General features: G+C 48.5%; 3 protein-coding genes across 3 annotated transcripts; 2 read left to right on the top strand and 1 right to left on the bottom strand.

The window, feature by feature from the left end:
* Positions 1 to 78,680: 78,680 nt before the first annotated feature.
* LOC134434474 (olfactory receptor 14J1-like) lies at positions 78,681 to 88,210 on the top strand (the record flags this gene model as incomplete). The annotated part of the gene is made up of 2 exons (XM_063183127.1): positions 78,681 to 79,400; positions 88,103 to 88,210. Coding segments are annotated over 2 exons (828 nt in total), but the record flags the coding sequence as incomplete, so codon positions are not given.
* Positions 88,211 to 111,018: 22,808 nt separating this feature from the next.
* Positions 111,019 to 111,915, top strand: LOC134434482 (olfactory receptor 14I1-like; the record flags this gene model as incomplete). The annotated part of the gene is made up of 1 exon (XM_063183135.1): positions 111,019 to 111,915. A coding segment is annotated over exon 1 (897 nt), but the record flags the coding sequence as incomplete, so codon positions are not given.
* A 12,353-nt stretch (positions 111,916 to 124,268) lies between these two features.
* Positions 124,269 to 253,681, bottom strand: LOC134434473 (serine/threonine-protein kinase pim-1-like). The gene is made up of 4 exons (XM_063183126.1): positions 253,433 to 253,681; positions 125,202 to 125,571; positions 124,813 to 124,989; positions 124,269 to 124,528 (listed from the first exon to the last, which is right to left on the bottom strand). The coding sequence occupies exons 1-4, from the start codon at positions 253,679 to 253,681 to the stop codon at positions 124,269 to 124,271; spliced, it is 1,056 nt and encodes a 351-aa protein (XP_063039196.1).
* Between the last annotated feature and the right edge of the window lie 34,677 nt (positions 253,682 to 288,358).

The raw sequence follows: 288,358 nt of genomic DNA, 5'->3' as shown, positions 1-288,358 counted from the left end.
TGGGGTTTCACTATGTCAGGTTGCACAAAGCTCCTGCTCCTGGACAATTCCTGGGATGGCACATCCACTTCTCTGGAGAAACAGTTTCAGTTTTGTTCCACTCTCATCATTGCAAATTATTTCCTCCTTCTAACAAATGTAAATCCCGCCTCATTCACATTAGAGATATTGACCGTGTTCTGCCACTGCAAGATTTGCCTGAAAATAGCTTTGACCTCTATTTTCCCATTTTCACAGACCTTGGAGGGGACCCAAAAACCTCCCAAGATGGGGTTTTGAGGCCTCATTAATAATCAGCAGGTGCAGGCTGCAGGCTCTGGGCTCAGAGGGGTGGAGACTGAGGACGGAACAGGAGTAGCCTGGCAGGGGCTGAAGGGTGGTTTCAGAGAGGCTGGAGCTTTTCTTCCTGGAGGATATAAGCATGAGAAGGAAATAATGGCAGCAAGGGCAGCTGGGGAGGTCCAGCCTGGGCAGCAGCAGAAAGGAATTTCCCTGCCAGAGCCTGGAGCAGCCCCAGGCTCTGTGTGGGCAGGCAGGGGCAGGCAGGAGGCAGAGCTGTCAGCAAAGGAAGGGCCCAGCCAGGTGGGGCAGCCGGGGGATGCCGACAGCCTGCAGGGACAGAGGCGCAGGGCAGGGACACCGTGGGACAGCCTGGGCTGCACAGGGCACAGGGATGGGCAGCAGCTGCAAGACAGCCCTGCCAGAGCCAACTTGGGCAGCACTTTGGCCATGGCTGCTGGGCCTGGGCCTGAGGCAGGAGCAGGAGACAAGTGACCCTTACAGGGCTGGGGCCTCATTGCCTCCTTGTCCCTGCTCAGCAGCCTGGCAGGGGCCACCCCATGCTCCTGCCCTTGGCATTGTACATCCCCACATGCCAGTGCCCATCCCGGGAAGAGCCCTGAGCAAGGAGGGAGGGACAGGATCTGCCTGGCCAGGGGCTGGGGCCCAGGCCTTGGCCCTTTGCATTCCTCAAACACATCCAGCTTTGCTCAGCACCAGAGACACCTTTCCCTTGCTTGTCCCCAGCTGTCATCACTGCCTACAGTGTTCTGCTCTAGCTGGAACCTGGGGACACTTTCTCACTTGTGTCCCTGACAGGGATCTCTTCAAAGTCCAAGAGACTTCAGGGTTTCAATATAACTGAGTTCTTGAGTGTTCTATGAGATCACAGAGCTGCATGTGTCATCACATAGTAGGATGTGAGACCATAGAGCAGACTCTGCCATCATAGAGTGTGGCTCTGTGGCATCAGAGAGTGGGTTGTGACTTCACCGGGTGGCTGTGTAACATCATGGACCAGGCTGTGACATCACAGAACAGACTGTGACATCACAGTCTTTTATGACATCACAGCACTGCTGTATGACGTTACAGGGTAACTGAGTTAGCTGTGTGACATCACAGGAGCTGTGTGACATCACAGGTGATGTATGACATCACAGGAGCTGTGTGACATCACAAGGGGGCTATGTGACATTAAAGGAGCTGTGTGAAGTCACTGAGGACGTCAATCCTGCCCAGCTCCCCCTCACAGTTTACTCCAGAGAAATCCAACCCTGTTCATGCACAGTGGGGTCTCCTGTCCCCCCGGGTCCCCCTCTGCCAGTGTCACAATGATCCCTACATTCCATGGAGCCACACACCTCTATTCCATGTGTGCAATGCCGGCTCTGTGGCCCCATGGAATGGAGGGATCATTGTGACACCGAGAGGCCCCATGAAATCAAGGCTCCATTGTGACATTGCAGGGCCTCCTGTCATCAGTGGTCCATTGTGACGATTGGGAACCAAACAAGACCATTGTGACACTGCAAAACCCCTGTGCCCAAAGGTCCATTGTGACATTGTAGGGCTCATGGAATAGAAGAGTCACGTGACACTGTGGGGCCTGGGGAACCACGGAGGCCATTGTGACACTGCAAGGGCTGATGGAATCCTTGGCACCATTGTGACACTGCAAGGCCTCATGGAATCCTTGGGACCATTGTGACACTGCAAGGCCTAATGGAATCCTTGGGACCATTGTGACACTGCAAGGCCTAATGGAATCCTTGGCACCATTGTGACACTGCAAGGCCTCATGGAATCCTTGGCACCATTGTGACACTGCAAGGCCTCATGGAATCCTTGGCACCATTGTGACACTGCAAGGCCTCATGGAATCCTTGGCACCATTGAGACACTGCAAGGGCTCATGGAATGCAGTGCCCCTTGGTGCCAAGATCATCAAGAATTCAGTTGTCTCTTCTGCTAATAAAACACTGGGGCTCCGTGCTTTCCTTCCTATAGAAAAAGAACTCTTCCTTCTTCTCCAAGCATCCATGGCCAAAACTGGGATTTCACCTCCAAATTTCCTTATGTCCAGGTATTGTTCCAATAGGAATGTTGCCAGGACAAGTCTGGCTGGCAGTGGTTTCACAAGGGTCAGCTCTCATCTGTCCCCAAAACAGTGGGGAAGGCTCCGTACTCTCTTTTCTATGGGAAAAAAATGTCCTGCTTCTCCAAGTGCCCATGGCTGAGATCGAGCTTCCACCTCCAAAATTCCCTAAATCCAAAGACTGCTCCCAGACAAAATCTGCCATTCCAGTCTGATTGGCCTTGGCCTAGTGAGGCTCTCACCTGCCTTCTAAACACTGGGGCTCTGTGCTTTCCTTCCTATGGAAAAGAACTGTCCTTCTCAGCAAGGTGCCCATGGCTAGAATTGGGATTTCACTTCCAGCATTCCCTGTTGTGACAGACTGGAGGAGATTGTTGGCTGGAAACATTTTGTGTGTGGGGAGGAAGGGGCAGGTCCAGCCTTGTCCTGCCCTTGAACCCCAATCCCCCCAGAGCCTCTATCCCAGCCCAGCAGTGTCTGCCAGTCCCTGGCACAGCACAGGCAATGCTCCACAGCCACCTCTGCAGCCCCAGCCCAGCTCCTGAGGGACCAAATGAGCCACAGTCCCACCTGGGGGAAGGGCCCAGGAAGACCAAGGGTATTGAAGGCTGACCACAAGGCAAGCACACATCTTGACTCTACCTCTTCTTGGAATTTTCATCTGAACATAGCTGGACTCCAGGGACTGGCAGCTGTGTGTGTGCTTCTCTAATATTTTTTGTTTCTTTCTCTCTTTCTGTGTCTTCTTCTAATTTCCTCTTCTTGCAAATTTTGAGTAACTTTAAAATTGAATAGGCTTAGAGTTCATGAAGTTGAATGGGCCAAGTCAATGTAATGAGAAGTGTTTCTTTTTCATTGAATGTCATATTAAAGATTTTGGCAAAGTTTCTGTGATTTTCTGAAGTTCCCAGTAAAGACTGTTTTGTTGTTTTGAGCTCCTGAGTATCTCTTGTTGGGATTTCTCCAGGAAGTCCAATTCAGAATACAGAAACAATTGTAATTCCTTTTAAATATCTCCTTGACAGAGTTTTCTACTGGATGGAAGTCAGGGCTTGTGTGTCCTGCTTGGCACAGCCCAGGCAGGGCTTTCCCAGCCACATTCCACACTCCATTTCCCAGCTGGAGCCGCTGGTGCCTCTGAGTTGTGCTGCCCCAGCCCCAGGGAAACTCTCCTTGTCTGCCCATTCCCCCACGGTCTCTGGGCAGGGATGGCCTCAGTGGGGGCTGCTGACATCCTCAGCAACTTGGAGGCTGCTGCTGAATTTCACTGCTCCAGAGGCTTGTTCAGCCTTCAGCTCTTGAGTGCAGGAATTCAGTGTCCCAGGGCTCATTAACATTCAGAACAGCTAAACAAGCTAAGATTCTGGGAATAATTTGATTTAATTAATAATTTGTTCAAATCAAACAAGTGGTTAATTAGTCAGATTTCAGAAGCCAATTCAATGTGAATACCCTGAATTTAAAAAAACAGCAAGAAAATATATTTTTAGGTCCTGTAATTTTTTTTTACTAGTAATTCATTGAAATGTGCAATCTCCAATTGACATTGAATCCAAGTACCTCCTCGTGCAGTTTGAATGGATATGAAAATCAAAACCTTTCATGGCTGACAATCAATCAGACTCTGTCCCTACCCCCACCCCACCATTTTCCCCATCCAAGGCTGGCACTCAGAGCAGCCTTGTGCAAATCTGAGCTCCCTCCAGCCCACACTGGACCTAGCCAACAGACCACAGTTGAACAGGATATAACTTAATAAAAATTACACCATTAAAATAACAATCACACAATTACAAACTCTTCTCTGAGCTATGTGCAATGTCCCAGCATGTCTGATGAATCCACTGTTCACAACTGATTTCCATACTAAAATTAATTTTTGACTAATGTGGTTCTGTGATAGATATAAACACAATTGAGTTCTTTTATCAGGATTCTTGTCCTGGACTGAGGACAGAACAGCTCAAACAATTCCTGATTTGCAAATCTATCAGTGGTGGATGGAGAAGCGGGTCAGGCTGCTCTTGATGTTAAGGAAATGCTGAAACCAGCCTGACTCATTTCATCTCCTCATGCCCTGGCTGATCTCCCCTCTTTCCCCTTCCACCCATTGGCTTTTGTCTCCCCCCAGCCCCCTGTGAAGAGCCTGGCTCTGTGTTCTCCATCCCCTCCTTGCTGGCACTGCCAGGCTGGCATGAGGAGCCCCTCAGCCTTCCCTGCTCCGGGCTGGACCAGCCCAGCTCCCTCAGCCTCTGCTCACAGCCCAAGGGCTGCAGCCCCACCTTGGAGGCCCTTCCCAGACCCTGCTCCAGCTGCCAGACATCTTTCCTGCCCTGGGGAACCCAACCCAGGCCACAATGACCTGGATAATACCCGTCCTTGATGTCCTGGTCACACAGCCCTGGCCCCTTGTCCCCTGTCAGGCTCTGGGGTGGATCCTGTGGAACATCCTTTGGTGGAAGCTATGGCCCAAGGTGGGCCGGGGGGATCCCGGGGGACAGGGACCCTGCTGGGCATGAACAGCATTGGAGTTGTTGGGAGAAATTGTGAGGGGCATCTGGGGCAGAGTGACCAACCCAGTGACCTGACACAGCCTGCTGGGATGTCACACAGCCCCTCTGGGATGTCACAGCCTGCTCTGGGATGTCACAGCCCATTCTCCAATGTCACACAGCTGGTCTCTGATGTCACACCAGAGTCTGTGATGCCATAGTCTGCACTGTGATGTCAGACCTCTGCCCTGTGATGTCACAGCTGGATCTCTGATGTCACAGAGGCAGACTATGATGCCATGGCTGCTCGATGACCTCACCTAACCCACTCTGTGATGTCATAGCCCACTCTGTGACCACATGGTACCAGATGATAAATTGTCTTCACCAGGTGAGCTCACACCCGGAGCTTGTTCTCCACAACCCCAGGCCTGTGGAAGCCACACAGTGCCCATTGTGTGAGAAGGGGAACTGGAAGTTCAGCAGCCTCAGTGTCCTGCCAGCTCAGCCAGGCCCACGGGAACATTGGGGTCCACGACCACCAGGGACCACCAGGGAGACCCCCAGTACAGGAGAATGCCTGGGTAAAGGGGAGGGGAAATATATTAATGATTTTGGGGAAATGATTATCATATGTATTTTTAGTCCGGGACAATCAATGAATATGTATGCAAAATACAGAATATAAACAGAAACTTTCCTGTACTCAGCATGCACAGCTTTGGGAGGAGCTCTCCCCCGTGCATCCAGCTGAATAAAGAATGCTGCTTCTTAATGCTACATTGGGGTTAAGGAATTTTCTGTTTTACTAAATTTTTCGTAGCACTCCCACTGCCAAGGAAAGCTCTGTCTGCTGCTGTTCACAAACAGAGAAGGGCTGGTGGCAGATGTGGGGCTCGGAGGCTGCCTGGGGCAAAGTGACCATGAAATAATGAAGTGTTCAATGTTCTGTGAAAGAGGGAGGGGCAGCAACAAAACTTCTGCACTGAAAATAGGAAGGGCAGACTTTGGCCTGTTTAGGCTGCAGATTTGGGGAATACATAATCAGGTACTGATTGCTTTAAGGGAAACAGCCCTTAACAACAAAGGGATCCAGGAAGGATGGACACATTTCAAGAAAGTAATCATAAGGGGGAAGAAGCAGCCTGTCCCAGTGCGGCAGAAGATGAGCTAGGGAGGAAAATGACTGGCCTGGCTGGCCATGGAGCTTTTCTGGAGACTCAGGGGTGGAAAATGACCAGCAACTCAGGAAGACTTTAAGGATGTTGCTGGGTCATACAGAAAGAAAAGCTGAGAGTTGAAAACTCTAATAAAACTTAACCCGGAGGGTTCTGCAAAAAGAATAAAAATGTTTTTATAAAAAAATAATAGCAAAAAGGAGGAGTACGAGAACCTCTACTCTTTATTGGTTGCAGAGGAGAATATAGTAACACAAGATAAGGAAAAGGATGAGCTACTTTACCCCTAGTTTGTTTCAATTTTCAATATTAGGGGAGGTTATCCTCAGGACAAGTGTTTTCCTGAGCTGGTAGGTGGGCACAGGGATCAGAACAGCCCCCTGTAATCCAGGAGGAAGCAGCTGGTGACCTGCTGAGCCACTCAGATGCTCACAGGTGTGTGGGATCAGATGGGATCCATCCCAGGGGGATGAGGGAGCTGGTGGATGAGCTCCCCAAGCTGCGCTCCATCATTTCCCATCAGTGCTGGCTCAGCAGGGAGCTCCCAGAGGACTGGAGGTGCCAGTGTGAGCCCATCCCCAAGAAGGGCTGGAAGGAGGATCTGGGGACCTCCAGGCCTGTCAGCCTGACCTGGGTGCCCAGCAAGGTTATGGAACAGATCACCTTGAGTGCCATCACAGGGCACCCACAGGATGGCACTCACAGGGCACTCCCAGCTGATGGGAACAAACTTTCTGGGTGAGTGCATAGGCCAGGACAAAGCTGAGTGGTTTCCCTGCCATCCCCCAGCCCTTGCTTGCCCCAGGGGCTGATGGCATTTGTGCTCCCTCAGGTTCATGTCCCCACACCAACAGCATGGGGGTGCTCCCCCTGCTCTGTGCAATGCAAACAGGGGCTGCTGAGCCAGTGCTGCCGTGTGTGTGCCTGCAAGGATGGGGCACCTGTGTGAGCTGGGGAGAGGCCAGGGCTGCAGAGGGGGGATGTTGTTGGCAGCTCCATGAGGACGCTCTGGGACGCTGCCCTGGGCTGTGCAGCGCCCTGGGGATGGATCAGCCCCTGCTCTGCTGCTCCTTCCCATCTGCCCCAGGGCCCTTGCAGAGCCCCAGCCATGCTGTCCTCAGCTGCCATGGCAACCCTCAGGACAAAGCGGTGCCAGGGCTGCTCCAGGTACAATTGCAGTGACACTCGTTGGTGCCACCAGGTGCCATGGCATCGGCCACGGGGACCCGTTCCTTGGTTTGGTGCCATGGCAACCAATGCCCGGAGCTGTTGTGGTGGTTGGTGGCCATGGAAAGCTGCCCTGGGCCCTTGCTCAGGGCTGGTGTCAGTGCCCAGAGGCAGAGGGGATCCCTTGCTGGGGGCTGTGCCATGGCCACCTGCCCTGTGCCGCGCTGGCCGCTCTGGCACCAGGAACCAGCAGCCACCGGCACTGCCAGGGCCAAAGGCCAGGTCAGCCAGACAGAAAGGGGCAGGGCTGGGCACTGTTTCCATGGCAACCGGCACTGGGGGGGACACCTGGGTCACCTGGCCTGGCAGTTGCCATGGAAACCCCTGGCAGGGACTGAGGGCACAGCCCCTGGCACTGAGACACTGCTGGGCCGGGTGCTGAGCACAGGGCTGGGCACACAGAGATGGTTTTGTTCTTGCTGAGCTGCAGCACAGCCAAGGCCTGTCCTGCCCCTCGTCAGCCACGCTGGGGAGGGCTGGGGCTGCGGGGGAGCTGGGCAGGGGACACAGCCAGGACAGGGGACCGCAACTGACCCCGGGCATAGCCCAGACCAGAGCACATCATGCTCAGGGTGTGAAGGGGGGAACAGGGAGGAAGGGGGGAATTTTGGAGGGAGGGCTTTTGCCTTCTCAGGTAACACATAGGCAAGAGGGGGCCCTGTTTCACCAGTGGGCAGGGTCACTACCAAAGACACAGACACCAACTGAAGGAATTGTGTCATTTATATCATGCACAGCTGCAGAGATTTACAAAAGGATAAGCTCAGCAAAGCACATCATCATTACAAAGAATTACAAAAGAAGCTCAGCAATCCATCATAATCCATCATTACATTTTCATGACCAATTCCTTGGTGAAAAACTAGAGGTGTTTGTGGAGACAAAGGTTGTGGCTGACAATCAAGGTACACCTTACAGATACCAGTAGTACTTTAGTGACACCGTTCTTCATTCTTTTTTTTCAATCTCATTCCAGTTAGGAACAAGAATTCTGTTGTCCATGGAGCTGGCACCTTTTTAATTCCAGAATAATGCCCCAAGGCCCTTTGTTGTTCAGCTTTCCCATGCTGTCTGTGGCTAACAAGGCTTGGGGGGCCCTTTCCCCTCTGGCTGGAAGGGGCCGGGTCCCAGTCCCTGAGGGGCACCCAGGCTCCTGGATGGAATTCCTGTGCAAGTCCCTCAGTGTCACAGCAGCCTTCCCATGGAGCCCCGTGGATCAGAGCATTTTCCACAGGGGCCTTTGGGGCAAACAGGGAGATCTGGTCTGGCAGGATGTGTAAAACAATATCCTGGCACATCTACTTGTTCTCACACAGAATCCCTGGCTGCAGGGACACATTCCCATTGTTCCTGCCCAGGTTTCAGGACTCAGAGTTGTCTTTCCCAGGAGCTGCTCCTTCAGCTGCCTTGGGAGGGCAATTTGGCCTCCGGACCCACACTCTGGCTCCATTATTAGGGCTGCTGGATCCAAACCCTTTATCTCCACAAATGGTGGTGACTGGAGGTGGATCTCCTGTTTTCACAATTGTTCTTAAAATTGCAAAATCAATAATTGTGCTACCCTGTCATGGGGTTGAACAATCCAATCTTGTTTATTATTGTTTACAGAATTACTGTAATTGTTCCTTGATATTCTGCATCAATTCCTCCTGCCATGACAGGAACACTTTGCAAGGCCAAGCTCCAAGGGAGCAGTTATCAAAGCAAAGTGTCCTGGAGGAATCTGAATTCCTGTTTTGGTGTTGATAGCTCTCATTTGCTTTGAATTTCTCCTCATTAATTTCTCCAATGCATGAAGGCCCAGCCCTGCAGCCTCTGGGCCGGCCCTGCCAGGGGCCATCACAGCCAGAACAATTTCCCAGGCAGCCCAAGTCTCACTGCCCATGGTTGGATTTGCAAATTGGGGGCAGCCGTGCACAGCCAGGGGGTTCCATTTCCCCAGTGGGCCATTGTGAAGGGCATGGAGCACATCTGGGACATGGGCTCTCCATGGGCAAAGGTTCCCATCTCCTCATTTTTCCAACTGCTCTTTTAACAACCCCTTCACCCTTTCAACCAATCCTGCAGCTTGTGCATAATCTGGTACATGAAAAACCCTGCAGGCTTAATCACTGTTACAGGAACAGACAAAGCATTCTGCATCACAGTATCAGCAACCCCTGCAAAAATAGCCAATTTCCTCCCTTTCTCCTTTTTTCATTGTATACAATCTCAAAAAGTTGACCACTGACATGAGGGTCCTGGCCAATTCTGTTCTGTAGGGTATTTAGTGTTACATCTCTGAGCATCCAAAGCTACCAAATTAGTATTGTCAGCACTATTTGACATTATTATTATTTTAAATATAGATACACATATTGATATACATATAGACAGATAGGTACAAACATATATATATAAATATATATATAAAGACATATATATTAATGCCTTCTTATTCTATAAATACATATATTGTTATTTATTATATTGATATTTCACTTGTACAAATGCATCTGAGCTCAAGATTAAAACCTTTTTCTGTTGCTCCATGTGGGAGCATTCCAACAATAATTGCTCCTTCTGAAGGTGCTGTTTCCTATGTACTCACAACAAATTCATCTTTGTCTGCCCAAACCCACAAGGTCTTTTCCTTTTCCATTTGCAATTTTTGGATGCATTTGAAGCCATCAATGAGTGCAGGTTCTTTTACCCGACTGCCCCACTGCTCCCACGGGGCTCTGACCTCAGCCTACTCCAGAGCCAGGGAACTCCAGGGAAGGGCTTCCCAGCTGGGAATTTCTGATGGCACTGATTCCTCACATTTACACTGAACAAGTGACATTTTGTTGGCATCTGGCCAGACTGTGCCAGTTTTGTTTTACCAGTGGGCAAACTCGGCACCAAAGACACAGACTCCAAGTGAAGGAATCAGTGTCATTCACTGCAGCTCCAAGCAGCAAAGAATCACAAAAGGAGCAGCTCAGCAATGCACCCAACCATCCCCACCAAAGATTGCCTGCAGTGATTAAGAAAGATCCAGCAGCATTTACCCTCAGCCTTTACCATCCCCCAGACCCACACAGCAGCTGGGGAAGCTGTCACAGCCAAGGGCTGCAGAGCGACTCCTGGCCACTGGGAATTCCTGCAGGTGCCTCCAGCCCCAGGAGAGGCTCCAACCCCGCTGGGAGAGGGCCCAGCTCTGACAGTGCTGAATGAACAAACTGACAGCACTGCTAGGGTGGCAACATCTGCTTTCATCCTCCTCTTGGGTCCCTCCCAAAGCCTGGCCAGGGCTCAAGGAGAAACCAAGGGAGCTGACTTTGACCATACAGCCCCAAACAAGGCCAGATGTCAGATTTCATGGCCTTGTCTGGCTTCTAAATACACAAAGGTCAAGACATGTTTCACTAATGAGTGGCTACATCTATCTCAGTGCTAAAAACCATGCACATTTCATTAGGGAGCAGATACAAAGATAACCTTTGCTTGGAAGGTTCATCCAGAGGCCACCTTTGGCTCAGAGCCTGCTGTCCAGGCCTCACTCAGGGCTGGTGTCCAGGCCTTGGCACTTCAGGGACGTGCTTTAGTGCTGGGCTTGGCACTGCTGGGTGAGCGGCTGCCCTGGGTGAGCTCAGAGGGCTTTTCCAACAGAAAGGATTCTGTGATTCCATGATTATATCCACTGCATTCAGCTGGGGCTATTTTAGCAGCATTCCTTTGCTCCAAAAGTTCCCTCTTGCCCAGCTCCTGTGGCCTGAGGCTTCAGCTCCTTCAGCTCCTGGTGCTGAGCTGCTCATGCTGAACGAGACGGCTCGGAGAGAAGAACACAGTGCATGCAATTCCTTCTGGGACACGGAGAGGGGAGGCTGTGCAAACAGGAACATTGTTTGCTGTGGCCTCCTCTCTGCCCTTCACACCTTTCAGCGCTTTGAACCAGCCAAGAGCTTTCTCCAAGAGTGCAATGGAGCAGCTGTTCCTGCTCCCAGGCCTGGCTCTCTCCAGTCTCTGCCCTTGCCTGGTTCTGTCCCTCGTGCTGTGCCCTCTGTTCCCCCAGGGCTCGCTGGCTGCTGCCCAGGACTGTGACACTGGCACAGATCCAGTGCTCCAGAGCCTCCATTCTGTGCCCTTGCAGCTGCCTGGGCACAGCAGCCTTTTCCATCTGGAAGCTCCCCATGGACAGGGAGTGCCCAGCTCCGTTCCTTGCACAGCCTCCAGGAGCCCAGGGCTGCCATCTCCAGTCCCTGCTGGCACTGGGAGCTCCCAGGTGCCTCAGGCTGCTGTGACACCGCTGCACACGGGAGGGAAAAGGGGCAGGGGCTGTGCTCAAAGTCAGCTCCATCTGCTGCTGCTGCTGCTGTGGGGTCATTTGTGCAGCCCTGGCCCAGAGTCAGGGATCAGATCCTGCCAGTCTCTTCCAGCCCTGGCTGCTCAGAGTTTGGGCCTTGGAGCCTCAGGTGGCCAAAGGCAGCTGCTGCTGGTGCCTCTGTGTGCCCGAGTTCAGCAGTGCTGCTCCATCAGTCTGTGCCCAGCAACGGGGAAAAGCCTCAGCCCTGCAGGGCCAGGAGCTGCCGGGCTCTGCCTGAGCAGCTCAGCCAGCAGGAAGGGAGCTGCTCCACACGGGAACCAGGAGCAAAGGACATTTCTTCTGCAGGACATGTTTTCTATTTAGAGGGAAAAAAAAGGAAAAAGGAAAAAAATAGGTAAATTGTAAAAGATAAGAATAAAATCCAAGTGTTAGTTGAAAAACATAACACAATGTTAGTGAAAAAACCAAAACATAAATGCAAAGATACATTCTTTGCATTAAGAGGTAAATGATCTTTTTCAAAAGAGAACTCAGATCTTTACATTGTAAATGTGCTGATGGCATGGATCCATCTTACTGACCTCAGCAGCCTCTTAAAAGATTTTGGGCTTTGTTCCCAACATTGGTATTTGAAATTGTGGTCAAAGCAAGAGGAAATTGCTTTGTGCCCTTCCAGCTCCAAGCAGGACTGGGAATGGAAACTCTGTCAAAGCCCAAATCCTTTAGAAGATTACCTTCCTTCTCACCCTGTGAATGAGCTGCACATTCCCTTTGAAACTGTCAGGGATTTCTTAGAGACACAAAGTCACACTGACAACTTTTTGCTCTGGTTTGGCACTGCAGAAGGGCAATTCTCCATCCACCAGCTCCAGACTGCACTGCCTCAGGAGCACGGCCCACTCGCCAGCTTTGGCCCACTTGTGGCACTGCTAGAGCAGGAACAAAGTGCAATTGCACAATTCCAGCCAGTCAAGAAGGAAGAATGGGACAGACAAAACACCCTGTGCAGATCCAGGCGCTCAGCTGGGACTGTGGAGAGTTTGGGTCCTTTCCAATTGGATGTGTGTCCCCAGCTGCAATCTCTGGGCCTGCAGCACAGTCTCACTCACCTGCCAAAGCAGAAAGCTCAGGCGCTGTGCTCGCAATGGGCTCGTCTGATGCAGAGCTGTGAGAGCAATGTGAGGACAGAGCCAGCCCAGCTGGGCCCAGGGCTGAGCCCATCAGAGCCCTGGCAGAGCCCAGAGCAGCCTCAGCACCCGCAGAGCCCGGCTGCAAGGAGAGAAAGCAGAAAGTGCCCGTCAGCTGAGGGCTCCTGTGCCCTTGTGCCAAGGCCTGCGGTGCCCAGTACATGCTGACTGTGCCCAGAGCAGTGCCCAGAGCTGCCCATCCCTGCTGCCTTTGGCACAGAGCAGGAGGGCAGCACATGTGCCCAGCCTGCAGCCAGCCAGGGCACATTCAGCCCTCAGCAGCTGCCCAGAGCAGGATGCTCCTGTGCTCGCTGCCAGCTCCCAAAAGCTCTGATCCCACCCTGCCAAGCACACAGGGACCCACCTTACGCCACCCACGGCTGCAAGAAAAGCTGCTCCCAAACCATGGCCTCAGCCTTCTCCAAGGGCACAGCTCATCCACACCACAGCTACTCCCAAGCACTTCCCCATCCACACTGGACCACCTCGAATGCTTCCTCTGGAATAACAAACAACACATTATTGAAAAGAGTTTAGAGACAAAAAGGGAAAACAAGAAAAACGGTAAAAACTATTATCTCTGTCAGGGCCTTGAGGAAGGTCCAACCCCTACATGGTAGGGAAAAACCCAGCCATGGCTGTGAGAAACCCACACTTTCTCTCTTCCCCCCTGCACTGCCCCCAAAATCACGGTGACCCCAAAGCAAACAAGGGCAGTGGAGCAGCCCAGCCCTTCCTTGCCTGCACAGCAAAGCAGCCCCAGCACGGGTTCTGGAGCCCCACCTCTGCTCCCACCATGGGGCTTTGCTTGTGTCGGGCTGGCTGCCCCAGCCCCAGCCCGGGGCACGGTGGGTGCTGGGGGCTGTTGGCAGGGCCAGGAGCCCACTCCCATTTCGTACCCACCCCAGCCCATCCTCCCAGCCCTGCCAAAAGCAGCTTGGCAGCCACTGAAGAATGAGATGCATCTGCCCCAGCAAAGGGGGAGCCTTTGTTTCCCCGCCACGCTGGGTCATGCCCACATCTGGCAGAATTTCCTCGGGTGGGGACTCATCTGCAAATTCCCTGTGGAGTTTGGCTTTGAAGAAGGTGCCAGAATCAAAGTGCATCACCTTCAGCCTCCCGTGGCCAGGCTGAGGAAGAGCTTGTCATCCCTGATGTCACCCTCGCTGTCTCCAGCAGCAGCAGCAGCAGCAGCAGCATCCCCACCGGGTACAGCTTCTCCAGGGGCTCCTTCTCCTTCCCTGGGGGCAGACCAGGCTCTCAGGGCTCTGCCCAGGGCCCCAGCTGTCAGGGAACCAGGACAAGCAAAACCAGCTGGGATGGCGGCCACCAGTGCTGGGCAGAGCAGCTCAGCTCCAGCACAAGGGCTGCGTGTTCCCATCCCATGACCCCGGTGCAGTGACACTGGCAGCACAAAAAGCTCTGGGTTCCTTTGCTTCTCATTGCCAAGGCATATGTGGAGCTGGAACTTACCAGGGCTCTGGATCAAAGTGTGCCTGTGGCTCTCTCCCTACTTCTATGGCAGAGGAATATCCCACATCCAAGGATCACAGAAGAGGTCTTCCAGTGCAGGTCTGTCCAAGGAGTTCACGGATAAACACCACCTGATCAGGTCTTTGCACTCTGGGGAGAGAAAGCAGAAAGTAGCGGTCAGCCAGAGAAGGCTCCTGTCTGCTTTGCCTCACTATTCCCGTGCCCAGGCCGTGCTGGATGTGTTCAGAGCTGGGCCTAAACTTTCCCATCAATTCCCTGTTTTGGAGGAGAGCAGGACATGTGCCTCCTCAGCAGCTGCCAGAGTGGGATGCCCACGACCCCGCTGCTGGCTCCCAGCACTGGCATTCCCCCCATGCCCAGAGAAGAGGATCCACCTTGAGAGAGCCGTTGTGGCAGCGGGAGCTGGCCCCAGCTGAGGTTCTGGCCCCTCCTGAAAGGGTGCTCCCCGCAGACCATCTGGTGCAGCAGGATGCCCAGGGACCAGATGGTAGCTGGCTCGCCATGGTACCAGCCAAAGTCGTTCCATTCTGGGGGGCTGTAGGACAGTGTTCCTATGGAATACAGATGGAGTTCATCAGGGGGATGCTGCTGCTCCCAGAGCCTGGCCCCAGCATCCCTGGGTGTGCGGGGGCTGCATCAGGGGCACACAGGGTGACCACTGCCCTCTCGCCAGCACCTGGGACTTGTGCACAAAGTTAGGGTTGGAAAAGAAGCCTTTGGTGCTGGAAGAGGGCAGCCCTGGCTAGGCCGACCATGACATGCAAAGGAAAAATCCACTCCATGCTGGGGAAAAAACCTGCCCATATCCTCCCTGCCTGCATTGCCCCAAAAATATTATGAAGCCAAGGCAAACAGGGCGAGTGGAGCAGTCCAAGCCCTTCCTCTCGTCTGCACACCAAAGTGGCTGGGGCACAGGTTCAGCCCTCCCTCTCTGCTACCCCGGGGTAGCAGGTCGGGGGTTTTGGTCGGGTTGGCTGCCCCAGCCCAGCCCTAGTCCTGGGCAGAGTGGCTGGCAAAGGCTGCCAGCAGGGCTGGAAGATGGCTGCCCACCCAACCCCGCTCTAAAGCAACTCAGCTGAAGACTCAGTGCCCTGACTTGCAGCAAATGGGAGAATCCCCGCTGCCACAGCCAGCTTGGACTGGGAGATGTTGGGCCATGAGATGTCAGCAGCAGGAGCACAGCCCTGGGTAGGCTCACCTGCAAAGTGAGTGTAGACTGTGTCCTGCAGGTAGGTGCCACAGCCAAAGTCAATCAGTTTGGCCTGCCCGGTGTCCAGGTCAACCAGGATGTTCTCTGGCTTGATGTCCCTGTGCAGGACCCCGCAGCTGGTGCAGTGCCGCACGGCCTCCAGCACCTGGCGGAACAGCTCCCGCGCCTCCTCCTCGGGCAGGAACCGCCGTGCCCGAATGAAGTGCTGCAGGTCCTGACACTGCTCTGGCCGCTCCAGCACCATCACGATGCAGTTGGGGAGCTCGAGCCACTCCAGCAGCTGGACCACACCGGGGAAGCCAGTGGACACCTTGGCCAGCAGCACGACCTCCAGGGGTGCGCTGGTGCCGTCGGGCTGCGGGAGGAGCACGATGCCGTCAGTGGGGCCGATGCCGTGCCAGGCCTGGGGAAGCCCTCAGCCAGCCCGGGATGCTCTGCGCCCTGCGCTGGCCCCACGCCCGCTCTCCCTCGGGGCGTCCTGGCGGCTCCCACCGTGCCGGGCCCCGGTTCATCCCCGGCCGGCAGCCCCGGCTGCTGGCCCCGCTCACTCACCAGCTCGCCCCAGTGCCGGACGCGGTTCCGTGGCACCCTTTTGATGGCCACCTGCAAGCCAAGGGCAGCAGCGGGGTGAGCACTGCGAGCCCCATCCTCCGCCCTCCGCCCTCCTCCTCCTCCATCCCCTCCTCCTGCGCCCGCCGCCGGCCCCGCCGCTCACCGGGGCGCCGTCCGAGATCCTCGTGGCCGCGAAGACTCTGCCGAAGCCGCCGCGCCCCAGCAGCGAGCCCAGCCGGTACCGCTCCAGCAGGGCCTCCTGCGCCGTCCCTGCGGGCGGGACGCGGCTGTCAGCGCTCGGCCCGGGGCCAGCAACGGCCCCCGAGCGCCCCTCACCCGCCCCGGGCCGGCCATGCCCCGGCGTTCGCTCCCGGGAACGCGGCACGGGAGGCTCGGGGCCGGCGGCCGCGCTGCCGAGCGGCGGAGCTCGGGCCGGGGAAGCCGCAGCGGAGGCGGCGGGAGCGGCCGCGCCGCGTGTGTGCTCCGCGGGCCCCGGGAGGAGCAGGGGCCGGGGCCGGGGCCGGGGTCGGGGCCGGGACTGGACCCTGCGTCGGGTCTGGGGCCGGGCTCGGGCCAGGCGGAGGCAAAGGGCGGCGATGCCGCCCCCGCCCCAGGCACTGATGCCCGCCCAGCAGCGCCACCGCCAGCACGGCCAGAGCCGGGCGGAGGCGAGACCGCGGCGGGACGGCCGGGGCCGGGCACGGGGCAGCCCCGCCCGGGGCCGGGGGCGGGCCGGGGGCATGGCCCGGCCCATCACGGGGAGAGGGAGGCGGGGAGAGGAGAGGGACGCCGGGCAAGGGACCCCGAGAGAAGGGTGCCCGACAGCGGGAAAGGGAGAGAGAGAGAAAGAAAGAGAGAAGAGAAAGAAAGAGAGTATTCAAAATATCTCTTTTTTCTGCCGCCGCTACTGCTGCCGCCGCTTCTGCTGCCGCCGCTGCCGCCGCTGCAACTGAAGCACCGGGGCCGTTCGTCCCCGTGTCCTTTCCCCACTCGCCCCACGAGCCCCACGTTCGAGCCCCGCGCGCCCCGGGGACAGCCCCTCCGTCTGCCCAAACACGGGAACTTTGCAGCGCTGAGCCCAGATGCAGAGCCCTGACTCCTGCACGCTGGCACAGCAATACCCTCGCTTGCTGCTCTGCATTGTCCTTGCTGAGGGTCAGACACTGTCGGGCCACCTTCCCTTGGGGTAGGATTCCTACCTGACCCAAGCACTGCACTGACACCTCCAGTGTTGCTTTCCTGTAAAAACAGGGGAAGGAAAATTCTGTGTGGCTCATGGTATTTTAGTGTCTAAAAATCACTAAGTCACCGATCTTAGAGGTGCTATGCATCTGGAATTACTGGGATGCAACACAGAAAAGGGGAGCATAGAAATAAATAGAGGAAAAGATCTTGGATTGTTTCTTTCATTTTCATTTTACTTCTGGAAAGCTATTTCAGTTTTCCAGGAATCTTCTCCTGACTGCTCTTCCCAAGAATCTCTCATGGAGAACAAGGTCAAGCTTCTGTCACAAGATTGCCACCGGGAAATTACGCCACCGGTGAAATTTTCATGATGACTGTTTGTGCTGGCTTAGGGCAAATTTTGGGAGGATATCTCCAAAAGGGGTCTGTCTAGAAAGCAAGTTCAAATGGCCCCTCCCCCTACTAGTTCAGGAAAAGACTTCCCTCGAGAAAAGTGAAAAACCCCCAGTTTATTTAACAAGTAAAGTATTCATAAGCATAAAAAATGAATAATATTAAATAAAACCTCTAAACCTCTGACAGTGGTGAAGAGATGGCAAATTCAGAAAGTCCTTTTTGTGGGTTGTAGTTGGCTCACTCGGTCTCTTCTAAGTCCCTATGGCGCTGGAATGCAGCGTCCCAGACCTTGGTGGGCCACAGGTGTGAGCTGCTGCCGGTGTTTGTCTGGGCTTTCAGTCCAGAGCAGGTTTAAACAGTTCCAAGAAAAAGGAAAGCCACAGTCCGAGGAACTTCGCTTCCTAAGCTACCTAAAACCAAATTGCTAGACCTGGGCTGTGAAGGCATCGGGAAATTTCCAAATCTGGGCACTGGCGGTCCCAGCCAACACCAGAGCTGGATGATGCTGGTGCCAGAACCTGCAGATTTCCAAATTTTGACTTTCTGTGCCAGCAAATCACTGGACTTGGGCTGTGCCAGCACCAGGAAGTTTTCAGATCTGGGCGCTGGCACTGCCAGCCAACACCAGATCTGGGTGGTGTCATTGCCAATGACAGAAATTTGCCAGATTTGGGCTCTGCTGGCACTGAGAAATTTCCAAATCTGGGTTCTGGTGCAGGAAACACAAGATGTGGGGGCAGTTCCAGACCCAGTAGCAGGAAGCTGCCACAGGTTTTGGATTTCTGTGCCAGCAAATTGCTGCACTTGGGCTGTGTCAGAATAGGGATATTTCCATATCTAGGCACTGGCAGTGCCAGCAAACAGCCCATTTCAGGCTCCAGGCTCCAGGAAGGACTGGGTCTGGATGCCTTCCTCTTTTCTTTCCTTCTTTCCTTCCATCTTTCTTGGGATCCTGCTGCCAATAAACTCCAGATTGGGCGGTGCTGGCAAGGGGAAATTGCCAGGTTTTAGCTTTCTTTGCCTGCAAATTCTGGACATGGGTGGTGCCAGAAGAGGGAAATTGCCAGATGTGGGCACTGGCAGTGCCAGCGCACACCAGATCCGGGTGAGGGATGAGCCGGCACTGAGAAATTTCCTGATGCTAATTTTCTGTGCCAGCAAATTGCTGGAATTAGGCTGCGCAGGCATCTTAAACATTCCCGATCTGGGTACTGGCGGTGTCAGCAAATCTGAGATCGGCTTGCTGTAGGTACCAGGTCTTTGCTTGGTTTTGACTTTCTTTGCCAGCAAGTTGCTGCACTTGGGCTGTGCAAGAATAGGGAAATATCAAATTCTGGGAAATGGCAGTGCCAGCAAACACCACATTTCAGGAAGGACTGGATCTGGACCCGTTCCATCCCTGCCCACCTCCCTCAACAAGGTGCCAGAGAGGCTGGAGAGCAGCCAGGCAGAAAGGGACCTGCAGGGACTGATGGACAGCAGGCTGGACATGAGGCAGCAGTGTGCCCATGTGGGCAAGGAGGCCAATGGCTCCTGGCCTGGCTCAGGAATGGTGTGGCCAGCAGGAGCAGGGCAGGGATTGTTCCCCTGCACTCAGCACTGCTTGGGCAGCACCTCGATTGCTGTTTGTAGTTCTGGTGCCCCCAATTTAGGAAGGACATGGAAGGGCTGGAGCGTGTCCAGAGAAGGGTAACAAGGCTGGGGAGGGGTCTGGAGCACAAGAGCTGTGGGGAGTGGCTGAGAGAGCTGGGGTTGTTTATCCTGGAGGAGAGGAGGCTCAGAGGAGACAAGGTGGTGTCAGGGCATGGATTGGACTTGATGATCTCCACAGCCTGTTCCACCCTTGCTGATTCTGGGATTCTCTGAAACCACCCTTGGAGCAGTTGCAGGAGGAGCCCTGGGCCTCCTCTTCAGGAGCTCCAGCAGCCCAGGTCCCTCAGCTTCTCCTGCCAGCCCCAAAGCCCATCCTGTCAGTCCTGCAGAGCCTCTGCAGCTCCTCCTCATTGCCCAGAACAGGGAGCCCCAGAGCCAGACACAGCAGCCCAGATGTGCCCCCCTGGCCTGGGGTGCCGCTGGCAAGGGAGCAGCACCAGGCACTGCAGGAGCCTGCAGACAATTGATCTGAAGGCCAAAGCTCCTTAGCTCCTTCTGAAAGAGCAGGAACAGTTCCTCATTGCAATGTGGTGGAATGCTGGGCACCACAGCTCCAGGTGAGGACTGGACACAAGTTTGCTCCCACTGAGTGCTGGGATGGGTTCTGCAGGAGCTCTGGGCTCCTGTGCTTGCCAGGCACAATGAGGAGAGAAGGAGCCAAGTGCACTGATGTGGGAAATGGATATCTAGAAAGCTTTTAGGGCCTAGTAGAATGCCCACAGAGTATGAATCTGTATATAAACCTTGAGACAAGAAATGCTAACTTAAAAATGCCATGGAATAGGACAGATATTGTTGAGAGAGAAATGGAGGTGAAAAAAAGTTCCAAAAGATGGCCTTGCAAATAAGATTTTGGAAAAACAGAGCTATGAAAGATGCATTGTAGTGGGACCCATGAGGGGCAGTTTTAATAATTGGCTTTAAGGCATTCACAACGTGGCATGGCAAAAGGCTGATAGACCAAAAAAACTAATTATAATGTATTATAATTAGGAAATAGTTGGCTTCTGATTGTGATGGCGTGAATTATAACATCTGTATTGTCTCACCCTTCTCATAAGACTGAAAATGGAATAAAAGTTTTTAAAACACCTCTCAGTGTCCCCATCTCTAGGTCAAGAAAAGAGTATTATCCAACACACTGACACGCCTTTGCCTCGAGCATAACCCAGCCTAGACCAAACACACTGAAAGGTTTCCCCTTTGGCCCATGTCTCAAAACATCAGGTCTGCTGTTTGACAGCTCAGGTTGGTTTGGTGTCAAGGAGTTCCCTCAGAAATACTGGGTTTGTCTTCCTCTGTGCCTTCCCCTCAGCAGCCTTGGGGATGCTCCTGTGTGAAGCCATCTGTCTCACACAGTCTCAGACAACTTCAAACAGGATATTGTGCAATAAATCATTTCCTCTGAAGTGTGCCAACACTCCCTTTCCAGCAATAGGAAATTATTACTGATAGATGAAAGTGGAAACCCCCAACAGTTTATTAACAAACAGAATCCCCCCATGACACACGTTCCAAGAAGGCGCTGGGGTCTCTCTCAGAAGAACGGGAGCTGTCACGGAGCAGTTCCAGCAGCTGATGGAAGCTCGGGGGCTCATCCAGCGTCGGCTTTCCCCCACGGCAGAGCTCCATGGAGCGGGCAGGGCAGTGAAGCAGCTGGGCTGGAGCCCCTCGCTGCCTTTTCTCCCCGGCGTGGCTCAGCCCACAGACTCTCGGGCTGTGAGCGGGGCCGCTCCACTGCTGCCGGCACCGAGTCCCTGGCCTTGGACAAACAGTTTCCTGCCAGGAGAGCCCTGCACACTGCTCCACAGATCTTTCATAAAGGCCCAAACCAACTCCAAACACTCTGTCAGCTGCAGCTTTGCACAAAGGGCTGCAGCAATCCAGGACAGCTGCAGGTGAGTGTCGGAAGGCTCTTGTCTTGTTCCTGCCAGCAGAATTCTTGATGATCTTGTGCAATTTTCTTCAGATGTAACATGAGAGCTGACAGACATTAGAAATATCAGGTCTAAAACAGAAATGAAGGCACACCCTGAGCACACATGGAGATGAGCAAGCACATACCTACTCTACACACTGTGTATGAAGTATGGGGGACAATTCAGAACAATGTTCTCACCTCGCTGGTAACTGCCAAACAAACCTCACCAAGTCTGCAAAGCAGGACCTCTGAATGGGACCCAGTCAGGTGTCTGATGGTGAAGAGTCCCTCCTCCTTCAGCTCCCTGAAAGGCACAAGATTGATTTTTCTCTCCACCAAGGCAGCACCCTCTGAAATGACCAGGCTGGCAGCTCAGTTGAACAATGGGAGGTGCTTTTCAAGGAGTGCTTAATGAAATCATGGAATGCCTTGCCCCAGGATGCTGTGGCTGTCAAAAGCATTCACAAACCCAAGAGGCAAAGAGAGGGGTTTTAGAGTGGCCATTTGAGAAGACAGCCTTTCTGAAACCTCTGGCACATGAGGCCCCTCTGTCACTGCTTCCTAGGAGCTGTGAGACCGGGACATGCTGCTGTTTGTTGTCACCTCCCTGTACCTGTCCCTGAGACACAGTGCCACCGGGCTGTTACTGGGGCATTTTCCTTCTTTGCCAGCCCCAGCAGGCATTCAGCAGGGAGAGTCTGCACTGGCTCTCTGGAGCTGAGTTTCCACTCTATGATCTCGGCCTCTCTGTCACCCCCTCCACTCCCCCTCACACATTCCCCAAAAAAGCAGCAGGATGTCTGCTGGGACCACCTCAGCCTGCAGAAAGGCCAAGTGGGTCCTGGCCTTTCCTGACCCACAGCACAGCTTTCTTTCATCCCAGCATGGAAATATAAAAACTGTATTATCACATCACACAGAGGGCAAGGAGCTTTTTATTTTGGCTGCAAGTGTCCACAGGGGATTGGGGAAGAGAAGAAAAAGAGTGCTTTGCAGCAAGCAACCCAGCTACTCAGGCAGGATGGTAGGAAAGTGTCTGGGAGCTGCTTTTTAGGACTTTGGTTGTTCTGCTGAAGCTTCTGACAGAGCTGATGGGCAGATCCCAGAGCTGTGGAGAGTTCCTGGGAAATTTGTCCTTGGATATATCTACGAATGCTCTCCCAGCCATGAACTGCCATCTGTGTCCTGTCCATATGTTACTGCCTTGACTGTTGAGTGTGTGAGGTGCCTCTTGAGGCTGCTATGGACCTCCTTCACCAAGGAATGGATTGTGATACAACTTCCCTTTCTGCTTATGTTTTGGGCACTGACAGAGCCTGGACCACTGTGCCTTGAGCTTGGGCTCTGGCCAAGCAAGATTGCTGATGAGAGCAGCTCATGGTCCTCAGCTCTTCCCTGCTGCTGGGACAGACAGACATGGCCATGAGGACAGAACAGAGCTGCCTCATCTGCCAGGGCACTAAGAAGGATGTGAATTTTTCTCTGCCCTGTCACCACCAGTTCTGCCTGGGCTGCATCCTGCAGTGGGCAAAGAGAAATCCAGCGTGCCAACTCTGCAGAAGAATGATAGAAGCTGTCATGTTTTCTGAGTAGGATGAACAGGACTACATACAATTTGCCATCAGCTCCCCCAAACAATTGCTAGAGTCCAGCAGGGAGAGAGCCTGGCCACCTTGCTGAAAGCAGCCCCCCAGACCCTGTGATGGCTGCTCCATCTTCTTCACAGGGAACACTGTCCCCAGCTGAGCAGGGGGCTGCAGGGCCAGAGCCTGTGGATGGCCTCCTGCCCAAGGAGTGGGCCGAATTTTTCAAATAACAATGTCATCTGCTGGACCAAAGGTGGCCCTGGCTGCACCAGAAGCTGGAGGGAATATGCCAGCACCAGAGATGGCTGGTTAAGGAATTCATAGAGCAGCATCCTGCACGCCCTCTGTGCCTATGGTCAAGTTGCCAAAATCTTGGTGCCAGTACTGCAGCTTCTCCTCTGTAGCAGTCTGAATTGCTGCTAGCATAGCACAGGGTAAAGAAGCAAAAAGGACCTTTGCATGATCTCCACAGATGTTTCATTCAGCTGTGCAGGGAGATGTTCAGCTCCCAGCAGCCACACACAGAGGGTCTCACTTTGTCTCCACAGGGGCCTGGGGGCTGACCCTGATCTCGGGGCAGTACAAAGATAAGGAGGCCAATCAGGGAATAGGGAAGGTGTGGCTCAGGAACACAGGAACAGACATAGGAACAGGGGAAGGAGCCAATGGGGTCTAACAGCTTTTTGAGGGAAGCTTCTTGTGTCTCCCTAGACCAGGGAATGCCCCCCCAGGGTCTCCACAGTTCACCATGTTTTATATTATTAGGAAAGCTTCTCTGAAGGATCAACTGAATCAACACAAAATGACAAAAACCATCAAAAGCGCTCATAGGAAAATTGTTCAAAATGCAAACAATTCTGAGCTCCCAAAGTGCCAACAGATTTCTTGGAGTGTCTTAGATCTGGCAGGAGGGATGCAGGGTTTTCTTAGCACAGTTTATCAGGAAACTGAGTCATGCATACTGAACCTCTGGTCCATGGCCTCCTCACTGCCATCATGCAGCAAGGAGGCCCAGAGGCTGCTGTGCTCTGGTCCTGTCAGGGATGAACACAGCGGCTCTGTGGCCAGTGCCAGCTCCAGCAGCTCACAAGAGGAGACTCCTTCCAGAAGCTCTGCTGGCTCCAGTGTGGCACACCAGCAGAGCCCACTGGAAGCCACCCTCCATTGCAGCCACCCCCAGCTGCGCCCATCATCGCTGCAGAGCAGGAGCTGCCCCAGAGGAGCCGCGGCAGGAGCTCATGGCAGTGGCAGGTCCCTGTGCCCCGGGCAGAGCCACAGAACCTCTGCTCCTGGCTGGGACAGGGGCTGCTCACCCTGGTGTCCCACCGAGAGGAGGGATCCTGGGCCCCAAACTCTGCCCAGCCCTGCCAAAGGCCACCCCGCCAGCAGTGCCAGCAAGGTTCCTGCAGCCATTCAGCCAAATCAGTGGAAACAAATGTCTCTGTAGCTGACACAGTCTCTGCACACAGCTTTCTCCCCCTTCTCCTGGTGCCTTTCCCTGACTCCAGCAAGAGCTGCAGGAAATGCTGTGTGAGCCATGATGATGGAAGAGCTACTGATAAAAACACTGCGGTGATGCTTTCAGAGGAGTCATGAATGGAAGACTGACCAACCTTCCAGCCAATGGTATGCCAAAAGTTTCCATTCTTTAAATAATTGATTGTAATTAATGAGTAAAAAGAAAGATACGGAAACAAAATAAATCTCCCACAGCTTCTGGCTTTCCTCAGGCTCCATGGTCTATGTATTCCTAGACTTACTTCATCTAGGCAGAATATTAACTGCCCTGACTTGTTGGAGACTGACCACAAGGTCTCATCTGTGGTGGGCAGTCACTAAAATTAGCTCAGCAGAGGCATCTTCAGCTGTCCAAGTGTAGCAGAAATACATATTCTCTGCTTCATGGCTGTGTGGCAGCAGCTGCTGGTGTGGATTTGTCAGCGTTGCTTCATGGATTACTCCTGGGAAGGAATTGTGTGCACAGGCACAGTGTGATGGCTTCGATCTCCTCTAATTACTCCAATCGGATGATGGCCAGAACTTTTTGGCAAAAAGCATCATGACAGAATAATTTACAATATTCTCCAAACTACTCCTGTGGTTTTGATTTTCTTACTGGTTAGGTTCAGTGTCTGGCCTCAAGAAATCAGTCCAGAGAGAACAGGCAAACCTCAGCTTGCAAGTTAGAGTGCAAGTTTTTATTCTGCTGGTTTTGCAGCATGTACAAAAAACTCTTCAAGATATTTGCAAATAAATCTCTTAGTTTTTGCTATACCTATCCAGAACCTGACTCTCTCCTCGTTTTATTTTGATTTGAGATCCAAGCATTATTTTTTTTCTGGACAGGAAAGTAAGAACCAACTGCAAATACAGACTACAAGTGTGAATCTATACTGCAGGAACTGAGCTGTAGCTTGAAATTAAAGGCAAGAAGTGATGCTATGGTAAATGTGAACATTTAGTGCTGGCATAAGAGCCTTCTGCAATGCTCCACCAACCCATGGTTCACATTGCTACAAACTCTCATTCTGGTGTTACAAAGAGTGTTGAAGAGCTGACTGTAAGTAAAAATATAGCCAGAATGTTATTTTTGTTAATATGGCAAACAATGACTATCTAATAATTCAGAGCTCATGGAAGTGAGTATTCAGATTTCCACTTAGTATGTGATGGCAGTTTTAATTTGAAATCAACAGGTTTATCCAAATCAAGTTATCCATAGGAATTAGTTTGCTCTATGATCTACCTAAAAATGCCTCATTGTCTGATAAGTTTAGTAGAAATTTGCAAAGTCAACAGTCCAGAGATTTTCATTTCTTGTTTAGTGGCTATTCTGCAGGAAAGCTTTTACAGTCTAATCAGTTTGGATGTAATTAAAATGCCAGTACATTTCATCTAGCCATTTTGGTATTAGAACAAAACTGTATGACTGCACAGCCTTTTAAAAATATTTTAAAATAAATTTTCAAATCAACAGTCTGAGTAGGACTCAGAATAAAAACTCTACCCAACCTCAACTCCACTGGAAGATTCCCTTGTCACACTGTGAATCAACTCTACATTCACAAGATTAACAGTCCCCCTTATGGTGGTTTTGGTAGGGTTAGGAATTGGGGAAGGGTCTTCTTCCTTCTCAGCTCCATGCTGCAGTGCCTTTGGGATGTGGCCTGCTGGCCGTTGTTTGTGCAGCCCTGGTGTTTCTCCATGGGGCAGAAAGTGCAATTGCATTTCCAGCCCAGAGCCCGTGAGGAGTGGGGCGTGCAGAGCTGTGCCAGACCCAGGCCAGCAGCTGTGCCGCCAGAGGGTTTTGGTTCCTGCCCAGTGCAGCTGGTGCCTCTCTGCCGTGAGTGCCTCCCCTTGCCAGGTGCCCATGGACAGCAGGTGCAGGGTTCTGCAAGGGGCATGGAGCAGGGTGGGGATGTCTGCTGGCAACAGAGTGCAGCGGAGAGCAAACAGTCCAGGATGTTCCTGCAGTGTGTGACAGGGAACTCCTGACACAGCTGGTGACTGAGCCAGTGAGGGAAGGCACTGCTGGGCCTGCTGTTTGTGAGGAGAGAAGGGCTGCTGGGTGACAGGAGGGTTGGAGGCGGCCCTGGGCTCAGGGATCACAAAATGCTTGTGTTTGATTCCCAGAGAAGGAACGAGAGACATTGGGGAAGTGTTGACCTGCAACAAATTGTGAATTTGTTAAGCTTTAACAGGCAGTGCTTAGTTGTACCTTCCCTCACAGCAGTGGTTAATGTGTGCAAGTGGATGTCATAGCCTTGAGAATAAAGACAGTGGGCCTACTGAGGAGGTAGCTGCAATGCATTCAAGCAGAAGAAGGCTCTTAACCATGGAAGGAGAATTTGAGGAACAGGATGTTCACCCCATGACCACCAGAGACCCTCAAGAGACCCCTACTCTAAATGTCAGTAATTTTGGGGAAGTGATTTAAACATGTCAAACACTTTGTGAGAATGTTTAGCCTGTGAGTTTGAGCAAAGGAATGAATAAAAGTAATGAAAGTAATGTCTTAGTTCCGTGGATACTAACACGTGGGTGTGCATGTTTCAGGGAAGTGATTCCTCACGCACCCAGCACTGAAATAAAGTAATGCCTCTTTTCTCACACTGAGCTGGCAGTGTGGATTGGGCCCTGCTCGGTAACGTTCATTTTGGTCATTTCTATTGAAGCATAAGGAATGGTTGAAATGAAATCTTTTCCAGTTGTTTCCCTTTGGTTTACCTGTTTGAGGGTTAAAATTCTGTGCTGCAGGTGTGCTGGGTGTGTGCAGAGCAGGGCAGCCCCAGAAACCCCTTGGCTTGCCCACAGGTTGCCATGTCTTGTTGCCAGGTGTGCCCAGCTGTGGCAGGAGAAGGAGCCCGCAGCGCAGTGGGCACCGTGCCCTGCCCAGCCGGGGCTCTCTGGCACAGAGCAGCAGCAGCGCCAGCACCGTTCAACCCGCTCCTGCCTTGGCTTCCCCTGGCACACAGAAGCCTCTGGAAATCAGCACCGCCAGTGGCGTTCCCAGCTGGGAGCAGCTGCTGCTGGCGGGCAGATGCTGCCCATTCAACTGCTGCCAAAGGGGAAGAAAGGCAGAGATGTACCCGCACCGGAGCCCTGGGCATGTCCAATAAAGGTGCAAATATGTGGGGAGATTTGTTATGAAGCATTTCAGCTGTGATGCCAACAGTGGCTTCTCTCCTGGTTCTGTGTGTTCCAGACGAGTAATGCAATGGTTGGCTCTGACAATTAAGAAGCAGATGTTATGTGGATGTTCAAATGTGTAATGATGGCATTGTAATATATCCTCCCATAGTCCTCTTTCCAGTCCCCCTTGTAACAGCCTGGGTAGTCAGGGCATTTGGGGAGGGCTGGCTTGTGACCAGCAGGCAGGGTGTAACAACACCTGACCTCCAGTCAGGATGCAATAAAGTAATCTCCACCAATGGACAGCAGAGAAAGAGTTGACTGACAAAACTTTTGGAGGGGCTAAGGGTATAAAAGGCAGAGACCCCTTTTTGTAGATGAGAACGTGGCTGCTAGTCACAGAGACTCCCAATGCTGCAATTTTTCCTTATTCAGTCCTTTGTTAAGGTTTACTAAACCTTGAAAATGTTAAAAGTGAGAGTCATTTCTCACATGTGCAATGCTGTGGGCCATTGTCTTGGTCTGGTTTCCTTTGCTTGGGTCCCATCTGAGTGCTCAGCTGGGGTACAGGCTGTAGGTGCTTGAGGCACTCTTGGAGTTCCTCTTGGATCCCCTGAACAACAGGGTTTTACACATGAGGGGAATTTGTGCTGCTTTGTGACAGAGAAGAACTTCCCAGGCTCTTTTGTGTTTGCTGTAGGGAAGGTTGATTATTGCTTTACATAAATTCACAGATCAACATGCTTTGTGATGCTTTTCTTTGTCATACTTTGCTTTGTGATGTCACGGCATGGTTGCCACATCGTTGTGGTGACATCAGAAGGTTGCCTTGGTGCACAGAAGGCCTGAGTGTCAGAGCAGCCTTGCTCACATCAGGAGAACCCTCCTGGTTGGAGCATTGGTCAGTGGGTAGTTGCACTCTGAGAGGCCATTTGTTTTTCTAGTGTTGGAGAAGACTGGCACAGCTCTGGGAATATGATCCACCATCTGGCCACAGCAGCTTTTGCTGCTTATGGTGTTTGTTTTTCCGCGTATTACGTTACACACTTTGCACGTAAGTAGAGTTTTCTATTCTACTTAGGTTAGGGTGTATCCTAACCTGGCTTTTGTATGTCTTCCTGCTGGTGGCTGAGTTTCTGATTTTGAAAGAGAAAGAGCATTAGGATGCCACTGGTTTGGTAAAGCTCCTGTCATGACATTCAGCTAAAAAGGGGGTGTCTGTAGCCACAGGGGCAGCATTTGCAGGGGAACCTGCAGGGCTTCCGTTCCCTCCAGGGGAGAGTCTGTGGCAGCAGAGTCTGTCATTTCCTCAGTTTGCTGGGACAAGCAAGACACCTTTGAGATTGTAGACTGGCAGAGCTTCTTGGAAGGCCTTCCAAAAACTCTGCAGTTGTTCCCAGAATTCAGAGAAAGCTTATTTCTTTTTAAATTTTATCATGAAAGGATTTTACTGTCTAACTTGACCTTTTTCAAAGTACTGAAATAGTGACTCCCTTTGCAAGGAAATGCAAACTCCAAAGCAGTGAGTGTCTGCCACAGCTCAGGGGGGTTTTAGGGAAGCTTTTCTGAGCAACTGTTTCAAGCAAGTTAATGAGAACCGGTGCATGCAACTGATTAAAAAAAAAAAAAAGAACCTCAAGGAGAGTATTTCAGAAGCTCTTTTATGTCTTTGGTAGAACAGGAGCACTGAGTGTTAAAGAACAATTTGCAATTTCTTGGTCATATTTGTATTCATTTACTGGCAAAACAGGCCAAATTGTACGCACAAGCAAGAATATTGTCCTGATCCCTTGCTGGCTGTGTGAATGAAATGTGTCTGCTGGAGGGATGTTGAGAAATGGGAAATCATCTCTGTTTGGGTTGACTTGTTCTGTGGGATTCAGCAGCCCAGGCAGTTTTCTGACAGCATCTGGTTCATTTTCCCTTCCCACTACAGGTCACCTGAAGCGTGTATTCAGCAGTGCTGAAGATCCTGAGGTGAGTGAAAAAGGAACATTTCAAGTTCCTGGTGTTTAAGAATTGTAGAACATGATGTGAGCTGGGCCAGTAGCAGTAGAGTGTAGAGGGCCAGCTAGGAAGGCCAAAAGAAAATCCATTTTCATGCCTGAAGAAAAATAACAAAGTGCGAAATGGATATTTTAAATTTCTATATCAGAGCTTTGAAGAACTACAAACCTAGTTTTGAAGAGAGAACCTTGCTTGCTGACGACAGATAGGGTGGAATATTTACATAGGAGCTATTTCCTGTACAGTTGAATTAGACCATTTTAATTTAGTCAGAGTCCCTTAGAATTCTATTCCTATCAAACTTTATGATATCTACTTCGAAGATGTCGTTGTAGAACAGGAAGGCCATCTTGCAATGGTGCCTGCTGTATCTGAAGTGCAATGGGCACCTTTGTGGCTGGGGAGCTGCGTGGGCCCAAAGGACGCAGGGCTGGCGGCCGTGAGCAGCTGAAGATGAGGCAGCGTGGGGCCAGGGGGCCCAGAAGGCCAAGGGCACGGTGGCTGTGCCAGCAGCAGTGGGGCAGCAGGAGCAGGGCAGGGAGCGTGGCCCTGTGCTGGGCAGCGCTGCGGCCACAGCTGGAGTGCTGTGTGCAGCTGTGGGCCCTGGGAAGCAGAAAGTCATGGAGGGGCTGCAGCGTGGGCACAGAGGGACAGGGGAGCTGGGCAAGGGGTGCAGCACAAGGCCAGGGAGGAGGTGCTGAGGGAGCTTTAGCCTGGACAATGGGGGCTCCTGAGGGACCTTCAGACAGACTTCCATAGATCCCTGCCTTAGATCCATAGAGCCAATGCTCAGCACAAGGGCTGTTTCCCTGCCAAACATCCCTTCACTGCATCCAAGTGCTTTAGACACTGGAGTAGGTAACACTTGCATATTTTGTTTATTTGTTCGTTTGCTAGAAGGAGAAGCCTTGTGCAATTTCTCCTTCTCCAGGGAGCAAGGGAGCTTTTTCTCAGTCTTTTCTGCCCTTTTCCAGCACTGGCAGAAACACATCACTTTCAGGTTAATAACTCCCGTGTCTTTTGGCAGCCCAGGGAATCAGTGTGTGTTGTGTTTGGGAATTGAGCAGGAAATCAATGCCCTTGCATTCCAGCTGGTGCTCAGAGATTAGAGGAGCTGGGAGGGGCTGGGCTGCATTTTTGATTCCAGATACTTTAGCACCATCAGTGTGGTCGAGTCCAAGAGAAGAACTTGCCCAAGCACAGATGCACAAAGAGTGCAGTTCCCAGTGCAATGCTCTGGGTCTGATTGCATTCCATAAGGACCCACATGCTCCAGATTCCCCAAGAGTGTGGGTTACTGAAGCAACAGGAGAGCAAGTTCAGGATGGCTGCTGACTGGGGCACTGCTACCGAGTGCTGATGTGTGTAGCGACAGAAAGGACAGGATTGATTCAGGGTGACCCCCACGTGGCAAAAAATGTGCTTTGACTCTATGATTTAGAAGGTTAAAGAAATGCTTTCTTAAGCTATGTTATATTACACTAGTACTATATTAAAACTACACTATAGAGATACTATACTAAAAAGCTACAAAAGAAAAACTCGTGACTGTCTCCAGACAGTCACAACACAGATTTTATCTAATTAGCTAATCAAGCTAAACAACTACCACTAAAATCCAATTAACAAATCACTTTCAGTAAACAATCACTATAACACATTCTACATGTAGTAAACAAAAAGAACAGCCAGTAGAGATAATTGTTTTCTCTTCTTCTCTAAGTTTCTCACTACCTTCCCTTAAAAAAAAAACTAGGAGAGAGAGAGGAACTATATCTCTCTGTATTCAAAGAATATAAATGCCACAGCACAGTAAAGAGAGATTTAAAAAGTGAGATCTGTCTATCTATCTTTCTATTGCATCTTCCTGGCTCAGCTCCAAACCAGTGGAAGATGCAAAGCTCACCTAAAGGCATCCCTTCAGGAGAGGAGCAGAGACAAGTTCCATTGACTGATCCTGAGCAGGCAGAGATGTTTTCCCCTCCAGAGATGGTTGTTTTTTCCCCTCATGTTTTCCTCCTCCAGCCTCTTGTGCCCTGAAGCCTTCTTTTTATCCTTTAAATTTTTGCATGTCCTGAGGGAGTGGAACTATCCCATGCTGTAGCTGGGGTCTGGTGACTTTGCTTATACATGACACATGGTTTGCATTACATGACACATGGTTTCCTTCGCTGGCATCCCCAGGGCTGTGTACGTGCATTTGTTAATGGGGCCTTATGAGAAACTCTGTTAGTGCTGGTCAGAATTCTCAGTTGACAAAAGAGGGAGAAGAAACACCTTGGTCCTCCTCCATATACTGAGGTGGCCATAGGGGTTCTCTGACTTCCATCAGAGATCTTTGCGTGCATCCTTATCTCCTGAAAGACCCGGTTTTCTAACGAGAGTGTGGATGTCAGGAGGGAGGAATGCTGGTGCAGGCCTGAAGAGAAGGTGAACTCCAGAAGTGTCTCTCACGAGGAGTGAGCTCAGCCAGGAAGCCCCTGCAGAGCCAGGATGGAGCTGTGGGACAGGGCGGGGAGTCAGTCACTACTGAGAGACAAACAGGACATGGCAGAAGCAGAGGGAGGCCCTCACCAGACACTTGAGAAATGCCACCCCTTCCCTGTCAGCTGCCTGAGAGGCTGCTGGAGCTTCAGTCCCAGATGGCCCCTGATTGTAGGGCCAGGGTCACTTTGGAATCTGTGCCTCCCCTCGGGCAGAGAACGACCCAGGAGAGCAGCAGCACAGTGCTTTGGGAATGTGTGAGCCCAGCAGCCTTTGAGTCTTGGCCCACAAAGGGCGTATGGGAAGTTGAAACCCATCTTCTCTTGCTTTCTGTGCAGGTGCTTCTAGAGAAAGAGCAGGAGCACACTGCCTCATCTGAGCTGCCATGCCAGACTCAGGGAGAGCTGTTCCCAGCCCGAGAGCAGGAAGAGCAGCTCAGGCAGCAGGTGGAAGAGCCACAGGAGAATGGCCAGGTAAGCCTGACTGGCCAGGGCACAGAGGGAAGGGCAGGGAGAGGGGCATAAACCAGAGCTCCTGGGACTGAGGAGGCCAGGAGTCCCACAGGCACTGGAAGCACAGAGCCTTGGAATCTGCAGAGATCAGCACCAGCACAGGAGGGTTACAGTGGAAGCAGAGCTGAGTGGAAAAGCAGAAAGAAGGGGCTGAATAAATGTGATTTTGAGGCTAAAAGAGGGAAAAGCTGAGCTTGATGGCAGCTCTCAGTCACTTGCTCTGCAGTTGTGTGCACAGAACATCAAGGCAGAGCCACAAACAGAGCTGCCTGAAGCTCAGAGTGCCATCATGGCAGCGAAGAGGAGGAATGAAGACATCCAAGAGGAGAAGAATCTCCCTATGCAGAGGGGCAATCAACAAAAACAGGTGAATGAAGGAATGGCAGCCACTCCACTCATGAAAGAGAGTCCTTTCCCTTGTTGTTTACAGAAAATTGACGAACAGATGGAGGCACAGCTGCAAGAAACTGAGACTAGGATAAAGACAAGGAAGAAGAGGCTAGATGAAAAAATTAAAATCATCAAAGAGAAAATGAATCACCTCCTTCAGGAGCAAAAGGCTCTAGGAAAGCAAGTGAAATAGCACTAGGCACTGCAGTCACCCAAGGGGTGGTTTCTGCCTGCCCTGCCTTTCCAGTGAAGAGCAGCAGCAGGGGGTGGGTGATGCCTCTGAGTGCCATCCTGATGAGGCCTCTGTCAGAGCTGCTCTCAAGGACACTTCCTGCTCTGCTGGATCTCAGCTGATGCTCTAGGCAGTGGCATTGCTCCTCTGGCCATTTAGCCAGCAGTCATCCGAATGAACTCCTGCTGGCTTCTTCCAGGTGGCCTTGTTTCTTGAGGTGTTTTTGCAGGTGAACATGGTCACTCACATAGATTTGGAATACGAGCTACAAGCTGTCTGTATCCCTTGCTAATCTGCTCCTGTCCTTTACTTTCTTCCCAGTTGATGACTCCTGGCTGACGGGGACAAGCTGTAGTCTCTGACTGCTTTGTTCTGTTTGACTTGAGGTGGAAGTGTCGCCATCCTACCTGGCAGCCTGCAGAGAGTTCCAGCAAATGACGGGCAACCAAGAGCCCCGAGGCTGGCATGAGGCCCAGGCACTGAACCATCCAGAGATGCTGCAGGATAAGCACGTCCCGAGGAAGGTGCAGAAAAAGAGAAGTTCATGGCAGGAGGTAGAATATTAGAATGAGGAGCTGCAAATGTATCTGCAGACCTATGAGGGGGAAAGGAGTCTTTGGGAGAAGTGGAGCAGTCGTTGCTGCAGTCATCCTTCAGAACACGAAACCGGCTATGAACTCGAGTAAAACCAGCCTTTGGTTTTGACCATTTGGTTTCACAAGTGGACATCCAAAGCAATCCAGTTGATGAGCTCTGCATGTGGCTGACAGCAGCTTCCTAAGGGCTTGCATTTCAAATGGCAATCTCTCTTGCATTTCAGGGCAATCTCTGCCACACCTTCCTGACATCAACTCATTTCTTGTCTCAGATCTACACCGACTCTGACACTGAAGCTGCAGCAGAAGCAGCAGCGCTGTCCCAAGGAGCCTTTGCTCTCCAGCTGAAGAAGTGGAGCCTGAGCCCTTGGTTCACCTCCCGTGCTGACCCAGCTGCTGCTCAGCAACAGGAGACGGCGGGTGACTCCCTGGAGCAGCAGAGTACGTCTGGTATCTTTCTTATCTGAGGGACAGTGAGTTGTGTGCACGTGTCAGCACAGCTGTACCAAAGGGTTCTGCTCAGTTTCGTGTCACAGAAGTGCTGGCAGTGCTCCGAGGCAGCAAGAGAGAACTCTGGGTGTTCCTGCTGCCTCTGAGGGCAGCTTAGACTGGCTGGAGTTTGCCTGGGCTTCCCTTCTCTCTCCCGAAGGCAGAAGCAGGGATTGTTCCTGGATCAGCATAAGGCTGTGACTGCTTGAGTCCCAGCCACTGGCAGAAGCCCTGCTGAGATCAGTCTCTAGGAAAACACATCAAGCCCTTTGTGATTCTGCAGCACAACCCAATGAATCTGCTTCTTGCCCTTAACGGCTGCCAGTGCTGTGCTCTCAGATAAGATCTGGTAGGGTTGAGAAGAGAGCCCAGTGGATTCTGTGTCTACCATCACCTGTTGGGACAAAAAGGGCACTGATCTGCGCCTTGGTGTGGCTGATCTCAAAGCCCATCCTGTTGTGTCCTGAATGGGGGCAACAGCTTGTCTGGGGCTCAGGCTCACTCTGGCTTCTTCCCACCAGTGCCTGTCAGTGCTAATGCTGGGGCTTTGCCAGCCTTGTTGTGGTCTCTGCCCTGCCCCTGAGGGCTGTGGGAATGCAGAGGCTGGAGCCTTCCTTAGCTGGGAGGGTCCCGCTGCTCCCCGGCTGCTGCAGCGCGGAACTGCCTGAGGCCGCAGCCCCTTCTCTGGGCCGGCTTCTGCCTCGCACGGCCTGGACTCACCAGAGGGTCAGCATCTCCTCTTGGCAGCTCTCTGTGTCACAGGGACGCCTGAGGAGCACTGCTGTCCTCTGTGCCCGTGCCCGCCGTGCCGGGTTGGGAAGATGGGGACGTGTGCAGTGCCGAGAGGGCGAGTGCAATGGGAGCGACTGATCCGCGCTGTCAGGGTGAAGAGAAGCGGCGCGGTTCTTCACGCGGGGCACGGGCAAGGGCGTCTTTGAGCTCAGCCTGCTCATAAAGGGTGAGGGTCCTGATGCTGAAAGCCCCGTGGGGATTGGTTCTAGCATGAGCTGCTCTGGTTTACAAACACAGAGGCATTCTTCTGGCAAACTGCTGCAAGGTGGAAAAGATGGGAACACTTGGCAATATTCCTCCTGTTCTGGACTCGACATCTGTTCAGAGGAATTGATTCTAGATGTCCAGGTGCATTTAATCTTAGCAAGTAGGAAACCTTTTCTAAATCTCACAGTGTTTATTCCCAAGAAAACAAAGGCACTCTTAGTTCCAGCTCTCCTTAATGTTTCTAGATGACAAACTTACTTGCCTTGCTAGGTATTCTCTTCTGGTCTCAGTGTCCTCTGAATGTATCTCCCTGTGCTTCCCTGTGTGTCTGCTGTCAAGAGGTCTCTCACTTCAAAGGATGCTAGAAATCAGTCTCTGTGCCAGCCACTTGTGCTGTGGGCCTGCTGTTCTTTTCTTGGTGTTCCAGTTGCTGTTCCTGTTGTTGTTAGCCAGCTGTCCACCAAGGGAGGCTCAGAGCCCCAGACAGTGGGGCTGCCTTTTGTATCTCCTGGAAGCTGGGATCTCTGCTTTAAAGTGAACATCTTGCATTTTGTTTCCCTCAGGGAGAATGGTGAAGATGGAAAATCCCATTCTAAAATACATTGAACTGGAAAATATTGGCAGTGGGTGAGTCCAAGCAATGTTAATGGTACAAAACTATGCATCAGGTGTTTTGCTGGTGGAATAGGTATCAAGTGTGAAGTCAGACAAACTGCAAATGTGTTCAGGCACTGGGCTTAGATTGTCAGTGCTGATCAGAATTTCTAGGTGTGCTCAGAAGGCATTGTCAAAGACATCTTCATGCTTCCAGTGTCCTGCAGGCATTTACAGCAGAGATCTCCTGTGTGGGCTGGCTTTCACTGCAAGATCTAAATGGCTTCTCCTTTCTCTGCTTCTGTTTTGTTTCTAGGAGTTTTGGAGACGTTCATAGAGCACTCGACACTACCACAGGAGGAGAGGTAAATGTCAACAGCCCCTGCAGACTCTGCTGCACTCGAGGGCTTTCCCCTCTGGTGTGAGCTGTGGCTGGAGCTTTGGGCAGAGCTGTGCTGAAAAGGCACAAGAAGCACAGACTGGTGCCAGCCCACAGAACACATATGGGACTTTGTCCTACTCAGCTGCCGGAAGGAAGGCACGGAGGGCAGCGGTTCCTTTCAGAGAAGGACGCGCTCACTCGCTCTCCATTGCTAAAACAAAGGTGGTGCCTGCGAGCACCTCACTGCTCTTTGGGGCTACAGCTTCAGAGTCCTGAATTCTCATTTCTGGCTGCCAACAAATCCATCTGAAAGTTACTGGCAGATCCTTAGCCACCTGCCGTGCTGCACTTGGGAACTGCACGTAGGGAGAGATCTGCAAGGCGTCCCTGAAAGCCCTAAGCCCTGCCCATATCACAAGATGTATCCACAGAGTATTAAGGCATGGATTCCTTCGTCTGAATCCCAAACCAAGCAGCAGAGAGTGTGGTCAGAGGTTTGTGGTTGATAACTGAGACACCGTTGTTACCAAGTGGTCAAGGCAAAATGTCAGTGGCCCCACGTGTCCTGTAACTGGCTCCCAAAGGAGCAGAGAAATGGGCTGTTGGAATGTCAGCTCCTGATTACTGCAGTGCCTGATCACAAGGCAGTTTGGCACAGCTCAGCTGTGTCATTGCAAAATCACTTGCTCCACGTGCCTTGTGGTCTTGTGCCACCAACTTCTCAAGTTACTGATTATCAATGTCATTTTAGGTGGCCATAAAAAAAATACAGCTTCAAGGACTGAGGAAGGAGGAACTAAAAGTAAATGAACTCATGGTCATGAAGGTGAATAGAAATCCCAACCTGGTCAACTGTTTAGACAGGTGAGTTGTGCTTTTTTCCCATGAATGTTTGTTCACACATTGCAAACATGCAAGTTAAAATCCCACTTTGGTCACTGGCAGAAAATAGAGCTGTAATTATTGGCTAATTATTATTGCTCTTTTCATCTCCAGTGGGTGGGAAGAGATTGCATTTTGTCTGCATGAGTCTTCGCTGGCACATGGTATTTGAAAATTGTTCAAAAACCCGGATGAGTCGTGTCTTACTAAATCAATGATCTCTATATTCACAGCCACCACTTTGTTTTAGAGCTTGATTTTTTTAAAGTGTCTTCTTCTGTCCAGGTAAACTAACAAGGATTTCCCTTGGATTGTTGCCACTGGTTTTCATTGCCATGCATGCCAGGAAGACTAGGTGCTTTTTTCCAGAAACACCATGCCTGACACGTTTTTTATCTGGGCTGTTTCTAAACTGCACATTTTGCTTACTGCCCATCTAAGACATCTCCTTTTTTGCAGCTGTGCCTTTCTCCTTGAGACTGCACAGATGGCAAACAATGCACAGCCAAGAGGGAATGTCTCTTCCTTGTTTTTGTCTTTGTCTCAAAGGGACCTGAAAAGAAGAATCAACCCATGTTTTCCAAACAGCAACCTAGCCATGGACATTCATCTCCATGCCCTTGTTTGCTTCTTTTAGCTACCTTCTGGGTGAGGAACTGTCCCTGGTTATGCAGTACATGGATGGAGGCACTCTGAGCAATGTCATCAGCCAGACCTACCTGTCGGAAGATGAGATGGCAGCCATCAGTCGGGAGGTCAGCAATCCCATCTGTGTTTCCAGGGGCTTGGGCAGGATTGTCTGGGAAACAGGGACTCAGAGCTGGAGTGATTTCCTGTGCCAAGCTTTGTTTCTGTGTTGCTGGTATGCTATGGGCAAGTAAAAGCATCTCAAGGGAAAGGCCTGCCAGTGCCCCTTCACTCTCTGTACTCAGTGCCAGTACTCTTATCTCCTGCTGTTGTATTCTCAGTCTGTCTCTTGTATTTTTATTTGCTGTTCTCCACCTTGCCTCTCTAAATGTTTGCCTGGAGTCTGTCTTCACTGCATTCCTTGCCTGCAAAAGCAAAGGTGCTGGTGGCAGGATTTGAAATGACCAGCAAAGAAAAAAGACTCATTTCTCATAGTCCTCAGCTGAAAAGAATAGAAGTGCAGCCAAAAATGCTCTTTGATTCCACAAAGTGACTGGTGTGATACTTCCAAGCCTGTGCTGAGGCCAGCAAGAAAATCTTTTCCATGCAGCCTCCCACCCAAAAGTGATCCACTAAACACCAAAGGGAGGGACTTTTCCTTTCAAAACCCCTCCTTTGTCCTCTGCATGGAAAAAGCACGTCCACTGCAGCAGGAGTCGTCCTGGCTGGTTGGCAGGGGACAGCCTACAACAGCAGGTGCTGTTGCTCTTTCAAAAGCTGACGTGCCTTTCCTCAGAAAGGTCCTGCTCTGCAAGTGTTGGAGCAGCAAGCTCTTCCTCTCAGTGGCCATTACTGTTCTGCCCTTACTCCCCATTCCCCTGGAGAGGGAATCTTTTAGATTCTTTGTTTCCTTTCTTTTGTGATGAAATCACATCACTCATTTTTGCCCTCCTCTTTCTGTTTTCTCTCTCAGTGCCTGCAGGGACTGGATTTTCTTCATTCAAACCATGTCATCCACCAAGATGTGAAGAGCAGCAACATCCTTCTCAGAACTGACGGCTCTGTCAAGCTGGGTCAGTATATTCTTGGTCAGGTGCAGCGTTCCAGGGATGTGGGTGTGGGGCTGCTTGGAGTGACTGCCAGCTCCCCAGAAATGGTGCTGGTGGCAGTGCAGGGACCCCTGCTGCGAGCTGAGGGCACAGTTGGAATGGGCACAGAGGTATAAGGAACCACAAGCAGTCTAGAGTGGCTTTGCTCTGTGTGTGTCCCTTCTAGACAGAGGGAGCTACAATCTAAAGCTTCAGGGGAATGAAGTCCACTGCTGTGAGGAGCGTTAAGAAACCTGGGATTTTTTGGAAGTGGCCAATTCCATACTCCCTTGGCTAAAGCCCCAAGGAAATCGAGCGTGGACAGTTCTCCAGGAGATCCAACAGCACATTGTTAGCCTGAGAGTGGGGAATTCAGTTGCTTGGTTTCCTAATTGGAGCTGGCTTTCATGGTTTGTGGTTTTCTCCACAGCTGACTTTGGCCTCTTTGCTCAGCTCAGCCCTGAGCAGGACAGATGGAGCTCCGTGGCCGGCGCTGCTGGCTGGCTGGCGCCTGAAGTGGTGACAGGTCAACCATGTGGCCCCAAAGTGGACATATGGTCTTTGGGAATCGTGGGCATCGAAATGGTGGAACGAGAAGTTCCTTCCTGGAATGCAACTCCTGTCTTGGTAAGGTGCAAATACTCACTGATGCCACTGTCTTTCTCACCTGTCCTGTGTTCTGTGTGCCATTGGACAAAATCCCATTGCCATCTGCTGGCACCACTTCCACCAAGGTCCCCTTCTAAAAATGCCCCTGTAGCACAGCAGCATCTGCTGTAGCTGTGGTTGTATCAGAAAGGGAAGTGGCAGTTCAGAAACCTAACCAGTTCAGAAACCTGCCATTTTGGCCTCCAGCCATGCCTGACATTTCCCACTTGTTTTGTGAACAATGTCGGAAGTCTGTTTCTGAAGGACAAGAATTTTTCAGTGGACAGGGTAGACATGTGATAAACATCCTGAGAAATGGAGGTTAGACCTTCCCAGTTTCAATTTTATAGAAAACATAGGAAAAAAGGAAAAAGAAAACTAAACAAAAAAGGAAAAGAGAAAAAAACCTACTACCAAAGCAATGCCCAAGCAGTTCTGCTTGCTTTTTCATTTTTTAAATGCAGCTCTTCTCTTCCATTCTGTAGCATCTTTTCCAAATCCCGTGGTCGTTGAAACTTTCAGGCTTTCAAGTCACCTGTACATTGTTCAGTCATGTGTGTGGGTGGCCTGGATAAGTGTAGGATGTGTTTATCTCCGACTGCAGTTAGAATTGTTTGCCAAACCCTTGGCTGTTTCTGGGTACTTTAACAAGCTGATGAGCTCGCAGGCAGGTGCCTGGGCAGGGATCCAACATGGGCAGTTGACACCGGTGCTGTGTTTCTTTACCACAGGAGCAGGGCCATCCCTGGCCTGCACAGTTCTAATGACAGGGAGGGCTCCAGCTCCCCATCATGGCCAGTGGCTGAGCTCAGCTGAGAGTCAGGATAAAACCCTCTTTGTCACCTCTGGTGATGTGGGAAAAGAACAGAAAGCCGCATCAATTATTTGTACACAAGGGGAGTGCATTGCCATTTCTGGCTTTGAAATTCTCCTTTGGGTTAAAGAGGATAATAGCAAAGTCTCTTTGGTCACCATCTATTTCAGTGCCATGAGCACAGAGTTATCATTACAGTGGTGGGCATTTTTATGGAGACTCCAAGACCTCTTGCCACTGTTATTTTTGTCTATTTGAGATGGATTCTGCAAGTTGAGGTTTGAATAGTTCCAAGTCGGTGTCTTATGTTTCTAAATACCATCTTGCAAAAGCAGAATGAGCTCTCTCCCTCTGACTTGTCAGCGTGTTAAGGGCTTGGTTCCACATGAACCACACTGGATAAACATCAGCCAATGTCTTGCCAATATATACTGTAATTCCTTGGCCTGAGGAGTATCAGAAAGACCTGCTGAGCTCCACAGACACTGTCAGCTGCATGGAAGTTAGCATCCTTGGCCTTGCTAACTGGAGCTCAGTTTAGGTTAGATGCTCTTGAGCAGGAGAAAGGCTGGAATCGTCAAGTGTTTCCAGAGGCCTGCGTGCCCAGAGGGACTGAGTTCTGGGGAGCAGCTGGATGTTTCTGCACATCATGGAAGGGGATTGCCAGACAGCTCAAGCCTCACCACAGGCAAACACTCCCCAGCTCTTCTCAGGCAACATTTGCTTTGGGTTTCAAGTTTTCCCACTTGTCTGTCTGTGAAGATGCCCCTCAAACACAAGGCAAGCCTCTCAGAACTGGTGTTACATTTCCAGAAATGAAGAAAAGAAGCCCAAACACAAGAAAGTTGCTAAGGCACTGGTTTTTAGAGAGGAACTTAACCCCCTGTGCAGTTTCTTCTCACTAAGAAATGTTCCTGAAACCTGGGCATGAGGGTGCAAAGGCCACAGAGTCTCTTCTGCTTCTTGTGCAGTGCTGCTGAAACACTCAGTGACCGTGTTTCTCTCCTAGCCCAAGCCACATTCTGCCCGTCGCCAAGCCAGAGCCTGGTGATGTGGAGAGCCTGCCAGAACCTCCCATTTGTTTCCTGGCACTTTCTGGGATGGACCTACCATTCATGCATTCACTTGAGTGGCCAAAGGAGTAGAGGGTGACCATAGGGATGGAACCTCTCCTTCTGATTTGACCATGAAAGGTTTTACTTTTCCATGTAAGGAAAGCAGAAATTTTCAGACTGCTGAGAGACAGAGCTGCAGGTGGCTCCTGTGTGTCCAAACAGGCATTTTCATCCCAGTACATTTGTGCATGGATCTTAATGTATCTGTGTTGAAGCTGAGATTCCAAAGATTTGTTTCCTTACCTGAGGAATACCTGGTGGATTTCCTTTCTTTTTTTCCAATTCCCATTCTTTTCAAGAACAAAGCAAAAAGATTGATTCGTTTTGTTTTATGGCAGCTGTGCTTAAGGGACAAGAAGCACTGCAGAAATACTTTTCATGTATTAACCCTTGGATAGAGTAGAGTTAGTATAGCAAAGTCCTTCTTCCAAAACACCTCTCAAGCTGATATGAATTGTCAGGGAATGAAATGTGCTTGTGCTGATGTAGTTCCCACTAACTAGGTCAGTATATGAAATCAGCTGCCAAGGCAAGATCTGTGGGATGTTGGAGAGGCTGTGCATCAGGGTTTGGGTTTTTGGTTGGTAAAGGAAAGTAATCTCTGGGTCTGTGCCAGGGCAGAAACTGCCACTGCAGAGTGGAGCTTAATCAATGGGATCTGGGAGAGCGGTTACAGGTGGGAAAGAAGCAGGTAGAGCCTGGTGTCTCCTTTTTCCCCAGCCCCAACTCCTGATAGCCACAGGAGGAAGACAAAAGCTGAAGCAGCCCAACCTATTTTCATCCTGCCTGCGTGACTTCCTGAGCTGCTGCCTGCAGAGAGACGAGGCGCGGCGCTGGTCTGCCAAGGAGCTCCTGCAGGTAAAATGTGAAGGGGCTGCAGGTGAAACAGGCTCTGAGGGATGGGCTCCTCCTCCACTCAAGCCCAAGGCAGCAGATGAGCCCCCTTCCTCCTCACCTCCACTCTTGCTGCTCTTCAAATGAAAATGGTGAGGAATCCTAGACTGGGCTGGGCTGGCAGGGTCCTGTAAAGGTCCTCTGGTGCAAGTGTCCTGCAATGAGCAGGGACATCTTTAAAGACATTAAGTTTCTCAGAGCCCTTTGCCACCTGACCTGGAATGGTTGCAGGGATGGGGCTCCTACAAGCTCTTGGGGCAACCTGTGCCAGGGTCACACCATGCTCCAAGTAAACAAGATCCTATTTGTGTTAAAAAATATTCACCCCCATCCTATTGTAACTGGCCCTGTTAAAAAAGATGTCCTCCACTTTCCTCAAAGCCACTCTGAAGTCTTGGAAATTGGCAATAAAGTCTCCCTGGGGCCTGTTCTTCACAAAACTGAATAACCTCACCTCTCTCTGCATTTCCTGAGTCAGAGAGGTCCTCTGGCTGTTTCTGTCACCCTCTTTTGTAATTTGGTGGGGTGTTCAATTTTATGTAATGGCAAAAGAATTGAAGTAGAGCAATGCAGGGTTCAGAGACATGAAATGGTGGTGGAGGAACCCAAGGAAGCCAGTCCCGGCCTAGGGGTCAGAGATTTGGCTGTGGGCAGGAGGGGCTGTGGGTGGCTCACTGTGAGCCTCTGAGGGGCCCTGGTTGGTGCCCCCCAGCCCACCCTCAGAGGTTTCTGCCACACAAACAGGGACAGCTGGGAGGGACTTGTCCCAGCCCCATCTGCTGCCTGGCACGCTCAAGCAGACGGGAACTGTGCCAGGGTTACTGCCAGGTTGTGTGGCAGAGAGGGAACTGCAGGGCCCAGTGCCACTGGGCTGGCCCTGCTGGGAAGGAAGGTGCCATCCAGCACATGAGGGGCAAGGCATGGAATGGTAGACACTGCCCTGTCTCCCAGTGGAAATCAGCACAGTGCCTGTCTGTGGGAGGGACCAGTGTGAGGCTTTGGAGTTTCCTGAAAAGTAGAAACTCCAAGGACAAAGAAAGCACCATTTCTAGAGCACTGGCAGGACAAAAATCTCAGCAAGATGAAGACACCTGGATAAATGGATGAGTGGGATTCTGGGCCAGGTTTGCCTGTGATGGCAAATTCCTGCACATAAAGTTGGAGGTGTAGATGGTCCTCTTCCTGTATCCTTCTAGGAGCCAGAGGAATCCTGTGAAGCACTGAGCTTGGAAAGTCATGGTCCATTGTTTTTTGTTGCTTTTTTTCCCTTTGGGCAGCATCCATTTGTAACATTTGCTGAGCCTGCGTCCAGCCTGGTGCCGCTGATTGTTTCAGTGAAGAAGAGGAGGGAGACAAGAACGTGACAATCACATCAGGACCATTTATTCCTCAACCAGTTTAGAGTAGAATTGTAGGTTAGGACTAGGATTAGGATTAGGATTAGGATTAGGATTAGGATTAGGATTAGGATTAGGATTAGGATTAGGATTAGGATTAGGATTAGGATTAGGATTCAGGATAGGGTTAGGGTTAGGGTTAGAGTAGGATTGTCTAATAGGACTGCAGAGTAGGATTGGAAATGAATAAAGTTTCTGAAACCACACCTCACCTTGAAGATTCCCTTCCTTCTCACTCTGTGAATAAGCTCAAAAATTCCTTCTGAATTGTCTGTTGTTTCTTAAAGGTGGAAAGTGACACAGTGTCTTTGGCATGGTGTGAAAGTGGGGAAGGATGTTCTTCATTCATCCTCTCCAGACCACACTGCCTTTGGAATATGGCCCACTGGTCTGTTTTTGGCCAGCTTTGGTACTTCTATTTGAGGCAGAAAGGGCAATGGCATTTGAAGGCAAAACCAAAAGAAGAATGAGGCAGCCCAAAAACCCTGTGCAGATGCAGGCCTTCAGCTGTGACTGGAGAGCATTTGGGCTCCTGCCACTTGGATTTGTATCCCTAAATGCAATAATCTCTTTGGCTGGAGGAAAGCCTTGCTCAAGTGAGAAAGCAGAAAGATCAGAGAGGGTGCTCGGGAAGGTCTCCTGTGGTGCAGAGCTGTCAGCGCCTGTGAGGTGAGAGCGGGCCCGGCCTTGCCTGGGCTGGAGCTCCAGCAGAGCCCCGGCAGAGGCCGGAGCAGCCTGAGCCCCGGCAGAGGCAGGCTGGAAGGAGGCCCTTGGAGCTGCAAGAGGCAGCAGCCGGGCCCTGGGTGCCTCTTGCTGGGAGCGGGTGAATCCTCCACTCTCAGAGCCCAGGTGGCAGCTGGCTGCTACTGAGGGGAAGCGCAGCCGTGCTGGGCACAGCCCGGCCTGGGGGCCATGGCCATCTGGAGTGTGCCCAGTGTGAAGGTCCGCCCAAAATGAACGGGTGACGAATGATTTTTGGGTGCAAAAATAACCAACACAAGGCACAGGGGTTTTGCAGTAACAAATCAACAAGGTGCAATTTTATTGATTATAACCACAGCTAAATATGCGTTTGGTTGAGGGATCCGGGGAAGAGAAGGGTAAGACAAGGAAAAAAGGGAGGAAAGAAGGTCAGGGAATGGGGTATAGCTACCAAAACGTGATGTCTTCGGGGTCCCGCCGCCGAAACTCGCTGGTACACGTCTTGGGGAGATCTCAAAGGACAGTCGGGCCGAACCCCAATATATATACTGTTCTTGGTTGGGGGAAGGTAGCTGAAATTAGGTTTCCATGGAGGGGAGAAGTCCATTGTTTTCATGGCCGAATGCTCACAGGTACGTTAGGTTTTTCCCCCTCCCTGAGTTGGGAGGGAGTACAGTCCCAGTCTCTGGAAGGAGGTTGCCAAGGGGGTGCCATGGAGGTGCCATGGGGGTGTCAATAGGGTGCCAGAGGGGTTCTTGGTTCCTTGATGAGGGGATTCGCATCTCTGTTGGTCCGTCACGGTGGTTGAAGACAGGCAAGAGGGGTCTTCTCATGGAGCGGAGGGGAACCACCCCAGAGCTCAGTCCAGCCAGCTCAGGAGTTTGGAAGAAAGTCCAGTTCAATTGTCCAGAAAAGAGCAGCATGCCCCCTTCGAGTACAGCATGGCATGTTCTGCAAACATCACTTGTGAACACACTAGATAAGCAGGAGACTTTCTTTCCCAACCGGCTCAGCAGCTTTAACCCTTTGGTAGTCTTTTCTCATGACAATTGTGAGGCAAAAAATGAAGGATTTTCGGATGGACTTCTACACCCAGGAGCAGAGAAAGGCCAAGGTCAGCCGTGGGCTGCTGGTCTGGCTGAGGATTCCTCCTCTTCTGCCAGCTGCCCTGCAACTCCTGGCAAAGGCCAGCAGTGTGTGCAGCACTCTGGGCACCGGGGCAGGGAGCCGGGCTGCTCGGCAGGCTGGAGCACAGGGCAGCTCCTTCAGGCCCGGCACTTGTGCCAGGGAAGCGAGGCCAGTGTGAGGCAGGGACAGCTTGGCAGGGAACATCTGCAGGAGCCAGCGCCTCACGCAGCTCTGGGAGGAAGCGCCTGCAATCCTGCAGTTCTGCACTGAGCCAGAGCAAAGGTGTGAGATTGAGACAGAGTAGGAATTTATTTTGAATTAGGTGAAGTGTTTGGAAGAGGTGAGGGGTCTGTGGGGCTAAAGTTGAAAGAAAAGCTGAATTTTAGAGATAATAAAGAGATAGAGAAAGAAAAACAGAAATTACTACAAAGTTAATCTGTTTTAGACTTAGAAATTTTTTTGATAAAGAAGAACTGGTGCTAAATGTCACGCAGAATGAATATGTATGAACTTATTTTGAAACTGCATGCATATGCATTTAGAAGGGACATAAAAGAAGACCCGAGTCTTCAGAGGTATGCTTGCCTTTATGGGGGCTTGCGTCCAGCGTGCATCGTAATTAAAGCATACTGGGCTTTACAACTTTTACAAAGTTGTGAGGTTTCTTCTTTTCTCTGCAAAACATTCCTGGTGAGCCAGGCAGGAGAAAGAGATACTTTCCGTCTCCATCTCTGCCCCCACAGGGGCAGGGGGGGACCGACGGACTCCTAGGCGCGCCCCAAGATTTTCCTGGAGGAGGCTCCGCTCCTCTCGACTTGCCTCCTGCTGGGACAGACAAGGACCTGCTGGCCTGCGGAGGAAGATACGGTGTGTACTGAGGGGCCCCTGGGGGAGAGGAAGGAGAGCAAAGGAGTAAACCACTCAGAGACATCTGGGTTCAGCTGATAGAGCAGCTGTATTAGAGACGGGGTTCATCGTTCTGATAGAGCGGAACCGCCAGCAGCTCTGGGGGTGAGCTGGGTGAACCCGTGTATGCGTGTATTAAGGTTCATTGTTCTGATAGGGTAGAGCTGAACCCGCGTATGTTTTCTTTGTGTGTGTGTGAGTGGTGTCCAGACACTGTGTTGCTGTATGTTGCATTGAGTGATCGGCGCGCTGTATTTGTAATTGTGCAAGTGTATAAAGTGTATGTTGTATAAAAGAGAGTAGATCCATAGTGCTCTACTTCACAGGGGGGGGAAGTCCTACCCGCCGCTGAAGAAGCTGAGTAAACACAGGCCGAGGCAAGCTGTGGGGGCGGGGAGCGCCCGACAGAGAAGACAGAGTAAACTGTAGAAAAGCGTAGGTGAAGACGTTTCTTGAGTAAAAGTAGTAAATTGTAGTGTAAGTTGTGCATACTTTCACCGTGGCTAGACGAACCCGAGGGGTTCCTCTGCCTCAGTGGTTTAGACTCGACCCCTGAGAGTTTGTGAATCCAGTAGATTATTGGATAGATAGGGGAGATGAACAAATTCATTTAAAAAAACTCTACCAGACTTCAGCTAACACTCTTGTAAGTCTAGACTGAGAACAACTTGCCATAAAAGATTTAGAGCTCCCTGTAATAAATAGAATAGCTTGCCTTTGCGAAAAATTTCAAGTAGCCTTTGGTACATCAAGGGGCTGGCACGCTGTGCAAGTATTATTACAGTGTATAGTTTGTGAGAAACACTGGTATTGCTGTTCTAACAAACGACAGAGCACGTGCCCCAAGTGTAGATTAGAAGTTTCTGATCAAGCTGATTCAGAGGCTAAGATCTTAAAACTTGTGTGTGGGAAATCGCATCTGATACCTGCCACTTGGAATGTGTGGGAGGAAGATTGAGAAGCTACTGTGAAGTCCTCTGAAAAGAGGTTTGGGTGGGAGCGAAATAGGGCAAGAAGGAAATAATGAGAACTAACCAGAGCAAAGAAGTTCCACAGGCCAACCCCTTAGGGTGCATCTTAGCCCACTAGAAAGAAGTCACTAGCCGGGGGAGCTCTGAGAATAAAAAAATTCTAATCCAGTATTGCACACACTAATAACCCTTATACAAGTTAGAAGACAGAGCAAAGTGGCCACCCACTGGACCCCTAGACTATAATACTTTACTGCAGTTAATGTTGTTTTTAAGACGAGAAAGTAAATGACATGAGGTCTCATATGCTGATAAGTTTTTCTTTTAAGAAATCACCAAGAGTAGCAAAAAGACTGTGAGATTAAATCACCCTCAGACCTACTGGTCTTGGCCCTCAAAAAAGATAACAAGGCAAAGAGAGGGCAAATCAAACGCTGTTGTTCAGCATGCAGTATAGGACAACAGTGTATGAGATCAGATAAGGTCTATCGTTCTGAGGAGCAAGAACGAGACACATTTGAGTGAGTGAAAGCTCCTCCACCTCCTCCCTGAGGGGGGGAGGTTAGAGAAGTTGAAGCTGAAACTGAAGATGAAGAGGAAGAGTACTTCCCCAAAAAGGAGGAGGACTCAAGTAGAGAAAGCACATCTACTAGAACCCACCCCACCCGTGGGAGTCCAGTTGCATCTATAACTAAGAAGCAAGTAGTGCTACAGGCCCCTCTGCGACAGGCAGTGGGACCAGAAGGAGCCAAATTAATGATTAAAGTGCCATTTACCACCCTTGATTTAGAAGCATGAGAAAAGATTGCGAAGAATTATTGTGTTGACCTGATACTCACTGCCAAACGCCTATGATATGTTATCAAACAACACAATCCAGACTGGGCTGACATCCAGCTACTACTAGATGCTTTCACTGAAACAGAGAAATAGCTGATCCTAAAGACAGCAGAGAATTTGGCAGAAGATTACTGTAAAGCCACACAGCTAGATGTGAAAGAACATTTCCCCCTCCAAGACCCAGAATGAGATCCTAATGTGTCGGCAGAGGTAAAGAAATTAGCAGAGTATCAAGAGTAGATAGCAACAGGAGTAGAAAGAGCTATTCCAAAAACCATAAACTGGTCTGCCTTATATTCCCTTAAGCAGAAGCGTTCTGAGACTCCATCTGAATTTCTAGAGCGTTTAAGGAATACTATGCGTTGTCATACATCATTAGATCTGGAGTCTGAGATAGGGACAAATCAACTAGTTAATTCATTTTTAAAGCAGTCTGCTAGAGATATCAGGCGTAAACTTCAGAAAATTCAGAGACCAGATGAGAAGAATCTTGAAGCCTTGTTAGAAGAAGCCTAGAGAGTATTTAGCAACCAAGAAGAAAGATATAAACAAAGAATGAAAAAGTTAGTGGCAGTAGTACAAGAAGAAAAGCAGAAGAAATACAACCAGAGACCGCCAAGACAAAGACCACCTCAGCTGAGCAAGAACCAGTGTGCAATCTGCAAAAGAATTAGTCACTAGAAAAGCCAATGCCCAGAACGAAGAAGGAGTGACCAACAGATAGCTGCACACGTACAAAACAACTGAAGAGGACCGGGGGATTCTACGCCAGCAGATCCATAACAATGAAGCTAAGAGAAGAAAAGAAAAGAGTAGGATTTTTAGTTGACACAAGAGCTACATATTCAGTCTTAAATAAAGCTTTAGTACCTGTAGAAAATGATTATGTTGTAGTGCAAAGAGCAACTAGCCAGTCTGAAAGGGCCTATTTTTGTAAACCTTTGAAGTATAAATTGAGAAAACAATAGAGTATTCATAAATTCTTGTACATGCCTAATTTGGTGAATTAAGCACTTTTAGGGAGAGATTTATTGGAACAATTACAAGCAACCATTACATTCAAAAATGGGGAAATTACTCTGGAGGTGAATGATCAAAAGTACATGGAGGTATTAAGTTTAACTCTGACAGCTATTGGCATTAAGGAAGAAATTGATGAAGAAATACTGAGTCAGGTATTTCCTGGGGTGTGGGCCTCTGATGTGCCAGGGAGGGTGAAAAATGCCTTCCCCATAGTAATCAAACTCAAGGAGGGGGTGCAACCAGTGAGAATCAAGCAGTACCTCCTAAAGAAAGAGGATAGGAAAGGAATCAGCCCAATAATCGAAAATTTTCTGCGGTTAGGATTACTGAAAGAATGCCAATCTGATTTCAATACTCCAATTTTACCTGTTTGGAAATCTGATGGGTCATACCGGATAGTACAGGATTTGAGGGCTGTCAATAAAATAACAGAAGATCTGTATCCGGTGGTAGCCAATCCATACACTTTATTAACTTGCCTAACACCTGAGCTAACCTGGTTTACTGTTTTAGATTTAAAGGATGCCTTCTTTTGCCTCCCCATCCATGAAGCCAGCCAAAAAATCTTTGCATTCAAATGGGAAAGCCCTAAAAGTGGGCACAAAACCCAGCTCACATGGACCAGACTACCCCAAGGCTAGAAAAATTCCCCTACTTTGTTCGGGGAGCAACTTGCAAAGGATCTGGAGTCCTGGGAAGCTCCACAGGAAGGAGGGAGGCTTTTGCAGTATGTGGATGACCTTCTAGTGGCCACTCGGATGAGGGAAGCATGTGTGGCCTGGACGGTAAGCCTTTTGAATTTCCTAGGACTCCAAGGATACAGAGTATCAAAGAAAAAGGCACAGGTAGTGAAACAGAAAGTTATCTACCTGGGGTACGAGGTGAGTGCTGGGCAACGCACTTTAGGGCAGGCTCGCAAGGAAGCCATATGCCAAACCCCAAAACCCCAGACCATAAAAGAGCTCCGAACCTTCTTAGGCATGGCAGGATGGTGCCGGCTGTGGGTTTATAACTATGGACTGCTTGTCAGACCCCTCTATGCTCTTATTGCCAATGGAAGCAGAGATCTCCAGTGGACAAAAGAAGCAACACGGGCCTTTCACCAGCTGAAGAATGCTCTCATGTCAGCTCCAGCTCTGGGACTTCCAGATGTGAGTAAACCATTCTTCCTGTTTTCCCATGAGAAACAGGGAATTGCCCTGGGAATACTGGCTCAGGACTTGGGTCCATACCGGAGGGCAGTAGCTTACCTCTCTAAGCAGCTAGATGCAACAGCCAAAGGATGGCCAGGTTGCCTCAGAGCTGTAGCAGCAGTTGTGCTGAACATTCAAGAGGCACGCAAGTTTACTCTGGGACAAAAATTGACTGTGCAAGTGTCCCACACAGTGTCCGCAGTACTGGAAGTAAAAGGTGGCCAGTGGCTTTCACCACAGAGGTTTCTGAAATACCAGGCCATCATGGTAGAGCAAGATGATGTAGAGATCGTGGTGACTAATATTGTCAACCCAGCTTCCTTTCTCAGTGGAAACCAAGGAGAAGCAGTACACCATGATTGCCTGGAGACCATTGAAGCTACCTACTCCAGCCGCCCAGACTTAAAGGATACCCCTCTGGATGATGCAGAGATCTGGTTCACTGATGGGAGCAGCTATGTTGCCAATGGGAAGCGACCTGCTGGGTATGCAGTGACTACCTGCAGAGAGGTAATCGAGTCTGGACCCTTACCAACAGGTACCTCCGCGCAGAAGGCTGAGATAATTGCCCTGACCCGTGCCTTGAAAAGGGCAAAAGGGAGGAGAATAAACATCTACACAGACTCGAGGTATGCATTTGGAGTTGTACATGCACATGGGGCCATCTAGAAGGAGAGGGGACTGCTTACCTCACAGGGAAAGAAGGAAAGAACATCAAACATGCACAAGAGATAATCCAGCTGCTGGAAGCAGTTCAGCTGCCTGAAAAGGTAGCAATTATGCACATTAAGGCACACCAAAATGTGAGCTCAGAATTGGAAGAAGGAAATGAGCTGGCGGATAGAGAGGCAAAAGAAGCAGCAAAAGGTGAGGTAGCTACTGAAGGAGTCCTTATTCCAGATGGACAAATCTCCCTTGAAGGTAAGCCAGAATACAACAAGAGAGATAGGAAATTAATTGAAGATCAAAAAGGGACGTATAACCAAAAAGGGTGGGCTACCAATGAAAAGAAACTGGTAATCCCTTCCCATCTATTGTGGTCACTAGTAAGGGAAGAACACCAGAAAACGCACTGGGGAATAAATGCCCTATACACATACCTGATTGAAAGAATTGTTGCTAGGAATTTATATGCCACTATTACTCAAGTGACCCGACAGTGTGATCTTTGCCTCCAGACTAACCCCAAAAATACCCCCAGACCGAAACTCGGTCACACTGGGAGAGGCCACGGGCCTGGACAACAGTGGCAAATTGACTTTTCAGAACTCCCAAGGAAAGGGGGGTATCGATATTTGCTGGTATTGACAGATACATTTTCAGGGTGGCCAGAAGTGTTCCCCACCAGAACTGTCAAAGCTAGAGAAGTGACCAGAGTATTGTTACAAGAAATAATACCACGCTTCGGAGTTCCAGCCACAATATCCTTAGATAGAGGATCACATTTCATTTCCAAAATAGTGCAACAGATTAGTAGCCACCTGGGCATAGACTGGGAACTTCACACCACATACCGCCCCAAATCAAGTGGCCAGGTGGAGAAAATGAATCATTTGATTAAACAGCAAATCATAAGATTGGGACAGGAAGCTAATCTACCCTGGCCCCAAGCTCTTCCACTACCACTATTGCGAATTCGAACGAAACCTCGAGCTAAAGAAAAGTTGAGCCCTTTTGAAATACTCTATGGAAGACCATATGGAATACAAAAGGGAGTGTCCACCCATATTGGAGAGGTAACACTAGCCACCTACATGGTGGCTTAAACAAACAGCTCAAGGAAATCGAGAAACGTGGCTGGAACTCGGAGCTGGGAGTTAGATGGGCCAGTACATAACATACAACCTGGAGATTATGTATATGTTAAGTCTCTTGCAGAAAAGACCTTGGAACCACAGTGGGAGGGACCGTTCCAAGTGCTTCTCACCACCTTCACTGCAATCAGAATCAAGGAGCAGAACGCCTGGATTCATCACTCTCGGGTGAAGAAGGCCCAGAAACCCCTTGAGGAGTGACACCAGGAGACAATGAACTGAGACTAAAACTTACTCGGGCAAAATGAGTATACTGTGGTCGGGAGTAGCTCATATTTTAGTTTGTAGAATTGTTTTGTGTGTAATCATAACTGAAGTTTTAGAACTTGAGAGTACTTTTATTCAGAGCAATGCTGAATGGCCTTGGTCCCAGGTGTTTAATCAGTATACTGGATCCATGGGAAAACCTTCTGAGATAAAGGATTTAAACCTATCCACTGTGGTAATTCATGGAGATCAGGTATATGAGGAGCAGGAATGGCAGGAACAGAAGCTGTGGACACTTCAAGGGATTAGAGGAGAAGCAATCAAGGTAGGGTGCCGGATGATAAATGGGATGGCTTATGAGAGACCAAATGAAATTAGTGTCTCAGCCTCTCCTGGTGCATATGAACACCAGGAAATCTGTGATAGCCTAAATGAATCAGACTGCTGGTGTGATTTCACCTTAATAGAGCCTGTAGAAATAACTTGCCTTTGGGCACAGGAAGATATGGGGCTTTCATTTAAATTCAAAATAGACACTGCACCTTTTACCACAGCAGAACCCTATACAGCCCACAGCAAGACTCAAATAGTTCAGACTCAACCCAAACTTGAACCTGAGGTGTATGGGGTAGGCCCCTATGTAGTAAGGAATGTGGGTGAGCAACAACTATTATTCAATCCAGAATGGTGTCTCAAACGTGTGGTGTTGATAATGCAAATTAACATCTCAAAAATCCAACCAGCCTGCTCCTCCTTCCTAAAAACTTCCTTTGAGGGCTGGACAACATGGTTGCAAAAACAGGCATACCTCAGGAGCAGAACAAGAAAGGATCTAACTGGCATATTAGGGACGGGATTAGGAGTTTTAAATGGAATTTATTCAGAAATACTGATGAATGAACTGGCCACTGCAGCAGGTAGCCTAACAAAATTGAAGCAACCCTTACAGTCATCTCTATTGGCATTAGGAACTAGCCAGTGGCAGATTTGAAAAGTTCTGTCAAAGTGGGAAATGGCCAGGGACCAAGACGACAAGCTGATAGTAGAAGCACTTAGTACAGTTAAAGATAATGTGTCTTTAGCTTTCAGTTGTATACAAGCACAGTTATGGGTGCAGACAACAGCAGCTCTGATCATACGGGAAGGGAGTGAAGGTAATTTTCAAGCTGAAATTCGGAAGATTGTGTGGGATAATGCAATTGATTTTGAAAGGAAGTTTCAATCTTGGTGGACTATGGTGAATTTCACCTATGATCCTGTTTCTAATGTAGCAACTGCCTTTGTGCTTACCATACGCAATGCCACTGTTTATGTTATCCATCCCATCATTGCCCTAGGATTAAACCATGAGAAAACAATACTCTATCCTTCAGAACATGGAGTGTGGGCACGAAAGATGAATGGAAAGTGGCAGACAGTAAACTTAGAATCCTGCATTACTAGAGAACAGATGGGATTCATTTGTGAAAGCAATACTATTAATGCTCAGGATGTGTGTTTGGATGCTGAGTATTTGTCACTTTGAAGTTCATCCAGTCACTGACCAGAAAACTGTGCTCGTATATACTTGAAAAGGGTGTCTGAGGACTGCCTGTGCTGCAGTAAAAATTGAGAGCAATGATGTTATTGTGTCTAGTAGAAATCATTCTAACTTCTGTATTTGTAATTTTGTTAAGATTATTGGGTGTGATTTTTCATACTTGGCCCCAGTGACATCCCACCAGCTGATTAAAGCTAATTACACAATGTATCACAGACTACCACCTACCCCTATTGGGATGAACCTTACATTAGTGAAACAATTAATTAAGCACCAAGACCTATTGGAAATCCTGAAGGAAATCCAAGAAAGTGGAAAGAAAACCTTAATTACTGTCCAACATGATACAAAGGAGATAACCAGGGTTCTACAAAGAATAAAACAAAATACGGATCATCACTGGTGTGATGTGATCTTTGGGCGGTCACCAACTGCGAATGGAATCTTTAATAAGTTATGCCACCCCATTGTAGTTTTACTAATATTAGTTGGGATAAATTTAGGATTATCTATTACATTGTTAATTTGGAACTGTAGAATGCTACAACAAATAGCTGTACTAACCTCTTTGTCAAACGTACATGGTGAAGTGTTAAAAGACACTTATTGTCGTGGAGGTTTTCCTTAAGTAAAAGAATTTACTTATTTCCTAAGAAAGGGAAGAATGAGACAGAGTAGGGATCCGTTCTGAATTAGGTGAAATGCCTGGAAAGGGTGAAAAGTCTGTGAGGCCGAAGCTGAAGGAAAAGCCACATTCCAGAGACAACAAGGAGACAGAGAAAGAAAAACAGAAATGACCACAAGGTCAATTTGCCCCCGACCTAGAAATTCCTTTGATAAAAAAGAACTGGTGCTAAATGTCACACGGAATGAATCTGTATGAACTTATTGTGAAACTGTATGCATATGCATTTGGAAGGGGGATAAAAGAAGACCCGAGGTCTTCAGAGGTACGCATGCCTTTTTGGGGGGGCTTGCGTCCGGCGCGCGTGGTAATAAAAGCATACCGGGCTTTACAACTTTTACAAAGTTGCGAGGTTTCTTCTTTTCTCCGCAAAACAGCTCCCTCCGTGGGAGACACGTCCCGAAACCTGGGAGCGGCTGCACGGGGTGCCCATGGTGGGGAAAGGACAGAGGGGGAGAGCAAGGCTGCCATGGATCCCTTCCCGCTGTTCCAGGCTCTGCTCTGACATGGAGGACCCTGGCTCACTCTAGGATCTCTCCCAGGTCTCCTCCCACAGCTTCATCCCACAGCTCAGCCCCAAGGGCCAGACAGGTATTAGGAATTTCACAGCCTACCATTGGTGACTCAGTCAGAATGCACAGGAAAACTCTAGCTGTGTTTCAAAATCCCAGATGCTGTGTTGTTTCCTTCCCACTGCAGATTTCCCATTGCCCCAGCCTCAGCCCCTGGCAGCCTGCCTGGATGTTCTCCCCGCGCCGCTTCTGCAATCCCACTCGTCCAGGTCCTGCTGGTTCTGTGGGCAGCTCTTCAGGCCACTGAGGCCCTGTTCCTCCTTTGTTTGTGAGCATGTCCGAGTGAGAGATGACTCAGGGGCTCAGCACCAAGGCCTCCAGCAGCAGTGGTCAGTTCCTGAGCGCGCTCGGGGGCCACAGGCAGCTGCCCATGGCTCTGGCAGGGATGTGAAGGGGAGGCCGTGCAGGGGAGCAGCCCCCAGGGCCCAGCCCTGCCCATGGGGGCCTGCAGCCCGTGGGGATGGAGCAGCAGTTTCTGGGGTGACAGAGCCAGTGCTGGGCACTGCAGCACACACTGCACGCATCTACTGCAGCGATATGTTAGCAATATTGTGTATACATCCACTCCAAACTGAAAAAATTCAGGCAAAGTGTAGCTTAATTTCAGAGGCATTAGGGAAGAATTATTACCTCTGCTTTCCTGGCTGAGATTTGGAACATTATACTTTTTTTTAAATACTTTATAAAAACAATCTCTGAGTCTGGAAAGGGAGTATTTCAATCACAAGGGTTCTTGCTTCACTCCAGGAGAAGTATAATTCAGAGTACCAGGGAGATTTTCTCTTAACATATTGCTGAGTTCTCCTGCTGCCATTCATTAGGAGAGATGAAATAATTTCTCACTGTTTATGTTTGATATTTGTTTGGAAACAGTAGGGAAAAAATGTACCCACTTTCAAGATTTCGTTCATGTGGATCAGTTATTATTTCAGCTGCCTAAGTTGTGGGAGGAATTCACAGAGGTTATCCCAGGCAGAATCTGGTGCTGATGCTTGTGCCATTGGAGTCTGGAGTGGGCTCTTTCCTAGCACAACTCACCACATTGAGCTGCTGGGCATATCTCCTTTGTTTTCTGGTTTTTACTACTAAGAGCAGCCAGCATCATTTAACAGTACCTAAAACAGATTTGTTGGTTCCTCTGAATCAACTCAAACTGTGAGTTTGAGTTTCTCCAGGTTTCAGCCTGGAGAAAAGGAGGCTCAGGGGGAGCCTCGTGGCTCTCCACAAGTCCCTGACAGGAGGGTGGAACCAGGTGGGGCTCTGCTCCCATGGGAACAGGGACAGGACAAGAGGAAAATGTCTCAACTTGCACCAGGAGAGGTTTAGATTGGAAATTAGGGAACATTTCTTCTTGGAAAATGTTGTAAAGCATTGGAACATGTTGCCCAGGGCACTGGTAGAATCACTATGCCCGGAAGAGCTCAGAAGACATATTGATGCGGGACTTGGGTGTGGTTTAGTGGTGAACATAGTGATGGTGGTGCTTGATGGTTGGAATTGATTTTTGTGAAGGTCTTTCCCAACCTTAAGGATTCTCTGATTCCATAATTCTAAACAACCCAGTGATAACATAATCTAATCTCTCTTGGTGTAAATGACTTGGTTCACTCTCTGATGTTTTCTCCACATCCATGTGCCAGCACATGGAAGGAACAAACCAGGTGTGAAGACTGGAGAAGGAAAATGAGCCCACATAACTTCCCTGGGAAGAGAAGAGAAGATCCGACAACTTCCAGAGGGGAGGAGAAACAGAAAAAAAGGTTTGAGAAGCTGAAGTAATGGCACAGGTACCAGGGAGAAGAAGTAAGAGGTGAGAGAAATGGTGGCTATGAATTGCAGGGCAGGCAGAGGACACCAGTGACCCAAACAGTTTGGCACCTCCTGGCCATTAGGCAGCTGACCCCAAAAGTTCATCTCTGCTCAAAGGGCATGGACAGCCTCACCCACCCAGTACAGGGCAGGAACAGCATGAGGAAATGGGAGGGGAGTGTCATAAACAACCTAAATACTGTCATGCATTTCCAGCAGGTTTTACAGCCTGTACTGTGCATCTCGGTCCTGGCAGCACTGTTCCCAGACACCATTAGATCACAGGGAGCTGATTTAATCAGTTGTTCTAATTTCAATTTGAAATCAAGTCATTTGAATGATAAGGACCATTTAAATTTTGCTGCTCAGAAGGCAGAAGACTGGGCTGAAGCCAGAGCTTTGAGGAGCAGCCAGATAGGGACAGGTAGAGCCAGGGAATGATAACATGGCACCCACTTCAGTTTGGGAAGAATCATTTGCCCAGCAGGAGCCCAGCTCCAAAGCAACATCCCTGGAAACTCTGCATCATAAATAGCAGGGAGTTCATTCATAGAGCAAAAGATTTCCTGGCCTTATTTACCCTTCCACATTTGCTGCAGCTCTTCATTTCAAAAGCCATGTGAGTACCCTGTGCAGGAAGGCTTGTCCTTCCCCTGCTCCTGGCGCTGCACCAAGATGTTCTCTGTTCTGCTGCTGACCAATGCATCTCCTGGCTCCCTACCACTGAAGGAAAAGAAATCTATTTACAAGACACAAACAGCTTTGTGTAAAATCACAGCCATGGGCTGCCAATTGTGTGCTCTCCCAGCCCAGCAGTGCCTCCTTCCCCCAGCACATAGTGCTGCACTAGTGCAGCTCCAGGCACTTGTTGCTATTAGGTCATGTCACCAGGGACTGGAAAGCACCAGACTATGCTCTTTGTCTTAAAAATCCAGATGTGCGATGATTATCTCATGATAGCCATCATAGATCCTGTGGTAATGCTATTTCTAATCATTTAGCCTGCAGGAGTTCTTACACTGGGATGAGCCCATGCTCCGAGCTGGAGCAAACTGTGTGCTCAGGTCTACTGTGTGAAACAATCACTGTGGTCCTAGTGCTGCCTCCTCCCTGAAAAGATGGAGCTGTTACATTCTCCTGAGTCCACATGGTGGAACCAGATAATTTCTAGTTGGCACGGTGTACAGCAATGCTCAAACCACTAATATCACTAAATATAGTTGCATGAAATTAAAGAAGAATACTCTTACTTTCAATTACACTCCCCCTTTTTTACCACCTGATTACTTGATAATATGTTGTTACAGTTCTTTCCCTATATCTTTTCTTTCTCTATGTGGACCATCTCAGGGCTGCAGCAGGAGTGGAAGCACCCGGGCAAATGACTCATCTCCCTCAGGCCAGACGTGGATTTTGACCCAGCAAACCAGAGCAACACTGACATAAAGGTGGAGTTTTGTGTTATTCAGGGAACAAAACATCACAGCAAATGACTGCCTGGAGTTTGGTGTGTTTCCTAGAAGACTTGCAAAGTAAGTAGGTAGGAAATATCCTTACTGTTTATCACAAAAGGTCAAGTCTACAAACACCTGCAGCTGCAGACATCAGAAGGATGCTGTGTGTACAGCAGGCACTGCCCCATTCTGCTTCTGGGAGTCTCTAGCCCCAAAGAGAGCTCGTTCAGGCTGGGGGAGATTTCAAGAGACAGCAGGAGGCTCCCTTTTTCTCTATGCTCCCCTTTTCTTTATGCTTCTTAAAAATCCCTCCCCTCTTCCCACTGACTGTGCAGGCACTGTTGGATGCAGCTTCCTGCAGCAGATTTCTTCTTCCTATGACAGTGCCAAGCTCGCAGGGCCCTGCAGGAGGGACCTCTGTGAGCAGTGGGATTTACACTCTTTAACAGCAGCCATGTCCCAGTGAAGCGGTCAAGCTGGGCAAGGACTGTCCTTCTCGGACGGCCCGGCCAGCTATCCAGCACCGCTAGAAGCAGGGCAGCACTGTCCCGATCCCCGTGGCTGGGGACAGCGCCTGAGGCAAACGCCCTGTGCTGTGACAGCAGCCACACCTTGCGGCGGGACGTGGCACGGCTTATGGCTGCAGGCAGTAGAAAAAAGAGAGCGCTCTCCAGCTGCAGGGAACCCAGGTTCACTGGGTCCCAGGGGAATCGACAGCCGGACAGAGAAAGGGAGAGACGCTTGCAACAGCTTCTAAGGAGGGAGGGAGACAGGGGAGGAGTCGACCCTCTGGCGAATAGAGTTTCAGAGGGGAGCGGGATACAAAAGATTGACTTAGGGAGAACCCCAATGGGGATAACTTGAAGGTGGGGCCCTGGTCCCTGAACCAATCACTCAACGCTCTGGCTGGAAGTTTCTAGAGAGAAGGGTGCGAGCGCCGAGTGACGGACAGGGCACCGGGGAGGGATTTGAGAAAGGATACATTAGTGTCCAAGGCAACTGGGAAGGAGTTGGGATAACTGGCAGCACAAGGGAAGGAGAAGATAGCCAGCGCAGAACCATTACATGATAGGGGGAACAGAAAAGTCCAACTTCTACAGAAACAACACAATATCCCGGGACAGTCCTGGCACTGCAAACATGTTTTCCTTCTGCAGTTTGCAGTAACAGTCAAGGAGCATCCAAACTCTTGCAAAGCAAAGCTTGTTTAAAGGATGGGTTTAGTGCCGGTGAGCTTCCAAGGACTCCTCCTTTGAAGCAGCCTATGCAGGGGGACTCTGAAGTGTCCCTGTACCCTCCAAGTTTCAGACAGAGCTGGGAAAACATGTGACCCTCCACTACCCATCCCCAAGAGCAGACAAGATGCCGTCCCCCTTTTCCCGGAGCTGGGGGAGGGAAAGGAGGCTGGAATGGCAGTGATGGGTGGGTTTGTGGCCGTCCCATTTCCAGCAGTCTCTGCCTTCCCCCACTGGCCTGGTGGGTGCTCTGCAGCTTCTCCCCGTGAGAATACCCTCTGCCCCTGTGCAGAATTCAGGAGTAATGCACAGTCTCTCCCCTTCGCAGAAATCAGGCTGTGTGAGTGTGTTTGCATATGTGGACATGCCAAGTTTTAGCCCAAAGAGAATTTTATAGGTGACTTACAACCCCCTGAAATAATTTTATTATGGAAGCAGTGACATACCTTGATAGTAATGCACATGCACCACTCCAGTGCCGGGGGTTTATGGGGCGTTTATGAGGTGTGTGTGCAGGAGGTGACATCCCCAGCACACGCAGAGCTGGCAGTACCTGGCTGGAACCCTCCCAACGAGGGGCTGGTGGCCCCAGGGTGTCTGGCAGCACTGTGGAGGTGGCTCCTCACACAGCAGATCTGGGAAAGGGACAAGGACATGAGTTCAAATAGCTCATGGCAATGGTTGGCAGGAGCTCCTGAGAAATTCTTCTCCTTAGTTCTGATGGGCAACAACAAAACAAATTTGGTGGGTGCAGCTATTGATCATCTTGAGGTGAGCTCAAAGCAGAACTCTTCCTCCAACCCCTGCTGGAGATCATCTGCTCTGTAGTGTGGCCCACTGGTCTCAGAGCCTTGTAGCAGTGTGTTTCTGCTGCCACAGGCCATGAAATGAGATGTCCTGGCTAGTGCAGTTGTGTTTGGGGGAGCTGGGACACCTCTGAACAGCTAGGATACTCAGGAGCGTCAATGGGGACCAAGTATTAATTAGAATGTAAAATTTCATCTGCAGTCATCTTGCATTACTGCTGTTAAGAGGACAAATCTTCCATTGCCCTGTGATTTCTGAGTGTGCAGAGTCACGGCTAAAGCTGGGCTGGAGACAAGAAAGAGAAGTTTTGGCCAATTGGCCACTAATTCATGTGTGAGTGGTATTCAGCACCCAATTGACTTTGCAGAACCGGTAAAGTTGAGAGGCTATTGTGAACCTTAAAAAACATATTTGTGCTACAGCACTTGATTCCAAAATTGTCCTAGAAAAGAACAAATACACCTTTGTAAAAAACATTGTGTGGTTTCTATTGCCCATCCCTCTACTGTGTGAGAAGCTGCCTGGAGAGCAATACTTGTTCAGCTGATGTTCTGAAGGGATTGATTCAGAAGCTATGACAAAAATGCAGAATGAGCAAAAGACCAGCTTCAGTTTATAGAGTCAGGCATCACAAAAGCTGGAAAGAATCTCCAAGGCAAGTGAGTCCAGTCTTTGACCTGATATCTGCACTTAGCTGATCTGCAGGGATCTCTGTGATGCCATTTTTAGCGAGTTCACCTATGGAGTTTATGGGGTGAGCACAGGAAACAGAGCCCAGATTTGACACATGAATAAAACATGTGGGATTTCAAACTCCCCACAGCCCTCGGGTCACCTGTGCAGCTGCTCACCTCTTGCCTGGGACCAGCTGCTGTGAGCACCAAAGAGACGCAGGATTTTAGCCTCCAAAGACCTCTGTGGTTTGACTCCCTTATCTGTGTGTCACAGGGCCCAGAAGATCAGCTCTCTGCTGCAGGGAGCTGGCAATTCATCTATTTAGCACTTTCCTGGCAGTGCAAGAGGTAAGAATGGGAGAGGTGGACAGCAAAGTACAGCTTCATCGTTTCTGGTAAGATCAGATGAAAATACTGAGGAGTCATTTTAACGTGGAGAATAGGGCATAGTCTTAATATTCAATATGATTAATTTACAACAAATTCTAAGTAGATTAGCTGTACGTACACCATGTTTCTTTCCCCAGATGATCATTTATCCACATAACATTGCAAAAGAACAATTAGAGCAGCATTCTCTGTGCTCTGATAATACTCTCTGGTGTTCCCAGGCTCAGGCTGCTCAAGTGAACGATGCATGGGCTGTGCAGCAGCTGAGCGTGGCTGTAACAGCATCGTGGAGTCACGAAGCATCATGCAGGAAAGCCTGGGGCTCCTGTGCCAATAGAGTTTCAGGGCAAAACTTGTAGTAAGCTGGTGTTTTCTTGCTTCCAGTCTTTTCCTCCTGGCTCTTAGATAGTGGCCAGAGGATGAGGTTGGTTGTGGCCTGGTTTATCTGCAGTTCCAAAGCAATGCATCACTCTGCAGTCCTGTGAGGGAAGCCTTTGGTATCTTTCCAGTCTTTAGTTTTCCTCAATTATTCATCTGAGGGTTGCTTAATTGCTAAGTCTCCTACTTTTAGATAATATGGGGAGGCGTGAAGGAATGCTGTTCAGACACAAACTGTTCCCTTCTCAGCTTCAAAGGGCAAATAGAAATTCTCTCCCTGATCTGTCTCTCGGGCTGCAGTGACACCGATGGCTCTTGCTGAGCTCTTGCCAAGGCTGTAGCCAGAACACAGCCCTTTCCCATCTCCTCCTGGGCAGCAGGAGCACTCTGGGACTGGTTGTGAGAGCTGTGTCCTGAGAGGAGTGCAGGCAATGCGTGCAGGCGGAACCTGGGGTGGATTCTGTGCATCATATTTCAGCAGACATTCACTGCAGCCTGCTGCAGAGTGAGACAGTCCCTGGTGTCTGTGTAACCAGGTACTTGGTCAGATGTTAAGAAGAAATTCCTGCCTGTGAGGGTGGGCAGGCCCTGGCACAGGGTGCCCAGAGCAGCTGTGGCTGCCCCTGGATCCCTGGTGGTGCCCCAGGCCAGGCTGGACACTGGGGCTTGGAGAAGCCTGGGACAGTGGGAGGTGTCCCTGCCATGGCAGGGGTGGCACTGGGTGGGCTTTGAGGTCCCTCCAGCCCAAACCAGTCTGGGATTCTGTGATTATTCTGTCTTTATTTTCACTTGTGAATTGATTCCAAGTTTACAGTGGTTTCAATGCCTGAAACCACTCACTGGGGCTGCTCCATTCCTGTGAGCACCTGGAGGAGGAGATGGTGAGCACGCAGCTTACAGTCCTGCTGCCCTTTCTCCCAAAACTATAAACACCAGGCTTTTCTCAAGTTTTCTATTTTCATTCCACTCTCACCCCTCAAAGTCTTGCCTATTTGTCAGTCCTTGAATAAGCCCCATTTCTCTCTGGCATGGTGGGAATGTGCAGGATTTCTGCTGGGTGCCTTGATGCCTATAGGTTTTGGGGTCAATGAGCTTCTGCAGAGCTGTGCTCATGCTGGAAGTTAAACCTTGTCTTTAAAGAGTCTGGAAGAGCAGTAAGGAGGATTTTAAGTTCCTCACATCAGAAGCTGTGTCCACTTGGCACCTACAGCCATTCCAAGGCAGACTGTGAAGTCTCCAGAACAGTTTGATGATGCAGTGTTAAAACAACTTTCTGCCAGTGCTGGTAAACTGCCATGGCTTGGCTGGACTACCTATAGCTAAAGAACCACATATGAATTTGCATTTTCAGAGGGAATTTTCTGTGAAGTTTGAATGCGCTTTTTTAGTGACAGCAGCCTATTCAACACTGCCTTGGCTCACCTGAAGCACTCTTGGCTTTCACTGAGTGTCCATGTTCACATTGTGGCTGTTGAATGATCAGAGAAGCTGTTCCTTGTTTTCCAAGAAACTGTTCTGAATTCTCCACTAAATGCTAAGCAGAGCTCTCTTGTGCTGCCATTTTTGGTGAGGTTTCAAATGGTTTATTTTTGTGCTATGATGAATTTTAATAATTGCTATAAGTATGCTATTAGTCAAAATGAGGGAGAAAGAAATCCAATTATTAAACTAGACTGCTGTGACTGGAATCTACAGCTGATACATTAAAGCCCAGCTGTCATGCTTAATAATTAACTCAACACGCGGGCAATACTGGAAGAGAAAATTAACATTATTAATGAAATAACTGATCATTATTTCTTTTCCCTCCTACCATTTGAAAAATATGTTGCAGTGTATCAATAACCAATAATTTTACATCATGTACAATGCCTGCTTTCAGCAGCACTTTGCTATCTCCTGCTTTCCCAACACCACTTTTATGGAATCAATGCTTTTTTCCAAGTCTTCCTTTGCTGCCTCGGGCTATGTAAGGCCTGAGGGAGCCAGTACAGGTTGCAAATGTTACTCAAAATGCCCTGTTTGCACCTGAACCCAAGAGGAATGATCCACATCCCCACTGACAGGTACGTATTTGTGAGGACTTTCCGAGCACTCTGAAGCTTCTGATTCAGCTTCTCACTCAGCACAGCTCCTCCTCCTGCTGTAGCCGAAATCTTGGCATTGTGGTAGAGTAAATGCCCCTCAGGCCCAGTGGGTTGGGAGACAGTTCTCTGTGCAGTAAGGCACCTGCCCACCCTGAAAGGTGTGCTGATATCACCTGGAAAGCCCCACCTTTGGTGGAGAAGCTTCATGACCAAGCTTTTCCCCAAATTATTTCAGAAAATGGTGTCTTTCAGTGATAAATGTTTTTGCAGAGGATGGATAGGTTCTGCTTAAGCAGTGCCCTCAGTCACATGTGGGAGCAACGTCACAGGCTGTGCCACCCAACAAAGCCCAGCAGGCCGGGAGGAGAGCCCGGGGCCAGCAGGAAGCTGAGAGAAGGCCCTGCTCTAGAACTGAGGGAGTTCCACCAGAAGCAAACAAAGATGGTAACTTGAAGAGATTCCCTCTGTGCTCAAAGTTTGTCTGAGAAGACTAAGACGTGAGCTTGTCAAAAATCCCAGGAAATATCTGGGAAAGGGTTTTATGTATGTTGGTTGTGACTAGGTACAAAGCTCCTGCGGGAAAAGAGCCTCTGCAGCAGGCTGGCTGGCTGAAGGGGTCTTACTTCTTCCTAGAATAAAGATTACCACTGAAATGCAATTTTATTTTTATTGTAAAAGGGGGAAATATTTTCCAGAACTCTAAAACTAGTTTCAGAAATAGAGATGTGTTGTGGAAACATAAACGAAATATTTGGGGATTTCTCTCTACAAAAGATATTTCTAAATATTTCTAAAAATGAAAAGTGAAGACAAAATGTGGTCACTTGTTCTCTCGATTCTAAAACTACTTACAAAAATCTTTAAACACTATAGTAATTGGGAAGATATATTTGGGGATGTCTCTCTACAGAAAATATATTTTGAAATATTTCTACAAATTTCTAATTTCTAAAACTGAAAAACTAAGCAAATGGGGTTTCTTTTTCTCGGGGGCCCCATGCTGCTGCCTGCCCCCTGGGCTCCCCCAGCCCTCTGGACCCCACCGCTGGTCACAGCAGCCCCTGCCTGACTCCTGCCTGCCCACACCCTGGGCATCCACAGCTGCTCCTGGCCATGGAGCTCAGCCAGTGCTGCTGCCAGCTGGGCTTTGCTGCTGCTGCCACCCAAACACTGGGTGTCAGCTCCATCTCTTTATTGCAGTAGAAGAAGGGGCCATCAGCTACTCCTGCAGAGGTGTTGTTTAGAGGGCATGGCCAGGGGTCTTGGGGGCAGAGGAAAGGACGTGTTGGACTCAGGAGGGGCTGGATGGTGCTGGGCTGCTCCTTGAGTCTCTAAAAGAACTCGGGAGTGGATTGGGACGGGACAGAGGAAGATCAAAAAAGAGATAAAGGCAGCTCAGGGATACGCATGGGCAGAGGAGGTGGCAGTTGTGCGGAATGAAATCATGGGGATGAGAGCTCTTTTTCACAGTAGTAATTGGTAGTTGATGTTAATGAAGTTGATAAGGTCTTAATTTGAAGTGTTGGTCTGTTGTTAAACATTGAATGTTAGAGTTCTAGGACTTGCCTTCAGTTGCCGTTGCTAACTGTTACTGTTTTACCCTGTATTTGTATCTCTCCTCGTCATACTCTGTATTTGTACCCCTTGTTAGTCTTTTGTTAAACTTTGAATGTTAGTATTCGAAGACTTGCCTTTAGTTGCTGCTGTTCAATGTTGCTATTTTACCCTGTATTTGTATCTTTCCCCGTTGTACTCTGCATTTGTTCCCCTTTCCATCTCACCTCGGATTTGTATCCATTCCCCTCGGGAACCACTTCCCCTACTCCCCTGTTCCCAGGAGGACTTGCACCCGGACTGAATTTAAATGAGAGGCTGTGGGAACTCTATGAACCCTCTCAAAACAATGAACTAGCACACAAACTTTGATTTTAGCCCATCAGAACCACACTAAGTCACCCGCTCTTGGCCAGAGCCAGATTTCGTCCTGTCCCCATAATTTTGATAGTGCCCAGCTTGGAAGATACCCCTCGGCTGTGAGCCAATATTTGCCTTCCTAAGGACTCTCGTGAGGGTGGAAGCCCCAGCTCTGCCGAGAGACAAAGCTGCACTCCTCCTCCTCCTCAGCGTCGTCCAGTGGGAGCAGTGGCGGTGTGCGCAACCCCTCGGGTTCCCCAGCCAGAGCTGTCTTTAATAAAGGCCTTTTTAAAGGAGCTGCTCCCCTGGCCCTATTTATCACAGCTTGGGGACTCCTCCTGGATAGTCACATCCGAAGAGGACCGAGGACAGGAGAGCCGCCTACCCTTTTGGGCCTCCAAGGAACAGCTGGCTACGCCGCCGGACCTGGGAAGACAGCCTGGGACTGGCGACGCAGAGGAGCGCTGGGACCTGGGAAGAACCGGTGGCGGGAGTTGGAGGCGAGGGAGTGGCGAGTGAGTGAGACGGGGGCCGGCAGCTCGGACCCCCAACGTCACTGAGGACCCCTAGTACTACATTTCTGGACTCCCCCGAGGGGGCCAGCCGGGAATGGGGGAAAGTGAGTGGAATCAGTGGTTGACGTGCCTCCAAAAGGGGTAGGACCCCCCCTCCTGGTTAGGAGGGGTGCAAGGGAGGGGCCAGAGGGAGCCCCATTGGGACCTAATCCCAGACCCAGCCTAGGGGTACAAGGGAGGGGCCAGAGGGAGCCCCGTTGGGACCTAACCCCTGGGAAGTGAAAGGTCAAGCCCATGAGTGTGGGTGAGGTTCCCCTCCTTTTCCCGAGTATGTGGGTAAATTCCCCATACTTACCAGTGTGAAAGTGAATGACTGCTTGAGCAGTAAAAGAATATTAAGTGTTGTTTTGCCCATCTGTAGTTTTCGTTTGGATTGGGGCACCTTAAGATTTCAGTTAAGAACCAAATTAGAGTCAGTATGGGAAAGTGTTTGAGTAAAAGAAGAAGATTTGGAAGGGAAGATGAGAAAAAAGAGAAGAATATTCCCCCTGATAGTCCTCTTGGACAGATGCTAGATCAATGGGACACTCAGGAGGCCACAAAAGGCTTAGAAAAAATAAAAATGATTCACTATTGTATGGAAGTCTGGCGTAAGTTAAACCTGCAGGGGGAGTGGCTGTGTGTCCTGGGTTGACTATATGATGCTTCTATACCCAATTGTCTCATTCTGTTTATGTTGAATAATAAGTTTTGTACCTTTAAGAGTGTTCCAGAGAGTGAAGGGGGGGGAGAGAAGAAGTGCACAGTTTGTTTTCAGACACTGCACTCCTCCTCCACATTCCTGCTCCTGACTGTGTTGTCTGCGGACGGACAGACAGCAGGACAGAGCTCTTCTTTTGCTTTTTTAGTTAGTGTTAGCTAGCTGAGGCAGAGAAGTTCCCTGGACTTTTTTTTTTTTTTCCTTTTTCTTTGGGCCTCTTGAAACCTGCTCTGGACTGAACACCAGCAGAGCACCGGCAGCTGCACCTGTGGCCCACCGGGCCAGGCCTGGCCTGTGACAATTCCAGCACTGGAGGGACTGATCAGAGACTGAGTGAGCTGAGCTTCAACCCAGGGTTTTCTCAGTTTGTCATCTCTTTTAGAGTGGCAAGGGGTCTCATTGTTTGATATCGTTTTGGGTTTACTGTTTAATAAACAGTTTTTTTCCACCTTTCTCCGAGGAGGTATTTTTTCCCTCCCGGACCAGTTCAGGGGGGCGGCCGATTGGATCTGCTTTTCCCACCAGAGAAATACCTGAATTGGCACCCAACGTGCAGCTGGAAAAGGTGGAAAAAAGCCCTATTAATTGTGTGTTTGTTGTTGTTAAAGCAGTTAGTAGCCATGCTGCTTGAACCCCTGATGTCTCTGGTTGTGAAAGCCTTAGTGTGGCTCTGGGCTCTAGACCTTTTTGAGGTTTCAATACCTTTCTGGTCACTAGGATTATTGTCCTTAACAAGTAATTTTTATGGTAGAGGGGTACAGATTGGAATACCTGTTGTGCTGGCCTTGGTGATAATGATTTATAAAGCGTTTACAAAGATACTGGCCTCTGTTTACGATATGTATAGTTTATGGTTTCTTCATCCTACCCTGCATCCCAATTCCAGTAGTAGGTTTTGGGAATTTATTAGTAATTACACTCAGTCTGTTAGAGGAGGAGCCAAGAATGAGACTTTCCAGCCTCCCCTTTCCTTCTTCTCCTTTGGATATGTTATGTCACTTTTTGAGAATGTTCAGTTTCCCCTGAATGTTAAAGAGACCATCTTTCTGATATTTAATTGGGTAAGCTTCCTCTATATGGTCTGCAGCTTCTCTAGAATGAGGGCTGAGATATCCAGAGGAGCTGGCGAGACCCCTGGCCCAGAAGCAGATGCAGGCATGAAAAATCCTGAGTGATGTGGAGAATAGGAAAATATAGGCCAAACCCTGAAGGAATTTTCTGATCCTGTAGACTGGGATTTTCCATGGGACCAAATTCAGAACTTAGCAGAAGTGGGGAAATACCTAAAAGAGAAGTGCCATGACGATTCTAAGGAGAAAAGGCTAATTGCAATAAGCTGGGCCCTGGCCTATGCTTATCACACTTTGTTCGATAGTGTCGGGCAGCAGACGGAGGCAGGGGGGCAGGGAGATAAATCAGATATCCCAGTCACTCAAGCTGTAGCCTAACCAGATAGTGAGCCTAAGCCAGCATCTAAACCCATGGCTGTTGCTACCAGTACTAGAAGTGGGAAATGCACGGAAAAAACTAATCGACCAGTGGATGATGATGGTGATACAGGAGAAGAAACCTCGATGCCTCCTGATGTAAAATCAGGAGTCAAAGGAGCAGGTGAAAGATCAGACACAAATATTGAGTCTTATTCCCTGAAGGACCTTTGTGGCCTAAGGAAGGATTACACCAGGTGACCTGATGAATCCATAATTAGTTGGCTGGTCCATTTCTGGGATGCTGCAGGTGAGGCTACAATTCTGGATGGCACTGAAGCCAGGCATTTGGGACCCCCGTCACAGGATCCTGTCATCGACCAAGGAATGATGAGTGGGGCTAACCCTCACAGCCTCTGGGAACGGGTCCTTAGAAGTGTAGCACAAAGATACCTGTGCGCAGACAATCTCTATATGCAGCAAACCCAGTGGAAAACCATAGAGCAAGGGATTCAACACTTGAGGGAAATGGCAGTGGCTGAGATTGTCTTCTCAGATGATGGAAACACTGTAAATCCAGACTTGGTACCATGCACATCTGTGATGTGGAGAAAACTTGTACGACTTGGGCCACGAGAAAACGCTTCTGCTTTAGCCATAATGAAGCGGGACGATGGTGAGGAGACTGTGCTGGATATGGCAAAGAAGCTCCGAGCATATGCAGACACTGTGAATGGCCCAACACATGCCAGAATTGCAGCAGTGGAAACATGTCTGCAAAAATTAGAAGATAAGATGGAGGAGGGTCACAAGAAACTGAGGGAGGAGATTAAAGAGGGCTTTCTCCAAATCTCGGCAGTGCAGATCAGAGGTTCTGGTACCCAATGCAGACGTTCCCCAGATGGTGAGAGAAGGTACATCCCATGAGCTGAGCTGTGGTTCTACCTGCGTGATTGTGAAGAAGACATGGGGAGATGGCATAGAAAACCTACCACTGCTCTGGCACAACGGGTGCGTGAACTGAAGACTCAGAGAGGAAGTTCCAAAAGGGAAGCAGCTCCAGTGGCCAGTAACCGAACTGTCACGTATGATGATAATGACAATATTTTTGCTCCCCTTGAAGGAACCTCCAAGACATATGCCCAGGGAAAAAAGGATAACCAGGCTTAGAGGGGCCCTGCCTCTAGCCAGGTAGAGGCTGGGGAAAACTGTGTTTTTTGGACTGTGTGGAATTATTGGCCTGGCACATCTGAATTACAAGAATACAAAGCTTTGGTTGACACTGGTGCACAATGTACATTAATCCCATTGAGACATGTGGGGACAGAGTCCATTTCTATTGCTGGTGTGACAGGGGGATCACAGGATTTTACTTTGGTGGAAGCTGAGGTGAGCCTGACTGGAAATGAGTGGAAGAAACACCCTATTGTGACTGGCCCAGAGGCCCCATGTATTTTGGGCATAGACTGCCTTCGAAGTGGGTATTTCAAAGACCCAAAGGGACTCAGATGGGCATTTGGAATAGCTGCTGTAGAGACAGAGGGTGTCAAGCAGTTGAGCAGCTTGCCTGGACTGTCACAAAGCCCATCTGCAGTAGGACTCCTGAAGGTGGAAGAGCAACAAGTGCCAATTGCCACCTCAACAGTGCACCGCCGACAGTACCGAACGAATCAAGATGCTGTGATCCCCATGCACAAAATGATCCGAGAGCCGGAGAGCCAAAGGGTGGTCAGCAAAACCCACTCACCCTTCAACAGTCCCATTTTGCCTGTGAGAAAATCTGAAGGAGAATGGAGATTGACAGTGGACTATTGTGCATTGAATGAAGTGACTCCACCCCTGAGCGCTGCTGTGCCGGACATGCTGGAACTCCAGTACGAGCTGGAGTCCAAGGCAGCAAGGTGGTATGCCTCTATAGACATTGCCAATGCATTTTTCTCCATTCCCCTGGCAGCAGAACGCAGGCCTCAGTTTGCCTTCACCTGGAGAGGCGTGCAGTACACCTGGAACCGACAGCCCCAGGGGTGGAAGCACAGCCCCACCATCTGCCATGGACTGATCGAGGCTGCACTGGAAAAGGGTGAGGCTCCAGAACATCTGCAATATATTGATGACATCATTGTGTGGGGGAAGACAGCAGCAGAGGTGTTTGAGAAAGGGGAAAAAATCATCCAGATTCTCCTAAAAGCTGGCTTCACCATCAAGAAGAGCAAAGTCAAGGGACCTGCTCAAGAGATCCATTTCCTGGGAGTGAAGTGGCAAGATGGACGGCATCAGATTCCCACCAATGTCATCAACAAGATCACAGCAATGTCTCCACCCAACAATAAGAAGGAGACACAAGCTTTCCTAGGCGCCATAGGTTTTTGGAGGATGCATATTCCCGAATACAGTCGGATCGTGAGCGCTCTCTACCTGGTCACCCGTAAGAAGAACAGTTTCCATGGGGCCCTGAGCAGCAACAAGCCTTTGCACAGATCAAGCAGGAGATTGCTCATGCAGTAGCCCTTGGCCCAGTCAGGACAGGACCAGAGGTGAAGAATGTGCTCTACTCTGCAGCTGGGAACCATGGCTTGTCATGGAGCCTTTGGCAGAAGGTGCCTGGGGAGACTCAAAGCCGACCACTGGGATTTTGGAGTTGTAGCTACAGAGGGTCTGAAGCCAACTATACTCCAACAGAGAAAGCAATCTTGGCTGCCTATGAAGGAGTCCAGGCTGCCTCAGAGGTAATAGGTACTGAAGCACAACTCCTGGCACCCCGACTACCAGTATTGGCGTGGATGTTTAAAGCAAATGTTCCCTCTACGCACCATGTCACCAGTGCTACATGGAGCAAATGGATTGCTGTTATCACACAGCGCGCCCGTATTGGAAAACTGAATCACCCTGGGATTCTGGAAATAATTACAAACTGACCGGAAGGTGAAAACTTTGGTCTCGCTGATGAAGGGGAACAAGAAGTGACACGGGCTGAAGAAGCTCCTCCATACAACCAACTGCCAGCAGAAGATACACGATACGCTCTCTTTACTGATGGTTGGTGCCGCATTGTGGGAATGAACCGGAAGTGGAAGCAGCCGCATGGAGCCCCACACGACAGGTGGCAGAGGCCACTGAAGGAAAAGGTGGATCAAGCCAACTTGCTGAACTCAAAGCTGTTCAACTGGCCCTGGACATTGCTGAGAAAGAGAAGTGGCCAAAGCTCTACCTCTACACTGATTCATGGATGGTAGCCAATGCTCTGTGGGGATGGCTGGAGAGGTGGAAAGAGGCCAACTGGCAGCATAGAGGAAAACCAATTCGGGCTGCTGAAGATTGGAAAGACATTGCTACCAGGGCAGGGAAGCTGCCTGTGAAAGTCCACCATGTGGATGCTCATGTTCCCAAGAGTAGAGCTAATGAGGAGCACCAAAACAATGAGCAAGTAGACCAAGCTGCAAAGATAGGGGTGTCCAAAATAGACCTAGATTGGGAACATAAGGGAGAGTTATTCCTAGCTCGATGGGCCCATGATGCCTCAGGCCAGCAGGGCAGAGATGCCACCTATAAGTGGGCACGAGACCGAGGGGTGGATCTAACAATGGACAGTATTTCTCAGGTTATCCATGACTGTGAGACATGTGCTGCCATCAAGCAGGCCAAGCGAGTGAAGCCCCTGTGGTACGGTGGGCGATGGTCCAAGTACAAGTATGGGGAGGCTTGGCAGATTGACTACATCACACTGCCCCAGACACGCCAGGGCAAGCGCTATGTGCTGACCATGCTGGAAGCCACCACTGGATGGTTGGAAACCTACCCTCCCTGTGTCTCATGCTACTGCCCTGAACACCATCCTGGGCTTTCAAAAGCAGGTCCTGTGGAGACATGATACCCCTGAGAGGACTGAGTCACACAACGGGACTCATTTCAGCCTTATCAACACCTGGGCTAGGGAACATGGCACTGAGTGGGTGTACCATATCCCCTACCATGCACCAGCTGCAGGCAAAGTGGAGAGGTACAACGGACTGTTAAAAACCACACTGAAAGCATTAGGTGGGGGATCTTTCAAAAACTGAGAGCAGCATCTGGCTAAAGCCACCTGGTTAGTTAACATCAGAGGCTCTACTAACCAAGTGGGCCCTGCCCAATCTGAGCCTTTGCAGAGAGTAGATGGAGACAAAGTCCCAGTGGTACATGTCAGAGGTTTGTTAGGGAAGACAGTTTGGATTAATCCTGCCTGGAATACAGACAAACCCATTCGTGGGGTTGTTTTTGCTCAGGGACCAGGTTGCACATGGTGGATAATACAAAAAGATGGAAGAACATGATGTGTACCTCAGGGAGATCTGATTGTTGGATAAAACCTGTGTAAATATCACTGTTTGCTGAATGTTATTACCATTGTCTGTGTATAGCTATATAATGGATGTATCATGTATGTACTTGTAGAGTTAGAATTTATATTAGTTTTAGTTGTAAGCAAATGATATGGGGATAAGGGGTGGAATGTCCTGGGTTGACTATATCATGCTTTGATCCCCAATCGTCTCATTCTGTTTATGTTGAATAATAAGTTTTGTACCTTTAAGAGTGTTCCAGAGAGTGAAGGGGAGGAGAGAAGAAGCGCACAGTTTGTTTTCAGGCACTGTACTCCACTCCCCCACATTCCTCTGCTGGACTGTGGCTGTCTGCGGACAGACAGTGGGACAGAGCTCTTCTTTGGCTTTTTAGTTAGTGTTAGCTAGCTGAGGCAAAGAAGTTCCCTGGACTGTTTTTTTTCCTTTTTCTTTGGACCTCTTGAAACTGCTCTGGACTGAACACCCAGGAGAGCACTGGCAGCTGCAGCTGTGGCCCACCGGGCCGGGCCTGGCCTGCGACAATTCCAGCACTGGAGGGACTGATCAGAGACTGAGTGAGCTGCAACCCGGGAACAGGATTTTCTCAGTTTGTCATCTCTTTTAGAGTGGCAAGGGGTCTCATTGTTTGATATTGTTTTGGTTTTACTGTTTAATAACCAGTTTTTTTCCACCTTTCTCCAAGGAGGTATTTTTTCCTCCCGGACCAGTTGGGGGGAGGGGCCGATTGGATCTGCTTTTCCCACTGGAGCTCCTTTGGGGAATTCTTCTCTAAATTTGCTCTAAACCTGGACATGATATATGTTAAAGTGCAACAAAAAAGGATGACGCAAGAGACATATGGGAACAGTTTAGCCAATTTAGAAGCTAAAAAGGCAACTGAATCGGGGACAAAAGGACTAATAATAGTATTAACCCCCATGAGAGAAATGCATAATGTCCCCCTATTCAGTGGGACAGAAGAGGAAAAACTCCTTAAAATAGGAGCCAAGAAAGATAATGAAGGGAAGTGGAGATTAGCAGATGGGAGGCAAATGTTGAATAAACCCCTTGCCAAGAAAATGCTAGAAGGCATACATGGAACAACACATTGGGGTACACAAGTGCTAAGTGATCAATTTCTAAGTGACTAGGGATGCATAGGAATTTTCAGGATACCTAAGCAAGTAACTGAACGATGTGTGATATGTCAATAACTGAATAGGAAAATCATGAGGAAAACACACAGAGGAGGGTGAGAACTAGCCTTATGGCCCTTCCAAAGCATCCAAGTAGACTTTACTGAGCTTCTCAGGTTCAATGGTTGAAGTTTTTGCCAGAGATAGTAGATCATTTGACTCATTGGGTAGAAGTGGTACCCACTGCTAAAGCCAATGCCAATGTTGTGAGTAAAACACTTCTAGAATTAATCATTCCCCAATATGCGATGGCAAACAGGATTGATTCAGACCGGGGAACTCATGTTATATCGAGAATATTGCAAAAAGTTGTTCAGGCCCCGACAGTAAAATAGGAATTACACACTCCATGGCATCCACAGAGTTCTGGTTGGTAGAGAGAATGAATCAAACTCTTAAAAGAGCTCTAGCTAAGCTAATGATCGAGACCCAAATGTCATGGACAAAATGTCTCCCTTTGACTTTATTAAGAATTAGAACCCAACCCCAGTCAGATCTGGGGGTGTCACCCCATGAAATTATGTTTGGATTACCCTTCCTGACCTCACCCTAGAAGGTTGCCACCTATCAGGAAAGGGAAACCAATGCCAAGAAATAAGTTATGTCTGTAGCACAAACCTTAGAAGGGCTAAGACATAAAGTGGCAATTCCTCAAACTACCACCCTGGATTTCAGAATCCATAATATTAATCCCAGGGATTGGGTGATGATTAAGTCATAGAGAGATCAGCCTCTAACTCCTCAGTGGGAAGTTCCCTTTCAGGTACTGCTCACCACCAAATCGGCCGTGCGAACTGCAGAGTGGGGATGGAGTCATGCCAACAGAGGCAAAGGCCCACTAGAAGAACCCAAAGAGTGGACTATAACATCCAGGCTGGGTGAAAGAAGATTGACTCTCAAGCAGAGACTGAAAGACAACTAGTAAAACACCAACACACCAAGAAGTGGAGTCAAGCTTCCACCAACCAGCTCAAGAACTGTCTTCCTGTTTTCATTGGTGAGAACTACCAGCATCTGTTGAGGAGAAGTACACAAGGGACTGTAAAAGTAATGGGACAGCTTCTTTGAGAAAATAAGACAAAGGAAGGATGGCAAGACTTGGTTGGCCCCTTTGTTTGCTGCCAAGAAGGCTCCATAGCCCTGCTGCGAGCAGCAACCCCGTAGGCATGGTAAGGTTGGCACAAAAGGCCATACCAGACCTCTGTCATTCCTCAGAGGTCTTTTTGTCCCCTGTTGTCTTTTAATTCAACAAGGACTGGAGGTCAGGACTGAGTTGGCCTCTGTACTGACCCCTAAGATACACTGACTATGGGTAACAGCCACATAGGCACAGTAGATGGGAGTCAAAGCCCTCCTGGACCTTTGTGATGCCCTTTTGTCCATTCCAAATAAGTGTGTCTAAGGAAAACCTGAGATTTTTTCTGCTGTTCCCACTGTCCTTGCCCACATCAACAGGTGCTGGTATCACTCATTCAAGAGAGAGAGAAAATTTTTTACCTAATTTTTCAAGCAAGTGACTTCTAGAAAAAGAAAAGGGGGTTTGTTATAGATGAGTAATCCTACAATTGACTCTCACAACTAAGGGGTGAATATTAAATATATGTTAAGAGAAGTTTTGTAGATGTATAGTTATCCCTCCCCTCCCCCTTGCATCGTTATCACAGGATGGCCTCAGTAGTCGGGGCATTTGGGTAGGTTGGCTTGTTACTATGGCAGCACCTGACCTCCAATCAAGGTGTAAGACAGTGATCTCCACCACTGGACAGAGAAGGAGTCGATTGACAAGACTTTGGGAGGGGGCAGAAGTATAAAAGACAGAACATCCATTTTGTGGATGAGCACACAGTGACTGAATTCTTTGCCCGTGGTGTTGTATTCTTTCCTTTATTCAGTCTTCCGTCGTATTTTCACAAGGTTTTAATAAAGCATTTCAATTTTTGAAAGTAAAAGTCGTTTCTCACGTGGGGTTGGGGAATGTGGAGCAAGGTTGTAAACAATGGATCAGCTCTCAAGGTAAACAACTTCTCTGATCTGGCCAGACCTCCTTAGGAGCGGCCCTACATCAATATCAATCACGGAATGATGCAATCAGCTCTTCTCCAAAGAGAACAGTAATAAAATACACTCTTTAAAAGAGGATTACATGTTTCTTAGAAGCATTTTGAAATATTTCTCCCTAACTGTAAAAGGAAAATCTTCCTAATGAACTCCATTGGAGCAGAGGGAAACCAAGGCAGAGCCATGGTTTGTCAGGACTTGCCTGATCCTAATAAGCCTTGTGGTGCATTTAGAGTTAAGCTCTGGAAGTTCAGGTACTGAGAGGAGATTGCAGAAACCTTTCCAAGAGTCAAAGTCAGAGGAAAATGCAGAAGTGTCTCAAAGCATGAATGGGTCCCACTGAGGTCCATCCCAAACACAGGCTCTTCATGGACTCCTGCAGGAGAGAATTGGAGGCCAGGATGGCACAAAAACCTCTCCGAGATTCAGAGTGTAGGAAGAAAAATTCTAAGTACCTTAAAAACCTTGAGTATATTAAAGCATTAATGAGCCCCACTGACTATTAATACAAAGATTTCAAGGGACTCATTAAAGCAGATAATTGGGGCCATGATTGCACAAAACTCTCACAGAGTCTGCATCAAAAGGGAAACAAGTACCCTAAAGAACTGAAGTACCTTGAACTATTAATGCATCCTACTGAATGTTGCTACTGACAAAGAATCTCAAGGGACTAATTAAAGGAGATAATTGGATGATGTGATTGCACAAACCTCTCAGAGACTCCAAAGCAAAAGCCAAACCCAAAGTCCTTTGAAAAGCCATAGGAGTGTTAAGGACCCCCAGGGCCATTGCTGAGCAAGGCTCCCCAGAGACTCCTTCCAGCAGATCCTTGAGGCCACTGGGATGTGGGCTAGGGGGGATGATGAGGGCAAGACAAGGGGGTGACGGTGCCCAGCCTGGCTAGGGCTGTGCCAGGAGGCCCCTGGGCCTCAGGACAAGGTGTCTCCTCATAGCCCTTGGTGGCACAGACCCTGCTGTGCCCCAGGGCACCAAGACTTGGCTTCTCTTTGTCCCCACTTGTCATCACTGCCTCCAGTTCTCTGCTCTGCCTGGGGCCTGGGGGCACGTTCTCTGTCATGTCCCTCAGTGGGACCCATTAAAAGTACAAGAAAGTTTGGAGTTGGATTCTGCCTTGGAGTTCTGGAGAGGTTTCTTCAGTCCTCTCAGGGACTGATGTTCAGGGCCTGAGCACAAAGCCCCAGAGGCTCATTAACGTCCTTGTGCTTTGTCTGTGCTGCTGAGCTGGGCTGGGCTCTGGGAACAGACGCAGCTCCTGGTAACCAGGAAGAGCTTCAAAAGCACATTTCTCTTGATGAGCAGCTCTTCTGCCAGCCCAGCAGGGCTGAGGCACTGCCTGCAGCCACCCCAGGCACAGCACAGAGGCACAGAGAGCTTCAATCAGTCAGGGCTGGGAAGGTGCTGAGAAGTGCCTGGGGCAGAATCACTGCCAGCCCTTGGCACAGGAACCTCTGGCTGCAGGACAGTGCAGCTGCAGCTCCTGGAGTGATTTCTAAAAGCTGGAACATCCCAACATCCCTACAGACGCTGTGAGTACATTCTCTGATTGTCTCTTGTGCAGAGCAGCCAGGGGTGCCCGGGGCTGTCCTGCAGAGCAGGGTCCTGCAGCCCAGGGTGCTGGGCTGGGGCTGGGACTCTGCTGCCTGCCAGGGACAGCTCTCAGCCAGCCCTGGCAGCTGCTCCCAGTACTGGGGGACAAGGTCTGGGTTGGGGAAGACAGCCGGTAAGGCTTGGAAGTGTTGTCCTTGTGTGGAGAGGATGCTGCATTGTTCAGGACTGCTCCCAGCATGGCATTTAACTGCACAATATTTCTAAGTTCATTATGCAGGGAGCACAACAAGGCCAGGGGCTTCATAAAAAGGAAAATCATGCTTTTTTAGCTTACTGCTCTAGGTTGCCTGAATGGGAAATTCCACATAGATATTCATTTTCCAATTCAGGTGGAGCAAAAAAAAAAAAAAAATTTTCTCTTAAACCTAAAAAAACCAGGCTGTGACACGAATCACCACAGGACCCCTTGGAGGCAGCATCAGTGTCACATTTCCAGCCTCCTCAGGGTTGCTCTGACTTTACCATCAGAGCTTGAAGAGCCAGAGCTGCCCCTGGGTAGTGCCAGGGCTGGGAGGGGTCTGCAAGGCAGAGCTGAGCCCACAGGGCTGGGCTGGGCTCTGGCAGCACTGGCAGGGCCCAGCCCTGGGCACAGGGAAGCAGCTGCTGGCAGGGACAGCTCCAGGCAGCAGAGCCCTGGGCAGGCAGGGGAAAAGTGCCCCCAAGCTGTACTGGGATGTTTAAAGTCCTCTCCAAACACAACTATTCCATGATTACTTTTTTTACAGATCCCCTAGCTAAGGCAACACAAATGTCCAACAGCAGCTCCATCAGGCACTTCCTCCTGCTGGCATTGGCAGACACGCGGCAGCTGCAGCTCCTGCACTTCTGCCTCTTGCTGGGCATCTCCCTGGCTGCCCTCCTGGGCAACGGCCTCATCATCAGTGCCGTAGCCTGCGGCCACCACCTGCACACACCCATGTTCTTCTTCCTGCTCAACCTGGCCCTCAGCGACCTGGGCTCCATCTGCACCACTGTTCCCAAAGCCATGCACAATTCCCTCTGGGACACCAGAACCATCTCCTACACTGGATGTGCTGCACAAGTCTTCTTTTTTGTTTTCTGCGCGACTACAGAGTTTTTCCTCCTGACCATCATGTGCTACGACCGCTACGTGTCCATCTGCAAACCCCTGCACTACGGGACCCTCCTGGGCAGCAGAGCTTGTGCCCACATGGCAGCAGCTGCCTGGGCCAGTGGCTTTCTCTATTCACTGCTGCACACAGCCAATACATTTTCCCTGCCCCTGTGCCATGGCAATGTCTTGGGCCAGTTCTTCTGTGAAATCCCACAGATCCTCAAGCTCTCCTGCTCAAATTCCTACCTCAGGGAACATGGGCTAATTGCTGTTAGTGCCTGTTTGCTATTTGTTTGTTTTCTTTTTGTCATTTTCTCCTATGTGCAGATCTTCAGGGCTGTGCTGAGGATCCCCTCTGAGCAGGGACAGCACAAAGCCTTTTCCACCTGCCTCCCTCACCTGGCCGTGGTCTCCTTGTTTATCAGCACTGGCACATTTTCACACCTGAAACCCCCCTCCATCTCCTCCCCATCCCTAGATCTGGTCCTGTCAATTCTGTACTCGGTGGTGCCTCCAGCCCTGAACCCCCTCATCTACAGCCTGAGGAACCAGGAGCTCAAGGCTGCAGTGTGGAGAGTGATGACTGGATGGTTTCAGAAGCATTAAACTGCTGGCCAGGGTTTGCAAATCACATACAATAAAAGTAATCTTTCATACTTCTTTTTGATTTCATCTTTGAAGGTCTTGTTTTTGGTTTAACTTTTTTCATAATGTCCATAAAAAAATATCATTGTTTGTGCCATTTCTCATTGTGTTTCTCTCCACCTTCCCTGTGGCCACAGACTGTGTCAATGAGGAGCTGTGCTCTTGGTGGCTTTAAAGGAACAAAAGCATCTCCCAGCAGAGTTTTAAAGCATCTTCCAGCGGAGTTTTCTGCAGAGATGTCCTTTTGTTGCCTTCTCTGGAGCTGCAGCATCAATGTCTGTGTGTAGAGCTAGGGGCAGAGCAGTGCTGGCCCAGCAACTGTGCCCAGCAGCAGCAGCACTTGGTGCTGCCAGTGCTGCTGTCGTGGCCCTGCCCCGCTGCCCTGGTGGCCCTGGTGTTGCTGTAGGGCCTGAGTGCTCTCGGGGCCGGGCACAGCCCTGGAGGTGGCAGTGCCGGGGCTGCAGCAGGGACAGGCCAGGTAATATAAATCAGCTTTGGTAATTCTTTTGGGTTTGGTTGTGGATTTGTTCTTTTTTACCCCATGTTTCAGTTTTTTAATATTGTCCACAAAAATAAGCCATTGGTTTTGCCTTTTCTCATTTTGTTTCTCTCAATCTTCCCTGTGGCCACAGAATGTGTCTGTGAGGGGCTTTTGGTGACTTTAAAAGAACTAAAGGATCTCCCAGCAAAGTTTTTTCCAGAGATCCCCTTGTGTTCCCTTCTCTGAAGCTGCAGCAGCAATGTCCATGTGCAGAGCTGCAGGGCAGATCAGTGCTGGCACACTAGAAGCTCTTCTCCTGCTGGCCACACCATTCCGGATCCAGGCCAGGAGCCATTGGCTTCCTTGTCCACCTGGGCACACTGCTACCTCATGTCCAGCCTGCTGTGCTTCAGTCCCTGCAGGTCCCTTTCTGCATGGCCTCTGTCCAGCCACTCTGTCCCCAGCCTGTAGTGCTGCAGGGGTTGTTGTGGCCAAAGTGCAGGACCATGCACTTGGACTTGTTAAACCTTGTTGGATTTGGGCCCTGGATCCAGCCTGCCCAGGGCCCTGTGCAGGGCCCTCCTACCCTCTAGCAGATCAACACTCCCAGCCAACTTGGTGTCACCATGGTTCCATGAGGCCCCAGAGTGTCCCAATTGTCTCCATGATTGCATGAGGCCTCCCAGTGTCACAATGTCCCTTTGGTTCCATGGGACCCCTGGGTGTCACAAAGTCCCTGGGATCCTTGGGCCCTGCAGTGTCACAATGGCCCCTTGGTGCCCCAAGGCCCTGCAGTGTCACAGTGAATCCTTGATTCCGTGAGGTCTGGCAGTGCAGCAATGCTCTCCTTGGTTCCACAGTGTCACAATGGCCTCTTGGTCCCAAGGGCCACCATGGTGTCAAACATGTTTTCTTCATTCCAGGAGTCCCTGAGGAGCAGCACTGGCCCTTTGGTTCCATGGGGCCCTTCAGTGTCACAATGGCCCCATCATGACACCAGGTCCTGCTCTGTCACAATGCTCTGCATGGTCCCACAAGGCCCTGCAGGGTCACAGTGGCTTCTGTGGTTCCATGAGGCCTCAGATTACCACAATGAATTCCTTGGTGCTGCAGTGTCACAATGCAGCCCTGGTGACACAAGATCCGACAGTGTCACCAGGGAGCCTTGGTTACATGGGGCACCACAGTGTCACAATTGTTCCCTCAGTTCCCAGAGTCCTTGCAATGGAGCAATGGCCCCTTGATTCCACTGTCCCCAGGCTCTCCCAAGGGTCTCCTTGGTTCCGCAGTGGCACAATGGCCCCTTGGTTCCACAAGGCCCCACAGTGTCACAGTGGCCTCAGTGGTTGCAGCAGGACCCAGACTGTCACCATGGACTCCTTGCTTCCATTCAGCCCCACAGTGTCACAATGGCCCCTTGGCTCTGTGCTGCCATGTCTTACACAGTGTCACCATGGTCCTCTTAGTGCCACTAGGCCCTGCAGTGTCACAATGGCCCCTTGCTTCCCAAGGGCCCTGCAGTGCCACAATCATCCAGGCTTTCCACCAGGCTGGAAAAGACCTTGGAGAGCATCAAGTCCAACCTGGGACCCAACACCACCTTGTCACCCAGACCATGGCACTGAGTGCCACATCCAGTCTTTCCTTAAACACTTCTAGGGATGGTGACTCACCCATCTCCCTGGGCAGCTCATTCCAATGCCCAATCACCCTTCGTGTGAAGAATATTTCCTTATGTCCAGCCTAAACATCTCCTGGTGCAGATGAAGGCTGTGTCCTCTTGTCCTGTCAATGGTCCCTGGAAAAAGAGCCCGACCACTACCTGGCTGCACCCTCCTGTCAGGGAGGTGTAGAGAGTGATGAGGTCTTCCCTAAGCCACCTCTTCTCCAGGATAAACAACCCCAGCTCCCTCAGCTACTCCTCACAGGATTTCTGCTCCAGACCCCTCCCCAGCCTTGTTGCCCTTCTCTGGACACACTCCAGCCCCTCCATGTCCTTCCTAAATTGGGAGCCCAGAACTGGACACAGCACTCGAGATGCTACCCAACCTGTGCTGAGCACAGGGAAAGAATCACTGCCCTGGTCCTGCTGGCCACACCATTCCTGATCCATAGGAGTGCCAGGGGTTGGAGGGAAATGGTGGGGAAGGGGAACAAAGTGATATTGTTTGACAGCCAGTTAGAGGGCCTTGATTTTCATATCTTTTCAGACTGCATTTGAAAATGCTGGGGATAAATATAATTTGGACGTTGCTGATATCAATCTATAAACAGGAAACAAAAGCAGGACAAAACAGTTCGGTCTATGTTGAGTTTGTGAGGGTCCCAAGGAGGAGGTGAGGGATGAGAATCTGACTCCATGTTCTCAGAAGGCTGATATTATATTATATTATATTATATTATATTATATTATATTATATTATATTATATTATATTATATTATATTATATTATATTATATTATATTATATTATATTATATTATATTATATTATATTATATTATATTATATTATATTATATTATATATCATATCATATCATATCATATCATATCATATCATATCATATCATATGTTACTGAAAAACTCGTGACTGACTCCTTAGAGTCTGAAACATCTGATGGTGATTGGTCATTAAGTAAAAACAATTAACAGGAAACCAATCAAACATGCAACTGTTGGTAAACAATCTCCAGACCATATTCCAAAGTATCAAACACCGAGAAGCAATCAGATAATTATTGTTTTCGTTCTTTTCTGATACATCTCAGCTTCCCAGGGGAAGAAATCCTGACAAAGTGATTTTTCAGAAAATGTGGCAGTGGAACATCTGCATTGTTTTCAAAAAAGTATATTCACTTTGAAAACATTTCTGAAATCTTTCTACGTAACCACAGAGGAATTGAACATTTAAGATATTCTCAGGGCCTTTTCTTGTTTGGGTGTTTTGAACAAATATTTATGAGCTTTTGTCACTGAATTCCTGAACAGGAAAGCTCAGCAAAGAAGAGGCCTCTGGAGTAACAAAATTCAGCAGCAACCTCCAAGAGGCTGAGGATCCATCCCCATGCGAGCAGCAATGAACAGAAATGGGCACAGCTTTGTGCCTGCCCCAGCTTTGGCATGAGCCCTGGGCCTGGAGCAGGAGCAGCTCTTGAGGGCCCCAAGGCCACGGCTCTTGTGCTGCCCTGGGCAGATGGGATGGCAGCAGGGGCTGCAGAGCTCTCAGCCCCTCAGCCCGAGGGGAGCAGGGCAGCAAGGGAGCCTCCTTTGAATGACCAGCCTTGGCCGAGCACCTTCCCCCATGGCTGGGGCTGAGTCCTGTGGCAGCTGCTGCTGTGCCCTTGCCAGGGGCTGAGGCCGTGGGGCAGTGGCCAGAGCAGCCTGGCCTGAGCAGAGCTGTGGGGCCAGAGCCGGCTGGGCTGGGCTGGGGAGAGGCCCTTGGTGCTGCCCAGAGCTCAGGGCAGCTGGCAGAGCTTGCAGGGAGCTGGGCTCCGAGAGCCTGGCCCAGAAACCATCAGAGTCCATCTCAGCCTGGCTGAGCGAGCAGGGGCAGGACTCAGGCCAGGCCTTGTGGGGCAGGGCCAGCACCTGTACAAGGCATTGCAAGCAGGCAAGTGGCCCAGAGAGGAGGCTGCTCTGTGCCCTGGGTGGCATGGACAGAGCAGGGAGGGGGCCCAGGACATTTGTCAGTGCCAGCCTCTGTGCCCATATGTTGGCAGCCCTGGCTGCTGAGCACAGCTTTGGCCTGGGTTGAGTTTGGCTGTGGCCCAGCCCCATCCTCCTGCGTGGCTCAGGGCCTGTTCCCAGCCATGGCCAGCCCTGGCTGCCTCTCTGCTGGCCCAGAGGCTGGCACAGCCTGGGGCAGGGCTCTCTGTGCAGCCCCACAGATGCCCCGGGCTCTGCAGGAGCTGGCAGAGGCTGCCCAGCAGGGAGGCCATGGGGCACAGAGCCCCAAGGCTGCTGTGGGCACCACGGCACTGGGGCCGTTCCCAGCCGCAATGCTCTTGGCCTGGGCTGGGCCTGCACAGGGGCTGGGCCACCATGGCTGGGCCAGCACAGGGCCACAAAGGGGCCACGCAGCCGCTGCCAGGGCTGACAGCAAGGCCAGACACACACAAGCAATTGCTGAGCATGGCCTGTGCTGGCCTGGCCTGACTGTGCCAAAGGCAGAGCTCAGCTGCCCTTGGGGGCTGCAGGAACAGTCCAGAGCCCAAAGAGTCTCCATGGCTGTGCTGGAGACCAAGGCTGCAGGAGGGAAATGCAGGGCTGCTGTGGATGGGGAGGGCATTGAATTCCAGCACACACCTCAGCTCTCTGATGATCCCGGCACCATTCTGGGCCCTGTTTCAGACTGGAGCAGAGCAGATGTTGATGGGACAGGAGCCCTGCGGGGCTGTACAGGACCTGCAGCTTGCAAGGTGCTCTGCTCTCCCTCAGGTGCTCTCGGAGAGATCCAATCCCAGCTTGGCACCTCAGGGCACAAGTGGCACTGCCTGTTCATGGGCACACAACTGATGCCTGCCTGGAAAAGGGGCAAAGGTGTTAATACATGTTAGTTTCATAATATAACAGCAAATCTTTATTATCGGGATCATTTGAGTACTTTTAAGAAATGGCACAATTTTCCCACCAGAAACAGGAATTTCCTGGAGGTATACTGATGGCAGGAAGAGAAATACTGACCTACCCTTTGACTGGTGTCACCAATATTCTGTTTATTACTTCCTTTTCCTTCAGGTGTTTTCAGCTCTTCTGTTGAAATGGCAATGTCTAACGACTTCTCTTCTTTTACAGTAGGTGGATCTATGTACTGCTACTGCTCTCTCATTTCCTCCTCTAGATGCTCTCTGGTCATTCAAGTGCCTCTCAACTGACTGGCTTCATGCTTTGAGCTGGAAGAAATTGCCCAATATTTCTGAAGTTCAAATAAATATATAATAAATATAATTTTAACTGTGTTTTTATCTATCAGAGAATTACCTTATGTCTTTGTCTAAAACTGCTCATGTACAGAAATCCCTTGGGGATGGGGGACATGTCAGATGCTGCTGGGACATCACAGAGAGCTGATGGAAGAGCTGTGATGGTTATTAAACTGCTCAAATGTTCAGCTTGTGTTTGTTGGCAAGAAACCTTTCTGTGCCTCTGAGTGTCACCAGGCCCTGACCCCAAAGGACACAAACCTGATGAGTTGTGGTTCCCACTGCAGGGGCACTCGGACCCTGGCTCTGCACAGGAGAGTTCTTCATCCCCTTTCTCTGTTTTCCTGCCTCTGGTCATGGAGGGACCTCTTGACTTCAGCCTGGGACTCGTGTGTGCAAAGAGCAAATCTGGGCAGAATTGGGGCAGGAAGGGTTTGGGGGGACCTTGGGACCAGTCCTGGGCACAGAAGGTGTTTTCCATTGCTCTGAGACTGTCTGCTGTGGAAAGTGGATTTAATATCCAGCAGAGAAATGACTTTTGCATTTGATGGAGCAGTGCCTTCCCTTGGCTTTGTGTGGAGAGTTTAGTTCAGGCATGGCTTGAAGAAAAAGGCCATGAAGCCATGAAACTGAGAGAAAAGTAACAGGTAGCTGTGAAGCAGTTCCCAGCCTGACTTCTATAAACAATTAGACTCTTTCAGGCATCATTGTATAAACAATAAAGTTCTCAGGCAGTCTTCTCATAACAAGTGTAACACTCTCTCTGGGAAAAGATGGCACCCTGAGGACAGATGTGGAAGTTTTGGGAACCGTTCGTATCACAGTAAGAACACTGGTTTTGTTTTGTGTAAACAATCAACGGTGTAGTAAAACAAAAGGTGTGGTTAGAGTTTTCTCTGTTAGCCTATCATAAACCTGTATTTCGGAATATGCATGAAGTTCGTTAACACTATTATTTAAGCTGACTGATCGATCAATAAATCGAGTTCGATGCATCACAGGATGGTCGTTCTCCCCTCACTTCAACAAATGGTGACCACCAGGACGTGATAGCGGACGACGATTGCGACCACCACGGGGATTGCGAACACCACGAGAAGTGAGGACTGGTTCAGGCTCCGAAGCAGCGGGAGCGGCAAATAAGCGCGAAACCAAAGCGGAGAAAAAAAAGCCGCCGATACGCGCCGTGCCCTGGCGACCATATAGATGGGTCCAGCTGATACGTGTGGCCAATGCCTGGAAATCGCTGCTAGGTAAAAGTGCGCACTTAAAAAGAGGTATGGAAAGGCAAGCCGCATATGAACTTTTTATTACTTTTTTGCAAAAAAGGCAAATTAAGGGAATAGATTTACAGAAGGAATTGCAAGGTCTTTTGGCTTATGGTCTGGAACGGGGAGTCTTTGTGAATCCCCACACGATTCACGAGTTGTCTGAGTGGCGTAAATTTGGTGATATATTATGGCAGGCTACGTTAGACGATGATAAAACTGCTAGGAAAATGGGTAAATTATGGCGGGTCATTAACACCGAACTGTTGCAGTTTCAGGCGGAAAAGAGGGCTGCCCATCAGGCTACTGCCGCTCACGATCGTAATAAAGAATACGATCGAGACAGGGAGTTTGATAAAGAGTCGGGGACCCCTCTCGGCCCCGCAATGAGGACGGTTTTATTACCAGCCTCGCCACCTCCCTCGGCAAGCCCGGCTGCGAGCCAGGCTGCGAGCCAGGCTGTGAGCCAAGCGCCGAGCCAGGCTGCGAGCCCGGCTACAAGCCAGGTTCCGAGCCAAGCTCCACAGGCCGCTTTACTACCCACCGCGCCGCTTCCAGCGCCGCTTCCACCGCCTCCTTTAGCCGCGCCGCTTCCAGCGCCGCTTCCACCACCTCCTTTAACAAACCAGCCCCCTCTAACGAGCCAAGCTCCGCAGGGTGCTCCGCAGGGTGCTTTATTGCCTGCTTTGCCGCAGGCTATCCGTAGCACTTCTGAGCCTCCCATATCGCTCACATCGCAGCAGCCAGAGCCAAAAACGTGTGTTCCGTTCCCGAAAAGTAATCAGAGCCCTGGGTTGGAAAACGATCGAGCGGCGATGATTGCACGGGAAAGACGGGATGCGTGGGCAGCTCTGGCCAAAGATGCAGTGGAAAAGGGAGACCAGGAGTTGATTAGCTTAGCGAGCGAACTGGCTTGTCCGGTTATTTTCACCCCTCAGGCTGGTGGAGGCATGCAAGCGACAATTAGCGCTTTAGATTGGAAGATGTTATCTCAGTTGCGAGCCACTGTTAGTCAGTTTGGCTTTAAAAGCGAACCAGCCAAGCAAATGCTCGACTATATTTTTGATACCAGTATTCTTCTTATTAATGATTGTCGTGGCATAGTCAAATTAATCTTTACCCAACATCAGCAATTGCTTTTTAACGCCCATTGGCAAGCTTTAGTAAATGAGTGCGTGGCAGTACAAAGACAGCAGGGTGACCCCCTCCATGGCATCACTGTTAATGAGCTTATGGGTCTGGGACCTTTCCTTCGCACTGAGGCGCAAGCTTTAATAGGTCAGGAGAAGTGCCGGGAGGCAATGAGGTTAGTCAGACTCGCAATAGAAAGGGTAAAGGAACCAGGAGGGATACCAGTATATATGGGAATTAAGCAAGGTAGAGAGGAATCATTTGGCGCTTTTATTGATAGAGCTGCGGCTGCAATTGAGAGGGCTGGAGTAGCCGAATTTATGCGCGGGGCCCTTCTCAAGCAGTGTGCAATCCAAAATTGTAATTCTGCCACTAGAAACATACTTAATACCTTAGGAGCAAATTGGACTATTGAGGAGGCATTGGAGAGGATGGCTCTTGTGCCAACCGGGCAGCAGGCTTTAGTGGTAGACGCAATTAAACAGCTAGGAGTAGGGTTGCAAGAACAGGCAAAATCTTCTCAGAGTCAGGTTTTAGCCGCGCTTGCACCTCTTCAAGCGTCAGCCGCATTTGCAGCGTCAAGTAAAAAGGGCCGCATAAAATGTTTTCACTGCGGAGGCTTTGGACATACGCGCCAGGAGTGCCAGGCTACTGGAGTCTGGTGCCAGAAATGCCGTATGGATAATCATCATACAAGCGCTTGTAAGCAGAGGTCGGGAAACTTCTCCAGGAGCGCGTATTCCCGCAGCAGCCGCGCCCAGACACAAGTTGCCGCTGCAGAGATAACACCCCCCCACGCTTTCAACCCTCCACAGCAGGGAGCCTCCAACCCGCCGCAGCAGGCAGTCTCCAACCCGCCGCAGCCGGGAGTCTCCAACCCGCCACCGCAGGGAGCCTCGGCATGGACCTGGCAGCCGCAGTAGACGTAACGCTGATGACTCTGCACCCGCAAAAAGTCCCTACGGGGGTTCAAGGACCTATTATTATACAAAACAAAGCGATGGGTGCGCTACTATTTGGGAGATCTTCCGCATCTATGTTAGGACTGTTTGTTTTACCTGGCGTTATTGACGCGGATTACACGGGAGAAATTATGGTCATGGTTTATACTCCTTTTCCTCCTCTCCAAATTAACAAAGGACAAAGAATTGCTCAGCTGGTACCGCTTGAGCAAATGACGAAAGGAATACAACCCATAAAAACCCAAGAGAGGAGAGACAGCGCTTTTGGTTCTACAGGAGGACTTACTTTGTTAACTTTAAATCTTACCGAGAGACCGAAGAAAAAAGTTGAGATAGAATATAACGGACAGAAAAGGTCATATTCAGGTCTGCTGGATACTGGGGCAGATTCCAGCATTATTAGTCCTAGCTGCTGGCCTCATCACTGGCCCTTGCAGCCGGCAGCCACTGCCGTATCCGGGGTGGGAGGATTTACCTTGGCAAGCCGTTCACCCCCCCTTCAAGTTCACATCGACGGCAAGCAGCTGACGGCGACTTTCTCAGTGGTGCAGTTACCACCTACTGTTCAATGCCTTATAGGCCGGGACATTATGGCTCAGCTAGGGGTTGTTCTAACAAATGAACACCCTTTGGAGTAAAAGCCATTGCTTGGACTTTCCCAATTCCCATCACCTTGGTCGATGACACCCCGGTATGGGTTAAGCAATGGCCTTTGAAAGGGGAAAGTTTACAACACGCACATCAGCTCGTTTCAGAACAGTTTCAACAGGGACATTTAGAACAGTTTCAACAGGACCAGCCCCTGGAATACTCCAATTTTTGTAATCAAAAAGAAATCAGGAAAATACAGACTGCTTCATGACTTGCGTGCTGTCAATGATCAGATGGAACCTATGGGTTCATTACAACCTGGATTACCTAACCCAGCCATGATCCCGATGGATTGGCCTTTGCTGATTATTGATCTCAAGGACTGCTTTTTTACTATTGCCCTTCACCCGCACGATATGCGACGATTTGCATTCACATTGCCCGCGATTAGCAAAGAAGCACCCGATCAGAGGTTTGAATGGACTGTTCTTCCGTAGGGCATGCGGAACAGCCCCACCTTGTGTCAGCTTTATGTAAGTGCAGCTTTGCAACCTCTCAGAAAGCAATGGTCTAATACAGTGATATATCATTACATGGATGATGTTTTGTTTGCTCAGCCGATGCCTTTCACACAACAACAAGTCCAGGAAATAAGAACAACACTGGCACAATATTCTTTAGTAGTAGCTCCTGAGAAAATTCAAACAACTGCTCCCTGGAAATATCTGGGATGGTCTATGACAGAACAAATTGTTGAACCTCAAAAGCTGCAATTAAAAACAAAAATAACTACCTTAAATGAAGCTCAGAGATTCTTAGGTGATTTACAGTGGTTAAAACCAATGGTGGGAATACCTAATGAACTGCTTGATGAGCTGCATCCGCTGTTAAAAGGAACCGATCCAGCTCATCCGGTGTGCATCACTGATAAGCAACAGCAGGCCATTCAGCAAATTATGGACTGTGTTATGCATGGACATGTTTATCGAAGGGATCCAGAAGTACCCATAGATCTTACCATCTGGAAAGGCCCACAATATCTTTTGGGTGCACTTACGCAATGTAAAAAAGAAACAGGGGAAACACGGATATTAGAATGGATCTCCCCCCCACTACAGCAAAGCAAGACTCTTCTTCAAAAAAATTGAAATGTTAGCAAATTTGATAAAGAAGGGCAGAGAAAGGATGTTGCAGGTAGCTGGGTCAGAACCAGCTGCCATCAAGATTCCAATGAAGAAGGATACCTTGGACTGGTATTTGACTAATTCAGAGGAAATGCAGGAAGCCCTTTTGGGTGCATGTTGCCCTATTGAAACACACCAGCTTCGACCAGCATCTATTCAATGGATAGGGGACTGGGACTGGATAACTCGTCCAAAGCGAGAAAATTCTCCTATCTCAGGTGCTATTACTGCATTTACAGACGCTGGCAGGAAATCAAGAACTGCTGCAATAACCTGGCAAGAAAAGAGAGTATGGAAGCATCATATTTTGCAAGCAGAAGCAGTGGACAGCCTACAAACCATGGAACTGTTAGCAGTGGTATGGGCAATGGTACAATTTAAGGAACCTTTGAATGTTGTTACAGACTCTCTGTATGTAGCAGGAGTTGTAGCAAGAATTGAAGATGCTTCCATAAAAGAGGTGCAAAATCAAAGACTATATGAACTACTATTGCAGCTAAAAAGAGCTACAAGATCCAGGGAACATGCTTATGCTGTAATACATATTAGAAGTCATAAATGGAAGGTTGGTTTAGGTGAAGGAAATGATAGGGCAGATAGATTGGTTACTATTACCCAAAGTACACCTCTGTCAAGTCACCAATTGGCTCGAGAAGCTCACTCAATGTTTCACCAGAATGCAAAAGGCTTAAGCAGAGAATTTAAAATAACACTCTCAGAAGCTAAAGCCATTGTGAGGGCTTGCCCTATTTGTAGTCACCATAATGGGGGAAGTGGTTTAGGCCTAGGAGTAAATCCACGAGGACTGCAAACAAATGAATTGTGGCAAATGGACGTTACACATGTCCCTAGTTTTGGCAACCTAAAGTATGTAAATGTGTCCGTTGATACTTATAGCAAATATATATGGGCAACAGCTCAGTCAGGAGTGTGGTGGTTTGACCAGGAAGAAGTGGGAATTCTGGGATGTTGTGGTCAAACCAATGGGTGCTTGGATTTTGATATTGGCACCTGGGGTAGCCAGTGGGTTTTAGGACACACCTCCGAGAACACCCAGGGGTTAAAAGCAGAGCTTCGGCCCCGGGAGGCTCTCTTGGGACTTCAAGGGACGCAGGTCGGAGCTCTCCCCTGTCCAGCCGCTGCTGCTGGGCGGGGGAGGGGCAGCCATGCGGTACGCCTGGGCCTGGACAGAGATGGGAGTGAGGAGGCCTTGGAGGATGGAAGGGTGGAGAGCAACAAGATACATCGGGCAGCCATTCCCCCCCCCCCCTTTTTTGAGACAGACAGAGAGAGAGAGAGAGTGCAGCCTGTGTTACCTTGAAACTCAGTAAATATGTCCTGGCAGCAGGCAGCCCAGCTGAGGAGATGGGGGGGGTGCAGCCAGGAGTCCAGCCGCCTGGAGGAGTTTTTTAACCCTTTTTTGGACAATGAAGGCCTTACAGAACATTAACCCTTCCTAGACGAGTGATAAGAGAGGAGGAGGGGGAAGTGTTTCTGTGTAGTTTTCATTCTCCTTGTGATTTTTTTTTTTCTTTGTGTATGTGTAGTTTAGTGTTTGTTTGTAGTTTAGTAATTGTTTGTATGTAGCTTAGTTAATAAACTTTTCTGTATGTTGAAGTTGGAGCCTGCTTTGTTTATTCCTGGTCACATCTCGCAGCAGACACCGGGGAGAAGGTATCCTCATGGGGGCTCTGGCTTTGCCAGGCCCAAACCATAACATTATTTGGTTCCCTGACCGGGAAATCGAGTTTTAAGAGAGTGATGGGATGAAGCTGTGAGATGGGACCAAAAAGGAATAAGAACAAAGCATGTATTAAGTTGGTTTATGGTGTAGAAGTGTTTTGTAATTTTGTTGATAATTTTAGAAAGGGTGTTCTCGGAGGTGAAGGGTGGAATGTGGTGGTTTGACCAGGAAGAAGTGGGAATTCTGGGATGTTGTGGTCAAACCAATGGGTGCTTGGATTTTGATATTGGCACCTGGGGTAGCCAGAGGGTTTTAGGACACACCTCCGAGAACACCCAGGGGTTAAAAGCAGAGCTTCGGCCCCGGGGGGCTCTCTTGGGACTTCAAGGGACGCAGGTCGGAGCTCTCCCCTGTCCAGCCGCTGCTGCTGGGCGGGGGAGGGGCAGCCATGCGGTACGCCTGGGCCTGGACAGAGATGGGAGTGAGGAGGCCTTGGAGGATGGAAGGGTGGAGAGCAACAAGATACATCGGGCAGCCATTCCCCCCCCCCCCCTTTTTTGAGACAGACAGAGAGAGAGAGAGAGTGCAGCCTGTGTTACCTTGAAACTCAGTAAATATGTCCTGGCAGCAGGCAGCCCAGCTGAGGAGATGGGGGGGGTGCAGCCAGGAGTCCAGCCGCCTGGAGGAGTTTTTTAACCCTTTTTTGGACAATGAAGGCCTTACAGAACATTAACCCTTCCTAGACGAGTGATAAGAGAGGAGGAGGGGGAAGTGTTTCTGTGTAGTTTTCATTCTCCTTGTGATTTTTTTTTTTTCTTTGTGTATGTGTAGTTTAGTGTTTGTTTGTAGTTTAGTAATTGTTTGTATGTAGCTTAGTTAATAAACTTTTCTGTATGTTGAAGTTGGAGCCTGCTTTGTTTATTCCTGGTCACATCTCGCAGCAGACACCGGGGAGAAGGTATCCTCATGGGGGCTCTGGCTTTGCCAGGCCCAAACCATAACAAGGAGAAAAAGCTATACATGTAGAGAGACATCTGTACAGTTGCTTTGCAGTGATGGGTACACCAAAAAGAATTAAAACAGATAATGGTTCTGCCTATACTAGTCATAGAATAGGGAAATTCTTTAGAAATTGGGGGATTGAACATGTTACAGGTATTCCTAATTCCCCAACAGGGCAGGCCATCATTGAAAGGGCACATGGTACCTTAAAGAAGTATTTAGCCAAACAGGAAGAGGTGACTGACCCCCACTCCAGATTACTAAAAAGCTTATTTGTGATCAATCATTTGTGTGTGTTTGGTGATGTAGGGCAGCCCCCAGCAGAACTACACTATAAGCCACCAGAAACTGGTGAGCAGGAAAAAGAGGTATGGGTAAAATACCGAGACCCCAAGACAGGGCTATGGAAGGATCCTGCTAAGGTCCTGTTCTGGGGAAGGGGATATGTTTGTATTTCCACCCCTACAGGAGCATTGTGGGTACCTGCCAAGTGGACTAAACCTGTTCTTGATGCAGCGCCTGGTGGATCAACTCACAGAAGAGGACAAGGACCGTCTGGAGAAGAAGCTGTTCCTGAACCTGAGACCACTACTGCTTCAACTGAAGGGACACTCAAAGGCGATCGACAGGGCCATAACACGCAGTTGCCGGACAACCAGGGAACTGATTGACATTATTGAATCATTATCATCTTTCCATATAAAAGGACCGGCAAAAGAGAACTGCCTTGAATGTCACAGCCCACATTGTGCTGCTTGGGTTGCACTGTGTTGTGGGGGTTGTGACAGGACTTTTTGGGTGGATCAGTTGTCACTTTTTCATTTATGGTGTAATACCTGTAATTATGAACATAACTGGGAACATAATTGGGAGTGGGCACTACGGAATGAAACAGGACTAAACACTGCCTCAGCTTTAGCTCTTTATGAGTCACATGAGCAGAAAATCTTGGCTTATTATCGGTGGGAGGTACAGTGTATTTTGAAAAGGGTTAAAGCTCAAAGTGCATCATATATTACCTCTGTAAGGTGTAGAAAACTGGTGCCTTTAACACAACATTCCATTGTAGGGCCTATAAAAGGAGATCCCAATCAGGCATTAGACAACTGCATTAGAAGGTTACAAAGGTGTGGTCTTCGGGCCTCGGGAACAGTAAGGTTAAAAACTGATAAGAAGAAGAAGGTCAAAGTAAAACCAGAAAAATGAGGTTTCCTTTTATTATATTACTTGGTGTAGTGGTAGCTGAAGAATTAAAAGTAACACATTTTAGTCAATCTAGGGATAATGTATGGTTAACACTTGCTAGGCAGATTAATCAGACATCGCTTTGTCTCAGCATTGGAGGAGTTACTAACCCCTTTCGAACATGTTTGGTAGGACTTCCAGTATGGTCTCCTCAAGAATTCTGCAGTTTTATTAATAACCGTGCCTTATGTATGCGCAGTATGGTAAATATTAAATTGCCTAAAGGGTATACTGCCAGTCAGAGTGACGGCTACCGTCAATGCCTGTTAATTCAATCACTTAATATTCCTTTGCATTCTCCACCTGAGGAATTGGAGCTTTTCGGGAGTGCAAATGCTAGCATGACCAGCACTTCCGACGGTGGGTGGTTTAGCTTTGATTATTCTAATACTCAAAAGATGAATCCACATACACAAACGTGGGCTACCCTGGATTCAGCCCTAAAGCCAAACATAGTGTCTAAACAACTCTACAATCATTGTAAAGGCTCTAGCATCATAACACCTAAGAAATTACCTACGGGTATATTTCTAATTTGCGGAGATAGAGCCTGGAATGGTATACCTGCCCAGCCTCAGGGTGGACCTTGTTATTTAGGCAAGTTATCTTTATTCCACCCTAATATATCTGTGCTAATGCAATTAAGCCGTAAGATAAGCAGGCAAAAGCGTAGCTTACATAATTTAGACTGTAGTCAAATAGGAGATCCGTGGTTCTGGAGTAAATTTAAGCAAGTGATGGTTTCAGCTTTCCTACCATGGGGTGCTGCCAGCAAAGCATTGACTCTAGCAAAACAAATAGGGTGTTGGGCTAAGTGTGAACTGAATAAAACTTCACAGATATTAGATATGTTAACTTCAGATGTACAAAGTGTTAATCACGCTGTTCTACAAAATAGAGCTGCTATAGATTTCTTATTATTAGCACAAGGCCATGGGTGTGAAGAGTTTGAAGGAATGTGTTGCATGAACTTATCTGATCATTCTGTATCTATTCATGCTAAGTTAAAAGAGCTACAGCTAGGTTTTAACAAACTTAAGGAAGAAGAAGGATTGGGTATTGATGAATGGCTGAAAAGTTTCGGATTGGGACCCTGGCTAAGAAACCTTATAACATATGCTATAGGGATATTAGGGGTACTCTTATTACTTTTACTTATATTACCTTGTTTCTGTAGCTGTATCCAAAAGATGGTTAGTAGGATGATAGAGAATACCTGGCAAACTAACCTCCTTTCTCTTAAAGAAAAAAGCAGGGGAAGTGTGGAGAGTTTAGTTCAGGCATGGCTTGAAGAAAAAGGCCATGAAGCCATGAAACTGAGAGAAAAGTAACAGGTAGCTGTGAAGCAGTTCCCAGCCTGACTTCTATAAACAATTAGACTCTTTCAGGCATCATTGTATAAACAATAAAGTTCTCAGGCAGTCTTCTCATAACAAGTGTAACACTCTCTCTGGGAAAAGATGGCACCCTGAGGACAGATGTGGAAGTTTTGGGAACCGTTCGTATCACAGTGAGAACACTGGTTTTGTTTTGTGTAAACAATCAACGGTGTAGTAAAACAAAAGGTGTGGTTAGAGTTTTCTCTGTTAGCCTATCATAAACCTGTATTTCGGAATATGCATGAAGTTCGTTAACACTATTATTTAAGCTGACTGATCGATCAATAAATCGAGTTCGATGCATCACAGGATGGTCGTTCTCCCCTCACTTCAACAGCTTTGTTGGCTGACAAGAAATGAACATCCCTCTTTGTCTCGGGCATGTCCTTCTCCAAGGAAAGCAGGTGGGAGTTGGAGCCAAGGAGCTGAAAGCTGCAGGTGCAGCCTGGGCTGGAGGGAGCTCAGATTTGCACAAGGCTGCTCTGAGTGCCAGGGCTTGGATGGGGGAAATGGTGGGGTGGGGGTAGGGACAGAGTCTGATTGATTGTCAGCCATGAAGGGTCTTGATTTTTATATCTATTCAAACTGGCATGAGGAGGTCCTTGGATTCAGGTTCAGCTGGAGATTGCACATATCAATAAATTAACAGGAAAACAAAACAGGATCTAAAAAAATCTTTTCTCACCGTCTTTTTAAATATCATGTATTCACTTTGAATCACTACTGAGATCTACCTAACCACCAACAATTTGAAAATTAAAATCAAATTACCCCCAGAGGCTTGGCTTGTTAAGGTGTTGTGAATGTTAATGAGCCCTGGGACACTGAATTCTTGCACTCAAGAGCTGAAGGCTTAACAAGCCTCTGGAGCAGTAAAATTCAGCAGCAGCCTCCAAGTTGCTGAGGATGTCAGCAGCCCCACTGAGGCCATGCCTGCCCAGAGACCGTGGGGGAATGGGCAGACAAGGAGAGCATCCCTGTGGCTGGGGCAGCACAACTCAGAGGCAGCAGCGGCTCCAGCTGGGAAATGGAGTGTGGAATGTGGCTGGGAAAGCCCTGCCTGGGCTATGCCAAGCAGGACAGACAAGCCCTGACCCATATCCCCCAAACAACTCACTCAAGGAGACATTTAAAAGGAATTACAATTGTTTGTGTCCTCTGAGTTAGACTCACTGGAAAAATACTGACGAGATCATCAAGAGGTCAAAACAACCAAACTGCCTTTAGTGGCACCTTTAGAAACGAAGAGAAACTTTGGCAAATGGTTTAATATGACATTCAATCAACACAAAACACTTCTCAAAGCATTAACTTGGCCCATTTAACTTCACAAACTCGTAGCTTGTTCAATTTAAAGTTACTCAAAATTTGCAAGAAGAGGTTATAAGAAGAAGACACAGAAAGATTTAGAGAAGGACATACACAGCTACCAACTCCTGGATTCCAGCACTGTTCAGGTGGAAATTCCAAGAGGAGGTAGGGTCAAGATGTGTGCTTGCCTTGTGGTCAGCCTTAAATACCCCTTGGTCTTCCTGGGCCCTTCCCCCAGGTGGGTCTTGGGCTCATTTGGTCCCTCAGGAGCTGGGCTGGGGCTGCAGAGGTGGCTGTGGAGCATTGCCTGTGCTGTGCCAGGGACTGGCAGACACTTCTGGGCTGGGATAGAGGCTCTGGGGGGATTGGGGTCCCAGGGCAGGGCAAGGCTGGACCTGCCCCTTCCTCCCCCCCACACAAAATGTTTAGACCCAACAATCTCCTCCAGTCTGTCACAATAGGGAATGTTGGAAGTGTAACCCCAGTTCTGGCCATGGGCACCTAGATGAAAAGGACAGTTCTTTTCCATAGGAAGGAAAGCACAGAGCTCCAGTGTTTGCAAGGCAGGCGAGAGCCTCACTAGGCCAAGGCCAGCCAGACTTGTTAGGAATGGCAGATTTTGTCTGGGAGCAGACTTTGGATTTAGGGAATTTTTGAGGTGAAACCCCAATCTCAGCCATGTGTGCGTGGAGAAGCAGAACAGCTCTTTCCCATAGGAAGGAAAGTACGGAGCCTTCCCCAATGTTTTGGGGACAAATGGGAGGTGACTCTTGTGAAACCACTGCCAGCCAGACTTGTCCTGGCAATATTCCTATGGGAACAATCCCTACACATAAGGAATTTTGAGGTGATATCCCAGTTCTGCCCATGGGTTCCTGGAGAAGGACAGTTCTTTTCCATTGGGAAGGAAAGCATGGAGCCCCAGTGTTTAGGCAGATGAGAAGTGACTCTCAACATGCCAAGATCAGGTAGACAAGTCAGGCAGTCCATGGGGGGTTAAATCAGCCAGACTTGTTCTGTGTCCCCTTGGTTTTATGATCCCCCATAGTCACAATGGTGTCTTGGATTCATACCCTGCAGTGTCATAATGGTGCACTCAATTACAAGAAGACCTGCATTGTCACACTTGTCCCTAGTTTCGATGGGGTCCCATAATGTCAAAATGGCCCCTAGGTTTCATAAAGCCCTGCAGTGTCACAATGGACCATTGATGACTGGAGACCCCTCTGTGTCACCCTGGAGCTTTGGTCCACAATAGTCTCCTTTGGCTCCACAGTTTCACAACGGACCCCTGATGACACAAGGCCCTGCAATGTCACAATGGGCCTTTGGTTCCATGCAGCCCTGCAGTGTCACAAAGGCCTCTTGGTTTCATGAGGCCCCACAGTATCACATTGGTCCTCTTGATTCTGTGAGGCTCCCCAGGGTCACAATGGTCTGACTTGTTCCATGAGGCCTCACAGTGTCACAATGCTTTGCTTATTCTATGAGGCCTCACAGTATCACAATGGTCCCTTAGTGTCACAGGGCCCAACAGTGTCACAATGGTCCCTTGGTGTCACAGGACCCCACAGTGTCACAATGGTCCCTTGGTTCCATGGGGCCCAGTGTTAAGAACAAAAATTCTGCTAAATTTTTGTGAGAAAAGGTTACAAAAATCAGCCAGATCACTGTTGCTGCTGAAGTTTGGCTTGTTTTGTTATTGTAATCACAGGTCATTGTGGCTAATTGCTCCTTTTGTATTAGCAGAGCCTTGCCCGAGGCTAAGTTGTACTTTTCCCCAAAATAGTGAAGAGACCGGTGGGGGGGGGGGGGGACTATGCAAAGTGACTCCAGGACCAGCGTGCTGTGGGGGACTACTGCTCCAAATGTACTGAGAAAACCCCAAAACAACGAGCCAATGCAGAGTTGAGAAGTTAGAGTGATGTCTGGATATGAGGAGCGGAGCGCTAGGCCTGCAGACAGGCTGAAAACCTTCATTGTTCCTCACCCTGTGTTCAAGAGGCCCCACGCCGAATCTTGGAGGGGGCGAGACGGGGACCAATTCAACATTGGAATGGGTCACCACACCCTAAAGGCTCCCACGAGGACCGAACCTCCAGCTCTGCCCCTAGTGGACAAAGCTGCAAATACCCTCCTCCTCCTAGTCGCCCTGGGAGAGACGACAGGAAGCTGCAGACTCGTCCGAGCTGCCCAATCCTGAACTGATCACTTTTAATAAAGGCATTAAAAGGAGAAAAAGTCTCCTTGCCCTGTTTATTTCAGCTGGGGTGCTCTTCCGGGATAGCCACGCCAGAAGAGGACACCAGGACTGGCCATCTTGGACCTCCAGGACATCTGGCTGTCAGGACCAGAGAGATCGGCTCAGAACCAGTGGCGCAGAGGAGCACTGGAGCACCGGACTGGTGAGAAATCCGGTGGCAGGAGTGGGAGATGTGCGCATGTGTGTGTGAGTGAGACTAAGGTCTGTAGCCGGACCTTCGGAGTGAGAGTAGCCCCTCAGTACCACGTTTCCATACCCCTGCGAAGGGGCCGGCTAGGAAGGGGGGAAAGTGTGTGGAATTAGCGTGAGTGAGTCGTCTCCTAAGGGGGAAAGAGGGCCCCCCTCACCGGGCATGTGGAGGGAATAGTTGTATGAGTGGTATGCACCCAAAGTAAGTCCTGACAGAGGGAAGTCAGGCAGATTGTAAGTCCCGAGAAAGATTCAGGTAAGATTGTAAGTCCCGAGAAGGATTCGGGTAAGCTCACAAGCCCTGCAGGTAAAGTAAGTCCTGACAAAGGCGTCAGGCACAAATCCAAGCAAAGGAGGCTGCGGTTTGTTTTTAAGTCCTGATAAGGTGAAGCCTAAAACTTGGCAGGTTAGGCAAACTAAAAATCAGGCAGTTGTTTTTCCTGACTGAGGGAGTCAGGCGCGACTTGGATTCTTAGGCTGAGGTTTCGTGTGTTCAAGTCCTGATAGATGTAAGTTCTGATGTTAGGAAAGCTGGGCAATCAAGAGATTGGGCAGTTGTTTCAGTATAAAGTCCTGACCATCAGGCAAAAATTTGAAGTTCGTTGGAGGAGGCTGAAGCTCCTCAAACAAAAGGGTTTTTTTGAAATTACCTGTCAGTAGAGGCACCTTTGGGATTTTTTACTGTTGAGATCTGAAAAATGGGAGGGTGTAATAGTAAGAAGACCGACAAGAGACTGAGGAATATACCTCCCAATAGACCTTTAGAAGAACTGTTAGAGAAATGGAATTCTATAGAGGCCACAGAGCAATTAAAGTGAAAATGATTCACTATTGTGTAGAAGTCTGGCCGGAATTAGAGGTGCAAGGAGGATGGCCTTGGTGTGGGACAAAGGATAAGTGGATGTGCCAACAACAAAATCATTATCTGACAGCTCGAGGAGATACTGATCCGGAGCAATTACTGTATGTATCTTGCTGGTTAACGAACGCTATTGGGGATGAAGGGGTGCGAATTTGTAAGGTACAGAGGAAGAAAGAGGGAAATGAAGGACGGGATGATAGGACTAGTAAAAGATGGGACCCCCTGGATTATTTGCCTCCTTCTGCCCCTCCACCTTATAATCCTCTTCTTCAAGCACCTCAAATGCCAGGTCCGGTTCTTCCCCCGGCTGCCATCTCATTACCACCTGCTCAAATTCCTCCTCCTACCTCTTCAGCTTCCCCTGTGATAAACCCAGTATCTCCCCCAGTAACCACTCCCTCACCACCTTCAGCTCCTCCAGTTCCTTCTGCACCACCACAAGTGCCTACTCCACCTGCTGCATTCTCCACCCCTTCTCCAGCTCCACTTTATATCCACTCAGGCTCTTCTCCCCCTCCTGTTGCTGTCACTTTACCTCCTCCTAGTTGGGACACAAATGCCTCCTCACCCGATAAACAGCTATCAGCAAATACACCTGCTGATGTGCAGAAAGTTCAGGGTAACCCAGATATCCCTCAAACTAGTTTGGCATCTGAATATGGGCCATACTGTAGCACCAGATCCAAGACCTCTAAGGCTGAGAGACTCTTTCCCCTCAGAGAAGTTCCTATGGGAGGAGTAGCGGGAGGGGTTGGCTTTGTGAATGCTCCCCTAACTGCTTCTGAGGTGAGAGGATTCAAGAAAGAGTTGGGGCATTTAGTTGAGGACCCAGTGGGCATAGCCAACCAAGTGGATCGAGTTTTAGGTCCAATTATCTACACTTGAGGGGAGATGAATTCCATCCTGAGTATATTATTTTCCCCAGAAGAGGTCCAGATGATTAGGGCAGCTGGCATAAGAAACTGGGAGGAAGATAACAGGCCAGGACCCCAGGTGCCAACAGGTGAACAGAAATTGCCACTAACGGATCCCAGCTGGAACCCTAACCAGGAAGAGGGGAGGAAGGCCATGATGGTATACAGGTCTTTGATAATACGGGGGATCAAAGAGTCAGTTCCCAAAGGAACTAACACCCAATTGGCATTTGAGAGTGCACAAGAGAAGGATGAAGCTCCTGCAGCTTGTCATAATCGCCTAAAGCGGAACTTCAAGTTGTACTCTAGAATAGACCCAGACACCCCAGAAGGACACATGCTACCAAAAGTCCAATTTGTTACCAAATCTTGGCCAGATGTATGGAGAAAACTGGAAAAGATTGAAGATTGGCAAGAGAAGGATATCAATGAGTTATTGAGAGAAGCATTGAAGGTGCATTTAAGGAGGGACGAAGAAAAAGCAAAGGCCAAGGCTAGGATCATGGTTGCTGTAGCTAGAGAAAGTGTGGGGTGGGCAGGTCCACCACCAGGAGGAGGCAAGGATAGGTCAGTACTGTCAGGTACAAGAGGGATGGAGAGACCTCAAGTCCGTTTGAGAGAACGACATTGCTATTACTGTGGAAAGGCAGGACACGTCAGGAGGTTTTGTAGAAAGCTCAGTCTCAGATGCGGCAGTAGCCAGGGAACAAGATAATTTAGGGAAGATCCTTAGAGGTGACGATTAGAGGGTCAGAGGCTTTACCCTTTAGGGGACCCGATGCAACATCTAGAAGAGCCCTTGGTAAACTTTGAGGTGGGACCCCTAAATGAAGAATTAGAATTTTTGAGTAGATACAGGAACAGATAAGTCCTGTCTCAACAAAGTACTGAAAAGTATAGTACAGTGAAAAAACATCTGAAGTTAGACAAAAACAGCTAGGTAGAAAGGATATCCAATAGCACCAAAACTGGCCAGTAACACTAAATATGTAATAAGTAATGTGAAAATAAAAGGTACCTTATTGTTTTCTTGTTGTGTGTGAGAGTGAGTTACAAAGTCAGCCTCAACTTCCTGGGCAGGTGGGAAGGGGGCAGTGGAAGTGTGTGTGTGACCTGCAAACCAGGCTTGTGTCCCCCAGGTGGGTGGGGGCTGTGGCTGAAATGTGTGTGTGTGTGACCTGCAAACCAGACTAGTGCTCCCCAGATGTGTGAGGGAGCCGTAGCTGTAAGAGTGTGAGTGATACGCAGACAGCCTCACAGGTGAATGTGCACCAGAGGCAACCAGAGTCAGGGCCCTTCCAAGAGGCCGAGAGATACTGAAACCTGTGGGCCAATCCCAAGGTGAGGGGGGGCTACAGGGACCCGTGATTTTCTAGCAATAATGATCCAGTTTGTGTCTTGAGGGTGCGAAGGAATGTGTAATAGTGAATGAGAAATAAAAGACAGTGAATATAGATGAATTAGAATAGAGGTAATGTAGATTGTGCATTACAAGTTTTACCACATCTCCTTAGAGGGGAGAGTATTGTGTAGAAGAATGGTGTAAGAAAAAAAAAAAATAAGTGTAAGGGGTTGAAAGAAAAGTAGTATTTAAGCTGTAAGTGAAAGTAGAAACAGAAGAAAGAGATAAATAAATAAGATCTTGAAAACAGAACAGAAAACCAGTGAATTAAATACACAGAAAAATAAGAGAATAAAAGCACTCTGGGAGTTAAGTTAGCTAACCGAAATACAACTCCCTGCAAAATTCAGAGTGTGCAGAAGTTGATAAGAGAAACATACAAGCTATGGAGAAGTTAACCAATAACATTGAACCGAGAAACTGAGTTTTGAAAAAATCATAAAATAGCAGACCATTAATGCTTATGTTTGAAAGCCTGTTTCAGGTACTCTTCATTACTAATTCGACTGTGCAGACCAAAAGAAAGAGGTTGGACTCACATCACTCTCACCTCCTGGCATTGGACCAGGATTCAGCATCAGTTTTATTCCCTCTGGCATTCTGGCATTGGACTGGACTCCACCCCATTCTCCCTCTGGCATTGGACCGGACTGCACCTCATTCTCCTTCTGGCATTGGGCCAGACTCCCAGTTTTTCCTTCTGGCATTGGGCCAGAGTCCACACCACTCTCACCCCCAGGCACTGGATAAGGATTCAACCACATCACAAGCTAATTCAGCTGAGTATACTGTGATTTAAAGTTGACTCTCAGAAGGAAGAGTCAAAAAGACTGAACTTTGTGGGAAAAAAATTGGTATCAGAGTTCTAACATTGCTTAAAATGTTTCAAGATGATTCTGTGTAAACTATGTTGGTAAAAAATTTAAGAGTGTGAATAAGTAATTACAGTTAAGTTCCCCAAGTTAATTCTAAAGACTCCAGGCTAATCCTCTACAGAGCACTCCCCTGGGAGGGGAAACCAAAATTGGTAGGGAACAGACCAAGAGAGGTTTAACCAGAGAAGCAGGCAGAAGGGACTCTAAAGAGCTTGGAAGCTTCTTCTCAGTAAAATTCCCCAAGAGGCAAGGCCGGGTGGGCAGGCTGTGCAACATGACCCATACCGGACTCTTGGGAAGGGTAGTCCTGATGGCTCTGATTGCTGGTGGTGCTCTGGGGAGCCCAGCTGAGCCGTGCAATGAATGCTACCAACTCCTCTATGAGGAGCAAGTGAGCTCCTGGTCTAGAGTCCCCATCAATTCTAACCCTAACTGTGTTAACCTCTCCCAATTGGTCCTTTATCAGAAAAATAAGAGAATGTATTGGATAGCACACAACATTGCCACTTTTAGGCAGCCACTCCCTGAAAAGTGCCCTATAGGGGAAGCCTGGTTGTGCTTTGAATGTGATGCTGCTGAAACAAGCTCAGTAGATCTAGTAAAAAGAAAAGAAATGGTGAAAAGGGTAAGAAAAATTGTTTGTAACAAGTATTTAGCAGTGGAGTATTCAGCCACCCAGTGGATCCCAAGAGATCCAAACAAATTAGAGTCTGTTGAAAAAAAAAGAAAGAGACAAGTGTGATCACCAAGAAGTTTATGAATGTCATGAGTGTACTGAAAAAGAGATAAACCCCTTTTGGAAAATGAAAGAACTGTGTATATGTTGGGAATGCCCAACAGAAGCTGAAAACACGTTTCATGGGAGCTTGAAACCCCAAGGTTTAGTCTCTGATAACACAGCACACACCAAATTGTCAGGTCTGGCAGATGCACCGCTAGAATGATAAAACCAATTTTCTTCTTATTACCCAAAGAAACTGGATCAAGTTTAGGATTTCCTATATATAATGATTTGGGAGAAATTAAACAGAATAAGCAAAGTGAAATAGAAATTGAGGAAATTCAAAATTGTAAAGGACACGTTCAGACCCCAATATTTATGTTAAACAAAGTCATCAGGCTCCAGGCAGTATTAAAAATAAAGAATGCAATTATTAGAAACATTTCAAATGAAATAAAAAATTAGCATGTGTAAATAATCAAGAACAAACTCCTACACTTGATTCCAGTTGGTGGGAGAACCTGGAGATTTTCAAAAAGGATGTATGGGAAAAGGTAGTTTTTCTCACTGTGTGTATACTTGGAGGATTGCTCTTTTTACTATGCTTATTTATCTGTTTCATTAAAATAGTATTTGCCGTGCAGACCAACCTAAGGAAACCAAGGAAAGTAACAAAGTTATGTAACCATGATTACCAAAGTGCAGAAGAAATTTATAGTCAATTTGAAAAATTAAATATGAAGCCCATGAGTCCAAAATTTTAAGTTGATGCGAGCTTAAAATTTAAGCTCCATCAAAGAAAAAGAGGGGGGACTGTTATGAACAAAAAATTCTGTTAATTTATTTTTGTGAGAAAAAGGTTACCACTGTTGCTGCTGGGCTGCTACTTGTGTTATGGTAATTACGGGTCGTTGTTGTTAATAGTTGTTTTGGTATCAGTAAAAGCCCTGGCTGGGGTGAGTTAATGGCCCTTGTCTGAGACAGTGAAGGGTGGGGTACCTCCCGAACAGTGAGGAGAAGAGATTTTGGAGGGGAGGGATATGCAAAATAACTCTAAGGACCAGCATGCTGTGTGGGACCCCTATTCCAAATGCACGGAGAAACCCCAAAAACAACGAGCCACCTAAGAGTTGAGAGATTGGAGTGATGTCTGGACAAGAGGAGCGGAGTGCTGGGCCTGCAGAGATGCTGAACACCTTCGGAGCCTCTCTTGCCCTGAGCAAGGGAGTCATCCCCGGCGCTGAGGGCCGGCTAGGACAGCCAGCAAAAGTAACATCGGGAGGCATCACCACACTCTAAAAGGCTCCCACGAGGACCTGATCCCCAGCTCTGCCCCTAATGGATAAAGCTGCGCATATCCTCCTTCTTGGAATCGCCCTGGGAGAGACTACGGGAAGCTGCAGACCCGTCCGCACTGCCCAATCCTGAGCTGATCACTTATAATAAAGGCATTAAAAAGGAGAAGAAGTCTCCTGGCCCTGTTTATTTCATATAAGGTGTGAATTCAGTTCACAGCACGACAGCATATGAATTACCAAGTGCCATGGCCAGCCCATAGAAGAGCACAGCTAACAGTGTTATAAATAAGAAGCTTGACTAGGCCGATACTCAAGCAGCAATCAATTTATTATTTAATATGGTAAAGTATGAGCAATACAGTGCTGGGTACAATGGGGGAAGTTTTCCCTCCAACTGCACACTGATAGTTGAGGCTTACAGGTATTTATAAGGGTACTCACCAGGTTTTTCAGCAGTTTCTATTTCCAATTTTTTTCACTCATCAGCAATTTTTATTCCACATTATTACATCACAATTTTGATTTTAATTTCTCAGGATGTATTCTCAAAAGAGGATTCCCAGATGGTGGTGGTCCAGTTTCCAAAAGAAGAAAGACGAATCCCATCTTGTGGGGTCCAGCTCCCCAGATGTGTGTCCACCTTTTAATTGCCAAGACTATAAATCTAATAACAGTGATGTCTTGCTTACCTTTGGTCTAAGCCATAAATCCTTGAGGTGATGTTCATCTTCCTTTCTCAAGCTGTTTTTCTCTGCTTCAATAAGGTGTGAGATAAGCATATTTCCTTTATATATATTCCAAAGCTATAGTTTCAAGGATACAAGTAATATTCTAAAATTATCCTTCAGAAGGTTATTATTGCAGAGCTTGTTATGGATTAAATGCAAGGAAAAAGCAACATCTTTAACACCTTAATTCCAATGCTCCTAAATCAACCAGGGTTAATTGCAAACAAAAGATAGGTTCAAAGGCCTTTTTCCATGCTTTATTTTCCTCAGTTATTATTAGAATTCACAGCTCTCCCATTGTCGGGGTCCACAAATTTTGCATTCACAAATACACACGTCACTTGTTTGTACCTGACACGAAACACAGCTTTGCATCTCACACCAGGGACCCCACCAGGCCCCATCGGCTGCCGGGCAGGGCAGGGGAGGCTGTGGGGCCGAGGCCGGGCCGGGCCATGGCTGCAGTTGGCAACAACTGGGCACTGCTGAGCCCTGCCCTGCTGCCAGCCCAGCCCCAGCCAGGATCTGCCAGGCCCCAGAAGCAGCCCCGGGCCAGGCCGGCTTGGCCAAGATTCTGCCACTGTTGGGGTTCACCGGTAAGCCCCGGGCAGGGGGAGGAGAAGCCATCGGCCCTGGCCATGCTGCTGCTGTGCTCTGGCCTGGCTGCTGAGATCCTGGCCCTCCCCCAGCGTGGCCCATCCTGACACAGCCCCAGCGCAGCTGCTGCAGAAACCTCCATCGTAAAACAGCTCCAGCTGCAAGCACTGAGCCCGGCCGGGGTCACGGAACCAGCTACAGGCCCTGGGTGAGATACGAACTCTTTCAGTGCTTCCATCCTCCCTCGAGTGAGAGAAAAGGACAAAGTGCAGGCTCATAGAGGAGCAATATGAAGACACCAAGGTCATTGAAGACGAAGTTGCGTCCCAGATAGGAGGGATGAGGAGATGTCCTGATCTTGGGGCTGAAATCCTCTTGTAAAGCTATGGAGAAGGATGTAATTGATACATCAGACTCTCTTTTCCCCTATAACGCACTAAAAGGTATGAGGAAATGTTCAGGCTTGTTCAGCAAAGGCTTGTTCAGCAAAGCTTGTTCAGCAAAGGCTTGTTCAGCAAAGCCTTCTATGGCAGCAGCTCTCTGGCCACAGAGAGAAACACAACTTTCCAGGCATTATTTTGGAAAAGCCTTTGGAGAAGATAAGAATAAAAGAAAAAATTCTTAGCTTAACTTGCTGCACTTGGTATTTTAAACAAGTTGAATGTGTTATGGAGATTTGTTTACCAAAGGGTGGGCTCTTATTTAGCCAATGGTGATGATGTTTGGATTGGAGGACCATTTAAGTCCACATGTATCAAACTGGGGTATAAAAGTATGGGTTTCTTAATAAAGATTATGGATCAGCCTTCTGTGAATCATTGAGTCAATGTCTATTATTACCTGGCCAGGAGGCCTTAATGTGACAGGCCTCTATGCTAAAGTAAGCAAATGTTGAAGTAGCTGTGATCGCATGAGAAGTTTGGACAGAGAAAGAGAGAAGAGTGTTGAGACCCTGTGCCCTCATGAAGAGAAGAAGATCTCTGTATTCAGAGATGAAGATAATTTCAGAAATAGATGAAGAGGACCTTTGCTCTTCAACAGCTCATCTTTAAACTAATACCCCATAAGCAGACATGGCCTATGAACACAGCTGTGGGAAAAGTTGTGGAAAAAATAGGAGGGACTTCACAATTGCAGATTTGCCGGGCAGCTGCTATTCACTGAAATTGAGAGCAATGAGAGAATTATTTTCTTATGGAGAAGTCTCCATAGAGGGAAAGACTCCTCTACCCAACAGAACTGAAGAAAGGCTCTTATAGAAGTGGTAAACTGACTGAAACCTTTAGGTTTTGTCTCATTACATTGTCAGTAACAAAGAAAAGGTTTTAGAGAGAGGAGAAGTATTCTAAAAGTTTTGTTCTGATTCTTATTTCTCTTTCTTTGAGTTACTATTAATAATCTTTTCTTTATACCCTTTTAAAGTTTTGAGCCCACTTTGCCTTTCTCATAATTCTATCTCACAGCAGAAAATAAGTAAGAATATTCTAGTGAGTGCACAGGTAATTAGCCAGCACTGAATCCACCAGACTAATTGATACATTGGCTAAGAAATCTCATATTGGTGAACTAAAACCACTACAGAGAACTTCCTGATGAACTGCATGAGAGCAGAGGGAAATCAAGGAAAAGCCATGGTTTGTCAGGACTTGTTTGATCCTAATGAGCCCTGTGGTGCATTTGGAGGTGAGCCCTGGAACCTCAGGGCATGAGAGGAGATTGCACAAACCTTTCCAGATGTCAAAGTCAGAGGAAACACTCAAAGTGTCTCAAAGCATGAATGGGTCCCACTGAGGTCCATCCCCAATGCAGGCTCCTCCTGGACTCCTTGGAGGAGTGAATTGGAGGCCAGGATGGCACTAAATGCTCTCATTTTCTCAGATTCAGTGTGGAAAGGAAATTCCAAAGTACCTTAAAAACCTTGAGTATTTCAAATCATTGATGAGGCCCACTGAATGTCAGTACAGAGTTCTCAAGGGACTCATTAAAGCAGAAAACTGTGGCCATGATTGCAGAAACTTCTCATTGAGTTTGTATTAAGAGTGAAACACCAAGTACCTTAAAATACCTGAAGTACCTTGAGGCAATAATGAGCCCACTGAGTGTTGTTACTGACAAAGGCTCTCAGGGGACTCATTAAAGCAGATAATTGGAGGCCAGGTTTACAATAAACCTCTCAGAGACTCCAAGGCAAAAGCCAAATCTTAAGTCCTTTGAAAAACTCTGTGACCATTAAGGAGCCCCTAGGGCCATTTCTGACCAAGACTGCCCAGGGAATCCTTCCAGCAGATCCTTGAGGCCACTGGGATGTGGGCTAGGGGGGGATGCTGATGGCAGGACAAGTGGCTGACAGTGCCCAGCCTGCCTGGGGCTGTGCCAGGAGGCTCCAGAGCCTCAGGACAAGGTGTCTCCTCCCAGCCCTTGGTGGCACAGACCCTGCTGCTGTGCCCCAGGGCACCAAGACTTGGCTTCTCTTTGTCCCCACCTGTCATCACTGCCTCCAGTTCTCTGCTCTGCCTGGGGTCTGGGGACACATTCTCTGTCGTCTCACTCAGTGAGACCCATTAAAACTTCAAGAAACTTTGGAGTTGGATTCTGACTTGGAGTTCTGGAGAGGTTTATTCTGCTCCTTCTCAGGGACTGATATTCAGGGCCTGAGCACAAAGCCCCAGAGGCTCATTAAAATCCTTGTGCTGTGTCTGTGCTGCTGAGCTGGGCTGGGCTCCTGGCACAGAGGCAGCTCCTGTAGAGCTGCAGAACCAAGCAGAGCTTCAAAAGTACATTTCTCTTGATGAGCAGCTCTTCTGCCAGCCCAGCTAGGCTGGGGCACTGCCTGCAGCCACCCTGGGCACAGCACAGAGGCACAGAGAGCTTCAATCAGTCAGGGCTGGGAAGGTGCTGCAAAGTGCCTGGAGCAGAATCATTGCCAGCCCTTGGCACAGGAACCTCTGGCTGCAGGACAATGCAGCTGCAGCTCCTGGAGCCATCTCCTAAAGCTGGAACATCCCACTGCCTACAGACTCTGTGAGTACAACTCTTGAGTATTTCTGGTGCAGGGGAGGTGAAATGCTCATGAAGCTCTGACATGCTTAGGGGTTCAGATCAGTCATAGAATATTTCCAAGTCAAGGATTTTGATAAAAATGAGGAAACTTTCTAAGACTATGTAGACAGTTTCCTACTATTGCTGAATGAAAGGTAATGGGGATGAATATTAAAGGTTGATTATGAGGTATTTAATATGAATTTTGACAAGTGCCTGAGACATCTAAACTGTTACTTTTTGTGATCAATAGGTTCACAGGAGATCCCTAATGTGCTTTCAGCCACTGTGCCCAAGGACAGCAGCAGCATCACCTTTGCTCTTAACCTTCAGGCTCAGTCTGAGCTGTCCTTTCTCCAAGCTGCAAACAGAACCTGCCTCCCGCCAGTGCCCTGCAAACAGGCAGGGTTCAGTCAGGCCAAGGAGTGGGCACAGAGATTTGGGGTCTGTGGGCAGGGGGAGATCAGGAACAGGGAAACACCTCCAGTAGGGAAATCTCCAGGAAGCAGAGAGAAAATCAGGCAATGAGAGAAAACAAAACCCAGCAATGCTGTGGCAGGGAGAGTTTAGAGATGCCCACAGGATCCCCTGCAGTGCAGCCCCTCCCTCTGAACAAGCCCCCTCCCTCCTGTGCCCCAGCCCAGCCTGTGCCCTCAGGGCCAGGGCTCCAAGGCGTGCAGCCCCTCCTGTGCAGGCAGAGCTGCAGCAGAGCCGTGGGGCAGCTCTGCAGCCCTGGGCCCAGTTCCCTCTGCAGAGCACAGGACTGGGAGCAGCTGCCCAGCCCTGGGGGCTCTGGCAGGGGGCACAGCTGGCTCAGGGTGACGCTGTCCCCAGTGCCCGGCTCTGGGCAATGCTGTCAGTGCAGCCAGGGAAGGAGCTGCATCTCCCTTCATCCAATGCCATCATAAGGACACTTGGAAGACTCTCTGAGATTTCAGTCCAGGCTGGGAGCTTAACTCCAGGGTGTAAACCTGTCCTAGAGCATCTCTGAGTTATAAGATTGATGGGGAAAGACAGAGATGTTGTGACACTGAAAATGTTGCTGGGTTGGTGCAATCAGCAATGTGAGTCCTTGGCTACAAATGTGGAGCTGGGCTGTGGTGCAGTACCTGGGGGTTTTTTAGGGGAAGTATGGGAAGGTGATCACCATCCACCTGAGAGAGGTTAAAGCTCACAGAAAATCTGAACAGATCAGAATGCCAGACCACGTCCCCTCATTCTCCTCCCATCACTTTGCCTCACAGAACTTGCTATCCTGCCTGAATGCAAAAAGAATGTTGAGGGTTTCTGGTATCCAAGAATACCAGGAGAGACGTGGGAGGAGCTCAAAAAGGAAATCTGAGAAACCTTAAACACAGAAGCATGTCAGTCTGTGTTAAAGAGGAGGATGAATGGAAAATGGCTTTGATTTCAGTCGCAGGTATCCCCTCTAACTCTTGAATGTCCCTTTATCCATGAACAGGTCCCCATGTGCAGCTCCAGCAAATGTCCAACTGCAGCTCCATCAGGCACTTCCTCCTGCTGGCATTGGCAGACACGCGGCAGCTGCAGCTCCTGCACTTCTGCCTCTTGCTGGGCATCTCCCTGGCTGCCCTCCTGGGCAACGGCCTCATCATCAGCGCCGTAGCCTGCAGCCACCACCTGCACACGCCCATGTTCTTCTTCCTGCTCAACCTGACCCTCAGTGACCTGGGCTCCATCTGCACCACTGTCCCCAAAGCCATGCACAATTCCCTCTGGGACACCAGGAACATCTCCTACTATGGATGTGCTGCCCAGCTCTTTTTCTTTATGTTCTTCATCTCAGCAGAGTATTTCCTCCTGACCGTCATGTGCTACGACCGCTACGTGTCCATCTGCAAACCCCCGCACTATGGGACCCTCCTGGGCAGCAGAGCTTGTGCCCACATGGCAGCAGCTGCCTGGGCCAATGCCTTTCTCTATGCTCTGCTGTATACAGCCAATACATTTTCCCTGCCCCTGTGCCATGGCAATGCCCTGGGCCAGTTCTTCTGTGAAATTCCCCAGATCCTCAAGCTCTCCTGTTCCTCCTATCTCAGGGAACAGGGGGGTCTTGCTTTTAGTGGCTGTTTAGGAGTTGGATGTTTTGTATCCATTGTTTCCTCCTATGTGCAGATCTTCAGGGCTGTGCTGAGGATCCCCACTGAGCAGGGACGGCACAAAGCCTTTTCCACCTGCCTCCCTCACCTGGCCGTGGTCTCTCTGTTTGTCAGCACTGGCATATTTGCTCACCTGAAGCCTCCCTCCATGTCCTCCTCATCCCTGGATCTGGCCCTGTCAGTTCTGTACTCGGTGTTGCCTCCAGCCCTGAACCCCCTCATCTACAGCCTGAGGAACCAGGAGCTCAAGGCTGCAGTGTGGAGACTGGTGACTGGATGCTTTCAGAAACATTAAACTGAAAGCTAATTTTCTGGAAAAAACTTGTAATAAAAGTTATCTGCGATATTTCTTGTTGGTTTCATTCTGAAAATTCTAGTTCTTTGTTTTACTTTTTCATTATCAACCACAAAGAAATGTAATTGTGCCATTTCTCATTTGTGTCTCTCCACCTTCCCTGTGGCCACAGACTGTGTCAATGAGGGGTTGTGCTCTCAGTGGCATTAAAGAACATAAAGGATTTTCCAGCAGTTTTCTGCAGAGATGCCCTTTTGTTGCCTTCTCTGGAGCTGCAGCAGCAATGTCTGTGTGCAGAGCTGGGGGCAGATAAGGGCTGCCACAGCAGCTGTGCCCAGCAGCAGCAGCACTTGGTGTTGCCAGTGCTGCTGCCGTGGCCCTGCCCCGCTGCCCTGGTGGCCCTGGTGTTGCTGCAGAGCCTGAGTGCTCTCGGGGCCAGGCACAGCCCTGGGGGTGGCAGTGCCGGGGCTGCAGCAGGGACAGGCCATGGGCACTGCTGGGGCAGCACTGACGGCCCAGGCCAGGGCCTGGGGGCTCCAGGCTCCATGCCCAGGCTCTCTCAAGAACATGGCCAGGCCAATGCTCAGCACAGAAAAGCCCCATGAACAGCCCCAGGCCTGCCGTGGGCAGGCTGGGGGCAAACAGCATGGCTGGGGCTCTGCAAGGGCCCTGGGGCAGACGGGAAGGAGCAGCAGAGCAGGGGCTGATCCATCCCCAGTGTGCTAGACAGCCCAGGGCAGCGTCCCAGAGCGTCCTGATGGAGCTGCCAACAACATCCCCCCTCTGCATACCTGGCCTGTCCCCCAGCTCACATAGGTGCCCCATCCTTGCAGGCACAGACACGGCAGCACTGGCTCAGCAGCTCCTGTTTGCATTGCACAGAGCAGGGGGAGCACCCTCATGCTGTTGCTGTGGGGACATGAACCTGAGGGAGCACAAATGCCATCAGCCCCTGGGGCCAGCAAGGGCTGGGGGACACCAGGGAAACCACACAGCTTTGTGCTGATCTCTGCATTCAGCCAGAAAGTTTGTTCCCATCAGCTGGGAGTTTCCTATCCCACTGCAGACGCTGTTCCTCAGAGCCAGGACTGCCTGGCAGCCACCCCCAAACTGCCCCGAGCATTTCCTTTTCTTCACCTTTGCTTTCTTTACTCTTCCTGCTACAAATTTCTTCCTATTGTCCACCCCTGTTCCCTCCCCCGCAAAGAGCCCCTCTCTGTTTGCCCTTTCCTCTCTGGCCCCACTCCCCATTGCAGTTCCTGACTTGGCACCATGGGAATGTCCCTGGGGCAGCAGGATCATCCTACAAGTGCTGCAGGAATTGTCTGCAGGCTCCTGCAGTGCCTGGTGCTGCTCCCTTGCCAGAGGCACCCCAGGCCAGGGGGGCACATCTGGGCTGCTGTGTCTGGCTCTGGGGCTCCCTGTTCTGGGCAGTGAGGAGGAGCTGCAGAGGCTCTGCAGGACTGACAGGATGGGCTTTGTGGCTGGCAGGAGAAGCTGAGGGACCTGGGCTGCTGGAGCTTCTGAAAAGGAGGCCCAGGGCTCCTACTGCAACTGCTCCAAGGGTGGATTCAGAGAATTCCAGAACCAGCAAGTTTGGAAACGACCTTGGAGATCATCATGTCCAACCTGTGCCCTGATACTTCCTTGTCTCCTCTGAGCCTCCTCTTCTCCAGGATAAACAACCCCAGCTCTCTCAGCCACTCCTCACAGGACTTGTGCTCCAGACCCATCCCCAGCCTTGTTGCCCTTCTCTGGACATGCTCCAGCCCCTCCATGTCCTTCCTAAATTGGGGGCCCCAGAACTGGACACAGCACTCCAGGTGTTGCCCAACCAGCGCTGAGCACAGGGGAAGAATCCCTGCCCTGCTCCTGCTGGCCGCACCATTTCTGATCCAGGCCAGGAACCATTGGCCTTCTTGGCCGCCTGGGCACACTGCTGGCTCCTCTCCAGCCTGCTGTCCATCAGTCCCTGCAGGTCCCTTTCTGCCTGGCTGCTGTCCAGCCACTCTCTCCCCAGCCTGTAGTGCTGTAGTGGTTGTTGTGGCCAAAGAGCAGGACCCAGCACTTGGACTTGTTAAACCTCAGCTTTTTGGATTTGGTCCCTGGGTCCAGCCTGTCCAGGCCCTGTGCAGAGCCCTCCAACCCTCCAGCAGATCTACACTATCAGACAATTAGGTGTCACCACGGTTCCATGAGGCTTCTCAGTGTCACAATGTCCCTTTGGTTCCATGGGACCCTTGATGTCACAAAGTCCCCTGGATCATTGGGCCACTGCAGTGTCACAATGTCTCTTGGTCCCCCAAGGCCCTGCATTGTTACATTGGACCCTTGGTTCCATGACGTCTGGCAGTGTAGCAATGTCAATGTGATATTTTCTGAAAATTCCCTTCGCCAGGATTTCTTCTCCTGGGAAGATGAGAAGCCTCAACTTCTTTGTGCTTTGCTTCTCTGCAATGTGGTCTGGAGATTGTTTATCCAAACATGTGAATTGTTTTAACCTAATGACCAATCACCATCAGCTGTATTGGACTCTGAGGAGTCAGTAGTGAGTTTTCATTATCATTCTTGTTAAGCCTTCTGTCTGTATTCTTCTTTTTCTAAAGTATATTTTTTGAACAGGATAATGTAATATAATATAATATAATATAATATAATATAATATAATATAATATAATATAATATAATATAATATAATATAATATAATATAATATAATATAATATAATATAATATAATATAATATAATATAATATAATATAATATAATATAATATAATATAATATAATATAAATCAGCTTTCTGAGAACATGCAGTCAGATTCTTATCTCTCACCTCGTCCTGAGCACCTCACAAACACCACATAGCAATGCTCTTTTTGGTTCCACAGTGTCACAATGGCCCCTTGGCTCTGAGCTGCCATGTCATACACAGTGTCATCATGGTCCATTTAGTGCCACCAGGCCCCCAGTGTCACAATGGCCTCTTGCTTACCCAGGGCCCTGCAGTATCACAATCATCAGAGAATCAACCAGGCTGGAAAAGACCTTGGAGAGCATCAAGTCCAACCTGGGACCCAACACTACCTTGTCAGCCAGACCATGGCGGTGAGCGCCACATCCAGTCTGTCCTTAAACACTTTCAGGGCTAGTGACTCACCCATCTCCCTGGGCAGCCTGTGACTTTACATTGTGCTGCCCAACCAATGCCAAGAAGAGAGGGAAGATCACTGTCCTGGTCCTCCCGGCCACACCGTTCCTGATCCATAGGAGTGCCAGGGGTTGGATAAGGGAAATGGTGGGGAGAGGGTGAGGGCCAAGTGTTATTGATTGTAAGCCATGAAGAATCTTGATTTTCATATCTATTCAGACTGCATTAGAAGGTGCTAGAGATTAATACCAACTGGACATAGCTGATACCAATTTATATTCAGGAAATGAACACTAAACAGGAAAAAACCAGTTCTCTCTGCATTTTTTTCAACATAGTATAGTATTCACTTTGAACACACTTCTGAAATCTATCTAATTAACCAAAGAAGAATTGAAAACTTAAATTGTTCCCAGGGGCTTTTCTTTTGCAAGAGTTTTGCATAAATATTTAGGAGCCTTTGTCACTAAATTCCTGAACTGAAGAGCTCAAGAAAGAAGAGGCTTCTAGAGGAGTAAAATTCCTCAGCAAACTCCAATTGGCTGAGGATCCATCCCCATCAGAGCAGCAATGAACAGAAATGGGTACAGCTTTGTGGCTGCCCCAGCTTTGGCATGGGCCCTGGGCCTGGAGCAGGAACAGCTCTTGAGGGTCCCAAGGCCGCAGCACTTGTGCTGCCTTGGGAAGATGGGATGGCAGCAGGGGCTGCAGAACTCTCAGCACCTCAGCCCGAGGGGAGCAGGGCAGCCAGGGAGCCTCCTTTGGCCTTGGCCCAGCACCTTCCCCCATGGCTGGGGCTGAGTCCTGTGGCAGCTGCAGCTGCTGCTGTGCCCTTGCCAGGGGCTCAGGCCGTGAGCACAGCTGTGGGGCCAGAGCTGGCTTGGCTGGGCTGGGGAGCGGCCCTTGGTGCTGCCCAGAGCTCAGGGCAGCTGGCAGAACTTGCAGGGAGCTGGGCTGGGCTCCGAGAGCCTGGCCCAGAAACCATCAGTGTCCATCTCAGCCTGGCTGAACGTGCAGGGGCAGGACTCAGGCCAGGCCTTGTGGGGCAGGGCCAGCGCCTGTGCAAGGCATTTCAAACAGGCAAGTGGCCCAGAGAGGAGGCTGCTCTGTTCCCTTTGGTGCATGGACAGAGCAGGGAGGGGGCCCAGGACATTTGTCAGCACCAGCCTCTGTGCCCAGCCCTTGGCAGCCCTGGCTGCTGAGCTCAGCTTTGGCCTGGGCTGAGTTTGGCTGTGGCCCAGCTCCATCCTCCTGCGGGGCTCAGGGCCTGTTCCCAGCCATGGCCAGCCCTGGCTGCCTCTCTGCTGGCCCAGAGGCTGGCACAGCCCAGGGCAGGGCTGTCTGTGCAGCCCCACAGATGCCCCAGGCTCTGCAGGAGCTGGCAGAGGCTGCCCCGCAGAGAGGCCATGGGGCACAGAGCCCCAAGGCTGCTGTGGGCACCACGGCACAGGGGCCATTCCAAGCCGCAATGCTCCTGGCCTGGGCTGGGCCTGCACAGGGGCTGGGCCACCATGGCTGGGCCTGCACAGGGCCACAAAGGGGCCACGCAGCCACTGCCAGGGCTGACAGCAAAGCCAGGCACACACAAGCAATTGCTGAGCATGGCCTGCGCTGGCCAGGCCTGACTGTGCCAAAGGCAGAGCTCAGCTGCTCTTGGGGGCTGCAGGAACAGTCCAGAGCCCAAAGAGCCTCCATGGCTGTGCTGGAGACCAAGGCTGCAGGAGGGAAATACAGGGCTGCTGTGGGATGGGGAGGGCATTGCAGTCCAGCACACACCTCAGCTCTCTGATGATCCCGGCACCATGCTGGGCCCTGTTTCAGACTGGAGCAGAGATGATGTTGATGGGACAGCAGCCCTGTGAGACTGTCAGGATGGATGGGACAGGATGGGATGGGACGGAGCCCTGCAGGGCTGTTTTTGTTTTGTTACGGTTTAGATCTCATCTATTGCATCTGAAAGGTGAAATCTTATCTTAAGTTTAAAAGCCAAGTTTTAAAATTGATATATATGTGAAGATTTTGCCAGAAATTAGCTCATGAAAAAGATAGAGCAAAATCAAATTATATGGTAGTTTGGATGGATTTTAATTGCTTCTTGTCATGCAGATTTGCCTCTTGAACAACCAAAACCAAATATTTGGTTGACCTTAGCTAAGGCAGCAGGCTTGGATACCACATGTTTGTCTCATTCGGAACCAGAAAAGCATTTCTCAACCTGTCTGGTTGGTGTGCCCATAAAAGATTTGCCTTTGATCAAAAAGCAATCCAATGGTGAGCCTGGTGAAATTGACAATGGGAACAATCCTGCATTGAATTTGAACGTTTGGGCCAAAGAACTTTCCAAAGCAGTACCCGAACCCCAAGAATTAGAAATCCTTCGTTCTTTAACAATAGATTTTTGCCTTACATTTATAGCTAATGATTAGGGAGAGCATGATCCTCCAAAGTACATTGTTACTCCCCATTATTTTGCACACAGAAACTTAAGTTTTTGGTGTAATTATTCAAAAAGTTGGGATGTGCTTTCTGAGGCTGACCAATACCCACCACAATTGCCCAAGGGATATTGTTCATTTGTGGAGATTGGGCTTGGCAAGGCAATCCATCACACCTTGAGGGTGGCCCATGTAGCATTGGAATGCTCACTGTGATAGCACCTAGTGCCAAGGCAGTCATTAAGAAGAAACTAAGGGGAACAAGATCTGCTCGTCATTATGATGAAAACTGTAAGAGTGATTTCATGCCTTGGAAGGCTGCAAAAAGAGTTTCAGCAGGTTTGTTTTTACCCCAATTGGCTTCAGCAATGGCATTGAAACAATAAGATCAGGTTGGATGTTGGCTGAGTAAACAAACTAATGCCACATCCACTGCAATCAGTGATATGTTGACTGATGTTAATAGTGTTGTCAGACCTGCTACCCTTCAAAAGAGCAGCGATTGATTTTCTTTTACTGGTACATGGGCATGGTTGTGAGGAATTTTAAGGATTATGTTGTACGAACTTGTCAGATCATTCTGAATCTATCCACAAAAGCATACAAAAGCTGAAAGATTTGACAGCTCCAATTAAAGAAGATGGCGGGTCATGGTTAGATGATCTGTTCCAAGAATGGAGCTTTGCACCTTGGCTAAGGGTACTTTGTAGAATAGGTCTCTATATGTATTGGGGGTTTTGGTAGTGATACTAGTAGTCACACCTTGCATACTTTGGTGTGTGCGACAAATGATGGACAAAACTATCAAAGAAAATTTTATCACACAAGAGAGAGAGAGGTAGGAAATGGATTCACGAGAGTTCTCGAATTCTCACAGAGATGGTCGATGAAGGTATGGACATGGAGGAATGTTTCAAATTAAGACCTGTGAATTGACAAGACATTCTCGAACAATGACTTGTAACTATTGTCAGGCATAATTTATGCCCTTTGAACTGACTGGACTTCCACAGCATTAAAATTGCTGTGTTGTAATATAGCAATGCTTAGTGCAAGCGAGAAAATGCTTTAAATAGGTAATAAGCAGAAATATTATAGTAAGGCTACGAAACACAAGTAATAAACTACATAATTGTGAAGGTTTCTTTTTAGGTGAACAGGAGGGGTAATTGGGGGAATCCATAAAATTAGAGGGTTTTGGGGAAAGCTGCAAAAGGAAGGCCCCAGAGGCAGCAGAACTGTGATTAGAGCTAAGCAGAAGTCATGAGATAGGTCAGCAGAAAAATTATTTAAACTGTACAAAATCAAGGACAAATAGAACACTGATCTGTGTATTAACTCTTGTCTAAAATAACTCTCTAAAAAGCAAGGGTAGAAGCTCTTTCCCTACCTGATGGGATGCGGGCTGGCAACTGCTGCTCTGAAGATGTGCAGCTGCTCCTCTCTGGAGAGGTCATGGAAGGGTTGTGATGGTCTACGGGAACCAGAGGAACAATGAGCTCAAGCTGGCATTTAAGTTTCATGGGAACAAGCAGAATGAAAAGCTCACAGTGGAGATGAAATTTGCCTGTGCCTGGCTCCTCCGATGAAACCCCAAGAAGTCCAGATGAAGCAAACACCTTCTCCCAAGAAGCTAGGAAAACCTCAGAATCCTGAGCACCTGCACTTAGCCTGGAAAGGCCTGGAGGCAGCTCTAAATGCTCAGGTGAGGCAGCACTGAGGTCCTGGTATGAAAGCGCGGTGTAGCAGTGAGGGAAGGAAAAGGGAAGCAAAGGGAAGGCTGGGTCACTATTGGTTTTTGGGTGTGTTTCCCTTAGCAGGAACTCTACTTCTGTCATGGAAAACAAAAGCTCCCTGAATTGTTAAAACTGAAAATCAGGGACAAAGACTCTCTAACTAGTCAAAGTTACAAAGTGGTATGTTCATTACGCCGGCGGCCGGCACAGGGGTGGGTCATTCCCGAAATGCGTGACCGCTGGCCGGGCTCGGCTCGGCATGGCACAGCGCATCAGGATCCAGCAGGACAGGGAAGGGCAAGGCAGGCAGGGAAGGGCAGGGCAGGGCACTGGGAGCAGTGACAGGCTCTGTTCCCACGCTGCATCCCATGCCTGGGTCACCATCGAGGACAGAGAGGAAGGACATTGCTCTGTCTTGGCTGGGGAAAGGATGAAAAGGGGGAGTTAGAAAACATTCATTGGGACTCCTTTTCAGCAGACTAGCTGGTTTTATCTCACCATGTCTGCCTGTCTTTGGCAGATATACAGATATCAACTTCAGTGAAAAAAATTACTTCATTGCAACCCTCTGCAACAACTCATTGTACACAAATATTGAAGTTACTGAATTGAAGTTTAAAAAATTTATTACATATTACTACAACCGTACAGCCCATATACAAATACAGAAACATCAATATCCCTCTCTAAAGAATCTCAGATCCAGAACTAAATAAATAGAAATTTAGAACTATACAACTCCATACATAATAAATAGAAGTAAATACATATATAGATATAACAATATAGATGTAAACACACATTACATATTTCATGACATATAACATGACAATATAATACAAACATAACAAACCTGTCTATAAATACACAAATATCAATGGACCAATCAAAAAATCCATACATCCCCAGCAATAGAAATGCACAGCTACAGAGCTGTCTGTGCTCAATTGGGGGGACCCAAAATGTCCCCAGATGTCCCCAAATGGCTCCAGAATGTCCCAAATGGCCCAAAATCACCCCAAAATGGCCTCAAAATGTCCCTAAATGGCCACAAAGGGTCCCCGGGGGGTCCTGAGGTATCTCCAAGGTGTCCCCATGATGCTCCATTGAGGTTCCCAAAATGTCCCCAAGATGTCCCCAGAGTGCTCTCAGGGTGTCCCCACAGTGTCCTTCAGGTGTCCCCAGGGTGTCCCTGCGATGGCCCCTGAGATGTCGCCAAATTGTCCCCAGCTTCACTCCCATATCTCCCTCAAATGTCCCCAAAGTGTCCCCAAGGTGTCCCCAGGGTGTCCCCAAAGTACTCTCAGGGTGTCCCTATGATGGTGACCCTGAAGTGTCCCCAGGGTGTCTCCCAGGGGTCCCCACGGGGCATCCTGAGGTGTCCCCAAAGTGTCCCCAGGGGAGTTCTGACAGTGTCCCCCTGGGGTTCTCAGAACATCCCCAAGGTCTCCTCAAGGTGTCCCCAAAGTGTCCCCAGAGTGGTGGCTCTGAAGTGTCCCCAAAAGTGTCCCCAAGGTGGCCTTAGGCTGTCCCCAAAGTGTCCCCAGGGGCCTCCTGAAGTGTCCCCTTGGTGTCCCCACAACAGCTCCCAAAGTGACCCCAGGGTCTGGGGTTCCCAGAATGTCCCCACAATGTCCCCAAAGTGTCCCTGAAATGACCCCAGGGAGTTCCTGAGGTGTCCCCAAGGTATCTCAGGGATGTCCCCAGGGTCACCCCAAAGTGTCCCTGAAGTGGCTCCAAAGTGTCCAGAAAGTGCTCTCTGGGTGTCCCCAGGATGTCCCTAAAGTGTTCTTGAAATGACCCCAGGGTGTCCCCAAAGTGTCCCCAAGGTGTTCCTGAGCTGGGGGTTCCTAAAATGTCCCCAAAGTGCTCTCAGGGTGTCCTCAAAATGTCCCCAAGGTGTCCCTCAAGTCTCCCCAAAGTGACCCCAGGATGTCCCCAAAGTGTCCCCAAGGTGTCTCAGGGATGTCCCCAGGGTCACCCCAAGATGTCTCCAAGGTGTCCCCAAAGTGTCCCCAAGATGTCCCCAAGGTGTCCCCAAAGTGTCCCCAAGGTGTCCCTAAGATGTCCCCAAAGTGTCCCCAAGATGTCCCCAAGGTGTCCCCAAGGTGTCCCAAGAGTGTCCCCAAAGTGTCCCCAAGGTGTCCTTAGGATGTCCCCAAAGTGTCCCCAAGATGTCCCCAAGGTGTCCCCAAAGTGTCCCCAAGCTGCTCTCAGGGTGTCCCCAGGATGTCCCCAAAGTGTTCCCAGGGGGGTACCAAAGTGACCCCACTATGGCCGCCATGATGTCCCCAAGGTGTCCCCAGGGTCACTCCCAGATGTCCCCAGGGTGCTCTCAGGGTGTCCCTGAGGTGTCCCTGAAATGACCCCAGGAGTTCCTGAGGTGTCCCCAAGGTAGCCCCAGGGTCACCCCAAAGTGTCCCCAAGGTGTCCCCAAAGTGCCCCAAGGTGTCCCTGAGTTGTCCCCAGGGTGGCCCCGCCTCATCCACATCAAGGGACACCAGCAGGGGGTGCCCCAGTGCTCCCAGTGCATCCCAGTACAAACCAGTGCATCCCAGTGCTCCCAGTTCAATCCCTGTCCATCCCAGTGCATCCCAATTCAATCCCAGTGCATCCCAGTTCAATCCCTATCCATCCCAGTGCATCCCAGTTCCATCCCTGTCCATCCCAGTGCTCCCAGTTCAATCCCAGTTCCATTTCAGCTCCCAGTTGATCCCAGTGCTCCCAGTACATCCTAGTCGATCCCAGTTTGTCCCAGTTAATCCCAGTCCATCCCAGTGACTCCCCCCAGTCCCTCCCAGTATATCCCAGTACAAAGCCGCTCTGTCCCAGTCCCTCCCAGTACAGAGCTGAGGAAAGTGAAGGGAGACGAGCACACATCCTGATTGATGAGCATCGATCTCCGATTTATTGATCCAGCTTGCACACTTTTAGAGTAGTGTTAATTAAGTGCTAATTAAGCTCATACATATTGCAAAACCCGAGCTCATCATTGGTTACAGATTACACACCAACCCCTCCTTTGTTGTCAATACCTGTGGTTCCTTGTTGAGGCTAATACTTGTTTTTCTCATCCTGCTGTTGACTTGTGGTTTGACCATTCTCAAGGACTCCATGTTTTCCACCATGTTTTTCTCATCACTTAGCCAAGGACACAGTGTTTATTGTTGTTAAGGAAAAAGCCTGAGACCTTGCTGCTTACAGCTGCCTTTTACTTTTTAACCAGCTGTATGTGCTCATGGCCTTTCTATAAGCCATGTCTGAACAAAATTCTCCAACACATTCCCCGTTTTTCTTTTTGCGCAAGGAGGTTAGTCTGCAAGGTTTTTTTCTATCATTCTACTGACCATATCTTGAATACAATTAAAAATACAAGGCAAAATAAGCAAAAGCATTAAAAGCACACTTAGTATCCCTATAGCAAATGTCACAAGGTTCCCAGCCATGGTCCAAGCAATGGCTTTTACCCCAAAGGGTTAAAACCACCCCCAACTGAGCCATAATCTCCTGCCCTATAAGGCATTGCACAGTAGGTGGTAATTGGACTAAGAAAAAGAAAGCTGTTAGCTGTTTTCCTTCATGCGAACCAGAAGAGAAGGGGAACGGCTAGGGCTAATAATGCTGGAATCTGCTGGAATCTTTTGGCCCAGTGAAAGGACTGTCATGAAATTTCATCTCTGACATTGAATCTCATTGCTACCTGCAAGGAAGTCCCAGATAACTCATCATTAGGCGACCATGTGCTCATTTGAGATACTTCAGAACGGTACGAATTGCTCAAATGCTGCTCTGAATTGCTATGATGTCTGGGCTGTAGCTGGGTTTAGATGTGATTCTGGTCAGTATCCCCTGAGGCTCAGTTTTGTCGTGATATGAACTGATGCAGTAAGCTTGACTTAAGAGTGGCACGGACTAACGGAGTCAGTCTTTGAATGCTTCTGAATATATGATCTCCCTGTCTGCTGCTTTTCTAGGCACAGCTGCAGGTGCAGGGCCTTGAGGCAAAGCTCAGTGTGCAAATTCCTGGTGCCATTCTTGCCTTCCTGCAGGACCCTGGTAGAACGTGGTTGTTTCTGTTATAGGGTAGTTTCTCCAGGCTGGACTCCCTGGGCTTGGATTACAAGGAAAAATATGGATCCTTATAGTCCCTGGACATTAAGAAACAAAGACAAATGACACCAAGCCCTGCTGCCCCCGGCATTCTCCTCAGGCCCCTCCGTTCCCGCCTCCTGCCCTGAGGGCCATGGGGGCAGGATGGCGTCCTGAGGGCGGCGCCAGGATCGTGTGGTCAGAGCCTGGATCCTGTGGGCAGAGCCTGGATCCTGACTGCATTGCCCGGATAGTGTGGGCCAAGTTTGGATCCTGCGGGCTGCTCCTGGATGCTGTGGGCAGAGCCTGGGTCGTGTGGGCCGCGCCTGGATCCTGTAGGTGTCACCAGGATCCTGAGGGCAGTGCCCAGATCAACCAGGCAGCACCCAGATCCTGAGGGCAGCTTTTGGATTGTGTGGGCAGTGCCTGGAAACTGAGGGCAGCTCTTAGATCCTGAGGGCAGCGCTTGGATCCTGACAGCAGCACCCGGATCCTGTGGGCAGCTCCCATTTCCCTCCCAAAACTCACCCTCTATCCACAGTTCTGGAACACAGTGACTTCTCCAATCTATACAACTGGTGAGAAACCACATAACGGCATGTGATTGTCTAAAGTTCAAATTCCTGCCAGAGCAGATGAATGTCAAAAGCATCACCCACCTTCCCTCAGCCCAGGCCAGAGCTGACATCCTGTGGTAGCCAGCCAGCCTCCTGAGGGGGTGTTCCCCTCAGGAAGGGGTCGTGCTCCAGGAAAACACACCAGCTGTGCCTCGGCTTGTGGGGACATCACGATGCCATTGAGCTGCAGGGGCATGTTTCCCCTGTCCCAGTCCGTAGCACCTTCACCGCACTGCCACTACTTCTCCAGTGGGACGGGCAGCATGGAGCCGCTCCCTCCACAGCTCACGGGGATCAGCGGAAGCATCTCCTCGGCTGCGCTCTCTCCTCCATGCCGTGGCCGCAGGGAAACACTCCAGGGTTTTCTTCCAGCGCCACGAGACGCGTGCCGGTGCTACGTGCTGGCTCCTGGATCCTACTGTGCACAGGGATGCATCTCTGCTGTCTCCTGGGCCAGGCAGGGCTCCTGCAGCCAAGAATGCTCAAAAAGTCTTCCAGTGATGGCCTGTCTGTGGGGTCCATGCATAAACACCACCTGATGATGTGCTGGCAGTCTGCGGAGAGAAACCAGAAACTGCCGCTCAGCAGGACAAGGCTCCTGTCCATGCTCTCCCACATTCCACAATGCCCAGGCCACCAGGAGTGCTCAGAGCTGCACCCAAAAGCTTCCTATCAATCCCTTCTTGTGGAGGACAACAGCACAGAGGAACAGGTGCCACCTCCTCCAGCTGAGCCCAGGAGATCCACCTCCTCACCAGCTGCAAGAGCAGGATGCTTATGTGCCAGCTGCTCCTCCCAATCCCGTTCTTCCCCTCATGTCTTGAAGGCACATCCCCACCTTGAGACATCTGGGGCGGGAAGAAGAGCTGGCCCCAGACAATGTCCTCGTTGGTGTGGAAAGGAAGGTGCCTGCAGACCAGCTCATAGAGCAGGATGCCCAGGGACCAGATGGTGGCTGGCTGGCCATGGTAGCAGCCAAAGAGGATCCACTCTGGTGGGCTGTACTCCGGTGTTCCTATGGGACATGGGCGCAGCTCATCAGGCCCATGCTGCTCCCTCCCTCCCAGCCAGCTCCCGTTCCACAACAGCCAGCCCCTGCCCTGCCAAAAAGCAACTTGGCTGCAGCTGGCTCCCTCCTTCCCTCCCTCCTTCCTTCCCTCCCTCTACCCACTCTGCCAGCCAAGGGGGAAACTTTGCTGCCCTGCTGGGCCCCGGCTTTGGGCTCACCCGACATCCAGGTGTAGAATGTGTCCTGGAGGATTGTGCCGCACCCAAAGTCGATGAGCTTCACCTTGCCCGTGGCCAGGTCGACGAGGACGTTCTCGGCAATGATGTGACGGTGCAGGACACCCCGGCTGCTGCAGCACCGCACGGCCTCCAGCACCTGGCTGAGCAGCCCCTGCACCACGGGCTCCGTCAGGAACCACTGTTCGTGCAGGAAGTACCAGAGGTCCTGCCAGCGCTGCGGATGCTCCATGAGCAGCGCGAAGCCCTCGGGCACCTCGAACCAGTCCAGGAGCCGCATAACGCCGCAGAAGCCAAGCCACGACACCTTCCACAGCAGCGCCGGCTCCAGGGGCACAGGGGCATCCTTGCGCTGCGGGGGGATCGTGAAGTGTCAGCGGGGCCGATGCTGCGCTGCGCCTCGGGCAGCCCCTGCCCAGCCCCGCCGCGGCTCGCCATGGCCCGGCTCGGGGCGCTGCGCGGCCCCTGCTCACTCTACGCTTGCTGCCCTCGCAGCGTTCCAGCTGCCGCCCTGCCGGGCCTCACCTCAGCCTGCCCGGCATGCCCTGCCAGCTCCTCCCGCTGGCCCCGCTCACTCCCCAGCCGCGCCCACTCCGAAATGCGACCCCAGGACACTCAGTTGATGGCCACCTGTGAGCCAAGGCCAGCAACGGACTTAAGATCATGCTTGGTTAAGCGTGTATAAGAAGGAGAACATGCAGAATAAAAAAATGTTTTTCTTCTTGGACCCTGATCACATGTGTATATTGAGACAGAGTAAAGATCCATTCTGAATTAGGTGAAGTGTCTAAGAAAGGTGAAAAGTCTGTGAGGCCAAAGCTGAAGGAAAAACTCGCATGCCGAGACAGCAAGGAGACAAAGAAAGAAAACCAGAAAAGACCACAAGGTCGATTTGCCCTCGACTTAGAAATTCCTATGATAAAGAATAACTGGTGCTAAATGTCACGCGGAATGAATATGTATGAACTTATTGTGAAACTGTATGCATATGCATTTGGAAGGGGGATAAAAGAAGACCCAAGGTCTTCAGAGGCACGCATGCCTTGTTGGGGGACTTGCGTCCGGCGCGCGTCGTAAATAAACATACCGGGCTTTACAACTTTTATAAAGTTGTGAGGTTTCTTCTTTTCTCCGCAAAACATTATGGCGAGCCAAGCCAGGAGTTCTCTGTCCCCGCAGGGGCAGGGGGGATAGACGGACCTCCAAGGCGCGCCCTAGGATGTTTTCCTGGTGGGGCTCCGCTCGTCTCAACTTGCCACCTGCGAGGACAGACAAGGACCTGCTGGCCTGCGGAGGAAGATACGGTATGTACTGGGTATGTACTGAGGGGCCCTGGGAGAGGGAAAGGAGAGCAGAGAGTAAACCACCCAGAGACGTCTGGGTTCAGCTGATGGAGCAGCTGTATTAGAGACGGGGTTCATCGTTCTGATAGAGCAGACCGCAAGCGGTTCTGGAGGTGAGCCGGGTGAACCCGTGTATGTGTGTTGGGGGTTCATAGTTCTGATAGAGCAGAACTGCTGAGCCCATGTGTGTTTTGTTTGTGTGTGTGTGTGTGTGTGATGTCCGGACACTGTGTTGCTGTATGGTTAATGTGTGCACTGTGTGGTCAGTGCACTGTGTTTCTAATCGTGCAAGTGTATAATTGTATGGTATATAAAAGAGAGTAGATCTACAGGGCCCTAAAGTGCGGGGGGGTCAGTACTACCCGTGTTTGAAGCAGCTGAGTGAGGCCTGAGGCGCTGGCTGCAGCAGGCTGCGGGGGCAGGGAGAGAAGTGCCCCGCAGGGAAGTGAGTAGAAGAATGTCAGTGATAGTATTTATCGTGTTTAAATGTAGTGATTTGTGTAGATTTGGTACATTTTAACCGTGAGTATGAGCTCAGAGAGTTCCTTTGCCTTGGATGTTTGGATTTCATCTCTAGACTGCATGCTGTTATTTTGATTGTGTCCAGGAAAAATTGACATGAGTAAATGCCGAAGTATGGTATGCTGTGTTGTGTTGAGAAAAGTGAGCACTTTGAGAAATATGCCCTTTCCCAGTGATTTTGTGTGGTGATTTTCTTCCGCTGCATTGTGGTAATTTGATTCTCAGATTGTATAGTAGTGTTTGTGGAGATTTTAAGATTTTGTTGTAACAAGAGCAGCATTTTACACAGGAGAACTATAGTACGGTGATTTATGCTTACCTACGATAAAGCGAGTTAAAGGAATTCCAAGAATTCTCTCCCTTACAGCAATTCAAGCCTTGGCTCTAGTGAATTTGAGATAAAGGGGGGGTGTGGGTGCGTGTGTCTGTGGGCATATCAGAGTTTTGGCTGTGACTAGCACAGCCTTTTTGCAAAGCAGTAAAACAAGTGTAAGTAGACACAGTGCTTAATTAGATTGTGCAAGAAGAGAACTAGAAAAGACTGATATTTTGTAAAACAGAGTTTATATAGAAGAGATGAATGAGATGAATTAGTTAATGAGACGAGATTTATGAGACTTCAGCTGGTACTGCAGTAAGTCTGGACTGGAAACAATCTGCTGTAGGGATTTAAAGTTCTCTGTAACAAACAGAATAGCCTGCCTTTGTGGGCAGTTTCGGGGAGCCTTTGGTGCATCAAGAGGCCGGCACGCTGCATGAGGCGACAGTGGCTGGCCCACAGAGCCAGAGCTGCCCCATCTCCCCAGGGAACACGGGAATGGCCTGTGGGCAAAAGCTGGATGTGCAAGTATTATTGCAGTGCGGTGTTTATGAGAAACACTGGTATTGCTGTTTTGCTGTTCTAATAAGTGTCAGGGCACATGCACCGAGTGTAAATTAGAGGTTTCTGGTCAAGCGGATTCAGAACCTAAGGTCTTAGAGCTTGTGTGTGGGAACCACATCTGATACCTGCCACCTGGAGCTGTGTGTATAGGAGGAAAGTTGAGAAACTACTGTGAAGGTCTGTAAAAAGGTTTGAGTGGAAGCGAGATAGGGCAAGGAGAAATAAATAATGAGAACTGACCAGAGCAAAGAGGTTCCTAAATTAGCCCCTTTTGGGAGGGGCTCACTGGGAGGAGGCTGCCAGTAGGAGCAGCTAAGAAAATAAAAAATTTATAATACTTCATTGCTGTTAGTACTGTTTTAAAATAGGAGGATAAATGGGATGCAGTTTTTTTTTTGTATGCTGAAATGTCTTTATGTTTTAAGAGATCACCTGGAATGGCAAAGAGACTGTGAGATCAGACCACCCTCTGGTCTTGGCCCTTGAAAAAGGAAAACAAGGCAAAGAGAAAGTAAATAAAACATGTTGTTCAGCATGCAGCATAAGATAGCAACGTATGAAATCAGGCAAGGATTATCATGCTGAAATGCAAAGCAATCACAGTTCGCAAAATGAGTACATATGATTTGCTAAAGTCTCCTCCCAAGGTAAGGGAGGAAGGGTAAAGATGACCTCCCCAAAAGGGACGAATTTTTGTCGACACAAGGGTCATATACTCAGTTTTAATAAAGCTTTAGTTCCTGTGGAGAATGTTTATGTTGTAGTGTGGGGAATGAACAACTGGCCAGTCTGAGAAGGCATACTTGTGCAAACCTTTAAAGTAACATGTGTACATTGTGTACCTAAAAGCTTTTGTACAATTCGCTCAATTTGCTAAACATTCTCAAATGAGAAAGGTTACTCTGGAGGCAAATGATATAAAGATGTTAGGCTTAACATTAACAGACACTGAAATTAAGAAAGACATTAGTAAGGAGATATTAGAATAAGTAAACAAGTGTTTTCAAGGGTACGGGCCTCTGCTGTACCAAGGAGAGTGAAAGATGCTCCCCCATGAGCATCAAGCTTAAGGAAAGAACACAACTAGTGAGAACTGAGTAGTACTCTCAAAAGGAAGATAAGGAAGGAATCAGCCCAATAACTGATAGTACTGGATTAAGGGCTGTCAATAAGATAACACAGAATTTATACCCTGTGGTAGCAAATCCATATACCTTACTAACTTGTTTAACACCTGAGCTAACCTGGTTCACTGTTTCAGGCCTAAGAGATGCCTTCTTTTGCCTCCCTATCCACGAAGCCAGCCAGAAAATTTTTGCATTCAAACACAGCTCACATAGTCCATGTGCCTGAAGGCTTCAAAAATTCCCCACTCCTATTAGAGAACAGCTAGCAAAGACCCAGACTCCTGGGAAGCTCCACAAGAGGAAAGGAGGATGTTGCAGTACATGGATGATCTTCTAGTAGCCACTCGGATGAGGGAAGCCTGGACAGTAAGCCTTTTGAATTTCCTAGGACTCCAAGGATGCAGAGTCCAAAAGAAAAAGGCACGGGTAGTGAAACAGAAGGTAATCTACCTGGGCTAAGAAGTGAGTGCTGAGCAGCAGACTTTAAGGCAGGGAAGCCATATGCCAAACCCCGAAACCCCAGACAATAAAAGAATTCCGAACCCTCCTAGCCACGGCAGGGTAGTGCCAGCTGTGGGTTTATAATTATGGACTGCTCATCAGACCCCTCTATGCTCTTATTGCCAATGGAAACAGAGATCTCCAGTGGACAAAAGATGCCACACGGGCCTTTCGCCAGCTAGAGAGAGTGTCCTCATGTCAGCTCCAGCATTGAGACTTCCAGATGTAAGTAAACCATTCTTTCTATTTTTCCATGCAAGGTATTGCCGGGGGAATATTGGCTCAGGACTTGGGCCCATACTGAAGGGCAGTTGCTTACTTCTCTAAGCAACTAGATTCAACAGCCAAAGGATGGCCAGGTTTCCTCAGAGGTGTAGCAGCAGTTGTGCTGAATATTCAAGAGGCACCCAAGTCTACCCTAGGACAAAAATGACTGTGCTAGTGTCCCACACAGTGTCCGCAGTACTGTAAGTAAAGGGTGGCCACTTTGTGGCCACTGGCTTTCACCACAGAGGTTTCTGAAATACCAGGCCATCATGGTAGAGCAAGATGATGTAGAGATAGTGGTGACTAATATTGTCAACCCAGCTTTTTTTCTCAGTGGAATCAAGGAGAAGCAGTACACCATGATTGCCTGGAGACCATTGAAGCTACCTACTCCAGCCTCCAGCTGCCCAGACTTAAAGGACACTCCTCTGGACAATGCAGAGACCTGGTTCACTGACGGAAGCAGCTACATTGCCCGTGGAAAGTGACATGCAAAGTACGCAGTGACTACCTACAGAGAGGTAATAGAGTCTGGACCCTTACCAACAGGTACCCCTGCACAGAAGGCTGAGATAAATGCATTGACCTGTGCCTTAGAAACAGCAAAAGGCATTCAAAGTTGTGCATGCACATGGAGCCATCTGGAAGGAGAGGAGACTGCTAACCTCACAAGGGAAGAAGAGACAATCCAGCTGCTGGAAACAGTTCAGCTACCTGAAAAAGCATATTAAGGCCCACCAGAGAGTGAGCTTAAAATTGGAGGAAAGAAATGAGCTGGCGGATGGAGAGGCAAAGAAAGCAGCAAAGGGTGAGGTACAGATTTTCCTCAAAAGTAAGCCATAATACAATAACACTAATCAAAAGAGACGTACAACTACAAGGGGTGGGCTACCATTGAAAGAGAGCTAGTAATCCCTTCCCATTTTCATGGTTACTAGCGAAGGAAGAGCACTAGAAAATACACCAGAGCCTAACTACTTAGAAGCTTTTTCTAAAGTGTGGCTCCTTTCTCAAAATGACCAGTGATACAGAGTGCATTGAAATGAAGTGTTGACTTTGAAGTAGTAAATTCCACAGGCTTTCTAGAACATACATCTGATTGAAAGAATCATTGTCAGGAATTTATGTGCCACTATCACTCAGGTAAGATGAAAATGTGATCCTTGCCTCCAGACTAACCCCAAAATACCCCCCGGCCGAAACTCGGTCAGACTGGGAGAGGCCATGAGCCTGTACAGCAGTGGCAAATTAACTTTTCAGAACTCCCAAGGAAAGGGAGGTATCAGTATTTACTGGTGTTGATAGATATATTTTTCAGGGTGGCCAGAAACATTCCCCACCAGAATTGTCAGAGCTCAAGAGGCGACCAGATTATTTTTTCAACAAATGATACCACGCTTCAGAGTTCCAGCCATGATATCCTCAGATAAAGAATCATATTTCATTTCCAAAGCAGTGCAAAAGATTAGTAGCCACCTGGGCATAGATTAAGAACTTCACACTTCATACTGCCCCAATCAAGTAGCCAGGCAGAGAAAATGAATAATTTGGTCAAGCAGCAGATTGTAAGACTGAGGCAAGAAGTTAATCTACCCTAGCCCAAGCTCTTCCACTAGCACTATTGCAAATTCGAACTAAAACTTGAGCTAAAGGAATGCTGAATCCTTTAAGAATGCCTTATAGAAGACCATATAGAATACAAAGGGAATGTCCACCTACACAGTGGCTTTAAGCAAACAGCTCAGAGAAATTGAGAAACATGTGGCTGGAACTCGGAGCAGGGAGTTAGATAGCCTGGGGATGATGTATATGTTAAGTCTCTTACAGAGAAGACTTTGGAACCACAGTGGGAGAGATCACTGCAAGTACTTCTCACCACCTTCACTGCAATCAAAATCAAGGAGCAGGACGCCTGGATCCATCACTCTCGGGTGAAGAAGGCCCAGAAGCCCCTTAAGGAGTGACACCAGGAGACAATGAACTGAGACTAAAACTTACTCGGGCAAAATGAGTATATTGCGGTCGGGAGTAGTTTATACTTTAGTTTACAGAATTGTTTTGTATGTAATTATATCTGAAGTTTTAGAACTAGAGAGTACCTCTGTCCAAAGCAATGCTGAATGGCCTTGGTCCCAGGTGTTTAATCAGTATACTGGATCCATGAGGAAACCTTCTGAGATAAAGGATTTAAACCTATCCGCTGTAGTAATTCACGGGGATCAGATATATGAGGAGCAGGAATGGCAGGAACAGGAACTGTGGACACTTAAGGGATCAGAGGAGAAGAAATCAAGGTAGGGTGCCGGATGATAAATGGGACAGCTTATGAGAGACCAAATGAAATTAGTGTTGTAACACCTCCTGGTGTAGACGGACACCAGGAAGTCTGTGATAACCTAAGTGAATCAGACTGTTGGTGTAATTTCACCTTGATACAGCCTGTAGAAGTGACCTGCCTTTGAGCTCGAGTTGCTATCAGACTTTCATTTAAATTCAAAGCAGACACTGCACCTTCTACCACAGCAGGGCCTTATACACCCCATACTAGTTCAGACTCAACCCAAACTTGAACCCAAAGTGTATGAAATAGGCCCCTACGTAGTAAAGAATGCGAGTGAACAACAGCTATTATTCAATCCAGAATTGTCTCTCAAATGTGTAGAGTTGATAATGCAAACTAATATCTCAAAAATCCAACCAGCCTGCCCATCCTTCCTAAAAACTTACTTTGAGGGCTGGACAACATGGTTACAAAAACAGGCATACCTCAGGAGCAGAACAAGAAAGGAAGGAGCCAGCTCTCCTGGTGCCTAAAACCAGGAACACCAAGAAATCAGTTTCCTTAAGTCATTTTCTAAGCTGGTTGGCTGAACACTCAGGCAATGGCTGGTAAAGGGTGCTGAACTGCAGGTGGTGAATTAACCTAAGCAAGGAAGGTGATTTTCTTTATTTATAGCTATCCCTTTTCCTACTGAGATTTGGATCAGTGATTTTCCCAGTCTGAGGCAATTGGATTCTGCTTAAAAAAGGTAGAGAGAGAGACCCCCCCTCAGAGCTCAGCAGCAGGCTGTAGGAGTTTGAGCACCACAAACCTGATCCCAGTTTCTTCTGAGGCACTGCAATGAATTTAGGCTCTTCTCTCAGATTTCCCCTTCATTATTTACTTGAGGCTTGGACCTGCCCTGAACACAGTCCACAGCTTGATCTTAGCTAGGGGCAAGGTGGGTGAAGTTTTGTAGGCCAGGAGAGACATTCCTGCTTGTAACACATCTGGGAAATCAGGTGCTTTAATCAGGATGGGGAAGGAGAGGTTAGATTCCCTGAGGTCTCTACATTTAAGAACAAACATCTGCTTCAAGTATGACCTAAACCTCTGTCAGATACACTTGTGAAGTGTGTCTGAATTTGCAGTGTGAGCCCAGCACATCCCTCTGGCAGGCAGGGATGGTCATGGACTGAAAGCAGTTCCTGTTCCCCATAATAAACATCTAACTGGCATATTAGGGACAAGATTAGGAGTTTTAAATGGAATTGATTCAGAAATACTGATGAATAGACTGGCCACTGCAGCAGGTAGCCTAACAAAATGGAAGCAGCCTTTATAGTCATCTCTATTGGCATTAGGAACTAGCCAGTGGCAGATTTCAAAGTACTGACAAAGTAAGGAAGTATGAAAAGGCCGGGGACCAAGACCACAAGCTGATAGTAGAAGCACTTAGAACAGTTCAAGATAATGTGCCTTTAGCTTTCAGTTGTATACAAGCACAGTTATGGGTGCAGGCAACAGCAGCTCTGATCATACGGGAAGGGGGTGAAGGTAATTTTCCAGCTGAAATTCGGAAAATTGTGTGGGACAATGCAATTGATTTTGAAAGAAAGTTTCAGTCCTGGTGGATTATGGTGAATTTCACCTATGATCCTGTTTCTAAAGTAGCAACTGCCTTTGTGCTTACCATACATAATGCCACTGTTTATGTTATCCATCCCATCATTGCTCTAGGATTAAACCATGAAAAAACAATACTCTACCCTTCAGAACATAGAGTGTGGGCACGAAAGATGAATGAAAAGTGGCAGACAGTAAACTTAGAATCCTGCATTACTAGAGAACAGATGGGGTTCATTTGTGAAAGCAATACTATGAATGCTCAGGATGTGTGTTTGGACACGGAACAGAGTATTTGTCACTTTGAAATTCATCCAGCCACTGACCAGAGAACTGTGCTCGTATATACTGGAAATGGGTGTATGCTTGAGAACTGCTTGTGCTGCTGTACAAATTGATAGCAATGATGTTATTCTGTCTAGTAGAAACCATTCTAATTTCTGTATTTGTAATTTTGTTAAGATTATTGGGTGTGATTTTTCGTATTTGGTACCAGTAACATCTCACCAGCTGATTAAAGCCGATTACACACTGTATCACAGACTACCACCTACCCCTATTGGGATGAACCTTACATTAGTGAAACAATTAATTAAGCACCAAGACCTATTGGAAGGCTTGAAAGAAATCCAAGAAAGTGGAAAGAAAACCTTAATTACTGTCCAACATGATACAAAGGAGATAACCAGGGTTCTACAAAGAATGAAACAAAATATGGATTATCACTGGTGGGATGTGATCTTTGGGTGGTCACCAACTGAAAATGGAATCTTTAATAAGTTGTGCCACCCCATTGTAGTTTTACTAATATTAGTTGAGATAAGCTTAAGATTATCTATTATATTGTTAATTTGGAACTGGAGAATACTACAACAAATGGCTGTACTAACCTCTTTATCAAACGTACGTAGTGAAGAATTAAAAGACACTTACTGTCATGAAGGTTTTCATTAAGTAAAAGAATTTACTTATTTCCTAGGAAAGGGGGGAATGAGACAGAGTAGAGATCCATTCTGAGTTAGGTGAATTGTCTAGCAGCGGTGAAAATTCTGTGAGGCCAAAGCTGAAGGAAAAACTCGCATGCCGAGACAGCAAGGAGACAGAGAAAGAAAAACAGAAAAGACCACGAGGTCAATTTGCCACTGACCTAGGAATTCCTTTGATAAAAAGAACTGGCAATAAATGTCACGCAGAATGAATATGTATGAACCTATTGTGAAACTGTATACATATGCATTTGGAACGGGGGATAAAAGGAGACCTGAGATCTTCAGGGGTACGCATGCCTTTTGAGGAGAATTTTCTCCATATGCGTCCGGCGCCGTAAATAAACATACCGAGCTTTACAACTTTTATAAAGCTGTGAGGTTTCTTCTTTTCCCCGCAAAACAATAGGAAGGAAAGCATGGAGTCCCTGTGCTTCAGCAGCAGATGAGAAGAGATCCTCAACATGCCAGGGTCAGCTGGACCCGTCAGGTGGCCCCTGGGAGGCCAAACCAACCAGATCTGTCCTTTGTTCCTTTGGTTTTATGGGGCCCCACACTGTCACAATGGTGTCTTGGATCTATGAGGCCCCACAGTGCCATAATGGTGCCTTGTTTCTATGGGGTCCAGCAGTGTCACAATAGACCCCGTGGTTCAATGGAGTCCCACAGTGTCACAATGGCTCCTAGGTTCCAGAAGGCCCCAGAGTGTCACAATGATCCCACTGATTCCATCAGCCCTTGCAGTGTCACAATGGTCTCTGTTGTTCCCCAGGTCCCACAGTGTCATGAGACTCTTCCATGAGCTTGCAATGTCACAATGGACCTTTGGACCCTGGGGGTTTGCAGCGTCACAACGGTCTCTTTGGTTCCACTGTCACAATGTCACAATGGACCATTGATGACAGGAGGCCACTCTGTGTCACCCTGGAGCTTTGGTTCCATGCAGGCCTGCAGTGTCACAATGAACCCTTGGTTCAATGGAGTTCCACAATGTCACCATGGCCTCGAGGTTTCGTGAAGCCCTGCAGTGTCACAATGGTCTCCTTTGGTGGCCCAGTGTCACAATGGACCACTGATGACACGAGGCCCTGCAATGTCACAATGGACCTTTGGTTCCATGCAGCCCTGCAGTGTCACAAAGGACGTTTGGTTTCAAAAGGCCCCACAGTATCACAATGGTGCTCTTGGTTTATGGGGACCCCCAGGGTCACAATGGTCTCACTGGTTCCATGAGGCCCTGCAGTGTCACAATGCTTTGCTTATTCCATGGGGCCTCATCGTGTCACAATGATCTCCATGATTTCATGAGTCCCCTCAGTGTCACAATGGCCCCTTGGTTCCATGAGGCTGTCAAGTGTCTAAGTGAAGTTAAATGCTGCTAAGAGTTGTTTTTTTGCTAAGTTTTTACGTTTATTATAAGTTATAAGCTAAGTTAAATATTGTTATGTGTTAGTCCTCTTTTAAATTGCTAAGTCATAGGTTATAATTTAAGTTAAATACTGTTTAGCAGCATTTAAATTCACTTAGACCTTGTGACTTAACCTTACCTACAGGCCTGACTGACTCAGCTATCCAAGGCACTCCAACCCCTCAGAGAGCAGCATTTCTGCCACATTTCCCCAGCACAGGCACTCCTGTGTGCACACAGACACAAAGAGTCAGTGCCAGGCACCTGTGAGCAATTCCCCTGAGGAAAGGGAATGCTCACTGTGGATCCTCTGGCATCTCCCCAGGGGGTGAAGGGCTGAGCCTGGAGGAGTGGGGGAATCAGCCCAGGCTCTGTCGTTGTTCGGGATCCCCGAGTGCAGCAAACGGGAGAGTTCTCAGCTGGGAGAGGCCCCACTCAGAGGGAGTCGCTGGCCCAGGAGTGTCACTATAGGACACAAAAGAACACAAGCTCACATCGTTGTTCTCATGGTGAAGAAAAAAGGGGAAGTTTATTTTCTGACTCCAACATTTACAGCTTTCCAAAAGTGACAGTGGATTGGAGGGTGACAGTGACACCTCTCCAATGACACTGGACAAACCAGCAGTCCATCAACTGTCTTCTCCTCCATAAAGGAATGCAAAACAATGAGTTATTTATAGAAAGTGTGTGAGAAAGTTCACTACAACAATGTCAACATCAGAAGGCTTAGAAAATCTTAAAAAACCAGGGCAACATCTCACTGTTTTCCTTTAAAAAAGAAAAAAAAGAAAATTAACAATATGATAAAGAAAACATGAACACTGTTCAGTGTCCACTTGCAGAGGAATCATCAGAGTGATCACTCTCATCATCTGCACCCGAATCATCACTCAATGATTCCCCCGCTTGATGCCTTCCAGGTTGGTCACGGTTTCCATCTTGCTCATCAGCTGGATTCTGTCTCTGCAGTTGCAGGTCAGGTTGAACAAACTTTGAAGGTACCCAGCGTACCCCAGTGTGTGTGGATACACAAGCATACCCACGCCCCGAAGCAATAAGGTCATAGGGACCTTCTCACTGTTTGGTGACTAAATTCTGCACCTGTACCTTCACTCAAGGCTGATGTGCCTCCCCCGCAGCCTGCAATGAGAGATGGTGATTACAAATGACAGGGTTATTTGAGTTCTGCGGAGCAGTGAGATGATTGATTGTGCACAAAGCTTTTGCCAACCGACTGTGCGGGGTTTCACCCTGCATTCCCTGTTTTTGTTTTTGAAGAACCTGCTCCAGAGTACCATGAGCACGTTCTACAATAGCTTGACCAGTTGGAGAATGAGGGATACCAAACTTGTGCAAGACACCCCACAACTGCAGGAACTGCCGCACTTTTGCAATGCGTAAGCAGGACCATTGTTGGTTTTCACAGCAGAAGGTATGCCCAGAACAGCAAAGGCCTGACTCCAGTGGGCAAGGACATCACGGGCCTTCTCCCCAGTGTGAGCCGAAGCCCACATCGCAGAGGAGGACGTGTCCACAGTGACATGCACACTAGAGCCGGCCAAACTCGGCAACCTGGGTGACATCGGTCTGCCAAAGCTCCAAGGCCCTAAGGCCTCTGGGATTTACCCCAGCCGGCAAAGGCGGAGCAAGTGCATGGCAGTCATCACATGACTCAACAATGTCACGAGCCTTAGCTGGCATCAGCTGAAACTGCTTCTGCAAGGTATGTGCATTTTGGTGGAAAAACCCATGTGATGCCTTGGCCTGCATAAGTGTATCAGGCTGAGGCGCTACCCACGCTGGGTTAGCCAACTTGTCAGCCCTTGTGTAACCTTCCATTATAAAGCCTGGCAAATTGGTGTGACTCCTCACATGCAGAACATGGAATGGATGAACCCGGGCCTGAATGGCACACCACAAGGTCTTCAGCAAATGAAACAAGGCAGGATTACTGAACTCCTTCAAAACGGAATAACCCAAACTCTGTGTGGTATTGGCCACATAGGCAGAATCCATGACCAAGTTGAAAGGTTCCTGGGAAAATCAACCAATTGGGCTGACCCATCCTCATGAGCTTCCAGAACCTACCACTCTGATTGGTCTCTCCAAGTAACAATGGCGTTTCCTGTTCTCCCTGAACCGTCAGTGAAGACGGCGGGAACTTGCACAGGTTCCTGGCTATTTTTGGGCCGCAAAGAGATTTGTGTGAATTTCACCATATGCAGTAGCGTATGACTTGGCAGATGATAAATGATCTGCCCTGAAAAATTTTCCAGAGCACTCTGCAGGGACACACTGTTTGCAAAGCTCCAGTCAAAATCCTCCCGTTGCACCGGGAGTATGATCTTTGCAGGATCCGCACCCATCAATTGCAAACACCGTTTCTGGCATTTGATTATCCAGCGAGCAATCAGCTCAAAAAATGCAGTTGCCGTCTTCTGCAGCTGATGGGGCAGGAAAACTGATTCCAACACATGCAAGGAATCGGACCATTGGCCAATGATGCCCGTGGGATGCGAATCTGGAGTGGTGATGAACACGGTGACATCAACAGAGGGATCAATGCGATAAACTTGGCAAGCCGAAACAGCTCGCTGAACCAACCCCAACGCCTTAAGCGCCGCAGGGGGCAGTGTGCAAGGTGACTTTAGATCACAGTCTCTTTTCAACAAATCATACAGAGGAGACAGCTGTGCATCAGTTAGCCCCAAGTACAGACATGACCAAGAGATGACACCTACCAATTTCGGAGCATCATTCAGTGTCTTCACAGAATGCACAAATTGCACCTCCTGGTGACGGATCGTCCATTCCAGAATTTTGACCCCCAAGTATTTCCAAGGTGGTTGTTGTTGAACCTTTTCTGGAGCCACCTGCAGTCCATGAGCATGCAAAGCATCGAGCAACTGAGGCTGAATCCTCAGCAGCTCATCCTGGGTGGGCATACCCACCCAAACGTTGTCCATATAATGATACAGACGTGCATCAGGAAACTGCTTGCCAACTCCAGACAAGGCAGGAGAATTCTGCATGCCTCGGGCAACATCCTCCATTGATATCTCTGTGCGGGTTCAGCCTCGATAATCGCTGGCACTGAGAAGGCAAACTTCGGTCTGTCATCGGGATGCAAAGGAATCGTAAAGAAACAATCCTCCAGATCCACAATGAGGACCGACCAGTCTGGGGGAAGCATGGTAGGTGATGGCATGCCCACCTGCAATGTCCCCATGCTTTCCATCACGGCATTAACCTTTCGGAGGTCTTGCAACAACCTCCACTTCCCAGATTTCTTTTTGATGCAGAAGACAGGAGTGTTCCAGAGACTGGTAGAAGGCTCCGGATGACCCTGTGTGGGAATCCACAAAATTAGAGGATTTTGGTAAAGCTTCAAGATGCAGACCTCATACAGAGCCCAACTATGAGCAGAGCTATGCAGCAGCCATGAGATAGGTCAGTAGAAAAATTATTTAAACTGTAGAAAAGCAAGGGCAAATAGAACAATGGTCTGTGTATTAACACTTGTCTAGAATAGCTCTGTAAGCTACAGAAAGTTTATCTAGCAAGATATTAGGAAGATTAAAGATTAATAATGGAGCTCTGTGCATTGTGTTTTAAGGCTTACAAGCAGGTATTGTATTCCAAATAAGAAAGCATTGTTTTAACCAAAGGTATGTGTGATTATGGTGATTGGCTAGAACTGCTCTTAATGTGCTTTTGCTTTGTGTGATTGGTCAAAAAACTTAGAAAGTAAGTTGTAACATTAAGTTCCTGGTCTGCTGCCTGGAATGTGAGCTGCTGGCATATTCCCATTGTCATAACCATGTAATGAGACTGATGCTGAAAATTAAAGCAGCTCAAGGCACATTCTACAGCAGCCCTGTCTGGTTCGTGGTTTGAACAAAGCCACCCTGCTGGCTTCACCCTGGTCCAACTGCTTCTTCACCAGATTCTGAAGGGCGACCAGGTTATCTTGAGGGAGGGGCCACTCCTTCTCCCAGACAGATTTGTCCACCAGACACCGAATAGGAGGCGTAAGACACTCTGCGCCCTTCACTGCAGTGACCCCCATCAAAAATCCGTCCCGATGTGCACCCCCATGTTGGGAATTTAGCTGCTAGGGACTGGAAAATTACAAAGATGTGGCTGATTCCAAATCCTGCACCTGTGAGATAGTGTGTCCTTGGGCCTAGCTGTAGTAGGATAACAAATAGTAAAAGAGACATGAGAAAAGAGAGATGTAACGCCTAAGGAATGAGGAAGAGTTCATGGTATAGTTTAACCAATAGATTGCTTGGCTTACAGAATATTCATAAGCTTATTATTTGCTGGATAAGTGTTTAATGCTTTCTTTAATAAACTGGACCTGTGATGAACCACCTGGTGAACTGGTCTCCTTCTCACGACACATGGTGACCCTGAACGCCTACCCCTCGTCTCGACTAAAAGAAAAAGGGGGAAAGAACGTCCCACGGTCGAGGAAGTTGGAGCTGGGTCCCGTTGCAGCAGGGACGGTGCTGGAATTTTGAAGCACCCTTGGGGTTCACATCGGTGACTCAAGCCATTTACGTGCTGCCGGAGCCTGGAAAGCTGCAAGAGCACTCACAAAAGAGGTATGAAAACGCAAGCAGCATATAAGTTATTCGCCGCGTATCTAGAATGGCGAGGGGTAAAGGGGATAGATTTGTTATTAGCCTACGGATACGCTGAAGAAATTTTCCTTAATCCACATACGGTCTATGAACTCTCAGAATTGAGAAAATTTGAGGATATACTATGGGAAGCAGTGTTAGAAGATGATAAGTCAGCAAAGAAGCCGAGCAAGCCATGGCAGGTGATATACAATACACTTCAACATGTTTCTGAGTGCAAAGCAGCAGCTGCGGCTCAGGGCAGCTGCAGGGCTGTGCCGCTCCGAACTCGGCATGGGCGCAGCGGCGGTAGCGGCGGCAGCCGCGGGGGGAACGACCCGACCAGCGGTGGCTGCAGTGGAGTCAGCCTGCCGGCGAGTAAACAAAGAGCCCAGTGCGGGGGGGTTCGCCCGCTCCGACACACCTGCCGCGGGACTGGAGCGCTTTTTCAAGCGGGAGTGCTTCTCCCTCCGCCCTGCAGCGGGCAAAAGCTACAGTTTGAGATCTAACAGCTGTAATGATTTTGACTCTTGTCAACAAAAGAAAGATTCCTACTACAATTAAGAGACCAGTGATAATAAACAAACGACACCAAGGACCATTGCGCCAGCATTTCTCACCTAAGTTAGAAAAACCCTTTTGTTTTTCCTAGCAGAGACTGTGAAAGACAAATCAGCATAGTGAATGCAGGAGTCAAATTTGGGCCGAATTGGCTCAGCACTCGTTATGCTGTCTTAAAATCACCTGTATTAACAGAGACTTTAAACATCAGAATCACAGACTTTAATCGGTGGAACATTAAACTCTGAAATTATATTTTGAAAAACTTAAAAATGTTAAAAATGTGTTAAAGTGGTTGTAGAAGTAAGATGAATGAGTGTGGTTTTTGGATTTTTTAAGCTTTGTTTAGATGTGATAAATGTAAAAGCAAGCACTGAATTCTAAAGAATTTCTCCACAGGTATACCTTGAAAAAAAACTTTTTATGTTTAAGTGCATTTAAGTATAAAAATGCTGCAGCAAATACGTGAATAAACTTGTTTTAGTTTACTATTTTGGAATCAGGCCTGTAAGCAAGTTATAGTAAATGCTATATTCTCTTTCTATAGTAAGTTTTATTTGTTACTAAGTAGTTTAAGTTAAATTATCTATTAAGTGCCGTTAAATGTTAAATATTGTTAAGGTTTAGTTTTGTTAAGTTTAAATGTTTTAAGTATTTTAATTCTAGGTACTATTAAGTTTAAGTGATGTTTGATAGATTTATGCTTTTATGATAGACGTTTATTTTATGATTGTGTGCAAAGTGTTCTTGTGTGAACATCAGAGAAACTTTAGTTAAAAGAGACAGTCAGAAGCATTTGTGAGTAAAGCTGCTCCTGTTTGAAGTATATCTGCTGTTTGAGAATAGAAAGCAAACTTACGAGACAATCAATGCAGGTGAAACCTCCGCACATGTTACTCCTTTAGCTTATTTTTGTAGGTTGTATTAGCACACCTGAGTTTTGTTTGAGCCTTGTAGCACATAGAATCCTTTTTGTATCTGTTCTATAGCATATCTTATAAATAGTGATAGCCTTTTCTGTTTCTTTCCCTGGCTTAGATCCCTTGTAAGGGAGAAACCTTGCTAGCTGAGAATATTGTTTAGTTGTTAGAATTGACTATTTTTGTGTTGCAAAGAGTGTGACACAGTTAGCCCATAGAATTTTGCTTTCCTAAAAAATAAAAACAGGGGAGATGTTGGGAATTTAGCTGCTAGAGATTGGAAAATTACAAAGATGTGGCTAATTCCAAGTCCTGCACCTGTGAGATAGCGTGTCCTTGGGCCTAGCTGTAGTAGGTAACAAATAGTAAAAGAGACATGAGAAAAGAGAGATGTAACGCCTAAGGAATGAGGAAGAATTCATGGTATAGTTTAACCAATAGATTGCTTGGCTTACAGAATATTCATAAGCTTATTATTTGCTGTATAAGTGTTTAATGCTTTCTTCAATAAACTGGACCAGTGATCAACCACCTGGTGTCCTGGTCCCCTTCCTACAACACCCCCAGACAGAAGAAGATCCCTCCCCCAGAGGTTGGGAGGAGTTTAAGTAACGTGAGGCCTAACCCAGGCTGTCTGTCCCTCTGGGTTCGCCACCAGCATGGGCCGCAGGCTCACGTAGCATTGCGCTGTCCCACCTAGACCCGCGACAGACGTCCTCACCGGATCCAGGGGCCACTCTGGGGGCCAGGCTGAAAGGGAGAGAACCATGACGTCAGCACCGCTGTTGAGAAGCCGGCAGAGGTGGATTTCCGATGGCGTCGCACCAAGAACAGACAGGGTACTCAGCATCTCGGGATAGTCCTTGGTCAGGACAGCAGTCCAGCTAACTTGAGGCGGCCCAGTGGATCCAAAGCCACCAGCTACACGCAACCGGTCAGCTCTCCTGCCAACAGAAGACTTAAAAGGCACAAGTTGAGCAAGTCGCGTCCCTTTCGGGATCGTGACGGGAGGGGGTGGGTGTGGAGACCATGGCACAAATCTGCCCTGTGAAATCTGCATCAATGAGCCCCAGGGGCACAATGATGCCCTGAAGGGTGGCACTAGATCTCCCCATCAGGAGACCACTCATGCCCCCAGCCAAAGGATCAAAGGAATCCAGGGGAGCCTTGTGTATTTTACAAGATTCTAAGACAACTGTTGCTGTGGTGCAGACATCCACACCTGCTGATCTGCGGGTGCTGGCTGCAAGCCGGCAAAGAAGACCTCCATCAGCTCCAGGGTCTGGAGGGAAGCTTGTGTCTGGGCACATCCATGCTGTGCGCTCCGCTTCACATTTCCCGAGCACGGTAAAGCCTGGCCATTAACATGAACAGTCGCCTTGCAGATATTGGACATGTGATTCGACCTACCACACTGACCACATAAGAACATGGGAAATCTGAACTTCGGTGTTTTCTTCCCCTGCTGCTTACCAGCCTGCGCAGTCCCCTGCTGTGGCCGCCCGCCCTGCAGTGCTGCCCAGACTGGCTGCACAGCGGCAGCCATGGCAGCCAACTTCCAACCTGAGGGGATGATGTCCGCACATGCCTCCGCCATCTGAGAGACAGTAGGAAAACCAGGCAGAGCCACTATGACCCTCCTACAAGCATCATTCCAATTACACCTCACATGGTTTGCAATCACAATCCTCCTTGCCACAGGATCAGGCACCTGCCTCTCCACAGACGCAGTCAGCATTGCTGCAAATGCCATGAAAGGCTCATCATCCCCCTGGACAATGGTCACAAACGGCTGCCTCAGAGCAGCCATTTCCAGGGTCTGAATAATCGCTGCCATGCCCAAAGTGTGGCACTGGTCAAGCACAAGGGGATTGAAGCCAACGTGCCCCTGAGGATTTTCATATACCCCTGTGCCCAGCAGCATGTCAGTGACATCCACACGCCTGGGGTCCTGCGGCGCCAGCGCAGCATTCTGCACCACCGCTTGGGCCGCCAAACGAGCCCAGTTGGTCTCAAAAACATCAAACTGCACAAAGTCAAAAAGCGAATGTGCTACACGACAGAGGTCATGAGGTGTCAGCACATCCATAACGACCCTCCAGAGAGTCTGCATAACCTCAGCAGACTCCAAACCATGCTGAGCAACCACATCATGGACTTCCCTCTCCAGCTTATACAAAAGCGGTTCATGGGTGTTATGAGTAACACCCCTGAGCATAGGGAAAGCCTGGGGACCGTCCGACAAAGCCACAGCACCTGCTGTGTCTCAGTCCTTGAGCCCCACAGGGACAAGAGGAGATGATTGACTGGGAGCCAACTCAACACCACTTGCCCCTGCACCCCTTGCAGCCAGAGAAGCCCCCTCCACGACCCTGCAGATGCCATGAAGAGGCAGACTCAGACATCTCATCAGACTTGGTTTTGGCTTCTTGCCAGAAACGCTCATGATTCCTCGGACGCACGGTCACCTGGCATGAGGAAAGTGTCCACAAATTCAGTAAGGAATCGCCACGGCCCCAGGCACCCACCGGTCTCCCGCCGGCCGTGTCGGCATTCACACTAAAGGTAAATACCTCAGCGCCCTGTGGTGTCACAGCCCTGGCAGGGGGCGCCTTGGTGGGCACAGGTGCCAGCACGGCCTGCAAACCCAGTGTGGACTGGGACGATGTGATGGTGGTCACAAGAGTTTTCAGGATGAGAGAGAGAGAAGAATGTTAACTCCATGATCAGAAGGTTTGATTTATTATTTTATTATATATATACTACATTTTAACTGTACTAAAAAGTAATAGAAAGGAAAAGGTTTCTCGGAAGACTAAGCTAAGAATAGAATTGAAAGGAATGAATAACAAAGATCTGTGTCTCGTCAGAGAGCAAGAGCAGCTCTGCCATGAGTGGTCAGTAAATCCAAACATCCACAGGAGACTAATCACGGATCCACCTGTTGCATTGCACAGCAGCAGATAACCATTGTTTACAATTTGGTGCTGAAACTTCTCAGCTTCAGCAGGAAAAATCCTAATGAAAGGAGTTTAATGAAAAGATGCCTGCAAGAGGACGAGACCGGCGTGGGGCCCTGTCCCCAACATGGAGGAGGGGAGGAGTGCTGAGAGAGGTGCAGCCCGTGGAGCTGCATCACTGCAGAGCGGCACAAGGGAGCCTGGCACAGCCAAGTCCACCCCGGGGGAACCATCGCCATGCCCCGTGTTGGACCCGTCCCCCACCACATCCTCCCAGGGTGGGGAGAGAGCTCCACATTGCACAGAAACTCAAACTTCCCCTCGTCCATGTCCGAGACAGAAGGGCTCCACTGGGAACTCTGAGGGGTACAAGAACCAGACCCCCGCCAAAAATCCTCACACTTTTTCCACTGCACCAGCAGCGATCCCACGTCTACGGTGCAATTATCAAAGAGGGCCTCCATGAGGTGTACCCCCACAAGAGACCACTCCTCCTTGGAGAATGGCTTTGCAGAGTCTGAAAAGAGGCCTCGCTCTCGGGCCCACAGAAACAATCGCTCAAAATCATTCCAGGAAATAGAAACCTGTTTCCACTCCAAGACCCCCCCCTCCAGAGATCCAAAATGAGGGAATTCTCCTTGAAACCCACAGCGGTTGCCATTACCCCAAGAACAGCAGGCAAAGCACCAAAGAGGGGTGACAATAAAACCTCACTGGCAATCCAGACTCTGACTCAGCCTAGGCTGCAGTACACTTTGGCAGTCACCTGATGTCACTAGAGGACAGGAAAGAACAGGAGCACACATGGCTGTTCTCAAGGTGAAGGAAAAAAGTGAAGTTTATATTCTGACTCCAACATTTATAGTTTTCCAAAAGTAACAGCGGATTGGAGGGTGAACAGTGCCACCTCTCCAATGACACTGATTAAACCAACAGCCCTTCAACTCTCTCCTCCTCCATAAAGGAATGCAAAACAATGAGTTACTTGCAGAAAGTGTGTGAGAAAGTTCACTACAAGAATGTCAACATCAGAAGGCTTAGAAAATCTTAAAAAACCAAGATGACACAAGTTGGGCTAAACTTGACCTCTGGTGACTGCTTCTCTGGTGACTGCCCCTGCACCACTGGGGCTCACTTGTTTCCTTCCTATGGAGACCATTGTGACACTGCGGAGCATTGTGGAACCAATGGGCCATGGTGACACTTAGGGACTTGTGGAACCAAGAGGAACATTGTGACCCCGCAGGGTACCATGGATCCCAGGGGCCACTGTGACACTCTGGGGCCTCGTGGAACCAAGAACATCTTTCTGTTCTCTTTGAACCAAGAACATGAGGCCCAGTTGGGCCTCACAGTCCCAAGGGGCCAGTGTGAAGCAGAAGGGCTTTGTGGAACCAAGAGCCTATTGCTGCATTTCAAGGCCTTGTGGAGCCAAAGGGCCATTGGGATCCTGCAGGGCACTGTGGATCCATGGAGAACATTGTGGCATTACAAGGCCCTATGGAATCAGGGAGACAATTGTGACCCTGCAGGGTCTCATGGAAGGAAGGGGCCCTTGTGACACTAAAGGAACTTGTGGAACCAAGGGAATCATTGTTGCACTGCTCGGCCCCAACGGAACCAAGGGGCCATTGGACACAGCGGGACTTCATGGAACCCATAGACCATTATGGCACTGTTGGGCCTTGTGGAACCATGGAGACCATTAAGATCCTTAAGGACTTGTGTAATCAAGTGACCGTTATGACACCTGAGGGCCTCATGGAAGCCAGGAGCCATTTTGACACTGCAGGGCCCTGTGGAACCAAGGGAACATGAAATAGGTCTGGCTGCCTTGGCTTCCCAGGGGTCACCTGACAGGTCTGGCTGACTTTGGAATGCTGAAGGCCATTCTCATCTGCCCCTGAAACGTTTGGGCTCTGAGCTTTTCTTTTTATGGAAAAGAACTGTCCATTTTTTCCAGGAATCCATGGCCAATATTACGATTCCACCTCCAAATTTCTGTGTATGCAAGGACTGCTGCGAGACAAAAGCTGCCAGGACAGACAAGTCTGGCTGGTCTTTGACTCCTGAGTGGCAGCACTCATCTATTTTCAAAACACTGGGAAGGGCTCTGTGCTATTCTTTGTATGGAAAAAAATTCCCTCTTTTCCAAGCACAAATGTTCTAAATTAGGACTCCGCATTCGTAATTTCAAATATCCAAGGGTTGCTCCAAACAAACCTGCCAGGACAGACAGGTCAGGCTTACCTTGGCCGCTGATGGCTGCTGTTCATCAGCTCCTTAAACATGGGGGCTCTGTGGTTTCCTTCCTATGGAGACCAATGTGACATTTGAGAGCCTTGTGAAATGAAGGGGCCATTGTGAAACTGCAGAGCCTTGTGGAACCAAGGACAGCATTGTGGCTCTGTTTGGCCGCATGGTCCCAAGGGGCCAGTGCAAAGCAGCGGTGTGGGAGTTAGCCCAGCTGTAACTCAGAGTCAGACAGATTTTACCCTGGAAGAACTGGGTGTGAGTTTCAAGTTCTGGGAATCATTCAATTTACTTAGGGTGAGCTTGAGACTTTTCCCATAAGCCTTTAGTGTTGTTATGCTAAGTTGTCCAAGTTCTACTCCTGTATTGGTTTATTGGTTACTTGTTTCTTCTATTGTTCTAGTTTTCTAGCCCCAAGTATCTATGTTGTGACTTCCTCTTTGTCTCAGGTTTTAGCATACTGCCCCTCGTACCGTGCTCGACTTCTCCATGTTTATTATTTTTCACCCTGTAATTAAAGTTCTTTTTGGGAAACTCCATCGAACCCACTCCTTTTCATTTTTGCCACCCTTGCCCTGCTGAAGTCAGGGACTCAGAGAGGTTTCTCGCAGCCACCCTCATTGTGACATTTGGCACCAGAACAGGGACCATGACATTCAGGGCTCCCTGTTTCAGTCACGTCAGCTGGGGTTAGCTGATGGATAGGTCAGTGCTCCCCGGGATTTTGGATTGTGCAGGCCTGGCGGATTCATTGTTGCTTCGAAGGACCTCGGTCCCGGATCGGCAGGAACAAAAACGGTTTCACCTGTATAGGATTGCAGGTGGGTTTGGGGAAATGCAAGACATTTATTCCCATTTTGTCACTGTGTTTTTACAATATGCACCCAAGTCCCATTATTGATTTCGTGTGTTCTGGTGGCTGTTGCCCCTAAGGTGGAGAGGGAGAAAAATGGGCAGCCAGATGTCCAAAGTAGAAAGGAGCATATATGGATGCTTTAAGTTAATTCTAACAGATCGTGACAAAATATTTTCAAAGAACAAATTAAAATCAATCATGAGGTGGATCATTAAAAATTTTCCAGATGCCTCTGCTGATGAAATCCATACCACTGAATTTTAGGACTCAGTGGCACTTAAACTGTACAACCTTTCGATCAAAAGGGAGCCCATTGCAGCCCACATGCTCCCCATTTTCCATACCATCCTTGAGACCCTTCACCGGCAAACAATGTCTCAAAAACTCAATCCGTTGGTCACTCCTAACTCAGGACCTCCCCTCAAAAATGCCTTTCTCAGACCTTCCACAATGGTCCAAGATGGCAATGGTCTCGTGGTCTTGGAATATCATGCCCTGGAGACTCAAGATGGAAGGAGCCTGAACGTGGCTTGGGAGCTGGATCATCCTCCCTCCATCTTGGCTCCTCCACTTCCTGCTACCACAACCTTCTCTTCCGTCCTGAACAAACCTCCAGACTCCATCCCCACAACTGTGGGTCATGTCCCTACTGTCAATCATTCCACATTCACACTGGGCAATGCCTCCAGAACTCTACCCTGGAAGTCTGCCATCGTAAATCAAGGCCCTTCCTCCCCAACACCTGACAAAATGGCAGTGCCCTTTGCCTCACCCTCCAGCAATAATATAACCCCATGGTCACAGATACTAAGCCCAACTGTCACACTATTTCTAATCCAAATATTTCTCCTCCAAGTTATTCTTTCTCCCCGGAAGAAAGTTTGGATTCCCCCAGAGCCACCTTTCCCCTCAACCACAGAAGGTCCCTAGGAAAGGATTCGGAAGGAAGCAGTTAAGGAAGGAGACTGGCAAAGAGTCTCAAAACCCCTCTTTGCCCTGGTATGTTATGAAAGAAGGGGGCAGAATCCCAGGTATCAGCCATTGGTTTACGGGGAAATCAAAGATCTGTGTAGGGCAACTAAAGACCATAGGAAGGACTTACTTTGTTTTAATGGCCTAATGAGGGCCATGTTTACAGCACATCATAACTCCCTATAATTTAAAATGTATTATGACCATGTTGTTGTCTCCTACAGAATACAACCTGTGGGAAGGGGGATGGAAGTATTTACTAAATCAATTAATAGCAGACTATGCTAATAATGAGGCAAGGGCGAAATTGACAATCAACCACCTAGTTGGAGAAGGACAGCAAAGCCGACCAGATGATCAAGCAGCAGGTGTCCCCAGAGAAGTATTGAATGATATCAAAGAGATGGCTTTGAAAGCTTTAATCCAGGTATCACATTGTAGTACCCCCAATTTGGACTACCTTGGGTGCCTGCAGCTAAAGCTTTAGGACAATCAGACCATCTTGGGTGCCTGTTAAGTCAGCAAACCAATGCTACTCCCTCACACTGAGTGGCCTGCTCTCAGACATAGAGACCATCAAACATGCCACCTTGCAGAACAGTGATAGAATTTTTATTCTGGGCACATGGGCATGGCTGTGTAGACTCTGAGGGCATGTGTTGCATGAAGCTCTCCAGCCACAGCGAGTCAATCCACAAGAGCATTCAAGTACTGAATGAAGAGTTCAAGAAGCTTCAAGTGGAAAACAAAGACTGGGTCAATGAACTCTTCCAATCCAAGGGACTAAAGTGTTGGATGATGTCTATCTAAAACAGGACATTTAATTTTCTTAGATGTTGTTGTATTGGTAATTGTCTCAGGTTGGTTTGGATGCTTTCAGAAAGCCTTACAAAATTCTTTCAGTTTTGTCTTTGTTGTAAAACAGAAAGAGGGAAGATACCCAACACAGTCTCCTCATGGACTCCTTGGAGGAGAGAACTGCAGGTCAGGATGGCACAAAAACCTCTCAGAGACTCAGTGTGGGCAAGGAAATCCTTAAAATTACCTAAAAGTATTCTTAAATCCATAAAGTACCTTAAAAACCTTGAGTATCTAAAGCCAATAATGAGCCCCACTGAGTGTCAGTGCAAAGCTCTCCTGGGACTCGTTAAAGCAGAGAATTGGGGCCATGATTGCACAAACATCTCCCAGAGTCAGTATCAAAAGGGAAACACCAAGTACCTTAAAATACCTGAAGTAAGCTGAAGTACTAATGAGCCCCACTGAGTGTTGTTACTGACAAAGCCTCTCCAGGGACTAATTAAAGCAGATAATTGGAGGCCATGATTGCACAAACCTCTCAGAGACTCCAAGGCAAAAGCCAAACCCAAAGTCCTTTAAAAAACATGCAGTCCCTACAGGGAGCATTAAGGATTCCCCAGGGCCATTGCTGAGCAAGGTTCCCCAGGGACTCCTTCCAGCAGATCCTTGAGGCCACTGGGATTTGGGCTGGGGGGATGATGAGGGCAGGACAAGGTGCTGACAGTACCCAGCCTGGCTGGGGCTGTGCCAGGAGGCCCCAGTGCCTCAGGACAAGGTGTCTCCTCACAGCCCTTGGTGGCACAGACACTGCTGTTCCCCAGGGCACCAAGACTTGCCTTTTCTTTGTCCCCACCTGTCATCACTGCCTCCAGTTCTCTGCTCTGCCTGGGGCCTGGGGACACTTTCTCAGTCGTGTTTCTCAGTGGGACCCATTAAAATTCCAAGAAACTTTGGAGTTGAATTCTGACTTGGAGTTCTGGAGAGGTTTCTTCAGCTCCCTCTCTGGGAATGATGTTCAGGGCCTGAGCAAAAAAGCCCCAGAGGCTCATTAATGTTCTTGTGCTGTGTCTGTGCTGCTGGGCGGGGCTGGGCTCCTGGCACAGAGGCAGCTCCTGATAACCAAGAAGAGCTTCAAAAGCACATTTCTCTTGATGAGCAGCTTTTCTCCAGCCCAGCAGAGCTGGGGCACTGCCTGCAACCACCCCAGGTACAGCACAGAGGCACAGAGAGCTTCAATCAGTCAGGGCTTGGAAGGTGCTGAGTAGTGCGTGGGGCAGAATCACTGCCAGCCCTTGGCACAGGAACTTCTGGCTGCAGGACAATGCAACTGCAGCTCCTGGAGCCATCTCCTAAAGCTAGAACATCCCAATGCCTACAGACTCTGTGAGTACATTCTCTGATTGTCTCTTGTGCAGAGCAACCAGGGGTGCCCAGGTCCTGCAGCCGAGGGCGCTGTGCTGGGGCAGGGACTCTGCTGCCTGCCAGGGACAGCTCTCAGCCAGCCCTGGCAGCTGCTCCCAGCACGGGGAGGACAAGATCTGGGTGGCAGGAGACAGCTGGTCAGGCTTGGAAGTGTTCTCCTTGTGTGGGGTGGATGCTGCATTGTTCAGGACTGCTCCCAGCACGGCATTAAACGGCAGAACATTTGCAAATATAATATACAGGGAGCACATCAAGGCAGGGGCTGCATAAAAGAGAAAATCATGCTTTTTATTCTACTACTCTGGGTTACCTGGATGGGAACTTGTACACAGATATTAATCTCTCAGTTCACATTTAGAAAAGAAAAAAGTTATCTCAGATGTGAATAAACCAGACGCTGATGAAAATCAGCACAGGGCCCCTCACAGGCAGCATCTTTGTCACTTTTCCAGTCTCCTCAGGGTTGCTCTGGCGTTGCCATCAGAGCCTGCAGAGCCAGAGCTGCCCCTGGGCAGTGCAAGAGCTGGGAGGGGTCTGCAGGGCAGAGCTGAGCCCCCAAGGCTGGGCTGGGCTCTGGCAGCACTGACAGGGCCCAGCCCTAGGCACAGGGAAGCAGCTGCTGGCAGGGACAGCTCCAGGCAGCAGAGCCCTGGGCAGGCAGTAGGGGGAAAGTGCCTCCAGGCTGTGCTGCGATATTTAAAGTCCTCTCCAAACCCAAGTATTCCAAGAGTACTTTTTTTACAGATCCCCATGCCAAGACAGCACAAATGTCCAACATCAGCTCCATCAGCCACTTCCTCCTGCTGGCATTGGCAGGCACGTGGCAGCTGCAGCTCCTGCACTTCTGCCTCTTGCTGGGCATCTCCCTGGCTGCCCTCCTGGGCAACGGCCTCATCATCAGCGCTGTAGTCTGTGGCCACCACCTGCACATGCCCATGTTCTTCTTCCTGCTCAACCTGGCCCTCAGTGACCTGGGGTCCATCTGCACCACTGTCCCCAAAGCCATGCACAATTCCCTCTGGAACACCAGGAACATCTCCTACAAAGGATGTGCTGCTCAGGTCTTCCTGATTTTCTTCTTCATCTCAGCAGAGCTTTGCCTCCTGACCATCATGTGCTATGACCGCTACGTGTCCATCTGCAAACCCCTGCACTACGGGACCCTCCTGGGCAGCAGAGCTTGTGCCCACACGGCAGCAGCTGCCTGGGCCAGTGCCTTTCTCAATGCTCTGCTGCACACAGCCAATACATTTTCCCTGCCCCTGTGCCATGGCAATGCCCTGGGCCAGTTCTTCTGTGAAACCCCACAGATCCTCAAGCTGTCTTGCTCACAGTCCAACCTCAGGGAACTTGGGCTAATTGCTGTTAGTGTGTGTTTAGCATTTGGCTGTTTTGTGTTCATTGTTTTCTCTTATGTGCTGATCTTCAGGGCCGTGCTGAGGATCCCTACTGAGCAGGGACCGCACAAAGCCTTTTCCACCTGCCTCCCTCACCTGGCTGTGGTCACCCTGTTCATCAGCACTTCATTTTTTACATACCTGAAGCCCCCCTCCATGTCCTCTCCATCCCTGGATCTGGCCCTGTCAGTTCTGTACTCGGTGGTGCCTCCAGGCCTGAACCCCCTCATCTACAGCCTGACGAACCAGGAGCTCAAGGCTGCAGTGTGGAGACTGATGACTGGATGGTGTCACAAACATAAAACTTCTGGCCAATTTGTGCAACTCACTTGTAATAAAAGCCATCTTTGGTACTCCTTTTTGGTTTCATTTTGGAGGTTCTTTACTGTTGTTTTTTTTTTTTTTTTTTGTATTTAAACAGAGAAATGTCACTTTTTCTGCTATTTCTCATTTTATTTCTCTCCACCTTCCCTGTGGTCACAGACTGTGCCAATGAGGAGCTATTCCCTTGGTGGGTTTTTAAGGAACTAAAGGAACTCCCAGCCAAGTTTTCTGCAGAGATGCCGTTTAGTTGCCTTCTGTGGACCTGCAGCAGCAATGTCTGTGTGCAGAGCTGGGGGCAGATCAGTGCTGGCACAGCAGCTGTGCCCAGCAGCAGCAGCTGCACTTGGTGTTCTCAGTTCTGCTACTGTGGCCCTGCCCCACTGCCCTGGTGGCCCTGGTGTTGCTGCAAGGCCTGAGTGCCCTCGGGGCTGGACACAGCCCAGAGGGTGACAGTGCTGGGGCTGCAGCAGTGACAGGCCATGGGTACTGCTGGGGCAGTGCTGATGCCTCAGTCCAGGCCCTGGGGGCTCCAGGCTGCTTGTCCAGGCTCTCTCAAGAACACACCCAGGCAAGAAGGGGTTAAGTTCCTCAGCCTTTCCCTCATATTTGTTAACTACATCTCCACTAATAATGAATGGAGATTGTCCTTGTACCTTGTTTTGCCATTAATGTACTTATAGAAACATTTTTATTATTCTTCACAGATGTGATCTGGTTAAGTCTTAAGCTTTCACCTGTCTAATTTTCATTTTGCATGAGCTAACAACATCCTTAAACTTATCCTGAGATACCTACCTCTCTGTCCGAAGGAGATGCACGCTCTGTTTTGTCCCAAGTTCCTGCAAAAGGCCCATCACATACAGAATATCACCTGTTGGCTAAAGCACGCCTCAGAGGAGGAAAATACAAGAGTCTATAAATTAAAAGAGGGAAAGCAAGCTAGTAAAGTAAAAGAAGAAGAGGCTGGGAAGGCTAACAAAAACTGGGACCCCCTTGACCACTTACTTCACCCTACCCTTGCAGTACCTCAAATCCTTCCTCCAATTCCTCTTGCTGTGAACCCAATTCCTCCTCCTCTCCCAGCTGTCATTCCTTCACCACCTCCTAATGCAGTTATACCTCCAACACCTTCCCCTCTACCCTCTCCTTACTCTCTTTACCCTTCACTACTGTTCCCTTAGCTCTGCCATCTCATGCACCCCTAATTCACCAGCAAGTTCCCGCTCTGCCTCTCCCAGCACAAACGAGAAGCCAAAAAACATCTCAGAATCTCATGCCCAAGAGTGAAGTTAACCAGTCAGCCTCCACAGCTGATGTTGTAACACCCGGTCCAAAGTGGGTAAAGTGGAAAAATTTTGCCCTCAGAGAAGTTCCCATGTGCAGGGTGGCCAGTGAGATTGGATTTGTAAACCCTCCCTTGACTGTGTCCGAATTTGGAAATTTAAGAAAGAATTGGGAAATTTAGTGGAAGACCCAGTAGGAATAGCAAATCAAATTGATTGATTTTTAGCCCCTAATATTTAGACATGAGGAGAATTGTACATCTTAAACATCCTATTTTCCCCAGAAGAGACTCGAATAATAAGAACTACAGGAATGAAAATTTGTGAGCGAGAAAACCAACCCGGGCCCAAGGTAACAAAAAATGCCTTTAGTGGAGCCTGACTGGCACCCTAATCAAGAAGAGGGGAGAAGGAATATGAGAGATCACAGGTCCCTGATGACCAGAGGGATAAAAGAATCAGTCCCTAGAGGGAGTAATACCAGGTTAGTGTTGGATGGCGCCCAGGAAAAAGATGGGACCCCAGCAACATGGCTTAATAGGGTAAAGCAAAACTTCCAGATTTACTCTAATGTTGACCTAGATAGCCCCAAAGGCCAGATCCTTCTCAACATACAATTTGTATCTAAATCCTGGCCAGATATCAGATGAAATTTAGAAAGAATAGAGGACTGGCAGGAAAAAAGTATTAATGAACTGCTGTGAGAAGCCATAAGAGTATATATAAGAAGAGAAGAAGAAAAGACAAAAAATAAAAATTAAAATTATGGCAGCCATAACCAGAGAAAGTGTGGGAGCCAACAAGGACAGGCCAGTAGAACCACTTAGAAGAGACAAAGGTTTTATTGGACCAAAAGGCGCTAGGGCTCTACTCAGTGACAAATATTGTTATTACTGTGGAGAGAAAGGACACCTAAAGAGAAATTGTAAGAAACTTCACTTAGATGAAGCCATAGCCTGGGAGCAAGAAACTCTAGAAAACATCTTAAGAAGAGACGAGAAATATGTGGAATAGGGGTGTCAAGGGTTGTATGCCCTGGGGAATTTAATGAATCATCTAGAAGAGCCCTTTGTAAATTTTGAGATTGGTCTCCAGAATGATGAATTTGAAGTTTTAGTTGATACCGGAGCAGACAAGTCATGTGTGACTAAAATACCAACAGGAATCACAGTCGGTAAAAAGGTCTGCAAAGTACGAGGGGCCAAAGGAGAAGCATTGGAGGCCCAGATTATAGAAGATGTAGAAATTAGAGGAAATTCAAGAGAGCTAAGTTCATTTACATCCCCAAGTTATGTTGTGATTTATTAGGATATGATTTACAAATCAAATTGAGAACTGGAGTAATGCCAAAAGAAGGAAAAATGGTAGTACAAATAATGGTCTTAACTAAGGGAGACATAGATGAAATCAATCCCAACACATGGATGGGGGAGGGAAAAATTGGTTGTTTGAATATGCCACGAATAAAAGCAGAGATACAGAAAGACATCTCCCCCATTCGGGCAAGGCAGTATACAATTTCCCCAGAGGGAAAGAAAGGACCAGCCCCAGTAACTGAACAGCTATTAAAGGAAGGATTTTAGCACCATGCATGTCTACACATAATACACCCATACTAGCGTTGAGAAAAGCTGATGGAAGGTATTGATTAGCACAAGATTCAAGACAAGTTAATAAAAGAATGGTTGCGAGGCACCCGGTAGTACAAAACCTGTAAACCCTTTTAAGCCAAGTACCTGAGGAGCATGCATGGGTCTCTGTCATGGATTTAAAGGATGACTTCTGGGTGTGTCCCCTGGCTGAAGAGTGCCGGAACTGGTTTGCCTTTGAATGGGAGGACATTGAAAAGAAAAGAAAACAGCAACTAAGGCTGACACATCTTCCCCAGGGGTTTAGAGAATCCCCGAATCTCTTTGCCAAGCTCTAGAAGAACTCCTAGAACAGTTTAAACCCGAGAATGGGGTAAATATTTTACAATATGTTGATGATTTAGTTGCATCAGAGGGAGAACAAGACTAAGTTAGAATTTCTATCATAGAGTTCCTAAATTTCTTAGGGGAAAAAGGCCTAAAAGTATCACAAAAGAAACTTGCAATTTGTGAAACAAGAAGTAACAGATCTAGGACATATAATCACCCAAGGGTATAAAAGGTGAAGCCCCAAGAGAATTTTGGGAATTCTGTCCATCCCTGCCCCAAAGACCAAAAGAGACGTTAGAAAATTACTAGGTTGGTTTGGGCATTGCAGATTATAGCTTGATCAGTATAATAGGAGTGTTAAATTTCCATATTGCAAATTGAACAAATCAGAGCCTGTAACCTGGACATCAAATGACAAGGAACAGCTTCGGAATCTGAAAATTAAATTGTCCTCTGCCCCTGTACTGAGCCTACCAGACCTTATAAAGAACTTTGACCTATTTGTAAACGTGGAAGAGGGGACAGCTTGTGGAGTCCTTACACGGGATAGGGGAGGATGCAGGAAGCCGGTCGCATCTCTCTCCAAGTTACCAGATCCAGTAGCCAGAGGGTGGCCAGCCTGTGTGCAAGTGATAGAGGCAACAGCCACCCCAATAGAAGACACACAGAAACTAACCCGAAAGGGGAAGATCCGGGTTCATACCCCACATGATGTAAAAGCTGTTTTAAGTCACAAGGCCCCTCAGGGGCTAACCGACTCCCAAATACTAAAGTATGAAGTCATCCTAATAAGTACCAAGGGCCTTTAATGTGTCACTTCAAAATGTTTAAATCCAGCCCAGTTCCTCACAGGAGAGCTGTTAACAGACCTGGAGCATGATTGTTTAGAAATTATTGAAATGCAGACTAAAGTGAGAGAAGATTTAGAAAAAGGGCCGCACCCATATGGGAGAATTTTATTTACAGATGGATCATCACAAATGGTAGCCAGTAAACGGGTCTCAGGGTATGCAACCATAGATGGGCAGAACATGCAAGTTGAGGAAATGGGAAAGCTACCCTCAAATTGGTCTGCCCAGTGCTGTGAAATCTGTGCCCTTTACTAGAAAAAGACAAAAGAACAATCTATACCGACTCCCAGTACGCATTTGGGATTGCCCATACATTTGGAAAAACATGGGAAGAACAGGGGTACCTTAATTCTAAAGGCAAAAATTTAATACATGAAGAGCTAAGAAAATTAGTAATAGAGTCCCTGAGGAAACCAACAGAGATAGCCAAAGTTCACATAAAAGGACATCAAAAAGGGGACACCCTTAAAATCAAAGGAAATGGATTAGCTGATCAAGTAGTGAAAGAAGTAGCCTTGGAACAAGGCAGTCCAATTAAAATTCTTAAGATAGAAGGAACACCTAGTGGGGAAAGAAAAGAGGAAAGACCCATCTTTGATGAGAAAGAATTAAGAGAGTTAGAAAAGATGAGAGGACAGCAAAAAGAAAATGAAGAATGGTGGACCTCTGATGGATGGCAAATTTTAAATAAAGCTCTAGCCCAAAAGGTGATGATGGAGTTACACAAGTTGACCCATTGGGGAATACAAGGATTATGTGACCCCTTTCCAAGGGATCAAATGTGCATGGGAGTACGTAGCATAAGAAAGGCAGTTACCAAGGGATGTTTAACTTGCCAACAAATTAATCAGAAATTACTGAGAAGAGTACAGTCTGATCTGGGGGAAGAGAGTTGTCCTTGCAGCCATTCCAAAGTGCGCAGGTAGACATCACAGAAATGTCCCCTGTTCAGGGATACAGACACTTATTAGTGACCGTGGATCCCCTCACCCATTGGGTAGAGGCGTTCCTGACCAAAAGAGGCACAGCCCAAGCAGCCACAAAAGCAATCCTTGCAAACATCATTCCCCAATATGGGTTGATAAATAATATTGATTCTGACCGAGGTCCACCTTTTGCTGCCAAAGTCTTACAACAAGTTGTTGAAGCCCTGGGAATGAAATGGAGGTTGCACAACCCATTGGCATCCCCAGAGCTCCAGAAGAGTAGAAAGAATGAATAAAACCATCAAAAACACGTTAACTACATTAGTTACAGAAAGCCAGATGAATTGGCTTAAATGTCTATCCTTAGCACTGTTACAAATTAGAACAAGGCCTCGAACAGGTATAAGAGTCTCACCGTATGAAATGATGGTTAGACTCCCCTTCTTGATAACCTCATAGAGCATTGGAATTTATCCAGAAGGAGAGACAGCCACCCAAAAATATCTAAAGGCTATAGGAAATATGTTAGAAGATCGTAGGAAAAAGGGCTTTCTCCCTCAAACCTCTCCCTTAGACACTAAGGGACATAACATCAATCCAGGGGACTGGGTGTTAGTTAAATAATGGAACTCTGCACCTTTAACCTCTAAGTTTGAAGGCCCTTTTCAGGTCCTACTCACCACCAATACAGCCATACGAGCCAAGAGAAGGGGTGGACACATATAACCAAAATTAAAGGACCTGCACCACATCCCAATGAAGAGTCAAAACCAACCACATCCCCTACTAAGTCTTCTAATGAATGGATTGTGACCAGTCACGGAGACATCCTAAAGCTAACCCTCCAGAGGAGACCTAAAGACTATTAGAGAGTGGTAATAGTCAAAAACTTGTTAAGAACTGTTTAAATAAACAAAATTTGTTAAGAACTGTTAAAAATTGCAGTTAATGTTATTTATATTTTACTTTTGAGTTTGACAAGTAGATACTTTTCTGTTGCATTTATTATTAGTTAGTGTTTATTAATGAATGTACAGGTTTTAGTTTTTGTTGGAGCCTTTGTTTGTTTCAGCGTATATTGTGATTTTATAGGATTAGGCATAAGAGTAAATAACTCGTTATTTGTTTGGAGTATTTTTTCTATCATTTTGGATTCCGATAATTCTTAAAGTCATCTGACCATTGAGTTCAAGGTTTTTAGGTCATGTTTTTGTGTGAAAAAGTTTAAATACCCCAGTTAACTCCAATCTTAGTGTACAAAGCAATCTCCTATAAAACATCCCTCAGGGCAAAAATAAATTAGTAAAGAAAAGTCAAATGTGTTGACACTGAGAGAATAAAAACTCTGTACTAAAACCAACGAGCTCTTCTGTAGGAGAAAAGCATAACCAGGAGGCAAGGCTGGGTGAGTCTACATTCCGCCTAAAAACAGCCACTCCAATCACTGGGTGCAGCTCAGTAGTTGTAGAGTTTAGGGGAATGCCTCATACCAGACTCCTGGGAATGCTCTTACTGATCTAACTTGTTTAACATCACGCTGGGAAGTCAGAAGAGCCCATGTGCTAAATGTTACTACGTCCTTTACAGAGGAGAAGAAACCGGATCTTTAATGCGAGGACATACAAATTTAAATTTTAACTGTGCCAACCTCTCTCTGTTAGCAACCTGTCTAGGGGAAGGGAAGACTTACTGGATTTCACAAAATATAGCCACTTAGCAGCAAGGACTGCCTGGGGACTGTCCTATAGGAGATGCTTAGCTTTGCTTTGAACATAAGTCCAGTCAAAAAGGCACAGCAGACTTAATAAAAGAGAAAGAAGTAACAACATCAGTAAATGAGAAAGAAGACCTAGAAACATCTCGTGGGAAAAACTTGTTCATAGATTTAGTGGAAAAGATCAGTAAAGAGTTAAATGTTACTAATTGCTGGATCTGTGGAAATACAGAAATGGCCAAAGTCTGGCCTTGGGAAGGGATCAGCTTAAGACCAATAGAAATCTTAAAATGGACACAAACAAAATAAAAGGTACCAACTATTGGACAAAGAGGAAAAGAATGGTAGCAATTAAAGTCTAAAATAATTGGAGAAGAGTAGTGTATATCTAGGAACGGGAAAATGTATAAAATGTATAAATTTATAAAACCCCAGTAGGAGAAATATCCTGTAAGAGATATTTAAAAATAAAATATCCAGTAGCTGGGTAGGTCCCTAGACAAACCCAACAAATACTGGAAGTATTATTTATTATTTATTTATTGGATAAGTAAATATTATTATTTATTAAATAATAATAATATCATTTTATTTATGTTTTATTTTTATTAAATAATAAATATGAATATTATTTTAAAATATTAATTATTAAATAATTAGTAATATTAATTTCTTAAAATACTATTTCTTTATCATAATAATTATATTTTCATATTATATTTTCATATTATATTACATATAAAATATTAACAATCAATATAAAATCTATTACATATGATATAATATTATATTATATATATATAACATATTATATATAATATATACCATACTATACATTATGTATTATATATTATATAGTATAATATTAATATATAATATAATAATATTAATAATCATACTTGAAAATAATAAATTAAACACTGAAAATCCATTGGGAAGAAAGAAACAGGGTGTATCTACCGAGAAGGTTCTACACTCCAGGAGTGTACAGGAAAAGGAATAAATAAAGGAATAAATAAAGAAATACATAAAGGAACAAATAAAGGAATACATAAAGGAATAAGTAAAGGAATAAAAGGAATAAACTCATTCTGGGGAGTGAGGAAATATCCAAATACTGGGAATTTCCAATGACTATCAGTGATGCTTCCTGGAAAGCTCCAGAAAACCTGGTTTGCATATGTGGGAATGTGGCTTACACTGAATTACCTGGGGAGTGGAGCAGCACTTGCACTATCGGAATTATTAAAGCATCATTTTTCTTACTCCCAAAAGAGTCTGGATCGAACCAAGGGGTCCCAGTATATGATGATTTGAACAAATCTAGCTGATGAAAAAGAAACTTAATTGAAATTGGAAGAACACAGACACAGAAAAACACAGTATGGAACATCCAGGAAATAATTTGCACTTATGGACCGGCGACCCGGGCTCAAGATGGGTCCTGGGGACACTGGACCCCAATTTATACGGGGTTAAATCGGATTCTGAGATTACAGGCAGTACTCGAGATGGTATCGAACTGAGCCTCTCTAGCTTTAGACCACATAAATGACCAACTATCCCAGACTAGAACTGCGGTGTATCAAATCAGACTAGCAGTAGATTATTTATTAGCTGATGATGGAAGCATATGTGGAAAATTTAACTCCTCTGAGTGCTGATTAGAAATAGATGACCGCAGTGAAGTCATTAGAAATATCTCAAAGGAAATCTGGAAGTTAGCTTATGTTGGAACACAAGAGTGGACCCCTACATTCGATACCAGCTGGTGGGACAATTTCTGGTCATTAAAAGGAAACTGGTGGGGAAAAAAAAACCTTTTTCATCTTATGTGAAATTGCTGGTTTGATCCTCCTACCTTGCATGCTCCCCTGTATAATCCGAATTGTAGCATCTGCTGTACAAGCAAGTGTAATGATACCAAAAGAGCTTAATAAAAAAGAAGTAAAAGTAATCATGATAATGAATGATCAAGAATGTGAAGATGCCAAGCAAATTTACAATCAATATTAAAAATTGTACTTTCAAGAAGAAGTAATTGCTAAATGATGCAGGCTTGAGCCCAATCGAACAATTAGAGGGGGAAATAGTAGAGAATCAATTGTTAAAGGAGTTGATATAAAGTTCCAATGTTATTTATAGATTGTTTGTTGAATGTTTAATAGTTATGTCAAGTTCCAATGCTGGTTAAAGGATTTATAATTATGTATATCCCCTCACTGTCAGGTGTTCCCCCCACTGCTCCTGTCAGCGTTCAGAAGCACATAATCATGAGAATGATTCTATGCAGGTGCTTTTATTGAAGAGCTCTGGGTGTCAGGGGTACAAACCCAAATCTGTCTCCGACATGCATTCAGGATGAACATGTTTTTATATTCAGTCCTCATATAACTTTCATGTTAATTATTAAACTTATATTGTTCTATTTATACATAGATTTCAGCCAAGCATGGGCTCCTCGTGACCCCCCCCCTCAAACATCTAACATAGTTTCTCATGATTCTTTGTATGATTGTACAATAATTGTATTTAATTACTAAACAATCATCACATCTAACAATTACATCATTTATCATATACTGCTTACGCAGGTGCAATTTCACATGATCTGGCAAACACAAATTCTAACATTTTCAGAGTCTATTTTAAACATTTTCCAGGGCCCCACTAAGTCTAGCTTCTTTCTAATTCCCAAAGTTTTATGATTTTAAAACCTTTTACTGTCACTCCCACTCATCTAAGATGGCAAACCACCTGACACCATAAAGAAGAGGATTATGTCATAATAACTAAATACAAAAATGCCATAAGACCTAACAGAAAAGAATGACCTAACAAAAACCCCTAGAACAACAAGCCACCATGCAAATGAAGAATTAAAATAACACCTCTAACCAAAGAAAACATAACCATGGTCAGAGCTTTTTGCCTTCGTCATCCTAACCAGAGCAGGCCAAGAGCAGTACAGGGACCATGGACCTGAAACCAACAGTGCCTACCCAGAGACTCTTGAAAGGAGAGAAAACCCAGCCAAGCCAGGCCTTGCTCAGCACTGCAGTTCCCTGCCCAGAGCCTTGGGCTCCCTGCAATCCTGCCCTCAAGGATCTGCTCTCACCAGGCCCTGGGCAGCCTTGGGCACTCCCTGCCCTCGCTGGGGCCCAGCCATGCTCCAAGGCACTTGGAGTTTTGCTGCTGACTCCTTGAGCAGCTTCTCCATCCTTCTCTGTGTGCCTGAGGCTCCTGGAGCCAGCCCCAAATCCAGCGTGGGGCTGATTAAAATACAGAAAGCCCTCAGGAGCTCTTGGTCTCCCTTCCATTGTCTTTGAGTCTCCGGGGCTTGTGCAGGGATTGGAGTCAGTTTGGAGTTCTTTTCAGGAGGGAGATTCCAAAGTGCACATAAGGATTTTTGGTTTTAGTCAAGGAAATATTTTTTTATTTTTATTTCAGAGAAGAGGGGACATAAGCATTCCTCAGGTGATCTTGATGCTGAATGTCTCCTTAGGAGGTCTGGGCAGGGAGAAGAATGAGCCCCTTGCAGGCAGAGCCTGTTTGGACAAGCTGTTTCTCACCTCAAACCTCACCATATCTCACATCACAAAACATGAAAAAAATTTAAGCATTTTTCCTTCTAAATAAAATTTAATTAACAAAATTATATTTATATTATTCTAATTATGATAGTAATATTCAATATCTTACTACCTAATTTTTATATTTATATTTAAAAATCAATACAATTTTAGCAAACAAAAAATTATTTCTCATTAGTTCAAAGTAAATACAATACCGTTCATTAATTAATTAAGCTTTATTGGCTATTTATTTCTTCCTCTTTATGGTAACTAATAATATTTGTAGTCCTTTTGGCACCATTTTTATAAACTTTTTCTCTAATAGGGTCAAGGGGCGGCACTTTGGTGTCCCTCGAGACATTTCTGGGGCCCAATTGGGGCAGTTTTGGGTCTGGGGAGGGAATTCAGAGAGAACTTGAGGGTCTGGAGGACACTCTGGGGAGCCGGGTGGGCACTTGGAGGGGCACTCAGGGATTCTGAAGGACAGTTCGGGGCGCGGAGCAGCACTTGGGGGTCCAGGGGGGCCCTTGGAGGTCAGGGAGGGGAATGTGGCGCCCTTCGGGGTCCGGGCGGGTCATTGGGGGACTCCAACGGGGCGCTCAGGGGAGCAAGGGGTGATGGGAGTTGTAAGCGCGGGTATCGAAGGGTTAAACGGGGTCGCGGAGCATCACGGGAGTTCTAGGCGCAGATGCAATGGCTCTCGGTGAGGCGCGGAGCATCATGGGAGCTGTAGTCCCGAAAGTGGTTCAAACACGATGTTCTGGGGTCCGGGAAGGCTCCTGGGGCACTCTTTTGTGTCCAAGCCGTGACTTGACGACCTCGGGGGAACTTAAATGGTTCGGGAGCACTTGCAAGGATCTCTGGATGTTCCAACCGGGCTCCTTAGAGCGCGGGACACGGCAGGATTTTTTGGCGCGGGACTGTTCTGAGGGGCTCTGGGGCCGCGGGAGATGAGAGGAGATGAATTCCCAGAAGTGGCTGTACCGGGCATCTGTGGGGTTGGGAGCACTCAGGGGATCCGGGGACGCTTTTGTCCGGAATGGGCGCTTAGGGGGCACTGAAGGATATTGGAGGGTCTGGCAGACACTTAGGGAACAGATGGGGGCGGATCCCGGGGTTCTGTGGAGCGCGGGACCTGACGGGCTTGTAGTCCCGGCTGCAATGGTGCTATACCCAGCCACGGAGCATGATGGGAGTTGTAGTCAAAAATAAAAGATGGCGTCCATTGAGGTACCGCCCCCAGGCCCGGATTTCTGGCACTGATAGGCTGCTGGAAGTGATGGGCGGGAGCCTCGGCAAATGGTTTGGGGAGGAGGCGGGAACAGCCCATGCACCAGCCTCCACTCCATCCCAGTACAGCCCATCTCAACCCAAGTAGAACCCAGTACAACCCCAGTACCCCTCCAGTCCCTCCCAGTACAGCCCAGTCCCTCCCAATACACCTGAGTTTCTTCCCTGTCCCTTTCAGTTTCCCCCCAATGTCATGCACAGGATGCACCAGTGTCCCCAGCCTTCCCCGCAATGTCCCCAGTGTCCCCAGTATCCCTAAGTATCAATCCCAGTATATCCTGGTACCTGCCAGTATGTCCCAGTGTACCCTCAGTGTCCATCCCAAACCACCCAGATTCCCCCTCAACATTCCTGCAGTCCTCCCCAGTGTCATTCCCAGTATGTCCCAGTCTCTCCCACAGCGTTCACAGGGTTCCCCAGTATGTCCCAGTCCTCCCCAGTATCACTCCCAGTATGTCCCAGTGTCTCCCACAGCGTTCCCAGTGTCCCCAGTATGTCCCAGTCCTCCCCAGTGTTTCCAAGGACAGTTTCATTTCTCACGGTGGCCATGGCAGCCAAACCCAACAGTGGGGTCAGTGCAGTGCCCATGGCCACAGCCCCTTGCAGGGGCCCAGTGCAGCTTGGGCTGATGATCCACCCTCACAGCTGGCCCAGGGCAGCTCTGCAGTGCCTTTGGTGGCACCTGGGGCTGGCACACACCTGAGCAGTGTGTCTGTTTGCACTGGGAAACTCAGCAGTTTCAGATTGCTTAAAAAAACCCCAAAAAGTGAAAACCCCTCTTAGGCTGAGTGCATCCAGCTCTGCAAGCACAGCAGGGCCCAGGGCAGTGAGGACAGACAGGATGGGGCTGGGCAATGTGGAGCAAGGTTGTCCACACTGGGTCAGAGCTCCAGGCACAGCTTCTGTGAGCAGGCCAGAGCTGCTGAGGAGAGACCCTGGGTCAATATCAATCACAGAATGCTGCAATCATCTCTGCTCTAAAGAGAAATTAAATAAAAGACACCCTTTAAAATAGGAATGTGTGTTTTTTTACAAGGTGTTTGAAATCCTTCTCCATAACCGGACTTGGAAAATTTTAATGACCCTCTCAGGGCTTTGCTGTTGTTTACATCAGACTCAGTCCCTGAGAGTGTCTTCAAAAAACTTCTCACAAACTCAAAGTTAAATTTAGACTCCAAAGTTTCTTCAAGTTTTAATGGCTTCCACTGAGGGACACGACTGTAAAGTGTCCCCAGGTTCCAGTTAGAGCAGAACACTGGAGGCAGTGATGACAGCTGGGGACAAACCAGGCAAAGGTGTCTCTGGTGCTGAGCAAAGCTGGATGTGTTTCAGGAATGCAAAGGGCCAAGGTCTGAGCCCCAGGCCCTTGCCAGGCAGATCCTGTCCCTCCCTCCTTGCTCAGGGCTCTTGCCAGGATGGGCACTGGCATGTGGGGATGTGCAATGGCAAGGGCAGGAGCATGGGGCAGCCCCTGCCAGGCTGCTGAGCAGGGACAAGGAGGCAATGAGGCCCCAGGCCTGCAAGGGTCACTTGTCTCCTGCTCCTGCCTCAGGCCCAGGCCCAGCAGCCATGGCCAAAGTGCTGCCCAAGTTGGCCCTGGCAGGGCCAACTGGTAGAATTACATGTCCATGTGAGATTGAGGGTTATGCCTCCTAGACCTCATGCCTGAATAAATGATACCCTCTGAAATAGCAAATGAGTGTTAAGGAGCCTTATTCTGATATTTAAGAGATTTGCTGACAGCAGGGCCTCATAGAACCAAGGAGTCAGCTGTGACACTGTGCAAACTCAAGGAACAAAGGGTCCATTATGAAACAGCAGAACTCCATCGAACCAAAATCCATTTTGTTACATTGGGGCCACATTGACCCAATGCTCCATGGTGATATTGCAGATCGAAGGAGACCATTCTGACCCTGAAAAACCTCTTGGAACCAGGGGTCCATTGTGACACAGCAAGGCCTGGTGGAACCATGGGTCCATTGTGACACTGCAGAACCTCACGGAACCAAGGTGACCATGTTCTACTGTGGAACCTCATGGAACAAAGGGTCCATGGTGACACTGCAGAACCAAGGAGACTGCTGCTGGCAGTGTGAGAGCTCATGGAACCAGAAGTCCATTGTGACACAGCAAGGCCTCATGGAACCATGGAGGCCATTTTTACGCTTGGAGGACTTGTGAAACCAAAGGGCCATTGTGGTATTTCAGAGCGTTGTGGAGCCAAGGGGACCATAATGATGCCGTGGGGCTCTGTGAAACCAATGGTCTGTTGTGACACGGCAAGGCCTTATGGGATCATGGAGACCATTGTGACACTACAAGGCCTCATGGATCAAAGGGTCCACTTTGACACTCTGGAGTCTTGGCAGGCCAAGGGGCAATTGTCACACTGTGGCGCACTGTGGAACCAAGGAGTCCGCTTTGACACTGCAGGGTCCTATGGAACTAAGGATCCATGGAACAGTGGAGGACCCCATGGAACCAGAGGTCCACTGTGACATTGAGGGGCCTCATGGAATCCTGGAGGCCATGATGGCACTTGGAGGCCTCATTGAATCACGGGACTGTGCAGGGCCTCATAGAACCAAGGAGACCCGTCTGATACTGTGAGTCCCCATGGAACCAAGGAGCCATTGTGACACTGTGGCACCAAGGAGACCCCTGTGACACTGCAAGGCCTCATGGAAGCAAGGGACCATTGTGACACTCTGGAGCCCCATGGAAACAAGAGGCCAGTGTGACACATCTGGGCCTGATGGAACCAGGGACCCCATATGACACCACTACTGTGACACTGCAGGGCCCCATGGATCCCAGGGAACAGGGAACAGGTCTGGTAGGCTTGGCCTGACTGGTCCCATTGCCCTTGGCATGTCGAGGGTCTCTTCTCATGTGTCCCTGAAACCCTGGGGCTCTGGGCTTTCCTTCAAATGGAAAAGAACTGCCATTCTCATTCAAGCATCCATGGCCAAAATGGGATTCCCCCTGCAACCTTCCCAATATGCAAGGATTGCTCCCAGACAAAAGCTGCCATTACCAACAAGTCTGGCTGCCTTTGGCTTCCTGAGAGCTGGGTCTCCCCTGCCTTTAAACACTGGGGCTCAGTGCTTTCCTTCCTATGGAAAAGAAACATCCTTCTCAAGGTGCCCATGGCTGAAATTGGGATTCCACCTCCAAAAGTCCTATATCGAATAATTGCTCCTATACAAAAGCTGCCCTTACAGGCAGGTCTCATTGGCCTTGGCCTCCTGAGGGCCAGCTCTCACCTGTCTTCCAAACACAGGGGCTCTGTGCTTTCCTTCCTGTGGAAAAGAACTGGCTTTGTCTTCTGGGCAGAAATGGCTGAAATTGGGATTCAACATTCAAAATTCTGAATATCCAAGTGTTGCACCCAGACAAAGCTGCCAGGACAGACAGTGCATCTGTCCAGAGGCCTTTGTCTCTGGTAACTGCAGTTCATCACCCCTAAAACACTGGGGTAACACGGTTTCCTTCCTGTTGAGATCATGTTGACAGTGTGGGGACCCTGTGGAACCAAGGGACCGTTGTGACATTATAGGTATCGTCAATACCAGACACCACTGTGATACTGTGGGACCTTGTGGCACCAAGGCCATCCCTGTGGCTCTGCTGTGCCGCATCGTCCCAAGGGCCCAGTGTGAAGCAGCAGGGCTTTGTGGAACCAAGAGGCCATTGCTGCATTTCAGGGCCTCATGGAACCCAAGGGCCGTTGTGATCCTGCAGGGCACCATGGATCCATGGAGAACATTGTGGAATTGCAAGACTCCATGGAATCATGGAGACCATTGTGACACTGTGGGGCCTCATGGAACCAAAGGGCCACTGTGACCCTGCAGGGCCTCATGGAAGCGTGAGGCCATTGTGACACTGCAGAAGCAAGGAGAACATTGTGACACTGCAGGGCCTCATGGAAACAAGAAGACATGGAACATGTCTGGCTGGTTTTGCCTCCCAGGGCCACTGGACAGGTCCAGCTGAACTTGGAATGTTGAGGGCTACCTCTTATCATCTCTGGAAGCACTGTGGCTCTGTGCTTTCCTTCCTATGGAAAAGCACCAACCTTCTTTCCAGGTGCCCATGGCCAAAATTGATACTCTCTCTGAAAAATTCCCTATTGGCAAGGGTTCTCCCACACAAAAGCTGCCAGGACAGAGAGCTCTGGCTGGCCTTGGCCTCTGGTGGTCACCTCTCATCTCAAGGAAGGCCTGAGGAAAGTATTTGAACAGGTTTGACCTCTGGAATATCAATGAGTCTCTCCTACTCTGAAAAAACTCAGATGATCTCCTGATCATGGGTCTCCTTTTTTTTCTCATGGTCTATCATGCATGAAATAATTTTTTTAACTAAAAATTATTATTCTTATCCCTCTACCAGTGTTATCTGACACAAATCACCTCCTCTATATATGGATCCAGGTCTCCTGTACAGGCAAACAAAAGAATGTAGCAGGAATGATTTATCTCTGCTCCCATCTGTCCCATCTCTCTGGGACTTGGGGGTCACAAGCTCAGCTCCCACCCAGAGAACTTGCAGACCCTGGGCTGCTCTTCTTGGCCCCAGCACGCTCAGTCAGGCTGAGATGGAAACTGATGGTTTTTGAGCCAGGCTCTCTGAGCCCAGCCCAGCTCCCTGCAAGCTCTGCCAGCTGCCCTGAGCTCTGGGCAGCACCAAGGGCCTCTCCCCAGCCCAGCCCAGCCGGCTCTGGCCCCACAGCTGTGCTCAGGCCAGGCTGCTCTGGGCACTGCCCCACGGCCTCAGCCCCTGGCAAGGGCACAGCAGCAGCTGCAGCTGCCACAGGACTCAGCCCCAGCCATGGGGGAAGGTGCTGGGCCAAGGCAAAGGAGGCTCCCTGGCTGCCCTGCTCCCCTCGGCTGAAGTGCTGAGAGCTCTGCAGCCCCTGCTGCCATCCCATCTGCCCAGGGCAGCAAAAGAGCCCCAGCCCTGGGGCCCTCAAGAGCTGCTCCTGCTCCAGGACCAGGGCCACTCCCAAAGCTGGGGCAGACACAAAACTGTGCCCATTTCTGTTCATTCCTGCCCTGATCAGGATAGATCCTCAGCACCTTGGAGGTTTGGTGATGAAATTTACTTTTCCAGAGGCCTCTTCTTTCTTGAGCTCTTCAGTTGAGAAATTCAGTGAAAAAGGCTCATAAACATTTGTTCAAAACACCCAAACAAGACAAGCCCATGGGAATAATTCAAGTCTTGAATTCTTCGGTGATTAATTAGAAAGATTCCAGAAGTGTATTCAAAGTGAATCTATGACATTGAAAACAATGAATAGAGAATAGTTTTGTCCTGTTTAGTTTTATTTTCCCCTTTTTAAATTGCTATCAGCAATCCCCAGTTGATATTGATCCCCAGCCCCTCCTCATGCAGTCTGAACAGATATGAAAATCAAGACCCTTCATGGCTGACAATCAATCACACTTTGTCCCAACCCCCTCCCCACCATTTCCCTCATCCAACCCCTGGCACTCAGAGCAGCTGAGGAATGGAGTCACATCCAGGGGTGTCCCCAGGGTTCAGGACTGGGGCCAGGTCAGTGAAATCTCTTTATTGCTGATCTGGACGAGGCCATCGAGAGTACCCTCAGCCAGTTCCCAGGTGAGCCCAAGCTGGGTGGCAGTGTGGCTGTGCTGGAGGGCAGGAAGCTCTGCAGATAGATCTGGACAGGATGGAGCCATGGGCCCAGGACAATGGGATGAGGTTCACCAAGGCCAAGGGCCACATCCTGCCCTGGGCTCACAACCACCCCAAATCCCTGGCTGTGCCCTGCTCCTGATCCCCACAGCCTGTCCTGTTTCCTTCATCTCTGCATTGCCAGGGACTCTCTGGGACAAGGGAGCTCTGCTCAGGGGATGGAGGGAGGTGCAGGCGCCACCACTGGAGTGGGAACCAGAACTCACCAGGTTTGTGTCCTTTGGGGGTCAGGAACTTGTGGGACTCAGAGGCACAGGAAGTTTCTCTTCATGGTGAAGAGACTCTGGTTGAACAGGATACAATTCAATAACGACCACGCTTTTCCCTGAGCCATATGCAATGTCCCAGCAGTGTCTGACATGTCCACCATACACAAGTGATTTCCATACTAAAATTAATTTTAGAAATATATGGTTCTGTGATAGATATAAATAGAGTTAAGTTGTTGTATCAGGATCCTCGTCTGGAAGTGGGGATAAAACAGCCTGAACAATTCCTGATTTGCAAAGCTCTCAGTGGTGGATGGAGAAGGGAAGTCAGGCTGCTTTTAGTGTTGAGGAAATGCTGAAACCAGCCTGACTCATTTCATCTCCTCATGCCCAGGCTGATCTCCCCTCTTTCCCCTACCACCCATAGGCTTTTGTCTCCCACCAGGCCCCCTGTGAAGAGCCTGGCTCTGTGTTCTCCATCCCCTCCTGGCTGGCACTGCCAGGCTGGCATGAGGAGCCCCTCAGCCTCCCCTGCTCCAGGCTGGACAAGCCCAGCTCCTTCAGCCTCTGCTCACAGCACAAGGGCTCCAGCCCCACCTTGGAGGCCCTTCCCAGACCCAGCTCCAGCCGCCAGACATCTTTCCTGCCCTGGCCAACCCAATCCAGGCTACAGTGACCTGGATAATCCACGTCCTTGATGTCCTGGTCACACAGCCCTGTCGCAGACATTTCTCCACAGAAATCCTTTCTTTCAGATTTCTGCGTCTTCAGGAGGCCAGAGGCCTCCGAAGAGAAGGTAAACAATTATTATCAGTTGCTGTGGAATGCAACAGGGACACCTTGATTGGCTCATTTCCTATGTTTATACTTAAGGGTCAATCACCAGTGCAAGCTAGGGGACTTAGTCCTTGGCCACAACTTTGTTAGAGATTCTTTCTATTCTTTTCTTAGCTAGTCTAGCTGCTCTGCAAACCTCTCTCTATATTCTATTTAGTATAGTAATAATGTATTATATATAATATCATAATAAATAAGCCTTCTGATCAAGAAACAAGATTCACAGTCTCTCTCTCACCAGCAGCGCCCACTCAGGCGCGGTAACCCCTCGTGTAAGAGCAAGAATTAATCTAATAAGACCAGAGGAGCAAATTGCTGCACTGGGTAAAAATCCTGTATGTGTAGCATTTGATGGTTGCTTTGAAGTGACCACAGAAGTGGATTCAAGCCAGGAGCTGAAGAACTGAAAATCCTGATTTGGACAGAGTTCACAGCCAAGGCTGACCACAACAGAACCTTCTTCTGAAAAACCTTCAGGAAACATGGTAGACAAAGCAGCATACCTGCAGAGCTGGCCAGACCAAGCTGGACTTTTGAAAAAGGTACTGTTCACTTTTCTATCCCTGAGGGTTCAACCGCGATAAAATTATGGCTGTTTATATGGGGGAGATACCCTTTGAAGTACGTGGTTCGTTTTACTCCTTCAGAGAAGAAATTCATGGCCCTCTGGAAACATTGGTGCAGGGAAGACGGTTTCCTTTTGTCAGAAACAGATATCTATGAATTCTTTCTATGGGCAAAGCTTTTTGGGTTCTTTACTGATGTCCTGTACGCTTTAGATGTTTTTGTCTGGGAGTGCATGGACTCGATTATCCAGCGCGTCTACAGTCAGGGACGCGTGTTGCCTTCCATCTACCCAGCATTTATAAAGCTTTTCCCAGTCCTGAAGCGCAGAGCAGCTTGTTTTCAATGGATCTCTAATTGTTATAGCCAGGCTCCGTTTCCACCGCCCTTGGCAGAAGACCCCGTGGGTGATGAATTTGGGCTTTTTACCCCCCCCTGCTTCGCGGCGGGGGGGCTGAAACTTCGCGGCACGAAGAAGTTTTTTTTACTCTTGCTCCGGATCATGCTCAGATGGAGTTTTCTCCTTCCCCCCCTTCTCTCTCTCCGGGGGGATGGGAGTGGCTGCTCAAGCCACAGCCGGCCTCTCAGACTCCGCCTTCAGACATGGGGGCGGCACCGGTCTCTGAGGTTTCCTCCACGGCCCTGCCAGAGCCGTCACTCCAGGAGGTCCTGCCCTCGGTTTCACCGGCCTCCCCGCCCCCGCCAGAGCCTGTGTCGGAGAAGGCAGAAGAGACAGCACTTTCGGCGATTGACCTGTTGCTAAGCAACAGCGACGCTCCACCGCTTCTCCCGGCTCCGCTGCTGCCTGTTTGCGCTGCGACGGAGACTGCGACTGCGCCTCCACAGCGGACCCCAGAGTCAGCGGTAGAAAACCGCGCTGAACCTGCGGGACCCTCAGAGCAGCCTGCGGCATATCCCACGATCAGCACGGTTCCCTCCCCAGTTCCGGCTCCCCCCTCGCTGCTTCCACTGGCCATCCCAGCGGCTCTGCCGTTGTCGGAGGCTCTGCCCTCCGTGTGGGCGTCAGAGACTGCCCTGGAACCGGCTGCTTGTTCTAGCTCGGACCATTCCGGACTGGCTGCTCTAAGCCACACAATGTATTTTTAGACAGTGACTGTGCTCTGTCCAACTGGACAAACCAGATGCAGAAGTGACTAATTCTGTCAGCAGGAAATTCAGCTGGCACAAGGGGGTGGTGGGAACCAGCTCTGCACTGGAGATCTTACAGGAAAGCAGAGATTCTCCTGCAGTGGGGGATCATGGAAAGGCTGGGATACGCCATGGAATACGGCTCCCCAGCATGATGTGTGCAAAGCAGGGGTCCCCCTGGCGGGGCGTCTCTCCTTCCGTGGAGCGGGGGCTGCCCGCCAGCTGACTGTTGCGGCAGTCCAGCTGCCTGTTTTTAAGATCAGCATTCTCGGCGGTTTGGGGGGTGGTTTTTCGGGGATTGTCCCATGGAGGCCGCCGCCTCTCTTGTGCCCTAGTGGCATGTGGGGGCAGGTGCATCCAGAGAGTTCTGCCTCTGATCCCCAGCCCGGAGGGGATGGGGATGATGCCACGGGGCGGATGAGAGACAAACCCGATGCATTGCAGAGGGAGAGGGCACAGTTGGAGGAGACCATAGCTGGTTTGCTGTGGGAAACAAACATTCCCAGACCCGAGATGAAGATTCTCGGGGCAGCTTCTACTTCCTCACTGCTGGCATGCCTCAGTGGTATTGGGGAAAGGAAGCGTCTCACTACCCGTGCTGCCATTGTGCTGGCAGCAGGGTTCAGGCCTGTGGATATGCAGAGCCTTCCTTATGGGTTTGGCCTGGGACGTTGGGCTCAGATGGTTCCTGGGCCAGGGCCCTCATTTGGCCTCCTTGTGATTTTGGGGACTCTGGTTTCTCCTACCGGTCCTGGTCCCCCTTTGTGAGCCAGTTTTGGGGTTCCTGGTCCATCATGGGCCAGGGCCCCCAGGGCCTTTCCTTCTCTGGCACTGCTCTGCTCGGCTGGCTGCTGCTCTTTTGTTTTCGATCAAAAAAAAAAAAAATTAAAATTAAATAAAAAAGATTGAAAATAGCGGGCAGCAGCTCTGAAGCGCTGAAGCATTGAAGGGCCAGAAAGGACATTCCAAAATTGTTCAAATGGTTTCAAATTTTTTAAATTGTTTAAAATTGTATTAAGACTGTCGGTGGTTTTTGATGGCTATTGATGGAACTCTTTTGCAGAAGTCTGTTTCAGGACCAAAAGGACTCTCAGATATTCCAAGGGAAACAACTTCGGCTCTTGGACTGCTCCTGAAACTCAGCTGCATGGACTTCAATTTTCTTTGCATTGTTTTTGGCATTTTTCTTATATTGTAGGATTGTTTTAGTGAATTGTTAGTATTCTATATTTTATAGGTGAAGAAATTTCCTGTTCATTCCACATCAGCATTTTTCTTTTATTTTATACAATTTAGAAAGGTGAGATGTCGCAGACATTTCTCCACAGAAATCCTTTCTTTCAGATTTCTGCGTCTTCTGGAGGCCAGAGGCTTCAGAAGACAAGGTAAACAATTATTATCAGCTGCTGTGGAATGCAACAGGGACACCTTGATTGGCTCATTTCCTATGTTTATAATTAAAAGCCAATCACAAGTGCAAGCTAGGGGACTGAGTCCTTGGCCACAACTTTGTTATAGATTCTTTTCTATCTATTCTTAGCTAGCCTAGCTGCTCTGCAAACCTCTCTCTATATTCTATTAGTATAGTAATAATGTATTATATATAATATCTTAATAAATCAAGCCTTCTGATCAAGATACAAGATTCACCGTCTCTCTATCACCAGCTGCGACCCACTCAGGCATGGTAATATGCCATCACCCCAACATCTCCAATGTCCCCAAGGTCCCGTCACCCCAACATCTCCAAGGGTCCCAACACCCTCCATATTCCCAAGGTCCCAAAGGTCCCCAATGTTCTCCAATGTCCCAAAGCCCCAATGTCCCCAAGGTCCCCATCACCCCAATGTCCCCAAGGTCCCCAATGTCCCCATTGCCCTCAAAGGTCCCCAACGTCTCTGAAGTCCCCGAGGCCCCATCACCCCAACATCTCCAATGTCCCCAATGTCCTCCATATTCCCAAGGTCCCAAAGGTCCCCAGCTGTCTCCAATGTCCCAAGGTCTCCAATGTCCCCAGTATCCCCAAGGTCCCATCACCCCAACATCTCCAAGGTTCCCAACGTCCCCAAAATCCCAAAGGTCCCCAACATCTCCAATGTCCCCAAGCTCCCCAACATCTCCAATGTCCCAAAGGTCCCCAAAATCTCCATGATTCCCAAGGTCCCCATCACCCCAACATGCCCAATGTCCCCAAGGTCTCTAAGGTCCCCAAAATCTCCAATGTCCCCAGTGTTCCAATGTCCCCATCACCCCAACATCTCCAGTGTGCCCAAGGTCCCCATCATCCCAATGTCCCCAAGGTTCTCCAATGTCCCCATCACCCCAACATCTCCAATGTCCACATCACCCCAACATCTCCAGTGTGCCCAAGGTCCCCATCATCCCAATGTCCCCAAGGTCTCCAGTGTCCCCATCACCCCAATATCTCCAATGTCCCCAATGTCCCCAATGTGCATACATCTCCAATGTCCCCAAGGTTTTCCAATGTCCCCAAGGTCCCAATCACCCCAACATCTGCAACATCTCCAAGGTCTCCAAGGTCTCCTCACTCGTGTCCCCTCTCCCCCAGGCTTGTCCCCCGTGTCCTGCCACCCCGTCCTGGCAGGTGACGCGCTGCTCCTGGTGGTGGCCCAGCTGCCCCGGGTGTTCCTGTGGGGGGCCGGTGGCTTCACGCCGCATGCGGACATCTCACACAGGGACGTCCCACACAGGGACATCCCTCCCAGGGACATCCTGCACAGGGACATCCCACACAGGGACATCCCGCACAGGGACATCCCGCACATGGACATCCCGCACAGGGACATCCCGCACAGGGACATGTGGTTATGGGGGTCCATCAGGATTATGGGGTCATGTGGTTATGGGGGTCCATCAAGATCATGGGAGTAACCAGGGTCATGGTGTTATGGGGTTCCATCAGGGCCATGTGGTTATGGGGGTCCATCAGGGTCATGCGGTTATGGAGGTCCATCAAGGCTATGGGGTTATGGGGGTCCATCAGGGTCATGGGGGTCCATCAGGGTCATGAGGGTCCATCAAGGTCATGGTGGCTCAGCAGGATCATGGGGTTATGGAGTTCCATCAGGGTCATGGGGTTATGGGGATCCATCAAGGTTATGTGGTTATTGGGGTCAATCAGGGTCATGGGGGTCCATCAAGGTCCTCGGGGTCCATCAAGGCCATGTGGTTATGGGGGTCCATCAGGGTGATGTGGTTATGGAGGTCCATCAAGGTTATGGGGTTATGGAGGTCCATCACGGTCATGTGGTTATGGGGTTCTGTCGTAGGAAGGAGACCAGGACACCAGGTGGTTCATCACAGGTCCAGTTTATTGAAGAAAGCATCAAACACTTATCCAGCAAATAATAAGCTTATGAATATTCTGCAATCCAAGCAATCTATTGGTTAAACTATTCCATGAACTCTTCCTCATTCCTTAGGGTTTACATCTCTCTTTTCTCATGTCTCTTTCACTATTTGTTATCCTACTACAGCTAGGCCCAAGGACACGCTATCTCACAGGTGCAGGACTTGGAATTAGCCACAGTTTTGTACTTTTCCAATCTCCAGCCTCCTAAATTTCCCAACACTTCCCCTGTTTTTATTTTTTATGAAAAGCAAAATTCTATGGGCTAACTGTGTCACACTCTTCGCAACACAAAAACAGGCAATTCTAACAACTAAACAGTATTTCAAACAGTGTTCTCAGCTAGCAAGGTTTCTCTCTTACAAGGGATCTAAGCCAGGGAAACAAACCAAAAAGGCTGTCACTATTTATAGGATATGCTATATAACAGATACAAAAAGAATTCTATGTGCTACAAGGCTCAAACCAAACTCAGGTGTGCTAATACAACCTACAAAAATAAGCTAAAGGCGTAACATGTGCGGAGGTTTCACCTGCATTTATTGTCTCGTAAGTTTGCTTTCTATTCTCAAACAGCAGATATGCTTCAAACAGGAACAGCTTTACTCACAAATGCTTCTGATTGTCTCCTTTAACTAAAGTTTCTCTGATGTTCACACAAGAACACTTTGCACACAAGTCATAAAATAAACGTCTATCATAAAAGCATAAATCTATCAAACATCACTTAAACTTAATAGTACCTAGAATTAAAATACTTAAAACATTTAAACTTAACAAAACTAAACCTTAACAATATTTAACATTTAACGGCACTTAATAGATAATTTATCTTAAACTACTTAGTAACAAATAAAACTTACTATAGAAAGAGAATATAGCATTGACTATAACTTACTTACAGGCCTGATTCCAAAATACTAAACTAAAACAAGTTTATTCACGTATTTGCTGCAGCATTTTTATACTTAAATGCACTTAAACATAAAAAGTTTTTTTTCAAGGTATACCTGTGGAGAAATTCTTTTGAATTCAGTGCTTGCTTTTACATTTATCACATCTAAACAAAGCTTAAAAAATCCAAAAACCACACTCATTACATCTTACTTCTACAACCACTTTAACACATTTTTAACATTTTTAAGTTTTTCAAAATATAATTTCAGAGTTTAATGTTCCACCGATTAAAGTCTGTGATTCTGATGTTTAAAGTCTCTGTTAATACAGGTGATTTTAAGACAGCATAACGAGTGCTGAGCCAATTCGGCCCAAATTTGACTCCCGCATTCACTTCGCTGATTTGTCTTTCACAGTCTCTGCTAGGAAAAACAAAAGGGTTTTTCTAACTTAGGTGAGAAATGCTGGTGCAATGGTCCTTGGTGTCGTTTGTTTGTTATCACTGGTCTCTTAATTGTACTAGGAATCTTTCTTTTGTTGACAAGAGTCAGATTCATTACGGCTGTTAGATCTCAAACTGTAGCTTTTGCCCGCTGCAGGGCGGAGGGAGAAGCGCTCCTGCTTGAAAAAGCGCTCCAGTCCCGCGGCGGGTGTGTCGGAGCGGGCGAACCCCCCCGCGCTGGGCTCTTTGTTTACTCGCCGGCAGGCTGACTCCACTGCAGCCACCGCTGGTCGGGTCGTTACCCCCGCGGCTGCCGCCGCTACCGTCGCTGCGCCCATGCCGAGTTCGGAGCGGCACAGCCCTGCAGCCGCCCTGAGCCGCAGCTGCTGCTTTGCACTCAGAGACATGCTGAAGTGTATTGTATATCACCCGCCATGGCTTGCTCGGTTTCTTTGCTGACTTATCATCTTCTAACACTGCTTCCCATAGTATATCCCCAAATTTTCTCCATTCCGAGAGTTCATAGACCGTATGTGGCTTAAGGCACCTCAGCTTTCTGATGATCCCAGCACCATGCTGGGCCCTGTTTCAGACTGGATCAGAGCAGATGTTGACGGGACAGGGGCCCTGCGGGGCTGTCAGGGCCCTACAGCTTGCAAAGTGCTCTGCTCTCCCTCAGGTGCTCTCTGAGAGATCCAATCCCAACTGGGCACCTCAGGGCACAAGTGGCATTGCCTGTTCATGGGCACACAGCTGATGTCTGCCTGGAAAGAGGCACAGGTGTTAATACCTGTTAGTTCCATAATATAGAAGCAAATCTTTATTTTCTGGGTCTTTTGAGAACTTTTGAGAAATGTAGACATTTTCTCTCCTGGAAAAGGAATTTCCTGGATGTGCTGGATTCTTCTTCTGATGGCAGGAGAAGAAATACTCATCTTCCCCTCTGCCTTTGCCACAAACATTCACTCTAATATTTAATCACCCCTTCCCTTCAGGTGTTTCCAGCTGTCCTGTTGAAATGGCCCTGTCTAAGAACATCTCTTCATTTAGAGCAGCTGCATCTATGTCCTTTCCATCGCTCCCAGATTTTCTCATCCAGATGCTCTCTGGTCATTCAAGTACCTCTCAACTGACTCGTTTCATGCTTTGAACATCAGGGAGTTGTCAAATCTTTCTGAAGTTTAAATAAATATCACAGTAGACAGCATCCTAATTGTGTTTATATCTATCATGGAATTACCATTTCTTATGTCTTTGTCAATAACTCTTGCTATACAACAATCCGTGGGGAATGGTGGACATGTCAGATGGTGCTGGGACATCCCAGAGATCCGAGGGAAGAGCTGTGATGGTTATTAAACTGTTCAAATGTTCAACTTCTGGTTTTTGGCAAGAAACCTTTCTGTGTCTCTGAGTATCACCAGGCCCTGAGCGCAAAGCACACAAACCTGAAGAGTTGTGGCTCCCAGTGCAGGGGCACTTGGACCTTGGCTCTGTGCAGGAGAGCTCTTCATCTCCTTTCTCTCTTTTTACTCCCTCTGGGTATGGAGGGAGCTCCTGAATTCAGCCTGTGACTTGTGTGTGCAAAGAGCAAATCTGGGCAGAATTGGGGCAGGGAGGGTTTGCACGGGAGGATCTGTTGGGATCTGTGCTGGGCACAGAAGGTGTTTTCCATTGCTCTGAGATGTCTGCTGTGCAAAGTGGATTTAATACCTTGCAGAGGAATGATTTTGGCATTTGATGGAGCTGTGCATTCCCTTGTCTTTGTTGGCTGACAAGAAATGAACATCCCTCTGTGTCTCGGGCAACTCCTTCTCCAAGGAAAGCAGGTGGGAGTTGGAGCCAAGGAGCTGAAAGCCGCAGGTGCAGCCTGGGCTGGAGGGAGCTCAGATTTGCACAAGGCTGCTCTGAGTGCCAGGGCTTGGATGGGGGAAATGGTGGGGTGGGTGTAGGGACAGAGTCTGATTGATTGTCAGCCATGAAGGGTCTTATGTCGCAGAGAACTTTTATGAAAAATCCTTTCTTTAGGATTTTTCCTCCTGAAAAGCTGAGAGACCTCAGGAACCAAATGTAAACAATGATTATCTGCTGCTGTGGAAGGCAACATGCAGATCTGTGATTAGTCTCATGTAGTTGTGTGTAATTAATGGCCAATCACAGCCCTGCTGGCTTGGACACGGAGCTCGAGCCACAAACCTTTGTTATAATTTCTTTCTTTTCTCTTCTTACCTAAGCCTTCTGATGAAATATTTTCTGCTATTATTTTATATAGTTTTAATGAATTATATATCATAATATAATAAATCAAGCCTTCTGAAACATGGAGTCAGATCCTCATCTCTTCCGTCATCCAAGAACCCCTGTGAAAAACGTCACAATCTTGATTTTCTTATCTGTTCCAACTACATGAGAAGGTACTTGGATTCAAAGTCAATTGTAGATTGCTATTAACAGGGGAAAAAAAACCCAAACAACTAAATAGGATCTAAAAAATGTTTTCTCACTGTATTTTTAAATAGAATATATTCAGTTGAATGCACTTCTGAAATCTCTCTTTGTTAACCACACAAGATATGGAAACTGAAATAAAATTGTCCCCAGAGGCTTGGCTTGTTAAGGTGTTCTGAATGTTAATGAGCCCTGGGACACTGAATTCCTGCACTGAAGAGCTGAAGGCTGAACAAGCCTCTGGAGCAGTACTTGGAGTCAGTGTCAATTGGAGATTGCACATTTTAATGAATTAACAGGAAAAAAAATCACAAGACCATAAAATATGTTTTGTCACTCATTTTAAAATATATTGCATTCAGTTTGGATATACTACTGAGATCTGTTGAATTAACTACAAATGATTTGAAAACTGAGATCAGATTATTCCCAGAGGCTTGGCTTGTTCAGGTGTTCTGAATGTCAATGAGCCCTGGGACACTGAATTCCTGCACTCAAGAGCTGAAGGCTGAACAAGCCTCTGGAGCAGGAAAATTCAGCAGCAGCCTCCAAGGTGCTGAGGATGTCAGCAGCCTCCACTGAGGCCATCCCTGCCCAGAGACCGTGGGGGAATGGGCAGACAAGGAGAGCGTCCCTGGGGCTGGGGCAGCACAACTCAGAGGCAGCAGCGGCTCCAGCTGGGAAATGGAGTGTGGAATGTGGCTGGGAAAGCCCTGCCTGGGCTGTGCCAAGCAGGACACACAAGCCCTGACTCCCATTCCCCAAAAAAACTCTTTTAAGGAGACATTCTAAAGGAATTACAGTTATGTGCTCTGAGTTGAACTCACTGGAGAAGTACCATCAAGAGGTTCTTAGGAGCTCAAAACTATAAAACAGCCTTTACTGGGAACTTGACAAAATCAGAGAAACTTTGACAAAACGTTTATTATGACATTGTTGTTGGTTTGTTTATTCAAGATTTTTCTAATCTTGAGATTTCTTAATTAGCGTATTGATGAGTGTGTTGGGTTTTATTGTCAATTAATTATTTATGTATTTTTTTTGTTGTGAGAGAGGATTGTGAGAAAGGTAAAGTAGGCTTAATATTTTTAAATGGTAGAAAGAAAATTTTATTAAAAGTAACTAAAAGAAAAAATGTAGCAATAATTAAAATAAGCTCTTTAGAACACTTTTTTTTACAACTTTTTTTTACTGGCAATGTAAAGAAACTAAACTTAAAATTTCTAGTTATTTACTATTTCTAGAATAGTCTTTTTTTAGTTTACTTTGGGAGAGAAGTTTTTCTTGTTAAGGTTATGCAGATTCTTTTACAAGAGGAAAAAATAGCTTTTTATCTGGTTCTTAATTTTGTCATGGATAACAGTGGTCTGGGGGACTTTGTTATTGTGAAGTTATTTTTATTGCCAGAAGGTTTTTTACAGCTTGTTGATGGGCCATGTTGACTTATGGGGTATTGTTTTAAAAATAGTTCTTTACAGGTAAAAGTGATCATAATTTACTTTTAAAATTATTTTTATCTCTTGGAATACAGATCTTCTCTTGGGAATACTGGATTACTTTTTTTTCCCCTGTTTAAACTTTTTATGTTATTACAGTTATTTTAATAATTCTTTTCTTTTAGCATGGAGGTTTTTCTTTGATATTAATTTGAAATTTTTTATTAGTTTTATGTATTTTAATGAAAAATAGGTTTTTTGGGATTTAATTTCTTCTTTACTGATTTTTATGGTTTTATGTTTGTTTTTTACATGCTTGCATTTTGTTTTTCTTTTACTCGAGGGAGGACTGAAGTATTGAAAGGATTAAGACCTGACCTGCCAGTAGCTTGTGGTTGAAGTTGTGGTTGGGTTAGGATTGGTTTTATGGTTAATTTTTGTGGGGTTTTTTGTTTAACTTTAGTTCTAGGGTTGAATTTGTGTGTGTTGTAGGTTGTAAGAGTTTTGTGTTTTAATTGTCTTGCGGGGAGGGGACTTGATGGTAAGATTTTAATAGCTGTGACTGGCTTTGTTCTGGTTAGGGGTTTGTAGCCTCTCCTGTTTTCCTGTTTGGTAGTTGTTGACGTTTGGTTTAATTAGAACGAGGCCGATTGGGGGGGGCAGGGGGCAGCCTGGGGAGGTGGGAAGGGGCTCAGCCCGTGGCAGAGTTGCTTGGTTTGGTTTGTTTGGTTTGGTTTGGTTTGGTTTGGTTTGGTTTGGTTTGGTTTGGTTTGGTTTGGTTTGGTTTGGTTTGGTTTGGTTTGGTTTGGTTTGGTTTGGCTTGGTTGGGTTGGGTTGGGTTGGGTTGGGTTGAATTGGTTTGGTTTCGTTTGGTTTGGGTTGGTTTGGTTGAGATGGGGGCTGGGGCCAGGGCCTGCTGCTTCTTTGTTGACTGGGAAAAAAAGAGGAGGTTCCTGGGTTTTTTCATCTTTAACATTTGTGTTTCACAGAGGCATGTTCAGTATCTTAGTGGTTTAACAGATTTTCAGTTACACAAAAATTTTGTATTACTTTTTAAAATTCTTCTCATGTCAAACTACAACAGACATTCAACCAACAGAAAATTCTTCTCAAATCATTGACTTGGCCCATTCAACTTCACAAACTCTATGCCTGTTCAATTAAATGTTAATCAAAATTTGCAAGAGAAACAGAAGAAGAAGACACAGAAAGACAGAAAGACAAAAAAGATACAGAGAGGCACACACAGAGCTACCAACTCCTGGATTCCAGTGGTGTTCAGATGGAAAATCCAAGAGGAGGTAGGGTCAAGATGTGTACTTGCCTTGTGATCAGGCTTAAATACCCCTTGGTCTTCCTGGGCCCTTCCCCCAGGTGGGACTTGGGCTCATTTGGTCCCTCAGGAGCTGGGCTGGGGGCTCCAGAGGTGGCTGTGGAGCATTGCCTGTGCTGTGCCAGGGACTGGCAGCCATTGCTGGGCTGGGATAGAGGCTCTGGGGGCTTTGGGGTTCCAGGCAGGGCAGCGCTGGGGTCACAGGGCAGGGCAAGGCTGGACCTACCCCCACTTCCTCCCCCACACATGAAATATTTCCAGCCAACAATCTCCTCCAGTCTGTCACAACAGGCTGTGTTGGAGGTGGAACCCCAATTCTGGGCATGGGCACCTGGCCAAGAAGTACAGTTCTTTCCCATAGGAAGGAAATCACAGAGCCCCAGTGTTTGGAAGGCAGGTGAGAGCCTCAGTAGGCCAAGGCCATCCAGACTTTTCAGAAATGACATATTTTGTCTGGGAGCTATCTTTGGGTGTAGGGAATTTTGGAGGTGGAAATCCAATCTCAGCCATGGGCACCTAGAGAAGCAGGACAATTCTTTCCCATGGGAAGGAAAGTGCAGAGCCTTCCCCAATGTTTTGGAGACAGATGGGAGGTGACCCTTGTAAAACCAATGCAAGACAGACTTGTCCTGGCAATATTCCTATGGGAACAATCCCTGGATAAAAGGAAATTTGGATGTGAAATCCCAATTCTGGCCATGGGTGCCTGGAGGAGAAGGACAGTTCTTTTCCATTGGGAAGGAAAGCATGAAGCCCCAGTGTTTCATTAGCAGATGAGAAGCGACCCTCAACATGCCAAGGTCAGTTGGACCAGTCAGGCAGTCCATGGAAGGCCAAACCAGTCAGACATGCTCTGTGTCTCCTTGTTTTTAAGAGGCCCCATAATGTCACAATGGTGCCTTGATTCCATGGGGTCCAGCAGTGTCATAATGGACCCTTGGTTCAGTGGAGTTGCACAATGTCAAAGTGGCCCCCAGGTTCCAGAAGGCCCCAAGTGTCAGAATGGTCCAAATGATTCCATGAGGCCTCGCAGTGTCACAATGGTCTCTGTGGTTCCCCAGACCCCACAGTAACATGTGACTATTCTGTTCCATGAGCCCTGAATGTCACAATGGACCTTTGGACCTTGGGGGTTTGCGGAGTCACAATGGTCTCCTTTGACTCAAGAGTGTCACAACGGACGATTGATGACAGGAGGCCCTTCTGTGTCACCCTGGAGCTTTGGTTCCATGCAGCCCTGCAGCGTCACAATGGTCTCCTTTTGTTGCACAGTGTCACAATGGAGCACTGATGACACGAGGTCCTGCAGTGTCACAATGGACCTTTGGTTCCATGCAGCCCTGCAGTGTCACAAAGGCCTCGTGGTTTCATGAGGCCCCACCGTATCATAATGGTGCTCTTGATTCTGTGGGGACCCCCAGGGTCACAATGTTATCACTGGTTCCATGAGGACTCACAGAGTCACAATGCTTTGCCAATTCCATGGGGCCTCACAGTGTCACAATGTTCTCCATGATCCCATGAGTCTCCTCAGTGTCACTACGTGCCCTTGTTTCCATGAGGCTGTGAAGTGTCCTAATGGTCTCTCCATGGTTCCATGAGGCCTTGCAATGTCACAATGGACTTTTGGCTCCACGGAGTCTCGCAGTATCACAATGGGTCCCTTGGTTCCATGACACTCTAAAGTGTCATAATGTTCTCCACAGTTCCATGAGGCCCCACGGTGTCGCAATGGACCCTTGGTTTGATGGGGCCTCTCAGTGTCACAATGATCCCTACATTCCATGGAGCCACACAGTGTCAGTACAGTCCCCTTGGTTCCATGAGGTCCAGCAATGTCACAGTGCTCTCCATGATTCCATGAGGCCCCACAGTGTCACAAACGTCCCTTGGTCTCATAAGGCCCCACAGTGTCACAATGGTCCCTTGGTTCCATAGGCCCTGTGCTGCTGCATTCCCCCCTGCCCTTCTCAGGCCGCCCTGCCAGCTGAGAAATGCTCCTTGGGCCTCGGCCTTGGCCAACAACCCCTGGGCTGAGCTCCTCTGCAGCTCATCACAAACACTGTCTGCTCCAGGCACTGCTGCTGCCCAACCAGCTCCTGGTTTCTGTAGGAGCAACCCTGGGACCTGTTTGTGTTCCCTGAGTGGCATAACATCCCTGTTCTCACCCTGCCAAAGAAAGCAGTTGATGCCAAGTGCGGCCAGGATGAGCCATTGCTGGGACTGAAGCCCCTCTCTTGGGGCCCTGCAAACAGCGCTCCAAAAGGAGCCCTTGGAGCTCTCCTGGGCCAGCGACTCCCTCTGAGTGGGGCCTCTCCCAGCTGGGAACTCTCCCGTTTTCTGCACTCGGGGATCCGGAACAATGATGGAGCCTTGGCCGATCTGCCCCCCCTCCTCCAGGCTCAACCCTTTGCCTGCCGGGGAGATGCCAAAGGATCCACAGTGAGCATTGCCTGCCCTCAGGGGAATTGCTCACAGGTGCCTAGCACTGACTCTTTGTGTCTGTGTGCACACAGGAGTGCCTGTGCTGGGGAAATGTGGCAGAAATGCTGCTCCCTGAGGGGCTTGAGTGCCTTGGATAGCTGACTCAGTCAGGCCTGTAAGTGAGGTTAAGTCACGAAGTCTAAGCTAAGCTAAATGCTGCTAAGAGTTTTTCTTTTGCTAAGTTTTTATGTTGAATATAAGTTAAGTTGAATATTGTTAAGTGTTATTCCTCTGTTAGATTGCTAAGTCATAGGTTGTAAGTAAGGTAAAGCTCTGTTCTTTTGCTAGATTGTTAAGTTGAAGGTATCAGTTAAGGTTAAGTCCTGTAAAGTTTCAGCTCTTTTAACCTTTTGGGCCGTATTCCTTTCATCCTTGCCCTCACTTCCCATGTGTCACACACACACAGGGACAGTTCTCAGTTCATTTCTGGTTTGATTGCCTGGATTTGGTTTGGTTTTGTTGTTGCTTTGTTTCCTTGGTGTGCCTGAAGTGTCCAGTCAGGAGCAGAGTGACTCTTGCCAAGGAACTTTGTGCTGCTGTCCTTAAATATTTAATGTGGTTTTTGCTGCTCCCTTGCTAGGGATATTTTCAGCGCTCTCAAGCCCTCGTTTATAACAGGGTGAAGGAGCCCTGGCCCAGGCTCTGGCCCTGGGGGACATGGGGACGCTGCCGGGGGGTCCCTGTCCCCCTGTGCCACCCCCAGGGCGCCGTCCCCCCGTCCCCGTGTCAGGCTCTGGGGTCGATCTCATGGAAGCTCCTCTGGGGGAGGCTGCGGGGCCGGGGCCGGGGCCGGGGGGACCCGGAGGGACAGGGGACCCCGCTGTGCACGAGCAGGGTTGGACTGCTCTGGGGGGAACTGTGAGGGGGGCCGGGGCAGAGTGACCTGCCCAGGGACCTCGCACAGCTCCTGTGATGTCACACAGTCATCTGAGACGTCACCCTGTGATGTGATACAGCCATCTCTGTGATGTCATAGATGACACTGTGATGTCATAAAGTCACCATGTGATGTCACTGTCTTTTCTGTGATGTCACAGTGTGTTCTGTGAGGTCACAGCCTGATCTCTGATGTTGCACACCCATCTGTTGATGTCACAAACCAATATTTGATGCCACAGATTAACACTTTATGATGGCAGAGTCGGCTCTATTGCCTCACATCCTACTCTGTGATGTCACAGCTCCCTCAGTGATGTCACAAAACACTCAAGAACTCAGTTACATTGAAATGCTGAAGTTTCTTGCACTTTGAAGAGATTCCTGTCGAGGACACAACTGGGAAAGTGTCCCCAGGTTCCAGGCAGACCAGAACACTGAAGGCAGTGATGGCAGCTGGGGACAAACAAGGCAATGGTGTCTCTGGTGCTGAGCACACCTGGATGTGTTTCAGGAATGCAAAGGGCCAAGGCCTGAGCCCCAGGCCCTGGCCAGGCAGATCCTGTCCCTCCCTCCTTGCTCAGGGCTCTTCCCAGGATGGGCACTGGCATGTGGGGATGTGCAATGGCAAGGGCAGGAGCATGGGGCGGCCCCTGCCAGGCTGCTGAGCAGGGACAAGGAGGCAATGAGGCCCCAGCCCTGCAAGGGTCACTTGTCCCCTCGTGGCCTCAGGCCCAGGCCCAGCAGCCATGGCCAAAGTGCTGCCCAAGTTGGCTCTGGAAGGGCTGTCTTGAAGCTGCTGCCTATCCCTGTGCCCTGTGCAGCCCAGGCTGTCCCATGGTGTCCCTGCCCTGCGTTTCTGTCCCTGCAGGCTGTCGTCCCTGGCACAGCACAGGCAATGCTCCATGGCCACCTCTGGAGCCCCCAGCCCAGCTCCTGAGGGACCAAATGAGCCCAAGGCCCAGCTGGGGGAAGGGCTCATGAAGACCAAGGGATATTGAAGGCTGACCACAAGACAAGCACCCATCTTGACCCTACCTCCTCTTGGAATTTCCATCTGAACACCACTGGAATCCAGGAGTTGGTAGCTCTGTGTGTGCCTCTCTATATCTTTTTTGTCTTTCTCTCTTTCTGAGTCTTCTTTTTCTGTGCTCCTGCAAATTTTGATTAACATTTAATTGAACAGGCATAGAGTTTGTGAAGTTGAATGGGCCAAGTCAATGCTTTGAGATGTGGTTTTTTTGGATTGAAAGTCTGTCATAGTTTGACATGAGAAGAATTTTAAAAAGCAATTCAAAACTTTTTGTGCAACTGACCATCTGTTAAAGATACTGAACATGCTCTGGGAAACACATTTGTTAAAGATGAAAACACCCAGGAACCTCCTCTTTCTTTTCCAGTCAATAAAATGCAGCGGGGCCTGGCCCTGGCTCCCATCTCAACCAAACCAAACCAAACCAAACCAAACCAAACCAAACCAAACCAAACCAAACCAAACCAAACCAAACCAAACCAAACCAAACCAAATTAACCCTGCCGTGGCCTGAGCCCCTTCCCCCCAACCCCCCAGGCTGCCCCCCCATTGGCCCCATTCTAACCAAACTAAACCCCAACAACTACCAAACAGGAAAAAGAAAGGTTCTACAAAACCCTAACCACAACAAAGGTAGCCACACCTATTAAAATCTTACCATCAAGTCCCCTTCCCCCAACACCTTTCAAATCATAAACCTCTACAACCTGCAACCCATACAAAATACTCCTACAACTAAAATTAAACACAAAAAAACCCAAAAACAAACCATAAAACCAATCCTAACAGAGTCCAACCACAACTTCCACCATAAGTTACTGGCAGGTGAGGTATTAGTCCTTTCAATACTTCAATCCTCCGTCAAGTATAAGAAAACCCCAAAATGCAAGCATATAAAAACAAATATTAAATTATGAAAATCAGTAAAGAAGTAATTAACACTCAAATAAAAAAGAAGAAAAAATACCTTAATCTTAAAACTAAAACCCTCTTGTAAACTCTAAAGAAAAAGCTCTTTTCTTTTATTACACATAAAACTAAAAACAAGAATTCAAATTAATATCAAACAAAAACTTCCATACTAAAGTATACAAATGTTAAAATAACTGTAGTTTCATTCAGAGGATTAAGCAAGGGAAAAAAGTAATCCAGTATCCCCAAGAGAAGACCTCTATTCCTAGAGATAAAAAAAAAAAATTAGAAGTAAATAATAAAAACTGTTACCTTTAAACAACTCATCTTTACAACATTTTAGAATTAAACGAAAAAAAAGAGTATTCTACAAACAGTAAATTAAGTAGAAATTTTAAGTTTACATTCTTTACATTGTCAGTAAAAAGAAAAAGTTGTAGAGAATAAAAAAGTGCTCTAAAGAGTTTATTTTATTCTTACTACCTTTTGCTGTTAAATTTATTTTTAATAAAATTTTCCTTTAAACCCTTTTAAATTTTTCAGCATACTTTAACTTTCTTGTAATCCAATCTCACAACAAAATAAATACATAAAGAATTAAATGTCACTAAAACCCAGCACACTCATCAATACAATAATTAGGAAATCTCACAATTAGAAAAATCCTAAATTAACAAACCAAAACCACTACAATGTCATAATAAACCTTTTGCCAAAGTTTCTCTGATTTTCTAAAGATCCCAGTAAAGGCTGTTTGGGTGTTTTGAGTGCCTGAGAACCTCTTGTTGGTATTTTCCAAGGAGTCCAACTCAGGGGAAACAAACAATTGTAATTCCTTTTAAATGTCTCCTTGAGAGAGTAATCTGGGGGATGGGAGTCAGGGCTTGTGTGTCCTGCTTGGCCCAGCCCAGGCAGGGCTTTCCCAGCCACATTCCACACTCCATTTCCCAGCTGGAGCCGCTGCTGCCTCTGAGTTGTGCTGCCCCAGCCCCAGGGACGCTCTCCTTGTCTGCCCATTCCCCCACGGTCTCTGGGCAGGGATGGCCTCAGTGGAGGCTGCTGACATCCTCAGCACCTTGGAGGCTGCTGCTGAATTTTCCTGCTCCAGAGGCTTGTTCAGCCTTCAGCTCTTCAGTGCAGGAATTCAGTGTCCCAGGGCTCATTGACTTTCAGAACACTTTAAAAAGCCAAGCCTCTGGGAATCATTTGATTTCAGTTTCCTAATAATTTGTAGTTAAGCAGATCTCAGAAGTGTATTCAAAGACATGATATTTAAAAAGACAGTGAGAAAAGATTTTTTAGGTCCAGTTTAGTTTTGTTTTCCTGTTAATTCATTGACATGTGCAATCTCCAATTGACACTGACTCCAAGTACTGCTCCTCATGCAGTTTGAATAGATATGAAAATCAAGACCCTTCATGGCTGACAATCAATCAGACTCTGTCCCTACCCCCACCCCACCATTTCCCCCATCCCAGCCCTGGCACTCAGAGCAGCCTTGTGCAAATCTGAGCTCCCTCCAGCCCAGGCTGCTCCTGCAGCTTTCAGCTCCTTGGCTCCAACTCTCACCAGCTGTCCTTGGAGAAGGAGCTGCCTGAGACACAGAGGGATGTGGAGAGTTTTGTCAAAGAGTGGCTTGAGGAGAGAGGACACAGCTGAATTAATTTGGTAAAAATGTCCTAACTAGGGCAGAGGCCTTTTTGCAGGCAGGGTGTCTGTTGAGAAAGTAGCTGACTAGAGAATGGAAAAGTACAAGACCGTGGTTAATTCCAAATCTTGCACCTGCAAGATGAGGTGTCCTTGGGCCTAGCGAAGTATGATAAAGAAATGGACAGCGAGACGTGAGAAGTAGAGAACGTAGGCCCAAAGGAATGTGGATGAGTTAATGGTATAGTTTAACCAATAGATTGCTTGGCTTACAGAATATTCATCAGCTCATTATTTGCTGTATAAGTGTTTGATGCTTTCTTCAATAAACTGGACCTGTGATGAACCATCTGGTGTCGGGGTCTCCTTCTCTCGACAGAGGGATGTTCATTTGTTGTCAGCCAACAAAGCCAAGGGAAGGCACAGCTCCATCAGATGCAAAAGCCATTCTTCTCCCTGGCTCTGCCTTGCACCTGATCCCCACAGCCTGTCCTGTTTCCTTCATGCCTCCTTTGCCAGGGACTCTCTGGGACAAGGGAGCTCTGCTGTGGGGATGGAGGGAGATGCAAGGGCCACCGCTGGGATGGGAGCCACAACTCATCAGGTTTGTGTCCTTTGGGGGTCAGGAACTGATGAGACTCAGAGGCACAGAAAGTTTCTCTTCATGGCCAACAGACCATAGTTGAACAGGACACAGTTTAATAACAATCACACTCTTCCCTGAGCTGTGGGAAACATCCCAGCAGTGTCTGATGATTCTGCCATCCACAGGTGATTTCCATACTAAAATTACTTTCAGACAAACATGGTTTTATGATAGATAAAAACACAATTCAATTCTTGCATCAGGATGCTCATCCTGGTGTGGTGCACAACAGCTCCAACAATTCCTGATTTGCAAAGCTGTCAGTGGTGGATGGAGAAGAGAAGTCAGGCTCCTTTTGGTGTTGTGGAAATGCTGAAACCAGCCTGACTCATTTCATCTCCTCCTGTCCTGGCTGATCTCTCCTTTCCCCTTCCACCCATTGGCTTTTGTCTCCCACCAGGCCCCCTGGTGAAGAGCCTGGCTCTGTGTTCTCCATCCCCTCCTCGCTGGCACTGCCAGGCTGGCATGAGGAGCCCCTCAGCCTTCCCTGCTCCAGGCTGGACCAGCCCAGCTCCCTCAGCTTCTGCTCACAGCCCAAGGGCTCCAGCCCCACCTTGGAGGCCCTTCCCAGACCCTGCTCCAGCTGCCAGACATCTTTCCTGCCCTGGGCAACCTAACCCAGGCCACAGTGACTGGATAATCCCTCTCCTTGATGTCCTGGTCACACAGTCCTGGCCCCTTGTCACCTGTCAGGCTCTGGGGTGGATCCTGTGGAACATCCTTTGGTGGAGGCTGTGGCTCCAGGTGGGCCGGGGGCATCCCGGGGGACAGGGACCCTGCTGGGCATGAACAGCATTGGACTTGTTGGGAGAAACTGTGAGGGGGAGCTGGGGCAGAGTGACCAACCCAGTGACCTGACACAGCCTGCTGGGATGTCACACAGCCCCTCTGGGATGTCACAGCCTGCCCTGTGATGTCACAGCCCATTCTCTAATGTCACACAACTGGTCTCTGATATCACAGTCAACTCTGTGATGTCATATTCTGCTCTGTGATTTCAGATCTCTGCACTGTTGTGTCATGGTGTCACAGTCTGCTCTGTGATGATGTCTATGATGTCATACCTGCTCAATAACCTTACCTACTGCACTCTGTGATGTCATAGCCCACTCTGTGACCTCATGCTACCAGATGATAAATTGTCTCCACCAGGTGAGCTGACACCTGGAGCTTGTTCTCCAAAACCCCAGGCCTATGGAAGCTACACAATGCCCATTGTGTGAGAAGGGAACTGGAAGGACACCAGCCTCAGTGTCCTGCCAGCTCAGCCAGGCCCTACTGGAACACTGGGGTTCACGACCACCAGGGACCACCAGAGAGACCCCCAGGACAGAAGAACACATGGGTTAAGGGGAGGGGAAATATGTTAATGATTTTGGGAAAATGATTATCAAAATATGTTTAGTCCGGGAAAATCAATATGTGTGCAAAATACAGAAAATAGACAGAAACTTTCCTGTACTCAGCATGCACAGCTTTGGGAGGAGCTCTCCCCTGTGCATCTGGCCAAATAAAGAATGCTGCTTCTTAATGCTACATTGGGGTTAAGGAGTTTTCTGTTTCACCGAATTTTTCGTAGCACTCCCAATGCCAAGGAAAGCTCTGTGTCCTGCTGTTCACAAACAGAGAAGGGCTGGTGGCAGATGTTGGGCTCGGAGGTTGCCTGGAGCACAGTGACCATGAAATAATCAAGTTTTCAATGTTCTGGGAAAGAAGGAGGGGCAGCAACAAAACTTCTGCACTGGAATTAGGAAGGGCAGACTTTGATCTATTCAGGATGCAGATTTGGGGAGTACTAAATCAGGCACTGATTTTTTTTAAGGAAAACATCCCTTAAAAACAAAGGGGTCCAGGAAGGATGGACACATTTCAAGGAAGTAATCTTAAGGGGGAAGGAGCAGCCTGTCCCAATGTGGCAAAAAATGAGCTAGTGAGGAAAATGACTGGCCTGGCTGGCCATGGAGATTTTGTGGGAACTCAAAGGTAACAAGAGGTGCATCAACTTTGGACAGAAGGTCAAGCAGCTTAGGAAATGTTTAAGGATGTTGTGAAGTCATGCAGAAAAAAAGTCAAGAGGTGAAAGCTCAATTAGAGTTTAACCTGACCACTTCTGTGAAAAAAAAATAGACAATGTTTCCACAATTAAATTAATAGCAAAACATGGGATAAGGAGAACCTCTACTCTTTATTGGATGCAGTGGGGAATATAGAAACTAAAGATAAGGAGAAGGCAGAGCTACTTAACATCTTGTTTCTCTCAATTTTCGATATTAGGACAGGCTGTCCTCAGGACAAGTGCTCTCCTGAGCTGGTGGATGGGCACAGGGACCAGAAAAGCCCCTGTAATCCAGGAGGAAGCAGTTGGTGACCTGCTGAGCCACTCAGATGCTCACAGGTGTGTGGGGTCAGATAGGATCCATCCCAGGGGGATGAGGGAGCTGTGGATGAGCTCCCCAAGCTCTCCATCATTTACCATCAGTGCTGGCTCAGCAGGGAGGTCCCAGAGGACTGGAGGTGCCAGTGTGAGCCCATGCCCAAGAAGGGCTGGAAGGAGGAGCTGGGGAACTCCAGGCCTGTCAGCCTGACCTGGGTGCCCGGCAAGGTTATGGAACAGATCACCCTGAGTGCCATCACAGGGCACCCACAGGATGGCCGAGGGATCAGAGCCAGGCAGCGTGGATTCCACTGTCTGCATGGAATGGTCTGGATGAGGGGATTGTGTCCAACATCAGCAAATCTGCAGATGACACGAAATTGGGTGTGAGTTTGGATCTGCTGGAGGATGGAGGTAGGAGGGCTCTGCACAGGGCCCTGGACAGGCTGGATCCAGGGCTCAAATCCAACAAGGTGAGGTTTAACAAGTCCAAGTGCTGGGTCCTGCACTTTGGCCACAACAACCCTTGCAGCAGTACAGGCTTGGGACAGCGTGGCTGGAGAGCAGCCAGGCAGAAAGGGACCTGCAGGGACTGATGGACAGCAGGCTGGACATGAGCCAGCAGAGTGCCCAGGTGGGCAAGAAGGCCAATGGCTCCTGGCCTGGATCAGGTATTGTATGGCCAGCAGGAGCAGGGCAGGGATTCTTCCCCTGTGCTGGGCACTGCTTGGGCAGCACCTCGAGTGCTGTCTAGTTCTGGGTCCCCTGGGGTGGGGAATTAGAAGAAATTTGTATCAGGAAGAGTAAAGAAAGCAAAGGTGAAGCAAAGGAAATGCTCAGGGCAGTTTGGGGGTATCTGCCAGGCAGCCCTGGCTCTGAGCAACTATGCCTGCAGCGGCACAGGAAACTCCCAGCTGATGGGAAAAAACTTTCTGGCTGACTGCAGAAGCCAGGACAAACCTGACAGGTTTCCCTGGAGTCCCCAAGCCCTTGCTGGCCCCAGGGGCTGATGGCATTTGTGCTCCCTCAGGTTCATGTCCCCACACCAACAGCATGGAGGTGCTCCCACTGCTGTGTGCAATGCAAACAGGGGCTGCTGAGCCAGTGCTGCCGTGTCTGTGCCTGCAAGGATGGGGCACCTGTGTGAGCTGAGGGAGAGGCCAGGGTTGCAGAGGGGGGATGTTGTTGGCAGCTCCATGAGGACGCTCTGGGACGCTGCCCTGGGCTGTGCAGCGAACTGGAGATGGATCAGCCCCTGCTCTACTGCTCCTTCCCATCTCCCCCAGGGCCCTTGCAGAGCCCCAGCCATGCTGTTTGCCCCCAGCCTGCCCACGGCCAGCCTGGGGCTGCTCACAGGGCTTTTCTGTGCTGAGCATTGGCCTGGGCATATTCTTGAGAGAGCCTAGGCAAGGAGCCTGGAGCCCCCAGGCCCTGGCCTGAGGTGTCAGCACTGCCCCAGCAGTGCCCATGGCCTGTCCCTGCTGCAGCCCCGGCACTGCCACCCCCAGGGCTGTGCCGGGCCCTGAGAGCACTCAGGCCCTGCAGCAACACCAGGGCCACCAGGGCAGCGGGACAGGGCCACGGCAGCAGCACTGGCAGCACTGCTGGTGCTGCTGGGCACAGCTGCTGGGCCAGCACTGATCTGCCCCATCTCTGCACACAGACATTGCTGCTGCCGCTCCAGAGAAGGAAAAAAAGGGCATCTCTTCTGAACACTTGGCTGGGAGATCCTTAATTCCTTTAAAGCCATAAGGGAACCAGCCTCTCATTGGCACAATCTTTGGCCACATGGAAGGTGGAGAGAAACAAAATGAGAAATGGCACAAAGAATGACATGTCCTTGTGGACCATATGAAAACAGTAAAAGAAAAGAAAAAACTCACAACCAAACAAACAAGAAGTATCAAAGGTGACTTTCATTACAAATGATTGGCAGAAACTGGCTAGCAGTTTAATATTTCTGAAAGCATCCACTCATCAGTCTCCACACTGCAGCCTTCAGCTCCCGGTTCCTCAGGCTGTAGATGATGGGGTTAAGGGCAGGAGGCACCACCGAGTATAGAACTGACAGAGCCAGATTCAGGGATGGGGAGGAGATGGAGAGAGGCTTCAGGTAAGTTAATGTTCCAGTGCTGAGGAACAGGGAGAGCACGGCCAGGTGAGGGAGGCAGGTGGAAAAGGCTTTGCGCTGTCCCTGCCCAGAGGGGATCCTCAGCACAGCCCTGAAGATCTGCACATAGGAGAAAACAATGAACACAAAACAACCAAACACCAAACAACCGCTGACAGCAATGAGCCCAAGTTCCCTGAGGTAGGATTTGGAGCAGGAGAGCTTGAGGATCTGTGGGATTTCACAGAAGAACTGGCCCAGGGCGTTGCCATGGCACAGGGGCAGGGAAAATGTATTGGCTGTGTGCAGCAGTGAATAGAGAAAGCCACTGGCCCAGGCAGCTGCTGCCATGTGGGCACAAGCTCTGCTGCCCAGGAGAGTCCCGTAGTGCAGGGGTTTGCAGATGGACACGTAGCGGTCGTAGCACATGACGGTCAGGAGGGAAAGCTCTGCTGAGATGAAGAAGAGACAGAAAAACAGCTGTACAGCACATCCTGAGTAGGAGATGTCCCTGGTGTCCCAGAGGGAATTGTGCATGGCTTTGGGGACAGTGGTGCAGATGGAGCCCAGGTCGCTGAGGGCCAGGTTGAGCAGGAAGAAGAACATGGGCGTGTGCAGGTGGTGGCTGCAGGCTACGGCGCTGATGATGAGGCCGTTGGCCAGGAGGGCAGCCAGGGAGATGCCCAGCAAGAGGCAGAAGTGCAGGAGCTGCAGCTGCCGTGTGTCTGCCAATGCCAGCAGGAGGAAGTGCCTGATGGAGCTGCTGTTGGATATTTGCTGTGCCTTGGCACGGGGATCTGTAAAAAAGTAATCATGGAATAGTTGGGTTTAGGAGAGGACTTCAAATATCCCAGCACAGCCTGGGGGCACTTACCCCCCACTGCCTACCCAGGGCTCTGCTGCCTGGAGCTGTCCCTGCCAGCAGCTGCTTCCTTGTGCCTAGGGCTGGGACCTGCCAGTGCTGCCAGAGCCAAGCCCAGCCCTGGGGGCTCAGCTCTGCCCTGCAGAACCCTCTCAGTTCTGGCACTTCCCGGGGGCAGCTCTGGCTCTGCAGGCTCTGATGGCAACATCTCAGGAACCCTGAGGATACTGGGAAAGCAACACTAATGCTGCCTCTAAGGGGCCCTGCAAGGATTTCTGTCACTGCCTGGTTTATTAACATCTGAGAGAATTTTGGGGGGTTTTTGGGGTTTTTTTCTCAACCTGAACTGAGAGATGAATATCTATGTGCACTTTCCTGTCCAGGCAACCCAGAACAGTATATTCAAAAAGCAGGAAATTCCCTTTCATGCAGCCCCTGCCTTGCTGTGCTCCCTGTATAATCTCTTTGTTCTGACATTAAATGCCATCCTGGAAGCAGTCCTGAACAATGCAGCATCCTCCCCACACAAGGAGAACACTTCCAAGCCTGACCAGCTGTCTCCTCCCACCCAGACCTTGTTCCCCAGTGCTGGGAGCAGCTGCCAGGGCTGGCTGAGAGCTGTCCCTGGCAGGCAGCAGAGTCCCTGCCCCAGCACAGTGCCCTGGGCTGCAGGACCCTGCTCTGCAGGACAGCCCTGGCCACCCCTGGCTGCTCTGCACAAGAGACAATCAGAGAATGTACTCACAGGATCTGCAGGCATTGGGATGTTCCAGCTTTAGGAGATGGCTCCAGGAGCTGCAGCTGCATTGTCCTGCAGCCAGAGGTTCCTGTGCCAAGGGCTGGCAGTGATTCTGCCCCAGCCACTTCTCAGCACCTTCCCAGCCTTGACTGATTGAAGCTCTCTGTGCCTCTGTGTTGTGCCTGGGGTGGCTGCAGGCAGTGCCCCAGCCCTGCTGGGCTGGCAGAAGAGCTGCTCATCAAGAGAAATGTGCTTTTGAAGTTCTTCTTGGTTATCAGGAGCTGCCTCTGTGCCAGGAGCCCAGCCTAGCTCAGCAGCACAGACACACCACAAGGACATTAATGAGCCTCTGGGGCTTTGTGCTCAGGCCCTGAACATCAGTCCCTGACAGGGAGCTGAGGAAACCTCTCCAGAACTCCAAGTCAGAATCCAACTCCAAACTTTCTCGGACATTTAATGGGTCCCACTGAGGGACAGGACAGAGAAAGTGTCCCCAGGCCCCAGGCAGAGCAGAGAACTGGAGGCAGTGATGACAGGTGGGGACAAAGGGAAGCAAAGTCTAGGTGCCCTGGGGCACAGCAGGCTCTGTGCCACCAAGGGCTATGAGGAGACACCTTGTCCTGAGGACCTGGGGGCTCCTGGCACAGCCCCAGCCAGGCTGGGCACTGTCAGCCCCTTGTCCTGCCCTCAGCATCCCCCCCTAGCCCACATCCCTGTGGCCTCAAGGATCTGCTGGAAGGAGTCCCTGGGGAGCCTCGCTGAGCAATGGCCCTGGGGGCTCCTTCATGCTCACAGAGTTTTTCAAAGGACTTTGGGTTGTGCTTTTGCCTTGGAGTCTCTGAGAGCTTTGTGCAATCATGGCCTCCAATTTTCTGCTATAATTACTCCCTGGAGAGGCTTTCTCAGTAACAACACTCAGTGGGGCTCATTAATACTACAGGATACTTCAGTTATTTTAAGGTACTTGGTGTTTCCCTTTTGATACACACTGTGTGAGAGGTTTGTGCAATCATGGCCCCAATTATCTGCTTTAATGAGTCCCTGGAGAGCTTTGTACTGAAACTTAGCAGGGCTCATTAACACTTTGAGATACTCAAGGTTTTTAAGGTACTTTATGGATTTAAGAATACTTTTAGGTACTTTTAAGGAATTTCCTTCCAAAATTTAGTGTCTGAGAGGTTTTTGTGCCATCCTGGCCTCCAATTCTCTTGTCCAAGGTGCCCATGAGGAGCCTGTGTTGGGTATCTTCTCCCTTTCTGTTTTACAACAAAGATGGAACTGAAAGAATTTTGTAAGACTTTCTAAAAGCATCCAAACAAACACGGGACAATGAACAATACAGCAACAACCACTAAGAGAATTAATAGTCCTGTTTTAGATAAACATCATCCAACCCTTTATTCCCTTGGATTGGAAGAGTTTATTGAACCAGTTGTTGTTTTCCACTTGAAGCTTCTTCAACCCTTCCTTCAGTACCTGAATGCTCTTGTGGATTGACTCGCTGTGGATGGAGTGGTTCATGCAACACATGCCCTCAGAGTCTACACAGCCATGCCCATATGCCCAGAGTTAAAACTCTATCACTGTTCTGCAAGCTGGCATGTTTGATGGTCTCTATGTCTGAGAGCAGGCCACTCATTGTGAGGGAGGTAGCATTGGTTTGCTTACTTAACAGGCACCCAGGATGGTCTGATTTTCCTGGAGCTTTAGCTGCAGCCACCCAAAGTATTTCAAATTGGGGGTGCTACAATCTGATACCTGTATTAAAGCTTTCAAAGCCATCTCTTTGATATCATTCAATACTTCTCTGGCGATACCTACTGCTTGATCATCTGGTAGGCTGTGTTGTCATTCTCCAGCTAGATAGTTGATTGTCAATTCCGCCCTTGCTTCATTATTAGCATAGTCATTGCTATTAGCATAATAAACACTTCCACCCCTCTTCCCACCAGGTGTATTCTGTAGGTGACAACAACATAATATATTTTAAATCATATGAGGTTGAGACATATGCTGTAAACATGGCCCTCATTAGGTCATTAAAGCAAGGTAAGTCCTTCCTATGGTCTTTAGATACAAAGATCCTTGATTTCCCTGCAAACCAGTAGCTGATACCTGGGATTCTGCCCCCTGTTTTCATAACATAACAGGGCAATGAGGAATTTTGAGGCTATGTGCCAGTCTCCTTCCTTAACTGGAGGCATGGTCCAGGCTGGAGAGGGAATAATTGACAGTGAGGGCAGGACCCGTAGTTGTGTGGTTGGAGTCTGGAGCTTTTTTCAGGGCAGAGGCGAAAGTTGTGGTAGCAGGAAGTGGAGGGGCCAAGATGGAGGGAGGGTGGTCAGGCTCCTGAGCCATATTTTGGCTCATTCTGTCTTGAGTCTCCAGAGCATGATGCTCCAAGACAGCATGGCCACTGCCATCTTGGACCATCATTAAAGGTTTGAGAAAGGCAGGTTTGAGGGGAGTTCCCGAGTTAGGAGTTACCAACGGATTGAGTTTTCAACACACTGCTTGCTGGTCAAGTGTGGTGTGGAAGATGGGGAGCACGCAGAGTGCAATGGGGTCCCTTTTGATCAAAAATTATACAGATCAACTCCCACTGAGTCGCAAAATTCAGTGGTATGGATTTCATCAGCAGAGGCATCTGGAAAATTGTTAATGATCCACCTCATGATTGATTTTAATTTGTTCTTTGAATGACTCCTAGGACTTGAAACTCATGCCCAGTTCTTCCGGGGTAAAATCTGGCTGACTCTGAGTTACAGCTGGGCTAATTCTCACATTGCTGATTTGCAATGGTCCCTTGGGACCATGCAGCCCAACAGAGCCACAATGATGTCCCTTGGATCCATGGTGCTCTGCAGTGTCACAATGGCCCCTTCATTTCACAAGGCTCCCAAATGTCACATTGGACTCCATAGGAAGAAAGCCACGGAGCCCCCATGTTTCAGAAGCTGATGCATGGCAACCACCAGAGGCCAAGGCAAGCCTGACCTGTCTGTCCTGGCATGTTTGCTTGGACCAACCCTTGGATATTCAAAATTATGAATGTGGAATCCTAATTTCAGACATTTGTGCCTGGAGAAGACGGATGTTTTTCTTCCATAAAAAGAAAAGCACAGAGCCCTTTCCAGTGTTTGCAAAACAGGTAAGTGCTGGCACTCAGGAATCAAAGACCAGCCAGACCTCTCTGTCCTGGCAACTTTTGTCTGGCAGTATTCCTTGGATACACAGAAATTTGGAGGTGGAATCCAAGTTTTGGCCATGGATACCTGGAAAAGATGGACAGTTCTTTTCTATACAAAGGAAAGCCCAGAGCCCCAGTGTTTCAGGGGCAGATGGGAGTGACCTTCCACATTCCAAGGTCGGCCAGACCTGTCAGGTGAACCCTGGGAGTCCAAGGCAGCCACACCTATTTCATGTTCCCTTGGTTCCGCAGGGCCCTGCACTGTCACAATGGTTCTCTTGCTTCCATGATGCCCTCTGGTGTCATAATGGCCCCTTGGTTACACAAGTCTTTAAGGATCTAAATGGTCTCCATGGTTCCAAAAGCCCAGGCTATCATAATTATCTATTGGTTCCATGAAGCTTCTCCTGGTCACCATGGCCCCTTGGTTCCATGGGCTCCAGTGGTACCACAATGATCCCCTTGGCTCCACAAGTTCCCATAGTGTCACAATGGCCCCTTCCCTTAATGAGGCCCTGCAGTGTCACAATGGTCTCCATGATCCCATGGGGCCTTGCAATGCCACAATTTTCTCCATGGATCCACGGTGCCCTGCCGGATCACAATGACCCTTTGGCTCCATGAGGGCCTGAAATGCTACAATTGTCTCTTGGTTCCACAAAGCCCCATGGCTTCACATTGGCCCTTTGGGACCATGCAGCCCAACAGAACCACAGTGATGTCCTCCCTTCCATGAGGCTCCACAGTATCACAATGGTCCCTTGGATCCCTGGTACTCTGCAGTGTCACAATGTTTCCTGCATTTCAGCAGACCTCAAAGTGTCACAATGGCCCCCATAGTTCCTCAAGACTCCACAGTGTCATAATGGCCCCTTGGATCCATGGTACTCACAGTGCCACAATGATTCTCTTGGTTCCACAAGTTCCTACAGTGTAACGATGCCCTTTGGCTCCACAACCCCCCACATTGTCACAATGGTCTCCATAGAAAGGAAACAACTGAGCACCGAGGCAGATGAAAGGCAGTCACCAGAGGCCGAGTCTCGCCACACTTGACTGTATTGGCAGATTTTGTTTGGGAGAAACCCTTGCATATAGGGAATTTTAGAGGTGGAATCCTAATTTCAGGCATAGAAGCCTAGACAAGAAAGAGAGCTCTTTTCCATAGGAAGGAAAGCATAGAGCCCCAGTGTTTCACAGTCAGATGAGAAGTGGCCCTTGACATGTCAAATTCAGTGGGACCTGTCAAACAGCCCCCAGGAGGTCAAAGCAGGCAGACCTGTTCCATGGTTCCTTGATTTCATGGGTCCCCACACTGTCACAGTATTCTCCTTGATTCCATGAAGTCTTGTAGTGTCACAATGGCTTCTTGGTTTCATGAGCCCCAACAGAGTCACAGGGTTCCCTTGGCTCCATGCGGCCTCGTGTGTCACAATAGCTCCTTGTTTCTATGGGCCCCAGTGTTTGATTTTTGACCCTTGCATCCATACTGCCCCTGAGTTCCACAATGGTCTCCTTGATTCCATGAGGCACCATGAGGTCACAACTGACCCTTGATTCCATGAGATTCTGTACTGTCATCGTGGTTGCTGTCAGAGGCTGGATGAGATCGATGTCCCGAGACACCTTGGGATGCTCAGAATGCCCATGTGGGGCCAGGGCCGGGTCAGGCCTTGGTTTGTGGCGGGACAGAACCCCACCCCCAGCCCTGGCCTGGCAGAGCTGTCAGTCACACAGTACGGGCAGTGCTAACGTAGTTCTGATTGGCTGAGCTGTCAATCAATCACACACCAGCCGCTGGTGCCTACCATGGCTCTGATTGGACATGCAACTGGCAGTCTCACCCCAGGGGCGGGCCCATGAAGGAGCAGGGGGTTAAAAGCTGGGGCTTGAAGGCAGTCCAGGGTCTGGATCCTGCCTTCTCCTGTGGTTCCTCTCTTTGCGATGCTGGAACCCCAGACGTTGGTACCTATGTGCGTGTTGTTCTATGGATCTTCTGTCTTTCTGTTGTTCTCTCTTTCTCCTCCTTCTAATCCTACTTACCTGGAACATTTTTGGGCAACTTCACATATTAAGGGTTAAAGGATTTTAGGTTAAATGTGTGGGAATCCAAGGCACAGGGAATATTTCTTTGTCTGCTCTGAGGGGTCCTGACCCCCAGAGAAACACTGCCTTTCAACTTCCCCCATGGAGAGGATTTCCAAGATTTTGAGATAGATTAGAATTTACCAAAGTGTGAAATAGGTAATAGAGAGTACTATGGTATGTTCCTTGGGTGAGAAATTTAAGTTTTTGGGGTTGTTAGTATGGTGTAGATAGGAAGCAAGATGGAGGAATTTGGGTGTAGTCCCTGTCTTCTTCATCTGCTCTATTTTCTGCACTGTTGGTAGCACAGGGTGATTGGTCATGGAAAGCACAGTGCAGAGGATATGTGGACAGTCAAGGGATGAGTTATTGGTAGATAAGTAGAAATAATGCACCTTTCAAGTGTTTATTGGATGAGACAATGTTAAAAGAGCTTGAAACTGTATGTTTTGGGGCCATTTTACAGTGCTTTTCCAGTGCACTGAGCCTGGTGTGGACAGCAATGCAAAACTTTAGATGAGATAACAATAAACAAGTAGCTGAAAAAGTCCCATGCATCTCTTTTTACCTGGCATAGAACTGCTACAGGAGGGATTTCCCCATCCAGGGATCCCCAAGAAAGGCCCAACATAAAACGAACATCAATAAATGGTGTTATCTGAGTGGATTTTTGCGGAAACACTTGGCTGACAATGTTTGGAATAAGTTGGCTTTTTTTCCATAAAATTGTTTACTGAAGGGTGTTGTCTGAATTGGCCAATCATGTGAAATGTGTTGATTAAAGGACCAGTGAGGTCCACCTGTAGCAAACCAAGGTATAAAAGAAGAGGATTGAAAAAACAGGTGGCTTTTAGCCCTTAGCCTTCTGATCTGAGTCTGTGTCATCTCTGATTCAATGGTGACGTTTGGGCATCTATGGGGGCTATTGGGAATTCTTTCTGCACGTTGTGACCCAACAGGAGTTTCCCTAATAAATTTTGCCTGAAGGTCTCACTGTGCCCATGACAGGAACACCTGTGAGTGTCTGGGACACCCCAGCTCTTTGGCAGGCAGGGGACTCCTGGGATGTCACCGTAGAGCCCCAGTGAGTGCCTGTGACAGATCGGTGCCTTTGCAGCCCAAGGTCCCCTGGGATGTCACCATGGAATGGCTGTGACTGCCTCTGACCACACGGCCCTTTACAGTCCCCAGAAATGCCTGGCAGGTGTCCATGGAGCCCCTGTCTCTGCATATGACATTCCAGCTGTGGAACAGCCTGGAGACTCTTGGAAAGTCCCCAGGGGACCCCTCTGAGAGCCTGTGACAAATCTGACCCTTAGCGGGCAACCATCACCAGGACCCTGTTGCTATGGTCAGTTTCCATGGCAATCATCACCAGGACCCTGTTGCTATGGTCAGTTTCCAGGGCAACCATCACCAGCCCGCTGTTGCTATGGTCAGTCCCTTGGCAGCTCCATGGAGACCCCATGCCAGGGGTGGTTGCCATGGACACCAGCTCAGGCCTGCAGCCAGAGCCCGTTGCCATGGCAACCATTGGCCACCCCATCCCCAGGCTCATGGGATCCCAGAACCACAGAATTGGCTGAGCTGGGAGGGACCCATCAGGATCCTCCAGTCCAACTGCTGGCCCTGCACAGGACACCCCAACAATGCCAGCCTGGGCCTGGCAGCGCTGTCCAAACGCTGCTGGAGCTCAGAGAGCCCTGGAGCTGGGACCCTTCCCTGGGGAGCCTGGGCAGGGCCCCAGCAGCCTCTGGGCAAAAACCTTTTCCTGACATCCAACCGGAGCCTGCCCCGACTCAGCTGCAGCCGTTCCCTCCACTCCTGTCCCTGAATATCCATGTCGAAGGAGAGGAGGATGCACCAGAAGAAAAGGGCAGCTGGGCGTCATCCTTCCACAGGGAAGAGGGGGCAGAAATCTCTCGCCCTGCCACTAGATGCTCCCACAGGGATGTGAGGGCTAATCCCAGAGCCCCAAGGGTCACAGTCAGGGCTGCCCTAGGGAATGCTCACCTGGTATTGAGGGGCAGCGTGGGAGCGCCTGGATCTTGGAGCACCCAGCTGCCCCCCATGTTTGCAGGTGCCTGAGGAGGGCTGGGACGATGCCAGTGACATCCTGCAGTGACATCCCCCCTGTCCAGCTCTGGGTGATCTCAGTCCCAAACCTGACCCTGATCCTGGTCTCAATCTCACTCCATGTTGAGACACACTCACAGTTCTGTATTTAACCTCATCCCAGTCCCAGACTCGACTAGCCCCAGACCAAATCCCAACCCCAGCCCTGAAGCCAATCCCATGTCTCGCCTTAACCTCAATCCCAGCTCGAATCCAAATCTCAGCCCCAACTCCAACCCCAGCCCTAATTCCAGTCCCTTCCTAAATCCTCAGTCCCAAACCAAATCCCAGGTTCAGCCCTTCTGGGGGTTTGGGGTGTCTCTGTCCCTCTGACCCCAATGATGTTTGAGTGGGGTCACACCAGGGCTGAGAGGGACAGAGACCCCCCAGCCTCCCCAGGTGTGAGAAGGTCGGAGAGCCCCCCCAGCCCCGAGCACCCTCAGCGGTGAGAGGGACACAGAGTCCCTGGTCCCCAGCCCTGCACAGGCATTTCCTGAGACCAGAGGGATGGAGACCCCCTGAGCATCCCTCAGGATGAGGGGACAGAGATCCCTGAGCATCCCCTGGGGTGAGAGGGACAGAGACTGCCCCGAGCACCCCCTGGCACAGGGGTGAGAGGGAGGGAGACCCCCCAGGCATTCCCTGGGGTGAGAATGATGGGGGACCCCTGGGGAATGGTCTGGGGTGACAGGGACAGGGACAACCCCCCCAAACTCTTCCCAAGAATCCCCCAGTGCGAGAGGCACAGAGACCCTTGAGAATCCCCTGGGCACTGGGCAAAATAAACTTGGCCGCAATCAACCTTTACTCTGCATAAATCACTTCATGAATATTTGATTTTCCCACAAGTCACATATGATGTAAATGCAAACAAATCCCAAACATGATTACACTGAAAATAGAAGCAATTCTGTGTCAATTACAAGTCAGATCAATTCTTGCACAGCTCCAACTCAGCTGCTTGCAGGTTCCAATTAAAGAATAGTGCAAATTTGGCCCAATACAGATTATTAAAAAGAAGGAGAAGTTCTGTGTAGCTGTCACAAAGGTGACAGGGATGAAGAGAATAATGACTCTCACATTTGGAAAAGCCCCCAAGGGCGTGAACTCAGGAGTTATTTGGGAATTTAGCTACTTGAGCTGGGCTTCTTGTGGGACTTCCAGCAGCCCCTTGTGTTCCTCACCTTGGGGTGAATGAACCTTGTCAGTCTCACTCGTATCACATGATCCCTTTCCTGCAGTGATTTTAGTAAAGTTTTCAAGGAAAGACAGCAAAATATTTTCTTTTTCACTGGCCACCTACAACAGCCATTTTCCTCATCAGTTCTCCCATAAGTCTCTCTGAGGAAGCTGTGTCAAAGTTTCCAAAAGTTCCTCCAGAGAGAACCACAACCTCCTCAGAGGAGGGAGCCATGTGGTTGTCAAAGGCACTTGGGGTCAGACAACAGTGCCCTGAACTCACTGTGCCAAAATAATGTCGCGATTTGGTTAAGAAAATTCTTAGAAAGATGCCTCTGCCCCAATTAAGGTGCTAACAAGACCAAACCGAAAGTGGATTTTATTGAACAGTAAATGTGAGGTAGAGAGAGAGATGGAAAGAGAAAAGGGGGGAAGAGCAAGGGAGTGACAGGGACAGAGACCTCCCCTGAAGCACGCCAAGTGTGACATTGTCCCCTGTGGGCGTGGCCTTCCCAGGGTGGGGGTTTACACCTGACCCAGTTCTGGTAAGGGGCGTGGTGTTCACCCCCTGAGCAGGGATTACCCCACTGTTTCAGGCTGCAATGTAAGATGTAACCAAATGCATGTTTTCAATCACCATCTTCATCAACTGCTATAAACAGGTGGGGCAGTGTTCTTTATCTCTTCCATGACTCACCCCTGATAACACCCTCCAGGGGAGATATCTTCTGTGAATGGGCCATTGAGTGTCATTGCAGGACTGATAAAATTCCATCATCCCATTGTGGGATGCTCCACCCAGGGGGAGGATCCAAGCATTCCTACCAGGATATAAGCTGAGTCTTTCAACACCAGGAGCAGCTTGCCTACTGGATTCCCAGAGGACAAGAGCTCCATAACCATCACGGGACCTTCAGAGGAAGACCACACCCTTCTACAGGATCACTGCTTCAACAGAATCACGTTCATCACTCCAACAGGACTGCAGCCACCATTTAATGGGGCTGCTGCCACCACCCTGACTAACAGCTTGTCAGATTATATCCTGACTCTGTCAGTTTAAGGCACTGTTTCTTGTTGTAGTGTGTTTGTTAAGTTTCTTTGTTTGCTCCCCTATTTTCTGTATTGCTCCCCCCCCGTTTGATAATGGTTCTGCCCTCCCTGTTTTTCTCGCCTGTCTATTATGTTGTTCCCATGGCAACTCCTGCCACTTGGGTTGTCAGTCCTTTTAGTTATATAATTCCTCCTCCCCCTAATACCCTTATATGTACATTTATTTCTCCTCCCTGGGCCCAGTCAATCACCCCCACTCCTTCTATTTTGCCAGAATCTTCTTCCCTAGGGGGGTTATGATTGGCTGTGGTCCCGGGGCCCCTCCCTTACTTTCTATTGATTGGGTGTTCCCTCATGCCCGTTATGTTAAGTTCATCCCTTCACCCTTCCCTATTGGTTCTGTGTAAACCCCTCCCTGAAACACCCACTCCCTTTATAACCTTGTTCCACCCTCCATTCCTGGTCTCTCCCTGGTTGTCGTCTTGGGCTTCATATTAAACCTGATTTGACCCCATCGAGAGTCTAGCTCCTTATTTCCCGTCGTGTGTGCAGCGAGACTAGTCCGCAGGTGAGCACAGCCCGAGGCCCTCAGACGCCGAGGGGTGCTCGCTTTGGATTGCAGCTGGGTGTCGGCCTACCCTCTGCTAGCCAGACACTGACCTCCCAGGCCAGATACACCTCGCCGCAGTTTCTGTATCATTGCAATTTTGATTTAGACTCTCCCCCAGGTCTGCCTTCAAAGCAGTACAAAATTCAATGTGCTTATCCCTTGTTTTCCTCCCACAACAGAATTTCCCATCCCCAAACCTTCACCAGATGGAACACAAGGCTGCAAGGAAAATGAGGATCCCCCAGGACCCCCAGACAGGTGAGGAGAAAATCAGTGCCCTTTCCCCTTCTCTACCGCTCCATCTCCCAGCATGGCCCCCAGCTGCAGGACAACCCCGGTGCCAGTGACATCCTGCTGGGGATGCATTGAGGGGATCTCCTTCTCCTTCCCTCTGGCACGGAGGGAAATCACATCCTCTCCTTGTCCTTCTTCCCCCAGACAAGGAGCTGAGGAGGGAGGACAAATCCCTATGGCAGGACATGGTAGAAAAGGCCATTTTGAGCAGCTCCACGGTCTGGAATCCAGCAGGGAGGAAAAGCCTCTGAGGTAGAACAGGAGGAGGGGCTGCAAACCTCAGAGCCCCAGGGTGCTCTGAGGATGAAAGACCCACCCTGTGCCAGGAAGGTGGACAGAGCTTAAGCCAAAGCTCAGAGACAGTGGAGGAAAAATCTCCATGGTAGAACCTCATTGAAGATGTCATTTTGAGTGACTCCACAGTGCAGAATTCCAATGGGGAGGAAAATCCCCAGAGATCCTGCAGGAGGATGGGCTTCAAAGCCAGCCCAGGGTGGCTGAGGAGGAAAGACCCACTGTGAGCCAGGAAGGTGGACAGAGCTTCAGACAGAGTTTGGAGCTGGTGGTCCATGAGCAGATTCATGATGGGGAGAAGCCCTATAAGTTCTTGGAGTGTGGGAAAAGCTTCAGGCAGAGCAGCACCCTGATCAGCCACCAGGGGATCCACACCAGGGAATAGCCCTATGAGTATGGGGAATGTGGGAAGAGCTTCAGCTACAGATCCACCCTCATGACCCACCAATGCATCCACACCAGGGAGAGTCCCTATGAGTGTCCCCAGTGTCAGAAGAGTTTTCACATCAGGTCCCATCTCCTCAGCTACTAGCATATTCACACAGAGGAGAGGCCCTTTCCGCTGCCCTGACTGCGGGAAGAGTATCTAGCAAAACCTCCACCTCATCAGGCACCAGCGTATCCACACTGGGGAGAAGCCCTGTGAGTGTGGGGAATGTGAGATGAGCTTCAGCTGGAGCTTCAGCCTTAGCTGCCACCAGAGGATCCACACCAGGGAATGCCCTCCCTACAAGTATGGGGAATGTGAGAAGAGCTTTAGTCATAGGTCCCAGCTGATCATCCATCAAATGATGCACACTGGGGAGAGGCCCTATGAGTGTCCCGAGTGTCAGAAGAGGTTTCAGACCAGCTCCAATCTCCTCGGCCACCAGTGGATTCATACTGAGGAGAGGCCCTTCTGCTGCCCTGACTGTGGGAAGGGCTTCAAGGACAACTCCATCCCCGTCATCCACCGGCGCATCCACACTGGGGAGAGGCCCTACGAGTGTCCCCAGTGTGGGAAGAGTTTCTTTGGCAGCTCTGACTTGACCAGACACCAATGGAGGCACCGGTAAGGGAAGCCCTGGAAATGCTCCAACTGCCGAAGAGCTTCGTGCACCGCTCCAGCTTCATCCCCCATGGGAGGATTCACATTGGTCAGAGCCCTAGTGACCCACATTTCCTGTGATCCATGTTGGGAGGACACCTGGCTGGTTATCCTTTTGGTTTGGCCCTAATTTTCTTCTGATTTTTCTTTATCACTTAAAAACACCTGAAATATGACATAAAAGAAAGTAATTGATCAAGGATATCTAAAATCCTACTATTTAACAGGTGTTTGAGGTGGAATTTATGGTTTGGGAACATATTCTGGAAGATTTGTGTGTTCTTGGGGGATTTCAGGAAGTATTTTCCATATCCTTGCACTCCAGAATTCAAGATAAATTGGTTTGTCACCTCAATATTGTTCAGTCCCACTGAAAACACCTCAATTTTACCCCAAAATGGCTCAATTCATGTCAAATTGCCTTGTTCCCACCTCAGAAAAACTAAGTCCCATGCCATATCTAGTTGATTCCACAATCTCCAGGGTGAGATGGTGTTGGAAGGAGATTGGGAGAAGTGAGATCGAAATTTGAGGGTGTGGGATCAGGATTGTGTAGGTCTGGGTGTGTGTGATCCATTTTGATAATAAATAAGACTTTTAGAACTATCAATTTCTGTCCCATTCATTTTCCATCAGTTCCAGTTCTGTTTTTCAGAGTGTCACCTTCTCAGCTGATTGTGTTTGTGTCCTCCTTTCTCTCCTGCCTTTCTTTGCCTGCTCTGTTTCTCTCTCAGTGTCTCCCTTAACCCAGGGCAACTCCCACCAAAAATCCTGCCCTGATTTACGTCCCAATCCATGAGCTACAAATACCGTGGGTGAAGTTATGGAGGTTGGCAGTGAAATGTCATTGTAGGATCTTGCTGCACTTGGCTTTTGGCTCCTTCTGAAGAGCTTTGCCTTTGAGGGCAGGAACATCTTTTCCTGTGTGGGAACTGGAATTCCAGCCCCTGGCAGTGTGTGCCATGGATCCCAGAGGGGCATTCCCAAGGCTCCTAGGGAGCTGCTCCTGCCGTGCCTCCCAAGGAGCTGTGCAGGGCCAGGGGACAAGGTCCAGCAGCTCTGTTGCTTCTGCAGTGCCACAACAGCCCCTGGTTCCATGAGTTTCTGTACTGTCAACAGCAGTTCCTTGGTTCCCATGATGCCCTGCTGTGTCACCATGGATATTTGGTGTCATGAAGTTCTTCAGTGTCACAATGGCCTCCCTCACTCCATGAGCTTCCACAGTGTCACAATGGACTCCTTGGATGGGCAGTGTCACCATGGACTATTGGCTCCATGCAGCCCCGCTGGGTCCCCATGGACTCCTTGGTTCCATGAAGTTCTGGGGGTGTCTCCATGGTATCCTTGGATCCACAGTGTCACAATGGACAACTGGATCCACGTGGCCCTGCTGTGTCACCATGGCCCATTTGTTCCATGAGACCCCAGGGTCACAATTGACTCCTTGCTTCCATGTCACCCCCTCAGTGCAAAAAAGGGCCTCTTCGTTCCACAGGGAATGCAAAAGTTTTGTAGAACAAAGGAAAAATCTTTACACCTGGAAATATTTGTTTGCATTCAAGAGAGAGGTTAACAGTGAGGATGGCACCAGCAGCTTCTATCTGCAACGGAGATCCAGGGAAAGGACATGGACAGAGAATTCAGCTGCAAGACTCAGAGAATTCTGCTCCCAGAGATCATTTCTTCTGGATCACACTGTCCCTTGGAGAAAGGTGAGCAGGTGGCTCCTGAGTGGGGTTTATTGTTTAGGAAAGCTCAGGCTTTTCCATTCTTTCCTTCCCAACAAAAGAAGGAAAACTTCTCCTGGGCCTTTGTGCAGGTAGACCCCTGAGGAGAGCAGGTGGGACATGGTGCAATGGACTGGACATGGAGCTGCAGAGCTCAGGGGACAAGGTTCTGCTGCAGGGCACAGGGATGTCAGTCGCAGGTGGGCAATGTCAGTCATGATAAGGTTGGGGGTGAGGAGCAGCTTGTCCAAACAGGGTAAGCCCTCAAGAGGCTCATTCTTCTCTGTACTCAGACCTCCTATGGAGACATTCAGCATCAAGATCACCTGGGGAATGCTTCTATCAGCTCTTCTCTAAGCTGAAAAATGAAAATATTGCCTTGAGTAAAAAGAAAAGTCATGAGGTGCACTTTGAAATCTTCCTCGTTAACAGAACTCCAAACTGACTCCAGTCAGCTGCACAAGCCCTGGACACTTGGAAGACAACTGAAGGAAAAGAAAGAGCCCCCAACGGCTTTCTGTATTTTGTTGAGCCCCATGGTGGATTTGTGGCCGAGTCCAGGACCCTCAAGTGCTGAGGGAAGGCTGAAGAAAATGCTCAAGGAGTTGGAAGCAAAACTCCAAGTCCCTTGGAACATCTCTGGGTCCCACTGAGGGCAGGGAGTGCCAAAGGCTCCCCAGGGACTGGTGAGAGCAGATCCTTGAGGCCAGGATTGCAGGCAGCCAAAGGCTCTGAGCAGGGAACTGCAATGCTGAGCAAGACCTGGTCTGGTTGGGGGAAGCAGAAAGGCCAAGCCCTGAGCCCAGCCTGAGACAGCGGACCTGTCCCTCACGGGTGCCTCAGGGCTCTTGGTGGGCCAGGGGGATGTGAGGGGCAGCAAGGACGAATGTCACAAACCCGTATGACACTCCAGATCCTCAGGGAACCGAGGGCTGGTATGACACAGCAGGGCCTCTTGGAAACAAGAGGCCATTGTGAGCCTGCGGGGCTGGGACACCCCAGAACACTCAAATGCTGGGGGCAACCAAAGGCTCCTTTGCTTGACTTTGGTGCTCAAGAGAATCACCAACTAGATATTCTCAAGAGGTCCAAATGACACAGTTTTACTGGTAAAGTACAAAAATCTAAGAAACTTTGGGAAAAGATTCAATGTCACATCCAATTCAACATATAAAACCATAGCAGTAATTTCATTAACTTGGCCCATTTAACCTGGAAACCTTTAAACACTTCAGTTCTGGAGGTACCCAAAAATGTTCCATAGGAAAATGTTCCATAGGAAGAGCATTAGAAGGAGAGGAAAGAGAGAGACAGAAAGACAGAAGCTCTATAGAAGGACATGCGTGTGGCTCCCAACTCCTGGGGTTCCAGCATGGGTGAGACACAAACCCAGGAGAAGAACAGTTCATGCTAGGGGTTGACCTTGTGCTCTGTGTTTTTAAGCCCCTGGGCCTTTGTGGGGCTCCCCCCAGGTGGGATTTGTGATTGCTTGGGCAACCAGGGCTGGGTTAGCGCTGTCCCCCACTGTGTGACTGAGTGACAGCTCATCCCAAGGTGTCTCGGGACATTGATCTCATCCAGCCTCTGACAGTGACCATGGTGACACTGGGGAACCTCACTGAACCAAGGGGCCCTTGTGACACAGTGGGGTCTCATGGAAATGAGGAGTCCATTGTGAATTGTAAGGAAGATTCATTACAGGCAATTTGATGGGTGAAGGTTTTGGTGTTAACATCTTTGAAATGGTCTTAATGTGTCCATTAACGTTATTACAGAGTCTAGACAGCTTGGCTCCTGAAACAGACATGTGGGTCTGCATGAGCTTGAGTTTATGAACTTTGGGGTAAAATGACAGGTTTGAGTTTATAAACTTTGGGGTAAAATTACAGGTTTGAGAGGGGAATATGTGACAGGTGGTTTGGGAAGGCTGAACCTTCCTAGTACCTCGGCCAATGGGGACAGGAATAGGGCAACCTGCAGCCAGGATTTTTGGAAAAAAGGAGGCTGCACCCTCTGAAACCTCGAGAGAGAAAACCCTGTGGGTGTGTGCCCTGGTAGACTCTTTCCCTTTATTGGAATAAAGTTGCAGGACTCCTCTGTCTCATTTATAGACACGGCTTTTCATAGTATGATTTTCCGTACATGACACTATGGAATGTCATGGAACCAAGGAGCCATTGCGACACATCGAGGCCTCATTGGAACAAAGAAACCATTGCTGACAGTACAGAAACTCATGGAACCAAGGGGCCATTGTGGTGTGAGAGTCTGTCAGAATTTTCCATTATCTGCCTCACGACCGTCCTTGGGAGACCACTGAAGAGAAGAACCCCCCCGTCTATATCTGGCTCTGAAGGAGAAAAGTCACATGCCAAATGCCCTGAGACCGGAAAGCTCAGTGTTAAGCTATTGTTTTCACAAGTGCGTTTGCTGTAAGCTAAGAAGGCGGCACCGTGTCCTGTTGGGATCTTAGCTGCTAGAGAATGGAAAAGTACAAAGCTGTGGCTAATTCCAAGTTCTGCACCTGTGAGATAGCGGGTCCTTGGGCCTAGCTGTAGTAGGATAACAAATAGTGAAAAGAGACATGAGAACAGAGAGATGTAACCCCTAAGGAATGAGGAAGAGTTCATGGTATAGTTTAACCAATAGATTGCTTGGCTTACAGAATATTCATAAGCTTATTATTTGCTGTATAAGTGTTTGATGCTTTCTTCAATAAACTAGACCTGTGATGAACCACCTGGTGTCCTGGTCCCCCTCCTATGACAGTGCCCCATTTGCAACAATAGCAGCTTTGGAAGCTGTCCCATCTCTCGGCCTGGCTGGACTTCTCCTGAGTTTCAGGTGGTCTACCACAGAAGACCCTCACTTGTTTTAACAACCACCATGACAGACAGACTGAGATGTAAGAAGCTTCCACACCAAAGACTGAGACATGAAACTCCTAAAAGGCCCTTCTGCTCCTTCTGACTCTCATTTACTGCTGAGAACATAGACTACCTGTTACATCTATCAAGCTCATTTACTGCTGAGAACATAGACTACATGTTACATCTGTTCCCTATTGTATCTGTTTCCCCCCCCCTCACAATTTTCAATAATAAAAAACTCTGAGTTAGCTAGAGCCTTTGAGATCTCCCCAGCGTAGCAGGCGGACCCTTGGCTGGACTGGACCGAAGGACTTCGTCTCTGCATTGGTAGCTATATCCCCTATCTCTCTCTCTCTCTTCTTTCTCTTTATCTTTTGCTTTCTCTTAATCCCTCTATTGCATTTTTGCTGTGGTTATTTCAATAAAACTGCATTTGGTTTGATTATCACTGCAAATCCCCTTGTACCGTGTTAGTTTTTGCACTCTGAGATCACTCCTACGAACCATCAGGTCATCTGTTCACTAGGACGGATCCTGACATGTGGCAATGCAGATCCAAGGACACCATGGAGACACTCTGGAACTTCATGGAATCAGAGACCATTGTGGCACCCTTGTGCCTCATGGAATTGAGGAGACCATTGTGAAACTCAGGGACCCTATGGAACCAAGGCTCAAGGATGAAGATGTGGGGCCATAGAACCAAGGAGCCATTGTGACACAGTGGGGCCACATGGAGCCAAAGGGACATGGTGACACCTCAGGGCTTTGTGGAACCAAGAAACCATTGTGACAATGCAAGACCTCATGGAAGCAAAGATCCATTTTGACTCTACAGAAGCAAGGAGAACATTGTAACAAGGAGAATATTTTCACACTAGAGGGACTCAGGGAACCAAGGAGACCATTGTGATACTGCGGGGCCCCATGGAATCCAGGGAGCATGAATGTCGACGGAAGGGAACCAGGACATCAGTTTGATCATCACAGGCTCGATTTTATTGATCAGTACGGCGGGTTAAATACAGTTAATAATGAGCTTCATACATATTGCAAAAGTTGAGCTCAGGATTGGTCAGCTTACATATCAGCACCTACGCCTACTTCTACATTCCTATGGTTCTACTTTTGATACTTTCTACATATTCTTAGGATATATTCAGGACTAATCTCAACTCCCTATCCTCATGTTGCAGCAAGGTCACTGCTGACTCTTCCTTTCAGCTTGCTGACTGCTGACTTTTCTCCTTCAGCTTAACCAGTGGCATTATATCAGTGTGGCCTTTCTCAGCTAACCAATTATTAATAATGCTCTCCACATTTCCCCCGTTTTCTTCTTGTGCAAGGAGATTAGTTTGCCATGTTTTTGCTATTGTACGGCTGACCATGTTTTGAATACAGTTAAAGATACAAGGCAAAATAAGCAAAAACAGTAAAATTACACCCAGCAGTCCTATAGCATAGATCACAAGGTTCCTCAGCCACGGTCCGAGTCCCAGGCCTTTAAGCCATTCGTCAATTCCTAAACTGTCTTCTTCCTTAAGTTTGTGAAGTCCCTGTTGTAATTCTTTTATCTTAGTGTGAATGGACACTGAATGATCAGACAGATTCATGCAACACATTCCCTCAAACTCTTCGCATCCATGCCCTTGTGCTAAGAGCAAAATATCTACAGCAGCTCTATTTTGCAAAACAGCATGGTTAACACTTTGCACATCTGCAGTTAACATGTCTAGAATTTGTGATGTCTTGTTCAGCTCATCCCTTGCCCAGCATCCTAATTGTTTTGCCAAATTCATGGCTTTATTGGCAGATCCTCCTGGTAAGATAGTTGAAACCACCACCTGTTTGAATGTGCCCCAAAACCGTGGATCTCCTATCTGGCTGCAGTCTAAGTCATGTATGCTACGTTTTTTCCTGTTTGAATTTTGACTCAACTGCATTAGCAAGGACACATTAGGATGAAACAGTGACAAATTTCCCAAAAAACAGGGTCCACCCTGTGGTTTAGCTGGTATACCATTCCATGCCCTGTCTCCACAAATCAAAAATATTCCTGTGGGTAATTTCATTGGTGCTGTGATATTTGTGCCGTTACATTGACTGTAATGCTGTGGAGAGAATTCACTCACATTCAGGGATGAATCTAGGGTGGCCCGTGTTTCTTTAGGTTGGTTTAAATTCTGAGCACCCGAAAGTTTGAAGCTAAACCATCCACCAGCTGTAGTGTTAGATATGCTGGCATTTGTACTTCCAAAATATCCAATTCTTCAGGAGGAGAATGCAAAGAGGTGTTAAGTGATTGGATTAGTAAGCATTGACGATAGCCATCACTCTGACCTGCAGTATACCCTTGTTGCACCGGCAATGTGATGTTTGACATGTTAGACATACATAAGGTTTGATTGTTTATCAAACTGCAAAATTCTCCAGGAGACCACACCGGAAGTCCCACCAGGCATGTTTGAAATGGGTTAGTGACTCCTCCAAGACTAAGACAAAGTGATGATTGGTTAGTTTGATTAGCAAGTGTTACCCATAAATTTTCCCTTGGTTGACTAAAGTGTGTTACTCCTACTGCTTCACTTGCTACAGCATTGAGCAGTATTACAAAAACAAACCTCATTTTTCTTTCTGCTTGCTTTGCTTCTCCTTTTCTTCCTTCTGCTTACGTTGTTTTTCCTTTCTTCGTTGTCTTTTCCCTGGTTTGCTAGATTGTCTATTGTAAGGCTGAGTCAATTTTTGAATATACTGATCTAATTCTAAATCAGCATCCTTGCTCACAAGTATAGCACGAGGTAAGTTTGAAGGCAAATCAGCTTTGCAGCGAGCTGCTATGATGCGTGAGGCTCTAGTAATTTCAAATATTCTAAGGTTTTCCTGTAACTTCCACCTAAGATATGCTATAACCACTTGTTCTGCACTCTCAAAGAGCTGTAATCCTGTCCGTCCTGGCAGGCCAGTACTTTGTTCAAGAGCTCTAACCCAGATATGATTTCGAATCCACTTTCCAAAACAAGATGTACACCATAAATACCCAATGACTTCTGTGAATACCAATAAACCTGATTACAATCTGCACAATGCAAAGCTACCCATGCATAGCATTTATCTTTATCCTTTTTGCAAACATAACAAGGAAGCGAATGTAAGTAAGGACCAGTATAAAATTGTGTATCTTCAACCCAATGCAACCAATTCAATGGTGGTGATTGCAAAGCCTCTTCAGCCTTTTTACTATATGAGGCTAACAGCTCAAGGTCTTTCTTTAACACAAGGCGTATCTTATTTCGTAATCGTAGTTCTTGTTCGTTATCCTCCTCAACAACTATATCCTCCCGAGGGTCCCACAACAGTAAAATTGTTCTAATCATAGAAAATTAATTAGCAATCACTGATACCCCTATTCAAATGAGACTGTTCCCTTTTTGCCTTCTTTTTCTTATCTGTCTTCAATCTTGCTGCTCCTAATTTCACTGGTCCTGCCACTTTCAAACTTAATTTTTGCAACTTATCAATGCAGCAATCTAATGCTCTATCAGGATCCCCTTGGAAGGGTCCTACAACTGAATGCTGTGTTAAAGGCACTAATTTCCTACACCTTATAGAAACTATACGTGATTTACTTTGAACCTTAATTCTATTTACAATACATTGTATTCCCCATCGATAATAAGCAAGAACCTTCTGTTCAGGAGACTCATAAAGATTTAAAGCTATATATGCGTTTTGCCCCGTTTGTCTCCTTAATTCATCTTGCCAGCTTTTTCCCCACATATGCTCGTGTTCAAAAGTATGACACCACAAGTCCCGTAATAATGATTGTTCTATCCAAAAAGTTCTTTTACAACCCCCACAACGTAGAGCTATCCAGGCAGCACAATGTGAATTGTGACAGTCAAGGCAATGTAGTTTCGCTGGATCTGTTAAGTGAAAAGTTGATAATGAGTCAATGAAACCAATCAACTCCTGGACCGTCTGGTAGTGACGTGTCAGTGCTCTGTCCACCGCTTCCGAGTACCCCTTCAATTGAAACAGTAGTGGTTGTAGGACTAGAAGCAGTTTCTTCCCCAGCCGCTCCTTGTCCTCCTCTGTAAGGCGATCCACCAGAGGCTGCATCAAAAACAGGTTTAGTCCACTTAGCAGGCACCCACAAAGGCCCTGTAGGTGAGGAAACACAAAGATACCCCCGACCCCAATATAATACTTCTGCAGGTTTTTCCCATAATCCTGTACTTGGGTTCTTATACTTAACCCAGACCTCTGTTTCCTTAGTATTTTCCTGACCTGACCTCGGATGATGTTTCATTGCAGGGGGGGTATCATCTTCCCCAAAAATGCATAAATGATTAATCACATACAAAACCTTAGCCAGACATGCTTGTGGGTCTGTCAAATCTTGATGTTTTTCAATATACTGCTTAAGGGTACCATTTGCTCTTTCCCGTAAAGCTTTCCTTAACTGTATCAGTAACTCATACAATCGTTTATTATTCACTTTCTTAATTGCTGCTTCCTCTATTCGTTTGACTACTCCTGCAACATACATAGAGTCTGTGACCACATTTAAAGGCTCCTGTAAGTTGGACACCGCCCATACTACTGCTAACAATTCCAAAGTTTGTAAGCTATCTGCAGGGTCTGCTGTGAGGAGTTGATGCTTCCATTGTCCTTTTTCTTGCCAGGTAACAGCAGCACGCCTTGATTTCTTTCCTGCATCTGTAAAAACTGTAATAGCTCCTTCTATGGGGTTTTCTTCTCTTAAAGGTCGAGTAATCCAGTTCCATTCTGTCATCCATTGCAAAACTCTAGGCACTAATTTACTAGTCTCTACTTTAGCAGGTGACATCAATAATGCTTCTTGTAAATTCTTTGAATTTATCAAGTACCAGTCCAAGGTTTCTTTTTCCATAGGCAATCTAATAGTAGCAGGTTCTCTACCATCCACTTCAAGAATTCTGAGACGCCCCTTTTTGATTAATGCAGCCAATTGTTCAATTTTTGAAGATATTGTTTTCTTTTGCTGTAGTGGTGGTGATAACCATTCCAACACCCGTATCTCCCCCGTTTTCTTTTGCAACTGAGAGAGAGCACCAAGCAAGTGGCAAGGGCTATTCCAAATAGTAAGGTCAATGGGGTGGTCGAGTTGTCGATGAGGCACATACCCTTGCTGTACACAGTTACTAATTTGCTGCAAGGCAAGATGACGCTCCTTTGTCAGGTGTACAAGAGTAGTAGGGTCCACACCTTTTAACAAAGGCCGTAGGGCTTCTAATAAGTGATTTGGTATTCCCACAATAGGCTGCAGCCACTGTAAGTCTCCCAGCAACTTCTGTGCATCATGTAGAGTTTTAATGTCCAATTGTAATTCCAATTTTTGTGGTATCACTATTTGATCCATCAAAGTCCATCCCAAATATTTCCAGGGCTTTGTAGTCTGAATTTTCTCTGCAGCAATAACAAGTGAATATGCAGCAAGAGTATTTATAATGGTGTTAATCTGTAAAGAGGAGAATGGCTGTTGCTGTGCAAACAAAATATCGTCCATGTAATGATATATTATAGTTGCTGGCCATTTACGACGTAGTGGCTGTAATGCTGCATCAACATAAAGCTGACATAAAGTGGGAGAGTTGCGCATGCCCTGCGGAAGAGATGTCCATTCAAATCTTTTATCTGGTTCCCCACGATTTATTGCTGGTAAAGTAAAAGCAAATCTCTTCATGTCATCAGGATGCAGGCCAATAGTGAAAAAACAATCCTTTAGGTCGATAATTAAAAGTGGCCAGTGTTCTGGAATCATAGCTGGATTTGGAAGACCAGGCTGTAAGGCCCCCATTGGTTCCATTTGGTCATTTACAGCCCTCAAATCATGTATCAAATGATATTTCCCTGATTTCTATTTGATTACAAAAATAGGTGTATTCCAAGGGCTTGTGGATAGTCGAAGCTGTCCCTTTGTATATTGTTCCTGAACCAATTCATGGGCATGCATAAGACTCTCCCCTTTTAATGGCCATTGCTTAACCATCACCGGTGTATCCGTTTTCCAGGTGAGTGGAATGGGGAAAGTCCAAGCAATGGCAATTACCCCAAAGGGTGCTGATTAGTTAACACCACTCCCAATTGTGTTAAAATGTCCCTTCCAATTAAACAGGAAACTGTAGGAGGCAGTTGAACAATTGAAAACACAGCAGATATTTGTTGATTCTCAATGCACACAGACAAAGACGGCGACCTGCTTGCCAATGTAAATCCTCCCACTCCTGTGAGCATGTTTGATGAGGGAAATAGAGGCCAATGTTGTGGCCAGGCTTCTGGAGAAATGATGCTAGTATCTGCTCCTGTATCCAATAATCCATAAAGGGTTATGCTTTGATGCCCATAGGTAATTTCAACCTTTTGTTTTGGTCTATTTTGTAAATCCACAGTTAAAAGTGTAACACCAGTAGAGCCAAAACCTTTTTCATCCCGTGCTTGTCCAGTAAATGATTGTATTCCTGATGTCATTTGTGACAGTGGTACCAATTGTGCAATGCGTTGTCCTTTTGTAATTTTAATCGGAGGATAAAGGGTGTAAGCCATAATTTGTATTTCCCCTGTAAAGTCTGCATCGATAACACCAGGCAAAACAAATAATCCCAACATAGTTATAGAGGAACGTCCCAGCAATAATGCTCCACATGTTTGTCCATTTAATATAAGAGGACCCTTTACTCCAGTGGGTATCCTCTCAGGCCGGTTCGTCATTAGTGTGACGTCTACTGCTGCTGATAAGTCCAAGCCGAGGCTCCCGGTTGTTGCGGGTTGCAGACAGGAGGTAGCAGCGATGTCACGGCAGCAGCTGGTGTCTCCGATGTCACGGCAGTAACTTGTGTCTGTCCCTCATTGCCGCATCGGTAGCACTTGATGAATGGTCTCCAGCCTCTTTACGTGACTGCCAGTGAGCCGCTTTGGAGAGGAGCAAGAGCAGCTAACACCTGATTTTGAGTAGACTATGCTTTTGCAACCCTAATCCTAATTCCTTTAAGGCTTCTGCTATAAATCCCTGTGAAGCTGTTGGCATTAATGCCATTCACTCTAATGCTTCCTCAATAGTCCAGTTTGCCCCTAAAGTAGCTAACACTCTCTGGGTTGCTGGATTGCTATTTTGCAAAGCACACCTGCTTCAATAGCGCCCTGCAACACCAGCCCGATCTATAGCAGTAGCTGTTCTATCGATAAAATTTCCAAATGATTCTTCCCTTCCTTGCTTAATACCCATATAAGCCGGTAACCCTCCTGGCTCTTTAACCATATCTATTGCAGCACGCACCAACCTCATAGACTCTCTAAGTTTATCAGCTCCCGATATCATCTGTGCCTCTGTACGCAAATATGCCCCTAAGCCCATCAGCTCCTCTACTGTCACCCCATGTAATGGGTCTCCCTGGGCTCGTTGTACAGCAACCGATTCATTTACCAACGCGTGCCAATGGGCATTAAATAATAACTGCTGATGCTGAGTGAATATCAACCGAACTATTCCTCTTAAATCATTAGGACATAAAACCTGAGTATTAAAAAGATAATCTAACATTTGCTTAACAGGTTCACTTTTTACTCCAAACTGACTAACCATAGAATGTAGCTGAGTTAACAGCTTCCAATCTAAGGGAGTATATTCTGCTATATTATGCGTAAGGTTCCCCTGTGCATCATACTGTGGTGTGTATGTAACTGGACATGCAAGACTAGAAGCTACTTCCACCGCCTCGCCATCCCCCATTTGCATTACTTCTTTCGCCAAAGCAGCCCAAGCTTCCCTCCTCTGTTTAGCCATCTGCCCCCATGGATCACGGTGTGCCCCTGGGATGGGATCTGGCCCTTTAAGGGTGCTATGCTGCTGGCGCTTCGTTACAGACACCGAGTTTTCGCTTGGGGGGGGCAGTGAAGCAGAGGCTGGCTCGCGCGGGGGAATCAGCCCCCCCGCTGGAGCTGACAGTGAAACCGGAGCCGACTCAAGCGGAGCCAGCCTGCAGGGGGCAATCCGCCCCCCCGCTGGAGCCGGCTCGGGCGGGGGAGGTGACCCCCCCACCGAAGCTGTAACCTGAGCCGGCTCACTGAGGGGTAGCAGCGGAGGCAAGGCTGGCGGCGGAGGCGAAGCTGGCTTGCTCCTACCCCCACCATCCGACCCGCCTGAAGCTGGTGGCGGAGGCAAGGCTGCCTTGCTCTTACCCCCACCATCCGACTCGCCCTCCCCCTCTGACAGGAAAGGTGCAGATAGTTCCACTGTGCCTATCGGAAAATCCTCCACACCACTTTGCTGGGGACTCTTAGGCATAAGTACCTTAGTTACAGAAGGTGCCAGGGGATCATCTTCACGACCATACCCTATATTCCTCTTATGAGCTTCTGTTGCCCTTTCTACTGCTTTTCTCTCAGAGACCTGCTGAAGTAACGTGTTATACACCACCCACCATAACTTCCCGAATTTCTTTGCTGACTTATCATCGTCTAATACTGTATCCCACAATATTTCCCCAAACTTTCTCCACTCTGATAACTCATGAACTGTATGAGGATTAGAAAAGATACCCTTAGCATGGCCATAAGCTAATAACCCTGGTAACTCCTTTTTTAAATCTATCCCTTTTATCCCACGCCGCTCTAAATAGGCGGTAAATAAATCATATGCCGCTTGCCTATCCATACCTATTAATCAGCGCGCGCTGTTGCAGCTCTCCAGGCTCCTGCGACACGTATTGGCTTAAGTCACCGTTGTGAACCTTAAGGGTGCTTCAAATTCCGGCACCGTCCCGGCTGCTGGGACCCAAACCCAACTTCCGGACCATGGCGTAATCCCTTTTTCTTTTAATCCGAGAAAAAGGGCAGAGATTCGGTTATGCCCGCATTCTCCACCATTTGTCGACGGAAGGGAACCAGGACATCAGTTTGATCATCACAGGCTCGATTTTATTGATCAGTACGGCGGGTTAAATACAGTTAATAATGAGCTTCATACATATTGCAAAAGTTGAGCTCAGGATTGGTCAGTTTACATATCAGCACCTACGCCTACTTCTACATTCCTATGGTTCTACTTTTGATACTTTCTACATATTCTTAGGATATATTCAGGACTAATCTCAACTCCCTATCCTCATGTTGCAGCAAGGTCACTGCTGACTCTTCCTTTCAGCTTGCTGACTGCTGACTTTTCTCCTTCAGCTTAACCAGTGGCATTATATCAGTGTGGCCTTTCTCAGCTAACCAATTATTAATAATGCTCTCCACACATGAAACAGGTCTTGACTGTTTGATTGGCTTGGCCTTCTGGGGGCCATCTGACAGGTCTGGCTGACCTTGGCATGTCAAGGGGTGCTTCTCATTAACCCCTGAAGTACTGGGGCTCTGGGCTCTCCTTCCTATGGAAAGAACTGTTCCTCTTTCCAAGTGTCCATTGCCAAAATTGGGATTCTTTCTCCTGTTTTCCTTATATGCAAAGATTGTTCCCAGATGAAATCTGCCAGAACAGACAGATCTTTCTGGCTTGACCACCCTGAGTCCACCTCTCATCTGCCTTTGAAACACTGGGGCTCTGGGCTTTCCTAAAGAAAAGAACTCTCCTTTCTGGCCAGGCACCCACAACAAAAACTGAAACTCCACCTCCAAAATTCCCTATATCCAAGGATTTGCCCTAGATGAAAAATGTCAGGAGGTGTCTGGCTCTCTTGGCCCATGTGTGGCCACCTCTCATCTTCTTCCAAAAATCTTGGGCTTCGCACTTTTCTTTCCTCTGGAAAAACCATCCACCTTGACCTGGTGTTCATGGTTGAAACTGGGATTCCACCTCCAAAACGCCATCCATCCAAGGATTGCTCCCAGGTGAAAGCTGCCGGGACAGACAGGTTGCCCTTGGCCTCTTGGGGGCTGCCTCTCACCTGCTTTTGAAACACTGGGGCTCGGTGCTTTCCTTCCAATGGAAAAGAACCATCCTTTTCATCAGCATGTCCAGGGCTGAAATTGAAACTCAGCCCCCCAAATTCTGTATATCCAAGGATTTCTTGGTGACAAAAGCTGCCTAGAAAACAGGTCTGGCTGGCTTGGCTACCTGGGAGCCACCTGTCTACTCTTCTGTCTTTGAAACATTTGGGCTCTGTTCTTCTCATCTTCTAATCCTTCTCACCTAAGCAAAAATGGCCAAATGTAGGTTCCACCTGCAAAATTCCATATATCCAAGGGTTGGTTTCAGACAAAAGCTACGAGGGTAGAGAGGTCTGGCTGGCCTTGGCCTCTGATTGCCACCTTTCATCTGCCCCTGAAACACTGGTGTTCCATGCTTTCCTTCCGATGGAAAAGAATCATCCTTCCCCTCCAGGCATGCATGGCCAAAATTAATATTCTGCCTCTAAAATTCCAAATATCTGGAGATTGCTTTTTACCAAAAAGCATATTTGCTACCAAGCCCCAGGACTGACTGTCAGGGGCTTCTCCCATTCAGGTCTCTTATGAAGCTGCAAGCATTTAACTGGCCAAATGCGGAGGGGGTATGGAGCTCAGACCAACGAGAATATCCACACTGGTCTATCAAATGTTCTATATAAAGGGTAGCCTGGAAAATAAACTTCCTCTGTGCTACAAGATCATTGGGGATGAGTTGTCTGGGTCTCCTTGCCCCTCACACCCCGTACATGACCTAACAATTACTCCCAGATGAAATCTGCTAGCACTGTCCAATATGTCTGCCCTTGACCTCTGGTGACTGCCTCTCACCTGACCCTGGAACATGAGGGCTCGGTTGTTTCCTTCCTGTGGAGACCATTGTGACACTCTGGGGCCTCGTGGCACCAAGGCCATCCCTGTGGCACTGCTGGGCCACATGGTTCCAAGGGCCCAGTGTGAAGCAGCAGGGCTTTGTGGAACCAAGAGGCCATTGTTGCATTTCAGGGCCTCATGGAGCAAAAGGGCCGTTGTGATCCTGTAGGGCACCGTGGATCCATGGAGAGCATTGTGGCATTGCAAGGCCCCATGGAATCATGGAGACCATTGTGACACTGTGGGGCCCCATGGAACCAAAGGGCCACTGTGACCCTGCAGGGCCTCATGGAAGCACTGAGCCATTGTGACACTGTAGAAACAAGGAGAACATTGCGATACTGCAGGGCCTCCTGGAACCAAGGGGAGATTGAACAGATCTGGCCAGTTTGGCCTCCCAGGGGCCACCTGACAGGTCCAGCTGATCTTGGAATGCTGGGGGCTGCCTCTCATCAGCCCCTGGAGAGCTGGGGCTCTGTGCTTTCCTTCTGATGGAAAAGAACCATCTGTCTTCCCAGGTTCTCACAGCCAAAATGGATACTCCCTCTAAAAAACTCCTATATGCAAGGGTTCTCCCCAACAAAAGCTGCCAGGACAGAGAGCTCTGGCTGGCCTTGGCCTCTGCTGGTCACTTCATCTCAAGGAAGCCCTGAGGAAAGTACTGGAATAGTTTTGACTACTGTAAAATCAATGGGTCTCTCATCCTCTGAAAAACTCAGATGCTGTTCTGATCGTATGTGCCTTTTTTTCCTCAGTGTGTATTATACATGAAATAATTTTTTCAGCTCCATAGTACTATTCTTCTAACTCTACCAGTGTTATCTGACACAAAACACCTCCTCTACATATGGATCCAAGTCACCTCTACAAGCAAACACAAGAAAGAATCCCGCAGGAATTATTTGTCCCTGCTCCCATCTCCTCTGGAGCTGGAGGTGCAGCCCCAGCACTTGGCAGGGCTCAAGGGCTCACAAGCTCAGCTCTCACCCAGAGAAGTTGCAGACCCTGGGCTGCTCTTCTTGGCCCCAGCACGCTCAGTCAGGCTGAGATGGAAACTGATGGTTTTTGAGCCAGGCTCTCTGAGTCCAGCCCAGCTCCCTGCAAGCTCTGCCAGCTGCCCTGAGCTCTGGGCAGCACCAAGAGCCTCTCCCCAGCCCAGCCTAGCCAGCTCTGGCCCCACAGCTGTGCTCAGGCCAGGCTGCTCTGGGCACTGCCCCACGGCCTCAGCCCCTGGCAAGGGCACAGCAGCAGCTGCAGCTGCCACAGGACTCAGCCCCAGCCATGGGGGAAGGTGCTTGGCCAAGGCCAAAGGAGGCTCCCTGGCTGCCCTGCTCCCCTCGGGCTGAGGTGCTGAGAGCTCTGCAGCCCCTCCTGCCATCCCATCTGCCCAGGGCAGCACCAGAGCCCCGGTCTTGGGGCCTTCAAGAGCTGCTCCTGCTCCAGGCCCAGGGCCCATGCCAAAGCTGGGGCAGCCACAAAGCTCTGCCCATTTTTGTTCATTTCTGCTTGGATGGGGATAGATCCTCAGCCCCTTGGAGATTGGTGAGGAATTTTACTTTTCCAGAGGCCTCATCTTTCTTGAGCTCTTCAGTTGAGAAATTCAGTGACAAAGGCTCATAAACATTTGTTCAAAACACTCAAACATGACAAGCCCATGGGAATAATTCAAGTCTTTGATTCTTCTGTAGTTAATCAGGCAGATTTCAGAAGTGTATTGAAAGTGAATCTACTATATTGAAAACAATGAAAGGAGAATTGTTTTGTCCTGTTTAGTTTTATTTTCCCCTTTTAAAATTGCTATCAGCAATCCCCAGTTGATATTGATCCCCAGCACCTCCTCATGCAGTCTGAACAGATATGAAAATCAAGACCCTTCATGGCTGACAATCAGTCACACTTTGTCCCTACCCCACCCCAGCATTTCCCCCATCCAATCCCGGGCACTCAGACCAGCTGAGTGGAGTCACATCCAGGGGTGTCCCCAGGGCTCGGGATTGGGGCCAGGTCAGTGAAATCCCTTTATTGCTGATCTGGATGAGGCCATCCAGGGCACCCTCAGCCAGTTCCCAGGTGAGCCCAAGCTGGGTGGCAGTGTGGCTGTGCTGGAGGGCAGGAAGCTCTGCAGATAGATCTGGACAGGATGGAGCCATGGGCCCAGGACAATGGGATGAGGTTCACCAAGGCCAAGGGCCACATCCTGCCCTGGGCTCACAACCACCCCAAATCCCTGGCTGTGCCCTGCTCCTGATCCCCACAGCCTGTCCTGTTTCCTTCATCTCTGCATTGCCAGGGACTCTCTGGGACAAGGGAGCTCTGCTCAGGGGATGGAGGGAGGTGCAGGTGCCACCACTGGAGTGGGAACCAGAACTCATCAGTTTTGTGCCCTTTGGGGGTCAGGAACTGGTGGGACTCAGAGGCACAGGAAGTTTCTCTTCATGGCCAACAGACCACAGTTGAACAGGACACAATTCAATAACAACCACGCTCTTCCCTGAGCTATGTGCAACGTCCCAGCAGCATCTGACATCTCCACCATTCACAAGTGATTTCCATACTAAAATTATTTTTAGAAAAATATGGTTCTGTGATAAACACTGTGATGTTCTTGTATCAGGATGCCCATCCTGGACTGGGGGTAAAGCAGCCTGAATAATTCCTGATTTGCAAAGCTGTCAGTGGTGGATGGATAAGGGAGTCAAGCTGCTTTTAGAGTTGAGGAAATGCTGAAACCAGCCTGACTCATTTCATCTCCTCCTGTTCTGGCTGATCTCTCCTCTTTCCCCTTCCACCCATCGGCTTTTGTCTGCCCCCAGCCCCCTGTGAAGAGGCTGGCTCTGTGTTCTCCATCCCCTCCAGCACTGCCAGGCTGGCATGAGGAGCCCCTCAGCCTTCCCTGCTCCGGGTTGGACAAGCCCAGCTCCCTCAGCCTCTGCTCACAGCCAAGGGCTCCAGCCCCATCTTGGAGGCCCTTCCTAATAGTGGAACCCTGGAAAAAGTTAAAGATAGAATCTAAAATGTTAGGCTTTGTTCTTTCCCAGATCAACTGCACCTGCATAAGCAGTATGATAAATTATATAGTTGTTAGATGTGATGATTGTTTAGTAATTAAATGTAATTATTATATAACCATAAGAAGAATAGTGAGAAACTATGTTGGAAATTCAGAGAGGGGCTAAATTGATGTATACAATAGAACAATATAAGTTTAATAATTAACATGAAAGTTATGTAACGATAGAGTATAAAACATGATCATTTCGGATGTATGGTCGGAGTCAGATTTGGGTTGAATATACCCCGATTCCTAGAGCTCTTAATAAAAAGCACCGCATATAATCGCTCCGTGATTATGTGTTTTTGAATGCTAACATTTTGGCGACCCGAAGATGGGACCCTTGTGAGTGCTGCTGAGCGAGTTCGCGACTCGATCACGCTCCAGCCGGCACCGAGGGATTCTCGGGGAGCCCATCGGCCACGACCGCTTCCGCCACTCACAAACATCCCCGGGAGAAAGGTAAGGTGCTTTTTACTTTGGTTTGGGTGCCTGCCAATAAGACTCAGCGAAAGCTACGCTTGGTTGGGCTAAAGGAATTCCTTTTGGTGTAAGCCTAGGCGCCGTTCCGTAAGACAATCACAAAAGCGTTGCAGGTTCGGCATTTGTGGTATTTTTGAAATGGAGAAACTTAAAGGGATTTCGGGCAGTAACACTCCTATCCCGCAAAATTCTCCTTTGGGGTGCTTATTAGCACATTGGAAACAAGGTAACTTTGGAGAAGGATTACGTAAAACTAAGTTGATTGATTATTGTAATTCATGGTGGCCAGAATATGCCTTGGAGAATGGTGAAAAATGGTCAAAATACAGTACTCTGCAATATAACACTATTTCGCAGTTAATGTCGTTTTGTAAACAAGAAGGAAAATGGGATGAAGTCCCATATGTTGATCTGTTTTTCTACTTATGGGGAAAGCCAGAATGGCAGAATGAATGTGGATTATTAATGGTTAAAACATCTTCAAAGTGTGGGGTTTGTGAGGAATGTTGTTTAGAACACTTGGCGTTAAGAGAAAGCTTGAGTAGAGAAAATTATACAGATATTGATTTACAAGTAGCTCCAATAGGAACAAGAGAACCTAACCCTATCCCACCTGTTTCATCTGTCCCTATCCCACTACCTGCTCCTCACCTCCTCACCCACCTACCCCTGAACCTGTTTCATCTAGTACATCTTTCCCTCTTTATCCTCCTCTCCCATCATCACCCAATCCCTCTTCCTCGGAAGATGAGCAAAACCTAACTGTGATAGAAAGGGGAAAGAGGTATGCAAGTGAAAAAGATAGCAATGGTAATGAATCAGTGACCCCAATAGCTCATAGAACCCGGGGTTGGGCAAAGCTCGCTCCAGTTGTGCATAGAGATGGCATAAGGAAACAAAAATGGACTGTGATTGCCCCCTTGCGACAAGGTGTCGGAGTGGAAGGGCCTGTATTTGTAACAGTGCCTTTTTCCCTGGCAGACTTAGTAATTTGGAAACAGTCAGCCGGAACTTATAGAGAAAATCCTGATAAAGTGGCACGTGTAGTAAAAATGGTTATGAAAATGCAAAATCCTTACTGGGATGACATACACGTGATATTAGATACTCTGATGGATTCTACTGAAAAAGAAGCTAGTAGAAGGCAGCAGCAGAATCTTATGGCAGTAATACAGGGGAGAGGAAACCCAAATTTCAAGGGGCGTAACAGGAATGGTCGGGGTAGGAGACCAGTTACCCAGGGGTTAAGCCTGAATCAATGTGCATATTGTAAGCAGGAGGGGCATTGGAAGTAAAATTGCCCAAGTTTGAATAACCAGTTTAACCAGGGCAATCAGTTCCAGCAGGCTACAAAGGAGATGGTCCTGGGGGAGTATACCAGCTGACTAGACGTAGAACCGGTAGAACAAGTTAAGGAACCTGTTGTAAATATACAGTTAGGGCATAAAGAGGTCAGATTTCTAATAGATACGGGAGCTAGTTTTTCTGTATTGAATGATTTGGAAGGACAAATTGGGGACAAGGAAACGACAATAGTCGGCGCTACAGGGAAAGAGGAAAAACGGCCTTTCCTGCAACCCCTAAATTTGTGTTTTGGAAATAAGGTCATGACACATGAGTTCTTGTATGTACCTGAGTGTCCAATTCCGCTTTTAGGGAGAGATTTGCTAGCAAAACTTGATGCGGTAATAACCTTTGAAAATGGAGAGCTTATAATGAAAATACCTGAATCGAAGATGGGACAGATATTAATGATCAAAGAAAAACCTGTCCCCTCTATCCCTAGGGAGGTAGAAGATGCAGTGATTCCCTCTGTATGGGAGACGGATATACCAGGGAAATCTAAATTGGCACAACCAGTGCATGTAGAGTTAAAAGAAGGGGCAAGGGCTGTACAAGTCAAACAATATCCCATAAAACCAGAAGCACGGCAAGGAATAGTAAAGATTATTGAGAAATTCCTGAAATACCAAATTTTAGAAGAATGTGAATCAGAATTTAATACACCAATATTTCCAGTAAAGAAGCCAAATGGTGAATATAGATTAGTGCAGGATTTGAGAGCAATAAATAAAATAACAAAGGACATTTATCCAGTGGTAACAAATCCTTATACATTGCTAGCATCCGTAAAGGAGATATATAAATGGTTTACCGTAATTGATTTAAAAGATGCCTTTTTCTGCATCCCCCTTGACAAAGAAAGTAGGAAACTATTTGCCTTTGAGTGGGAAAACCCAGGGAATGGAAGAAAGACCCAGCTCACCTGGACACGATTGCCACAAGGCTACAAGAACTCGCCGACCTTATTCGGAAACCAACTGGCAAATGAACTGGAAATTTGGACTGAAAATGGGCAAGTACCAAGAGATCAATACTTATTGTTGCAGTATGTTGATGATATACTAATAGCTACAGAAGAAAGAACAACCTGTATAAAGGTAACCATTGAGATTTTAAATTCACTGGGGATGGGAGGCTATAAAGTATCCAGAGGAAAGGCACAAATCGCACAACAGACTGTGATTTACCTGGGATGTGAAATTTCACAAGGGCAACGAAAACTAGGTACTAATCGTATCCAAGCTATTTGTGCTATTCCAGAGCCCCAGAATTTACATGAGCTGCGAATCTTCCTCGGGATGGCAGGATGGTGTCGCCTGTGGATCATGGACTATGGACTGATTGCAAAACCCCTGTATGAAGCTCAGAAGACGCAGCCATTCACCTGGGGCAAACCACAGAAAGAAGCCTTCCTAAAATTAAAGGAAGCACTGACAACTGCTCCAGCATTAAGGTTACCTGATCTGTCTAAAGATTTTCAGCTGTTGGTACATGAAAGGCTGCGCCTAGCACTAGGAGTCCTGACTCAACGTCTGGGAAGCTGGAAAAGGCCGGTGGGCTACTTTTCCAAACAACTCGACAACATAAGTGCCGGGTGGCCCCCATGTCTGCAGGCAGTCGCAGCTACTGTGATCCTGATACAAGAAGCCAGGAAACTTACTATGGGAAGGCACATAGATGTCTATGTACCACACATGGTAACCACTGTCTTAGAACAAAAGGGGGGCCATTGGCTATCTCCCAGCAGGATGATGAAATTCCAGGTAGTCCTGACTGAGCAGGACGATGTCACATTAAAACAACTAACCTTTTGAATCCAGCTTTGTTCCTAGGCACCACAACTGAAGAAGGCCCATTAGAACACGACTGTGTAGAAGTAATAGAGTACACCTATTCAGCAAGAGAAGACCTGAAAGACGTCCCACTAGAGCAGCTGGAGTGGGAGCTGTTTACAGATGGGAGCAGCTTTGTGGAAAATAGAATCAGATACGCTGGATATGCGGTAACAACAGTCAATACAGTGGTGGAGGCAAAGGCATTACCACCAAATACATCTGCCCAGAGGGCAGAACTGGTTGCTTTAACCAGGGCACTAGAATTAAGTGAAGGGAAAAAGGTAAATATCTGGACTGACTCAAAATATGCTTTTGGAGTGGTGCATGTACACGGAGCACTGTGGAAAGACAGAGGACTGTTATCGTCTCAGGGTACGCACATTAAACATCAGGATGCAGTCCTGCAATTGATAAAGGCAGTACAAAAACCTGAACAAGTAGCAATCATTCACTGCAAAGCACACCAATCAGGAAACTCCAAAATCTGTGAGGGAAATCGAAAGGCAGACTGGGCAGCCCGACAGGTTGCTCGAAAGGTACAAACAACAATGGCATTGATACATTTGAAGCTTAATGTATCCCAATTCAATTTGCCTCCAAAACCAAAGTATTCAGTGGAAGATGAGAGACTGGCACGTTTGCTAAATGCACAAAAGAATTCAGAGGGATGGTATGTAACTGCACAAGGACAAATAGTGGTACCCCCCTTGATAATGAGAGAGGTTCTACAAATTAAACATAACGAATGTCAATGGGGAGCAGAGGCATTGGTAAAATTGCTAAAGCAGAGTTTAATTTCAGTACGGATGTTAACAATGGCAAAATCAATAATGTCAAAATGTGATATCTGCTTGAAAAACAACCCAGTGGCCAGGCGACAGGCACAGCTAGGAAGAATTCGGATAGGAATAGAGCCAGGAGACTATTGGCAGGTAGATTTTGTAGGACTACCAAGGACTCGAGGATACAAATACCTGTTAGTGGGGGTTGACACATTCTCTGGGTGGCCAGAAGCCCTTCCCTGTCGCACGAACCAAGCAAAGGAAACAGTTAAGTGGTTACTACAGGAGATTATTCCCAGGTTTGGGGTACCCCTAGGGGTATCATCAGATAGGGGACCCCATTTCATAGATACAGTAGTAAGAGAGGTAAGTAGATTGCTGGGGATAAACTGGGACCTCCACACACCGTGGAGACCCCAGTCAAGTGGACAGGTAGAGAGGATGAATCAGACACTAAAAAGGCAAATCAGTAAAATATGCCAAGAAGCCAAATTGCAGTGGCCCCAGTCTTTGCCAGTAGCACTGTTGAGGATTCGGATAAAGCCTAGGAGTGGGATGTCAGTCAGTCCTTATGAGATATTGTATGGGAAACCATATGAATCTCCTGAGCCTAATCCTAATGTACATGTCATAGGAAAGCAGGAAGTGTATAATTATGTTCTGTCTCTCGGGAAAACTTTAGCTCAGCTCCGGAGTATCCTCGTGTGGAATAGACCACTGACTCTCGAGAACCCAGTTCATAACATACATCCAGGAGACGAGGTGTACATCAAGAACTGGAACGAGGAACCGCTGAAAGAAAAGTGGAGTGGACCCCATCAGGTACTACTGACCACCTTTACAGCAGTCAAAGTAGCCGGCGTGGAACCCTGGATCCACTATACCCGAGTGAAGAAAGTCCATCCTGGATCACAGGCTGTATAAACTCTGGAATGAACAAAGGCTGCAGATAAGACGTGATTAATTGCTTTCAGAATGCTATCAGTAATTGTGCTAACGTTATGGTTATTAATATCTTTGAGATGTGGAATGCAAAATGATCAACTAACCACTCTTCATTCTAGAATGAAGAGAGAGGTACAAACGGAAACACAGGTGATAAAGGTTTCTAATGCAGTTCAGACTGAGAATGTAATGATGGGATTAGTCAAAGATTTTGCCAAAATGCAAAACACCAGCCGAGTAACTGCCTGTCTGCCAATATCAAAGGCAGCAGGAGACCCAGTAAATTGGGGAATCATAACATCAAAACTACCTGAAATACAAAAGAACAAAACAATTACATGTAAACTGGTACCTGAATCGAGGCAAGTTACAGAAACAACTCTGGTATGGGAATGTGAGGCCAGGGATAAGAAAGATCAGATAGAACCTTGGGACAGTGCGTGGTCTGTGAGTATTCTTCAAAGATTCCAATATATGGCAAACACCCCTTGGTGTATTAAGTAGGAAGGCCCCAAGAATGAAACAGATCCAGCAATAACAAATACTGACACTAGTAGCAGAATGAGGGCAAACAAAGTAAGTTGGTGGGCATGTAATAAAACTTATGACTGCACTTCAGATGATGAAGAGGTAAAACAGATGCCACCCCTGGAAATAGCCCTACAAATTGGTTGTGCTTGCAGAGGGATCAAACATAAACAAGGCAGAGTGAATTATAAAGTCATTATAGGGTGTACCAGGATTACAATCCGAGGTCCAGGACAATTTGTATGGGCAGCAAGTGATGGTACCTGGACAACACATCTGCCTGTAGATGGGAAAGTAAAGGAGATTACTTTAGGCCTCCCAACCTTATGTCCAATTTGGAAAAAGTCCCCATTTAATGGAAAACATGAACTTCTGCAGATAAGAGCAAGATGAGAAGCTCTAGACAATGAAAATCCAGATGACACTTGGCAAGAACCCTCTAGCAGAGTGAAATTTGGATGGACCCTAGAGTCATTGCTTGGTCCTATATCGGAGTAGAGAGATGCTGTACAAACTTACAGGTCAGGTAGGTACACTGGCAAGAGTCACCCGGGAAGGATTTAATGAATTAAATATACAACTACAAGCCACCACAAAAATGACTTTACAAAATCGATTGGCCCTAGATTTGTTACTCCTGAAAGAGCATGGAGTATGTGGATTTTTAAAGGGACAAGTTGATCATTGCTGCGTTCATATCCCAAATGTAACTGCAGATGTAGAATATGACATCAATCAGTTGAAACAAGTAGATCATGAAGCACAAGAAGAGCAAAAGGATTTGGCTACAAGCTGATTAGGAAAAATCTTTAAAGGATTGGGGTGGAATGTGAGTTCATGGATTAAATCTATCATTAAGAGTGTGATAATCTTACTAATTGTATTCTTAGCAATTTGGTTAGTTTACAGCATCTTAAAGGAAGAGATACAGAGGAAAACGTCCTGGAACCAGAGGCACTAACACGAGATCCATGCCCACCATCTTCTGGTTCTCCAGTTCGTAACAGCATCCATGACAACGTTTACATCAACCCTGGATTTGAAGAACCAAATACGAATTGAGGAATAAAGGACTGTATCAAGTGAAAACATTTACACCTATAGTGAAGTGAAAATGCTTTCAAAGGGGGGAGAATGATAGTGGAACCTTGGAAAAAGTTAAAGATAGAATCTAAAATGTTAGGCTTTGTGCTTTCCCAGATCAACTGCACCTGCGTAAGCAGTATGATAAATTATATAATTGTTAGATGTGATGATTGTTTAGTAATTAAATGTAATTATTATATAACCATAAGAAGAATAGTGAGAAACTATGTTGGAAATTCAGAGAGGGGCTAAATTTATGTATACAATAGAACAATATAAGTTTAATAATTAACATGAAAGTTATGTAACGATAGAGTATAAAAACATGATCATTTTGGATTTATGGTCTGAGTCAGATTTGGGTTGAATATACCCCGATTCCCAGAGCTCTTAATAAAAAGCACTGCATATAATCGCTCCGTGATTATGTGTTTTTGAACGCTAATGCCGCAGTTATAACAGTTTCCACTGCCTTTATTACATTTTGTATTGTGGGGAAGAATATTTGCTGCAACCAGCGCTTCCATTGCACCATGGCCGGTGGCCTTGGCTAGGCTGGAGTCACGGTCCGAGTCCGCTTGGCAAATGCAAGCGTTAACTATCTGAGCTATGGTTGGCTCAGGGTAAGGGGGAGGGTGTGCAGAACCTTTCTGCAGTCAATACTGGCATTATAGAAAGCTAATTTCCTAATAAAATAATCCCGGACCTTTTCGTCATCTACCTGTTTTTCCAGCACTTTCATAAGGTGATCGATAAACTTGATATAGCTCTTGTCCAGGCATTGGCGAATGTCAGTGAAGTCAGTGTGGGGTGTAGAAACATCAGGTGTTTGGAGGAGGGTGGACCGTGCAGCACCTTTGAGATCTTCCAGTATTGACCAGGGGAGGACTTCAGCCTGATACTGCAGTCTAGTATAGTCTCCTTCCCTTGTAATGTGGTCCACTGTAAGTTGTTTTCGCCCTTCTTCCTTAACATAACCTTTTGGAAATTCATTAAGTTTATTTATCCAAAGTCCTTTCCACAAAATAAACTCAGCAGGTGACAATATAATTTTCATACACTGTTTTAAATTTTATGGTACCATCAGGTGGGCAGAAAATGTCGTGTCCAGCAAATGGTTAAAACAGGGAGAAACCCTACCATAATCCTTTGCATCCCTAAGTAAATCCTTCATTTCCCTGTGGGGAATAGATTCTCATTGAGGTTTTGGCCCTTGTTTATACTGCACATGTGCCACCTGAATCTTGGATACCACCTCCCAGTCCCCCTCCTTTGTGGCTTTTCTTTGTATCCTCTGCCAAGAATCCTTGGGCTCATCCTCACTCTTGGATAAGCTATCGCTCTCTTCCTCTGTAGAGGAAGCAGGTCTGCTGGCAGAGGCACAGGGCTTTGGCTGACTGGCAACACTCTGTGTTGAAGGCCTTTGGTAGCAAAAATGGCTTCCTTCCGGTTGGCCCCATTTCCAGTTCTGGGGGTGGAACTCAATGCCAAAGTGGGACCTGTCACAGGGGAGGTACCTGGAGCAAAGGCAGGAAATGGGGATGAAGGCAAGAGGGAATCTGAACTGGCGGTCTCTCTAACAGGAGCATTGCCATCTTGTGATTTATAGGAAGGGGGATTAGGATCAGGGGATGAAGGAATGTGGGCAAGTGCATATCTCAGGGCAGCATGGCCACTACCACCCTGAGAAGAGGACAGAAAAGGAGGGAAGATGGCAGATGGCAGATAGCAGATGGCTTGTCTGTGCCTAAAACAGACATCTCCCATCCTGTTCTCAGGGAACATGGGTTCAGGAACTTGGGGGGAGGATTGAATAAACCAGGACAATGGGTTGGAACCATGAACTCGTTACATGATCCCATAAATTGAATGAAACAACAGCAAAAACTTCCCAGCTTTTAAAACCCCTTGTGTTTGTAAAATATAAAGCTTTTTCCCAACAGCATCCCAAAATGGTAACTGATAGATAGAAGCAACAGAGATATCAGGAAGCTCCTCAAATAACCATGAACAGTACCTTTTAAACTCCCCTCAGAAAATGAACTCCCCTCTAAATTTAAAACTCTCCAAAACTTAGCAAAAACATCCTTTGCAGCTTGGGACTGATTATTTCCCATAGCTCCCCCCAATAGAAGAGGGAATGTCCACCCACAGGAACAGAAAATCAAAAGCCCAAACCCCTGGGAGCTCTCTGCCCCTCAGTCACTCACTCTCAGTCTCACAGGCACAATCTCCAGCCAAAGTGGAGTTTATGGGGCTGTCAGAGAAGCTGGTCCCACAGATGTTGAAGGGATTGTCGACTTCTTCTTCAGTGAGATTCGATAAAACTCGAGTCTAACTTCAGTGTTGCAGCTGACCCGAAGGGGTACAGCTTCCAGTGATGTCTGACTGGCAGGATCACCACTGGAGACACTCACAGGGACCTCAATGAATCAGGTCCCTGTTTGGGTGCCAGGTGGCACTACTAAGGCCTTTGGAGCGTCCAGTACTCATGGGCCCAAAGCTCACTGCTACCTTAGAAAGCCAAGAGAATAGGCAGGATGGGTCTTCATATGATCTCCAGCAAACTGGGTTTATTGGTACAGGAACAGGCTACACAGCTGAACAGGGTCCAGGGATGAAGACAGAATGTAGGCTGAAGAAACAGGGCCCTATATGGGGTAGTGAGGGTGGAGCTGAGGGTCAGAGTCCAATGGATATGGGGGAAAATGGTGCAGAGGAGGGGTCAGAGCTCAGGTCAGCCAATAGGAAACAAGGGTGGCGGAATACAGCAAACTAGGGCCAGTGGAGGGACAGAGAGAGAACATTCTAAGGGCCAAACAAACGTGAGCAATAGGAGTTGAACTAGGGTAATTAGGCCAATGGGCCAATGGGATAACATAACGTGACATAACTCAGGTGTATGCAAAGATCTATGGGAGAAGAAAGCGTCTCACCCTAACTTGAAAGCCTATTCCTCTTATCTGGAACCAGTCCTCCATGTCTAGGGGATTGAGACTCTGATGGTGGGCCCCTGGGCCTCCACACATCCTCACAGCTGGCCCAAGGCAGGTCTGGAGTGGTCTTGGTGGCAGCTTGGACTTGGCACACACTTGAGGAAGGTGTCTGTTTTCAACAGGGAGCTTAGGAGGTTTGGATTGCTAAAATAAAAGAAGAAAAACCCCTCTTTGCCTGAGTGCAGCCAGTTCTCCAAGCTAAGCTTACCCCAGGTGAGTGAGGAGAGACAGGATGGGGTTTGGAAATGTGGAGCAAGGCTCTCCACACTGGGTCAGATCTCAAGACACAGCTTCTCAGAGCAGGCCAGACCTCCTTAGGAAAGCCCCTGGGTCTATCAGTCACAAAATGCTGTTATCATTTCTTCTCTAAAGAGAACCATACACCCTTTAAACAGGAATGTGGATTTATTAGAAGCTATATGACATATTTCTCTGTAACAATAGAAAAAGAACTTCCTAGTGAACTGCACTACAGTTGAGGGAAATCAAAGCAAAACCATGATTTGTCAGGAGTGCTTGATCATAATGAGCCTCATGGTGCATTTGGAGCTGAGCCCTGGAACCTCAGAGCCTGAGAGGAGATTGCATAAGCCTTTCCAGGAGTCAAAGATGGACAAAAACCCCAAAGTTTCTTGAGGCATGAATGGGTCCCTCTGAGGTCCATCCCCAACACAGTCTCCTCATGGACTCCTTGGAGGAGAGAATTGGAGGCCAGGATGGCATGAAATCCTCAGAGACTCAGAGACTCAGTGCAGAAAGGAAAATCCAAAGTACCTTAAAAACCTTGAGTATCTCAAAGTATTAATGAGCACTACTGGGTGTCAGTACAAAGCTCTCAAGGGACTCATTAAAGCAGAAAATTGGGGCCATGATTGCACAAAGCTCTCACAGAGTCTGTATCAAAAGGGAAACACCAAGTACCTTAAAAAATCTGAAGTATCCTGAAGTATTAATGAGCCCCACTGAGTGTTGTTACTGACAAAGGCTCTCCAGGAACTAATTATAGCAGATAATTGGAGGCCATGATTGCACAAACCTCTCAGAGACTCCAAGACAAAAGCAAAGCCCAAAGTCCTTTGAAAAACCTGCAGAGAGGCTCCTGGCACAGAGGCAGCTCCTGGCAAGGGCAGCGCTGCAGAGAGGCAGCTCTGCCCAGGAACAGCTCCTGTGCACCGCCCAGCAGGGCTGGGGCACCGCCTGCAGCCACCCCGGGCACAGCACAGAGGCACAGAGGGGTTAAACTCAGCCTTATCTGGGAGCACAGAGCAGAGCTCACTCAGGGCTCACCAGAGCAGGAAGCATCCTAGGTTTGAAACAGTCATTCCCTGGCTGTGGGAAGAGAAGCTGCAGTTCCTGCAGGGATCTCCTGGAACTGGCACATCCCACAGCTTTCAGGACCTTTCAGGAGGACTCTCAGAGCTGCTCCAGGGCAGAGCTGTGGCCCTAGGGCAGGGCTGGCTTTCCCTGCTGCCCCAGCCCAGGCACAGCCCAAGGCAGCTCCTGTTGCCAGGCTCTGCTGCAGGGCTGAGCAGCCGGGGCTGCAGCCAGGGGTGCCCAGGGCTGTCCTGCAGAGCAGGGTCCTGCAGCCCAGGGCACTGTGCTGGGGCAGGGACTCTGCTGCCTGCCAGGGACAGCTCTCAGCCAGCCCTGGCAGCTGCTCCCAGCGCTGGGGAGAAGCTGTGGGGGGAAGAAGCCACCCCGAGCAGGGCAGGGGCTGCTGCTGAGAGGGGCTGGGTGGGGCAGGGCTGCTCCCAGCTCCAGACCAGCCTAGGCACAGCTCCGGAGGACACTTCCCAAAGAAGGTAAGCCTGGGATTGCTGTAAAGGCCAGGAGCTTTCCTGAGAGTGTTTCAATTTTCTTCTTGGACAAAGATGGGAACGTTGGGGTGGTGACAAAAAGATTTTTGTGTTTTTTACATTTTTATAGATTCATAGCTCTCTGAATTACTATTATATAGTTACAATTCTATAATCCTTACTTAACTGTATAAACTCTTAACTGTAGTAAACCACTATTATATTCTTATATGGCTTTAATTCTGAATTAACTCTAGTATGTTTCCTTACCTTTCTCTTAATAACCTGACTGTCTAAATATATTGCTAAAAGGCGGTATAGTCCTATTCTTTTATATAGTCCTGAAATATTATATAGTCTTCTAGGAACTGGACATATAGGAGCATTTTGGGTTTTGAGAATGAGCAGAATATGAGCAGTCATAAAAAGTGAAGGCAAAGAAGCCTTTGGACCTACTCCAATGGGTTGACCCAGGGGTGTGTAACTAGTGAAACTGAATCTCCTTTTGGAGATTCCTGTTAAATATCCTAATTATCAACCTTAATAAATTGTTGAAATCAGGCCCTGGGTGTGCCCCATCCTGACTAGGACACCTGGAAGCTTCCAAAAAATGTGTCGTTTTTACTTTACTGTTCTAACACTGCTGCAAGGGGTTTTTTTCCTCTTTGGGTTATAGACAACAGGGGGATAAGAGAAGCAGAACAGGAATTGTAATCCCAGAATCACAGAACATTCTGAGTTGAAGGGGACACACAGGATCATCAAAGGAATGTTTGAACATCTACACAGAGTCCAGAAGTGTAACTTTGGGTGGTCAGTCTCTCTGCTGCTTGCCTCCCAAAGGGCCCTCAGCCACTCCTCAGCCCTGGGCAGCAGCAGCATCACCTCTGCAGGGCCCAGCAGGGCTCTCCTGAGCTGCCCTTGCCCAGCTGCACACAGAGCCTGCCCCAGCCAGGGCCCTGCACACAGGCAGGTTTCTGTAGGGCCCTGGCCAGGGCACACAGGCTGGGATGGGCTCTGTGAGCGCTGACAGGGACAAGGCTCCTCTCAGGAGGGAATGTGCAGGCCCAGGGAGATGCTCAGGGAAGGAGAGGGGGCTGAAGAGAGCAGTGCTGGGGGCAGGATGAGGGCACTGTTGGTGTGTGGGAGGTGCCAGGCACAGCTGGGCACGGGAACACTGTCCTGAGTGCCTGGCTGTCTCTGCCCTGTCCTCTCAGGCACAGCACCACAACATCTTCTCTTGGTTCTGCCCTGCCCTGATATTGACCCTGTTATCTGCTGCCCTCAGGGAGACTCTGGCATTTGCAGCAGCTGAGTCAGGCACTGCCCTTGGCATTCCTGCCAGGCAGGGGTGTGTCCATGGGAATAGGGTGTCCAAGATTCCCTTGCACCTGTGGGGCTGTGGGCAAAGCAGTCCATGGGAAAGGGGAATGAGCTGAGCCCCTGCCTGAGATCCCATCATGGGCACAGCCGGGGATCTCCTTGCAATGCCCTTTCAAGCTCTGAGCTGCCCTCCTGGGTGCAAATCTGTGCCAGAGCCTCTGGGAGTTCCCTGAATGTCCCACGGGGAAGGGCAGAGCTGCCAGAGCTGAGGAAATGCTGTTGGGTTTGGCCAGGGAGCCGTGAGTGTCCTTGGCACAGGGGGTGCTGAGAGCTTGCCCAGAGACCTTGAGCCAGGGTGAGACATTCAGGGATCCCTCTGCTCTGGGCAGGGTCTGGTTTATCCCAGGGTGACACAGGAGTGTGATTGTGCTCTGATTGCAGCCTAAGGTTCAAAGCCAGAGCAGCTGGGAACAAGCCCATACAGCCCCTCACCTTTCCTCAGCCACAGGGAATCCTTTGCCTCTCCCATCTCTCAGTGGCAAACTCTGAGTGCATCAGAAATGGTGGGGATTTCTGACCTCAGAGAGCCAGAAATGATGTGTGGGTAGGAATATAATTCCTAAAACAAACTCCTGCCATTTGTGTCTTATAGGACTGTGAATGCAGATGCTACAAAGCCTTTCTGCATTAGCAGTGATTCCCCTGACAAATCCTGAATATCCAGCCTTATCCCTCTGCCACATGGCCACAAACCCAGGGCAGAGGGGCAAGGATGACTCTTCGAGAGCCCCCATGCACAGGCCTGGCTGCTCCTGGCACACTCAGCCAGCACAACTGGAGCTCAGGCAGGGACCTGGGTAAAGGTTTTCACACAGCAGGAACAAGGGTGGGTGAGTCCCAGCGGGACAGTCTGCAGTGAATGGCCCAGGTTTGCTTCAAAGCACCCTCTCCTGACTTATCCCTGTCCTTTCTTCATGAACAGGTCCCCATGTGCAGGCACAGCAAATGTCCAACAGCAGCTCCATCAGGCACTTCCTCCTGCTGGCATTGGCAGACACGCGGCAGCTGCAGCTCCTGCACTTCTGCCTCTTGCTGGGCATCTCCCTGGCTGCCCTCCTGGGCAATGGCCTCATCATCAGTGCCGTAGCCTGCGGCCACCACCTGCACATACCCATGTTCTTCTTCCTGCTCAACCTGGCCCTCAGCGACCTGGGCTCCATCTGCTCCACTGTCCTCAAAGCCATGCACAATTCCCTCTGGGACACTAGGAACATCTCCTATACAGGATGTGCTGCTCAGGTCTTTTTCTTTCTCTTCTTCATTTCAGCAGAGTATTTCCTCCTGACCGTCATGTGCTACGACCGCTATGTGTCCATCTGCAAACCCCTGCACTACGGGACCCTCCTGGGCAGCAGAGCTTGTGCCCACATGGCAGCAGCTGCCTGGGCCAGTGCCTTTCTCAATGCTCTCATGCACACATCCAGTACATTTTCCTTGCCCCTGTGCCATGGCAATGCCCTGGACCAGTTCTTCTGTGATGTGCCCCCGATCCTCAAGCTCTCCTGCTCACACACCAACACCCTCAGAAAGCTGGGACTCATTGCTGTTAGTGCCTCTTTAGCATTTGGCTGTTTTGTGTTCATTGTTTTCTCCTATGTGAAGATCTTCAGGGCTGTGATGAGGATCCCCTCTGAGCAGGGATGGCACAAAGCCTTTTCCACCTGCCTCCCTCACCTGGCTGTGGTCTCTCTGTTTGTAAGCACAGCATTGCTCGCCTACCTGAAATGCTTTTCCATGTCCTCCTCATCCCTGGATCTGGCCCTGTCAGTTCTATACTCGGTGGTGCCTCCAGCCCTGAACCCCCTCATCTACAGCCTGAGGAACCAGGAGCTCAAGGCTGCAGTGTGGAGACTGATGACTGGGTGGTTTCAAAAACATTTAAATGCTGGCCACTTTCTGGAAATCATTTGTAATAAAAGTCATCCTTGATACTTTTTGTTGCTTTGGTTGTGGTGTTTTTTCCTTTGTTTTACTTTCATCATATTGTCTACAGATAAATATCATTGCTTGTACCATTTCTCATTTTGTTTCTTTCTGCCTTCCCTGTGGCCAAAGACCGTGTCAATGAGGGGCTATTCCCTTGGTGGGTTTAAAGGAACTAAAGGATCTCCCAGCAGAGTTTCCTGCAGAGATGCCTTTTTGTTGCCTTCTCTGGAGCTGCAGCAGCAATGTCTGTGTGCAGAGCTGGGGGCAGATCAGTGCTGGCACAGCAGCTGTGCCCAGCAGCAGCAGCACTTGGTGTTGCCAGTGCTGCTGCCCTGGCCCTGCCCCACTGCCCTGGTGGCCCTGGTGTTGCTGTAGGGCCTGAGTGCTCTCAGGGCCGGGCACAGCCCTGGGGGTGGCAGTGCTAGGGCTGCAGCAGGGACAGGCCATGGGCACTGCTGGGGCAGCGCTGACACTTCAGGCCAGGGCCTGGGGGCTCCAGGCTCCTTGCCCAGGCTCTCTCAAGAACACGGCCAGGCCAATGCTCAGCACAGAAAACCCCCGTGAGCAGCCCCAGGCTGGCCGTGGGCAGGCTGGGGGCAAACAGCATGGCTGGGGCTCTGCAAGGGCCCTGGGGAAGATGGGAAGGAGCAGCAGAGCAGGGGCTGATCCATCCCCAGTGTGCTGGACAGCCCAGGGCAGCGTCCCAGAGCATCCTCATGGAGCTGCCAACAACATCCCCCCTCTGCAGCCCTGGCCTCTCCCCCAGCTCACACAGGTGCCCCATCCTTGCAGGCACAGACATGGCAGCACTGGCTCAGCAGCCCCTGTTTGCATTGCACACAGCAGGGGGAGCACCCCCATGCTGTTGGTGTGGGGACATGAACCTGAGGGAGAACAAATGCTCCAGCCCCTCGGGCCAGCAAGGGCTGGGGGACACCAGGGAAACCGCTCAGCTTTGTCCTGGCATCTGCAGTCAGCCAGAAAGTTTGTTCCCATCAGCTGGGAGTTTCCTGTCCCACTGCAGATGCTGTTGCTCAGAGCCAGGGCTGCCTGGCAGCCACCCCCAAACTGCCCCGAGCATTTCCTTGGCTTCACCTTTGCTTTCTCTCCTCTTTCTTGTTCCAGATTTCTCCCTCTTGCCCATCCCTGTTTCCTCCCCTCCAAGGAGCCCATCCCTGTTTGCCCTTTCCTTTCTGGCCCCACTCCCCATTGCAGTTCCTGACTTGGCACCATGGGAACGTCCCCTGGGGAGCAGGATCATCCTCCTACAAGTGCTGCAGGAATTGTCTGCAGGCTCCTGCAGTGCCTGGTTCTGCTCCCTTGCCAGAGGCACCCCAGGCCAGGGGGGCACATCTGGGCTGCTGTGTCTGGCTCTGGTGCTCTCTGTTCTGGGCAGTGAGGAGGGGCTGCAGAGGCTCTGCGGGACTGACAGGATGGGCTTTGGGGCTGTGAGGAGAAGCTGAGGGACCTGGGCTGCTGGAGCTTCTGAAGAGGAGGCCCAGGGCTCCTCCTGCAACTGCTCCAATGGTGATTCCAGAGAATCCCAGAATCAGGAAGGTTGGAAAAGACCTTGGAGATCATCAAGTCCAACCTGTTCCCAGACACTTTCTTGTCTCCCCTGAGCCTCCTGTTCTCCAGGATAAACAACCCCGGCTCCCTCAGCCACTCCTCACAGGACTTGTCTTCCAGACCCCTCACCAGCCTTGCTGCCCTTCTCTGGACATGCCCCAGCCCCTCCATGGCCTACCTAAATTTGAGGCCCAGAACTGGACACAGCACTTGAGGTGTGGCCTCACCAGGGCTCAGTGCAGGGGAAGAATCACTGCCCTGCTCCTGCTGGCCACACCATTCCTGATCCAGGCCAGAAGCCATTGCCCTTCTTGCCCACCTGGACACACTGCTGGCTCCTGTTCAGCCTGCTGTCCATCACTCCCTGCCAGTCCCTTTCTACCTGGCTGCTGTCCAGCCGCTCTGTCCCCAGCCTGTAGTGCTTCAGGGCTTGTTGTGGCCAAAGTGCAGGACCCGGCACTTGGACTTGTTAAACCTCACCTTGTTGGATTTTGGCCCAGGATCCAGCCTATCCAGGGCCCTGTGCAGAGCCCTCCTACCCTCCAGCAGATCCACACTCACACCCAGCTTGGTGTCATCTGCAAATTTGGTGATTTTCTATTCTTTTTCACACATGTGATAATCATTTCTCCAAAATCTTTAAGATTTCCCCTCCCCTTTACCCATGCTTTCTTCTGTCCTGCGGGTCTCTCTGGTGGTCCCCGGTGCTCATTGACCCCAATGTTCCCATGGGCCTGGCTGAGCTGGCAGGACACTGAGGCTGCTGAACTTCCAGTTCCCCTTCTCACACAATGGGCATTGTGTGGTTTCCACAGGCCTGGGGTTGTGGAGAACAAGCTCCAGGTGTCACCTCAGCTGGTGGAGACAATTTATCATCTGGTACCATGAGGTGACAGAGTGGGCTATGACATCACAGAGTGGGTTATGTGAGGTCATCGAGCAGCCATGGCATCATAGACTGCCTCTGTGACATCACAGACCCACGTGTGACATCACAGGGAAGAGGTCTGAAATCACAGTGCAGACTATGACATCACAGACTCTGGTGGGACATCAGAGACCAGCTTTGTGACATTAGAGAAGGGGCTGTGACATCACAGAGGGGCTGTGTGACATCCCAGCAGGGCTGTGTCAGGTCACTGGGTTGGTCACTCTGCCCCAGCCCCCCCTCACAGTTTCTCCCAACAAGTCCAATGCTGTTCATGCCCAGCAGGGTCCCTGTCCCCCGGGATGCCCCCGGCCCACCTGGAGCCACAGCCTCCACCAAAGGATGTTCCACAGGATCCACCCCAGAGCCTGACAGGGGACAAGGGGCCAGGGCTGTGTGACCAGGACATCAAGGACGGGTATTATCCAGGTCACTGTGGCCTGGGTTGGGTTGCCCAGGACAGGAAAGATGTCTGGCAGCTGGAGCAGGGTCTGGGAAGGGCCTCCAAGATGGGGCTGGAGCCCTTGGGCTGTGAGCAGAGGCTGAGGCAGCTGGGCTTGTCCAGCCTGGAGCAGGGAAGGCTGAGGGGCTCCTCATGCCAGCCTGGCAGTGCCAGCGAGGAGGGGATGGAGAACACAGAGCCAGGCTCTTCACTGGGGCGCCTGGTGGGGAGACAAAAGCCAATGGCTGGAAATGGAAAGAGGGGAGATAAGCCAGGACAGGAGGAGATGAAATGAGTCAGGCTGGTTTCAGCATTTCCTCAACACTAAAAGCAGTTTGACCCCCTTCTCCATCCACCACTGAGAGCTTTGCAAATCAGGAATTTTTCAGGCTGTTTTATCCCACTTCCAGACGAGCATCCTGATACAACAACTTAACTCTATTTATATCTATCACAGAACCATATATTTCTAAAATTAATTTTAATATGGAAATCACTTGTGGATGGTGGACATGTCAGACAGTGCTGGGACATTGCGTATGGCTCAGGGAAGAGCGTGGTTGTTATTGAATTATATCCGGTTCAACCACAATCTCTTCGCCATGAAGAGAAACTTCCTGTGCCTCTGAGTCCCACCAGTTCCTGATGCCCAAAGGACACAAACCTGGTGATTTCTGGTTCCCACTCCAATGGTGGCGCCTGCACCTCCTTCCACACCCAGAGCAGAGCTCCCTTCTCCCAGAGAGTCCCTGGCAATGCAGGGATGAAGGAAACAGGACAGGCTGTGTGGTTCAGGGGCAGGGCACAGCCAGGGATTTGGGGTGGTTGTGAGGCCAGGGCAGGACACAGCCCCTGACCTTGGTGAACCTCATCCCATTGTCCTGGGCCCATGGCTCCAGCCCGGCCAGATCCCTCTGCAGAGCTTCCTGCCCTCCAGCACAGTCACATTCCCACCCAGCTTGGGCTCACCTGGGAACTGACTGAGGGTGCCCTCGATGGCCTCGTCCAGATCAGCAATAAAGAGATTTCACTGACCTGGCCCCAGTCCGGAGCCCTGAGGACACCCCTGGATGTGACTCCATTCCTCAGCTGCTCTGAGTGCCATGGGTTGGATGAGGGAAGTGCTGGGATGGGGGTAGAGACAAAGTGTGACTGATTGTCAGCCATAAAGGGTCTCGATTTTCATATCTGTTCAGACTGCATGAGGAGGGGCTGGGGATCAATATCAACTGGGGATTGCTGATATCGATCTATAGACAGGGAAACTATAAAGGACAAAAGAATTCTCTTTTCATTGTTTTCAATATAGTAGATTCACTTTGAAGACACTTCTGAAATCTGTCCAATTAACCACAGAAGAACTGAAGATTTGAATTATTCCCATAGGCTTTTGTTGTTTGGGTGTTTTGAACAAATCTTTATGAGCCTTTGTCACTGAATTTCTCAAATGAGAAGCTCAAGAAAGAAGAGGCCTCTGGAAAAGTAAAATTCATCACCAACCTGTAAGTGACTGCGAATCCATCCTGATCAGAGCATGGATGAACAGAAATGGGCACAGCTGGCTGGCCCAGCTTTGGCATGGGCCCTGGGCCTGGAGCAGGAGCAGCTCTTGAGGGCCCCAAGGCCGGGGCTCTTGTGCTGCCCTGGGCAGATGGGATGGCAGCAGGGGCTGCAGAGCTCTCAGCACCTCAGCCCAAGGGGAGCAGGGCAGCCAGGGAGCCTCCTTTGTCCTTGGCCAAGCACCTTCCCCCATGGCTGGGGCTGAGTCCTGTGGCAGCTGCAGCTGCTGCTGTGCCCTTGCCAGGGGCTGAGGCCGTGGGGCAGTGCCCAGAGCAGCCTGGCCTGAGCAGAGCTGTGGGGCCAGAGCCGGCTGGACTGGGCTGGGGAGAGGCCCTTGGTGCTGCCCAGAGCTCAGGGCAGCTGGCAGAGCTTGCAGGGAGCTGGGCTGGGCTCAGAGAGCCTGGCCCAGAAACCATCAGTGTCCATCTCAGCCTGGCTGAGCGTGCAGAGGCCAAGAAGAGCAGCCCAGGGTCTGCAAGTTCTATGGGTGGGAGCTGATCTTGGGAGCCATTGAGCCCTGCCAAATGCTGGGGCTGCACCTCCAGTTCCAGAGGAAATGGGACAGATAGGAGTTGGGACAAATCATTCCTGCTGCATTCTTTCTTGTGTTTGCTTGTACAGGTGACCTGGATCCATATGCAGAGGAGGTGTTTTGTTTCAGATAATACTGGTAGAGTGAGAAGAATAATATTATTTAGCTGAAAATAATATTTCATGCATAATACACACTGAGGAAAAAAAGACACATATGATCAGAACAGCATCTGAGTTTTTCAGAGGATGAGAGACCTATTGATGTTGCAGTAGTCAAACCTGTTCAAATACTTTCCTCAGGCCTTCCTTAAGATGAGAGGTGACCACCAGAGGCCAAGGTCAGCCAGAGCTCTCTGTCCTGCCAGCTTTTGTCTGGGCAAACCCTTGCATATAGGGAATTTTTCAAGGGGAGTATCAATTTTGGCCTTGGGCACTTTGATAGACTGATGGTTCTTTTCCATAGGAAGGAAAGCACAGAGCCTCAGTTCTTCAAGAACTGATGAGAATCAGCCCCCCGTATTTCAAGATCAGCTGGCCCCTGGGAGGCCAAACCGGCCAGATCTGTTCGATCTCCCCTTGGTTCCAGGAGGCCCTGCAGTATCACAATGTTCTCCTTGTTTCTGCAGTGTCACAATGGCCTCGTGCTCCCATGAGGCCCTGTAGGGTCACAGTGGCCCTTTGGTTCCGTGGGGCCCCAGTGTCACAATGGTCTCCATGATTCCATGGGGCCTTGCAATTCCACAATGCTCTCCATGGATCCACGGTGCCCTGCAGGATCACAACGGCCTGTTACCGGGCTTGCAAGGGTTCCTCAGGGGTGAAGAGAGAGACGAGAATCTTGACTTCATGATCAGAAGGCTGGATTTATTATTTTATGATATATGTTACATTAAGATGATACTAAAAGGAATAGAGAGCAAAGTTCAGAAGCTGCTGTGCTAAGGATAGAAAAAAGAATGAATCGACAACAAGGTCTCTCTGATCTGTCCCAGAGAGAGCTTGGCCCCTGATTGGCTCTTAATTCTAAACATGGAACATGGGCCAATCACAGGTGCACCTGTTACATTCCACAGCAGCAGATAACCATTGTTTACATTCTCTTTCTCAGGCCTCAGCTTCCCAGAAGAGGGAAAAATCCTGAAGAAAAGATTTTTCACAAAAGATATCTGTGACAACGGCCCTTTGGCTCCACAAGGCCCTGAAATGCAGCAATGGCCTCTTGGTTCCACAAAGCCCTGCTACTTCACACTGGCCCCTTGAGACCATGCTGGCCAACAGAGTCACAGTGATGGTCTTGGTGCCACAAGGCCTCACAGTGTCACAGTGGCACCTTCATTTCACCAGGCCCCACAGTGTCACAATGGTCTCCATCGTTCCACAGGTTCCCTGCAGTGTCACCACAGGAAGGAAACCACAGAGCCCCAGTATTTCAGGGTCTGTTGAACTGCAGTCACCAGAGGTCTAGGACAGGCAGACCTGTCTGTCCTGGCAGGCTTGTCTGGGAGCAACTCTTAGATATTTGAAATTTTATATGTGGAATCCCAATTTCAGTCATTTTTGCCTGGAGAAGAAGGTCAGTTCTTTTGCACAGAAAGGAAAGCACAGAGCCCTTGTGTTTGGAAGGCAGGTGAGAGCCGGCCCTCAGGAGGCCAAGGGCTGCCAGACTTGTTGGTAATGGCAGCTTTTCTCTGGCAGCAATCCCCGGATATTGGGAATTTTGGAGAGGGAATCCTGTTTTGGCCGTAGATGCTTGAATGAGAAGGGCAGGTTTTTTTCCATTTGAAAGTCAGCTCAGACCCCAGGGTTTCGGGGGTACATGAGAAGAGACTCTCGACATGCCGAGGGCAGTTGGACCAGTCAGGCTAAGCCAACCAGACCTGTTCCCTGTTCCTTTGGATTCATGGAGCCCTGCAGTGTCGCAGTAGTGATGTCATATTGTATCCTTGGTCTCATCAGGCCCAGATGTGTCACACTGGCCTCTGGTTTCCATGGGGCTCCAGAGTGTCACAATGGTCTCTTGCTTCAATGATGCCTGGTCTCTTGCTTCAATGATGCAGTGTCACAGGGGTCTCCTTGGTGCCGTAGTGTCACAATAGACCCTTGGTTCCATGGGGACTCACAATGTCAGAAGGGTCTCCTTGGTTCCATGAGGCCCTGCAGAGCCCCTTGATTCAACGACGCCTCCAAGTGTCATCATGGCCTCCAGGATTCCGTGAGGCCCCGCAATGTCACAATGGACTTTGGTTCCATGGGGTCCTGTAATGTTCCATGGATCCTTAGTTCCATAGGGCCCGGGAGTGTCACAATGGCCTCCTTGGTTCCATGGTGCCACACAGTGGGACAACTGCTCCTTGGCCTGCCAGACTCCACAGTGTCACAATGGTTCCTTGGTTCAGTGAGGCCTTGTAGTGTCACAGTGGTCTCCATGATCCCATAAGGCCTTGCAGTGTCACAACAGACCATTGGTTTCATGAAGCCTCAATGTGTCACTGTGGTCCCCTTGGCTCCACAAGGCTCTGAAGTGCCACAATGGCCCTTTGGTTTCACGAGGCCTCCAAGTGTAAAAATGGCCTCCATGGTTCCATGCGGCCGTGCTGTGTCACAATGCACCTTTGGTTCCATGATGCCTCAGAGTGTCACAATGGTATCCTTGGTTCCATGGTGTCAGAATGGACCCTTCATCCCATGGACACCCACAGTGTTCACTGCAATCCCCTTGATTCCACCAGGCCCTGCCATCCTCCAATGGCCCCTTGGTTCCTGTGGGTTCCAAAGTGTCAGAACAGTCTCCATTGTTCCGTAAGGCCCCACAATGTCACTGTGTTCCCCTTGGTTCCACAGGACCCCACAGTGGAACAATGGACTCTTGGTTCCATGAGGCTCCGCAGTAGAACACGGTCACCTTGGCTCTGTGACGTTCTGCAATGTCACAATGGTTCCACCAGGCCTTGCTGTGTCACAATGGCCCCTTGGTTCCAAGAGGTTTCTCAGGGTCACAATGGTCTCCTTGGATCCGCACTATAACAATGGACCTTTGGTTCAATGTGGCCCCAATGTGCCAAAATGGATTTTAGTTCCATGAGGTTCTGCTTTGTAACCATGGACCCTTTGTTCCATGAGTTTGCTCAGTGTCACAGTTGACTCCTTGATTCTGTGAGGCTCCACTGCCACCAAATCTCAAAAATATCAGAATAAGACTCATTAACACTAATTTCCTATTTAAGTGTGTATCATTTATTCCGGACTGAGGTCTAGCAAGGGATAACTCCTAACCTTATGTGAACATGTAATTCTACCAGCGTCACTAAATGTATATTACAATTTACTGATGGCCCTAAAACCCACCCCAAGTTCCCAGATTCAGACCTTCTTTTTTTCTGTCACTGCATTCTTGAGCCAGATGTCTTCATCTTCTCTTCCAACCATTCCTGCTAGGAAAGCAGCCCCTCAATGCCTTATTCCTGTGCTGAAAGTTCACAGGGAGAGTAAAAATTTAATTAACCCTTTTGAATTAAGCTTTTGGTATTGAATTGAATTAACCCTTTTGGTATCAACCCAAGGCTTTGTGTGGGCAGACAGAAGCAGGCAGGAGGCAGAGCTGTCAGCAAAGGAAGGGCCCAGCCAGGTGGGGCAGCCGGGGGATGCTGACAGCCTGCAGGGACAGAGGAGCAGGGCAGGGACACTGTGGGACAGCCTGGGCTGCACAGGGCACAGGCATGTGCAGCAGCTGCAAGACAGCCCTGCCAGAGCCAACTTGGGCAGCACTTTGGCCATGGCTGCTGGCCCTGGGCCTGAGGCCACGAGGGGACAAGTGACCCTTGCAGGGCTGGGGCCTCATTGCCTCCTTGTCCCTGCTCAGCATCCTGGCAGGGGCCGCCCCATGCTCCTGCCCTTGGCATTGCACATCCCCACATGCCAGTGCCTGTCGAAAGAAGGGAGAGCAGGACACCAGATGGTCATCAACAGGTCCCGTTTATTGAAGAAAGCATCAAACACTTATACAGCAAATAATAAACTTATGAATATTCTGTAAGCCAAGCAATCTATTGGTTAAACTATACCATCAACTCCTCCTCATTCCTTTGGGCCTATGTTCTCTACTTCTCACGTCTCTCTGTCCAATTCGTTATCATACTCAGTTAGGCCCAAGGACATGGTATCTTGCAGGTGCAGGACTTGGAATTAGCCACGGTCTTGTACTTTTCCATTCTCTAGCCTGCAAAAAGGCCTCTTCCCTGGTTAGGACATCTTTACCAAATTAATTTGGCTGTGTCCTCTCTCCTCAAGCCACTCTTTGACAAAACTCTTCACACTTCCCTCGTTTTGTTCTTGAGCAAGGAGGCTAGTCTGCCAGGTTCTTTCTATCATTCGGCTGACCATATTTTGAATACAATTAGAGATACAAGGCAAAATAAGCAAAAGCATCAAAAATCATACCCAGTATAGCATATGTCACAAGGTTTCTCAGCCACGGTCCAAGTCCTAAGCTTTTAAGCCATTCGTCAATTCCTAAACCCTCTTCTTCTTAAAGATTGTGAAGTCCCTGCTGTAATTCTTTTATCTTCGCATGAATAGATACAGAGTGATTGGACAAATTCATGCAACACATTCCCTCAAACTCTTCACATCCATGACCTTGTGCTAAAAGCAAAAAATCTATAGCAGCTCTACTTTGCAAAACAGCATGATTAACACTTTGCACATCTGCGGTTAGCATATCTAAAATTTGTGACGTCTTGTTTAGCTCATCCTTGGCCCAGGATCCCAATTGCTTTGCTAAGTTCACAGCTTTATTTGCAGCTCCTCCTGCCAAGATAGTTGGAACTATCGCTTGTTTTAACTCACTCCAAAACTGTGGGCCTCCTATCTGGCTGCAGTCCAAGTCATGCAGGCTGCATCTCTTCCTGCTTGAATTTTGACTCAATTGCATTAATAAAGACACATTGGGGTGAAACAATGACAATTTTCCCAAATAGCAAGGTCCACCCTGTGGCCTGGCTGGTATACCTTTCCAAGCTCTGTATCCACAAATTAAAAATATCCCTGTGAGTAATTTCATCGGTGCCGTGATGTTAGTGCCATTACATCAGCTGTAAAGCTGCTGAGACACCGTACCCAAATTCAGGGATGAATCTAGGGTAGCCCATGTTCCTCTATGCTGATTTAAATTCTGGGAATCTAAGGGATTGAAACTGAACCATCCACCATTTGAGATGTTAGTCATACTGGCGTTTGCACTTCCGAAGAGGTCCAACTCCTCTGGAGGAGAGTACAAAGTAGTATTAAGTGATAAGATTATTAAGCATTGGTGGTAACCATCACTTTGACTTGTAGTGTACCCTTGTTGCGTGGGTAACCTAATGTTTGTCATATTGTGCATGATAGAGTTTGGTTATCAATCAGACTGCAAAATTCCCGAGGAGACCACACTGGGAGTCCCACCAAGCATGTTCGAAATGGGTTAGTAACCCCTCCAAGGCTAAGACAAAGCGATGATTGGTTAGTTTGATTAGCAAGCATTATCCATGTGTTATCTCTTGGTTGATTAAAGCGCGTTACTCCTACATCCCCTTCCGTTATTGCACTGAGCAGTATAACAAAAATAAGCCTCATTTTTCTGTTTTCTTTCTCGCTTTCCTTTTCTTATCTGTCTTTAACCTCATCGATCCTAACTTTTGCAATCTAAATCTCTGTAGACTCTCAATGCAGGAGTCCCATTGCCTCATTGGGATCTCCTTTAATGGGTCCTACTACAGAATGCTGTGTTAGAGGCACCAGTTGTCTACACCTAGCAGAGGCTATGTATGATCTACTTTGAGCTTTGACACTTTTCACAATACACTGTACCTCCCACCAGTAGTAGGCCAAGATCTCCTGCTCAGGAGACTCGTAAAGATTTAAAGCCAGAGCCGTACCTAGCTCCATCTGTCTCCCTAGTTCCCTTTGCTAGTCTTCCCCCCAGGTGTAGTCATGCTTGCAGGTGTTACACCATAAACCCCAGATCCCGGACTGTTCTAACCAGAATTTTTACCACAACTTCCACAATATAGAGCTACCCACGCAGCACAATAGGGGCTGCGACACTCAAGGCAGCGCTCCCTCGCTGGTCCTTTTATGTGGAAGGTCAATAGTGCTTCAACAGTGTCAATCAGCTCCCTGGCCGTCTGGTAGCGGCGTGTCACTGCTCTGTCCACCGCTTTCAAGTGTCCCCTCAGTTGCAGCAATAAGGGTTGTAAGATCAGTGGCAGCTTCTTCTTCAGACGCTCCTTGTCCCCCTCCGTAAGATTGTCCACCAGATGCTGCATCAAAGACTGGTTTAGTCCACTTGGCAGGCACCCACAAAGGCTCTGTTGGTGAGGAAACACAAAGATATCTCCGACCCCGATATAGCACTTTTGCGGGCTTTTCCCATATCCCTGTGCTTGGGTTCTTATACTTCACACAGACCTCTGTTTCCTTAATAGTTTCCTGACTTGATCTCAGGTGATGTTTAACTGCAGGGGGGGCATCGTCCTCCCCAAAAATACATAAATGATTGATCACATACAAAACCTTTTCCAGGCATGCTTGTGGGTCCTTTAAATCCTGGTGTTTGTCGATGTATTGTTTGAGGGTACCATTTGCTCTTTCCACTATCGCCTGTCCTGTGGGGGAGTGTGGAATACCTGTCACATGCTTAACAGACCATTGGTCCAAAAATTTTTGGACCCCAGCACTTGTGTAAGCCGGACCATTATCCGTTTTGATACCTTTTGTAACTCCCATGACAGCAAAGCAGCTCAATAAGTGCCTGATCACATGTATCGCTTTCTCTCCTCCCTGAGCTGTAGCCCATATATAATGGCTATATGTATCTATAGTAACATGCACATACTTGAGCCCACCAAACCTAGCTACATGCGTGACATCCATTTGCCATTTCTCATTCATTTCTAAACCTCGAGGATTAACTCTGCAGCCCAGACCTATTCCCCCATTATGATAACTGCATATTGGACATGCCCTGACAATGGCCTTGGCTTCTGATAAGCCCAGATCAAAGTTCCTCGCCAACCCTTTCACATTTTGATGATATCTACTATGGGCTTCTCTTGCCAATGTATGCTTATCAACAGGACAAGAGTTATCAATGGGTAAGGTAACCAATTTATCTGCATGCTCATTCCCATCTCCTAGACCCTCAGACCACTTATGGCTCCTGATATGGATTACAGAGTACACTGCACTTCTATCCCGGAGAGCTCTCCTTAATTGAACCAGTAACTCATATAGCCGTTTGTTATTCACTTCCTTAATTGCTGCTCCTTCTATACATCTGGCTACTCCAGCGACATACATGGAGTCTGTGACCACATTCAAGGGCTCATGCAGGTTGGACATTGCCCATACTACTGCTAACAATTCTAAGGTTAGTAGGCTATCTGCAGGGTCTGCTGTAAGAAGTTAATGCTTCCATTGTCCTTTTTCTTGCCAGGTGACAGCAGCACATCTCGGTTTTTTCCCTGCATCTGTGAAGGCTGTGGTGGCTCCTTCTATGGGGCTCTCTCTTCTCAGCGGCCGAGTGATCCAGTCCCATTCTGTCATCCATTGCAGGACCATGGGCACTAACTTGCTTGTCTGCACTTTTGCAGATGGTGTCAATAGTGCTTCCTGTAGAACCGTAGAGTTAACCAGATACCAGTCCAGCATTTCTTTTTCCATGGGTAGCCTAATGGTGGCAGGTTCTCGACCGTCCACTTCAGTAATTCTGAGACGGCCTTTTTTGATCAACCCAGCCAATTGTTTGATTTTTGAGAATATTGTTCTTTTATGTTGTAGCGGTGGTGACAGCCATTCCAATACCCGTATCTCCCCCATTTTGTTTTCACACCGGGAGAGCGCCAAACAAGTGGCAAGGGCTATTCCGAACAGTGAGATCAATAGGGCAATCCAGTTATCGACGAGACACATATCCTTGTTGCACACAGTTGCTGATTTGCTGCAAGGCAAGATGGTGCTCCTTTGTGAGGCACATGGGGGTAGAGGGATCAGTGCCCTTTAACAAGGGTCGTAGGGTTTCTAACAAATGATTTGGTATTCCCACAATGGGTTTTAGCCCCTGTAAGTCTCCTAGCAACTTTTGAGCATCATGTAAAGTCTTAATGTCCAAGTGCAGTTCTAATTTTTGGGGTACCACTGTTTGGTCCATTAGGGTCCATCCCAAATACTTCATGGTTTCGTGGTCTGAATTTTCTCTGTGGCAATAACAAGTGAATATGCTGCAAGAGTGTCTCTGATCCTGTCTGCCTGCAAAGGGGAAAATGGTTGTTGCTGCGCAAACAAGATATCATCCATGTAATGATATATTATGGTAGCTGGCCACTGCTGACGCAATGGCTGTAATGCAGCATCAACATAAAGCTGGCACAACATAGGGGCATTGTGCATCCCCTGCAGTAGTGACGTCCACTCAAATTTTTTGTCTGGTTCTCCATGATTTATTGCTGGTAGGGTAAAGGCGAACCTCTTCATGTCATCGGGATGCAGCCCAATAGTGTAAAAACAATCCTTTAAGTCGATGATTAGAAGTGGCCAATCTTGTGGGATCATGGCTGGATTCGGAAGACCAGGCTGCAAGGCTCCCCCCATCGGTTCCATCTGGTCATTCACAGCTCGCAGATCGTGTACCAGGCGGTATTTTCCTGATTTCTTCCTAATCACAAAAATGGGCGTGTTCCACAGACTCGTTGAGAGTCGTAAATGTCCTTGCGTGTATTGTTCCTTCACCAATTCATGGGCATGCATAAGACTTACCCCTTTCAAGGGCCATTGCTTAACCATCACTGGTGTATCTGTTTTCCAAGTGAGTAGAATGGGGAAAGTCCAAGCAATGGCAATTACCCCAAAGGGTGGTGATTGGTCAACACCATCCCCAGCTGTGTTAAAATGTCCCTGCCTATCAGGCAGGAGACCATAGGAGGCAACTGAACGACTGAAAACACAACGGACACTTGTTGCCCATCAATGCGCACTGACAGAAGCGGTGTTCTGCTTGCAAAAGTAAGTCCTCCTACTCCTGTGAGCATGTTTATTGATGGGAGCAGGGGCCAATGTTGTGGCCATGCCTCTGGAGATAAAATGCTGGTGTCTGCTCCTGTATCCAGTAATCCATAGAGGGTTATGCTCTGATGTCTATGGGCGATCTCAGCTTTTTGTCTTGGTCTCTCCTGTAAGTCCACAGTCAAAAGTGTAATACCGGTAGAGCCAAAACTCTTCTCATCATGCTTCTGTCCAGTAAACGATGGTATACCTGATGTCATCTGTGGTAGTGGTACCAATTGTGTGATGCGTTGTCCTTTGTTATTTTAACTGGGGGATAAGGGGTGTAAGCCATGATTTGTATTTCCCCTGTATAGTCTGCGTCTATGACCCCAGGCAATACAAATAGTCCCAGCATGGATGTCGAGGAGCGTCCTAGTAATAATGCTCCATGTTTTTGTCCTTGTAGCGTGAGAGGACCATTTACTCCAGATGGTATCCTTTCAGGCTGGTTCGTCATTAATGTGACATCTACTGCTGCTGCTATATCCAAGCTGAGGCTCCCTGCTGTTGCTGGTTGCAGACAGAAGGTGGCGCTGATGTCACAGCGTCAACTTGTGTCTGGGCGCGGCCACTAACCGTTTCCCGATCGGCGCCAACAAGCCGTAGTGTTGTGGGAGCTAGATTGGCAGCTTTGGCACCACACGCCAGTCGCTCTGCATTCTCGGCGCATGTGTCCCCCATTGCTGCACCGGTAGCACTTGAGATGTGATCTCGAGCCTCCCTGTGTGACTGTCATGGAGCCGTTTCGGAGAGGAGCAAGAGCAGCTAACACCTGATTTTGAGTGCATTCTGCTTGCTTTTGCAGCCCTAATCCTAATTCCTTTAAGGCATCTACTAAAAATGCCTGTGAGGCTGTTGGCCTTAATGCCATTCACTCTAGTGCTTCCTCAATGGTCCAATTTCCTCCCAGAGTGGCTAGCAACTTTTACGTTGCCTGATTGCTATTTTGTAAGGTACACTGCTCCAATAACGCCCCCTTTGTATATTCTGCAACTCCTGCCCGGTCTATAGCCACAGCTGCTTTGTCAATAAAACTCCCAAATGATTCCTCTCTACCTTGTTTTATGCCCATGTACACCGGCAGCCCTCCTGGCTCTTTAACCCTCTCTATGGCAGCACGTACCAAACGCATAGCTTCTCTAAGCTTATCTGCTCCTGATATCATCTGTGCCTCCGTGCACAAATATGCCCCTAAGCCCATGAGCTCATCTATTGTCACTCCATGCAGCGGGTCCCCCTGAGCTCGCTGTGACGCAACCGACTCATTAACCAAGGCTTGCCAATGCGCATTAAACAACAATTGCTGATGCTGAGTAAATATTAATTGTACCATCCCCCTCAAATCATTTGGGCACAAAATCTGCGTATTAAAGAGATAATCCAGTATCTGCCTAACAGGTTCGCTTTTTGCACCGAACTGACTGACTGTGGACCGCAACTGAGATAACAACTTCCAGTCTAAAAGGGTATACTCTGCCAGATCCTGTGTGTGGTTATCCTGAGCATCATACTGTGGCGTGTATGTAACCGGACAGGCAAGAGCAAAAGCGGACTTCATAGCCTCACCATCTCCCGTTTGCATTGCCTCTTTTGCCAGAGCAGCCCAAGCCTCCCTCCTCTGTTTAGCCATCTCCTCCCATAGGTCACTGAGTGCCCCTGGGATAGGATCTGACTCTCCGAGAGTTCTGCGCTGTTGGCACTTCTGTGCAGGCCATTCGGGTGGGGGAGGCGGCAGGCTCGGCTCACCCTCTCTGCGGGGAGGCGGCGGGCTTAGCTCACTCTCTCTGCGGGGAGGTGGCAGGCTTAACTCTCTCTCTCTGCAGGGGGGGCGGCAGGCTTAGCTTGCTCTCTCTGCCGTCCTCCAACTCGTCCTTCTCCTCCGACATAGAAGGTGCGGACGGCCCCCCACGCCTGTAACAGGATCCTCCATACAACACTGTTTTGAACCCTTTGGTATTAACACCTTGTTTACTGAAGGCTCAAAAGGATCGTCCTCACGACCATACCCTATATTCCTCTTATTAGTTTCTATCACCCTTTCTGCTGCCTTGTGCTCAGAGACATGCCGAAGCAGTGTATTGTGCACCACCCGCCATAGCTTGCCCTATTTCTCTGCTGTCTTATCATCTTCTAACACCGCTTCCCACAGTATATCCCCAAATTTTCTCCATTTCGCGAGCTCATGGACCGTATGTGGGTTAAGGAAAACCCCCTTAGCATAGCCGTAGGCTAACAACCCTGGTAGCTCGTAGCTCCTTTTTTAGATCTATCCCCTTTGCACCTCGCCTTTCTAAATACGCGGTGAAAAGATCATATGCTGCTTGCCTATCCATACCTATTTGTATACGTCAGTGCTGTTGCAGCTTTCCAGGCTCTGGCAGACACGTATGGCTCGAGTCACCGATGAGAACCTCGAGAGTGCTTCAAAATTCCGGCACCGTCCTGGCTGCGATCAGGACCCAACTCCAACTTCCCTCGACCGTGGCGCGTCCTCCCCCGTTCTCTTTTTCAGCAAGATGTGGAGGCAGACGTCAGGGTCACCAATTGTCAAAGGAAGGAGACCAGGACACCAGATGGTCATCAACAGGTCTGATTTATTGATTGATACGGCAACCTAAATACAGTACATAATGAGCCTCATACATATTGCAAAAGCTGAGCTCAGGATTGGCTCTTCAGCTACATGTCAACCCCGCCTAATTTAGCCTTTATCTACATTCTTGTGGTTAGCAAGCATAGCAACTTCTGCATTCCACATCCCATTCTTGTATAACTTCAGCATTTTCTTTGTCAACAAGGACACCCTGCCTGCGAAAGGGCCTGTGCCCTAGTTAGGACATCTTCACCAAATTGATTTGGCTGTGTCCCCTCTCCTCAAGCCACTCTTTGACAAAACTCTCCACAGTTTCCTGCCAGGAGAGCCCTGCACACTGCTCCATAGATCTTTCATAAAGGCCCAAACCAACTCCAAACACTCTCTCTGCAGCTTTTCACAAAGGGCTGCAGCAATCCAGGACAGCTGCAAGTGAGTGTCAGAAGGCTCTTGTCTTGTTCCTGACAGCAGAATTCTTGATGATCTTGTGCAATTTTATTCAGATGTAACATGAGAGCTGAGGTTTTTGTGTTAAAATATTTCTTGATGAATAACAGGCCTTGAGAGAATGAGGTGCAGGACTGACATGCGAAAGCATGAGCATATCCTCCAAAGTGGCCAGTCTAATTGTCCATTTTATTACTCTTCTATTTACTCCACACTAATAAGGAAAACCAAGCTCTGCGTGGAGGTAAAACAGGCATGGGATAAACTACAGTCCCTCGCAGGCTCACCAGGGCTGGCAGTGACAGAGCAGGCAGTCTGCTTCATTGTGAACCACTACAGAGCTGCATCCCAATCTGGTTTAAGTAGCATGGTATTATTAAGAGCTCCTTTTCTGCATGAGATACAAAAAGGAGATCCCACATGATCTTCATGCAAGCATGAAGTAAAGAACTGATCTGGCTGTCCTAACAGAGCATTTGCTTTGGCAAATACACTCTTCCCATTCATCTTTTGAGGCAGACACCTCACGTTTTCCCCTACACCCCTGCAAGGCTGGCAGTCGTGGTTTCCCAGTTCCTGTTCTTCCCTAGAGATGGTGCAGTGGCTGCTTTGAAACAAAAAGCCCTGAGATCTGGGCAGCTTGAAGGAGCATGAAATGCTAATTAAGTGCTCATATTGGTAATACTCAGGTCTGCACTGCCCAGTTGTCTGCAGCAGCAGCAGCAGGACCATGCATCATTCCTGTTGGTGGATGTTCATGTTTCTCATGTACAAGAGCAATGACTTTGAGGAGGGACCAAAATGCCCCTCTTCAAACAGTAGCTGTGCAAGGAGATGTGAAGTTTCACGGCCTTTTCTAGGATATTTCAAAAAGATCTAAGAGAATATTGTGGCACGGAATGGGTCCCAAATTTTGTCTCCAGAGGAATCCCCAAAGGGCACATTCACTCTGCTGCTGATGGCAACCCCATAAGCTCATGGACAAGTTTTCCCTGCAACGTGCCACCCTGCCTGGGCTTTACTGGGATGGGACTAGACCCAGAGCTAAGCAAACACAGGCAGCCAGGTGACATTGTGTGACATCGGGGGCTGGCAACCATGAGGACTTTGCTGCCGAAAGGTTACAGTTTGTACTGGGCCCAGAAGTGTTTTTCCTTAAGGCAAAGCAAATTGAAATGTGAAGTTTCAAAGCTTCAAATTACTATAAAAAGAAACTGCAGAATAATTTCTGGAAGGGCAGCATTGTCAATGATCATGCAGCCCACCAACAGCTGGAGCTGAATCCAGAATTGCTTCTTCCAGCTGTGCAGCAATTCATTCCACTGCCAAGCACTGGTCCATGGGAACAAATGATCCCCTAGCTCTGGCTAGGGTGCCCAGGCGAATGGTGCCCAGGCTGCAGTGCAGATTTGAGGAACCCTTGTCACTTGTTATTGGCCTCCCAGTGCACTCATCCTTCTGCAAACAAGGTGCAAACAACACAGCTGGAGTGCTGTCCCTGGTAAATATACATACAGGTGACTTTGCCAAAGCAGCGCATCATTTCCCAGTGAAAGACATGACCTCTTCTTACCTATGGAATTGTGATTGAAGGCACCTGTGAGCCAGATCTGTGGGAGATTGCAAAGGAGCAAAGCTTTGGGATTTGGGCACACTTCTCTTGGTTTCTTTGCTCAGGCCATTGGTGAGCACAGAACACCCCTAGGTAGAAAACCTTTGACTAGACAGGATCTTTTGGATCCATTGTCCCCCAAAAAGGTCAATGTGTGGCCCTGTTGTAATGCCAAGTAACAAAGAGCAGCACAAATGACAAAAAGAAAACATGGCCAAAGAGGAAGAGAAGAGACTCAATAAGGAAAGGATGTGGTGAGACACTGGCACATTGAGTGAGCTGCACTCCCATAATCTCTAGGCTAGCAGGTCCTGGTCTCACATTCTTCTCTTGGTTTATTTAAATTTTATGTATTTATTTACTTTTTTTCATCATCAAAATAAAATATATAGAATAAAAATATGTCATCAAATTTGAAAGATACCATCAAAACTCATTAATTCAAAACTGCATCTAAAGATCAGAACATATGTACAGCTCTAACTATGAAGCCTAACACATCAATCCTATTCTTCAAACACTCTTCACACAGGCGGCAGCTTCTTCCTGAGCTTGTAGGAAAGAGAGCTCTTCTGGAGGGGAGGCGAGGACTTTGTGGGTGAGGGAAAATCAGAAGTGTTCAGAGAAAACTTCTCGGTAAGACTGTAACCAGCCAGATCTGCAAAATAGAGACACAAATTTTAACAGAGAGGGAAAGTTTAACAGAGGCCAGAATGCAAACCTAAAGCAGCTGAAGCTCCATATTTCATGGGACACATTTCCTGGAAATGTCGAAACAGCTGCACAGGGAAACATGCTCCTGCTGGCAGACAGTTGAGGCAGGCCAGGGCAAACCCTGAGCCACTTGCCCAGAGCTGGCACAGGCCCAGCCTGTCCTCTGGGCTGCCCTGGGACAGCAGGGAGCCCAGAGCCCTGTGCTCCCCAGGAATGGCTCAGCTGCACACGCACCCTCCTGATCCTCTGCCTGCCCCACAGCTCAGCAGCCCCACAGCTCCAGGGGCACTGGCAGCAGCACAGCTCATTGCAGGGGCACGTGCAGGGCACAGCTGTTCCCTGGCAATGTGCACAGCCTCTCTGGGCTGCCACAAGACCCTTCCTCCCAGGAGAGATTGGCCCAGCTCCCCCCTCACCTCTGTGTGAGGCTGAGCCATGATTGCCTTCACCTTGTCCTCAGTCTGGAGTTGCTCCCGGCCCCCATGCCATGAGTAGGAAGGGCAATGGAGAGAGTGAGGGCAAATGTACACCCTTCCTTAGGATTTCGTCATTTTTGGCACAGCTAAAAAGGCAAATCCAGAGGTGTCCAACTCAGCGCTTCCTCAGCTTTCTGGTGAACATCTCGCCTTCACCAGCCCAGCATTTTGGAGAGGTTTTCCTGCACATGTGGAGGCTTGCTGGCAGCACATTCCTTCAGCGGGGTGCCCATCCCCTTGCAGAGGGCAGAGGCCAGCTTGGTGGCCACGGTGCGAACGTTGGCGCTCCGCACAGGCAGCACCTTGTTCTCCAGGCAGGGCCAGAGCACGGGCAGGGCGTCGCGCTGGGCGACTTCAGGGCTCCTGGCACGAACCCCCTGCACAAGCACTGCCGGGACAGAGACACAGCTCCTTACCCACCAGCCTCACTGCAACAAGGATCTGCCTCTGCTTCTGCTTCTTGCCAGCCTCTCTGGCCAAGAGCAGCAAAATAGCACCCACAGCCCCTTGATCCAGAAAAGGGCAAAGCAGCTGATCAACCTGGGAACAGAACCACCAACCCCTCAGCACTAATTGCTCCAACCAGAGCCCTTGTCCCTGCGGCAGACTTCCTACCTTTACTAAATTATGTCACAATCTCTTTCTGCATGAACAATGAATGAAATGTCCAATTGCCATTGATTTCCATTAAGAAGTTGTCTAAACACACACTGAAGATTTGAAAATGCACCACAGAGAGGAAATGGAGAGATTTCTAATAAAAAGGGTGATTCCATTTTTGTAACTTTGATGTCAAGTGCCAAATGTCTAATCTGGCTCTTCCCTGTGCTCACGGGCACACAGCAAAGGGCAGGATTAGAACACACCTCAAAACTCCAGCCCACCAGAGATGGCTGCTGCCTGACAGCTGGATGAGAAACATCAGTGACCAGCTGGGGTCTTTGGCAGAATGATTTTGAGGCTTCCAACAAAGAGCTGTTTCAAACCTCAGGGCGTCTTAGATAATTACCCAGACCCCATTGCCCTGGCATTTGGGCATCTCCACATTTTAATGCCACTTCCCCTCTCAATGTTAATGGCATTTTTTCTTATAATGTCCACTTGAATAGGGGCATAGAGAAAGAAAAATGCTACACATGGAACTGAAATGTAACCAAAACACGAGTCTTTTCTCATATTTTCTCTGACACCTCTCTGTCCATTTTCTGAACTGAATTTTATCAAACACAGACAAATATTTACTACCAACAGGCTTCTTGCATGGCAGATTTGGCTGAGAGATCAAAACCTGAAATGCTTTGGAAACCATTCTTATTTTCTGATCACACAAAATGTTATCTAGCAGCCATTTAATATTCTCTGGTGGAAGAGACTTCATTTTCTCTATGCTGTTAATCCACCAGCAGTCATCAACATTGAAAGAGCTCCTGCAAGTACCCAAAACCAATTCTGCTAAGCAAGAAAGGGTTATGGTACCCATTTTAAAATGGGAATTTATTTGAGTTTAAATGCAATTAAAGACATTGGTGACTACTGAACGTGAGGAACAGCTCTCTGTTCCTACTAGAGAGAACATCTGCTCTTTCTAAAGTACTCATAATTTATGGTTAATTCCTATATTTAAAAAAGAGATCAAAAGAACTGCTAAACTAAATTCTCTATTGCTGGAGATCTACTTTATTCAAATGGTCTTTAAGGCCCTTTGACATTCCCAATTGCTAAACATGCCCTTTTGAGATTCCTAATGAAGACACAAAGTGTATTAAACCTTTCATTCAAGGATGTTGGCATAATTAGCAGTGGATTTAGCCCCAGTTAAAGCAAGGCTATCAGTAATCTTCTCCATTATATATTGAGATTATCCTTTTTCCATTCCTTGGCTGTTGCTGACACAGCAAGCTCCTCTGAGGAATCAATTATCAGCTGCATTTGTAGCATTTTGGGCAGCGCTGACACAGGCAGACACTGTTTGCACACCCTGAAAGGCTCAGTCCAAGGCCACTCTGACAGCACAGGCAGGGAGCCTCAGCACTCTGCTTCTGTCCCTGTGCCCCAGAGGCTGCCTTGCACTAAACCCGTGCCTCTGATACCTCTGTTGAGTTCTGGCCTAAGCTGTGACCCCCAGGCCCTGCACGGTTCAGCCTCAAAACTTTCCAAGAGACAAACAAGAATTCTGTAAGGACAAAACAAACTGATGCCCTGAAACAGCATTTGCCACCATTTCCCCTCAAAGATCACAGATGTCCCTGAGCTCCCCAGAGAGGAGCCAGCTGGGGCATTTTTAGCCCTCCCTTTGCTGGAGGTGGTTCTGAGATGCCCCAGTGAGAGCTCAGCCCCAGGCCGAGCGCTGCCCCCATCTCAGGTGCTGCTCAGCCCTGCAGCAGCCAGGAAAAACCTGCCAAACCCACCTGCCTTGGCCATGGGGCAGCAGGGACACGCTCAGCACCTCCTGGTTTGGAGGAGCTGCTCTGCTGTCTGCTCACAGGCATTCCCTGTAAATGCTCCCTGGGAAGAGCTCTGGGCTCAGAAGGGGAGGCCAAACCTGTGATACGCTCGGTGACATCCAGCAGGGCTTGGCCACTCAGGTGATTCCATTGGTAGCTGAACTCTTTCAGCAGGGACACTTTATCTACAAGGGAAACACACGTTTCTGCTCACTTTTCTCAGGTCATAGGAGAAAGGGCAGGGCCAACCCCATTTTATAAAAAAAAGTACATTTCTGCTGGGTTTTAAATCCTTTTCTTCTTTCCTTCCAGCCTACTTGGCACGGTTTTAAATTCCAAAAGAAAAGCTCTACTTTCACAGTTGTAAATCCAAAGTTGTCTGCTGTAGCAGGAGCTGTGTTAAAACATTTCACATCAGGGACCTCAGGAGTTCAGTCACATGGAAGTAGTGGAAAGGTTTTGCATCCCAGAGCAAAAAGGAAGAGCCCCATACTCGGGACACAGAAACGCACTGAGTCAGACAGTTCCTGAGATCACAGAGCAGCTGGGGAGGAGAAAGTGGAAACTCCTCTTGAAGACCTGCCTCTTCAACACTCCTTTTTCAGGCATATTCCCCCAGTGCAGCATTCTCAGAGCTGACATAAATCTGTGTGGCAAAGGAATTTAGAGCAGCCCTTGTCTCTGTAGTTAATTACTTTGGCCATCTTGCCCCATGCAAAACAACAGGTGGAACAAGGCATCATTGACAGCTGGGCTTATACCTGTTTGTTCTACAGAAATGTACTTGGAGAATCACAAGTTCCCCTTTGAACACAGAAGACAAAGAAGAAAAGCGGAAAATAGGCAGCTAATGCCTCTAATGTAGAGCCTCCCAGGTGGCTGCTCTGCAGAAGCTCTGATGGGTCAGTGTCCCTTCATGCCAACAGCGAAGCTGTGCATTTGGGAAGTCAGACAGGGCCCAAGCAAACTCCAAACCCCCTTTGCCCCTGAACTGTAGCAGAGCTGTAGCCCAGGACTTGCTCTTCAGACAAGCAGCACAGAGCCAAGGGCTCCTGGGACTGTTGGGAAATGCTGATCCCATTCCAGCCTGTTGGGGATGGTGCATAAGGACTGCACCTGCACAGCTTCTGGTGAGTGTCAGCTGGAGGGTTCCACAGACAAGAGCAGCTGTCAAGGCACTCAGCGCTCTCTTGTGCAGGAGAGACAGAGACGAAGCTGAGGAGAGTCCCTGCCAGGGCTCAGCCTTACCCAAATGAGCAATGGATTCTCCCAGTGCTTCCACAGCTGCCCCACGAACCCTGGGATCCTTTGAGTTCTGGTTCTTTGTTATTCCCTCCACCAAACCAATGATCACCGGGTTCAAGGCATCTTTCAGGGCTCCTGTGATTTCAGCCAGCATGTCCAGCACCCTCTGCTTCACTTTCTTGTGGCTGTCAGATATTCTCAGGACAAAATAATCAAAAATCTGTGAAGAGAACAAGCAAGGTGAAAGCTGGATTCAAATGTCCTTGTTTGAAGAGTGGATGTAGCAGTCAGCAATGTCAAAGATGAAAGTGATCCTTTCTGTCAGGTCAGCACTCGCTTGCACAATTTCACTGTTTTCCTGTGGGCCACTCACTGGAATGGTGGCACAACCTCATGCTGGTTGAAAGATTTTCTTCTGTTTTTAGGAGGTTTGGCTGGGGACTGAATAGTTCCTATGGTATTTCTCTCCATCTATAAACAATTAAAACAATTCCATTTTTAATGCTAAGAGTACCTTTGCTTTGAATGCAAGCAGATGTTTACAATGCCCAGTTTTCTACACAGTTGTCTCAAGTACTGAGGGCAATTATGATTTTGCCATGGCTGGAGGAGATCTAAGTTTTCTTTTGTTTGTCTCAGAGCCAGTGTCTAGAGAAGTGCAGGGCTCTGATCAACTCTTCCAGGATCCAGACCATTTCTCTAAGTAACAGGTGGACTTCTGAAATGTCATGTGCTGTACAGCTCTCATTAGAGCAGGTTCAGTCCCTTGACAGCCTCATTATCAGGCACCTTTCCCTGGAAAAAGGGAAAAAGCAGCAACTGGGAGGAGAAGGCAGAGATGGGTCCTTAGCTGTTTTCCTCCTTTTCCAAAGAGAAAAAAAGATCCACCAAGAAGGGTGAGCACTGTCTTTACCAAGAGGAATAGGAACAAGGATGGAAATGAGTAGCCAGAGCTGTGCCTGTGTAAGACAAGATGGAGTATATAGAAGTATTCTTTAAAAAAAACAACTGGGTCTAAACCAACCCAGCCTGATAATTCTCTTCCCTATGCAAACCCATTTTTGGTCTAGAGAACAATTGCCATGCTTTCAGGGGCTGGATTCCCTTCACTTCACCCAGCTGGGAGTAGGAGAGAGCAGCAGTTACACCAGCAGAAAATTCTGCCATCATCTGATGAATGCAGCATCAATAGGCACCTGCCAGACAAATACAGCTGGACTGAAACAACTTGTCCTGAAGCCTGGACCTGAATTACATTTGTCTGGGTAAGAGGGACCAGAGTGTCCCAAACAGCCAGGACAGAGTGCCAAGACACACTGAATTAACTTTGCTTCTACAGGCTTAGGAAAGGAGCTAAAGGAAAGGAGCAGTGAAATACCCTACATACTTGGGCAATGTTAGTGGAGATGAGCTGGGGGCTGTTTTTGCACAGGTCTTGGACGAGTTCCACTCCTTCCATCCTTGCCTGAAACCCCTTGGCTTCCAGGAGATGGTAAAGCTTCTGGAGCAGCTCCATTTCTTCCACAGCTGGAGGTGATGTGACCTGGGCTTTTTCACAGTGTAGGAGGTGTCCATCAGAGGGAGATTTGACCCTGAAAAATAAAACCAAATGAGGACCTGGTGGTGATAATTATCATAGCATGGAATCCCCATAGTGGAAATAATTAGCATGGGCTCCATGTTACCATCCCGTACCGTACCGTACCATACAGAAACTCATTGCCCTCACAGACAGTCTGATACAGACAGCCCAGATTGGTCAACTGAATCCAAAACACCATCACCAGTGGCCAATTAACAAATTACCCTTTGGTAAACAAATCTCCAGAACACATTCCACATGTTCACAACAACAGGTGCAGCAAGTGAAGATAAGAATTGTTTCTCACTCTTTTCTCTGATCTTCTCACAGCCTTCCCCAGGACAATGCCTGGCAAAGTTGTGCCTGCTGCTCTCTATGGAGAGAGCTGCAGCCACAGACAATCCTTCAGTTAATTGTGAGCAAAACATCTTGAGCAGCTTTCCTAATCATGTGATTTCAAGCTGGAAAATCATGAGGCTCTGAAGAACAATGTGGACCTCATGACAATCATTACAGGAGACAATCTGTAAATGACATTCTCACCACTGCTCACTCAGGAAAACCAAGGATGAGATGCATCTGATCTATCTTCAGATGGCTGCCAGGGCACACAGGTCACATTGCTTTGTGGAGAAAGAGAGACACCACTTCCAAGTTTAAATGCCTCCTCATATGGGACATGTGTGTCTTAGAATAAGGGAAATCATCACTCTGGAGAAGTGTCTCTACAATCAGGCATGACAATCTGGAAAAGTAGCCCAGATGCATCTGAACAGATAAACAGGGCCATATTTGAAGGATTCATAAAATCAGTAAGAGAGATAAAAACAGAAGCCAGACATCCCAGAACTATGCTCACATTTCATTTACTTCCCTAGAGACCAGATGCACAGCTTCACAACCCCACTGGGAACAATTCTCCTGAATAACCTGTCTCTTCCATGAGCATGGGAAGATGCCAGCTGTGCTACTGAGGCATGTGGTCACTTTCCTGCCACTGCTGAGCAGGACAGAGCTAAAAAAATCCCCTCTGCTATCAGAGGAGAACAGGTACAAGCAGCTCTGCAGCTGCCATGAAGAGACAGCAAGGAGCAAATTCCTGTCTTAAATGCTGATTGCAGCACAGGGGGCAATAAACCAAACATGCTGTCCATCAAGCAAATTACATGAAGGACAGGAATATCAAGACAAAAAGTCCACATTGAGACACCTGTTGACTGAAGTTGTTCAGGAATTGCCTTGCTCCTTACTACTCAAAGTTGGTACTGTTTGAGGGTAAGAAAACCCTGATTGAGCCAGGCCAAACCTCACAGATGAGAACTGCATCTTTGTGGAATGGCATCTTGCTTCCAGACTGAGATTTCTAATCAAAACACCCATCTGAAAACGACTCCACTCAGATGAAAAAAAAAGCCCTGTTTGAATTTACTTGTCCCAAGTCAGGCAGCAGAAACTTGGCTCTCTCCCAGCCTCCACAACACTGCCCTTGCCACTGCACTGGATCGTCTGAGCTGCCACCAATGGGTGTCTGTTTGTCTCTCCATTTCTGTGGAAACCCCTCCAGAGAAGTTGTGTTCAGCACAATGCACAAGTAGACATTTTTTATCCTAGAGAATTTGTAGGGAAAGGAAACAATCTGTGGCATTGGTCATCTCTGCCAGAAAGTTTTTCCTGAGGAAGAGGCATGTAAAGCTTGTCATGTGCTTTGTCATGTCTGACAAAAGTGCTCAGTACCGTTTGCTAGAAGACAATGTGGCCTGGGGCTCCTTTGAGCCATCGTTCCTCTCCTTCACTGGCTCCTTGACAGATGGGCCTTCAGCCTTCTGGTTTTCCATGCCCTACAAAGACACAGAGAAACCCCATCAATCTTTTGAGTATAAAACAGGAAATTCCCTGCTGAAAACACAAGTTAGAACCAGGATCACTACCAAGGCTTAGGGAAATATTTCCTAACAGATGGAAACAGACCAGAGATTCAGTGATGCCAACTCTTTTTTTTCAAGAGCCCAAGGCAGGTTATGGGTGCTACCAGACTGAGCAGTGGTCTAAAATCCCAAATTCCTTAGTCCTGGGCAGAAATGGGAATAATGCAAACTGGCAGGTAACAAGTGTTTGTGAAGGAAGCAGCAGAACAAATTGGACTCTTTGGGGGTTGGCCCATTGTGTTGGAAGTTGATTTGGTTCAACACTCACTCTCCCTGAGCCTGCACAAAGGCAGGTACCCTTCTGTAATGTCGATAAAAAAAAAAATCCCCCCCAAACAAACAAAGGATTATCCACTGGATGCTACTGAATTCACCCAGCTTCTTCCTGCTCCACAGGGCTGGACAGCAGGGCAGTATTCCCAAAAGACAGACAGTCATTGTAGTAACTAGGATTGACCTGGACATCTTTTGTAAATTTGGAAATTTTCTTGGCACTACTACTTCCAGTGTCCTTTGCAAAGACTCTGTTATCTTCAGAAGCACAATTCTCACTTAATTGCTTTACAGGGGGCAGGGTAGGGAGAGCATGGTGGGGGCTTACACTTAAATGTAAACCCATTTTCTCCTCTTTCCCTTTCTTCTTTGTGACTGATATTGAAAATATTCAAAACCCCACTTTTCCCTAATAATATCAGTTCCTTTGTGGTCTGCAGATGAACAGGCTGAGGATTCACAGCTCATTCCCAGGAGCAAAATGATTCAGCAGAAGAGGAATGAGCTAAAGATAGATTGGGTATCTTTGATCTCATATTAGCAGTGTCAATACTTGCACAAAGGAGACATTTCTCCTGCCAAGCACTTACTTTCTTCTTTATTCTTGTCAGAATATCTTCCAGGTCACGGGGGGAAAGAGATTGTTCCAAAAGCATTTTAAATTGTTGATGATTGAGCAACATCTTCACCATCTCCTGTCCATAATGCCTAAGGAAGGAAGGAAGGAAGGGAACAATAGAAAATGAACAACGGAAGAGTGTTAACAGAAGAGGCTGACCCCTTAAACTCATCAGGTGCAATCCCTGCACGAGAAGGCATTACCTACTCAGCAAAGAGGGAGATTTACCTCACTGGACACTGCACAGTGCTGTCAGCTGAATGCAAAAGGCAAGGGGAGAATGTGGGGCAACAGAAAAATACCATTTCACTCTGAAACTGGGGTGTGCTTCTGTGGCATCAAAGGATCCCAGGGAACAAGCAAAACACATCTGCTTTGTTGTCAGAGCCTGTTAGCAGTGTCTTGCTGCCATTGCATAATAATTTGCCTTTCTTTAACTGGCAGGGAATCCAGGAAAAAACACCTCATGCATCCTATTGATTATTCTATACTATGTGTATGCACAGGGACAGCTAGTTGCTCTGGTGTTCTTGGCAGCTATTAATGGCAATTTCATCATCAAAGAAGGGGATTTTGGTGGTTTGGGTTGATTTTTTCACTAGGAAGCCAATGTTTGTTTCAAGAAGAAATGTGGAGCTCACTGAGCCACAGATAACAGCATTCTAGAATCTTCAGAACAAGTTTAGAAAGTCTGAAAAGATTGGCTAAAGACCCCTGAAATATTTCTAGGCAAGTCTGAAGTTAATGAGAAATGGATGTTTGGGATCCTTCAGTGATGAACATTAGCCAACACTTTGGCTTTGTGTTGTGCACCTAAGGCCAAACAAAAGTATTGGATTGGCTGATCTGAGCTCTTTTGATCTCAGCAAAGAATCCTTCAAGCCACAGGAAAAAGGTGGCAATGTTCCTTTTTGCTGGCCAACCTCAGGTTTCCCGGCACAGCCATTTGCCCAGGGTGTGGTCACAGTGCCAAGGCTGACAGAGCTCAAGAAGAGTTTGGACAATGCTCTCAAGCACATGGAGTGACTCTTGGGGTGTTCTGCACATGCCAGGAGATGGACTTGATGACCATGATGGGTCCCTTGCAACTCAGCACATTCCATGATTCTGTGACCCTTATTCACACTGTGAGGTAACTTCATATTCCCTTTGGTTTCAACTCTTGTGTGGTTTCATCTTTATAGCCAGACACAAAACGGTTTTCCTGTTTTGGGAGGTGAAATGAAGATCATTACCTTGTGTCCTTGTGACAGTCCTGAGCAAGCTTCCCTGCCACGTGTGGCAGCCTCTCAGCCCTGGGGGTGCCTGCGAGCTGGGTGACTCCAATTCTCTCCACCAGGGACAGGAGGAGTTGGGCCGCACACTTGCGCACCGGGGCGGGGCGGCTGCTGGGGAGGAGAGAGCAAACCCTGGGCACAGGGACAAGGAGCAGCGGCAGCGCCAGCCTTGGCCAGAGCTGCTCCCTGCCCTTGCTGGGGGAAGGAGCCTGGGCTCTCCCTGCACCATCAGACACCTGCAGAAGGCTCTGTCCTCAGCTAAACACAAAGGTAGCATTGCACACTAGGCCTGCCTGCACGGAAGAGGGAGGAATTCAGTCTCCCTGCACTGTCTGATACTCAGTTTCTTTCTCAGTATTTACTCTGAGAAAGATTAAAGAAATAGATGACATATGAATAATTTAGAAATTAAGGACCATTCATGCTGACCTATCAGAGGGCACCCAGTACACAGAGCTGCAGCAGGACTGAGGCTCTTTCCACCCATTTATCCCCAAATCTGCAAAACTTTGGAAAACAACAAATGCAGGGAAAACACATTGTGGGCTGTGAAGTTGCAGAATATCCAGCAATGCAGCCTGTTTCTTCTCTGGGGATTGGCAACGGATCCATCTGAATGTTTGACCCTAGTGCAAAGCTGAGGAAAGGGTGGCAGGCAGTTTAGCCAGGCTGTCCTGCTCTAGAGAGTGTCTCTTGGGAACTATCAGGCCCAGCACCAACATTTAAGGCAGCATTTGCTCCAGCTGTCCCATGGCAGTCAGCCTGTGAAGGTGCCTGTAAAGTGATTAATCATCTCAAGGCGAACATGAAACATCAGTCTGAATAGAAAGTAGAGCTCTAAGGCCAGGACAGTCATACAAGAGTCCTTTGGCAGGAGCTGCATCTGCTGTGTAGGCTGTGCCACACCCAGCAGATTGTCCCCCATGTGCTCCATGCCCCAGCAAGGACCCTCCTCATTTCTCAAGTTAATGGCATCATGAGGAGACATGGTTTTCCCAGGGCCTCTGTTGTTAGCACTGTGAAATACCAAACACTGCTCACAGCTGCAATTGCAATTGCCCCTCTGCCCACAAAAGCACAAGGCTCTATCCTTGGCCTTTGCAGGCACTTTCCCTTCCCCATCAGTCACCACATCTAGGAAAATCTGACAGACTGGGAGAACTCCAGGAAGCAGCAGGAAGCTGAGTCAGAGGAGCTTTAGTTTGGACATCAGGAAAAAGGGTTTTTCACCCAGAGGGTGGTTGGGCACTGGAACAGGCTCCCCAGGGCAGTGGTCACAGCACCAAGCCTGACAGGGTTGAAGGAGCATTTGGACAACAATCTCAGGCACTTGGTGTGACCCTTGGGCTGTTCTGGGCAAGGCCAGGAGCTGGACACGATGGTCCTGATGGCCCCCTTCCAGCTCCCCATATTCTACACTTCTGTGATTCTGAGAACTGATGGTCTGCAGGAGGGCAGAAATAGGTGACGAGAGGAAAGAAGTGAGGTTGACTGGAGAATCAAGTCACTGAGTTCACAGAAGATGCAGGATACAGGACCCTTCCCTCCCACCATTCCCATTCTCTATCTCATCCCTTCTCCCTCCCAGCATTCCCATTCTCTCTCTCATCCCTTCTCCCTCCCACACACACAAAGGTGAAGAATATCACTAAAAGAAAAAGAACCTGCTTGACTCCCATGTCCATGAGAGCAGTCATTGCTCGTGCAGGAGTCACATTCTCCACCAGGATCCCCAGGCTCTGACTGGCTGCTTTCTGAACAAATTCTGGGGAGCTGGACACCATCTGGAGAAGGACCCGAGCAACCTCATCCACCTCAGAGTCCATGTCCTTCTTCAAGGTCACAGAGAGCTCTCCCAGAGTGACAATGCCAGAGCAGGACACCTTGGAACAGAGGTTGGTCACCTGGGGAAGCCATGAGGGGAAACATAAGAATCACCTTGAAAAGAAAACCAGTTGCCTTCAACAGAAGTCCCAGGAAATGACAACACATCCCACTGTGTCCAGAGGAACATACAAGTACAAGAAGAGCAGGAGAGCACAAGCACAGAAAGGCACTTACTCTGGCACCAATTTCTGGCCTCAGACCTGCTCACTGCAGGCCTAAAATAAAAATTCCATTAACTGTTCCACTTAACCCTTCTAAAATGTCCACAGCTTTGATTTTAGGTCCTTTTACTAGAAAATTAAAGCAAGAGCTGCTTTCAAATCACGAAAGCAAAAATCATAAAGGTAAAAGAGTCAGGTGCTCCTGTTCAAAAAATCAACACCAGCAGCTGAAGCACTCAGCCAGGAAACAGAAAACACAGGCTCAGGTCTACAGAATAATTTGCAGTGTTGAATTACAACTTGGACAGAGATTGGGACTCTGGCAAATAACATCATCAGCATCTCAGTTTCTGCATTTGCATATTGCATTATAAAGGCTCCACAGTCAAAGATGAGTGTCAGATACCCGACCTGCCAGTAAATACAGCTGCATGTACCAACAGATCCTACGGATAGATGACAGACATTATAAATCTCAGGTCTAAAACCAGAAATGAAGGCAGACCCTGAGCACACATGGAGATGAGCAAGCACATACCTACTCTACTGTCGACGGAAGGGAACCAGGACATCATTTTGATCATCACAGGCTCGATTTTATTGATCAGTACAGCGGGTTAAATACAGTTCATAATGAGCTTCATACATATTGCAAAAGTTGAGCTCAGGATTGGTCAGTTACATATCAGCACCTACGCCTACTTCTGCATTCCTATGGTTCTACTTTTGATACTTTCTACATATTCTTAGGATATATTCAGGAATAATCTCTACTCCCTATCCTCATGTTGCAGCAAGGTCACTGCTGACCTTTCCTTTCAGCTTGCTGACTGCTGACTTTTCTCCTTCAGCTTAACCAGCGGCATTATGTCAGTATGGCCTTTCTCAGCTAACCAATTATGAGTAAATCTCTCCACACTCTACCCATCATGTATGAAGTATGGGGGACAATTCAGAACAATGTTCTCACCTCACTGGTAACTGCCAAGGAAACCTCACCAAGTCTGCAAAGCAGGACCTCTGAATGGGACCCAGCCAGGTGTTTGATGGTGAAGAGTCCCTTCTCCTTCAGCTCCCTGAAAGGCAGAAGATTGATTTTTCTCTCCACCAAGGCAGCACCCTCTGAAATGACCAGGCTGGCAGCTCAGTTGAACAATGGGAGGTGCTTTTCAAGGAGTTCTTAATGAAATCATGGAATGCATTGCTCCAGGATGCTGTGGCTGTCAAAAGCATTCACAAACCCAAGAGGCAAAGAGAGGGGTTTCAGAGTGGCCATTTAAGAAGACAGCCTTTCTGAAATCTCTGGCACATGAGGCTCCTCTGTCCCTGCTTCCTAGAAGCTGTGAGACTGGGCCATGCTGCTGTTTGTTGTCACCTCCCTGTACCTGTCCCTGAGACACAGTGCCACCGGGCTGTTATTGGGGCATTTTCCTTCTTTGCCAGCCCCAGCAGGCATTCAGCAGGGAGAGTCTGCACTGGCTCTCTGGAGCTGAGTTTCCACTCTGTGATCTCGGCCTCTCTGTCCCCCCTCCACTCCCCCTCACACATTCCCCAAAAAAGCAGCAGGATGTCTGCTGGGACCACCTCAGCCTGCAGGAAGGCCAAGTGGGTCCTGAGCTCTCCTGACCCACAGCACAGCTTTCTTTCATCCCAGCATGGAAATATAAAAACTGTATTATCACATCACACAGAGGGCCAGGAGCTTTTTATTTTGGCCGCAAGTGTCCACAGGGCATTGGGGAAGAGAAGAAAAAGAGTGTTTTGCAGCAAGCAACTCAGGCAGGATGGTAGGAAAAGTGTCTGGGAGCTGCTTTTTAGGACTTTGGTTGTTCTGCTGAAGCTTCTGACAGAGCTGATGGGCAGATCCCAGAGCTGTGGAGAGTTCCTGGGAAATTTGTCCTTGGATATGCCTACGAATGCTCTCCCAGCCATGAACTGCCATCTGTGTCCTGTCCATATGTTACTGCCTTGACTGTTGAGTGTGTGAGGTGCCTCTTGAGGCTGCTATGGACGTCCTTCACCAAGGAATGGATTGTGATACAACATCCCTTTCTGCTTATGTTTAGGCACTGACAGAGCCTGGACCACTCTGGCTCGAGCTTGGGCTCTGGCCAAGCAAGATTGCAAATGAGAGCAGCTCATGGTCCTCAGCTCTTCCCTGCTGCTGGGACAGACAGACATGGCATGGGGACAGAATGGAGCTGCCCCATCTGCCAGGGCACTAAGAAGGATGTGAATTTTTCTCTGCCCTGTCACCACCAGTTCTGCCTGGGCTGCATCCTGCAGTGGGCAAAGAGAAATCCAGCGTGCCCACTCTGCAGAAGAATGATAGAAGCTGTCATGTTTTCTGAGTAGGATGAACAGGACTATATACAATTTGCCATCAGCTCCCCCAAACAATTGCTAGAGCCCAGCAGGGAGAGAGCCTGGCCCCCTGTGAGAGTCTGTCAGAATTTTCCCTCATCTGCCTCACGATCATCCTTGGGAGACCACTGAAGAGAAGACCCCCCCTGTCTATATCTGGCTCTGAAGGAGAAAAGTCACACGCCACGGGCCCTGAGACATAAAAGCTCAGTGTTGAGCTATTGTTTTCACAAGTGTGTTTGCTGTATGCTAAGAAGAGGGCACCATGCTCCATTTGCAACAATAGCAGCTCTGGAAGCTGTCCCACCTCTCGGCCTGGCTGGACTTCTCCTGAGTTCCAGGTGGTCTCCCACAGAAGACCCTCACCTGTTTTACAACCACTGTGACAGACAGACTGAGATGTAAGATGCTTCTCCACCAAAGACTGAGACATGAAACTCCTAACAGGCCCCTCTGCTCCTTCCAAGGACTGGGACTGAAACCCCCAGCCCGGGGGAGGTGTGTGGGGAGGCAAGCTGACCGAAGCGAGATGTTTGCCTGCAGGTTGTGACCACTGGACCGAGAACACAATGGCTCTCATTTACTGCTGAGAACATGGACTACCTGTTACATCTGTTCCCTACTGTATCTGTTTCCCCCCCCTCACAATTTTCAGTAATATAAACCTCTGAGTTAGCTAGAGCCTTTGAGATCTCCCCAGCGTAGCAGGCGGATCCTCAGCTGGACTGGACCAATAGACTTCGTCTCTGCGTTGGTAGCTATATCCCCTCTCTCTCTCTCTCTCTCTCTTTCTCTATCTTTTTCTCTCCCTTAATCCCTCTATTGCATTTTTGCTGTAGTTATTTCAATAAAACTACATTTTATTTGATTATCACTGCAAACCCCCTTGTACCGTGTTGGTTTTTACACTCTGAGATCATTCCTACGAACCATCAGGTCATCTGTTCACTAGGACGGACCCTGACACCCCCTTGCTGAAAGCAGCCCCCAAGAACCTGTGATGGCTGCTCCATCTTCTCCACAGGGAACACTGTCCCCAGCTGAGCAGGGGCTGCAGGACCAGAGCCTGTGGATGGCCTCCTGCCCAAGGAGTGGGCCCAATTTTTCAAATAACAATGTCATCTGCTGGACCAAAGGTGGCCCTGGCTGCAGCAGAAGCTGGAGGGAATATGCCAGCACAAACCAGAGATGGCTGGTTAAGGAATTCATAGAGCAGCATCCTGCACGCCCTCTCTGCCTGTGGTCAAGTTGCCAAAATCTTGGTGCCAGTACTGCAGCTTCTCCTCTGTAGCAGTCTGAATTGCTGCTAGCATAGCACAGGGTAAAGAAGCAAAAAGGACCTTTGCATAATCTCCACAGATGTTTTATTCAGCCGTGCAGGGAGATGTTCAGCTCCCAGCACCCACACACAGAGGGTCTCACTTTGTCTCCACAGGGGCCTGGGGGCTGACCCTGATCTCGGGGCAGTACAAAGATAAGGGCGCCAATCAGGGAATAGGGAAGGTGTGGCTCAGGAACACAGGAACAGACATAGGAAGAGGGGAAGGAGCCAATGGGGTCTAACAGCTTTTTGAGGGAAGCTTCTTGTGTCTCCCTAGACCAAGGAATGCCCCCCCAGGGTCTCCACAATTTCTCCTGTTTTATATTATTAGGAAAGCTTCTCTGGAGGATCAACTGAATCAACACAAAATGACAAAAATCATCAAAAGCGCTCACAGGACAACTGTTCAAAATTCAAACAATTCTGAGTTCCCAATGTGCCAACAGATTTCTTGGAGTGTCTTAGATCTGGCAGGAGGGATGCAGAGTTTTCTTAGCACAGTTTATCAGGAAACTGAGTCATGCATACTGAACCTCTGGTCCATGGCCTCCTCAGTGCCATCGTGCAGCAAGGAGGCTTAGAGGCTGCTGTGCTCTGGGCCTGTCAGGGATGAACACAGCGGCTCTGTGGCCAGTGCCAGCTCCAGCTCCAGCAGCTCACAAGAGGAGACTCCTTCCAGAAGCTCTGCTGGCTCCAGTGTGGCAGACCAGCAGAGCCCACTGGAAGCCACCCTCCATTGCAGCCACCCCCAGCTGCGCCCATCATCGCTGCAGAGCAGGAGCTGCCCCAGAGGAGCCGCGGCAGGAGCTCATGGCAGTGGCAGGTCCCTGTGCCCGGGGCAGAGCCACAGAACCTCTGCTCCTGCCTGGGACAGGGGCTGCTCACCCTGGTGTCCCACCGAGAGGAGGGATCCTGGGCCCCAAACTCTGCCCAGCCCTGCCAAAGGCCACCCCGCCAGCAGTGCCAGCAAGGTTCCTGCAGCCATTCAGCCAAATCAGTGGAAACAAATGTCTCTTCAGCTGACGCAGTCTCTGCACACAGCTTTCTCCCCCTTCTCCTGGTGCCTTTCCCTGGCTCCAGCAAGAGCTGCAGGAAATGCTGTGTGAGCCATGATGATGGAAGAGCTACTGATAAAAACACTGGGGTGATGCTTTCAGAGGAGTCATGAATGGAAGACTGACCAACCTTCCAGCCAATGGTATGCCAAAAGTTTCCATGCTTTAAATAATTGATTGTAATTAATGAGTAAAAAGAAAGATACGGAAGCATATTAAATCTCCCACAGCTGCTGGCTTTCCTCAGGCTCCATGGTCTATGTATTGCTAGACTTACTTCATCTAGGCAGAATATTAACTGCCTTGACTTGTTGGAGACTGACCACAAGGTCTCATCTGTGGTGGGCAGTCACTAAAATTAGCTCAGCAGAGGCATCTTCAGCTGTCCAAGTGTAGCAGAAATACATATTCTCTGCTTCATGGCTGTGTGGCAGCAGCTGCTGGTGTGGATTTGTCAGCGTTGCTTCATGGATTACTCCTGGGAAGGAATTGTGTGCACAGGCACAGTATGATGGCTTCGATCTCCTCTAATTACTCCAATTGGATGATGGCCAGAACTTGTAGGCAAAAAGCATCATGACAGAATAATTTACAATATTCTCCAAACTACTCCTGTGGTTTTGATTTTCTTACTGATTAGGTTCAGTGTCTGGCCTCAAGAAATCACTCCAGAAAGAACAGGCAAACCTCAGCTTGCAAGTTAGAGTGCAAGTCTTTAATCTGCTGTTTTTGCAGCATGTACAAACAACTCTTCAACATATTTGCAAATAAATCTCTTAGTTCTTGCTATACCTATCCAGAACCTGACTCTCTCCTCATTTTATTTTGATTTGAGATCCAAGCATGATTTATTTCTGGACAGGGAAGTAAGAACTATCTGCAAATACAGACTGCAAGTGTGAATCTATACTGCAGGAACTGAGCTATAGCTTGGAATTAAAGGCAAGAAGGGATGCTATGGTAAATGTGAACATTTAGTGCTGGCATAGGAGCCTTCTGAAATGCTCCACCAACCCATGGTTCACATTGCTACAAACTCTCTTTCTGGTGTTACAAAGAGTGTTGAGGAGCTGGCTGTAAGTAAAAAAAAAATAGCCAGAATGATAATTTTTGTTTATATGACAGACAATGACTATCTAATAATTCAGAGCTCATAGAAGTGAGTATTCAGATTTCCACTTAGTATGTGCTGGCAGTTTTAATTTGAAATCAACAGGTTTATCCAAATCAAGTTATCCATAGGAGATAATTTGCTCTATGATCTACCTAAAAATGCCTCATTGTCTGATAAGTTTAGTAGAAATTTGCAAAGTCAACAGTCCACAGATTTTCATTTCTTGTTTAGTGGCTATTCTTCAGGAAAGCTTTTACAGACTAATCAGTTTGGATGTAATTAAAATGCCAGTACATTTCATCTAGCCATTTTGGTATTAGAACAAAACCGTATGACTGCACAGCCTTTTAAAAAATATTTTAAAATAAATTTTCAAATCAACAGTCTGAGTAGGACTCAGAATAAAAACTCTACCAAACTTCAACTCCATTGGAAGATTCCCTTGTCACCCTGTGAATCAGCTCTACATTCAGAAGATTAAAAGTCCCAATGATGGTGGTTTTGGTAGGGTTAGGAATTGGGGAAGGGTCTTCTTCCTTCTCAGCTCCATGCTGCAGTGCCTTTGGGATGTGGCCTGCTGGCCATTGTTTGTGCAGCCCTGGTGTTTCTCCATGAGGCAGAAAGTGCAATTGCATTTCCAGCCCAAAGCCCGTGAGGAGTGGGGCGTGCAGAGCTGTGCCAGACCCAGGCCAGCAGCTGTGCCCCAGAGGGTTTTGGTTCCTGCCCAGTGCAGCTGGTGCATCTCTGCCGTGAGTGCCTCCCCTTCCAGGTGCCCACGGACAGCAGGTGCAGGGTTCTGCAAGGGGCATGGAGCAGGGTAGGGATGTCTGCTGGCAACAGAGTGCAGCGGAGAGCAAACAGTCCAGGATGGTCCTGCAGTGTGTGACAGAGAACTCCTGACACAGCTGGTGACTGAGCCAGTGAGGGAAGGCACTGCTGGGCCTGCTGTTTGTGAGGAGAGAAGGGCTGCTGGGTGACAGGAGGGTTGGAGGCGGCCCTGGGCTCAGGGATCACAAAATGCTTGTGTTTGATTCCCAGAGAAGGAACGAGAGACATTGGGGAAGTGTTGACCTGCAACAAATTGTGAATTTGTTAAGCTTTAACAGGCAGTGCTTAGTTGTACCTTCCCTCACAGCAGTGGTTAATGTGTGCAAGTGGATGTCATAGCCTTGAGAATAAAGACAGTGGGCCTACTGAGGAGGTAGCTGCAATGCATTCAAGGAGAAGAAGGCTCTTAACCATGGAAGGAGAATTTGAGGAACAGGATGTTCACCCCATGACCACCAGAGACCCTCAAGAGACCCCTACTCTAAATGTCAGTAATTTTGGGGAAGTGATTTAAACATGTCAAACACTTTGTGAGAATGTTTAGCCTGTGAGTTTGAGCAAAGGAATTAATAAAAGTAATGAAAGTAATGTCTTAGTTCCGTGGATACTAACACGTGGGTGTGCATGTTTCAGGGAAGTGATTCCTCACGCACCCAGCACTGAAATAAAGTAATGCCTCTTTTCTCACACTGAGCTGGCAGTGTGGATTGGGCCCTGCTCGGTAACGTTCATTTTGGTCATTTCTATTGAAGCATAAAGATTGTTTGAAATGAAATCTTTTCCAGTTGTTTCCCTTTGGTTTACCTGTTTGAGGGGTAAAATTCTGTGCTGCAGGTGTGCTGGGTGTGTGCAGAACAGTGCAGCCCCAGAAACCCCTTGGCTTGCCCACAGGTTGTCATGCCTTGTTGCCAGGTGTGCCCAGCTGTGGCAGGAGAAGGAGCCCGCAGCGCAGTGGGCACCGTGCCCTGCCCAGCCGGGGCTCTCTGGCACAGAGCAGCAGCAGCGCCAGCACCGTTCAACCCGCTCCTGCCTTGGCTTCCCCTGGCACACAGAAGCCTCTGGAAATCAGCACCGCCAGCGGCGTTCCCAGCTGGGAGCAGCTGCTGCTGGCGGGCAGATGCTGCCAGTTCGACTGCTGCCAAAGGGGAAGAAAGGCAGAGATGTACACGCACTGGGGCCCTGGGCATGTCCAATAAAGGTGAAAATATGTGGGGAGATTTGTTAGGAAGGATTTCAGCTGTGATGCCAACAGTGGCTTCTCTCCTGGCTCTGTGTGTTCTGGACAAGTGATGCAATGGTTGGGTCTGACAATTAAGAAGCAGATGTTATGTGGATGTTCAAATGTGTAGTGATGGTATTGTAATATATCCTCCCATAGTCCTCTTTCCCGTACCCCTTGTAGCAGCCTGGGTAGTCAGGGCATTTGGGGAGGGCTGAGTTGTGACCAGCAGGCAGGGTGTAACAACGCCTGACCTCCAGTCGGGATGCAGGAAAGTAATCTCCACCAATGGACAGCAGAGAAAGAGTTGATTGACAAAACTTTTGGAGGGGCTAAGGGTATAAAAGGCAGAGCATCATTTTTGTAGATAAGCAGCATATCAGCTAGTCACAGAGACTCCCAATGCTGCAAGTTTTCCTTACTCAGTCCTTTGTTAAGGTTTACTAAACCTTTAAAATTTTAAAAGTGAGAGTCATTTCTCACATGTGCAATGCTGTGGGCCATTGTCTTGGTCTGGTTTCCTTTGCTTGGGTCCCATCTGAGTGCTCAGCTGGGGTACAGGCTGTAGGTGCTTGGGGCACCCTTGGAGTCCCTCTTGGATCCCTGAACAACAGGGTTTGGCCCATGTGGGAATTTGTGCTGCTTTGTGACAGAGAAGAAGTATCCAGGCTCTTTTGTGTTTGCTGTAGGGAAGGTTGGTTATTGCTTGGCATAAATTCACAGACCAACATGGAGTGTTTGATTTGTGATGTCAGGGCATGGTTGCCACCTTGTCGTAGTGATATCAGAAGGTTGCCTTGGTGCACGGAAGGCCTGAGCACCAGAGCAGCCCTAGGCCTTCCTCACATCAGGAGAACCCTCCTGGTTGGGGAATTTGTCAGTGGGTAGCTGCCCACTGACAAGAGCCTTGTTTTTTCTATTATTTACCTAACCTTCAAAAATGACAATGTTTCACCATCTGGCCACAACAGCTTTTGCTGCTTATGGCATTTCTTTTTCCGCGTATTACGTTACACACTTTGCACGTAAGTAGAGTTTTCCATTCTACTTAGGTTAGGGTGTATCCTTGCGGCTTTTGTATGTCTTCCTGCTCTTTCTTGGGGGCTGAGTTTCTGATTTTGAAAGAGAAAGAGCATTAGGATGCCAGTGGTTTGGTAAAGCTCCTGTCAAGAGGTTCAGCTAAAAAGGAGGTGTCTGTAGCCACAGGGGCAGCATTTGCAAGGGAACCTGCTGGGCTTCCATTCCCTCCACAGGAGAGTCTGGGGCAGCAGAGTCTGTCATTTCCTCAGGTTGCTGGGACAAGCAGGACAACTTCCAAAATGCAGCCTGGGAGGTCTTCTCAGAAGGCCTTCTAAGGACTTTGTAGTTCTCCCCAGAACTCAGGGAAAGCTTCTTTTGTTCCAAATTTTGTAATGAAAGGATTTGACTGTCTATTTTGACCCTTGACTGAGTGCTAAAAGAGTGATTCCCTTTGCAGTGAAGTGCAAACAACAAAGCAGTGAGTGTCTGCTCCTGAGGCCTGGAGCTGCTGCTGTGCTCTTTCACAATGGAACTGCCACAGCTCAGGGGGATTTGGGGCAAGCTTTTCTGGGTGACTGTTTTCAGCAACTTAATGGGAATTAGTGCATGCAACTTCTTTTTTAAAAAAAGTACCTGAAAGACAAGAGAACAATAGCTGCTTTATCTGCTGGACAGAACAGAAGCATTGAGTGTTGAAGAACAATTTGCATTTTCTTGATCACGTTTGTATTCATTTACAGGCTAAACAGGCTGAAGTGTAGGCACAACCAAGATTATTGTCCTGATCTCTTGCTGGCTGTGTGAAGGAACTATGTCATGTGGAGGAATGTTGATAAAGAAAAATACTCTCTGTTTGGGTTGACTTCTTCTCTTCTGTGGGATTCAGCAGCCCAGGCAGTTTTCTCACAGCCCTTGTTCATTTTCCATTGCCCACTACAGGTCACCTGAAGCGTGTATTCAGAGGTGCTGATCCTGAGGTGAGTGAGAAAGGTTCATGTTCCTGGTGCTTAAGAATTGTAGAGCAAGCTGTGAGCTTGGCCTGTGGCAGTAGAGTGTAGAGGGCCAGCTGGGCAGGCTGAAAGAAAATCCATTTCCATGTCTGCAGCAGCAATAACAAAGGCATCGCTGGCTATTTCCTAATTTTCCATTTCAGAACTTTCAAGGAATGAAAAGCTTGTTTTGCAGAGAGAATGTTGCTTCTTGATAGCAGCCAGGGCGAAATGTCTAATTCAGAACTATTAGCAATTCTGTTGAATTAGCCCATTTAAATTTAGTTGCAGTGACTTAGAATCCCATTGTTATCAAAGTTTCTGATTTGTCCTTAGCAGAGCTGGTTGTAGAAATAGAGCTGAATAGCATAAAGTGCTGAATAGAAACAAGGTTATAAATTATAGGTAACTTTGTGTCCCTCACACTGCTGTCTGTCCACAGATCACAGAACCAACAGCAGTCTCTCCCCTGGCTCCCTCTGCTCATGGAGAGGAGGCCGAAGAGGAGGCAAATGAGGTGGATGAGCGCCAGCCTCCATCAGTGCTCACACCACAGCCTGAACATTCTGAGCCAGTAAGTGCCAGCTGTGTGTGCTGCTGTCTTTAGTGCAGGGCAGAGCTGCAAGTTTCTGACCAGCCAGCACTTGCTGTTGCTGGCTGAGGATGCTGAGTGCTGGAGTCCTGCCAGGGCCTGGTGATTGCCCCCAGCCTGTGAGAGATGGACAATGGGCTTTGGTCTGTCATGTTTAGGGACCAGCTTCCTGGCATTTTGATAGGGGCCAGCCTGAAGCACGAAGGCTCCCTGTTCCCAGAGGAGGGAGCATGTCAAAGACACTGTGCTCAGCCTTGTTGGGTACACAGGGGACACTGTGGCGTGGAGAGACCTGTCCCCCTGCACAGACTGGCCAAGTAGCTGCAGGCACAAAAAAATGTTGATCTGACCACACAAGTTCTTTCTGGTGCTTTGTCTCCACAAACTTCTTGGGTGTGTTTACTTGGGAGTATTTCAGAGACACACTGGGGATGTAGAGTTGCTGCTTGAAGTCAGGGATTTTGGTGCCTTTGTTGCCAGGTTGCTCTTTTGCCCCTTCAGGCAGAGCAGCCAGTAGCAGAGCAGATAGGTGCTCTGAGTCTGCCTGTTTCTTGGTCTTTGATAAGCTGCAAGGAGATGACTGTGTTGTCCATGAAGCTGTGGGGGGGGCATTCTTGTCAGGCGTGGCAAAAGAAACAAAGGGAGTAGTTCTGAACCCTTCTTCTGAGGCAAAAACCAGACACTGCATGTGTCTGTCGATACCTTCTATTGTGTAGTATGCTTTGAAAACTGCATTTGAAAACTGCATTGGAGCCTAGAGTGCGAGCAAAGCTGCAAGTCCTTGACTGCTGTCTTGTAATGCTAAACCCAGGATGTACACCTTGCAATGGTGCCTGCAGTATCTGAAGTGCAATGGGCACCTTTGTGGCTGGGGAGCTGCGTGGGCCCAAAGGACGCAGGGCTGGCGGCCGTGAGCAGCTGAAGATGAGGCAGCGTGGGGCCAGGGGGCCCAGAAGGCCAAGGGCACGGTGGCTGTGCCAGCAGCAGTGGGGCAGCAGGAGCAGGGCAGGAAGCGTGGCCTGTGCTGGGCAGCGCTGCGGCCACAGCTGGAGTGCTGTGTGCAGCTGTGGGCCCTGGGAAGCAGAAAGTCATGGAGGGGCTGCAGCGTGGGCACAGAGGGACAGGGGAGCTGGGCAAGGGGTGCAGCACAAGGCCAGGGAGGAGGTACTGAGGGAGCTTTAGCCTGGACAATGGGGGCTCATGAGGGACCTTCAGGCAGACTGCCATTGATCCCTGCCTTGGATCCATAGAGCCAATGCTCAGCACGAGGGCTTTTTCCCTGCCAGACATCCCTTCACTGCATCCAAGTGCTTTAGACACTGGTGTGGGTAACACTTTCATATTTTGTTTATTTGTTTGTTTGCTAGAAGGACAAGTCTTGTGCAATTTCTCCTTCTCCAGAGAGCAAGGGAGCTTTTTTCTCAATCTTTCCTGCCCTTTTACAGCACTGGCAGAAATTCTGCTAGAATTTTAATGTTCAAGGAGGCAGTTCTGGATAATGCAGTATTTTTGCACAAGAACACATAGTTTGGGGCAGGGATGTTGGTGCAGAACGAGCAGTTCTGGTGCCAGACCAGCCAGTAGGGCTTGCCCATCCTTTTCAAGTTAACAGCTCCCGTGTCTTTTGGCTGCCCAGGGAATCAGTGTGTGTTGTGTTTGGGAACTGAGTAGGAAATCAATGCCCTTGCATTCCAGCTGGCCCTCAGAGATTAGAGGAGCTGGGAGGGGCTGGGCTGCATTTCTGATTCCAGCCAGTTCAGCACCATCAGTGTGGGCGAGTCCAAGCGAAGAACTTGCCCGAGCACAGATGCACAAAGAGAGCCATTCCCAGTGCAATGCTCTGGGTCTGGTTGCATTCCATAAGGACCGACATGCTCCAGATTCCCCAAGAGTGTGGGTTACTGAAGCAACAGGAGAGCAAATTCAGGATGGCTGCTGATCGGGGCACTGCTACCGAGTGCTGATGTGTGTAGCGACAGAAAGGACAGGAGTGATTCAGGGTGACCCCCACGTGGGGAATAATGTGCTTTGGCTCTATGATTAAGAAGGTTAAACAAATGCTTTCTTAAGCTATGTTATATTACACTAGTACTATATTAAAACTATACTAAAGAGATACTTCACTAAAAAGCTACTAAAGAAAAACTCGTGACTGTCTCCAGGCAGTCTTTTATCTAATTAACTAATCAGTCTAAACAACTATCACTAAAATCCAACTAACAAATCACTTTCAGAAAACAATCACTATAACACATTCTTCCTATACTAAAAAACAAGAACAGCCAGTAGAGATTAGAATTGTTTTCTCTTCTTCTCTAAGTTTCTCACTACCTTCCCTTAAAAAAAAACCTAGGAGATAGAATTATATCTCTCTCCATTCAAAGAATGTAAATACCACAGTACAGTAAAGAGAGATTATAAAAGTGAGATCTGTCTGTTTATCTATGTATCTATTTAAATCCTCCTGACTCTGCTCCAAAGCAGTGGAAGATGCAAAGCTCACCTAAAGGCATCCCTTCAGGAGAGACAAACAGGACACGGCGGAAGCAGAGGGAGGCTCTCACCAGACCCTTGAGAAATGCCACCCCTTCCCTGTCAGCTGCCTGAGAGGCTGCTGGAGCTTCAGTCCCAGATGGCCCCTGATTGTAGGGCCAGGGTCACTTTGGAATCTGTGCCTCCCCTCGGGCAGAGAAGGACCGAGGAGAGCAGCAGCACAGTGCTTTGGGAACGTGTGAGCCCAGCAGCCTGTGAGTCTTGGCCCACAAAGGGCGTATGAGAAGTTGAAACCCATCTTCTCTTGCTTTCTGTGCAGATGCTTCTAGAGAAAGAGCAGGAGCACACTGCCTCATCTGAGCTGCCATGCCAGACTCAGGGAGAGCTGTTCCCAGCCCGAGAGCAGGAAGAGCAGCTCAGGCAGCAGGTGGAAGAGCCACAGGAGAATGGCCAGGTGAGCCTGACTGGCCAGGGCACAGAGGGAAGGGCAGGGAGAGGGGCATAAACCAGAGCTCTTGGGACTGAGGAGGCCAGGAGTCCCACAGGCACTGGAAGGACAGAGCCTTGCAATCTGCAGAGATCAGCACCAGCACAGGAGGGTTACAGTGGAAGCAGAGCTGGGTAGGGAAGCAGAAAGAAGGGGCTGAATAAATGTGATTTTGAGGCTAAAAGAGGGAAAAGCTGAGCTTGATGGCAGCTCTCAGTCACTTGCTCTGCTTTTGTGTGTACAGAACATCAAGGCAGAGCCACAAGCAGAGCTGCTTGAAGCTCAGAGTGCCATCATGGCAGTGAAGAGGAGGAATGAAGACATCCAAGAGGAGAAGAATCTCCCTATGCACAGGGGTAATCAACAAAAACAGGTGAATGAAGGAATGGCAGCCACTCCACTCATGAAAGAGAGTCCTTTCCTTTGTTGTTTACAGAAAATTGACAAACAGATGCAGGCACAGCTGCAGGAAACTGAGGCTAGGACCAAGGCAAGGAAGAAGAGGCTAGACGAAAAAATTAAAATCATCCAAGAGAAAATGAATTGCCTCCTTCAGGAGCAAAAGGCTCTAGAAAAGCAAGTGAGGGAAATAGCCATCAGCACTGCAGTCACCCAAGGGTGGTTTCTGCCCTCCTTGCCTTTCCAGTGCAGAGCAGCAGGTGTGGGTTATGCCTCTGAGTGCCATCCTGATGAGGCCTCTGTCAGAGCTGCTCTCAAGGACACTTCCTGCTCTGCTGGATCTCAGCTGATGCTCTAGACAGTGGCATTACTCCTTTGGCCATTTAGCCAGCAGTCATGAACTCCTGCTGGCTTCTTCCAGGTGACCTTGTTTCTTGAGGTGTTTTTGCAGGTGAACATGGTCACTCACATAGATTTGGAATACGAGCTACAAGCTGTCTGTATCCCTTGCAGATCTGCTCCTGTCCTTTACTTTCTTCCCAGTCGATGTCTCCTGGCAGACGGGGACAAGCTGTAGTCTCTGACTGCTTTGTTCTGTTTGACTTGAGGTGGAAGTGTCGCCATCCTACCTGGCAGCCTGCAGAGAGTTCCAGCAAATGACGGGCAACCAAGAGCCCCGAGGCTGGCATGAGGCCCAGGAACTGACCCATCCAGAGATGCTGCAGGATAAGCATGTCCCGAGGAAGGTGCAGAAAAAGAGAATTT

This window comes from Melospiza melodia, unplaced genomic scaffold, assembly GCF_035770615.1.
Source record: "Melospiza melodia melodia isolate bMelMel2 unplaced genomic scaffold, bMelMel2.pri scaffold_37, whole genome shotgun sequence".
In the NCBI taxonomy this organism is placed as follows: domain Eukaryota; kingdom Metazoa; phylum Chordata; class Aves; order Passeriformes; family Passerellidae; genus Melospiza; species Melospiza melodia.
Note: the sequence above shows the minus strand (reverse complement) of the source record. Positions and strands in the feature narration are given on the sequence as shown.

Bases quoted from the DNA above. Each gene is read 5' to 3' on its own strand.
- LOC134434473 (XM_063183126.1), bottom strand. From the start codon at position 253,681: ATGCAGCATCTGGTGGACAATCTTACGGAGGGGGACAAGGAGCGTCTG. The intron at 125,572-253,432 runs GTAGCTCTATAT...ATCCCCCCGCAG, and splicing joins GCCCCTATTGTGCTGCGTGG to CGCAAGGATGCCCCTGTGCC. The intron at 124,529-124,812 runs GTGGGGATGTGC...TTCTCTCCGCAG, and splicing joins CCCGCCCCAGATGTCTCAAG to ACTGCCAGCACATCATCAGG.